At 47.6% G+C, this 281,963-nt stretch overlaps 14 protein-coding genes and 1 long non-coding RNA gene across 49 annotated transcripts in view; 6 read left to right on the forward strand and 9 right to left on the reverse strand.

Annotated features, from left to right (window-relative positions):
* Positions 1 to 1,512: 1,512 nt before the first annotated feature.
* Positions 1,513 to 19,049, reverse strand: sparc (secreted protein, acidic, cysteine-rich (osteonectin)). Its single transcript, XM_061787531.1, has 10 exons — positions 18,957 to 19,049; positions 11,531 to 11,596; positions 11,252 to 11,323; positions 9,468 to 9,552; positions 8,360 to 8,481; positions 7,845 to 7,965; positions 5,468 to 5,601; positions 4,499 to 4,647; positions 3,954 to 4,102; positions 1,513 to 2,127 (listed from the first exon to the last, which is right to left on the reverse strand). Exons 2-10 carry the CDS (start codon positions 11,585 to 11,587, stop codon positions 2,099 to 2,101), a joined length of 918 nt encoding a protein of 305 aa, XP_061643515.1. The 5' UTR covers positions 11,588 to 11,596; positions 18,957 to 19,049; the 3' UTR covers positions 1,513 to 2,098.
* A 5,324-nt stretch (positions 19,050 to 24,373) lies between these two features.
* tmem216 (transmembrane protein 216) lies at positions 24,374 to 26,853 on the reverse strand. 2 transcript variants are annotated; one of them, XM_061787678.1, is made up of 6 exons: positions 26,702 to 26,853; positions 25,701 to 25,714; positions 25,505 to 25,598; positions 25,348 to 25,440; positions 24,655 to 24,856; positions 24,374 to 24,557 (listed from the first exon to the last, which is right to left on the reverse strand). In XM_061787678.1, exons 1-6 carry the CDS (start codon positions 26,709 to 26,711, stop codon positions 24,542 to 24,544), a joined length of 429 nt encoding a protein of 142 aa, XP_061643662.1. In that variant the 5' UTR covers positions 26,712 to 26,853; the 3' UTR covers positions 24,374 to 24,541. The 2 variants fall into 2 exon arrangements, with proteins under 2 accessions (XP_061643662.1, XP_061643664.1); XM_061787680.1 differs by lacking the exon at positions 25,701 to 25,714 and having other exon boundaries at positions 25,505 to 25,577.
* A 123-nt stretch (positions 26,854 to 26,976) lies between these two features.
* tmed9 (transmembrane p24 trafficking protein 9) lies at positions 26,977 to 29,872 on the forward strand. The gene is made up of 5 exons (XM_061787677.1): positions 26,977 to 27,161; positions 27,725 to 27,825; positions 27,922 to 28,047; positions 28,126 to 28,272; positions 28,996 to 29,872. The coding sequence occupies exons 1-5, from the start codon at positions 27,014 to 27,016 to the stop codon at positions 29,143 to 29,145; spliced, it is 672 nt and encodes a 223-aa protein (XP_061643661.1). The 5' UTR covers positions 26,977 to 27,013; the 3' UTR covers positions 29,146 to 29,872.
* A 647-nt stretch (positions 29,873 to 30,519) lies between these two features.
* b4galt7 (xylosylprotein beta 1,4-galactosyltransferase, polypeptide 7 (galactosyltransferase I)) lies at positions 30,520 to 37,750 on the forward strand. The gene is made up of 6 exons (XM_061787676.1): positions 30,520 to 31,079; positions 33,299 to 33,634; positions 34,002 to 34,227; positions 34,986 to 35,069; positions 35,143 to 35,247; positions 36,511 to 37,750. Exons 1-6 carry the CDS (start codon positions 30,961 to 30,963, stop codon positions 36,664 to 36,666), a joined length of 1,026 nt encoding a protein of 341 aa, XP_061643660.1. The 5' UTR covers positions 30,520 to 30,960; the 3' UTR covers positions 36,667 to 37,750.
* Positions 37,751 to 55,667: 17,917 nt separating this feature from the next.
* Positions 55,668 to 63,544, reverse strand: emx3 (empty spiracles homeobox 3). The gene is made up of 3 exons (XM_061788129.1): positions 61,843 to 63,544; positions 57,738 to 57,922; positions 55,668 to 56,911 (listed from the first exon to the last, which is right to left on the reverse strand). The coding sequence occupies exons 1-3, from the start codon at positions 62,150 to 62,152 to the stop codon at positions 56,735 to 56,737; spliced, it is 672 nt and encodes a 223-aa protein (XP_061644113.1). The 5' UTR covers positions 62,153 to 63,544; the 3' UTR covers positions 55,668 to 56,734.
* Positions 63,545 to 63,680: 136 nt separating this feature from the next.
* On the reverse strand, positions 63,681 to 78,846 carry ccdc69 (coiled-coil domain containing 69). 2 transcript variants are annotated; one of them, XM_061788126.1, is made up of 10 exons: positions 77,080 to 78,846; positions 76,745 to 76,844; positions 76,602 to 76,672; positions 76,440 to 76,521; positions 72,267 to 72,493; positions 68,245 to 68,318; positions 68,056 to 68,157; positions 67,839 to 67,958; positions 65,684 to 65,781; positions 63,681 to 64,548 (listed from the first exon to the last, which is right to left on the reverse strand). In XM_061788126.1, the coding sequence occupies exons 1-10, from the start codon at positions 77,219 to 77,221 to the stop codon at positions 64,392 to 64,394; spliced, it is 1,173 nt and encodes a 390-aa protein (XP_061644110.1). In that variant the 5' UTR covers positions 77,222 to 78,846; the 3' UTR covers positions 63,681 to 64,391. The 2 variants fall into 2 exon arrangements, with proteins under 2 accessions (XP_061644110.1, XP_061644111.1); XM_061788127.1 differs by lacking the exon at positions 65,684 to 65,781 and having other exon boundaries at positions 77,080 to 77,235.
* Positions 77,270 to 96,957, reverse strand: maml1 (mastermind-like transcriptional coactivator 1). 2 transcript variants are annotated; one of them, XM_061788090.1, is made up of 6 exons: positions 96,422 to 96,956; positions 95,329 to 95,638; positions 86,871 to 88,214; positions 82,712 to 82,942; positions 82,450 to 82,579; positions 77,270 to 79,723 (listed from the first exon to the last, which is right to left on the reverse strand). In XM_061788090.1, exons 2-6 carry the CDS (start codon positions 95,629 to 95,631, stop codon positions 78,855 to 78,857), a joined length of 2,877 nt encoding a protein of 958 aa, XP_061644074.1. In that variant the 5' UTR covers positions 95,632 to 95,638; positions 96,422 to 96,956; the 3' UTR covers positions 77,270 to 78,854. The 2 variants fall into 2 exon arrangements, with proteins under 2 accessions (XP_061644074.1, XP_061644073.1); XM_061788089.1 differs by having other exon boundaries at positions 95,329 to 96,957.
* A 1,131-nt stretch (positions 96,958 to 98,088) lies between these two features.
* On the reverse strand, positions 98,089 to 113,298 carry canx (calnexin). Its single transcript, XM_061788125.1, has 14 exons — positions 113,122 to 113,298; positions 112,974 to 113,047; positions 110,286 to 110,344; positions 110,046 to 110,187; positions 109,868 to 109,949; positions 107,388 to 107,580; positions 107,130 to 107,319; positions 106,314 to 106,427; positions 106,077 to 106,233; positions 105,135 to 105,350; positions 102,502 to 102,621; positions 101,618 to 101,723; positions 101,396 to 101,511; positions 98,089 to 99,864 (listed from the first exon to the last, which is right to left on the reverse strand). Exons 1-14 carry the CDS (start codon positions 113,293 to 113,295, stop codon positions 99,808 to 99,810), a joined length of 1,800 nt encoding a protein of 599 aa, XP_061644109.1. The 5' UTR covers positions 113,296 to 113,298; the 3' UTR covers positions 98,089 to 99,807.
* Positions 113,299 to 120,332: 7,034 nt separating this feature from the next.
* Positions 120,333 to 145,826, reverse strand: mgat4b (alpha-1,3-mannosyl-glycoprotein 4-beta-N-acetylglucosaminyltransferase B). 11 transcript variants are annotated; one of them, XM_061788111.1, is made up of 15 exons: positions 145,668 to 145,826; positions 136,628 to 136,807; positions 135,390 to 135,533; positions 134,344 to 134,477; positions 131,436 to 131,482; positions 129,882 to 129,995; positions 129,094 to 129,169; positions 128,906 to 129,020; positions 128,330 to 128,460; positions 127,519 to 127,626; positions 127,255 to 127,448; positions 126,716 to 126,794; positions 126,556 to 126,643; positions 123,390 to 123,497; positions 120,333 to 121,036 (listed from the first exon to the last, which is right to left on the reverse strand). In XM_061788111.1, the coding sequence occupies exons 1-15, from the start codon at positions 145,762 to 145,764 to the stop codon at positions 121,002 to 121,004; spliced, it is 1,650 nt and encodes a 549-aa protein (XP_061644095.1). In that variant the 5' UTR covers positions 145,765 to 145,826; the 3' UTR covers positions 120,333 to 121,001. The 11 variants fall into 11 exon arrangements, 10 of the variants coding, with proteins under 10 accessions (XP_061644095.1, XP_061644096.1, XP_061644094.1 ...); XM_061788112.1 differs by having other exon boundaries at positions 123,385 to 123,497; XM_061788110.1 differs by having other exon boundaries at positions 134,287 to 134,477.
* A 3,423-nt stretch (positions 145,827 to 149,249) lies between these two features.
* On the reverse strand, positions 149,250 to 149,927 carry LOC133484913 (uncharacterized). Its single transcript, XR_009790527.1, has 2 exons — positions 149,699 to 149,927; positions 149,250 to 149,493 (listed from the first exon to the last, which is right to left on the reverse strand). It is a non-coding gene; the product is annotated as an uncharacterized LOC133484913 (long non-coding RNA).
* LOC133484905 (diacylglycerol kinase theta-like) lies at positions 149,427 to 166,762 on the forward strand. 2 transcript variants are annotated; one of them, XM_061788101.1, is made up of 23 exons: positions 149,428 to 149,763; positions 152,142 to 152,221; positions 152,295 to 152,394; positions 153,094 to 153,179; positions 153,308 to 153,433; positions 153,643 to 153,796; positions 154,885 to 154,953; positions 155,026 to 155,126; positions 156,688 to 156,887; positions 156,976 to 157,066; positions 157,356 to 157,410; positions 157,496 to 157,557; positions 158,246 to 158,396; positions 158,488 to 158,526; positions 159,380 to 159,495; positions 160,098 to 160,249; positions 160,343 to 160,491; positions 161,098 to 161,273; positions 161,336 to 161,436; positions 161,768 to 161,914; positions 161,982 to 162,093; positions 162,178 to 162,330; positions 163,101 to 166,762. In XM_061788101.1, the coding sequence occupies exons 1-23, from the start codon at positions 149,571 to 149,573 to the stop codon at positions 163,203 to 163,205; spliced, it is 2,718 nt and encodes a 905-aa protein (XP_061644085.1). In that variant the 5' UTR covers positions 149,428 to 149,570; the 3' UTR covers positions 163,206 to 166,762. The 2 variants fall into 2 exon arrangements, with proteins under 2 accessions (XP_061644086.1, XP_061644085.1); XM_061788102.1 differs by lacking the exons at positions 157,356 to 157,410; positions 157,496 to 157,557 and having other exon boundaries at positions 149,427 to 149,763.
* A 314-nt stretch (positions 166,763 to 167,076) lies between these two features.
* Positions 167,077 to 185,523, forward strand: nfkb1 (nuclear factor of kappa light polypeptide gene enhancer in B-cells 1). Of its 9 annotated transcripts, none has more exons than XM_061788092.1 (23): positions 167,077 to 167,496; positions 168,825 to 168,876; positions 168,953 to 169,088; positions 171,338 to 171,378; positions 173,635 to 173,733; positions 173,998 to 174,149; positions 174,493 to 174,656; positions 175,648 to 175,806; positions 176,283 to 176,387; positions 176,479 to 176,570; positions 176,642 to 176,780; positions 176,977 to 177,129; positions 177,403 to 177,507; positions 178,476 to 178,674; positions 178,758 to 178,872; positions 179,256 to 179,454; positions 180,811 to 180,980; positions 181,045 to 181,147; positions 181,474 to 181,589; positions 183,180 to 183,246; positions 183,318 to 183,481; positions 183,889 to 184,012; positions 184,118 to 185,523. In XM_061788092.1, the coding sequence occupies exons 2-23, from the start codon at positions 168,838 to 168,840 to the stop codon at positions 184,201 to 184,203; spliced, it is 2,727 nt and encodes a 908-aa protein (XP_061644076.1). In that variant the 5' UTR covers positions 167,077 to 167,496; positions 168,825 to 168,837; the 3' UTR covers positions 184,204 to 185,523. The 9 variants fall into 9 exon arrangements, with proteins under 9 accessions (XP_061644076.1, XP_061644077.1, XP_061644080.1 ...); XM_061788093.1 differs by having other exon boundaries at positions 168,833 to 168,876; XM_061788091.1 differs by lacking the exon at positions 167,077 to 167,496 and adding an exon at positions 167,507 to 167,810.
* LOC133484912 (ubiquitin-conjugating enzyme E2 2-like) lies at positions 184,999 to 190,093 on the reverse strand. Its single transcript, XM_061788130.1, has 7 exons — positions 189,940 to 190,093; positions 188,352 to 188,415; positions 188,242 to 188,273; positions 188,042 to 188,119; positions 187,866 to 187,971; positions 187,293 to 187,386; positions 184,999 to 187,080 (listed from the first exon to the last, which is right to left on the reverse strand). Exons 1-7 carry the CDS (start codon positions 189,961 to 189,963, stop codon positions 187,035 to 187,037), a joined length of 444 nt encoding a protein of 147 aa, XP_061644114.1. The 5' UTR covers positions 189,964 to 190,093; the 3' UTR covers positions 184,999 to 187,034.
* Positions 190,093 to 241,080, forward strand: LOC133484908 (transcription factor COE3-like). Of its 10 annotated transcripts, none has more exons than XM_061788114.1 (17): positions 190,093 to 190,148; positions 191,729 to 191,960; positions 196,456 to 196,612; positions 197,448 to 197,511; positions 198,721 to 198,776; positions 201,119 to 201,192; positions 203,641 to 203,709; positions 222,458 to 222,539; positions 222,614 to 222,731; positions 226,806 to 226,939; positions 227,318 to 227,444; positions 232,410 to 232,498; positions 236,996 to 237,061; positions 237,134 to 237,311; positions 238,446 to 238,646; positions 240,235 to 240,363; positions 240,905 to 241,080. In XM_061788114.1, exons 1-17 carry the CDS (start codon positions 190,106 to 190,108, stop codon positions 240,934 to 240,936), a joined length of 1,851 nt encoding a protein of 616 aa, XP_061644098.1. In that variant the 5' UTR covers positions 190,093 to 190,105; the 3' UTR covers positions 240,937 to 241,080. The 10 variants fall into 10 exon arrangements, with proteins under 10 accessions (XP_061644098.1, XP_061644100.1, XP_061644099.1 ...); XM_061788116.1 differs by having other exon boundaries at positions 240,274 to 240,363; XM_061788115.1 differs by having other exon boundaries at positions 226,809 to 226,939.
* Positions 241,081 to 274,031: 32,951 nt separating this feature from the next.
* Positions 274,032 to 281,963, forward strand: part of LOC133485152 (uncharacterized) — a 13,253-nt gene continuing 5,321 nt past the window's right edge. For 2 of the 4 annotated variants that reach the window (XM_061788540.1, XM_061788541.1), the window contains exons 1-12: positions 274,032 to 274,448; positions 276,300 to 277,121; positions 277,232 to 277,293; positions 277,399 to 277,437; positions 277,514 to 277,590; positions 277,667 to 277,698; positions 277,773 to 277,895; positions 279,311 to 279,427; positions 279,502 to 279,626; positions 279,703 to 280,085; positions 280,401 to 280,488; positions 280,560 to 280,660. In XM_061788540.1, the coding sequence (XP_061644524.1) occupies positions 276,309 to 277,121; positions 277,232 to 277,293; positions 277,399 to 277,437; positions 277,514 to 277,590; positions 277,667 to 277,698; positions 277,773 to 277,895; positions 279,311 to 279,427; positions 279,502 to 279,626; positions 279,703 to 280,085; positions 280,401 to 280,488; positions 280,560 to 280,660 (1,960 nt within the window). In that variant the 5' untranslated portion in view covers positions 274,032 to 274,448; positions 276,300 to 276,308. The other 2 variants (XM_061788542.1, XM_061788543.1) reach the window with 2 other exon arrangements.

Below are 281,963 nucleotides of genomic sequence, written 5' to 3' on the forward strand. Positions count from 1 at the left end.
ACGTAAGTAGTATGTATATAAAGGAACTTAAACCTGCATGTAGTTTAGACTAGCGAACTGTTTAACAAAGGTGTTGACACACAAGCATTGATCATCAAATGAATATGATGCATGAAACTGAAATATACAAGCTTAAGTGTCTATTTTCTGGTCCACTAGAGTATTATTAGACCTAGTGTGAGGATTATTTAACAATAATGAATTGTTGGCACATTTTGTTGAGATTTGTGGATTCAAGAGTGACTGGGCGATTTGTTTCCCTTTTCAGGAGCTCAAGTGTGTTGTTGGTGTTTTCCTTCTTCAGCCAAGTCGGGATGGGGTGAGCGGGCGTGCACGGTGACTGGGTGCGGCCCGCGCTTGCTAACGTTAGCATTCCGACGCCGGGTGATGAGTTGAGGCACGCGCGCCGTTTGAACATTTCAGCTCAAAACATCTGGTTCACCTTTATGTAGTACAATAGACCACAATAGAAGTCAATTATTCCCGTTCTAGAAGTGTTGCTCAGTGCACTATTCACACTACCATGACACTTGTGAAAGTCATACAAATAGGTCATTTATCTTTCGTTTTAACGTTAGTCTTCATAATTGACCGTATTATTCATCGAATAAGTAGTTTTTGTTCAAATGAAGACAAACGTGTCCAAATTGATTAGCACGCAAATGCTAACAGCAGGTCTCGTAAATGGGAGCTAATGTCAGGTGGACGTGTCTAATATGTGAAGCCTATTGTGCCACAGTTTTGGGTTAAATGAAGACTAACGTGTCTTGTATGGAAGCTAATGTCAGTGTGGGACACGTGTAATATCTGCACACAAGGTTTGCATTTTGTTAGACACATGATGAAGATGAGGAGGTCCAAAGTGTCTGCTGTGTTTCTGATGAAGACGCGAAAGGCATGTGGACAGTGTATTTCGTTTATTTCAAAATGATTATGCTTTTCCAATTACATGTGCCATTTGGTTAAACGAAGATTCAAGTGTCCAGATTAATTAGTGTAAAATGCTAATGCTAGTGAGGAGAAGCGGCTCAGAAAATGGATGGATGGATGCATGGATGCTAATGCTAACAGCAGGTCTCGTCAGGTCTCTTAATGGAAGCTAATGTCAGTGGGGGGGGGCATGACTGATATCTGGAGACTGTTGTGCGAAAGAATTTAAATAAATAGAGACTAACGATTCTTCTATGGAAGCTAATGTCTGTGTGGGATGTGCGTAATATCTGGCGAAAATGCTATGATGCAGACAAATGAGGTCCAACGATGAGGTTCTGATAAAAATATGGAAAGCGTGACATGTTATATGTAGCTTATCTCAGACTGATTCTTATGTATAGCCAATTTTTTTTGTTCTATTTGGATGAGTCCAAATTAATGAACACAATGATAATGCGTACAGCAAAACGTTTCCTATGGAAGCTAACGTGATTATGGGATGTGTCTAATATCTTGAGAAAACGCTCAGATGAAGATGAGGATGTCCAAAGTGTGTGATGAAGATGCGAAAGGCATGTAAACGTTTGATTGATTTTATTTGATTTCTTCAAGGAAGCTTTGCTGCTGTTGTCAGTAGAAACACTTTTGAGAGAAAAACATTTCCCCAAGTTAAACATGCCCATCTTCTTTTAGCATCGTCACTGTGGAAACCAGGCTGGAACGAGCGTCACCATGGAAACCAGGTGAGAGCAAGCGAGTAGTAGCAGTAGTAGAGCACAACAACTAAACAAAGTAGACAGTAGAAAAGCAAGCGCAGGGAACATTTATTTCCAAACTTTATTTTTGGACTTATACACTTCAGTCTGATTGATGTCGAATGGAAGCCTTTCAACATAAATTTAAATATCATTTAACAAAAAAAAAAAAAAAAAAAAAACATTTACATCTGAAGTCTTTTGTTTGATGTTAAGTTTGTGCACGTTTCTCTTTTGGAATCTTATCTTTGTTTAATTAGTGGTATAGGCAGCAAAGTTTGTTACTTAAAAATAAAAAATAAAAAAGCAATTAGCACCAAAACTGATTTTCTTATTTTTTTTTCTGAAAGTTAGCGATTAGCACCAAAGAAGCGACCAGTCGCGTGGCGCCTCTGCTGGTTGGGCGGAGCTTAGATGAGGAGCTCGTTGTCCACATCCTCTGGAAAGACACAAAACGTGAGCACGTCAATATCAGTGAGGGGAAATAATTATTAGCAAGGAACTAATCTTGTTTTAAAGTCCTATTTAACTCAAATACAAACGGCACTTGTTGCTGTCCTGTCGGTGTCGGTTGCGCTTTCAAAGTGTCGCCAGCAACAGTCAAAACAAATCAACGCTAAACTCCTTCCATCCATTTTGAACACCGCTTATCCTGGTTAGGGTCTATCGCAGCTGACCTCGGGCGAAAGGCGGACTACACCCCCGACTGGTCGCCAGTCAGTTGCAGGGCACATCAAGAATAAAGTATTGCTGCTAATACTAACAACAAACTTTATTTCTCCTAATACCAAACAAGCCTTTAAGGTTTTTTTTTTTTCTTCAACATTAACTTGCATCAACTTCAAACTGACTGAAAGAATATCATATTTTGGGGGGGTAAAAATAATTGCCTACTCTTAGAAAAATGTGCCTTTTATCATATTTGCAATTTTTTCCCCCCTGAGAAAATGCAAATGACAATGACGTTATTCAATTTTTGTTTTCTAACGATTATTTTAATAATCGATGAATCTATCCCTAAAATAAGAATTTTCCTCAGTTTATTCAAACACAGGACATGACCTCAAATTAACAGTGCCGATTATGCACAAACATAAAATGATGTTGACTTGTAAAAGCAGATGTTTGCAAATGTCTTATTTTGATTCAACCCAGTCTGATAATCAGTCTGCAAACATGGACAACTATCAATCAAATCGATGATCAAATAGTTGTCGGTTCATTTGCTTTGAAGTTGTTTTTTATTCCCAGCACATTAATGTGCATCAACTTCCAGAAATAATAGAAATATGTATTCCTTGCTCTACAGATCATGTTCGAGGACTTGTAATTACTAATCACGTTATGAAGATCAAGATATGTTTTTCAATTCCAATTCCCCTTGAAGTCAATTAGTTGTCAGCACAGTGACCCCCAACATATTCGTCCTTCGGCATTCGCACATTTTCTTTCCCGGGAACGATGCTCCATTATTCCCTGAGAAGTTGACCTATTCGCTCTTTTTGTGTGCAAGCCGTCGTTAAAAAAATAATAATAACTTCGTGATAGAGTTGTCCCGATCCGATCGCATGATCGGAAATCAGGGCCAATCACGTGAGCAGATCAGTATCGGGTGAAAAAAGAAATACATCAGAATTTGTTTTATTTCCTTGATTGGGAAAGGTCATCAAGCGGCCAAATAATCCTGAGGCACAAATATACAACGGACCGGGGCGAAAATCATTATCATTGCATTGAAAAAGGCTTCTTTTCAATTTGTTTCAGTTTTCAATTTTGGGGGGGGGGGGGGTTTTAAACCCCCAAACAGTCTTGAATAAGCGGGGATAAACCGCCACTAAACCTTTTCTGGGTTTGTTCCCCCCCCCAAAAAAACAAATTGGAAAAATAATCTTTCAAAAATCAGTGGTTAGGTGAACCCACGGGTGCAGCAACAGATTAGTTTTATATACCTTTTTTATCCGAATCAATCAAATTGAAGACACATTTGAGACAATTTGGATGCATTGTCGAGCTACCGGGTCAGGACTCGGTATCGGCTGCAGTTGAGGAGCTTCATTTCGACAAAAGTAGTGCCTTGGCACCCTCGTGTGGCACCTGGCGTGTCCATTTCTGCCGCATTTTCGTTATTCAGTCCGGGTCCCTATCACTGTAACGTACGTTTCCCACTTGCTTAGCGTCGAAACCAATGAAGACGGAGAAGGCGTTTCCTCGGCCAATGCCGGCGCGCGCGTACGCAGGAAGTTGTCGGGGCCGTTGGCTACTCACGCTCCTTGATGCCGAAGCAGGCGGCCCACTCCTCCAGGGCGATGTACTTGTCGCCGTCGCCGTCGCATTCCTCGAAGAAGCGCGTGGTGCAGTGCTCCATGGGAATGAGGGGTGCGCGCAGGGGGGCCAGCTCGCTGTGCGTCAGGTAGCTGTCAATCAAACGAGCGCAACAGAGTCAACCTCCGCCGTACCTCCGTTCATCGGTCGCGCCAGGCGAAAACGCACATTTTTTGGATGGGTTTTGACAGTCTGCAGGTAAGTACGGATTTCGACTTGCACGCCTTCCGCGTAATACCACGTTGCGCCACAACACGGCACAACGTGGGCCTATCGCAAGATGAGATCGGCCCAAAAGATACTGACGCAAATGGAGATTTTTCTGGCCTCGGTGGAGGTCCGTCTCATGCAGCGGTTCTCCAACGAGCTTCCCCGGGAGCCAGCGAGCTATTGCTCTCCAGCTTGGGGGTCCGTCGTATCATTTCAAATATATGTCTATATATGTCAACCGTAACCGTGACGACGCGAGCGACGGGGTGTCTGCGTACCCGTCGGCGGGGTGCTGGTCCAGCTGTCTGAACTGCCAGTGCACGGGGAAGATGTACATGTTGTAGTTCTTGACAAAGTCGTGTGCCAGCAGGTCCAGGGTGTGTTCGCCCTCCTTCAGCCGCTTCTCGTTCTCGTAGATCTTCTTCACCTGCCACGACGGAAGCCGCGCGAAAACAAACAAGCGTTATCGCGCTGGATCTTTCAAGGAACATTTGGATATTTCACGGCACAATTCTTGATGCGCATCACTCGAAACGTCATCTTTTTGCTGTTCTACTCTTTGTATTGTCTGTGGACGAGGAGCACGAACCTTGGAAAATTGGCAATTTTCATTTTATTTTCTGGAATTTGGATTTCACGGACAACGGCAGCGATGCTTTATTTTGTTGTTTGCCACGTACTGGACTGGAATGGAACAGTTCCGAAGGGCAGCTGCTTGAACGAGCAAGTTGCAGTGTTCCCGGGCATACTTGCAAATTCACCTATTTATTTTGGCATCTTGGTTCCAAGGAAATATGTTGAAGTGAGTTGAGGAGTCTCCTTTAGACAGAAATGGTGACTTTTCTTGTAGCATTGATAGCTAATTAACAACCGTTTTTTTTTCTGGGGGGGGGGGGGTCAATTATGCACAGATTTTTTACTAATTGGGGGTTGAGGCCCTTATCCCCTGCCAACGGGGTGGGGCGGCACTGCATTAGTTTCAATGAATGAATGAATGAATTAGAAGCAGACAAATGTCGTGACTGTCCTTTATGTGAAACGAGTTTCCCCAAACTGATTCGTCTGGCCTCGGTGGAGGTCCGCGCTCCACTTTTGAGACTCTTCTGTCATTCAACGTGAGAGCCGAGCGTGGAAACCAAAGCCTGCAAGGTCATGACGTGGTGTTAAACCGCGCCGCTGGTTTCTGTGTGCTCAATGGCGGATTTTGTGCCCCGTGCGTGTGAAAAGCGCCGGTGACCAAGACTCACCCTGAGCTTTTGTTTCTCGGTCAGCAGGTTGTTGTCCTCGTCGCGCTCGTACAGAGTCACCAGGACGTTTTTCAGCCAGTCCCTCATACGCAGAGGGAACTGGTTCAGCTCGTTGTCCAGGCAGGCCTCGATGTCTGCGCAGTCAGAAACGCAAATCAAGCCCACTTTTTCATGGTAATTACTCAATGGCGTGGCATAGGCAAAAAAAACTCGCTCATTTAGCGTCACCCATCCGTCAAGAATATTTGCTTCCGATTAAGGCTCATCTGGGTGAATTGAACCTCACGATTCGATTCGATTTCGATTCTTAAGGTTATTATTCAGTTCAATATTGATTGAAATGCTTTAATGTTGATTGGTCTGCGGACGATGCAGTCAACATGGGACCGCACTTCATCCTAGAACATCGACCTACGCGAGGATCCTCTTTGTGGACTTCAGCTCAGCGTTCAACACTCCTTTCCTCCAACTCAGCGTCTCGCCTGCCATCTGTTAGTGGCGGGACACAGCGGGCGAGGCCGGGGGAGACCACCTCATCCGTACGCAGCATCAGCGCTGGGGCACCCCAAGGTTGTGTCCTCTCTACGCTGCTCTTCTCTCGCTGCACGAACGACCGCACCTCGACGCACCCGGCCGTCAAACTCCTGAAGTTTGCAGATGACGCCGCTGTCATCGGCCTCATCAAAAACTGTGACGAGTCTGCGTATCGACAGGAAGCGGAGCGGCCGGAGCTGCGGTGCGGCCGACAAGCAGACATTCCAACAGCTTCTTCCCTCTCGCCGTCGACTTCTTAAACAGCTAACCTACAATTCCATTGCAACAGGCCGCCAATTTTTTTTGTCTGAGTTTGCTGTCACGCTGCACTATTTGCATATACTGGCCACTCGTGCCAGAGTAGCATCTGCCCCACTTGCACACTGACTGAGGAGTATCTGCAACATTTGCACAATCGACATTGTCCCAGATGATCGCGCTACTCGCTTGAAGTCTCGGCGCCCTTTGCACAATGGTCACTGCGCCGGACTATTGCTCTATTAGTCTTTTGAAGTGCTCTAAGTGCGAGAGGACTCTGCATCTTTTTGCACAATTGTCAAAAAAACCCAAAACAACCATTTGTACGGGCATTACCAGATAACTAGCAACCTTTTACTGCTCAGTGACTGTTTTGGTTTTTTCCTCAGTGTCTTTCTGTCTCCAAAGTGTTGTTCTCTGTCCATTGACCGTCTGTTGTCGTACTCGAGCGGCTCCGACTACCGGAGACAAATTCCTTGTGTGTTTTTGTTTTTTGGACATACTTGGCAAAAAACGATGATTCTGATTCTGATTCTGAGTAGCCCAAATTGAAATCATGTTTCAAATTCGATGAATCCCCCAGCCCTAATCGTGAGTCCTTGAGACTTTTTTGTGCATTCTGCCGCCCGATTTCTCTCGATTGCTAAAAGTGGTGTCAGGGGCACATTTTTCAAAACTTTCTGAGAAACCGCAAAATGATGATCGAAGTTTGTGCCCATCTTAGACGGCGTAGGAAACAGGGTGTGGCAATTTGTCGTCTAGGGTACCCGCTTCCGATTGGACGTCATCGCAAGTATGAGATCGTCAAAGTAAGGCGCCAACATGGCAGCTTGAAACCAAAACGTGTGACTTGCTGTTCACTTGAGGCCCAATTTCATGGTAATTGCTGAAACTGGTGTCGGGGCTCATTTTTTTAATCGGCATTTTCACCAGGATACACAAGTATCAGACGTGGTGTAACCAGCATGAAAAGCAAAGAGCTGTCTGTGTGTGGTGTGGAAAACCCCGCAAACAAACACTCCTTCGCGGGAATCTGTGATTGGCCAATCATAGAAGAAAGTGAAAACAGCGCCTGGTTCTCGGGCCGAGATGGCGCAGCTGTCGCGGCTAATATTGACTTGCGAGCAGGCTAGCGGCTTCTTCATCTGACTAGTGGGAAGCGTCTCGGTGTCGATGCCCCTCAATCTGTTCTCCGCTTGAGCCCTGCACTCCCTCCGCCGGCTGACTTTAAGCGTTTACACAAAGGCAAACATAAACGTGTTTGGGCGTGTCGCAGCCGCTCGCGCTCGCAAGTATTGACCCGCCAGACGGTACGCTACAGTGCAAGTTGAACGTTTTCAAATTTCAGCCTTTCCCATACTGCCAACTGTTTGAGAACATTTTGGCGGATCTTTCAAGACACAAACAAGATTGTGAAACAAAATTGGGTTTAGTTCCCCTTTCAATGAAGCGAAATGATCGGAAACAACACACATGCCAAATGGATATTTCCTTGGAAGTTTTGTTGAATGCAGCATGAGCTTCATTGAGGTCAGCGTAGCGCGGAGGTCAACGTGGCACGAAGATCAATATTTGGCGGCTTTACCTTTGCAGGGTCCGATGTAGTCCAGGTGCAGCTTGTGACCTTTCTTGGTTCCCTCCAAAGCGCACTTGGTGGCGAAGAAGTGGCAGGAAGTGTCGTAGGTCTTGTTGTCGGTGCCGCAAACCTGAACACAACAACACGACAGTGAGTGTGTGTGTGGTTTTTTGGTTTTTTTTCATTGTTTGTTCATGTAGTTTTGGTTTCTTCTCAAGTGGAACACTGGAACTTTATTTAGACTGCGGGACCTCAAGGCCTGAAAAATAGCCTGCTAGCGTGGTTAGCGCTTTTGAGAGATGCAGGATTGTCCCAGAATTTCTTTCGTTTTTTTTTCTTTTTTGGAGGGGAACCAGCCCCGAAAATGCTTCGCGGTGATCTATGTGAGTTCCTGGAACCAAATGCGGGTTGCCACCCGGGGCACTTGAACGCATTGGAGATGCCCCCGGAAAAGCAATCGTCGGACGTGTGCGCGCGTGAAAAAGAAAAGCCGCGTAACGGTCGGCCGGCGGTGACAAACTGACGTGCTCGAACTGTCCCTCGGCGGCGCTGCAGGTGGAGGGGTCCTGACACACGCACATGGGGGTGTTGCTCTCGTCCACCTCGCACACTTTGCCCTTCTTGCACTGGTGCTGCAGGCACGGGTCTAAAGTCGCAAAAAACACATTCGCCGTCATCGTTCGTAGCCTCGTCGTCAGCAGTCATTAGAAACATTGGAAACCTAAATAGCCAGGCAAAGTACACAAAATATGGGAAAGGGTTCGTAGAAATGGAAAAATGTTAGAAATATTGTCAAGGATTTCATCGAATAAAGAAAGATAAATATTAGATGGGAAAAATACATGAATATTGGGGAAATCTTGAAACGTTCAAAGGAATTTCAAAAATGCACAAATATGGGAAATGTAGAAAACTTATTAATAAAAGTCAAAGATATTACAAAAAGTACACCAATATGAGACAAAATGGACAACTTGAAGGAAAATGAAGAATAGTAGAAGAAAAGAATATACAAATATTGAGGATACATTTTTTTTTTTTAAAAAAGGCAAAATATTATACCAAAACATGTGCAAATGAGAAAATGAAAACAGAATAAAAAATGTTAGAAACAAATAATATAGACAAATACTGGAAATATGGGAAGATATTGTGGAAAAGGGTTTTTTAAAAATTGAAAAATGTTAGGTAAATAATACACAAATATTGGAAAAACAGATAAGTATGAGAAATAACTTTTGGAAAGAATATAAAAATATTAATCAAAAGGAAAATGTAAGGGGGGAAAAAAAGGGAAGAAATATCTGAAAAATAAAGCAATTCAATTACATCGTAAAACCAGGACTGCTTCTATATTTCTTTACAGTTTATGCTTTAAATGAGGAAATGTTTCTATTTCCAATTTTTATTTTTGTGAAAAGCTCACACTTGTGTGTGTGTGTGTGTGTGTGTGTTGTTGCGGTTGGGTTTGTGTTTCTCGTGGAGGCCTGCCACAGTGGGCACTTTGTGATTACTGTCGCCATTATGCCCAATTCTCATTTTCCTTTCGGTCAGGGCCGCACGAGCGCGTAACAAGTGAGACGTTGCGGTGGTGTCCCACAAGAGGACAAAACCAGGAATCGCTGTGCTCACTCTCGGCAACGTCGTCTTCCAGCTCGATGGCCTCGTCAAACTCTCCGACCTCCACCTGCACCGGGTTGGCTCCCACCTCCGCCTCCTGGAAAGCAGGCAAAGTTCAAAGTTCAGCGTTCAGACAGGAATTTTCGAGTCATTCCGGACTTCCAAATCACCATGTTAGGGATTTTGATATAGCAGGCCTAGTTAGTTCCTAACATCCACCCATCCATTTTCTACACGGCTTCTCCTCACGCGGGTCACGGGCATGCCGGTGCATATCCCGGCTAACTGTGGGCGAGAGGCGGGGTACACCCTGAACTTGTCGCCAGCCAATCGCAGGCCACGTATAAACAAACAAGCATTGGCACTCACGTTCACACTTACGGGCAATTTAGTCTAAAAGCCACGCGGGCACGGGGAGAAGATGCAAACTCCACACAGGCGAGGACGGATTTGAACCCGGGTCCTCAGAACTGTGAGGCGGATGTGCTAACCGGTCGTTTCACTGTTCCGCCCCAATTTCGAGTCTTCAATGTCCTTTAGAAATACCTTTGCAGTGGTAACGCAGTACGGGATGAGTGAATGATTCCGAACGCTTTATTCGTGACCACGGAGGCTTTGAGGTCCGGCTGAACCGCGTTCCGGAAGATTCCGCCCCGAAGGAACCAGCCCTTGAGCGGTGGGACCGAAATGGCTGACGGTAACGAGCAGCTGCGTCCGCATGCGGTGAAGCCAGGAAGACGTCAGCTTGCATTAGGCTATTTTTTCCAGCTGTGGTGGTTTGCGGTCCCTCTGGAGCCAGGGAGGAGCCACCGTTCACACACTAAAGTTCCTTTTTTTTTTTTTTTTTTTTCTTCAACAACAAATCGCTTCCAGAACATTCCGTCTTGGTTTAAGGCCTGGTCAACGTGGGAAGGTTCCTGCTGTTTTTTCACATAAAGGTTTCCAAACGATTTGATAATGATGGTTTTGCAGAAGATTGAGAAGGAAAGTAAACAGGATGACATCATCAGGAACAGCTGGAGAATCAAAGTTCCTGCTTGTCTTCTTGCCTGTTTTCAACATCAACATCTGGAATGTTCCTCAAAGGTTGAATAAGGGCAACTGGACTTGGTTTTTGAAGACATTTCACCTTTGAGTCGAAAGATTTCTCCAGTTCCAAATCTTAGATGCAAAGTTGCTCACGATTCTCGATTCCGCGTTTGCGGGTTGCCGTGACCCGGATGACTACACAGACATCGTTGTGGATGTTTTTGTCGGTCCACCGGCGGATCAGATGATCTTTAGATTCCAGGAGATTCTAGATGCTTCCATGTGGTCTTCATATCGTTCCATGTATGCTGGTTCCTGGTTTCCATCTTCTGCCATTTGCCATTTTCAACTCAACTCTTCCCACCTGATCGTGTTTCTTCACATAGACGAAAACAAGCATCATTGTGCGAGTATCACAACTCCATCTCGTCTTCTCACCATCAAGAATGTTTTTGATCAGACCAGATGATCTTTGAATCTTTGAATTCCAGTCGATTCTAGATTCTCTTCTTCAAAGACCTTTGGACTCAACTGCGAGAGGTTGCTGAGACGAACTGGGGATGGAACATGCGACCTTCTTGTTTATGGACGTCTACTGTACCAACCACTAAATCCCGTTTAACTTCACACGGGACAAAAACAAGCAGTAACATTTGGATTTGGATTCGGTTTTCTTCTTCCGCCGTGGAGGTTTTCTTTAGGTCTCAGCTGCCAAACTGCAAACACTGTGGAGGAACATTTCTGGCGTATGACTGCTTGTGACTCACCTCAACAACCGAATCCTCCACCACCAGCTCCTCGTCTGCCACCAGCTCCTCGTCCATCGGCTGCTCCTCAGTCTGACAAACAACACGTAAAAACTGTGTCAATTAAACAGAAAGTGAATGTGACCAGAAAGAACTTGTCCACAACTTCTAACTAGCAGTAGACTGACGATTTAAAGATCCCCTTAAAGACTGAGCTTTAAAATATTTCTAACCAAACATTTGAGCTTTGTGTGGAAGCTGAGGACTTCACAATGATTGATCGTCAGAGAGAGAACTTACAGGAGCGGCCACGGCGTGGCCGGCCAGGCAAACCAGGAAGAGGAACCACATCCTCATCTTCAGCGTCTGTGGACACAAAAACAAAACAAGGAGACTTTTCATTTGCATTTCCTCAGAAGGTCCCCCGAAGAACACCAGGCGATGAATGTATGCGATTGGGACTGGAGATGGAAATGTGGTAAAAAGATATAATCTGGCACAAAGAATTTCTATGCTAAAATTGAACGTTTTCTCTACGTGGTCCCTGACAAAGAAAAAGTCAAGTTTGGAGAATGCGTGCCCTTTGAAAACATCTCCACTGGACGTCGAAGGCTCTTTCTGCTCAAGACGAAAATGCTTCAGACGTCAGCGTGATTGCACGCTTGTCTTCCAGATGTGGAACAAGCGAGCGTTGCGTCTGGTCCGTCAGCGGGCGGCCGTGTGAGCTTCCTTTGTTGCGGGATTCCGTCTGCCTCCAGCTCTCGTAAAATGAGGAATTCCATAAAAGCGCTTTTGTTTGGGTTGACCCCCGCTTGGCGTTTCTATCGTGCAGACATCAGGAACGTATGAGCAACGCACGCAGACTCACGAGTCTTCTGGCCTCCCTTCAACATCAACATCCGGAATGTTCTCCTCCTCGCTCCGCCGGATGATCTGATCAACTTCTTTGAATTCCTGCCTCAGCAGCTCGACAGTGTTCTCAATCTCTGGGAGATTTTCCGTCTTTCTTTGTGGTTTGCTACATGAAAGAGTTCGTTGAGGTGCAAGCCACTCGACCGCAGAACACAAAAAACACTCACGTTGCCATTTTCCTTGATTCACCGTGGACAACAACTTCCTGTCCTGATTGAGGATTATTCCGTAATGTAGTCTGTGTCAAGTCTATATGCGTCCCAGCTATGTAGTACAGAGTAGTCGTCGTAGTAGACTAGTCATGTTATTTTCTGTCCTGTAATTTGATGTCGCTATAAAGCACTTTGAATTGCCTCGTGTACAAACTGTGCTCTACAAATACAAACTGTAGTCGCAGCAGTAACAGGAACAATAGTTGTAGTAGAAGAAGAAGAAGAAGAAGAAGAAGAGCAGCTAGCTGCTAGTGGTCAACTAGCAAACCAGATGAAGTGGTTTGAATGGAGGGAAATACCATGAATGCATTTTTTATATATATATATGTGTGTGTGTGTGTGTGTGTGTGTGTGTGTATTAGCGTACGTCCGCAAATAACACAATTGCTGCTAATTGGCTTTATTTGCCAAGTCTCCAATTTTCCAACAAAACAAAAGGAACTTCTGTGTTCCCACAAAGATGAAAGCGTACAATTGTCCAAAATGCATTCAGTTGATGATGATGATGATGATGATGATGATGATGGCGATGGCCAGCGAGCATGTTTGTTTGTTCACCGGTGGAAAGTTCCAGAGCGGGAACCGTCAGCACAAGGCAGCATCTCTTCTAAAAATAGCAAGAAGGCAACATTGAGAATGAAAAAAGAAAATCCCCAAATCTCATCTGAGTGTTTGACTTGGAGGAACATCGCCATCCTCATTGGGCACGAGGAGGAGGAGGAGGAGGAGGAGGTGACGCAAGAGCCAAACAAAGTGTTTGATTTGGAAAAGTCCCAGTCCCGCTCATAAAGTTGCTCTTTGCTGCACAAACTTCTGCGATTTGCTGCCGGACTCGCACGGCAGCGAGTGGTGCGCTTTCAAGGATTTCCAGATTGACGCAAATACGGTCTTCTCCTCGCCAGTAAACTTCGCCAAATGCCGTTCCAATCTGGAATGCCGGTTACTACCACGACCGGTCTATAAATCACAAAACGGTTTCGGTCCCGAACAAATGCTAATGGGATAGAAACCCAGAAGGGCTCTGAGATCTGCAGACTCAGATCAGATAGTAGAGCCCAGAGTCCAAAGCAACGCTTCCTTTTTCTCAGGCTTTTGAGAGCATTTCCACTTTCAAATGATCTTTCTTGCACTCTACGCTGGTTTATGTTTTTCTCTTTGTTTTAAACGTGTAGAAGCTCTTTTTGTCTTTGTTTTGAAATGCTTTTAATCATGCAAAGTACATTGAGTTACCTTAAGGGAGAAATTTGTTTTGCTTACTACTGCTACACCGCTACAAGCGCCAGTATACGATACTCCGCACACTCGCGGTTCGACACCCGCGGATTCACTTGACAATTTTTTCCCACTGTTTTTACTTGATTTATTTATTTATTTATTTTGTTCCTATTTTGGGGTGCGGGGGGGGGGGGCAACCAACCCCGAAAACGCTTGGTGGCGGTTTATCCCTGCTTACTCAATTTTGGGGGGTTGAAAAATTTGTTTTCAATGCAATTATAATGGCCTCAATTATCGGCAGACTCTCGCTATCGGCTATCCCTATCCCCCACAAATGGGGTGGGGGTCTACTACTACTACCACTAATATAGTGGACCCCCGTATACTTGCGGTTCGACACCCGTGGATTCACTTATCGACAGATTTTCTCTTCAATGTTCTTTTTTTACATTTTCTTTTTCTTTTTGATTTTTCAGTTTTGGGGAGGACCCAACCCCAAAAAAAATCTAATGAATAAAATAACTTTTTGGGTCCCTCATCGCTTACAAGAATAAAGATCTGAATTACAGGTAGAACATTTTGATTGTTTTACCAAACTTTGTCCTTTAGGTTTTGTTTAACTTTAACAACAGAGAGAAAAATCATTCAAAACATTTTGGAACATTTGATTGTCACTATCTTTGTCTTACGTTGTGTTTATGTAATAAAAAAAAATAACAATCAGCAACAAATCATCCGATTCAATCGCTTCGGCCCGAATTCAAACACCAAAGATGCGATCATCTCATGAAAGTGCTCAAATCTGTGAAAAACCGCAGAAATGAGCAAAGATGTTGCAGTCATTCCGAAGCGTCAGGCAACTTCTGCTTTGACACAAACAATCCTAACAACCACTATGAGTGAACTTCAGCTGGCGACCTTCTCTGCCTCTTCTTCTTCCTCTTAATTATGCTGCATGTCTTTCACTCGCGCTCAGCACGGCCCTGCATGTTTTTGCACAATGTGGTACTACACTAAAGTTGCGCAACATGAATTTGGGACTTGTATGTATACTGTAAAATCCCATGAAAAAAACTTACAACTGTTCTGTTGTATTTCGCTGCATTCCAGCTATGTGAACCACTACGCTATCAGTGTTGCTAGCGCCGCCACCAGCACACAGTCGCCTCTTACTCAGTCTACTATGCGAACCACTACGCTAGCAATGTTGTTAGCGCCGCCGCTAGCACACAGTCGCCTCTTACTCAGTCTACTATGCGAACCACTACGCTAGCAGTGTTGTTTGCGCCGCCGCTAGCTCACAGTCGCCTCTTACTCAGTCTACTATGCGAACCACTACGCTAGCAGTGTTGTTAGCGCCGCCGCTAGCTCACAGTCGCCTCTTACTCAGTCTACTATGCGAACCACTACGCTATCAGTGTTGCTAGCGCCGCCACCAGCACACAGTCGCCTCTTACTCAGTCTACTATGCGAACCACTACGCTAGCAGTGTTGTTAGCGCCGCCGCTAGCACACAGTCGCCTCTTACTCAGTCTACTATGCGAACCACTACGCTAGCAGTGTTGTTTGCGCCGCCGCTAGCTCACAGTCGCCTCTTACTCAGTCTACTATGCGAACCACTACGCTGGCAGTGTTGTTTGCGCCGCCGCTAGCACACAGTCGCCTCTTACTCAGTCTACTATGCGAACCACTACGCTAGCAGTGTTGTTTGCGCCGCCGCTAGCTCACAGTCGCCTCTTACTCAGTCTACTATGCGAACCACTACGCTAGCAGTGTTGTTTGCGCCGCCGCTAGCACACAGTCGCCTCTTACTCAGTCTACTATGCGAACCACTACGCTATCAGTGTTGCTAGCGCCGCCACCAGCACACAGTCGCCTCTTACTCAGTCTACTATGCGAACCACTACGCTAGCAGTGTTGTTAGCGCCGCCGCTAGCACACAGTCGCCTCTTACTCAGTCTACTATGCGAACCACTACGCTAGCAGTGTTGTTTGCGCCGCCGCTAGCTCACAGTCGCCTCTTACTCAGTCTACTATGCGAACCACTACGCTGGCAGTGTTGTTTGCGCCGCCGCTAGCACACAGTCGCCTCTTACTCAGTCTACTATGCGAACCACTACGCTAGCAGTGTTGTTTGCGCCGCCGCTAGCTCACAGTCGCCTCTTACTCAGTCTACTATGCGAACCACTACGATAGCAGTGTTGTTTGCGCCGCCGCTAGCACACAGTCGCCTCTTACTCAGTCTACTATGCGAACCACTACGCTAGCAGTGTTGTTTGCGCCGCCGCTAGCACACAGTCGCCTCTTACTCAGTCTACTATGCGAACCACTACGCTAGCAGTGTTGTTTGCGCCGCCGCTAGCACACAGTCGCCTCTTACTCAGTCTACTATGCGAACCACTACGCTAGCAGTGTTGTTTGCGCCGCCGCTAGCACACAGTCGCCTCTTACTCAGTCTACTATGCGAACCACTACGCTAGCAGTGTTGTTTGCGCCGCCGCTAGCACACAGTCGCCTCTTACTCAGTCTACTATGCGAACCACTACGCTAGCAGTGTTGTTTGCGCCGCCGCTAGCTCACAGTCGCCTCTTACTCAGTCTCCTATGTGGACCGCTACCACTGTTGCTAAGGCTCAAATGGATGGTTGATGCTGAAGGTTGCGGAGCAGCTAATCTCCAAAACAGAAATTTGTAACTCGTGGAAGTAGTCAAATCATTTAATAACTCAGTTTGAGTGTTGGTAAATCACAAAATACTTGTAACCGGATTATGTCATTTGATGATAAAATTGATGTAAATGTAATGTGTCATTAAATTACAGCTGCTTTTGGAAAATTCCATGATAACAATTGTAGTTACATTTGAAAAAATATTTATATATATTTTTCCATATCACTTCCTCCTCCTAAATCCGATGCTTGTGATTGGCTCTCTGGTCGCGCTATTCTGCTGTCGTCTCAAACGTGACCAATTTTTCCAAATATGACCTCCAAGCGTCTCCTTGTAGTGAAATTTGTTTGTCTGAGATTTTACAAACATTCGACTCATAGTTACACTTTTGAACACACCAAATAACTTTTGAACAGTTTTATGTTGATCAGCCAATCGCAGGGCACATACAAACAAACAACCATTCACACCTACGGGTAATTTAGAGTCTTCAATTCACCTAGCACGCATGTTTTTAGGGATGTGGGAGGAAAGCGGAGTGGCCGCAGAAAAGCCACGCAGGCACGGGGACAACGTGCAAACTCCGCACAGGCCAGGCCGGATTTGAACCCGCAACCTCGCAACTGTGAGGCAGATGTGTCTACTGTGCCGCCCCTGTTGATGCGTTCGTTCAAAAGGAAGAAACGTAATCAAATGTAACGAGTTATATTACTTAGGGAAAGTCATTGAAATAGTTCCACGACTATTTGATTTTCGACACGCTAGCTCGTAAGCAAGTGAATTTCCAAAGTCATCTTCCCAACTGGTTAGCGTAGATGTTCCTTCAAGAACTTTTGAGACCTTCCAGGTGGGTGTGGAGACAAAAGCGCCACAGTCCAGAAGAAAGAAAGGGAAAAAAGAGAGAATGTGAGATGAGCTCAGTCAAGTGGAAAAGTAACCTGAGATCTTTTTGTTTTGTTTTGGTTTTTTTTCTTTCCCCGTCTCGGCTTTTGTTCGTCCATCTGCAACTTCTTTCAACGTGGATTTTCATCCAGTTTGCCGGCAATATTAATAATATACACGAACACGTTTACACTGCCGACCAGTTCCGGGCGGAGCCCGTCTTTTACCCCAAGTCAGCTGTAGCGCTTCAGAAAATGGATGGATGAATTTCTTAACAACATCTTAATTTTTTTTTTTTATGTTAATATCCAATTTCTGTATTTTTTTCCTTCTCTTATAGGGGGGGGGAGCAAATGACTGACATTATTAAAATGTTGCTTTTTATTTTTTCCTTTATTTGCTTAATTTTTTATGATACAAAATTTTCCCCAGCATTAATTTCTGTCAACAGAAAAAAAATATTCTTTACAGATAGTGTGAAAATAAAAGCTTCCTTACAGTTGCTTCCAACTTTTTTTTTTTTTTTTTTTTAAAAAGGCACTAAAGAGGGTTGAAAAGTCACTGACTGCGCTTTTGTAAACTGGCCGACCATGATGTTAGGGTAAGCTGTGCACATCAGCGGGGACGCACTTTCATTTATGGGAGACGCAATAAAAAAAATAAAAATAGTTCTGAGCTGAGCATTAAACTCGGATGAATCAATTAAAATCGCTGAGGTCGATTTTTACTCGCTAACTAGCATGGTTTGTTTCTTTCTTTCTTGCAGCCAACGTTTTTCCCAAAACAAAATGTTCCTCCTGCGACCAGCGCGGGGGTGGTGCGGGGAGGGAGGGGGTTTGGGGGGGGGGGGGGTCTGTCGCCCTCCCAGAATGCACCTGCTTGCGTCGCACACAAACTTCTATCGGTAGAGATGAGGAGGCCCCGCCCACCTGGGAGCACACCTGCCACCCCCCCAAATTTACGCTTTCATGCACTCGAGACGGCGACGAAGAAACTCTTGAAGTCGACGAAAATCACAAGTTTGTGTGAAAAAGGGCTTCTTCATTTTCATTTGGGAGCACTTGAGATGGACACGTTGATTCTGGCAAATATTCTACGTGTGCCAACTTTATACTCCATTTTGATTCTACTTTTTTTTTTTACTCCTTCGAGTACTGTATTGAGGTTTGTTTGTTTGTACAAGAAGAATAAGTAGAGAAGACTGACGTGAGGTCAACGGAAAACCTCGAGAAAAAAAATGTGAGCGTCAATGAAGAAAGTTTTTAGGGGGAGAATTCTCGTTCGCCGTTTGACAGCAAATTGACGTAAAACTGCAGAACCAATCTACGGACTGCTGTGAAAAAAGTCAACTGAAGTGAACTGCGCTAACCTAATGTCTGTCAGCGAGGGAGCGGTTGCCATGACAACCTGCATTCCTTCACATAGGAGTGAACGCCAAACTGAGAGCTTGTCGCCTTTTTCAAGTCTTTTCTTGACATTCCAAGTCAAATGTCTGACCCTGGACTGCGGACCCTTACCCTTACCCTCCCCCACACGCACCCCCAACCCCCCCCCCCCCCCCCCCCCCCCCCCGCTGCCAATGTGGCAAACAATCTTCATCCTGTAGAATCTTCCCCCCCGCCCCCTTTGTTGTTGCTCAGCTGCTTTGCTGCAGACGTGAAAACTTGAAATCCTTTTTTTCTTGGGTCAATTTGCTTGTTGATAACAAACACGGCAAGAACTTCACCAACGTGACTTTGACGTTTGGCGTCGCGAAGAAAGTAGTCGAGCGCTTGACGACGGCTGTCAATCGACAAAACAACAAAACAAAAAGGGCTTGCAAGTAGTTTTTCTTACCTACGGAGCAGAGAAGCAGCAGCAAAGTCAGCACGGAGAAGATCTTTGAGGACTCGGGAAACCCTTCCCACTGTAGACTCGTACTGCGGTGGGACGCCCCCTCCCCCTCTTCTTACCCCGCCCGGTGGGAGAGGCCGAACTGCCGCCCCAAATTGAGCTGCACTTGTTGACACTGAAAGCCAAAGCAGTCCTAAAGGAACATCAGAGTAACGGTCCCGCATCGCCACGCCGAGTCTCGACGCCGATTCGGACCGCAGATAATCGGTGTCCGTTACAATTGCATTGAAAAAGTCTTTCTTCTTTTCCCCCCAAACCTCTGGTCCCTCTTTCTGGCCAATCACAATTCAAAGCAGCTCCCACCTGAAATCGAACAAATTGGAAAAAAAAAGATAGAAATGGAAAAAATTGAAATCCGCGGCTAGGTGAATCTGCGGGGGCCGAACCGTGAGTATGCCGGCCTCCGCCCTAGTACAAGAAGAACGTCATCCAGCGTAAAAACGTTTTGCAGGCCACGTAGTGTACCGGCCTCTCAAGGTTCCGGTCGGGGGTCTCGATCAGGGAAGGTCGTCCATCTTTGAGACTCTTTTGTGATTAAGGCCGATACAAATCGACAAATAGCGGACATCCGTTCCAAGATATTGTCATATTGTCGCTTCAGAGTTCACTTTTGCGTCCCAAATGTACTTCCCAAACGGCACGCGCCACCATGAATGAATGAATGAATGAATGAATTGGGCACCTGTTGCCAACAGCACGTGCAATCTTTTTGAGCACAGGTCTTAAACTTGCAGCCCGGGGGCCATATTCAGCCCTCCGCATCGTTTTACGTGGCCCGCGACAGCAGATCACGTGCGCCAAAAGGGCTCGCCCGTGTAATCGGGGACCGACATGGCCGCCTGAGCTCCCCTCGGGATGTTATCGACGTCGCCGGCAGACGACGACGCGTCTCGTTGCTCCGATTTGCGTCGGCCTCGTCAGACAGAAGCAATCGAGCGCGCGGGACGTCCGATCCCTCGGAGCCCCGACGACAGGAACGGCTGGATGTGGGGGCGGGGTGCAACGTGGCATTTTCCATCCTGCCTGGAAGCTTCCAGAAAGGCTCAGAAGGGGGATGGGACGGGGAGACAGGAAGGGAGGGGCTCACTCTCCTCTTCTTTTCTGCCAGACTGTCTCCCTCCTTTATTTACCTCCTCACCTCCTCCTCCCTTCTCCTTCTTCTTCTTCCCGCCTGGCGTGCGGACGTGGCATCCGCGCAGGTTGCCGCGTGAGCGGGCGGCATGAAGTCACGTGTCGTCGGAAAGCGCAACAAGGCAAAAGGTGACGGGAAGAGAAGCTGGGGTTGGATTTCATACGGCCCCCCCGCGATAGCTGAAAATCCACAATGTATATTCCAAGAAAAAAAGTTTTGAAATACTTTGACTCCTCCCACACGTTAAACACATTTCAACGTATTAAAACCCCACAAAACTTATAGTCTGTTCTCACTCTCTTGCTGTCAACAAATGTGAGATTTGCGTATGACGTCGCACGACATTCGACATCGAAACATGACATATTTGCACACCCAAACCATATAGAGTAATTACGCAAGTCTGCTGGCTTAATGCTAGCTAATAATGCAAAATCTTATCAGATCATTTTGCTCTTGAAATTATGTGAGTCCCAGGATACATATGTCTAGAAACAATGCCACTGATATACAGTAGTGATATTAGTCATAACAATAAGGCAAGGGCATCCTTTTTAAGAACAATTGACTTTGAAATACTTGAAAACGTCCGAAATGCCCCGCCCGCCACTGTGTTGCAGTCATTCTGACCATTCCAACAACCGCGAGCATACGACAATATTTATGTTTAACAAACATATTTTTGAGATTTAAGTTGTCATTTTACAAGAAAAATAGTGGCACTTTATTTTTACAAGGGGAAGTGAAGGATTGATTTCAAAGGAGAACTTCGTTGCTCACTTTGTTTATTAATTTGTTGCATTATTCCTTATTTACTGTATTGTCCAATCTTCTACTTAATTTGCAACTGTCATGGAGTTTGGTACTTAGGTCGTTCGTTGTTTCCTTTTAACACATTCGCTGCCATTGACGGCTTTAGAAGTCAAATATCCATGTTAACTGGGAAGGCTGGCAGCGAATGAGTTAATGTTGGTGCGGATCCAGATAAAGGTGTGACTTAAAGCAATGATTTGTACTATTGGTTGTTACAGTCCACTGGCATTGGGGCCAAGTGGGGCAGTGACCCACCAGATCCACTAGATGGAGCTGTCGTGAAAAAAAGCATGTTGTGCGTATGTAAAGTGTCGAATAAGGTCGTACAGGCAACACAACAACAACAAAGTGAATTGCGTGTGTCTTGGTTTCAAAAGATTTTTACAGGGTGGTCAAATGTTTTTCATGGTTTATGAACATGTTGGAACGTGTTGCGCACACGCTGACAAGATCAGAAAATGTTTGGAGATGCAGATGAGATCTTCCAGACACCACCGCCATATTGAGATCAGATCAGCGGCGTTTGTCGACGAAACCACGTCAGCAGGTCTCAACCTCATGAGTGTTACCGTTGACGACGGCCTCCTCCGACGGAAAGACATGCTCTCGCTCGTCTGTACGCGCACACGATCTTCATCAAGTAGAAAAACAAACTGATGATCATCTGTGGGAACTCTGAAATTCAAAGTTTTGTTTCTTCGGTGATGTTGACGTCTGCTGCGATCGCCTTCTTCAACTCCAGCCAAGCGCTCTGCCGCCCCCTGCTGTCTGTTCTCGTCATGCTCAGGGAGGAGTCGCAGCGCCAATAGCTTCACACCGATCTTCTCAGGATGATTTTCTGATGATTTCTTGATGATGTCCTGTTCAATTTCTGAGATGACCTCTTGATGACCTCATGAGATTTGCTTTGTGGTGGACACCAGTAGCAGTGACTAGTGGACATGTTCTAGTGCTCCATGTGAGCGCGACAAATGTCAGAGGAAAGACGAAAGGTTCTTGTTAGCTTGTGGTGATCTCCTCCCTACAGTGAACTTCTTGCTCTTCACCAGAGAGGGACAAATGTCAGAAGGAACAGACAAAGGTCTTGGTAGAAATGTGGACCTTCAGATGTTCTTTTGTTCTCCAGGAGACTGAAACATGTCAGAAGGAACAGCAAAAGGTTCTTAGTAGCTTCTGAGGATACCTGTCGACGAATCAATCGGATGCCGACAAATCAATGAGGACCGTGAAGGGTGGAAATAAAGGGGGGAGGGGGGCAGTTGACCTAGAATTTAGTTAGTTAGCTTTACGACCATCAATAAAAATGTGGAATCAACCGAGAGCATGCTGCGAGGAAACAAAATCGGATCAAGAGGCAGCTTAGGAGTACAATGCAGTATCAGCGTACACACAGTACGATCCTCGGAGTTATATCACAGATGTTGTTTCCATCCCAAAGAAAGAAAGGCGCTCCTACAACTGAACCCTGTGTGACCCCCTTTTCTCAAGGGATTAGGTCAGAGACGATGATCCTTGGCTGATCTTCTGCAATGCGCTCCTTTGTGGACAGGCCCTCCACGAGGGGCCACATTTTGCGTGAGGGGGGCACTTTAAAATGTTACATTCCAAATAAAAGACAAGTCTGACCCGGGACGCAGGTTCAATATTTTGCTGTGGAGTTCCGCTCCCACGAAGTTGGACGTACACAACTTAAATCACAAACCTTCACTAACACAAAAGTTAAGTCATAATTACACAGTATTTGTAAAAAAATGAATATAAAACAATGACATTAAAAACATGAAGTTGTATATTGGCAACGTCATGAACTAAGGATCCCCGGTAATTTTTTACGACCTGTCTGCGACCCACCTAGAATAAATCTGTGACCCACATTTGGGTCCCGACCCACCAGTTGAGAATCCCTGGAGTAGTGTAATAGTAACAGTTGTAATTTGTATTCGATTTCAATTCCTTTACATGAAATATTTATATCTAAATATACTATTTCTATTTCAAATTTATATTATATTATTGATATATTCATCTAAATGTAATCATTTGCATTTGAATCTTTATTACATGAATGACATAGATGATGAATGATGGATTATTTATATTAATAAGCGGGTCAATGCTGACATTTGTCCCCGAGCGAGACCGAGAGGCAGGATCAGCGGAGTAGATCGTACGAGAACGGGGGTCGGCCATCGACACTCGACAACCGATTGGAACCGGGGCTAACGTTCCGGTTCTCCCGCAATCGTTCAAATTGAAACATTTCACTTGCCGGTTTCGATGCCTCGTCCTCCGGCCCCGAATAACAAGCGGCGAAAACCAACGAAGAAGAAGAGCGCGCACGGAGACGTGCTTGTGCCCAACGGCTGGCGAACAAAAGCGGGTCCTAACTTTGTTCAAATGAACGAACAGCGCAGCACTCGGAATACGATTGTCTTGTGCAAAGGTGGCTTTGCCGATGCGTAGCGTCCGATGCGTAGCGTCCGACGCGCGCGGAGCGAAGTCAAGTCAACCCTCGGTCAACTGGGTGAGTGAAACAATTCATTACGTCGATGCCAACATCGAGACGGCTCACAAGGTCAACGGTTGCTTGCACTTTTGCACCGATGGTTGTGAGTGTTCATTTTAGTCTTCGAACCAACGTCAGCGCCGATGACAGAAATAAAAAAATAAAAAAAAAAAAGCTTAACATTTCGCTAAAACTTCCCCGTCGCAACTTTACATCACAATGAAGCGCGACAAAATTCACATCAACGTTGTCTCACGGTAGGTATCACAAACGCTAACATTGCGCCTCATCGGTGGGTAGCGAAAGCAATCAGGAAAACAAATAAATAATCATAATAATCCCCGAAGTTGCTTTTCGTGCCAAAATCCCGCGTTCCGGTGCATACCCTTCAAAATAAAAGGCTACAAGCTAAAACTTGCACATATAAACCATTGATGTGATAAAACAGTCCCAAATTTTAACAATGCTGATTTAAACTTTGGCCGATCCATTAATGAATGAATATGAAGTCAATTGGGTTCGTTGCCTTAGATTTCATCGGTTTGACAGCGATACTGCTTATAAAGAACCCCGAGTCACATGTTCATTTTAGTCTATGCTGCGGGCTGCTGAGAAAATGGATGCTCAGAATTTGGACACCCTTTAAATCAGGAAAACTTTTGGGATCCAGCCCCCTAAAAGAATCAGAATCGGAATCGGAATCGAGAATCGTTTGGAACTGGAATCGAAATAAGGAACCGGAACCGTTCAAATTCAAATGTTCCTCAACCGAATTATAATCTTCCCTTAATCCTCGCCGCTTGTCTCGCTTTCATGAGTAATATAGCAAAGGTATTGTGGAATAATCATATCCACTACAATAATATATTTTGAAGGTGAGAATAACAAACAGAAGCAAGACAAAAAAGGTTGTTGGTAAGGACTAGTGATTTATTTATTGACACGATGTTCGGAGCTTTATTGGCTCTTTTTGTATAAAAGTAGAAATGTGAAAACATGGAACACAAGTAGCAAAATTGTACGTACAATTCAAGTTTGTATTAAACGTGAAGTCTTTGACGTGACGCTCGGCGCTCGTCAGTACACTTTGGACCTGCGGGAAGAAAACACGAAGGAACATGTTAGCACCTGCATCTTTATGGAGGGCGTGGGGGGGGGGCGTGCCGGATAAAGGGGCGTGTTCAGCTCACCTGGCGAAGGCCGACAGGGCCAGCACGCTCAGCAGGAACTGGAGGCCGTAGAAGCAGAGCAGCACCAAGCCCAGCAGGAACTCCAGACGCAGCACGAAACTTTGCAGCAGCAGGAAGTAGGCGCACAGCGTGATGCACGGCAGGAGCAGGAACAGAGACACCGCCGTGGTCACCGCGTGCTCGCACAGGTTGCCCTTCCAACCTGAAGCGCACACACGCATGCGCGGTCATCACCTGCTCCATCGAGAGCAAGACGTTTGTCTTTGAAGGACACCTGGAAATGGCCGCCTCAAACCGAAATGGCACACTTCCGCTGTATTTTCAGCCATGACTTCTTGAGACTTTTTGGGGGGTCTCGTCATGATAGATAGGTCTACCAAATTTCATGTTGCTAAGTCAAACGGGCCTCAAAAGAAATTTCAGGGGCAAAGACGCTTGGAAATGACCCCTAGAATGGTCGCTTCCAACCAAAATGGCACACTGCCGCTCTATTTTCAGGCATGACGTCTTGTGACGCTTTTGCGGGGCTACTCATGATCCACATGTCTCCCACGACAAGTTTCATGGTGCCAAGTCAAACTGGCATCGGGGGCTGCTTTGATTTATTTATTGTTCAATCCCAGTTGGTGCTAACGTGTGTCAACTTGCTCAGGGCCAAATGAAAAAAATCCCGAGTGCAGCGTCAGCGCCCACCGTAGAAGATCCGGAGAATCTCCAGACCGAGGAAGAGAACCAACAACGCCACGTCCAGAATCAGATTGCTCGACGGGTAGGGCAGCAAAAGGCCTGCAGAGAACAGAACCTTGTTGACGCTGACGGTAGTTGCAATCAACGTTTGCCGGCGGACGACCTTTATAGATGAACATGAGGACGCTTGCCAGGAAGAAGGCGGCAAAGTACCAGCAGTTGAGGTACAGGATCACCTGCAGGGGAGTCGACGACAGCTGACAGTGCGTGTCAAGGTCACACACACACACAGAAGGTCAAGCACACAGACGCAAAGGTCAAGGACACGCGCAAGTGAAATGACGTGACGCGAAGGATACGATTGGCTGGCTGCCTGGAGAGAAATGATGACATCACAGTTAATACGACAGCATGAATAGCATATGAATGCTAACTGGTGTTACAGGAATATGCAATGGCGCTCGTGCTATTGACGGTTTTGTTATTTTTAAAGCCAACAAAGTAACCTTGTCTTCATTGCGGTAGTGGGAAGTCACAGAGTGCAAATACATTTTCCAGGTATCTGTACTTGAGTAGGTCATTTGCATTTGTACTTTCTGATCCTTCCTTCGTCAAAATAGGCTCGTTACTTTTTTCAACCTCTGCCGATTACGAAATGAGGTATAAAAAAAAAAGAAGACAAGAACTAGAGAGAGGGGAAGCCATTTTGGTGTCTTGTAAGGCGTAAACAACAGGGCCACGGAGGAACAGAAACGGGGAGCGTTAATTCTTTGGAGAAGCGAGATCATCTCCATTCATGACCTTATTTGAGATTTGTGTGCGTGTGTTTACTGTCAGCTCCAAGTTGATTCATTGACGGCAGCCTCCAATCATCCGTTTCTGGGATTCATAAATTCAGCTTCCAATCTCACAGTCACAGTGTATACTTTCAATTGTTGTGATATATATATGTGTATAGATTTATTGGGGGAAATAATTATTAGCTGGTTCACAACATCGGCACAGCTGTGGCAACACATTTGGTTAGCATAAAAGTGTGTTCATTTTTTATATAGTTTGAGATTGTTTTTTTTCCCCCATTATGCCAACTCGTAAAAATGGGTATTGTATATGATTGACAGTAAAAAAAAAAAGTTTACGATCGATTAATCCAAACATTCTACAGTTTAAAGTAGTCTTACGTGTTCTTGAAACGAAAACGTGTTCAAGCACATCGCGTGACAAACAGTAGCACTTCGCATTAAAAATATGAGGACGTTCATGTCACGAAAACCGAAAGAAAAAATAGAATTGCCGACTTTCTTGATGATGATTGCGGGCGGCATATTAACGTGATCGCTTCAGAGACCGAGCTACTTACCAGGCGCCATTTCTAGTTACCATGGGAACAGCTTGGCGGAAGTGACACGTCTTCGCCTGTCGACTAAACCGCCCGTGTTTTTTTCTGCTGCCCTCTACTGCATGAAAGGCGAATGACTGGGCGCTTTTATATTACAAACATTTTACCATCGTGATTTTTTATTTTTTTTAACCTGATCTTTCTTCTCATTCATGATAACAACAACAACAAAAAGATAATTAGCTAGGGCGCTGATTGGCTGGTTGATGTCTTTGGTTGACGTGGCATTGGCGCTTGTGCGCATGCGTAGTAGCGCCCTCTCCCGTCAGGAAGATGGCGGCCGTCGGGATGTGCTGGGCTCTGTTGACGTTTTTGCTTCTCAACGTTTTTTACGGCGTCGTCTCCGCCTTGTACTTCCACATCGGAGAGACGGAGAAGAAGTGTTTCATCGAAGAAATCCCGGATGAGACGATGATCATCGGTGAGCGCCTCGGCGGCAGGCCTCGCTAATGCTAATGCTAATGCTAAGTGCTAGCTCACCAACTTCAATCATTGAACTAAATCGGCGTTTTCGCCAAAGTTGCTGCCTGACATTTCACAGAGGTGGACTAAAAAGCGGACATTTTCGTCCAACTCTGTAATTTGACATAATACTTGAGCTGTAAGATCATTTGAATATGCAAATGATTTTTGTCATGTTTACTTTGACAATTATTTGCTGTCGATAGTTCTTTACAAAGTACAAATTACATTTTACAAATTTGCAAAGTACAAATTAAGAAAGATGGTAATTGCGTGAAAGCACTTTATTTCAGGTTTTGTGTTTGAATGGGGAAGTCATTTTAGTAGAGATGAAACATGAATCGACTAATTGGCAACAACTCGATTATCAAATTAATTGTCCACTATTTTGTTTCGATTGTTTATAGAGCCCTTGTTTAACTTCAAAAAACGTTTTAAACCGATTCATTGATTCATCAAAAAGAAGTAATTTACAGAGGAATGGGTTCTTATTTGCAATCAATTCACCTTGTTTGTTTGCAGGCAACTATCGGACTCAACTGTACGACAAACACAAAGAAGAATACCTCCCGGCCACTCAGGGGCTGGGCATGTTTGTGGAGGTCAAAGACCCCGATGAGAAGGTTGCTTGAAATATGAATCTTGTAGTTGCGTTTTTATCCGCTGCAGACTTCTCACATCCGGAATTGTTTTTTTGTTTGTTTGGTTTTGTTTTGCAGGTGATCCTGTCTCGACAGTACGGCTCGGAGGGGAGGTTCACGTTCACGTCTCACACGCCCGGAGAACATCAGATCTGCCTGCACTCCAACTCGTCCAAGTTCTCCCTGTTTGCCGGAGGCATGCTGGTGAGGACGCGCCGCCGCGCAACGCGAGCAGACGTCTGCCACCATTTGCTTTGACCGCCGTTTGCCGCTTGCCCGCAGAGGGTCCACCTGGACATCCAGGTGGGCGAGCACGCCAACAACTACGCCGAGATCGCCGCTAAAGACAAACTGTCGGAGCTGCAGCTGCGGGTCAGGCAGCTGGTGGAGCAGGTGGACCAGATCCAGAAGGAGCAGAACTACCAGAGGGTCAGTGGACAAATCAGGTTTAGGCACAGTTTCCCGAGGCGTGTGTTTTACGTTATCAAAATCTCACGGCACAAAATTCATTCTCAACAAGGCAGCTAGTGAACAATTCATCAAAAAAGAGGCTTCAAGCTGTTTAATGCCACTCCCAGCTGAAGTTTTCTCTAAATTGCTGTCACTATTATGTGCAATTCAAGCCTCTGGCATTTGTTTACACTGCATCCAAATCTACAACTGCAAATAAGTATCTTTTCTATCTTGTTATTTTATCTTATTTCTTCTTCTATTTATCTTTCCTAAATCTAGTGAGTTATTGGGTTAATCCGGGACCTCGGCTATCAAATGTAATGCCATATTATGCTTAAATGTGTCAATGTCGGTATGACAGTTAAACTCCTTGAATCCTTGACAAATAAGCAGCAAACAGAATACTACACTTTGTGAATATAAAACAAACTATGTTGCTTTAAGAATGGCCCGCTAGCTTAATGATTACACGTGTACCACACACATGCACGATGATGGGGGGGGGGGGATTCAAATGTAACAAAAATTGTAATCATGGAAATTTCCAAATGCAACTGTAATTTACGTAGACATTTTCTCCCAGTAACGTAATGGATTGCAATTCCATAAAGTTCGTAGTGAAATGACGTCATCCGGTCGGTAAGACTGATGGCAGTCATGTTGACGTGCGCCCCCTGCTGTCCGCATGTCTTCCTGCAGTACCGGGAGGAGCGCTTCCGCCAGACCAGCGAGAGCACCAACCAGCGCGTCCTGTGGTGGTCCATCGTGCAGACGCTGATCCTGGTGGCCATCGGCATCTGGCAGATGAGACATCTCAAGAGCTTCTTCGAGGCCAAGAAGCTCGTCTAAATGCGCGTGTGCGCCGCCGAGTCTCCGACCAGATGCGGTAGAGAGCTGAGATGCGGCGCACGCGAGATACTCGAGACCTTGGCCAATATTCGGATTTCTATTTGGACTGAAAGCTTTGGCCGACCCCGTGAAGTGCGAAGCGGGCCGACGGCGTGGCGTGTTGGCGGAGTTTTGTATTTTCGAGCCAGCGGCCGCTCGCCGACTTGAATGTGTGCGACGCCGTCACGCGTGATCGCTACACGCGCATGTGAACTCGTGTCAAGCAGTTTCATTTTATCGGTTGGAATCCTCCCCAAAATCTAAGAGTTTGTAAAGTTTTAGCAGCTGAAGAGTGAAGAGAAGGAGTTACTGCGTCCAGTGTGAATGTCGATTTGTTTTGCCTGTTTTGACATGTTCTACGTTTAATCGATGCCGCAAGGAGGAGGTCAAAGTTGAATTCATCAGTAGTGTGACACTGGCAATTTTCTTTCAGGATGTTTGTGTCAATATTTGATTTTAGAAAATACTGAAAAGGGCTTTTTTTTTTTTGTTTGTTTGAAGGTTTGCTAATATTTTTTCAATACAACACTCACATTTCAGGTTTCACCAACTTTGCTCAATTTGACCGTGTTCTTTATACTTCCATCTAAGAGAAAACATGTTAACACTTTTGTTTTCACTGAGATACAATTGGATTTGTCAAGGTAAAGATTTAAATGATGTTGAAATAAAAGTTACAATAATTGGACCTGATTCTGTCCGTTTTGTAGGTCTTCACGCTGCAAAAATGCCAACGTTACCCAACGGATTTATCTTATTTCTAGTGAAAAGGTCTTACTGTACTTATTTTAAAATGTTTGACTTTTCTAAAATTTCAGCAAGACAGACAAGATAAACGAGTTAATTTTAAGAAGTCAATTTATACAAGTTCCATTGGCAGATGTTTCACTTAAAACAAGACATTTTGTTTCGAGAAAAAGTGAAAGAAATCTGCCAATGGAACTAGTATGAACCTTATTGTTGATAAGGTTCTTGATATGAAAATAAAAATAAATCCTTTCGGTTGTGTCCGTGCTGTGTTTCCGCTCGAGCGTCAAGTCAAATTCAACGCGATCACGTTCATCTCTTGTTCGGTTTGTTTCCTTCTTGCGTAAAAAAAAAAAAAAAAAAGGAAGAGGAACATGTTGACGATTTATGTGTGTGTGCCGTGTGATTGCGCAAATATCTATTGTAACCACTAAATGTTACAATAGAAACTAAATAAATCCCTTTCGTTGTTTGGAACCTCTATCACTTGTGTGCTCTGTTTCCGCTTGAGCGTCAAGGTGAACCCAATCACGTTCTTTTTCTTCTGACGTGACGTTCAAAAGGACGGTTTATTAGTGTGTACCGTGGGAGTGCGCGCACAAATATTGTTCGTGCTACTAAGTAAATCCGTCTACTTGTGTTTTGAAAATGGGTCGCTGGTGGAACCTTTTCACTTGTGCGCTTTGTTTCCGCTCGAGTGTCAAGTCAAGTTGAACACAATCATGTTCGGCACAGGAATTTTTTTTTCTCCTCACGTGAAAATAAAATGAAGAAAATTGCACTTGTCCTTATTTAGGCTGGCGTTCTGTCCGCTTTAAAGGCGCTCGTCGCATGCCGCCGTCACGGAGGCTCACGTTAGCTTGTTAGCACAGCTCGGCGCAGGTATGCTAATGATCATGCTACATGCTACATGCTACGTGTCCAGCCGTCGAGGAGAAAACGAGGACGCCGCGGCCGACGCGAGCGAGGCTTGCCCGGGAAGGAAGAAAAGTTGGAATGAAGTCCGATTAAATGTGACACGTCGTCAGCATGCCGGACACTGCGGGCGTTAGCGTTGTTCTTTCGAAAAAACTTGTCAACTTTTTAAGAAGCATGATGATGTTTTCATCGAGGAGGAAACCTGTGCTGTACTTTAAGGAGGAGAGAAGGTACTTGCACTCTGTCAAACCTGTTCATTTCGACCAACACATGTATTGTACCGCGACCCTTCGAAATTCATGAAATGGAGGAGTGTGATTCTCTCAGTTCATCAGCTAACATGCGTACAAATGCGTTTTTCTTTCCTAAAAAAAAAAAAGCATCTGAGGTGTGCGCGCATTAACTCCACTAAAGTGGCTTCCTGTTGCCCGAAAGTGCCAACACAACAAATTCGATTTGAAAGAGGGCAGTGATGACAGAGGTGCTTTGTCCCGAGACTTGCTGGAATGTTGAAATGGAGGCTCATTGGACACGTGATTAGGCACACCTTGAGGCGATGGACGGACGGACGGACGGACGGATGGAAGGACGGATGTGAACTTGACTGAGTGCACGTTGTGACTTGCAGACACGTTGTCAGCTGGCAGTAACGTCTCACTTTTCTTTGGAGTGACTTTTAGTGCGCTTCACTTCACTTGACAATCATTTGGGCTTCAATGCTGGCAATTTATGTCCGACTTTTTTTTTTTTTTTTTTTTTTTACAATTTCAGCTATGTTGCAATACAATGACATTTCCCACAGGTGGGGATTTTTGTCCAATTTTGTCATTTACAACTTCAGCTCTTTAAATGTATCAATAATCTACCGTCGCCATCAAATTTAACTTTTTAACAGCATCGTCGCCACTTTGGGCCGAATAACAACACATGAAAAGTAGTTTTTGTATTCCTTGTTATTTACTGGATTGAATCACATGGTTTAGATTTTGTATTTTTTATTTTCCTACCAGATGACGCAATTTCCAAAAGAGCGTTGAATGGCTTCCTGCATTCCAAGCGAGGCAAATGAATGACATCATTTTGCGTTTAATAAGTGGAGATACCCTCTGCTTGTACTGTATATTGTTTTCCAACTTGTGCATTGTGCAAACAAACTGGAATAATGAAGGGTTAAAAAAATTTAATGACTGGCTATTTTATTCAACTGACAACTGATTTTAGTAAAAAAAAAACTGAATGCGGTCCATAATGAAGCCCAAAAGATACTGAATCTGTGAAGCCGAAAGCGTAGTAAAATATCGCGACGTTACGAGATGCGGCGAGCCTCGGAAGAGCGTGTCGGGTAATGGAGGGGCGTTCCCGCAAAGCGCGTGTCGAGATCGGAAGCGACGACGTCCGAAGCCTCGCTGCAATTCGAGATTTGGCCGCGAGCTTTGACGGCAGTTTAAACGCTACATGCGAAACAGATGCCAAAATGATTTCCTACGACAACACGGCGTACGCCCAAATCCAGAAAACGTCGTAGGCACAAAAATATCCAGATGTCTGAAACTCTGCGTACTCATGAATCCAAGCACGTTTGCTTCGTACATTCCAATCAACGTGGAAATGAGCGCACATGTCGGAGTAGCCGACCCGTCCCTGCCCGCGCCCACATTTGAATATGCAAATCACATTTAAATGAACCATGCACCTGAGATGCCCATCTCAGGCCCATGATCAGAAAAAAAAGGAAGGTAAGGAAGCAAAATCATTTTTCTGAATGTGAAGTTGTTCAATGAGGTGGAGGCGCGCAAGAAAATCCTCCTTGGCACGCTGACCAACGGTGTCAACAACACGCGAAAGAAGCGCGAATGGGACAGCGCGTGTGCGGCTGTCGATGCTGTGGAGACAGAATAGCGCGCACACGCTGAACTAGAAAGGACGTGGTCAGACGTTAAGGTGGACGTGAAGCGGAGGACGAAAGTGGGGCCAAAACGGGCGGAAGAAGCGGCGCGGAGGGCCTCACCCGTTCCAGGAGATTGCATTGTTGAAATCAAATGTTGCCGCGCGTGAATTGTTCATCGGTGCTAATTATTCATGCGCCTCTGGTGTGCAGATTTATGAGAACAGTTTCCCAGCATCCCCTCTAAGTGTCGCCAAAGCACCAAAAGCTGCGGAAACGGGCGTACGCCAGCCACGCAGTTGGCGTGAGGCACCGCACATTTCCACGCTCATGTCACTCTCGATGCATCGGAACTTTGCCGTGAAAAGCTTTTGTGTGTACGCAGCTTTTGTACATGAGGCCCCTGGTCATCTCGCTCCATTTGTTCTAGCAGACGCTGTTGTTGTTGCTTTGTTCCTTGTTACTGAAAGGAAAGTAAAAACGGCTACCGGAAATGTACATTTGCATGAATGCTGAGGACACCACGAGCAGTAACAATGCAGCGGTGGCGTTTTGTGGCTCCAGGTCCGCGTGGGGCCGCTGTTCCGTGTACAAGCTGTTCGGGCTCTGCGTGCTGCTGCTGATGTCGTCGCTGCTGTGGCTGCAGCTCGGCTGCTCGTCCGACACGCGGCGCCGCGGCGCCGGCCTCCCCCGGCAGCCGGACCCCCCGCCCCCGCCGTGCCGCCCCGAGAGCCGCCCGCCGGACGAGGCGTCGTGGGGTCCCCACAAGCTGGCGCTGGTGGTGCCCTTCCGGGAGCGCTTCGACGAGCTGCTGGTCTTCGTGCCCTTCATGCACGACTTCCTCAACAAGAAGAAGATCAAGCACCAGATCCTCGTCGTCAACCAGGTGGACCACTTCAGGTGAGACGCGCCCCGGGGCGTTCGAAAAGTTTCAGTCGGCCGGGACGATTCATCCGTCGGGCCCGAGAACAAATCCCGTTAATTCCACGGGCTCGAGTTGGCTAGCTTAGTGCTAACATATAATGCGGAAAGCCATAGGTGGGCTAACGGATGTTAGCATAGATGCAAAAACCTAGCATAGATGCAGCCACACATACAAACAGAGGTGGTACTAAACTGACGACGCGCCCGTCACAATCAGGTCGTGCCTGTATACTGTTAGAAAAAAAACCAAAAAACACCTCATCGTTTGAAAACGGGCGCTATTGCGGCGGCGCCGACGCTGACCCGCAGAGGCTGACCTTAGCGTTTGCGCGGCGCGCGGCAGGTTCAACCGAGCGTCCCTGATCAACGTGGGCTACCTGGAGAGCGCCAACGACACGGACTACCTGGCCATGCACGACGTGGACCTGCTGCCCCTCAACGAGGCGCTGGACTACGGCTTCCCCGCCGACGGACCCTTCCACGTGGCCTCCCCGGACCTGCACCCCCTTTACCACTACAAGACCTACGTGGGCGGGATCCTGCTGCTCACCAAGAAACACTACCACATGGTAACAACAACACGAGGGGCACGCAACGTGTATTGTAACATATGTATTACACATGTACTACACATGTTACGCTTCTCTCCTACACGCGTGTGCCACGTGTGTAAAGCACGTCACACGTGAAAGGCGTTCTGCATGTCGCGCACCTTTCACGAGTGCACTGTGTCGTGCGTGTGTGGTGCACGTGTAACTCGTGGAAGGCATGTGCCCAGTGCGTGCGTCCTAAACATGTAATGCATGTTGTCGCTGTCCGATTAACAACATGCAGTGCAGCGTATGTGATAGGGCCTGACCGATTAATCGGCCTATATTGGTCCTTTTTGTTTTTTTCACATGCCAAAGATAATGACATTCAATGAAACATTTTCAAACATCAGCAACAATCGGCACAAGATCAGCCATTTTTTAAATTTGATTTCATGACAAGACGTCAATGACTCCCAAACAAAAAATTGGCAAAAGACTTTTTGTACCACTAACACGTTCCAACGTAAGACAATGATGATTCTGACATTCAAACAAAGCTTTCGGTAAGTGTCAGCGTGTATATAGATAGATATATTTTTTCAAATTATTATTATTAATTGGGCCGCAACGCTAGTGAGGATAAGCAGTAGAGAAAATGGACGGATGGCCGAATAATCGCTTCTCGGAATTGTATTGTGCCAAATATCGGAATCTGCCCCAAAGACTCGGCGTCGGTCGAAGTTGGTTCGCCTCCGACGAGCGCGGCGAGTACTTGTGACGTTGTTTTTGCGCAGTGTAACGGGATGTCCAATCGTTTCTGGGGCTGGGGCCGCGAGGACGACGAGTTTTACCGCCGTCTGAGGAAGGCCGACTTACAGGTGAGCGTGCGTCTCTTCACAATAAAAGGCGGACTCGGCTTTTGGAAGTCACAGCGGCGCCGCCGATTCGCAGCTGTTCCGGCCCAGCGGGATCGGCACGGGATACGGGACGTTCCGGCACGTGCACGACCCCGCCTGGCGCAAGCGCGACCAGAAGCGCGTGGCGGCCCAGAAGCAGGTTGGCCTCTCACCTTCACTTTTGACAAGGTCAAAAGGTCATAAGCGGGACTTTTCCTTGATGTTTTTTTTTAAACTCACTCGCATTCTGTTGTTAAACTATTTTTAAAAACTTTTTAGCTCTTTATTCCTAAATTTGGTTCATTGAAAGTCTTTATTCCATTTAAATATGTTTATTCATCTCATTAAATCATTGCTCAATTGATATATTGTAAATAATAAATTAGGGAAATAATATAACGACTCTAAAAACATTTAATTATTGGTAAATTCATTCTACTGAAATTTGTTATAAATTACATAAAAAATGAGCTTGAATTATTTTATGATTAAATTACTAACATTTTCTTTGTGTTGTGGTCATTTGATTCTTTATAGGTTAATTAAAATGTAATGATTCCATTAGGTTTTTTTTGTTCATTTGTATAACTAGATATTTGGTTAATTTAATTATTGTAAATAATAAAATCAAATGGTAAAATGTCACCAAATTTTTCAAATTGGATTAAATATTGGTAGATTTATTGTAATTCAATGAAATATAAATAAGAAATTGTAATTGAGCTCTCGATGACAAAAATGAGCTTGAAATATTTCGATTCAATTGATACAACATTCATTGTTGTGTTAATAGTCACTTTTTCTTGATTTTTTTAATTTAATGGTATTTTTTTCCATTTCTTTTTGTATTCATTTATCGACTGAAATATTTGTTTAATTGATTTATTGTAAATAATGAAATAAAATAGTAAAATAAAGACATTGAACATTTTTCAAATTTGATGAATTAATTGGTAAAATCATTGTGATTCAATGAAATAAATATACTGTATATCCGTGAGTAGTTTATTATTAAATTGGTAAAATTGTATTTGTTGCATAATATATACTCAGTTTCCTTAATATTGCTTAATTCACATGTATTTAGTCCATTTGTCTTATTTTTGTATTCATTAATCCCGTTAAATGGTTGTTTTATGCGTTGTAACAATGAATGAAATGAAAAATCTTGAAATCACGTTACAGAATTTTTCAAATAATGGGTTAAGTCATTGTAATTAAATAAATTGTCACCATGAATTACGTTATCATTATTTGTTGTGAATAACATTGTTGAATTCAATTCTGTTAATTGTATTTTTTTGGGCAACGGTGGTTTTCCGATCCATGTAAGCTCAATTAAAAGCGTTTTTCAGGACGTGCTACACAAGCGAACGTATTTTTCTCGTGAAATGAGTTGTTGTTTGGTGTCGTGCGCGTGCAGGAGCAGTTCAAAGTGGATCCTGAAGGGGGCCTCAGCAACCTGCGCTACCGTGTGGAGTCCCGCCAGGAGCTGACTGTAGGGGGCGCTCCGTGCGTCGTCATCAACACCAGGCTGGAGTGCGACCCGGACGAGACGCCCTGGTGCCTCCTGGGGTAGGACGCGCACGCGGCCTTTCTCGGGGAAAGCCGGACGCGGGCACACTTTGCCCGTGTTGGGCCTCACTCCGTGCCCGCTTTTTGGGGGGCAGAGGGGTTTTCGGCTCCAATTTAGGAGAAGGTCCAGATGGAGAACATTTTTGGGAGGCGAAAGAGCCGGAAGATCATCAAATGTCGATTTTATATTTAAGTAGCCTAGTCGTCGTATCGACATGTGTTGAAATGTATTTAATACGATTCCAAAACATTTTGACATTTGCTTTTGTCAAGTACCACCAAACTCAACAAAGATGTCGGACTGCTGATCTCGATAAGTTGTGCTCATAAGTTGACCAACCCCTGGCGGGAGTTGGTTTTTTTCAATATGACTGGACAAGGATTATTTGGTTGACTATGGTTTTGACTTAGTTTATTTGAACCCCAAATCAATGTTTTACCTGATAATTCAGGTTTTCTTCCAAATTCTGCTCAGGCATTCAAACTTACGAGCACAACTTTCTCTTCGGAAATCAAAGTAGGGCTGCGTTTCAAAATAAGAGCGGGTCAATAAAAAGCCAGGAGAAGAAGAAGACATCCCTGTACGGTGAGAAAAGACGATTTGATTCATCGGTTCGACGAGGGATTCGGGACCGTTGCGAATCATTCGTTCGGCTTCCCGACTCCCGAATCCCTTCGAAGGGATTTTGAGTAAACTTTCGAGCAACGATCTAGGTCCGCCCTAAATCAATGCGTACACTCAAATCGACTGTATAGCCAACGACCGATTCCCACCGACACGGGCCCCAATTGAGTGTCAGAGCGGCGAGCGGCATCCGCTGCCCCAGAACGTGTGCGGGCGGGCAGGGAAGCAGCGCCCCCAGCTGGCAGACATTCTCGCCTTCCCGCTGCTACCAATTCTCAACGTGGAAACCGATGGGCCAAGGGAGGCCCGGGGGCCACATTTTTACTTTTAGTTTCTTCTCATTTGTCACATGAAATGCTTTTCAAAATTGATTTATTGTAAATAGAAAATGAACAATTGAAGTACAAATCAGATAGTTCACATGTTTTAGATGAATTGTAATTAAAAATCAGATTGAAACCGATTTCTTTTTTGCATGAATGTTGTATTTTTTTCCCTGCAAAATTGGTTCATCGAAATGTGTTCATTTTGTATTCATTTATCTCATTACATAATTGGATCATTGATTTATTGTAAATCATGAAATTAGAAATGGTAACATCAGCAAATTTACATTTTGGATTTTTTTTTTGTGAAATGTAATCAAATCAATTTTAAATAGTAAAATAAAACCGCGAGAATTTATTGATTGCATTCATTTAGTTTTCCTAAAAGTTTTCATTTTTGTATTCAGTTGTGTAAAATGATTCAATTTAAAAAGTGACCGTTTCAAAAAATATTCAACAATTGGTTAATGAAATAAATGAAAAAGTACACCATTTATTCCAAAATTCGCGTGAATAATTTGATTGAAGCAAACGATTTTATGTTTTGCATTTAGTTTATTTTGCACCTACCATTTCTTTTATTTTGTTTAATTGAGGATTGCGGTCACGCTGGAAGACTGGTTAGCAAATCTGCCTCGCAGTTCTAAGGTTGCGGGTTCGAATCCGGCCCGGCGTGTGTTTGATTCAGTGTTGAAGCAAAATGGAAGTTTTTTTTGTCATATGATAAACTTTAACGCTACATTTCTGCAGAGTTTCAAAACATTTTATAGCTTACAAAAACAGAGAATAGTCATTTATTGAATTCGCAGCGTTAGGAGGTTGTATTTGTTGAAATCAAAAGCTATTTCCATCCAAAAATAGGCATTTTTAAAAGAATTGAAAAAAAAAATTGGCAAAAAATACACACACACACACGAAAAAGGACACCCAACCCAAAGATTGTTTTTTTTCCCCTCTGTGTTGTAAAGTTAAATACAGGACAAAGGTTTGCAAAAGAGTCAAAATGTTCTGCCTGCCTGTCATTCATATCACCGTTGTTGACAAAAGTGTTGACAAAAGATTTGATTCATTACATCATTCAAACGAATTTGTCGATGAATCAGTTATCGGAATTTTATTCCGCCAAATATCGGAATCGGCCTCAAAAAATCTATATCGGTCGGGAACTTGGGGGCCACATGGCAGTCTCGGGTTAAAAAAAGTTTTTCAAAAACTCAATCAGAATCGGCGATATCCTGTGTGCAACTTGACAGAAAGTAAACAATTCTTCAAATCAGAATCGTGCATCGTGCAGATGTTTATTTGTCACTTTCCAGTTGAAGTGGAGGCTAAAACAAATGGACTCAAACAACAAAAGGCCCGCTAGCTTGTGCGAAACGCCACAGACGGGCCCCAAAAAAATTAGCGTCGCTAAAGTTCAAATCGAAAGGACGCAAGAAACTCTTGTGCGCAATCGTTTGGTACATTTGAAGTGTTGTGTTTTCCCCCACAAAATACTGCGACGATTGGGAGGTTTGTTGGGAAACATTCAAACGTTACTCTTAACGGTCGACGACTTGAAAATGACGGCGACTGTCATTTGCATGGACTAATTGGGAAAACGAGAGAGAAAAAGCATTTGCATAATTATTTGGAACGCCGTGTAGCGGCTGTCGCCACACTTGGCGGCGTCTCCCGACAAGCACGTGACCAAATCGCCGGACTTCGCCCGGCGACTCCACATCTTCGCTTACTTATCCCTATCTCCATATACTGTATATCTATATCCATTTCATTTATGGTTCTACACGACACCGCTCTAGTTCTACTGTATAGCCACCTATCAGTGCCATCATCTTTCTATTTTGCATCACACTACATACTCGATACTTCATCTATGTATACTGGTTGTGTCGAGATGACATCGACAGTATCTCCAAAAAAAAACTCTACATCTAGCTATACTACATCTATGCGTAGTATTCCTATACTACATGCAACTGCATTACACATCTACTACATCTACAGTGTTTATATTACAAGTTCTACTACACATCTCTATTTCATCTGTCTTCATTACAGCTACAGGATCTATGCTTCATAGCTCTGCGCTAAACTTATCTAGAGAGCATTTATTGACACAACACGTTTCTATACTTCTGGATCTAAACTATGTAGCTCTACATTGCCAATATCTATACTCCACTTGTGTATGCGACAGTACCTCCACCACATCTATGGAGACTAGATCTATGTCTCGTAGATTTTGTAGGGGTGTGAGTAAGATGGCCGCGGGGCTCCTCAAAGTCCGAGCGCGTAATTGTGTCGAATTCTCGTAAAAAGCAAAAAAACGCTTGAGCCCCGAGGCCCGAAGTGTCAATCGACGCGCCACCGCAAATTACCAAACGGCGAGGGGGGACAAATTGATAGCTATTAGCTAAACACACGCACGCGCACACAAGTTACCACCTGCACTACAACTATGACAAGAATGTCACAAGCTCCAAACTCACACCAGACATGACTAGTCGACTTGGGAGAACACGGGGCCACTGTCAGACACGACTAGTCGACTCAGACGAGCATTCCTTTTCTTAACCCGAGACTGCCATGTGGCCCCCAAGCTCCCTGACCTCAACCCTATCGAGAACGAGTTCCCGACCGATATATTCCGATATTTGGCAGAATACAATTCCGATAACTGATTAATCGACCAATTCGTTTGAATGGTGTAATGAATCAAATCTATTTCGAACACTTGCAACGACAGTGATGTGAATGACAAGCAGAACATTTTGACACTTTACAAAACTTTGTCCTTTATTTAACTTTACAACAACGAGAACAAAAATATATTTGGGCTTAGTGTCCTTTTTCGTTTGTGTGTGTGTGTGTGTGTGTTTTTCAATTCTTTTAAAAATGTCTTTAAATCTTTTGCTGTTATGGTGTTTTGGATTGAAATAGCTTTTGATTTCAAGAAATACAACCTCGTAACGCTGCCAATTCAAGAAATGACCATTCTCTCTTTTCGTAACCTACGAAATGTTTTGAAACTCCGTCTGGAACCATTTGGAAAAGTACTTTTAAAAAAATAAAATAAAATACTTTGATCATTGGGAAGTTTGTTCAAAAGCATCTGAATTATAATCTAACAACTAATGACATTTGCATTGACTATTTAGGAATATCTGAGGAAAACACCATTTACGTAATAATTTGGAAAGCCATGTATTTGTCACTCCCACTTGAAATTTACTCTAAAACCAACACGCAAAACAAAAGACCATTCAACTTGATTTATACACCAAAATGTTCAAGCACAGCATAAAATAACCAGTCTCCTAGCTAAATGCTAACATAAAATGTGAAACGCCATAGACCGGCAAACGGAAATTAGCATAGCGTTACGGTAATTCTAAATATTCAAACAACTGCTACATGAACTGACATTGAGCAGCAAGACATCGAAACATCGAAACATAGAAGCGATCGTCACAGGCATGCGTTCTCTGCGGTCTTTTCTCGATTTGTGAAACTTTAGAATTATTATTCTTATTATCTTTACGACTGATGACTTGAACATGACGCGGATTGTCACTTGGATCGACTGTTTAGAAAAATCTGAGACAAATATCATTTGCTAATCATTTGGAACGCAGTGTAGAACACTTTGCGATTGGCTCTCTGGAGCTTTTGGGGCGTGTCCAAGGGGGGGGGGGGGGTCCCTTCAGGCACCGCCCCCCGACAACCCTCAACCCCGCGGCGGAATACTTTGCGTCCATCTGTCTGTCGTCACTTTGGCGAGCCGTGAGGTTCATCATCAGCTGGCAGCAAGTTTGTTCTCAAAGGTAACACGAGAAGAAAAATCAGCCGACAGACGAGTGTCGCTTGAAAAACAACATACGCACACAAAACACACCACACACGCGCAATTTCTGTATCGTATTTTGCTCCTATAGAAGCATCGTCTGTCCCCCAGATTCCGCCTCCATCTGCTCCATACATTTCCTTTCTTTTTTCATTTCCTCCTTTCCAAATGTTGTCTGACATCAACAACGCTTATGTAACTTAATGACAACATTTCCACTCATTTGCTGTAGGAGGCGCTGCGTGGATCATTTGAGATAGCCAAGAAGTAGACAAACACACTCAGAAATTGAATACAGCAAGTGAGCACGTCTGCCTCACATTTCTCAGGTTGCCAGTTCAAATCCCGGCCCCGCCTCTGGCGTGGTTAGGGTTAATAGAAGACTCTAAATTGCTCGTAGGTGAGAATGTGAGCGAGAATGGCGGTTTGGTGATGAATGAATGAATGAATGAAAGTTAGTCACACTAATAAAAGTTGTTCATAATGTTACTCGCGCAATTAGCATGCTAATTACGAGAATGCTAGGAAGAGCCCTTTTTAGTCGCACTAATAAACATGCTACTTACAACAATGTAGCATGTAGCACTACGATTATTTTTAACAAATATTTTTTATCCTCATCCCTTCATTCAAAAGCAAACCATTGTGTCAAATTAACAGTGGAGAAAATGCACAATCATAAATTGATTATAACTCGGTTACTGGTTTGCTTTGGTCAGAAAATCGGCAAAAATGTTCATCATTGTTTTCCAAAGTAAAAGCGGATGTTTGCAAATGTCTTATTTTGAAAAAGCAGAAAGATAATCCATCGGCGAAGATTTCATGTTGAAAGCGTAAAATTCCAAAGATTTGGGCAATTCAACAAGGTCTCGAAAAGATTGTTGCCGATCATTTTGGTAACCGATTGGTTGTCGATTCATTCTTGCACCTCTAGTAGCATGCTAGTAATGCTAATAAATTATAAACATATAAAGATTATCCATCCATCCATTTTGTGAGCCGCTTCTCCTCACACGGGTCGCGGGCGTGCTTGAGCCCATCTCAGCTATCTCCGGGCGGGAGGCGGGATACACCCAGAACCGGTCGCCAGCCAATCGCAGGCCACATACAAACAAACAAACAACCATTGGCACTCACATTCACACCTATGGGCAATTTAGAGTCTTCAATCAACCTAGCATGCATGTTTTTGGGATGTGGGAGGAAAGCGGAGCCACGCAGGCACGGGGAGAACGTGCAAACTCAGCACAGGCGAGGCCGGGGATTGAACCCCGGTCCTCAGAACTGCGAGGCAGATGTGCCGGTTACAAACATTCTAAACATGTTAATTGTTAGGGCCCGATCAATTTCTTGAGGCCGATTCCGATATTTGGCAGAATAAAATGCAGGTGACCGATTCATCGGCTGATTAATTAAAAAATATATATAATGAATAAATCGCTGATTTTTTGGTCCTGTGTGCTTACAATAATAACGATATGAATTATAGGCAGGTTTTAAATACTTTGTCCTTCAGTATTTGTTAAACTTCACATCGGAGAGAAAAATCGGTCAAAATTGGCGTACTTTTTGCCTTTTTTTTTTCTGTAAAGTCAAAAAGGGCCAGAAATCAGCTGATTCTGGGTTTATATTGGCCAATTAATCGATTGGGCCCTATTAATTATCATAATACATAATGCTTGACATATTGCTTATAATGATATTCCATTGTTCAATCTGCTAACTAAGAGCCTAATCAACAAAGAGCTAATAAACATCCATCGTGTTAGGCTCGCTGGTAAACATGCTCCTAAACATCGCACATAATTTCAAGATATGTTCATCAATATGCTACTAACCGCAATCTGTCACGTTAGCCACAAATCATAATGCTAGGAAGCACGATCCAAATAAGAAAATTACAAAAATTCAAATGAAAAAAAATGAGGAAAGAAATGATGTGTTCATAGTTGGACTTTGAGTTTGTATTTGGAAGTTGTTCAAGTTTGTTGAAGAAGAAAATCTTGTTGGTGTTTTGTCACGATGGCAAAGTGACGCCTCGGCCTTGGGGAGATCGCCTCGCTTCTTCTTCTTCTTCTTTGTGCGCCGACCCGATGATGTTCACCACACGGGATGTGTCGGCGTGTCGTGTCCTGCCGCTAAAACGCGATTTGCGCCATTTCCGTCTTTTTCCATCTGCTCCCGTGTTTCCATTATTCGGTACATTTGCAGCTTCCTGGACAAGTCTGAACACAACAACAACAACAACAACAACGTCGTCGTCTTTTGAGAGCACAGTGAAGATGAAGTTCATTTGGTACAACCTCAAGACGCAAATCCAACATAAACGATTGTTTACATCGGCGGACGCCCCTGAAGGCAACGCGGCGTGGCACCTGGGCGAAACGCGATAAAACAAGGCACCTGAAGGCAGCACGGCACTAGTATGGCTCCTGGAAGCAACACGACACCAATGTAACGACACCCGAAGGCGACGCAATGCCAACGTGACAACTAAAGGCAACACGGCACAGCCGCGGTGCCCGGAAGCAACGTGACCCAACAAGTCACCTGAAGGAAACACAACGCTGACACGAATCCGGAAGGCAACACTGCGCCAAGCTCGTGTCCAGTCAACCAAATCAACTTGGAACATGAAGGTGACACGTCAAACACATGGTACCTGAAAGCAACGCAATCCACCACCTAAAGGCAACTCTAACTTGGACCCTGCAAGCAACACTGCAAAAACATTGTAACCAAAAGCAACACCACTGAAACCTTGCACCTGAAGGCAACACGGCGCCAAGCTGGCGGCGGGCGAGGAAAGGAACGTGAGGGATGGGGGGCGTTTAGGCTCTAATTGTCCCGACTGGGGAACAGCGGAGGACCCTCCCGCGCCTCCCGGGGCCCGCAAAAGGGGAGGGGGCTACAGGAAGGGCCTGGGGGGACACACACAAACAAGGGCTGTCGCTCACTCACGCACACACCTCTCCATCTGTGAGAACATCAAAGCGTTTGGATCGGCGGTGTGCCGAGTGACGGACCACGCCCCCTCCTGCGATGACATCGCCGCGCACACCTGCTCAGGTACATTTTGGGGGGTCACGTTCTCTTTCGGGGTGGAGGGTGGGCTGCGACTTCCTGTTGCTGCTTCTTGCTCCTGATTGGTTGCCGCGTTAAAGGGGGCCGCATCAGATAAAAACGCACACACCATTACAACCTGACGTGTGCGTGCGCGTGTCCATTCAGCATGTTGTTGAACGTTTTGAATTCTAGTGTAATCTAGATCTGGAATAGATGGCTCTAGAAATCCAATGTATTTTGTTCCTATACATTCAAGCTAGTAAAGCTAGATCATGCTAGTGTTCGTGGGTCTGGGATCAATAGCTTCATGTAGTATCGATGGAGCTGCGCAGTGCAGACAATATGACGACACGCACTGGCACTGGCACGCAGCATATTCTCTATCCTCTGCAAGGAGCGACTAATAGAGACGCGCTGATGAGCTGAACGAACAGTGTTTAGCTTATACTGCCCCCAGGTGGCCGAGGAGCACGCACCGGAATGGGTAGCGCAATGTGCATTAAAGAAGGAAAGGTGAATTCTATTTAATTATGTTATTACCGTATGTTTTTATAAAGTATAATGTTACGGTGTGCTATTTGTTCTCATTAGAAAACACATTACGCTGTTTTTTTTTTACAGATGGAACAGATTAACGGCATTTCCATTCATTTCAATGGAGAAAGAGGATTTGAGCGGAAAGGCTATTTATATCAAATATTTGATTCAAATTTAAAAATTGTGCCTACATCAACATTCTGAAAGATGAAATGCAAATGTATTGTACTTAAAAGTTCGATTGACTTGAACTGTAATTTACTTAATTCAGTAATTCTGTCACGCACCACCAGAGGGAGCTTGCATACCACTCGTGGCGCTCGTACCACACTTTGAGAACTGCTGGAATAGATGACTAAATCGTAGCTCATTTTACAAATGTATCAAATAAGTAGCTATGGGATGGATACACGTAGTACAGGTAGATGTCGTATCGGTATACTTTGGATGCACAGCAGAAGGACAAATCAGAAAAGGATAGATCGGGATAGAGATGTGCGGAAAACTATATCGATTGAAAGTGTAGCCGGAATAGCGCCACGTAGCGGTCACGTGACGGTCACCATGCCGACGTCCAATTGGTCTTTCATTCATTTCCGTGTCGCCGTGCAAATTTAGCTCAGATGTGCGCGTGTGTGTGTGTGCGTGTGCGTCGCCGCCTTCCAAGCTGTTTCTTTGCTCACACACAGAAATCCAATCGTCACTTCTCCTTTTCAACCTTCTGTTCTCCTCCTCCTCTCATTTCCTTTCCTCCTTGCACACCTTCCTCCTCCTCCTCCTCCTCCTCACCCCCCAGCAAGTGTTGAAGTGTTTTAATTGTGCTGAGCCGGAATCAATTAAATACGGAATTAGCAGGCACTGTTGAAACTACTTACACACATGCACCATTCCAAAGACACTCATTAGCATTAGCACTAGCATTACGCGACACTGCATAGCTTATCCTTGCGCTTAATAATCACAATTAGCCACAAGCTCGCTGACTTGCTTTCATGATAATAAGATATAATTACACACACTGACTAAGTGTCCTAATGACTCACTTCCACTGGTGTGTGTGTGTGTGTCTGTGTGTTGCTTATGCATGAAGTGACTTTTGCTGGTCGGACGCCGAGTCCACATTTTCCCACCGCAAGACTCGCGGGCAACAGGCTAACATTAGCTCGCAGGCTAACAACCATTTAGCATCAAGCGTGATGATTTGATTGATCGATTGATTTGAACCAGACGCACGGCCGGCGTTGTGGAGATGACTTTGGAAACTCACTTGTTGAAAATGGAATAGTCATGGAACTATTTCACCGACGTTCTCAAAGTCATATAACTCACTACATTTGATGACTTTTCTTCATTTTGAACGAATGCATCAACAGGACGCTCGGATGTTTCCTCTCAAAAAGTCGATTCAAACCTAAGATCATTACTTTGGAATTAACCAACTCACTATTTGCTCTTTACACAAATAATAATCTGATCACAAAACATGATGAAATGTAAATACATCATTAACAAATGTTTTTGGCTCTGTCGGCTGACCCGAGACCAGCCGAGGCTTTCGAAGCAAATCGAACGAATCCGAATACCAGCAGGCAGCCGGCGCAGTGACGCTAAAACAGGGCCGATGCGCTCATACTTTCTTGTGCCAGTTCAAAGACGAGCCGCAGCATCGTTTGGAAGCGCTTGCAGACGGGCGACGGAGGACCCGCTAGCGTAGCGAGCCGTCGATAGTGCGCTGCACTCATCCACAAAGGCCAAAGTGACCTTTCTGAAGGACCGCTTTCATTTTTGATTCGATTGACAATCCCCCGGACCGAAGACCCCCTCGACCCCGCCTCGGTCTCCGTCCGCGAGAAAATGGCAACGTGCCGTGTGACATCGCCGGCGGGCCTGTGATGTCGTCGCAAAAGTTGCGGACGTGATTGATCAAACATGTGACATCGTTGAAATTTGACATGATTGATGATGGACATAAACACGTGAAATGGAATAGAACATAGAGGACGTCGGACATGTCATGACGTGACGGATGTGCGACCTTGAAATGTTCGACTTCGCATTCTGGATCTGTGGCAAGGTGAACCTGACGACGTGATGGACTTGTGACGTTGTTAACATACGAGACATGGGTCATGTTACGACATCATACGGTCATCGTATCACATCGGACGTGATACGATGACTAAATATGACACGATTGAAATGGGACATGATGAACGTGTCGAACTCGTATTTGTTTCGGGCCGCGTTGTTACGCTTTCCCTCAGAGGGCCCCCAAACCGATGTTTAATTGCCTCATATTGTTCAGCAAAACACAACTAATTGACGGATAACTCGTTTTCAAATCACAAGTCGAGGATAATAGTTTGTTCAAGTTACTGTAGAAAGGGGTCTGGTCACAAAAAATGTGATAGCTCAACATTAGAATTTATTACATATGAGAACTTCAAATTTTGGTACAGATTTGAGCAAGAATCACGGAAGTTGATGCAAAGGAGCGTTGCTTTTGCGGGCCCATAAAATGATGTGACGGGCCAGATCTGGCCCCCGGGCCTTGAGTTTGACACCGGCGTGTCAGTTCACGGAGACGACGATCACGTCGGTGGAACGGCACGACGGCCGTGTCGGTCACGTGACGCCATGACCGTGAGCGTCGGCGTTTGGCGAGATGAGCGGCCACCAGAAAAGGCGAGAGGAGAGCCAGACGACAATCGTGTTCTCCCCTGCGGCGACCCGGCCGCTAGGGGGCGTTCAGGAGGAAACTCGACGTGGGGACCGGAAGTCCTTCCTTCCCTCGCATCGTTGTCGCCACTTTCTGTGCGATGCCTTCACTTGCGCCGGACATTTGTCTTCTTTGCCTTTGCCTCCTCCTTCTTGTCAGCACGCCAGCCGCCTCACTTTCTCCTGGAAAAACACCCGGACGGCCTCAGGGACGACGCGCCCAACACACACACACACGCACGCAATGAGACAGGAAGTTCAAGAGCGTGACGGTCCAAACGTGTCAACTGTTGCACAGGAAGTGAAGTCACGTCAACATTTCACACGCACACACTCGGCGTGAGGTTCTGTGTGTGCGCGTGTGTTAAACATGAGTGTTGTGTGTTATTGTGTGTATGTTGTGTGTGCATGTGTTATTGAAGCCAGTGTGTGTGTGTTTTAATTGTGCGGGGAGGGGTTATTGTTATTGTGTGTGCGTGCTATTGTGTGTCTATGTTGTTGTGTGTGTATGATAGTGTGTTATTGTGTGTACACGTGTTATTGTAGCCTGTGTGTGTTAATTATTTGTGTATGTTTTTGTCTTTGATTGTTATTGTGTGTGCGTGCTATTGTGTGTCTATGTTGTTGTGTGTGTATGATAGTGTGTTATTGTGTGTACACGTGTTATTGTAGCCTGTGTGTGTTAATTATTTGTGTATGTTTTTGTCTTTGCACGTTTTTGTGTGCATATATGTCGTCGTCGTGTAGTGATTGTCTCTGTATGTTATTGTGAGTCTGTCGTGTGTGTAGTGGTGTTATGTGTGTGTCATTGTTTGTTGTATGTTATGATATGTGTATGTTGTTGTGTTAAAGCATGTAGTTATTGTATGTTATTGTGAGTGTGTGCCATTGTGTGTTTGTTATCTTGAGTGCGTGTTTGTGTTATGGTGTGTGTGTTTGCGTGTTCCAGTGTGTTATTGCATGCATGTGTTGGGAAGTGGCTGCCGTGGGTTGGCGCCAAGTCGCCTTGTTTGGCGTTAACGCCTCAGATGTTCTCGGGGGCGGGAGGGGGGAGGGGCTCATGAGGGGCCTTATGGGGGTGATAATGAAGCTAACACCTTTGTCACTGCAGATTGTCACACACACACACACACACACACACACAATGCAGGTGCAGAGTATTAGTATTGGGAATATTAGCATGTTTGCATTGCTACATGCTAACAGTGCACTCAAACTACACTGAAAACAATAACACACTCACACACCACTAATAATGAATCATCCTAACAACACAACACAAAGTAAAAAACACGAACAATACAAACACACACATTAAATGCTAACGACTACACTACACTAACCCTAATACAAACACACTATAACTACACAAATACGATAAAAACACTAACACTAACAAAGTAGTTGTGCTGTACAGTCATGAAAATAATTAATGATAACATACATGACATAGTGAACAAACATTTTTTCAAATGTATTTTTCATATCTTTTAGTGAATCAACATTACACACACACATCAAAACACCAATCATAACACACACAACTTATTAACCTGACCTAAACACACTAACAATAGCACAGACACACACACACGTTCTAACAGTACACTAAAACTACACTACACACTCACACAACACACTAACACAACAGTACACATTATAAAATACCCAAAATAGCATTGAGTGTATAAGTACACTAAATTGCTGGTGAGGTTGTGTGCATGCGTGTGTGTGCGTGTGTCCACTTGTGTGTGCATGTTAGCATAGCATAGCAAATCAAATAAAGAAATATATAGACACTGTAACAAATACACACAGTAACAAATATATACATGCAATGGAAAATATACACACACCGTTACAAATACACAACACACACTTTATTAATACTGTACACACACACATACATAGGTATACACAAAATATCAACCACACACACATTAATTACAAATACAAGAGTTCAAATAGCAAGAGTAAATACACACACACAATCAAAATTACACACATGCACACACAACACAAAGCTGTGGTGCTGTGTGGGCATTGAATGTGTGTGTGCTGGTGTTGCGTGTGTGTGCGTGCGTGTGCGTTGGTGTTGCGTTGGCACGGTCGCGTTGGCCATCTGCGTCCGGTGCTGACATTGGCGCTAATCGCGGCGACTAATGGCGCCTCATTAGGTGCTGGCCATGATGGCGCCATCAGATGTGGCACTTGTTCACAGCTAAACGGCTAAATGGCCAAAGGGCTAAATAGCTAAGTGGCGAAAAGGCTAAACGGCTAAATGGCTCAATAGCTAAATGGCTGACTAGCTAAGCAACTAAATGTCTTCTCAGCTAAATAGCTAAATGGCCAAACCATTGATATGAATAGTTAGATACGACTCACCTCTATTGAGCTGACAAAAAAGTTAACCTCAAAAAAATTGGTTGAGAAATGAGTAAGTTACGTCTTTTTCAATTTCTATGTCCATGCATTGCCTTTGATAGGAACATTGCCCCTCCCAACATGGCTGCCATGTAGGCGCATCAGATAGCTGGGCTGCTATAGCGTGCCGCCGTGGGCTAAACAAATCAATGGCTAAACACGCTAAATGGCTAAAAAGCTAAACAAATAAATGGCTGAACCGCTAAATGGCTAAATATGTTAAATGGCTAAAAAGCTAAACAACTAAATGGCTATCGACGCTAAATGGCCAAAGAAGGGCTCAAAAGCTAAGCAGCTGTTACCTTTCCTGCTTCGGTCACCTGAGGAGAAGTTTCCTCCGGGGTCGAAGTCGTCCTCTTCGGGGTTAACTCCGTCCAGCAGTTCCAGTAGCCGAGTGAGAGGCAGGCGGAAATAAACACCGCAGGCACCCGTATGCAGCGCGAATAGCGCTTTACTAGCTTTACTGCACTCGGTGTTGAGGAGTAATGGCTTCTTTATGCACGCTCGGACGTCACTGCGGCTATCCCGCGCGCAGTTTGCCTTGACACTCGAGCGCAATGGCGACCGTGGAACCCGCTAGAACAAATGGACCGAGATGAGCAGACGATGCGTTTAATTATATTGCAAAATCGATGGAGAAGGTGGCGGCGTAGGTGTTTTTTTTTATTTATTTTAAAGATGGCGGTATTGAGGAACCAAGCGGAAAGCTGAGTACGTCATCACAGCATGTGACTAAAAACGGACCAATCACGAGAGATGATCTCCGTGGCCACAATTTGTGCCGTGTGCGCGTCAAGCGTGGCCCCTACGCGTCGGTCACGTGATGCAAAAAGTATGAAGAGGCCTTAACTCATTCCATGAGTTCCACGAGATGATGTCATTTAATTGTCATTGTAATCCGTGACAATAGTGCGAGAAAATGTGTTTTGGAAATGTCCATGATTGCAATTTTAGTTACATTTGAAAAAGAGCTGCAAAAGCTCAGATTTTCTTTCACGTCACTTCCTCCTTCTAAAGCTGACGCTCGCGAGTGGCTCTCTCTGGTCACGTGTCAAACATTGTCAAACATGACATATTTTTCCAAATATGAACTTGAATTAGTTTGCCTGGACTCATAGTTACACTTTTGAACACATCAAAGTACATGGAACATTTGAGTTTTGGGACTTTTTTATGGAACACTCACGCACGTGCGCATTTGTCATTAGGTCAACATGGTATCATGCTTTCCACACGCTGGACACATTTTGCACGATATTTTTACTGTACATCTTATCATGTTTTGCTATCAGTTTATTATTCGCGTAAGGAACAAAAATACGGCTAAGTCCAAAATAATGATCGATGGTTTTGATCCACTTTTTTCTGAGGGTCCTGTCTATGCATTCTTTCAAAATTAAGAAAAGTCAGCAAAAAGTCATCAAATGTAATAAGTTGTATTACTTTGAGAAAGTCAACTATTACCTTTTCCACAGGATAACTTGGAATTGGAACCAACTTCCATGACAACGTTAGTTTCAGTCAACGCGCGCATTCAATAGGCGGCCGGCGGGCTAAGCTGCCCGCGAACGTACGCGCGCATTTTCCAGCTACGCACGCACGCACGCACGCACACGCACTCACGTGCGCACGCACGCTAAGCTCGCTATCACGTTTACGTCCGGCAAAACGTGGAGAAAAAGCAAAATTGCTAAATGCTAACGAGCTAAACTCCCTCAAAGTGAACCCGAATTGTCCTTCCTAAGAAGCAGAGCCTCCTTCTTAAGGGAACCACAAGTTTCCTTAAACAGAATCTGGACCTCGAAGTAGCACGATGAGGCGTGAGCAGCTTGCGTCATCCCTCCGTCTGTCCGCGGCCGCCGCGCTGGTACGGCAGCTGGAGGTTCAAAGTTCAAGCGGGTTGTGCGGGGAGCCTCTCGTCCACACAATGACGGGCGGGAGGCGGCCCAGGTGGCCGTCTGCGGCGCGGTGCCGTCGGTGTGGATGAAAAAAAAACAAAGCTCCTTTTTACGGAGCTGACCGCAAACGCATCACACGCACGCGCACATCAAATGGGACATCAAAACGCCTAAATGGCTAAACAGCTAAATATTCAAAAAGCTAATGTGCTAAATAGCTAAACAGCTAACTGGCTAAACAGCAAAATGCTTAAATGAGCCAAGTGCAAACTGGCTCATTTCAAAATCCAAACAGGTAAATGGCTTCAAAGGGATCAGAATCAGAATCAGAATCAGAATCATCTTTATTTGCCAAGTATGTCCAAAAACACACAAGGAATTTGTCTCCGCAAATCCGCTATCTTTTGAGTCCATCAAGGTGGCAGTGTTTTCTTTAATTTAATTTGATTTTTGCATGGTGACGCTTTTGGTCAAGCGGTGGCCGACGGTTAGCGACAGCCGGGCCTTCTCCGCTCGCCTGAACGGCGCTCGGCCACGCTCACGAGCTCCATTGCGACGAGACCCGAGCGCACGTTCCTGCCTAGAACTTCGTGTCAGCTTTCGTCTTGTTGTTGTTGTTTCAGGGTTCCCAAGTCTGCTAATAATAGTTAGTTAGCGAGTGTGAGTGTGTGTCGCGTGTTGTTGCCAGCGCAGTTGTAAAGTTGTAATGTGAAGCATATGCAGGCCAGTCTGTTGCGTTATTTATCGCGAACGTGCGCGACCGTTTCACGCGTCATCTTTCAGCGCTGCATGACTCTAATTAACGCATCATTAAAAGCATAATTCGCATCATTATCCTTTCGCACTCCGGCGGCCAGGCGACGAGGCGGTGGGGAAAAAAAAGAAGAAGAAAATGTGTCTGTGAAGAAGCCAAATTGGAAACCACGGCAAAAACAAATCCGCCAACCGTCATCTTTACTGGATCATTCGAGCGTATCGATATCCAAAATCATCTTTGGGAACAATGACAAGAAACCCCGTGGAAAATTGAAACGATTGCAGTGAAGGTCGTGTAACTAATTACAGGACTTTTCTTCATTTCCAACGGACGCTTCAACAGGACTCGTCCACGTTTCCCCGAAAGAAAGAACAAAAAAGTGCATTCAAAGCATCCATCCATTTTCAACACCGCTTATCCTGGTTAGGGTCACAGGGCGCCGGAGCCTATCCCAGCTGACTTCGGGCGGAAGGCGGACGACACCCTCAACTGGTCGCCGGTCAGTCGCGGGGCACATATAGACACGGACAACCGTGTCAGGGACTTGCATTCAAACCTTGGAATGCCATGGAATTAACCCCATATTTGTTCTTTCCACACGAACTCATCACAAAACGTGACAAAATGTAAATACATCACCCAAAATGTGTTTGCTGCATTTTACAAGCCCAATTCCAATGAAGTTGGGACGTTGTGTTCAACAGAAATCAAAACAGAATACAATGATTTGCAAGTCACGTTCGACCGATATTTCATGGAATACACGGCAAAGACAAGCGATTTCATGTTCAAACGGATCACCTTGATTGTTTTGAGCAGATAATCATTGGCTGCAACACGTTCCCAAAAAGCTGGGACAGACGGGGTGATGTTTCCCACTGTGTTGCATCACCTTTTCTTTTCACAACATTCAAGAAACGTTTGGGAACGGAATGAGGACGCTCATTGTTGAAGCTTCGCAGGTGGAATTCTTTCCCATTCTCGCTCGATGGACAGCGTCAGTCCGGCCGGGGTCTCCGTTGTCGTATTTGACGCTTCATAATGCTGTTAAAGTGGCTAGTGCAACCCTGAGTCTGGTGTGTGTGTGTGTGTGTGTGTGTGTGCGTGCATCTACATGTTTCGTCAGAGTTCAGAGTTCAGGTGGGCAGAGGACACAAGAGGCAAAGCGTTCAGTTTCCTGACAGCCTGATGAATAAAAGTGTCTTTGAGTCGGCTAGTCCTGCCCCGCAGACTCCGCGGTCTCCTGCCTGATGGCGCCGTAAGAGCAAGAAGATGGGGCAGAGAAGGTCCCTTATTGAGCTCCAGTAATAATGGCTGTTCCCACGTGACAGATCCAATCTACACCTGCGAGTATTGTCGTTTGCCGCTCGTACGCGTTGCTGCTCGGGTCGTGCGTTAAAGGAGCACTTTCGAGCTTCCCGGCAGCGTGGCTATAACGTTTCACATTTGATGTTGAAAATATGCTTGGCTTGAACAATTGGCTGTTTAAATTTATAATGTTTAATTCTCGGCGGCGGTTGAATCCCCGGCCCCGCCTGTGTGCCGTTTGCATGTCCCCCCCCCCGTGCCTGCGTGGCTTTTCTCCGGGTGCTCCGCTTGATGGATGGATGTTTCATTCTCTTTTGTTCCGTGATGAACTTCAGCTGGGAGCGACCAGTAGACTGCGGTCCAAATGATAGATATTTTTCTAAATCGACGATGCAAGAAACGGTCAGCATCGCTCGTTAGATTGTCATTTTTCTGCAGGACGTCCGTTCGCAACGAGCTAACGGCGGCGCACGCGTGCCGAGCGCCTCATTTGAATACAAATAGTGCGAGTGACGTGTTAATTTACCTAACGAGCTTCAGAAGTTCTTATTATTATTCTTAACTAATTAGCGTCACGCATCTCTCTCTCTCGCTCCACACTCGATATACGTGCGTATTGTACACCATATAGATTTATATATATAGATATATATCTATACATGCTTCATATGCCGTACGTTGTATAAGTGAGCGATGCTGCGTTATGTCTTATTTCTGCCTCCGTGTTGAATCGTGTGACTTTAGTGTAATTAGCATGTAATTACAATGTCATTATGAGGTGTGAAGTCATTTTACACCTTTTCGTCTTTTCATCTTTTCTGGCACAAAAACCTGCTGACATTTTGGGAGCCCGTCTGTTTTTGGTCGCCGTGACGACAGGAAGCGAGCCCGCCGCGTCCCGCAGAGTTTCCGCTCGTCGTCGGAGTCGATTCGATGGGATTTGGGGAGGCGGGGCGTCCGGGGGCCACGCCCCCCCCCCCCCCCCGTACGTTGGCTGGCTCGCCAGTCAGTCACTTACTGTAGATCGTAGCGTCAGTTATGCGTTTTGTTCCAAATGTGGAAAAGTGTGATCCGAGTACAATATACGTACTATTGAGTTGGCTAACGTGTGCGTACTTTGAGTTGCGTGTACTTGACTCGTGGGCACCAGTGAGCGGGACGCCAGCTGTCAATCAAGCACACAAAGAAAATTGTCGAGTCATTAAGATGTTAAAAAAAAAAAAAAAAAAAAAGCGAGAAAATGACGATAAACGTTTGACTTGAACTGCTCTGCCATCTGTCGGCGTCTTTCTTTGTTTCCATGGCAATGCCGTCAAACATTCGATTCTATTTTTAAAAAGGATTCTCAAACAAAAGTCAACATACATGCGTGTGCGTAGCTGTGTGTGTTTGTGTGCGCGCACAAGTTGGTGTGCGTGTGTTTTTGATCGACTTATTTTTCAAACGTCAACACAGGAAGTACAAATGTTCCTTTGGCCCCGCCCCTTTTCCAGAAGAAGACCGCTTCAAAGAATTTTTATTGTAATCATTATTATTGTGGTTATTAATCATATTAGTGCATGACAACATCATCACTTGAGGAGGAAGAAGAGAGGAAGATGAAGAGCTACGTGAGAGGAGGATGAGGTCGACGTGGAAGAAGAAGAAGACGAGAACGATTGCGACGCTCTCAAACGTCGCCCGTTTTCGATATCGTTCGTGGGCAACCGTCGGCCTCGCGAGTGGGAGGCGCACGTGCTAACCACTCGTCCGACGTGCTGCCACATTACGAGACAAAAACAAACAAACAAACAAACATCAGCACAACTTCCCGATTGGTCGATTTTTCGGACATGAATTTGTTGTTGTTCTTCATCGTCATCATCACAATCAAGCCTTGTTTTTGTTTTGGTTTTTTTGAACGCTTTTGCTTCAATATTGATGGAAGTGCCACAGAGTGTGTGTGTGTGCGTGCATGTGTGTGTGTAAGAGCCGGAGTGTGACTGTGTGTGTTTGTGCTAATTGTGAGTGTTGTGTGTGATGCTAAGAAGCTAACGTTAGCGCGTGTTCAAGAGTGTGTTTTGTTTTCCATCCATCCATTTTCTGAGCCGCTTCTCCTCACTAGGGTCGCGGGCGTGCTGGAGCCTATCCCAGCTGTCATCGGGCAGGAGGCGGGGTACACCCTGAACTGGTTGCCAGCCAATCGCAGGGCACATACGAACAAACAACCATTCGCACTCACAGTCATGCCTACGGGCAATTTAGAGTCTCCAATGAATGCATGTTTTTGGGATGTGGGAGGAAACCGGAGTACCCGGAGAAAACCCACGCAGGCACGGGGAGAACATGCAAACTCCACACAGGCGGGGCCAGGGATTGAACCCGGGTCCTCAGAACTGTGAGGCTGACGCTCTAACCAGTCGGCCACCGTGCCGCCTGTTTTGTTTTTGTTTTTGTTTTTTTTGGCACATTTGAAAGTCAAGAAAGAAAGTTCCGTCTCCTTCATTTAGGTCCAAGTCGACAAACAAAGACGAACGGCGTCCACGTAGGGCGGGCGTTTCCATCGGTTAGCGTCCGCCGCGCGGGCTCAGTCGTCGCCGGTGACGTCGACGTGTTCGGCGGCGGCGGCGTTCTGCTGCGTGGCGGCTCGCCATCTGCTCACGTGCTGGCTGGCTTTGGAGCGCTTGTGTTGCGCCTCGGGGGATTCCTCCTCCAACTTCTGCCGTTTGTGTTTGGTTCTGCGGTTCTGGAACCACACCTTCACCTACACACACACACACACACACACACACAGGTCAGGACACGCTAAGATGGATGCACGCTAACAGACGTCCGTCCGCTTTTTTGAGAGCGTTTCCTTGGACCGGATGCTGTGCGGTGTCAATCGTCGTACTTTACGGGCAGCGCAAGAACCTCGGGTAACTTAGCAACTTGCAACCTCGAGCCAACCAACCGCACCTTCGTCCCGAGAGCGTGTGAAAGCTGGCCCCTTGGAAGCGACGAACCCTTCCGCCCTTGACCTCGCACCTTAGAACCGATGCCGTCGTACGCCCTTGAAGCGACCCTACGAGATGACATCTTCCGCGCCAACTACAGTAACAACGCTTTGCCCTCCCGACCCAAGGACCGACCACGCCTCGCACCCTGCAACCAAGCTTACATACTCGGACCAGGCCCACTTTACACCTTAAAACTTACAACGGCTGACATCTGACGCTCTCGAAGCGAATTCACATCGTAGTAGCCGGCCGCCACAGAAGTATCGTTCCACCCGAGAGCCTCCGCACCTTTCAGCGGAGAACCTTCGGCACCGTGCGCCCTTCAAGCAAACTTGCACCTTAAAACCTTGGACCACCTCTCCAGCTCTGATTCCCAACCGACTGAACCGATTTCTTTCCAAGAGATCGTGTATCTTTGTTCAACTATTTATGCCGGCGGGAAGCACACACAGTTCGTTTGGTCGTCGGTGCGGCGTGACAATTCGCGCTTGTAAAACGTGCGCCTCGGCTCCTCGGAGGTCGGAAATCGCTGCCCTCGAGCCGGCCTCGTCGGCCGACCTTTGACCCCTCCCGGCGCGGCCGTTTGCTCACCTGCGTCTCGGTGAGGCAGAGCGCCGACGCCAGCTGTTTCCTCTCCGCTCCCACGACGTAGTGGTTTTTGTCGAACGCTCGCTCCAGACGCAGAAGCTGCGACGGAGAAAATGCCGTGCGGATCCGTTTGGGTTTGCGGGAGAAAGCGCCGTGCGGCAGAAGATTCTCCGCGCCGCCGTCGTCACCTGAACGCAGTGCCAAGGGAATCATTAACGGGAAGTCGCGCTCACGGCGGGGCTTAGCACGTTAGCAATGCTAAGCCATTTTCTCTGCTTTCTTCTTCGTCTTGTTTTTTCACTTTACAGTTGGAGTCAGTCGGGTGGAAGTGGAATAGAGGGAAACTACAAAAAGTAGGGAAGTGGATCGGATTTGTTTGCCACCTACGGGTGGCGGTTAAGCGTCGACCAATGGCGTGCGTGTGGCGTGAAATGTTTGCTACGGTTTACATAAAAACAAAGGCCCAGATCGTTGGCCTGAAAAAAATCGGCCGCCGCCGTCACGGCGCACGCAAAAATGGCGGTTGAATCGGCGGCGGTCGGGACAAAGACGACAACAATGACGGCGAGCGCCAAGCGGCGGCGGCGGCCGCCGTGTCGCATTCACATGCAAACCACGCGCTGATGATCAACGGCAAACGGAATCCGCGAGCACAACACAGAGATGTTTATATAGTTCCCAAAATGGCCGCCGAAAATCCTTCAGTCGGGATTCGGGAGTCGGGAGCGAGTGAATGATTGCGAACGCACTCGCCGATCATTCCCGACTCCTGAATCACTCGCCGCCAAGGGATTTCGCTGGAGCGGACGCAGGAAGTTCCCAAAATGGCCACGAAAATTGGAACTGCATTGAAAAAAAATCAAAAATCATCAAAAAACATTTTGAACCCGCAAGGGTGGCGACCAGTTCAGGGTTGAACCGTCAGCAAGTGTTTGTGGGATTGACCCCCCCCCCCCCCCCCCCTCCAAAAAAAAGAAGAAAAAAAAAATGGAAACTTTCAAAAATGGGGAAAGTTTTTTTTGTTTTCAATGAAAAACAAATCTGCAAAAAGTTGAATCACGGTTGCTGAAGCGCGAGTATGCGCGGCTCCACCGTGGTAGCGCCTGGAGCGGTCGGGCGCATACGGCCGGCGCGACACCCACAGCCAAAATGTATTATTTCTACATGCCGCGGGCCGCTAAAAAAGGGATGGCGGGCGGCAAACGGCCCCCGCGCTGTAGTTTGGTGTGGTTTGGTCGACTCGCCCGGCCCATTTTCCGAAATCACCCGAGACGACCGAAGCAAACCTTTTCTGCCGACTTGTGACAAAATATTTTCCACAACGCCAACGACGGACATTTGCGTCCGAGTTTGTCCCTTTACAACTTTGTCTAATTACGCCGCCGGTGTCCAACTCAAGGCCCGCGGGCCAGATCCGGCCCGCCACCTGATTTTCTGTGGCCCGCGAAGGGAAATCGTGCGTGTCAACTTCCATGATTCTTGTTCAAATCTGTCACCGGGATTTCAAATGGTCATATTTGGTAAATCACATTTAGATATTGCAAGCATTTTTGTGTTACCAAATATGAACAATAGTTGAAAAACCCATTCCCCTTGATTTGTGATTCCCAAACCAGTTTATAAATTTCGGGTGTAATAATATGATGAGGTGATTAAAGATTTGGATGGTTTTCACGGTCATGATGAGGGAAACCGTAACTACAATGCGACAAAAATGAGTTTGAATGACCACATCTTCCAGACATATATTGTCTTCACCTGCACATTCTGCAGGATTCAGTTTGATTTGTTCATTTTAAACAAGAAAGAAAGAAACATATGTGACTGTACAATCCCAAAGACAAGAAATGTTTGTCGTGACCGGCGGCCGTCGCTCGTGTTTTCTCGCCTGTTTTTGGTTTGTTTGTTTGCTTACAAACATGACGAAAAACTCTACAGCGCATCCATCCATCCCTTATCATGTCGAGGGGCGCCGGAGCCTTTCCCGGCCGACTTCAGGCGAAAGGCGGACTTACGTCCTGAACTGGCCGCCAATCAGTGGCAGGGCGCATATAGACGCGGACGACCGCTGGCGCTCTGAGCGGCAAGTGAACCCACGCCGCCTGCACCAAAGTCAGGCCGACGTGCCGATGTGCCGGCGCGCCAGCGCTGACTCAACTCCGCAGTGCGCCACATCCAAATGCAGCGTATTCAAAGACACATTGCGCAGCCGACTCCGACCGTCAGCTGTGGAATGGCCCTCGGGCGAGACGCTGTAAATCGCCTTACGCCGTTAAACAAAATAAGTGCGTCTTATTCACTAATCCTTAATCAAGAGAAAAGTCCCTTCGTTAGTCGTGCGACGATCACGTGGACGAGGTCCCAAATTCTCAAAATGGATTTTTCAATCAACTTCCTGTTGAAATGCAAATCGGTTCGCCTTCCGAGCAATTTATCGTCTTCCTTTGGGCTGACGCTTCGCAAATTCAAACCGCTGCGATTGAGAATGAGGTTCAAATCCTCATGTTCCTCAATGGCCAAAGGTTAAAGGTCGCCCAAGAGTTGCTTTACGAACTTTTGCCACCCGGAAGGACGTCGTCGCTTGACGTCGCGGTGGAAAAGTCTAGAAAACCACTCCCGCGCAGATGCAGACAGGAAGCGATGAAGGCGGGGGGCTGCAGATGGCGCTCGCTGAAGAAGATGAGGACGACGACGACGACGAAGCTAAGCCCGGGAAACAAGTCAGGCGAGCACGTCACAAACACGCCTGATCACGCTCATTTGCATATTACGCCGCGGCTAACATGCTAACATGCTAACCTGACTTGGGACAGACTCAACTACTTCCTGTTTCGCACATCATATGTTTGTTGAGATCTTTTGTCGAAACATCAATCCATCAATCAAGCTCAAATAAGGAAGAATCCTTGAATTCCTTCCTAGAAGTTGTCAATGTTAACGCGAGACAACCGAAGGGGGAACTCCTCAATAAATGTCAACGAAAAATACAAAAAAGCGAACTGGTCCCCACACACACACACACACACACACACACGCGTGGGCGCGCACAGGCAGCATAGGGCGGGTGTCGCGCGCATGTCGCCTGCAGGCCCTCGGTGAAAATCATCTTCTCATCTTTCATATTTGCAATCGGGGATCCTCTGCCCTCGTCGATGACGTCACATTCAAACCAAATCGAGCGAGTTTGAAAAAGGAGAAAAAGGAGGAAAGAAAACCTTCCAAAAAAGGAAATGTTCAAAATGGGTTTTGCTTGCTTGTTTTTTTTTTAAATGTGATTTGTTGCACATTTCCTTTTTGAAATGACCACCAAACGTTTTCATATTTCACTTCTTTCCAAAGGAATATGATTGATTATTATTTCAAGACGTGAAAATGCGCTCGTGAATATGAAAAGATTTGAATCTTTCCGGTGAATATTTGTGTCGGACTCTCAAAATCAGTGGAACTTTGACATTTTGTCATTGGACGTTTAATGCTAACAATGAACGCGATAACACGTGCGTGATGAAAATTAACATTTGTTCGCGTCATCATCTTGCGAATAATTCATACTTTCATCTTGTATTTCTTTACGATGAAAGTGTGATTTCAAGGTTTTATTTTGAGGTTTGTCATTTGTCTTTTTTTTATTTTATTTTGATGATTCGATTCAGGATTTCATTTGTACTTTTTCTCTTCTTTTCCAAATGTAAATCATAAGAATCATTTTTATCGACGAAACGAAAATGAGAACAACGACAACGAGTCTTTCGTGGTTATCGATGTTTCATTTCTGAATGATTGTCGTTCTTGACAGTCCAAATCTAGAATTGTGAATCGATTTTATTATTATTTTTTTAATGCTTTGTTGAAGAATGACTTTTTTTTTGTTGGGGGGGGTTCTAAACAAATCATTTGATCTATTTTGTTTTCATTCTAAAGAGATGAAAAGAACAATTGGAATTGTTTTTTGTTTTGTTTGAACTTTTGATGACACGCCAGAAAATATGATTCGATGATCCTGTCCGACTTTGGCCGCAAATCAATTCCGATCCTGTTTTGGGAGGACAATCGTGAAAGTCGGGATTGCTTTCGTTTTGAGTGTTTTGAGTTGTTTAGTTAGAGTTACCTGCGTGCGCGTGCGCGTGCACGTATCGCCGGTGGTCGTGCAGGATCCAGGCGGGGGGGTACAGCAGGCTCAGTCCGGGATGGGGGCGGCCGAACAAGTGCAGGCCGGGGTCCCGCGTCAGCGGGGTCGCTGCGGCGGGCGGCGGGAAGCGCAGCGCGGTGGGCCGGATGGGCTCGTCGAAGGCGCTCCGGCTCCGGCTCCGGCTCCGGACGGGCCGCTGCTGCTGCTGCTGCTGCTGCTGCTTCCCGACCAGAGCCTCGATGGAGAAAGACTTCTTGACGCCCCCCGCGAGGAGCTTCTGCTGCAACATGGCGATACCGGCCGCCCGGCGGGACCGAAGGACCCCCGAAGCCGAAGCCGAAGCCGAAGCTCACGCCGAAACCATCCCGAGTTGCCGCTTCGGATCCTCGCAAAAAGTCACGAGCGACTTCGGCTGGCCGACTCAAAAAGAAAGAGAAAAAATAACGAACAAACAAACAAATAAAAAACAAAAAAGACAGCGTGCGTGCGTGTGCGTGCGTGCGTGCGTGCGTGCGAGACGCACCTGGACAAGATTCGGCGGAGGTGCGCCGCGCATGCGCAAAACACGCCAGGATGACGAAGACGACGGAGGAGGAGGAAGAAAAAAAACCTCAACACAACCAAAGTCGAGCTTTCGTCACGTGCACGAAAATCCAACAATCACAATAGAAGGGCGCGCAATCAAATATTCCAATCAACAAGTCACTTTGCATTCTTCAATCTTTCAAGTACTGTCAACTATTCCGACGTCGAAACAATCCAACTGCATCAAAGTACTGAAAAAAAAAAAACCCAAAAAACCTATTTGAAGATGAAATATATTTATGCCGTCATTGGAATTTGGAACGAAAACGCTCCGAGAAATGAGACGTCATCGCTTTCCAAAGTGCAACCTCGTCATGTGATCACGAGCGAGCACTTCTTCTTATGCATTCTTATATTCTTATCTTTCGGATAGAAACGACACAAAAAGATACTCGGACTTTTATTTGACTCGGCACTTCGGCTTTTCTTTTTCACACAAAGCCCCCCCCCCCCCCCCCCCTCCCGTGTCGACGCTCCGCCATTTGCGCCCCAGGCGAAGAAGCGCCAAGACCCGGCCACGCCCCCTCGTTAGTGACAACTACAACCGGAAGTGGCCTTTTCCTTCTTTTCTTCTTCGAGTGTACTTGCTGTTCAAAAGGGGAGGGGCATCCATTTGAGCCAAACGCGGGTTCAGGTGGGCGTGGAAAAGAAGATTCATCATCATCATCATCTGTTAAGAGTCATGAACACGCACGCACGCGAAATTGGTTCTTTACATTTTCCCCATCGCAGTCAACACGCACACGCGGTGTCGGTGCCTTGCTCAAGGACACCGTAGCCGTGAGTCCGGGGGATGTCGGCGGGTGGTCCGCTCGGGGTCTTCAACTACGTCCCCCCACGGAGGCAGGCGACGATCTTAACCAATGGGCCGCGGCCACCCGAACCCCGTGACGACGATCCTCTGCTGCCCCCCAGTGGCCCACAAAATAATAATGAAGACTTTTCTGCTATATTAGAACGTTTTTGGGAGGGTATACTCGCCCCCCAAAAATATTACATACATTTAAAAACTTTCTCACTTTAAACTAAATGAATCTCTGGGAAATAAGTAGAAAATGTAATTCGCTGAAAATATGATTATATTTTGAAAAAAAAAAAACTTTTGGAACCATTTCTTTCTAGAATTATTTTATTTTTTTAAGTAACTTTTTCAGGTATAGAGATTAGTTCTGAAAAATATTTTAAATTCCAAAAAATTACACATTTCTTGAAAATATAGCAACAAAAAAAAACCAGTTTGAACATTTTATTATGCCGTCAAAAACATGCGCGGAAACTCACAACACTTGAAAAAGATGACAAAGTTTAGTTCACAGAACGTGAAGAAAAAGTTGACACGCATGTGGAAAAAGTGCGAGTGCGTGACCACCATTTTCATTTTCACCATAACAACAAGAACAAACCTTTGGCAAACAAATTCACAGAAAATTGTCTTTTAAAAAAATACAGTAGAATCAAACAAGTGGCTTCAAATGACGCTACATGCTACAGTGCTAACATGAGTGATCAAATGTAACATTTATTTTGAAAGCGCGGAAACGCTAACATGACACTCATTCTTAGGTTGACCAAGCTACATGCTAGCTAACGTCACGACATGATGACGTGCTAACCACTTGTATATAAAAAAAAAAAAAAAAAGGAAACTCACTCAGTCCTAAACATCATTCCTAATTATATATACATTAAAAAAATAATAATAAATGCTACATCGTAACATGCTAGCACATCCCCAAGCTGAGTGACATCACAGTCGCATGACTCAGCACGAGTCACTCCTGAAATCTTGAAAAAGTTTCAAAATTCCTGAAAAAAAAAAATGCAGAGTCTGTTGCATTTGTGAACTAAAAGTTTGTAGCGTCTTCCAGAATTATTTTTATTTTTTTAAATGGACTTCCTGTTGGAGGCGTGGCCAATGTAAAGGCGACGTCCTCGGGGGCCAATCAAGACGGCGTGATGGCGGCCACGTCGAGGGCGGGGCACGCGTCGCCGTGTCGGAGTTTGAAGAGGAGCTCCTCTTTCTCTCGCATCAACACCTGGTTGAACAAACGCTGATGCTCCAACGCCGCGCGCACGTCTTCGTGCTCGCGGCACACGTGTCTTAACCACCACCACAACAACAACAACAACAACAACAACATCATCATCATCATCATTTAGGGCGCAGTGCTGCCGCCGCTGGTAAAAAGGCCAGCTCCTTTTTCTGTTTGTGCAGTTGCGGCACCTCATGAATTTGATACTTTTTTCTCTTCTTTGTTTTTATTTTCAAGAGTTGAGAGCTTCCGTTCACATTTTCACGTTTTTCACGTTAAAGCTCTTGCGTACGATAAGAAAAAGAATCATGAAAAAAATTTATATTTCGCGTAATAAAGTAGCGTGGCGCCGAGCAGCTTTTGTCCCCGCTCTCTTTTCGTCACACAGCGTCCTCCGCCGGATGTTTTTTCTCCCCCGATATTTGCGGCCGCGTTCAGTAATTTGCGCAACAAAAATACGGACGTTCCGTCACATTTGGCAGCTCTGCACTTGAAAATCGAAGTCGGGTTATGAGCTGGGCGGCGGCATGACTCTGACAAAAAAAAATTGCTGTGCTGGCATTTTTTAAATGTATTATTATTTTTTTTTTGGGGGAAATCAGGATCATCTTTATTTCGCCAAGTATGTCCCCAAAAAAAAAAACACAAGGAATTCGTCTCCGGTAGTTGTGGAGCCGCTCTAGTACGACGACGACGGAGAAAACTTTGGAGACATAAAGACATTGACAAAAACAGTCACTGAGCAATAAAAGGTTGCTCGTCATCTGGTAAAGCCGGTACAAATTCTTATTTTTTGGGGACAATTGTGCAAAAAGATGCAGAGTTCTGTAGCAACGAGAGCAGTTCGAATGACTACTAGAGCCACGGTTCGGCGCAATGAGCATCGGGCGAAGGGCGCCGAGACTTCAAGAAGCGGTTTAAAGGGACGAGTAGTGCGATCATCTGGGACAACGTCGATTGTGCAAATGTTGCAGATACTACTCAGTCGATTGTGCAAATGGTGCACATGAGTGGCCAGTTATTGGTCAACAACAGACATGAAAATAGCGCAGCGTGGCGAGACGACCAGAGTGAGCGCACGAGCAATAAATCATATATAATTGGCCCCACAGAAACTCAAAAGACAAAAAAAAATCGGCAGCATGTTGCAGTGATGATTGTGTGTTTTTGCGGTGTCGCGTTCGTGTGCATCGCGCACTCACCGCAGGACGCTTTGATTTTTGTCCACACGAACTCGCAAGTCCTCGTTTTGCTGCAACGTTTGCGCCAACTGTTCGTCCACGCGCGACTTTTCCTCCGCCTGAAACGCAACAAGCGCGTTAACAACTACACGACTTGCTGCTGCTGCTGATCATGAACACGTACAACAGGAGTCATGACGCATAATATGGGACAGGAGTGACAAAATGAACGCCAATTCTGCGAGCTGGATTTAGGTAGCCAATGGGGGACGTGCGCAAGCATCGGGCAAAACGGGTCGAAGCGCTTTCCGTTGCGGAGCGACCTTAAACGTCGACAACGCCTTTGTCGGGACACGAGACGTCGCCACGGAGCCGGCGAAGACAACGGCAGACGGACGGTGTTGAGGCTTCGTTCGCGTTTACGCATATTTGCATCAATACATGACATCCACATAGCGAACTTGGAAGACACCAGCCAGAAAGAAAACTATTCGCCTTCCAACCATCACGCCATCAATCGTAGTTGGGATTGTGGGCGTAGCGTGCGCAGGAAGTCGGCCGTCCCGCGTTCCGCCTCGGTCACATGACCTTCCAATCACGTCATGAACTTCAAACTTCCATAAAAACTGGATTCAACCTGTATTCAATGGGAGTAGACTGCAAAGACAAGATAGCTCATGTTTAAAGTGATAAACTAGATGTTGTGGAACTATTCCCTCATTTTTGAGTGTGCTGCCTGCAACACGTTGTTGCGAAATCCCTTCCCGCCGACTCGCGTCGCCTTTCCTTTCAACAACGCAAGAAGCGTTTGGGGAGTGAGGACACGACTTGTTGAAGCTTTGGAGGTGCAATTCCTTCCCAATCTTGCTTGATGTGCAACTTGACTTGCTCGACAGCCCGGGCGGGGTCTCCGTTGTGGCATTTTGAGCTTGAAAATGCGCCTGCACGCATTTTCAAAGGGAGACCGGCCGGTCGAGTACTCGCACTCTTTTGCTAGCAAGCCACGCTCGTGTAACACGTGCGGAAGGCGGCTCGGCGTTGTCTTGCTGAAATAAGCAGGGACGGCCCTGAAAAAGACGTCGCTTGGATGGCAGCACAAGCCGTACGTACCTTTCAGCACGAACGGTGCCTTCACAGAAGCCCGAGTTACCCACGCCATCACGACTGCGCTACGTCAGACTACTGCAAATTCAATCTCGTATTCCGATACCACCGCATCCCGTTTTTTACGATCATTGGGCTTCATCTTGTCAACTCAAATGCGACCGGATACACTCGTTACCGTGGCGACGGCAACAAGAGTGGATCGCGCCGACTTTGTATTCCAAGGACAAAATGGGGTGCTCGGGACAGGAGAGGACGTTGGTTTAAGGCTCGCTCGAGGTATGTTCACGTACTTTGAATACGATACGGCTCGCGAGCAGGCAATCAAATTTCATAAAATTTTCATGTAGCCTAGCAAGCTAGTGCTAGCACTGACGGTTGTGCGTCAGAGCGGCCATTTCCGACCTTTATGGAGCCAAGGAACATCTTTTACAATCTCACGGCGCACCAACAAACAAACAAAAATGGCACAAAAAGTGGATCCATTCATGACAGTATTTCCTTCCTGCCATCTAATCGAAGACCATTCATTGGTTCCGTCTGTCACGGTGCCTCACTGGCATAAATAACATTATTTATTGTAAATAGAATTTTTGGAGCCATTAAGTACACAAGTAGATACAGTAAATGAACAGGTCATTGAAATAGACACATTCCTCCATCTTGTGATCGGATCGGTGATCGTTTTTTTTTTTTAAACTCGCTGATCGGCCCCAAAAATCGTGATCGTGTAAAGCCTCGTTGTTGACGAAGTCGTGAACCCGGCCGACCCTTGCCTGTGAACGATTTAGAGCCAACCCTGACACTCGCCTATTTCTAATTAGCCTGCGCACCTGCGGAATGTTCCGAACCGGTCTTTTGGAGCATTCATTCCTTTTTTGCGCCCGTCCCGACTTTTTGGAAACGTGTTGCAGGCATCACATTCAAAATGAGAGAATATTTGTAAAAACATTCCATATTTTGTCTTTGTAGCGTATTCAATTGAATCGAGGCTGAAAAGGATTTTCCGTGTTTTCCACACGGTCCCGACTTGATCGGAATCGGCGTTGGCGTTTCGACATCGGCAACTTACCAGCTGTTCCAAACGTTGCAACTTCTTGTTTTGCTCACGGAGGCGTTCGCTCTTCATCTCGATGACGAACAGCAACGACTCCTGCTCCGACTCCCAGAACGCACCTGGGCTGCCGTGCGCCTGACGAGCACGCGTGCGCAAAAACGCTTTTTATGACAGTTGTTATGGGGGAAGCGGCTGGTGGTTGCCATGGAGACGTGCACAATTGTACACTCACCTGAATGTTTCTGAGGAGATCTTTCTTGAAGGTGGCCTCTTGGACACGCCTCTTTAGCTCGTTGTAAGGCTCAAGCTCCGCCTTCAACTCGCTCAGCTCCCCCTGCACACACGCACAACAAGCAGGCTGAAGAGTGTGCGTCCACCAATGCACGGGTGTGTGTTTGTGTCACAGGGTTGCCGTGGTTACCTTCAACAGGTTCTCACTGATCTGAAATTTCTCCGTCAGCTGAACTTTGACCTCCTCGTGAACTCGCTCGACATCTGCGGAAGACGACGCGCCAATTACACACACGCGCACAACCGCATACATGTACATACACAACACGTATATTATATACTTGTACACATAACACGTCGAATAAATAAATGCCGCCTAAATATGTAATCCCTAATATTTCTATCCCATTGCTGATATAAAACGTCATATGCCACAGCTCGAGTTACTCGTCCATCCATTGTGTTCCGCTTATCCGAGGTCGGGTCGCGGGGGCAGCGAGATTAAAAAATGACCAATGAAAGCTTATTCCCAGTTCGGCGTTCCCTTGTTGCGATTGCTCGCGCGCACGTCAAACAATGTCAGCCATCCTCGTCGTTTCGCTTTCGGTCCGTTCACAAACATGGAACGCGCCCACACTTCGCCCCCACTAGCTTAGCATGGCCGTTGGCACGCGGCAAAAAGGGGCGCTACGGTTTCTGGTTTGCCGCCGTTCAAGTTTTCACTCTGTTTACGTCGTTTTGTCACTAACCTTCAAAGTTTTTAAAAGGAACAAGCTCATTTTGTAAAATGTAAGCAGTACAAACAAAGTAAGAGACATTTGTCTGGAAACGGGCAAAACTGCCCGCGAGCTAAACTCAAAACCGTCTGACCTGATCTGATCCCTCGCGACAGCTTTGTTGACCTTCTGAGAAGCTCGAAAGCAATGTTTGACTTTGTCTCGCTTTGGAAATGACACAAATGCCACACGTTTTGTTTATTCTTGAATTGTATTTATTGCATCAATGTCGTTGTGTTACGTACTGTCAGATTTCAGCTGCCTGGTGGCCAGGTCACTTTTGAAAAAGACATTTTAGAACTCAATAAGCTTTTACCGGGTTAAATAAAAGTTCAAACAGGATTCCAAAGCGAGAAAGAAACACTGGAGTCGCACCTCCGCTCCGATTTGCGGGCAGCACAAACGCACGCGTGGAGTATTTATCGTACTGTAGATACCTTGCAGGCGTTGCTGTAAAGTTTCTTGTCGTTGATGATGATGAACCGCGTTGAGCTGCGCGCTCGTCTCCGTCTTGACCTTCACAGGCGGCCCAAGGTCAAAAACCGCACGCTAACATGAGCCCACGCAGCACGTAAAGCCGACTCCACCTTGTCGAGTATAGCGAGCACCAGCGCGCACGCTTCCTCGTCGGCGTGCGCCTTGAGAAGCTCCGCCCTCTCTGCGCCGCCGTCGGCCGACAACACTTCGTCGAGGGTCCTCAGCTGCCGCTCGAACCGCTCCAGACGCTTCTCCGCCGCCGCCGCCGCGTTCGTGTCGGTGACGCCGCCGCGCTCAGACCGCACGCGCTTCGCTGAGGGACAGGAAGCGACACGTCGACCGCGCCAAAGATTACACCGCTTCCTCCGGGACATAAACTTCGGGGGGTGCGGGCAGGGCTTGACGTCCACTTTTTTTGCCCAACAGCCACTGTGGCTCGCGGTTTCCCAGAGTTACTAGCCACTCGGCATTTACTTGCGGATAATCGGGGTTAGGCGCTGGCTGACTGAAAATTGACCCAATCAAATGACATCTGTTCACCGGAGGGCTTCACGAATGGACCAATGAGCAACCACGAGCGAAAGCAATTGAATACACAAACACATCCAAAATTCAAGGTGCCGAAGTGGCTAGTGAGAATGGCGGCGTTAACCGCCAGTGCTGAAATTCAGCCGAGTCGGCAGGTGCGAATTAAGGTCAAGCCCTGGCAACCGTGGGACACTCACCTCCATTCTGTCGGCTGTCGTCTTTCTTACTTTTATTCTGCAACAACAAACCAACATGTTAGCGCTGCGACGAAAAGCTCGCTAAGCTCCATTTGTGTGACCTCATCGCAGCCAGTTCAGCTGAAATCAAACGCATTATTTTATTTCCTGCGGAGGTCCTGCCAACGTTTTCTTTTTTTGCTCGAGCGGGCCACAACAACGATGCGGCGGGCCGGATCCGGCCCCCCGGTGCCTCCAGTTTGACACCGGCGGCGTACGTGTTTCAGGAATTGTTTTGTGTACGTCACGTTACGCAGTTCGCTTGTTTTCCTCTGCCGTCTGCCGCCAGGTCGGAATTGCAAGAGACAATCTGTCGTCAATTGCCTCGCCTGGGAAAATTCACGTGCAATCAAATGCAAGTACAAATTGCATTCCTGCTACGAAACCGACATCACGAGTAGAACCATTTTCAAAAACTTCTGCGTAAGATCCGGGATCCGACACGACGCCAACTTCGCTGCGAGAGGCCGAAGTATTTTGCACCGGTCGCCCGGCAACAAACAGACGAGCCATCTTTTTGTTTCAAGCGCTCATCTCGTAAGGATTGCGTTTGCACACGTTTTTACCAGAGACGACGCCATTTTCTTTTCTACGACAACGTGACAAGGACAAAAAAGCAGAGACGCGGTTCAAAGTCGTCGTGACAAAATGTCCTCCTCTTGTCAATTGTTGACTTTCAATTTCATTGCGACGACTTTCCGTTTCCCGTCGTGTCGACTTTAAGCGGCGGCATGACAACTTCGATCGTGTCGCAGCTTTTTTCTTTTTAAAAATACGCCGCCGTAATTTGAACATTATTGACGGAGAGGGGGAAAAAAGATGATGATTTCTGTGGAAGTTGAGGCAAATGAGCTGGGCGATATGATCTTCAAATCAAACCCTCAACTCCCCCGTTATTCAAAACTTGGAGAAAGTGTTCCTTCACTGTAAATCCAATAAGTTGACTTGACCTCAAAAACAAATACGCAAACTTGTTGCTTCAAAATGTCTGGCTTAAATCATGCTCATCAAGTTTCTGCTTTCAAGTATTGCAGTCAACTTATTTTTTCAGTGTTAAATAAATGTTAATAAAGCATTTTATATGTTCAACAATTTAACATCAATACATTTACCGTCGTCAGGTTACGCACGCCGCGAAGGTGAAAAGTCCATTTGGTCTTTTTCAAGGGGAAAATTATTGTTCTTTTTTTCCCCCCCAAAGAACTTTTTATCAATTCAATCGATTAATCGCCAGCCATACTTGAATTCCAAGAATTGAAAACAAACAAAAAGCAAACAAGACGGCAACGACAAATAATTTGCTTTTTCTACCAGTCACTTTTCAACCAGGAACTCCATCAGACAATTTATTTGCAGGCCCACCGCGCTAGCAGCTAGCACATTAGCATCATGCTAATTGCGCGCAAATTGAGCCGGTCGGCGCCGCCGAACCAATTAAAGCGACCAAAGCAATCGAAGAGATGAGCGCCTTTGCGAAAAGATCGACGTAGGCGGTTTTGGAGCCCAAACAGGAAGCCAAAGCCTCAAAGTCGTTAACGCGTTAGCGTCTGATGTTGTAAACACATTTCCAAAGCTTCAAACCGTGGCGGCGTCACAACGCGACCTTCTTCTTCGACCAGTTCGTAGATGAAAACGATCGTTCGCTGCAGCCCGGAAGATGTCCGCTCTCCTTGATCGCTTTGCTTTTGAACGTCACTGATTGGACAAGCGATGACGACGACCCTTCGCATTTTAAAGCGCTTCCAAACACATTCCCTTTCTGTCTGGTTTGTCAGTTTATTTGACGGATAGCTTTCTGTCATGTCCAAAGAAGGCCCGCTATGACGTCATAAAATGACTGAAAATGACTTCGGAAATGTCGGCGAATCTTAAAAGGTGGCGTTCATGTCCCCTCAATGTTGTTGGACTTCCTCGAGATTCAGGTTAAATCGAAGCGCAAAAGTGTCAACAAAAAGTGGCGATGATGTCATCGTGTACTTGGGACGAATTTGCCTGTTGCAGAATGTTGGAGAATGTTGGAGACAGACGCGCACTCTTTAACACTCAAACGGTGGCGTCACGTCGCTTTCTCCTCGCGCGGTGAGCGTTGCTGACAAAACGTTTCGACTTGGGTGTTTCGCGGAAGTCTCGGTGGCGGCCTGGGACCGGGGGACCGGGGGACCTCCGTCCTCGGCCTCAGCGGCGCGGGTGCTCACCTTGCTGTGGCCGCAGCCCATGCCTGCCTCGTCGCTCCGCGGCGTCTTTTTCGGCCGGCTCCCTCTTTCGTCGCCGTCGCCGCGTGATCGCTGGAAACTTTTCAAAGTTCCTGAACGCACCGCACCGCACCGCCCGCCCGGATTTACACGCTGATGCGTTGACGGACGCCACGGGAAGAGAGCTTCGGCTTTCTCTCGGCTCGTTGACTTTCAACATTGGAAACTTTCTGTCAAAGAAAAAAAACATAACAGAACAAACTTTTCATTCTAAGAGGGAAGCAGCTTAACTTTTGTGTGTTTACTATACTTTATTGCCGTTTTAAGGGTACAAACGTCGAACGTTGAAATGAACCGAACGTGATTGTGTTCCGAGTTGAACTTGAATTTTAAAGTGTAAAATGTGAAGAGCGACGAGACTTGGAGTCTTGTTATTTAGCTCAAATCAGAGCATAGCGTGAAAAACGGAACGTTGGAAGCTGAGAAAGTTATTCATTCTTCGCGTCATTGAACGCATCGGCGGTTGAGCCCGGCACATGCGCAGTAGCGAGACTTTTGTCCGCGCTTCAAAATTACCGTAATAACCCCAAAATACGAAACCGCCCGCCAAAAACGTGTTTGTAAAGAGACCGGAACGAAGACATTCATGAAGGACACGTAAATGAGGCCGTTCGACGCCAAACTCGCGTGCCGGCTGACTTTAAAGCGGACATTTGCACGCTTTCTTCACAAATGAAAACAAACAAATCGGCAAAATGTCATTTTGCAAAACAAGCAAGAGGCCAAGACACACAAAACATGTTTTGTGGCCAAACGCAACCCGTCACACGTCGACGTTGAAACAAGAAAGTGCTGCAATTCATTGAAATGCTTTTCCTGTGTTGGAGCCCCCGAATAAAGCCCGATATTCTCCATCCCTCCATTTCCGACAGCACTTATCCCGCTTACTTTTTGGATACAAACAAATGAAAGTCACATGCTAACCAGAGGCAGTGTGCAGTACTGAAGTAAAACTTGCGTTACATTGCGTAGTGTGTATCACGTGCTGACTTCAGCAAAATTTAGAGGGCGATGATAGAATGTACTGAATGCAAAAAAACAAACAAATACAATTCCTAAATACAGTGTTCCCTCTCCATGTCGCGGTTCACCGATTGCCGTTTTAGTGTACGTTGTCATTTCTTGGGGGGGGGGGGGGGGGGGGGATAAATGCTTCCTTGAAAACAGTCAGTAAAACCCACACGACGAGGAAGAACACGCACGTGATGTTCAGTATTGTAAACTTAAGAGTTGAAAAGGTGTTTCAGTGTGGTAAGGTCGAGGTTCATAGGAGTCTGAGGTGGTTCAGAAAGCTTTAAAATGGGTACAAATGATCCCAAAGTACGTGGCCGCTATTTTGCGGATTTCACCTATTGCGGGGGTGGTCCGGAATTTGTCCCGCAATAAACGAGACGACTGTGCCGTGGGTGCGTCCAATTAGACGGTGTGCGCGCGTGCGTCTGACAAAACTCATGGCCCCCCCTCCCAATAAAAGTGCTCTAGAACCGCCACTGATGCGAACCCTGCAATAAGATGACTAAAGAGCGCCCCCAGAGGCTGCAGTGAGTTGTTACAGCCGTTTTGAAGAAGGAAAGTGCGCACACACAAAAAACGTGACGCCGATTGATTCGATGTGAAAGAATTGAACGCAAGCGAGCGAGCGAGCAGCTGTTGTCGCTGCGCGGAACATTTTGCGCTCGCTTCCCGGGGTGACAACTGCGCGCGCACGCACGCACGCACGCACGCACGCCGGAAATAGACGCGTGACAAATTCCACACCAGTTGGCGTGCGCGTGACAGCTCATCACGGACTCCACATATCGATCAGCACAAAAACAACGTCAACTAAGTCCTCTTTGTTGGACTCGTGGATGATTTGGTGGCAGCTGACATCCAAAAAAAGGAAAACGCATCAGAATCCGTCGCATGAAAGCCAAAAGTTGGATTTCATGCTCACAAAGCAAAGTTGGATTGGTGTCAGGTCAGATGACGCCGACGTCATCAAACACTTCGGAAATTCATGCAGCGAGTTGTTTCCCCACAAGGGCTGCAGGAGCGCAGCGCCGCCTGCTGGTCACGCGAGGCCCATCACAACTCGACGAGTCCCGCTACTGTTTTGTGTGATTCAAAGAAGAAGCTCATGCTAATGCTAACGTTGCGAGAAACTTGCTGACAGATTTTCAGTATATATATATATATATTTGACAAGTTTTGAATTTGCAGACATCCAGTAAGTACTAATGTTGGATGTGCAAGATGTCTGAAAGCAGAACACAAAACTTGTAACGCTCATCATGAACACACAAAAAAAGAGCTTGTATAAATTCAAAAGCTATTTTATAAAAGCACTTGCAATAGTATTTCTACTCCCATGCATCTTATTTTGAAAATGTTAAATGTATATGTACATTTGGTTATTTGGCTCCTATTTATTTATAATACACCGATTATTGAACAAAATAAATGTATTTGAAAAATGGCATTTTATTGAAACAATCTATGGAAAGAATGGCTGAATTAACGCAACCAATATTTAACGCAACTTTTATGTAAATCAGTGCTGCTCAAAGTGTGCTCCCCGCACCACTCGTGGTATGCGGACTCCCTCTAGTGGTACATGAAAGAATCACTGCCCAAGTACAGTTCACTTGTATTTAACTTTGAAATGCATTACATATCATCGTAAGAATTGTTTGTAAGCAGTTACAATTTGGATTTATATTTTATGAGAAATACATTTTTCTATATTTAAGTGTGCAAAATGTTACAATAGCTTACATCAATACGATCATGAGAAATGTATGAAAATCATCATTGTAATGAAAACAAAGTCGGTGAAAGTCGAGCAGATTGTACGTTTTATTTGTCGTCGGGGTGACGTTCAGAAGGTCAAGTCGAGCGGGTCGGCGTGGGCGTAAAGTTGACAAAAGGACGACAGGACGCCGACGCACGAGAAGCCCACGAGGAGCCAGAGGAGGCCTGCGCTCACGTACAGAGGTCGCAAACTGACACGCACGCAAACAAAACAACAACAACAACAACAACAACAACAACATCATCATCGCCGTCGTCACGTGATCACGCCGTAAGCGCTCTTGCCGAGACCACGTGGGAAATTCACTCGCTCACGATTGAATTACCGGAGGTCAAGTTACCCTGTGGGAAATGTCGTCGTCGTCGTCGTCGAGGAACGACTTGAATGACTTTCTCAAAGTCATAGAGGTCGTCACATTCGACTCGGCTTCATTTCGAATCAATGCATCAGCAGGACACATTTGTTCCGCGCACAAATAATCAACGTACGACAAAACATGAGGAATTGGAAAGACATCGGAAAACATGAAACCGCGTTGACCTTGTGACAAATGTGCTTAATTTAGACAATATTGCAAAAAGTTGAACGTTCTCTAAAAAACAAAAACAATTCCAAAGTGTAACAATGAGTCAAACTTTTCCAAAGTCTCAGACAAACTCAGAGATTGCACCACAAGGTGGCGCTTTGAGGAGACTCGGCAGAACGGCACGTGACCAGATAGCCAATTACGAGCGTCGACTTCAGAAGGACGGACTTGATACGAAAAAAAACAAAATCTCAAAACGCGTTTGATCCACAAACGTCCTTTCTGTGACTCCTCCAGTGGCTCTGCTGCAACCCGCTTTCTTGTCAATGTTACTTGTAACTGTTGTGAATTTAAGTTTATTGTTATAAAAACTAACAGACCTTTCTAAATTCATGATGGTAATATTAGTAAGTACGTAATTTGTCGAGGAAGTTCCTATTTACTGGGGTTACGACACCCTTTGCTCTTTTATTTGCGCAGCGAGATTATGTCATCGGACGCTCGTTAGTTAGTTTCGAAGAAAGGGACGCGTGTTGTCGTCATGGGGGGGGCGTGCGCGCGCGGGGCACCCCCGAGTTACTGTGGGGGGGGGCATTCAAGCTAGGACCGCCACTGGTTTTTCAAAGGTTCGCACAAGGTAACTTGTAACCCCCCCCCCCCCCCCCAAAAAAAAGAAAGACACACGGACAAAGGGAAGGTTCGAGTGCATTTTCGGATGGCAAACCTCTTGTGAGTTGTGTTCATGTTTGAGAAAACGAGTATCATTGAGACGATGACGTCACGTGCGTAGACTGACCGTTGCTGTGGCGACATCGCGTAACCTCGGAAGTAACGCGCGCGCGCGTACAGGTACGCCACGCCGCACACGCAAGACACACCTGGGTGACACACGCGCGCACACTTTAGTATCGACGTCGAGACAATGGGCACGCCCCCTCGAGGGCGGCGGTGACGTCACCTTGGCTGAAGAAGACGCCAGACGTCCACAAGATGGCGATGAAGAGCGGAAAATATTCGGAGCAATTCACTCTGAAATGCAATCACAATTAGAAAAGAAGAAACTGCGATGATGATGATGATGATTTTTTATTCACAACTCACTGAGCCCTGAAGACCCTCTCAAAGTGGGGGGGACCACTCGTACACGGGGGGGGCACGCCAAACTTCCTGCGGGCGCTGATCACCTGCAGGGAGAAGTAGGCTACACGCAACACAATTCAACAATTAGACAACACCCACGACAACTCTTGCGCGCGACTGCCACACACGTTTTCAAATGAACACACATTCATTGGCATGTACACGCAACATAAACGACACAAACCACACGCACGCAATTTCGACAAAACTAACCCGATGACACTCACGCAACGCAACTGCCAAACACACTCCCCCCACGTCCCCCCCCCCCCCCCGGATGACGGCGCGTGGGCGACCTTGCTGCAGGACGGCGGCAACGGTGACGGCGGCGAGGCCGACGACCTGACGACGATCCATGGCGTCCGCTCGCGTGTGCGGTCCCGGCGGCGACGCGCGGGGACCCTCGGGCGGGCCGGTGGCCAATGATTGCCGGCGCATGCAAATGACGGGACGGCGGCTGATCTTTTCACGCACGCAGGCAGGAAGTGGTTGTGGAGTATTTTATATTTACAGTACATAATCTTCTTGTTTTACACAAACATATCAAAAGTAGAAAATACTTACAAAAATGTTCTGCCAGATATAAAAATAACATCTATGTCCAGATCGTCACGTTACATAGAAAAAATAGATTTGCAAACATTTACAGACGGCCGGCGAACGGCGACGGTCCCGGAGAGCGAGCCGTCGACCAATCGTGGGCGTCGGCCACGGGGATGTCCGATACCAGTCCGAGTACTCGCCGATGCCCAATAGCGCCATTGCTTCTGATACGTCCCATTCCGATTTTCTCTCTTTCCGCAGCAGAGTAGAAGGCAACTACTGGTCAGGAGGACGTCGGCCCGGTACACACAAAAAGACAATCGGCCAGTTCTAGTACGCCCTACGAGATGCGAGGTGCGTTGAGAGTGGATCTGGCCTGATTTTAGGGTTCCAGACGGGTTGGCGCCGACAATCTGAAAAAATATTAAAACGCGTTCGATGTTTACGAACAAAAAAGGATTGCCGAGGATTGCGACGCGGGACGGAACGCGGCCCATCGAGACGCGACCTGACTGCCGAACGAGGGAGCGGGGCCCCGACCGATTCATTGTTGAACACATTACAGCATAAGACGAAGATAACGCCATTCGACCAAATCGGCGAAAAAGGGCAAACCCCTGATTTCTTTCTGTGTTGTCAAGAAATATTGCAAAGCAGTCAAATAAATGTTCGGCCTGGAATTCAGATCTTTATTGTTGTAAGCATTAAGGGATCAAAAAAGAGCTTCTTTGATTCATTCATTATATGTTTCTTAAATTAATCGGCCGATTAATCAGTTTCCTGCCAAATACTGTAATCTGCCTGAAAAAAAAATCCATATCTGTCGCGCCCTACAAGGAATCGGGGTGGGGGGGAGGGGCACACCCTGCACACATCAGTGCAAAATATCCGGAAGGGCTTGTACCACGATGTTTGGTTTTTTTGTTCGATCACACTCGATTTCTGTCTTGGAGGGCGAGATTGGAGATCGATGGTTCGATGGTGGTGCTCGGTGTGCGTTGAGATTATCGGAGCGCACTGTAGCAGGCCAGCTAACCGATGAGTCTACGTGGCGGCCACGTTGATGGGGGCGACGTTAACTTGCTCATTTCTCCACCAATTTTCACGAGGTTTACTTTTTGGTCGCATGCTCAATATAGAATTTCTCATTGTCGCGCACAAGCGTATGCGGCACGATGTACCGCCATCCTCGGTTGTCTTGCCGTCCACGCACACGGAAAGTGCCCCTCCTAGCTTAACGTTGCCTACCTCCTATTCTTATGTGTGGGCCAAAACTGAGTAGAGACTTGACAAACCCTCGTGTGTGTAACAGGCCGTACGCCACGTCCATTTTTTTTTGCCTTTAAGTATCGGCGGCTGCTGCTGTCAGATACATTAAAATAAGGGCGGTATCGGCCGGTATCGATTCCTGGCGTCGCTACTCGCCCGTGCCTGGGCAGAAGGTGAAGGAGGCGTGGCAACGTGTTACATGTGACACGCATCACGTGACGCGTAACGTGCCACCACCGAGCGGCGGCGGGCGGCGCATCTACTGGTGCGACGCGAGCAGCTCGTCCAGGTCGGCCATCCATTCGTGCGTGCTCTGCCCCTTGAGCAGCGACTCTACCAGGTCGCTCTCGGCCGCGAAGCTTCCCGCCGCCGCGTTGTAGCCGAAGGAGAGCTGCTGCTGGTTGGCCGTCCTGCTGACCTGGTAACCTTGGTTACAGGCCAAGCTCGGCCGCCCGCCGCTCGCCGCGGCCCCGAACGCCGCCAGGTCGGGAAGGACGTTCTGATTGGTCGGGTGGTTCTGAGTCGCTTGTTGATGTTGAGTCTGGGGCGGGCCCAGGCTTTGCGGGTTGGACGGCGCCCGCTGCTGGGCGCTCTGCATCATGCCCGCCATGGGCCGCCCTGCGGGGTTGGCGTTAAAAGCGGCGGCGGAGCCGGCGGTCATTTTGGGGATGCGAGGCTGCTGCTGCTGCTGCTGCATGTGGAAAGCGTTGGGGGCGTTGGCGAAGGCGTTGGGGGCCAGGCCCTGCTGCTGCCACACGGCGTTCGGGCCGGCCTGCATGTTGGCGGGCATGCGGGCGGCCGCCATCTGCTGCTGCTTCAACAAGGCTGCGTTGGGCTGTTTGTTGAGGTGCTGCTGCTGCTGCTGGGCCAGCAGCGCGTGCCTGTACATGGGTTGGCGCTGTTGGGGCGCGTGCCCGCCACCCGGGTGAAGGTTCATGTTGTTGTACAGCACCTGCTGCACGTCCCCGCCGCAGGACGTCAGCCCCAGGTCCGCCTGGCTCGCCGTCGGGGGCGGAGGCGCGCCGCCGGCCGCCATTTTGATTCCCATCATGCCTTGCGGCTGGGGGAACATGCGCTGGCCGGCGGGGGCGGGGCCTCCCATGGAAGACACGCTGGCCAGCGACGGACCTGAGGGTGCGAGGGCAAAAAGGTGTCAGCCACAACGTAGACGAGAACATTGGCAATCGAATTAGCAACGTTGAAGTCTTCCTTGCGTTTCGTTAGCCTACTAGCTTAATTGTTCCGAACACAGCAGAAAAGAAAATGACCATTGTGCTTGCTCAACATTGTAATGTTTTTTTCCTTGAGGTTTGTTTTTTTTCTCAAGGTCACGTTCATCCGGGTAACTGGACTCTTTTTGTCCATGTTCTTTTTCCAAAACATTCCATGATGCTTTGAGGCTAACGCTATATCCAAATGTCGGCATGGTAGTCGCATCATAAAACAAGAACATTATTCAAAAAAAAGGAGAAGTGATGTCGACGTCAATGATGAAACAGCCGAGTTGTATGCAAATGAGGCAGCTACCTCGTTCTACAAAAACAACCCCGAGCGAGCCTTACAACGGTGCCGACCGCTCGTCCGCCGTCTTTGTTCCAGACAAACGCTACCCGCCCGAGGTTTTCGTGCACATTCGAAAATGCCGCAAGATTGCGCCCAAGTCCTGAGCGTAAGACAGTTGCACTCATGAGATTACATCGAGTGGAACCTCGACAGAACGGGCAAAAGGGGGCGGAGGCCAGTCGAGCCGCTTGTCTGATTCAACATTGAAGCTTTTTTTTTATGCACCCATATTACTGTACAGTACAAAATTCTTGTTTTGTAGGTTTTTGTCATGGCCTAAAAGGTTATTGTAAATAAATATAGAAAAAAGCTTGAAAAGGTTTGAAAAGTTCACATTTTATCCAAACTTACCACGCCGCTGTGCTCGGTCGTGGTGACATTGTCGACGTACAGTACTCATCGTAGGCGAGTCGCTTTTATGAGCCGCGAGGAATTAGTGCGCTTCCTGGTTCCAAATCCGTTGCCAAAACCAAATCGAAAAATAGCATGCTCGGGACTCCAGAGACTCAGAATTAACACCGCCGCCATGCCGCGCTCTTCTCCCTCTCTGCACAGCGCTCTACGCACAATAGACAATCGGCAGAACCATGACACCGTGGCCGCCACGTCAACGGCTGTCAAATAAATCAGTTCCGTTGCGCAAATGCGAGGTCACGGTCACGGTGGAAACGGTTACAAAATGATTTCTTTTGGTCTAAATTCTTTACATTCAAAAACTGCCATTTGAACAGGGGTGTGTAGACTTTTTAGATGTCCTGCAGCTTTGTTCCTGTTTTTCTAATCTCTGCCTGGTGATCCTATTGTGCTGTTTAACAAGCGGGGGGAGCCGGATTTGATGTTATTGATGTTTTAGATGAAGCGATATTGTCCAGCAATATCATATTGCATATTTTATTCATGATTTTCATTTTATTTGACGGCCATCGTCTGACTTAAGTTACTCAGCGATTTTCACAGAGTACGTTCTTACTCAAGTCATTATTTGCAGGGCTACTTTTCACTTTTACTTGAGTCATATGATTCAAAAGTAAGAGTGTACAATCGTTGAGTAGAATATTTGGCGACTCGACGTCAGCCTTTTGCAGCGTCTGGACTCTTGATCATTTTGCAGCCTCATTTCACTCATTCACTCATTCATTCGTTCATTGTCCGGCTTGTTAACGTTACTCTTTTTTGTGGCATTACCACCACCGTGATTGACATATGTTTAAAAATGATGGCATAAGTGTACCACCACCATTTAAAGTATCGTTTATGATTTGTCACACTATTTTTCAAATGATTTACGAGCAAAACAAAACTTAAAATCTTTGCCCCAAACAGAACATGGATAAATCATTACTACTGCAATTTGAATGATAGCTTGTTTTCCGATGCAATCATCTTTAAAAGAGTGTGATTTATTATTTTTTGTATTTTTTTAACTTTGCACATATCTTCATATTGGGCGGCTCGGTGATCAACCGGTTAGCACATCTGCCTCCCAGTTCTGAGGACCGGGGTTCAATCCCCGGGCCCGCCCGTGTGGAGTTCGCACGGGCGGGGCCCCCCGTGCCTGCGTGGCTTTTCAACGGGCACTCCGCTTTCCTCCCGCATCCCCGAAACATGCGTGCTAGGTTCATTGGTGACTCGAAATTGCCCGTCGGTGTGAATGTGAGCACGGATGGTTGTTTGCTTCTATGTGCCCTGCGACTGGCTGGCGACCGGTTCAGGGTGTACCCGCCTCTCGCCCGAAGATGGCGACCCGCGTGAGGAGAAGTGGTACGGAAAAAGGACGGATAGATATATTCCTAAAACAGGGTTGTGACATGGCGTCACAGCACTCTCTCGCACACGCACGCACGCACGCACGCACGGGAGGACGAGATCGCAGTGGGAAAAAAAAAGGGCGACAAGATGAAGTTTTCGCACAAGCTGGGGGAGAAAAAATTAATCAAAAAATCAAAAAATCAAGCTCATATAGGCGAGCAATTTGGTGGCAGTCTCGAGCCCCGTTACATCGCATGACATCCTGCACGTTTTAAACAAATTGTACATCACTGTTGTTTCTGTGCTATAGAAAACTTAGATTGTAATATTTGCCCCAACTTCTCTTTTTTTTTTGTTTTTTCTTTGGTCTTTCATTCCTTTCATCTTGTAACTGCAATGTTCTGAAAATATCCATAAAGAGATTGTGGAAAAAAGTGTGCTCAAGAAAGCAAAACATTTGGATTAGATGGGATAAAAGCGTGAGGATTTATCATGCAGCACTTGATGATGATGATGATGATGATGATGATGATCTTTCTGACCTGTAAACTGGCTGACCGGCGTTTGAGGGAACGCGTTCTGATTGGCTGTCTGTCCGGGCTGGTCCTGGTACTGAGGGGGGGGTCTGGTCAGGTGTCTCTGGAGCTGCTGGTCCTGCTGACGTTGCTTCTCCTGCACACATTTGACCACAGGTGGGAGGAAGTCACATCCGGGCGGGCACGCCACCATTCACAACAATGACGTACGATCGCACATTGGGCCGCTTTGCATTCTCGGTGTGTAATGAGTGAACAAGACCCAGACCTGTTCTGCCATCATCTGCTGTCTCTGCAGGTACTGCTGCTTCTGCTGCTCCAGAATTTGCTGTTGCTGCTTGAGCGCCGCCGCCTGGCTGTTGAGGTAGGCCGTGTTGCTGTGGTTACCCGCCAGGGCGTTGGGCCCGGGCGGCGCCGCCATCCCGCCGTTGCCCGCCGTGGACGTCAAGGCATTGGCCTGACCGGGGCCGTGAGAAGGCGTCGGGTACGAGTTCTGGTCCTGTTACGCCAGACGGCGAGGAAGAGAGCGAGAGACGTCAACGGAAAAAAACCATTCAAGTCACAATTCGGCTCTAAAGGCTCACGAGTGACCTCCACAGGACAAAGTGCGTATTGCGTTTCCAAAGCAAAGTCATTGAGCCATAAAGCTGATTTCGGAGGGCACACCGATGGACAATTTACAGTCTGAGCTAACATGCTAACATGTTTTGGGAATGTGGGAGGACGGACCCAGAACCCAGAACCCAGAACCGCGAGGTGGACACCACCAGTAAGTGCAGGTTCAACGCCTGAGGAAATGTTGCAGTCGACTCGAATGCGATAGAAGTCGAGTCGACGCCGATTAGCCGATGACGTCGTCAATAGTTTTCCGGTCTTTCGCGTCAAAGTTGCAAATAAATCAAAACATGATTACAAATCATCACCATTGCACTGAATGCAGTTCTTGAAATGACGCGAATCCCTCGCTGTATCGCGCTTCACTTATTGCGGATGTTTCAGACTTTTGATTTTGTTTCAATTGTTCAGTCTGGTGCAGCTACTCACCGGCACCTCTCTGAACTCATTCACTGCCGGCCCTTCCCTGAGCAGGGAACCCACTAGACCGCCAAGCATTTTCGAGCAATTTCACTCATTTTTCAAGCCCCACAGAATATTGTGGACTAATAAAATAATTTAGTTACAAGTATACCTATGTCAAGAATTTACAGGAGACGAAAATGCACGTACAAATGGGGCTCCCACACTAGCAATTGTCCTCCTCTACCGTTTGCTCAATAGTGCAGGTTTGCACTACCTAGCGCATAAAATCGAGCCAATCTAAGTTTGATCCACATCTGGATTTTATTCTTCGGTGGCGGTGAACGGGAGCTCGTGTGATTGTCATTGTCCTTGAAATCAGTCCCAACTTCTGCTCGAAGCGCAACCTGTGCAGTTTAGAAATAGAACTATTACTATCAAAATACATTGTTGAACTTGCTGTAGTGGCACGTGGAGAGGAAAAGAAGCTTGGAATAACCTTTTTTCTTTGCACTGTGTACTGGAATGCAATGCAAGAAGGCAGCCCTCAACTAAATGATTGTTTTTGGGATGTGGGAGGAAAGCGGAGTGCCCGGAGAAAAGCCACGCAAGGCACGGGGAGAACATGCAAACGCCACATTTCTGAAACCAAAAAATGATGAGTAGGTTCAATGAAATTAGGCTCATGACTTTTTGAGCGACCCTCTTCATGAAGTCAACTCGTCTGTTCAACTCTTACCACTAATCACGAGGTCACCACGGTGCCCTAGCATATATATTGCATCAAGCAATGCTTTGTAATGTCCTCACTCTGGATCTCACCCACAAAACCAAACCACACACACTACAATGTGTGTGTGTGTGTGTGTGTGTGTGAGAAAGTGCTGGGCCAAGCATAACGGAAGAAACCCCTGTTGGACTTTGACTCGACTCAAATGAGTCCTGTTTCAACTGCTGGATGTGGTGTGTAGCGCCACCTGCAGGACAAACTACTGCACATGGGGGGTGTCGACCACCTGCGGGGCTCATGTTAGCGAGCAGCTATGTTGCGAGGACACCTGGACCACCACGTGACGTTAGAAATGGCTGCTGGAGTACCTGGAAAAACAATTGGGGAACTGGAGGACAAGGTGATGGATCTTACTGAATACCCAACATATAAAGAAAATTAATGAAAAAGAAAGAAAAGAAAAGAAAGAAATGGCTCCTGCAGGAGGCGGGGTACACCCTGAACCGGTTGCCAGCCAATCGCAGGGCACGTACAAACAAACACAACCATTGGCACTCACATTCACTCCTACGGGCAATTTAGAGTCCTCAGTCAACCTAGCACGCATGTTTTTGGGGTGTGGGAGGAAAGCGGAGGGCCCGGAGAAAAGCCACGCAAGGCACGGGGAGAACGTGCAAACGCCACACAGGCGGGGCCGGGGATCGAACCCGGGTCCTCGGAACTGCGAGGCGGACGCTCTAACCAGTCGCCTCAATCAATTCGAAGTTTTTCATGTTTTGCCATCGATACCAGTGACCGATAACTTGTTGCTTTTCCAAGCCGATACTGATCGTTTTTTTTTTAATGGTTTTCATGAGGTTTCTTCAACGGTTTCCAGGGACCAGAGCAGGGCCCCCATACGTTTTATATGAAACTGGTTGCATAATACAATGCCTTTATATTCTTATAAAATATCATTCAAATGGTATTATACTAATATCATATCACCATTTATTATCATATGTATGTAATATAAGAATAAAATAATGCCTTTTCATTGTCAAATCAATACAAATCAATCAGTACAACAAGACTGCGATGAGATGTGATGTACTTTGTTATGGTGCAATCAATACTATTGTCATGTGTTGAAGTTAAAAGACATCCAGCTTGCATAAGGTTAATAGGTTAAGTTCATATTTGCTGATATAAATGTTGTTTTCATAGTGTAAACTGTTAAGAATAACGTTTCGCGTCAAAGTGTCAGAGTGCCACACCACATCTGGTAAAGGATCGTTTTATTGACCGAGGGAATCCACTGCCAAACTGTATTCCTCCAAATTGCAGCAACAACAGGAGTGAGCCGCACAATCATATCAGCGAAAGTTGACGGCCCACCCAGATGCTTTCGACGTCAACAATGCTGACCCCAAGGCCGTGCTTCCAAAACTCTACTCAAACAATGACTTTCCGACACGGGGAAATAACACTCCGGACAATGTTTTTACCCCCGGGAGAGGCCGACGAGGCCCTTCCCCTCCCCCTCCCCCTCCCCCACCCCCACCCCAGCGCCTCAGACCATCTCACTGTTATGCTAATGCCAGTTTACAGACCACCGGTTGAAGTCTCCCAACCAGTTAGGAAACGGGTACGCGTGTGGCCAGGAGGGTCCCTCGCGGCACTTCAAGACTGTTTCGCCGCCACAGATGGGACCCCGTTCAAACAGGCTGCCACCTACAGCTCCATCACCGACCTTCAGGAGTACACAGAGACTGTTACTGCCTACATCAGCAAGTGCACGGATGATGTCGTCCGTGCTGATCAGAAGCCGTGGCTGTCGGGGGAGGTCTACGGACTACTGAAGGTCCGCAACGCGGCTTTTAGATCTGTCACGTGGCGTCAGGGAGGACTCCAGGAAGCTCGCCCACCGCTTCAGTGACAGCAGTGACACCAGGCGTCTGCGGCGCGCTATTCAGACCACGACCGACTATGAACCCTCACCACAGACCTGCGACAGCTCCACCTCCCTGACTTTGAGGCACACAACAGCACCCCTGCACACAAGACTCCACCCCCTCCCGGTGACCAAGTGCTGACACTATCCCAGAGTCAACTGGGATTGGCTCCATCATGACTCTGGGAGAGAGGCGGGGTACGCTTTGACCTGGTCGCCGGCCAATCGCAGGGCACATAGAAACTAACAACATTCGCACTCGCGTTCACACCTACAGGCAATTTAGAGTCTTCAATTAACCCACCATGCATATTTTTGGGGGTGTGGGAGGAAAGCGGAGTACCCGGAGAAAAGCCACGCAGCCACGGGGAGAACATACAAGGCCGCATTTGAACCCACGACCTCAGAAATGTGAGGCAGATGTGCTAACCAGTCGCCACCGTGCCGCGCTAATAGTACATACTTGTGGAATTCAAATGTAACTGTCGTCAATTAGTAAGCCACTAAACACATGTTAAGAGCAGGACGTGAAATTGATCCCTTGTTCAAAAATGGATCAATGAAAACATTACAAAACAAGAAAATAACGAGGAAAAAAAAAAAGTACTTTTCGCGGCGCTTCAATTGGCCGAACGTTGCAGCAACGCAGCCAAAAGGACCCATTTGATGTCAAACTCGATATTATTGATCAATCGAAAAAGCTGACAAAATCTGATGCGCATGTGAGAAATTGTGTGTGCCTGTTACCTGCGTGTGTGTTAGATGTTGGCGGAAGTTCATGTTGTTCTTCTGCTTCATTTGTTGCTGTTGCTGCTGCTGTTGTCTGAGCAGGCTGAGGAGGGCGGCCTTGTTCTGGTTCTGGCCGTTGGGGGGCCTGGGTGGACCGGGCCCGGCCTCAAAGTGGGACAGGGGTTTGGTGTTGTTGTAGTTCAACACGGCCGCCTGAGCCCCCGGCGCGGGCGGGTGGTTGAGAGGGGGTCCCTGGGCCGGGTGGCCCAGCACGCTGGGGTGTCCGGCGCCCCCGGGCGCGAAGCTGTTGGCCCCCGCCTTGGGCGAGCCCTTGGGGGGCTGGACGGACATCAGTCGCTGCTTCTGCGCGTTGGAATTGAAGTCCTGCGGGTACAAGGAGGGGCCGGCGGCCTTGTCCATGCCGAACGCCGGCCCGAGCGGGCTCTGCGGGGGGCCGGCCAACTGCGTCCAGGGCGGTGGGTGCGCGTGGGGGGGGCCCTGGCCGTGGAACTTGGCCCCGGCGGGCGGCGGCTGTTTGTGCTGCAGCTGGGTGTGGAGGTGCTGGGCCCGCTGCTGCTGGGCGGCCAGCTGCTGAAGCTGCTGGGCGGGGGAGAGGTCTTTTGCTAGTAGGTGGTTAGGGGGCGGCGGCGGCGGCGGAGGCGGGTGCTGCCTGGGCAGGGGCGCGGCCGGGGAGGAGGCGGCCACCGGAGAGCCCGTAGGGCGAGAAGGCCCGGAAGACGCCGAGCGGACATGAGGGGAACCCGTGCGAGAGTCCTGCTCGAAGGGGGACGGGGAGAACTCTGCTTTCACGCTTCCCAAATCCAGAGGGAGGAGACTCTGGGAGGACTGGGCGCCCCCGCCCTTGCCCGTGGCCCCGCCGCCGCCCGGATTGGGCGTCATCTCCAGAGGGTCTTTGCGGTCCTCGAAGCCGTCGTTGAGGATGTCCTGGATGTCCTCGTAGGCCACGGTGCGGTTGAGCTCCTCCATGAGCTCCGTCCACTCCTGCTCGTTGAAGTTGAGGTCCGGGAACAGGTTGTTGTTGTTGTTTCCTCCCCCCGAAGGAGGCATGATGGGCAGGATGTCGTCGGGCTCCTGCTTCATCTCCTTGCGCCGGAAGTCGGGCGCCGCCTCCTTGGCGCCGTCCGCCGCCGCCGACTCGCCTCCGGGCCCGCGGGTGCCGTTGGAGGCCAGCGCATCGCCCAGGCCCAGTTTGGAGTCCACGGGGGAGCCGTTGGCGCCGGCGGCGTCCACGCAGGCTTTCTTGCTGGCCGGGAAGCCGTCCGAGAAGCCGTTGACCTGCTCCCGGTCCCGGTCTAGAGGGGAACCGGCGCTCTCCAGCTTCCTCTTCACGGTCTCCTGCAACTGGACCGCAAACATTGGGCCATTAAACTCACATTGATGGCTCGACTAGCGCGTACACGTGGGCAAGCGTTGAAAGCAAGTATTGGTAGCGGCCGCCTGATTTCAACATCAAAATCTTACCAAGAGTATTCGTCTTGTTTGGAGCCAAAACTCATCTGATTCCACTTCAAAATATGACTCGCCACATAAAAACTTGCTTTTGGACGCTTTCACTTGTTTCAAGCTCATTTTTACTTCATAATAATAATAATAATTGCACGGCTCAAATTAAGCGGTCTAATGGCAGTTTGTGCATCAAAAAACATTGAAAAGCAAAACTGGGCATCGGTTTTGCCACAGAGACGGTCAAGAGGAAGAAGAGTAAAATGGTTCATCATCATCATCATGTTCCCAAGCAGAGGAAGGTTTTGGTGAACGGGGATAAAAGGAAATATTTGTTTTCTCTCAAGGTTTTCTTCATTTTAGTTTGAAGAAATTGAACACTTCCAAAACTTCAAGTAGTACTACGAACATTTGCCTTATTGCTCGTCAGCTTGTCTACGCTCCTAAATGCACGGCCATGAATGTCGTGTATTAAAGTGACAGAAAATGCTAAGATGCTAGCCGTTTAAGTGAATATGCACAAAGGCTGCGAACCCTTTACGGGGCACTCGTTGAAATACTCTCAAATTAAAAATTCTAACCAAGAGTGTTGTTGGGGGGTTATAGCAAACATTTATTTATGCTTCAATTTTAAAAAATAAATAAATAAATAAAAGAAAAATTCGGGACCATTGAGGAAAATCAACCTGAACCAAAGTTACGAAATTCGGTTCCTTGCAAAATCAAACGAGTATATGTCGACAAAATACAAGAAAGCACCGTTTAGGTAGAAAGACCATTGCAATACAAGTACAACATATGCAGTATCACATTTTATTTGTCCATGGTACCTAATGAAGCAGTTGCACACACTGTTCACCCAAAGGTGGACCTCGCAGACCCCGCAGGCCACTTTTGATCTTATAACGCCGACTTGGCTGCTGCAGTACTTGCACGGAAGAGGGTCCGGTCCGCTCAAAACGCACAGCCTCATTTGGTGTGTGTGACCGCGGTGTCCCCGGACAGGCTGAGGGACAACCAAACTGGTGGGTCAGGCATTCAAGTGATGAAGATGAACTTCTTCGGGAGCGAGATGTGGCAGGCGTCTGATCGCCGGCACTCTTGAACACCTGGATTTGGAAATCCTTCAGCGGCTGGCCTTTCGACCCAAGGGCTTCACAGTCCCGCTTGTACACTACCCAGGTGTTTGTGAGGAAGAGATCAATTGCATACGCGAACAGACGCAGGTACCACCTTTTCGGACTTGGACTTTTGGGTGTAGTCGAGGTGTACCAGCGTGTCACACTCATCAATGACCCCCATGCTGGCATGACCGCTGGACAGGCAGGTCGCAAGCTGGTTCTTCTCGGTCTCGCTGCTGTACCTGATGACTGAGGACTTGGGCCCCACCCTCCATGTCTGTTGACAGCAGAGTGACCGCTTTGTTGTCCTTCCGCCTGACGACCAGTCTGCCAACATCTCACAGGGGACAGCCCTTTTTCTCCATCTCCTTGATGGACTTGAGCGGAAGATTTTGGATAGTTTTTCTGTGGCCGTGCGCCCGCACTTCTGGTCTTTGAGGTTCCGCACAAGTTCAAGGCTGGTGAAAAGGTTAACAGCAAAGATGGCTGACGTGCTACTGGGCATCGTCCTCACTGGTACTGTCCCGGAGCGCCTTTCTTCTTAGCAGAGGGGCCGACGTCACTCGGGACCGGAATGTCCCGGTTGTCGGGACGTAGTCAGGATCTGCCACATCTTCATCGTCACTGACGGCAGGGTGGGCCGGCACGACAGCCGTCGCGCTCCTCCTGCCGTAAAACATTTGTGCTGAAATTGCCACAATATAACAATCGTTAAAATGTCACCGAGTGCAGAAAATGACCCATATTCACTCAAATGTTGTAAGGAATTATTGTTCATTGCATCGGGCAGATGTCCCAAAATGGACACATTTTTTCAGCCCACCGGGCAAATGATCAAATATGGTGGCCACATTTTTCATGGCAAAATTTCACTCATTTGCCTAAGTCCTCCACAAACAACACACACGTCATCGCTTAGCACAACTACTCGACGATAAAATCAACTCACCGTGGTTCGTTTCCTTGTTTTGCCCAAAAATGCGCAGAGAGTCGAGCAGCATGAGTCTTTGAATTCACGTTGAATTCACACCGGGTCTCTTCTGATCGGTCAAATTTCACTCTCCTGATTGGCTGAGTGAGGACCACAGGGTTCGAGACCTTACTACGGCACAGCGGGGCGGCCATTCGTAGCGTGCGTGGAAACGACCGAACGTAGTCACTTGCCCGATACAGGGTTAGTGCTCTTCAAAATAAATGACATCAATCAATAATAATAACGCCTCATCTTTTAGGAATTCAACAAATAAAAACTGTTGAGAATATAAAAAAGGAAAGCAATTAGTAGTATTTTATTAGGTGAAAGGTCTTATTTGTTCTTGTGTGTATTCAAAATTGCTCTTTAACTAAGCCAAAATATAGTTTGTCCAATCAGTGAGGTTGTCATGATTACTGTCGGTGTATTTCTTGGAGTTTATGTTTTGCGTTTCATCTGATGTACAGTTGCGGCTGTTGTCGAAGTGCTCTATAAATAAAGCGCAGTCGAGTGAGGCTGTGTCTTGAAGTGCTTTCTGCAACTAGCCTATACGTCCAATGTCCAACTAGCTACTAAGAATTGGGGAATGAGAACCTTAAAGAGTGACAGCAATGCTCGGTTTGGAAGTATCCAAGAATGCAAAAGGAAATCTCAAAAGAGCAAAAGGGAACAGCTGACTCGGCACTGAGTCATGTCGTCGTGTCACGCCTTTGTTAAGAAGAGCAAATTGTTGGTGACCAAGTGTTCCCTTTATTGCAACTTACTTAATCAGCGGATTTCACGCACGTGGAAAGGTGCGAAGTGAAAATCTTTAAATGTGAACAAGCATCCGAACGCAAGCGAGCAGCTTGTCAAAACACAAAATGAGTCAGACGAGGACACGGGCCGGCGCCGCGTGAAAACTGCTGCGTCAAAGCATTCCGTTCAAGGAGACAAGGCAAAAGGATTTCGGGGGGGGGGGGGGGCTGTTCCGTCCCGTTCCCCGATGGAATAGATCCGCCCCTGCGCGGATCTCCACATTCAAAAGCAAAACAAGAACAATCTTTACCGTGGCGGAAATATACAGAGCAGTGTTTGCTTGAGGATCGTCAAGTCACCCATCGCCTGCCGGCTGTTTTCAAAGCGGAGTTCCCCGTGTCGCCAGGCGGCTTTTGGACTTTCGATATCTCGCAATATTGTCTTCTGCCGCAATATAAACACCGAAAGAAAGAAAGAGTCGCCGCGCTTCTTTCGGCAGAAAAAAACGCCGGTTTCCAGCTTTTTGTATTATTTACACTGAGAAATGGCAAAATGTGAATTTCTTTACGAATATGCAACTAAGAGAGGTGCCTAAACTTGCCCGCCGACTTCATAAGCGACCCCTACCCATTTATCTCATTGTGTCGGCTAACTGGTTGTTTACTTATTGTAAAAAAAAAACATGGACCATACATTTAACATTTTTATTTGGTGAAATAATTGGCTCATGAATTTCAATTAACTATAAATAATAGGGTTAGGGTTATCCAAATTGCACGTGCATACATTGTAATTAATTTTTTGGGATCTCCAAATTAACAGGCCTATCTGTCCATTCGAAAAAAAAAACTAAAGTTGGCCCAGGCCCGATCGACACCGATTTTGGACAAGACGTGACGAACTTCCGACAAAAACCGCCAACGCCACGTCAACGTCAAGTCATGTGACAAGTCACTGAGTAACAACGATTGTTTTCATAATCGATTCATTTTTCAATTCATCGGATGAAAAACATTTTTTTTTTTTTTAACTTCCATCCCTTTATTTGGAAACGGGACATTATTTCAAATTGACGATGCAGAAAATCCATGAACATAAATTGATTGTGTTTGAGATCTTGGTTTGTTCCAAATATCAGCGTCATTGTTTTCCAAAGTAAAAGCAGATGTTTGCCAATGTGGGATTTTCAAGAAACAAAGAGAAGCAGTCCGCTCTCATGCAGGACTGCAGAAATCAGAGAATATCTACTGTGGAGAGGCTGCAATTCCGACCATTTGGACAATTTTCAGTTACACGAGGTCTCCAAACGATTCATTGATTCTCGAAATAGTCGTCAATCGATGGATCGATCAATCTCTCTTAGTCTATGTGGATCTATCCATCCGGATCAATCAATCCATCAATCTGGATCCATCTATCTATTTGGCTCCGTCGATACTTCTCGGTCGATTCGCCAATCTGGATCTCACTCGATCCGTAGATCTGTGCGCCGAATGCTAGTTTGTCATTGCGTGACTAGCTCTACAAGCGGACGAAAATCGAGCGCTGGTATTTTGACGCGAGATTGTTTGCATGATTTCCGAAGATGAACAAAGACGACAGAGGTGGTAAAAGCATGTGGGCATCACAGCTGACGGGGAATAAATATCAACATTCGTCAGCAAAGAAAGGACGACTCCGCTCATGTGGGCTCTTCATTTTGGCTCCATGTTTGGCACAAAAATGTCAAATATTCATGACTGCACTTGAACGGAATGCAAAGCTTGAACTGGTCACATTTTATTTGGTCTACATTTCTATCTATTGTTATATCTCTCGAGCTGTATATCTCTGTTGACATCTCCATAGCGACGAGCGTCCTACAACTAATGGATGGATGACGCGTGGGTGCCTGCTACAGACGCACACGAGAGGTGCAGCAAATAACCCATTCATCTGCAACTACTGGATTATCAAATGAACCAGCTACTATTCATCGTTTAGAGACCTTGTTTCACTTCAAGTCAATGTCAGCTGCTCAAAACAAAATATGCTCTCATTTCTGTTTTCACACGGTGGACGACCGGTTGGCACATCAGCCTCACAGTTCTGAGGGCCGGGGTTCAAATCCCGGGACCCGCCTGTGTGGAGTTTGCACCTTCTCCCCGTGCCTGCGTGGCTTTTCTCCGGGCACTCCGCTTTCCTCCCGCATCCCAAAAACATGCGTGCGAGGTTCATTGACGACTCGAAATTGCCCGCAGGTGTGACTGTGAGTGCCGATGTTTGTTTGTTTCTATGTGACTTGCGATTGGCCGGCGACCGGTTCAGGGTGTACCCCGCCTCTCGCCCGAAGATGGCTGGGATGGGCTCCGGCACGCCCGCGACACTTGAGAGGATAAAGCGCTACAGAAAATGGATGGAGGGATGGATTTCGGTTTTCTTCCCCGAAAGCAGACCGATGATCTTCGTCCTAAAAAAATCTTTGGAAAACATTTTTGCCGGCGCAAACCAGTAACGGAATCCTCATCAATTTATGTGTTTGCATCCATTTGAAATGTCCGGTTTTTGAATAAAGGAAGGGAAATTAAAAAATGCTTCGCCGAAAAAAATCAATCGCCAAATGAATCGATTATTAAAATGATCACCGGTTGCTGCCCTAACACATGAATAGTTTGAACATATTTGGGTAATGTCATCAGAAATGAAAAGAAGTTCAAGGGGACAAGGACGACGTGAGGCGTCCCGGGACACTCGGAAGAGGGACAGGACGGCGCATACGAGACTAACGAGCTGAGCGCTAATCAGCCCGGGCTGGCGCATAGGCACAAACAACAGTCAGGACCCGTCCCTCCGCCCGAAGGCAGAGCGAGGCTACCCTCTCGTACAGGCACCGAGCCGGGGGGCAATAAGAACACCCGCACCTGCTCGCCGCCTCTCACCGCGGGCAACTCCAGAGTGGAAGAAAGTCCGACCCCTCTCGAGAGGACTGGCGCCGGAGCCCGAGCTGTGTGCGGAGGCGCCAATAGGTGACTGCGGGTGCCGAACCGCGAGTGTGCGAGGGTCCACTCTATTCTCTTTCACTGTTTTAGTAGACATTTCTTCTACATTACAGTGCTATTTGGATTTCTTAAAATCGCATAACAAAAACAGTGGCGTTTTTTGAGGAGGCTAAAACTGATTAATTGCATTTCAATTCATTTCAAAGGGCAAAAATGTATTTAATATAGAGCGGAGTACTGCAGACGTTCGGTTCGGCACCCACCGATTCACCGACCCCCCCACATTCTTTTCCTGTTATTCTTCTTGGGGTTTTTTTCTCCTTTTTTCTGGGGGAACCAAACCCAAAACTCTCACTGGTGGTTTATCCCCACTTATTCAACAATTTAAAAAAAAAATTTAATCTAGTGCAATTATAATGGGCATCAATTATCCGCTATTGGCGGTCGGGCGCAATCGTGGTAGCACTAATATAGTAATACACACTGGTTGCAGTACTGATGCGATGCTCAGTATTTGTGGTCATAGTAGTAGTAGCTGTACTAGTAGGAGTAGTAGCAGTAATCAGTGTATTAGGAGTACTCATAGTAGTAGTCATAGCAGTAGTAGTAATCGTACCAGTAGCAAACAGAGTAATATGAGTAGTCGTCGTAGCAATAATTGTAGTCGCAGTAGTGATATTAGTAGTAACAATCCTAGTGCTATTATTAGTAGGCTTTGTAGTAGTGATGAGTAGTAGTAGTAGTAATTGTAGAAGTAGTCACAGTAGTAGTCGTAGTAGTGACAGGAGTAGATGTAGTAATAATCGTAGTAGTCTAAGTAGCAGTGATACGAGTTGTAGTAGTAATAATCGTAGTATTAGTCGTAGTCTTGGCAAGAGTGATATGAGTAGTCGGAGAAATAATCATAGAAGTAGTTGCAATAGTAGTTCTAGTAATAATCGTAGTAGTAGTGATATGAGTAGTAGTAGTATTAGTTGTAGTAGAAATAATTGTAGAAGTAGCAGCATGAACAGAAGTAGTAACAATCTTAGTAGTAGTAGTAATCGTCGTGACATGAGTAGTAGTCGTAGTAGTGACACGAGTAGTGGAGATAATTGCAGCAATGACATGAGCAGCAGCAGTAATATTGATAGTCGTGACAGGGGTGGTGGTGGTCGTTGTCGTCGTCGTCATAGTATCGGTAGCGTTGAAGTTTGACTCACGGCAATGAGCGTGCTGTTGCGGCTCTGTTCGGCGGCTCCTGCTCCTCCGCCGCCGTCGCCGAGCTCCGCGCTCGCTCCGCCGCCGCTCCCGGGCGCCCTCTGGCCGGCCTGCTCCGCGGTGGCGGCCGGGGGCTGCCTGTGCTTGTTGGTCCTCTTGGCCTTGGCCTGCAGGCAGCGCTGGTGCAGGGCGAAGGTCTGCTGCCTCTCCAGCTCCAGGCTCTCCAGCGCGGCGGCCTCGTAGCGGCTCTCGCAGCTGTTGTGATGCTGCCGGAAGAGCTCGATCCTCCGCCGCAGCCGCTCCATCACCGCGCTGTGTCGCGGTGTAACAAAATCCGCCATCATCAATGAAAAAAAAAAAAAAAATTCAAAAAAAAACCAAAAAAAAAAAAAAAAAAGGTTGCGGGATCAGGTTTGGTCCATAAAACGCTGACTGTGCTTCTCTTGCTCTCTCCTTTTTGTGTGTTTTTTTTTTGGCGTGTACACCACCACCACCACCTTCCTCCCTACCTCCCTCCCTCCCTCCCTGCCTCGACCCTTACAAAGCCTGCCGGGCTGCTGGCTCCATTGGAGGCGACCTTTGTCTTGCTAATAGCCTTTAGTCACCGCTGGCTGGCCAGGCGGCAGGCCGGGGAGGAGATCGAGAGGCGACGAAGACGAGCAGCGAGAATCCGCAGAGAAAGTTGGGCACCAAGCTAAACTAGCGCATTAGCCCCGTTTGTGTGTGTTTTGTTTACATGCTTCCTCCACCAAGCACATTCCTCCACTCGCTAAACTTCCAAAAACTGACGGGAAAAATAGAAAAACAGTCATTCAAGCGGTTGAGTTCGGCCGAGCGAGCTCACGGAGCAAACGACATGTTTTGGGGGGAAGATTGAGTGAAACTTATCAACTTGGTTGCAAGTGAACTTGCTCGATGCTGCTGGCTGCTAAAAGCTAAACGCGATCTCAGCCCACTCGGCGACTCTTCGGAGCGGACTTTCTTGTTGCCCAACTTCGGCCGCCTTTCCAGCGAAACGAGCGCACGAAAATGGTAGCTTATTTTCTTTCGGCCACTACGACGAGAACATTGTCCGTGTGTGTAAAAAGGACTTACTGTGGACGTGTAGCTGTGCGCTCTCTCTACGGCATCTGTTGAGGCAACAGCTGATCCTCCTCCGCCTGCCTGCCTGCCTGCCTGCCTGACTGACTGCTTGCCTGCTTGCCTGCCCGCCTGCCTCCTCCTCCTCCGCCGCCCGCCTGCCTGCCTCCCTCCCTCCCTCCGTGTAGCCGTTAGCCGCGGCTAGCTTCTCGGCTAGCTCTGTTCGAGGGGCTGCCTGACTAGTTAGTTAGCTCCTAAACGCAGCATGCTCGGGCCAGGCTCGTTGTCAATCGTCGCCTGGGGTCGACGGCTCTCCTCCCGGGAGGACTGTTTGTACGCTGGCGCTCCTCTCTATTGTTTTCCAGCGGACGGGCAGGTTGACGCCGCCATTTTGGTAACTTTCTCTCTTTTTTTTTTTTTTAATCCTCCTGGAGAGGAATGCCAACGCCCTGCCCCCGCACTGGTGATGGACAGCGCAAGAGGCCAATAGACAGCCGCCAATGGGTTGTACCCTGTACGCATGCGCACGAACGTTTTTTTTTTTTTTTTTTTTTTTTTTTTTTTTTTAAATGGGGCACATTTTCCATTTCATTTTCTAACGCGCCATTCTTTGACCATAAAAATACAGCACTGTATTGTTTTGGAAGGTTTGACAGTATTTCATACTTTCCAACGTTCACAAAAAGACACAGATTTTTTTTAATAGCCTTTTAGCAATCTTTTTACACTAATTTTGTATTTTTCACCCCACAAACTTTGATTATTATTTTTTCTACACTGACTTTTAAACAGAATTTTTACGGATCAGGTTTTAATTTTTTGCTTTTTTTCCACCGAAACTTTCAAGATGCTTGATTGTTGACTTATTTGTAACTTTTGATTTTTGTTTTTCATTACAAAATGTTCGGTTTTTTTCCCCCTACAGAAATTTGAGATTCTTTTCTGAACTTTTACGTTTGTTTTTTTTTTACACTGGAATCTTTTAACTTATTTTGTTCCAACTTTCTATACATAATTTTTTACAGATCAATTTCTTCTATGTTGCTTTTTTAACACTGACAGTTAAAATGTAAATTTCTTTTCAATGAATTATTTGGAACTAGTTTTTTTCACCAACACAGAAATTGAGATTTTTTTCTTTTGCACTGAAATTATGATTTAAAAATGTTTTTGGGGTGGATTAAATTACTTTTTTTTTTTTTTTTTTTTTTTTTAATACGCAGAATTTTTACAAATTGCTTGTCTACACAGAATTTTTCAAAGATTCATTTTACATCATCTTTGGCTATTTAAATCTGTTTAAATGTTTAACAATCTTTTGAAAAAAATATTTTGGGGAGATTTCTTTTTTTTACTACACTGATTTTTTTAACGACAACTTTTTCTACACAAAAATACTTATACTTAATTTTTCACTAAATTTTTGGTGATCTAGATTTTTTTTTTACATTTTCTTGAAATGTTTAAGATTTGAGTAAGCATGATTTTTCCGATATATTTTTTTATTACATTGTTTTCAGATTTATTTTATTAGACTGGATTTTAGATTTTTTTTTCTAAAGATACACAGTTATTGTGTTGGTAATCCTTCACTCACCGACTTATGTTTGCACTGATAAAAGAGCGGTTTGCCTTCAAAACATCATAATGAAAAAAACAGTTTAAAAAAAAAAAAGCAGCTGTTAATGTTCCATTTGGCCTTTTTATTCATCAAAACACACATCAGCGTCTCACAGTATTTCTAGTCAAAGTTGGACCATTTTTCCGGCGGCGTCTCACTCGCCACACCATGTGTGCAGCAGGAACAGGCAGAGCCAGCACTTTAGTTTCAACACAAAAAGCTAAAACTGAAAAATCCAAAATAATAATAATTAAAAAACAGCAACCAAGAGGCAGTTAGCAAGTGGATCTGATGTACAGTGTTAGCAGGCGGTATCACCGTGACGATGCCGACGCCAGAAGACTTGCAGAACTATCTAGGTTCCATATATGAAAATGTGTACGTAGTGAGGAATGAGTGAATGATTCCGAATGCAGTTGGACTCATTCACTCATTTCATTCCCTACCTACTCCCCAATCACAACAAAGTCATTTTTATATAGTGAACCTAGATAGTTCCTAAATAGTCCACCAGAAATCCCTTCGTAGTGATTCGGGAGTCAGGAATGATCAATGATTCCGAACGCCGTCGCTCATCGCTACTCCTGAATCACTACAAAAGGGATTTTTATGTTGTGGACCGAGATAGTTCCCTAAAAATGTCTACAATATAAAAATGTCTTTGCAGTGAACAAGGAGTAGGGAATGAGTAAAAGCGTTAACACAAAATCAAAGGAAGAAGCAGACTCAAGCACCACTGCTAAGGCTAAGCTAATTTGCTGACAAAACGAAGACGTGGACAGAGAGACGCGTCCAAACAGGATGTGCGACTCACTCACTTCCTGTTCAGTGCAGAGCTACGTCGAAAGATTCGATCAAATAGGGAAGGAGGAGGGGGGAAAAAAATAAAATAAAAATCATCATAGCAGACACTGCCTTTTCCATCAAGCTTCAGATTTGTTTTGAGAAAGATTTGTTTGGCTAAAGATGAAGGGAGCGGCGTCGGGACACGTCCAGACGGTGACGTCATGTGACGAGGAGTGATGTCATCAACGTGAGCAGCATTGCTTCTATCAAAAAGACACTTAATCCCAATTAGGCTGAAATGATCCAATTTCACGTCATTGGTTTGAAAATGGTTATGTATTTTTTGTTCACCCATCTATGCCAGTGACGTATAGTGACAGGCAGAACAATTACACGCTCTTCCACTAGATGGCAGAAGGTACAATTACGCAGTGGATTTTTTTTGCTTGGAGATTTTTCTTATGTCCAATATGTGCTCAAGAGCGGATGGAAACAGCTCTTAAGGATCCACTTAATCAGTTAGCAAACTGTTTACCCACATTATCTGGTCTGCTGCCAGCTGTTAGCGCATCATTAACAGGCTAATTAACGGCTGCTAATTGCTAAACCATTCGATTAGGTGTCACCAAAGGCTTGTTGGGATTTATCATTTAAATGCAAATCAGGCTCATTAGCATTAGCAACTCTGTGACATCATCCCCGTGATGTCTGATTGGCCCAAAGGCTGCTAGCGGGCCGTCCGACGGTCCGGCGGGTGTGAGTCTGCTCTGGCTTTGTGTTAAGGAATGATGCAGGAAGTTGCAAGTGGACTTGGATAATCTCTTTTCAAAACGAAACCTTACGTCTACGTCGGTCCTGTTGGCGCTGGAACTCATCTGCGCTGTTTGCTTTCGTTCTTTTTCTGCCCGCTTCCACGCGGGAGGAGAGGGGGGCATTAAATGGGCATGGGGGACCTGGGAGGGAGTGCGGGGGGGGGGCAGTTGCTCGAGATTGATCAGTCCTTTCTGACCTTCCTGTTCCTGGGAGATCTCCGCAGAATGTCATCCTCCAACTTCGGACACAAAAGGAAACAAGTCACGTCAACGTCGGGATGTCAACTTAAGTCTCAAAGAAAAAACACAGTGGAGCCCCGCATACTTGCGCTTCGCAGCCTGCAGGAACAGACCGTATATGCCGTTTATCCACACCAATTAAAGATTTTCTCTCTTTTTTCTCCTCAGTGGAATTATAAGGGGCAGCCACCAATTATCTGTGGATTTTCGCTATTCACGGTCAGGCTCGGTCCCTACCTCCCGCCAGTACACTGCGCTCCAAATTATTATGCAAACGATACTGTTCTCTGATTTGCCTAAATAGTCGCTACAAATGACAGTCGGCCTGATTTCCAAGTCATCAAGCGTCAGAATATGGCTTCTGAAAAGTATGCAGACTTTCTGACTGACCGAGAGGAGAGAAGAGCTGTGCTTTCAGTCATCTTCAAGCACGACAAGTCAACAGTTCAAAAGAAATTCTAGCAGAAACGTGGAATGGATGTAAGAATTGTGAAGCTGCTATCAAATAACGGTCATCCAAATGTCACTTGACTTGTTAAGAGGTTTTTGTTTGGAATTGCTTTGGATTTCTGTACATTGGACCTCCTAATACTGCAAATTCAATAAATGACTATTGCAGTTCTTTAAAACCCATAAAAACTCTGTTGTGCGTAATAGTTTGAAACAGTGCATTTTAACTTTTTCTAAAAGTATTTAAATGATATTCTGACAGTTCAGGACTTGAAAATTATGCCGACTGTCACGTATATCAACTATTTAGGGAAATCAGAGAAAAATATCACTTGCATACGCATTTGGAACGCAGTGTAGGACTGGCAGTTTATTTTCAATATGTAAATGTCTCATGTTTTAAGGTTATTTTTTCAGTATTGTATTATTTGAACGATTAATCGACCGGAATCGAATTGAGTGGGTCAATATTAGCCCTTTTCAGAGATTTGTTTGAACCACATTAACATAATGTACATCATAAGACAAAGATACGAGAATTTGACATTTCAACAAAAATTAAAAAGATTTTTCTCTCTAGTCAAGTTAAACAAATATTTAAGGACAAAGTATTGTAAAATATTCAAATGTACTGCATGCCATTTATTTTATATCTTTGTTGTTGGGGCCAAAGAAGAAGTCATGTTATTCATAATATACAGGTACATCTCACTAAATTAGAAAATTTGACATTTCCTGATTTTATTTTTATGTATAATTTGGATGATTCTAGTTTACAGCAAACGAAAACCCAAAATTTAGCATCTTTAATTTGGAAAGTTTCTTTTTCTATTATTTCTGCTCAAGTTGAAGTTAATGCTTTGTTTAAAAAAAAAAAAAAAAATCAGTTTCTACATTTGTTTGTTATCAGGAGAAATAAAAGGGAACAAAACTAAAGCAAGACTTATGTTGAAGAATAGGATTGTGAGTTGCATTTTGCACAAGCAACGGGAGGGGAAAACAAAAAAAAGATTTTGCGGCACATGGGTCGGCAACATCATGGCAATGAAAACAAAGACGAGTGTTTTTGTTGTTGTTTACCTCCTCCCCTGACGCCGCCTCTACCTCGTCCTCCTTATCACCGCCCGCTTGATCATTGTCGGCGGGACGTTCCTCATTTTCCTCTTCCTCCTGCTGCTGCTGCTGCTGCTCGCCTTCTGCAAACAAGCCAACGCACCTCGGGTCACAACAGCGCAAAGAGCAAAAAAAAACAAAACAAAACTGCAAAGGAAAATCAATAGTTTGCTTGCTGGGCTGAGAGACCTGGGCTAGTCTTGTCCTCCTCTTCGGCCTCCTGGTCCTCCTTCACGTCAGGCTGGGCCTCGTCCGTTTTCTTGTACTCCGCCGCTGCCGGGGCCTCGCTCTTCTTCTGCACGCAAACCATCATCATCATCATCATCATGTTCAGCTCTCAAGAGGAGGCACATCACTTTTGAGATCATTTCACGTAAGATGCAAATGTAGGCTGATGACATGTAGCCCGCCCCTCCTTGGAGAAAAGTTGCATACTTATATGTAGGGTTGGGCATCGAGAACCGATTGGAACCGGGACTAACGTTTGGTTCTCCCGGAACCGCTCAAATTAAAACATTTCGGTTCCCAGTTTCGACGCCTAGTCCTCCAGCCGCGAAGAAGAAGCGGCGTAAACCACCGAAGAACAACACGTACGAAGACGTGCTTGTGCCCAACTGCGGTGAAAAAAAAAAAAGCGTCTTAACTATGTTAAAATGAATGACCAGTCGCCTCAGCGCAAAAAGATCATGTTGTTCAAAGGAGGCTTTCCCGATGCGTAGCGTCCGACGCGCTTCGAGCCGCAGCCTACACCGGGCGGAGCGAAGTCAAGTCAACTCTCCAGTCAATTGGGTGAGTGAAACAATAAAATAAGTCTATTCCAACATTGAGACAGCTAACAAAGTAAGCGGTTGCTTGCATTTTTGCACTGATGGTTTTTAGCGTTTATTTTAGTCTTCAAACCAACATAAGCGCCGATGACAAAAAAAAACAATTGCTTAACATTGGGCTAAAACCTCACCATAGCAACTTTACGTCACAATGAATTGGGACAAAATTGTCTCACAGTATCACAAACACTACCCTTGTGTCTCACCGGTGGGTAGGGAAAGGAATCGTGTGTTTGTGCGCGTTACCTTGCCAGTGCAGCAGAAGACGAGGACGAGGACGAGCGGCAAGGCCACGGTCAGCACGTAGACGACCCAAAGCCAAGGCCGCTCCTCTGCCGCGGTCATCATCTGAGCGGCCAGGCCCGGCTGCACACAAAACGGTCGTTGTACTCGACTTGAAAGTTAAGGGGACGGCGAGGACGCCAAGTCACTTGGGAGGCTGACAGTTTCAGGGAAAAAGTTGGAGATTTTCATAGATAGTTGAAAGTGATGGGATGCTGCGCGGATGTGGTGGCGTTCTCTGCCACCGACTGCCATCTTAAATCTTGGCTCGCAAAAACATTGACCAAGTGACAGCTTGCGACTCAGAAAACTTAAGTTAAAAGTGTATTTCCCCCAAAATGTGTCCATTTTCTGTAAAGGAGTATTACGGTAATCCCTCGTCTACCTTCCAGAAAAGCTCCGCAATAGACGAAAGCTGCTAAGTAGCGAAGAATGATGTGATATAGGGATGTACGATACCCGTTTTTTGCCACCGATACCCGTAACTTGCTGCTTCTCCAAGCCGATCACGATAAGGTTTTTTTATGGTTTATATCAGGGGTCTTCAATGATTTCCAGGCACAAGGACCCCCAAACTGATGGAAACCTGGAGCAGCGAACCCCTACTTACTTGTATATTGTATAGAATTGTTTTATATCAAACTGGTATGCTAACTGTACCACAGATGTGCAGGTGAGTAACTGCACTACACTGATGCCCTGCACTAAATCCACAATAAATGAGCCACGATATCTTGAGGGAGTACTGTATTTCAGGAAATGTACGTTTCCGGAAAAAGTCATTTGAGAAAGTCCTATGGCAGAAAAAAAAGTCTCGACAAAATAATTGCATCTCTCAGGAAAAAGGCCTTTAAAAAACATCTTTGGAAAATATACAGAAGTATTGAACGGCAAGGTCAATTCCTATGTTTTGTTGTATGCTGAAGACATTTGGTTTTCAGATCCAAAATTTAATACGAGTCAAAAGTTTAGAATTCCAGCTTTTATTTCGTGGCATTTGCATCTAACCTTTACTGCTCAGTGACTGTTTTTTCGTCAATGTCTTTATGTTTCCAAAGTTGTCTGTTGTCGTACTAGAGCGGCTCCAACTACCGGAGACAAATTCCTTGTGTGGTTTTTTTTGGACACACTTGGCAAATAAAGATAATTCTGATTCTGATTCTGATGTGTTAAACAACTCAGGAGAGAGCACCTTTTGTTTGAAGCCCCGCACTTTTCAAGTGAGCAAAAGTATTGGAAAGGACAAATGACCTTAAAGTGAATAACATTTAATATTTGGCGGCATAACCCTTACTTGCAATAACCACATCAAGCCTGCGACCAATTGACTTCAGACTGTCGCATTCTTCATTTGAAATGCTTTTCTAGGCCTTCACTGTAGCCCGTTTCAGTTAGTGTTTGTTTCTGGGGGTTTCTCCCTTTAGTCTCCTTTTCAGGAGGTAAAATGCATGCTCTATTGGGTTAAGGTCCGTTGACTGACTTGGCCAGTCTAAGACGTTTCACTTTCCCCCCCTGATGAAGTCCTTTGTTGTGTTGGCAGTGTGTTTTGGGTCATGGTCTTGTTGCAGGATGAAGCTTCTCCTGATTAGTTTGGATGCATTGTTCTGTAAATTCCGATACCAAATGGTTTTGTAGACTTTAGAACTCATTCGGCCGCTACTATCATGAGTTACATCATCGATAAAGACCAGTGAGCCTGTTCCAGATGCAGCAATGCAAGCCTAAGCCATGACATGACCACTATCCGCGTGAGCTTGTGTGTTTTCTATCATAAGCAGAGCCTTTCTTTCGCCATACTTTGGCCTTCCCAGCACTTTGCTAGAGGTTAATCTTGGTCTCATCAGTCCATAAAACTTTGTTCCAAAGCTTTTGTGGCTCGTCTCTGTACTTCTTTGCAAAATCGATTGTTTTTGCCGATGAGTGGTTTGCATCTTTCGATATGGCCTGTATATTTCTTCTCTCGGTCTTCTTCGACAGTGGATTGTGATACCTTCACCCCTGCCCTGTGGAGGTCGGCAGCGATTTCACTGACGGTTGTCTTTGGGTGTTTCTTCAAAGCTCTCACAATGTATCTGTCATCAACTGCTGTTGATACCCTTGGCCGATCTGTCCGATGTCTCTTACTCAGTATACTCGTAGTTTGTTTTTCAGGATATTTCAAATTGCTGTATTGGCTATGCCCAATGTTTGTGCAATAGCTCTGATCGATTTTCCCTCTTCTCTCAGCTTTAAAATGGTTGGCTTTTCTCCCATAGACGGCTCTCTGGTCTTCATGTTTGCTTCAGAGCAAATGCAGTTTTCCAAGGTGAAACAAGAACGAGCACTATTCAATGTTTAAGGAACCAATCTAACCAATCCACTTTAAAAGAGGGTGGCTTCGAACAAAAGGTGCTCTGTCCTGAGTTGTTTAACACATCTAGATATAAATACCATGAAATAAGATGGAATTCTGAACTTTTGCCTCATATCGTTTGATCTGAAACCCAAATGTCTTCTGCATAAGTTAAATATTTCCCAAAGTGACATCCATTTGAGAAAAAAGGCGTTTAAATATTCCACCATAAAGTATTTTGGAAAAAAGGTGGCCTGTTCTGTACCTCTGCGGCGCCCTCGGCCGCCTTCTTGAGGCCCCAGCCGTCGTTGGCCCAGCGCTCGGCCACGTTGCGGTCGTTGGTGACAAGGAAGTTGTCGAAGAAGATGTCGGACGTCATGGACCACAGCTCCAGGCCCACGGCGCTGAAGGCGCTCATCCGGAACGGGTGTAGGTCCTCAAAGAACTCGGGGTTGGCGATCTTACGGGGCTTCCACACGCCCTGCCACAGATGCCCACACAACCTGGTCACGACGGCACCCGATCATTCACCCGTACAGGTATTTTTTATATCGTGCTCCTTCATAATTCCAAAAAGGTCCACTGAAAATCTCCTGGCAGTGATTTGGGAGTCGGGAATTATGACTGATTCTGGATGTAACATCTGCCTTCGCAATCGGTCACTCATTCCTGACTCCACAATCACTACACAGGGATTTTTCGGTGGTCTTCAGTTGTATTTAACTTGAGATATTTTCATGCAACTTACGAAGCACTATTTTTGTCTAAATGAAGCTCCTTAACTTCAACTTAGTTCATTGGCACCAAGATGCCATAGGATGGGAGCACTGCACTACTTTGGTCGAGCTTAATTATCATCAACTCCAACATAGTTCCTTGGACCCAAGATGCCACAAGATGATACCAAAACAGTACTTCTGTCGAAATGAAGCTCCTCAACACTCACAACTCACATCAATATGGTTCCTTAGCACCAAGATGCTACAAGAGGGCGGCAAAACATGACTTCTTTAACTGAAGTGCCTCAACTCCAACATAGTTACTTGGCACCAAGACGCCACAAGATGGCACCAAAACAGTACTTTATGAAATGACGCTGCCCACTTCACATCAACATAGTTCCTTTGGAACAAGTTACCACGAGATGGTGTTAAAGCACTACTCTTGTCGAGCTGAAACTCCTCAACTGTGGCCGATCACACGTCACCTGGTAGTTGGGGTTGTCGATCATTGGCGCCTTCCACTTGCCCTTGTATTCGGGGTTGTCGACCATGGGCCGCTTCCACTGGCCGCAGCCGGACGCCACCTCGCAGGCCGGGTTGGGGATCTGAGGCGCCTCCCACTCGCCATCCATGTCCTCGTCCCTGTTCGACACACGCATAGGCGACACATGGAGACACGGCGGCGGTGTTGCTAAAGCTGGCCGGTCGCCATGGTAACACACCAGTCCTCGGGCTTGACGGCGTCAGGGTCTCCCACGTACTCGGGCTCGTCGTCCAGCCAGCCGTCTGGTTTGACCGCGTCCTCGTCGGGAACCTGAGCGGGAGCGTCCTCGTCCCTGCAATTACAGTGGTACAGCAGTGTAGAAATAGATGCTCCGTAAGACGCAGACGAACGACCGGAGGTGACGATCGGATACTTTTACTGACACAGAGCCCAATTATACACGGTCAGCAGCCTTTTTCGGAACCCGGTTCCATTCTTGGAAATGGTGGGCAGTCAAAATAATGAGAGATTCTGATTCTCTAGCTCACTGATTAAACATGTTCTTGTTCAGCGAGATCCAGCAGACCTGGCCTAACAAAATGTTCTCTCTCTCGCTATTGGCTCGTTAGTTCCTTCTACCATATATCCCCCCTTTGGGGGTTAATGACCCCATGTTTCCCAATCCAATGTTTTTGTTGTGTTTTGATAAATAAAAATAACACCTTAATAACGCCTCTGGCTCGACAACCTTTAACATCATGAAAACAAGTTAGCTGCGCAACTTGGGTGTCATTTTGAACTGCAATTGCAGTGTTACGCCACACTGACAGGGTGGCGCTATATCAGAAGAAGTTGGAAGTCACTACTAAAACTGTCAAAGAGTTGCGAATGAAGGATATGCTTTCCTACTGCAAATGTGTTGGATGATTTTGCGGCGTTTTAAAGACTTCAATATTGTTTCTTATGTAAGCAAGCACATCTGATTTAGAGAGGCTGTGACATCATCATCGGTCACCAGGGTAACCAGACAGGGAGCCCTGTACGTTTTACTGACCAGTCTTCGGGTTTGGTGGCGTCCGGGTCCTGGATCTTGGGCCTCTCGTCCCAGTCTTCGGGCTTCCGGTCGTCGGGGTCCTCGATCTCCGCGGGGGGGTTGACCGGGGGGCTCACGTCCGTTAGCAGGCTGCCGCTGTTCACCACGGTTTGGTCCACCAGCATCTCAAACGTGTTGTCGGGGTTCACCACTGGGGGGGAGCACACAAGTGAGTCATGCACATGTTTGTGCGCCTGTGAGGGCGTGCGGGCGTCTGACCCAGCGTGTAGAGGTGAGTCTTCTTGTCGGTGAAGTACGTGCGCAGGTCAGCGTCTGGCTTCTTGGCGTGCTTCTCCTCGTATTTGCCCATCTTGGGATTCTTGTGCCTGAAGATGAAGTGCAGCTTGTAGTCCTCGCCGCATTTGTCCGGTCCAAACATGATCGTGTACGCAGTCTTGTCCACAAACTCGTCCTGCACAGACACACACAGTTAAGACACACACAAACACAGCTCACAGTATGTGTGCTCTTATTTTTTTAATGACATGTGGGACTGTTACATGAAGCTAATATTGTGAGACAGCACAGTGTGCGGTGTCCTATAGTAAGTCACATACTGTATAGAGTAATATGTAACACATGTGTAACATACGGAACAGGATATCTGCAGGTTTAAGAAAGACATTTTTAAGACGAAGGCCACTTTGATAACATTTAGGATCTAAATATCCACTAAAAAGCACCATTAGGAGAAGGCTTATATCAGTGTTTATTTTTTTTAAGACATTTTGCAAAAATAATTACAATTTTTCATATACACTGCCCCCAAATATTTTATTATTTTGCATTCATTTTGATGAAACAAACTACAAATTTGTAAGCTTTTCAAAATGGTTTCAATTGCCTATCACAATATTTGCTATTAACTATTTTTAATGTAAAACCCAAATTATTAGTGGTTCCACTTGTTTGGATTCTTCCTGTGCAAAAACAATTAGAATTGCAATTACAAAAACATAGAATTTAAAATTATAGAAATATACAACAATAGCAAACACTAAAATAACAATAGCAAACAAATTTGATAATGAAAAACTACACAATATAAAATTATTTAATAATCAAACAATTTCAAAAAATAACTTTTAAAATTTACAACTTTTAAAATTATTTATTACTATTAGTTATTTCCCCAGGTAATTAAGATCATTTTGGAAAATTAAATTGAAGACTGAGGATCTGTGGCCCCCTAAACCTGAAATGGCGTGTGTGTGTCTAAGATTTAACGTATAGTGTTTGGTGCAATGTGTAAGATATAATAATTTACAGTGCTGTGAAAAAGTTTAGGGCTCCTTCTCAAATTCTTAGATTTTTGTATATAGACAAATATGACCCAAGTGAACTTAAAATGGGGTTTTTAAATGATTTCATTTACTAAGGAAAACAAACTTCATAGTTACCTGTCAATGTGTGAAAAAGTAATGACCTAATTATTAGCTAAATCACAATTTTTGGTAAATTTTCACTGCTCACTGATTACCTCCAGACCTGTTCAATCAAGAAATCACTTAAACAGAACCTGTCTGACAGAATCAGATCTAAAAAAGCTGTGACAAAATGACACAACCTCGAGAAGTAATTGACATCAGTCTGGAAAGGGTTACAAAAGCCATTTCTAAAGCTTTAGGATTCCAGCGAAACATGGGGAGAGCCATTATCCTCACATAGACAAAAGAGTGGCCGGCCTACAAAGATTACCCCGAGAGAAGAGCAATGACTCATCCAGGAGGCCACAAAGGAACTCAGGACAAATTGTAGAATTGCAGGCCTCCTTTGCCTCAGTTAAGGTCAGAGTTCATGACACAACAATGAGGAAGAGACTGGGCAAAAAGGGCATCAATGGCAGAGTTCGATGGCCAAAACCACTGCCGACCAAAAGTAACAAAAGCTTATCTGAACGATTCCCAAGACTTTTGGGAGACTATGATATGGACTGACGAGATGAAAGCTGAGCTTTTTGGAAGGTGTGTGTATCGTTATGATCCAGGTGTAAATGGACTACAGCATTTCAGAAAAAGAACATCATACTAACAGTCAAACATGGTGGTGGTAGTGGTCTTGGGCTGCTTTGCTCCTTCAGGACTTGGACAACTTGCTTTGATGTAACCATGAATTCTGCTCTTTAACAGAAAATCCCGGAGAAGAATGTTCAGCCATTAATTTGTGACCTCAAGCTGAAGCGCACTTGGGTTCTGCAGCAGGATAACGAGCCAGTCAACTTCTTAATGGCTTAAAAAAACATAATGAAGGTTTTGGAGTGACCTAGAACTTGAATCCAATTTAAATGCAGTGGCATGACCTTAAAAAGGCCGTTCACGCTAACCCTCAAACCCTCCATTTAGGCTGAATTCAAACAATTGTACACGGGAACAAGGGGCCAAAATATCTCAACAGAGATGTGAAAAACTCATTGCCAGTTCTAGAAAACGCTTGATTTCAGTTGCTGCTGCTGAGGATGGCCAACCAGTTAAGGGGGCCATTACCTTTTCCACACAGGACCAGGTAACTTTGAATAGTTTTTTTCCCCCTTAATCAATGAAAAACAGCATTTTAAGTTCACTTGGGTTATATGTGTCTGATATCGATATGTTTGACGACCTTAAACAAAGTGGGGAAACTATGCAAAAATATAAGAATTTGAGAAGGGGGCCAATACTTTTTCATGGCAGTGTCGTATGTAAAGGCGTGATGAAACTGACCAGGTCCAGTTCAGGCGTCTGAGTGAGCAACTTGATGTAAGCACCGCCACAGTCGATGCCAGCCTGGAAGTTCACCTCGTACCTGGCAACACACGAAAAGCACAATCACGGTTGAGCTCAAGCGTGTTTAGACAGTGTGTGTGTGTGTGTGTGTGTGCGCGCGCGTGTGTTTTCGTACTGAACAATGAGCGGCGCGGTGCCAAATGTGAATGGCCGCAGCAGCGGAGCAGAAATGGCGTGATGTTTGGCTCGAGACTTGAGGACCAGACCTTTGTCGCCAGGAAGCTTGCTGTCCTTCATCTCCTCCACCTCCCACTTGCCTGGCCATCATCATCATCATCATCATCATCATCATCACCATCACCATCATCACCACCACCACCACATCATCATCATACGTTGTTTGTGGCACACCCACCATCATACTTTGCGATGTCCTCGTCGGTGTCCTCCTTCTTGGCGCTGGACAGCACCCAGCTGAAAGATGATTGACAGCCCGTCAGATGTGCGCTATGACCTTTAGAGGTCAACTTAATTTGACCTCCTCCAAACTTTTTAATGTACGTGTCCAACTGTCCGATGTTTTCAAATTCACAACAGGTGTTTGATTCAAATATGTTCGAGGAAATCCACGTCCTGTTTGATGGCGAGGTACTGTTGGTCAATTGTTAAGCGGTTCAGGGTAACGCACAATGCAAAAAATGCCATAGACGGGCTAATGGGTAGCAACTGTGTCACGGTGCCAGCGACCCATATTTGAACTACACGTCGACAGACAACAGAACAATATTCCTCTGCAAAGAAAGACTTATTACTGCAGCTTACTGAGAAGCTGTGACCGTGTCCGTCATGTACAGTCATGGAAACATTTTTTGACCAACTTTGTTTCTTCAGATTTTTGTTCATTTTGAAGGCCGGTAAAACTAAAGGCACATCTGTTTGGACAAATATAACCATGACGATGAAATAGCTCGTAAGAGTTGAACTTAAGAGCTGATATCATAACACTTTCTCTGGTTTTCTTGTTTGTAATGAAAATCCCTGGGAATACAATGAAGCTAAAGCATTTCAAATAGGACATTAAGTATTATGGAATAAGCTATATTTTATTCATTGTGTTTTGTGATCTGGTAATATACCTCTAGTGCAGTGGTTCTTAACCTTGTTGGAGGGACGGAACCCCGCAAGTTTCATAACGAGTGCACGGAAATAAAACATGGTTTATTTCGAATTCAAAACGGGTATATATTTTATCGTCTGTGTAGATTAGCAGTCAACCAGGTCATGCACAAAATCAACCACGCATCAGTTGCACACAAAATTACTGTTAAAAGAACAAAACCAACAAAACATGAATTTCACACACACACACAAAAAAATTGCAATGAAAATTCACTAAGTGAACATGAATTTTGCTGTTGCCATTCTCCTTGGTAAGTGCCACTCTCAAATCAGAGGAACGGACTTCGTTGTTAAAATTCACAACAAAGTCTGTTCCTTTTCTTTGTTATTTCTACAATCCTCGAAAAGGGTTCATTGGTAAGAGTAAATCTTTTGGGCTGTTTTTTATTATTGGATGCGCGTCTGACGGCACAGCGATGCCACTCAAATCAACTGTATCGTTGAAATGTTAAATAAACATGGTTTTAAAAAAGAACAAAGCATTTCAACTCGAGCCGCAGCACCGCAATGGTAAACGCCAATTTTGACGCTTCCTTGTGTTTTGAACGGCATGAACAAGGCATTCAAGATGCAGTGTAAAAATGCTTTTACGGAAAAAGCACGCACGCACACGCGGTGGGTATCGAGTCCTCTGTCGAACCCCGGCGACTGCCTCACCGAACCCCTGGGGTTCGATCGAACACAGGTTAAGAACCACTGCTCTAGTGCTACCAGCCATTAAAATGAACCAGAAATTGAAGAAACAATCTAATGATTTTTTTCTGTGATTGTGTATCCATGTCTGTAAAATCCCCAGGTGGCCAGGCACACAAAATAGGAGCAGCACAATGTCCATTGAAGTGAAGCAATTAAATGTGGTAAAACTATTTAATTATTTTTAATTCCATTTAATTATTACCAGTGATGATGCAAAAAAAAATGTTCAATAGAATTCTAGTGCGTGAGAAGATGCCGGAGGAATGGAAGAAAAGTGTACTGGTGCCCATTTTTAAGAACAAAGGTGCTGTGCAGAGCTGTGGGAACGAGAGAGGAATAAAGTTGATGAGCCACACAATGAAGTTATGGGAAAGAGTAGTGGAGGCTAGACTCAGGACAGAAGTGAGTATTTGCAGTATGGTTTCATGCCTAGAAAGAGTACCACAGATGCATTATTTGCCTTGAGGATGTTGATGGAAAAGTACAGAGAAGGTCAAAAGGAGCTAAATTGTGTCTTTGTGGATCTAGAGAAAGCCTATGACAGAGTACCCAGAGAGGAACTGTGGTACTGCATGCGGAAGTCTGGAGTGGCAGAGAAGTATGTTAGAAGAATACAGGACATGTACGAGGGCAGCAGAACAGCGGTGAGGTGTGCTGGAGGTGTGACAGACACATTTAAGGTGGACGTGGGACTGCATCAGGGATCAGCCCTGAGCCCCTTCCTGTTTGCAGTGGTGATGGATAGGCTGACAGATGAGGTTAGACTGGAAACCCCGTAGACCATGATGTTTGCAGATGACATTGTGATCTACAGTGAAAGCAGGGAGCAGGTGGAGGAACAGTTAGAAAGGTGGAGGCATGCACTGGAAAGCAGAGGAATGAAGATTAGCCGAAGTAAGACAGAAGATATGTGCATGAATGAGAGGGGTGGTGGGGGAAGAGTGAGGCTACATGGAGAAGAGATAGCGAGGGTGGGGGACTTGAAATACTTGGGGTCAATCGTCCAGAGCAATGATGAGTGTGGTCAGGAAGTGAACAAACACGTCCAAGCAGGTTGGAATGGGTGGAGGAAGGCGCGCCACAGATTTTTTTTAGAAAATGAAAGGCTTTAAGTGCGCCTTATAGTGCGGAAAATACGTTAATTTTTAGCCATTCATCGGTCGGGCCTTACTATCAAGGTCCGCAATTTCATAATAAAAATCATCTTTCCTGCATAGTCGCTGCTCACCTGTCAAGGGTTCCGCGGTCGAAAGACTCGGCAAAGAAGTGCTCTCCCATTGGCTCCGGGGCCTTGTAGGTCACCTGCGCCGCCGCCAAAACGGCAACATCATTACACAGAGCCGACACGCATCAACGTCAACAAGCGGCCGACTTACTTTGGGGACGGGCGGCGGGGCGGCATGGTCGTCCTCCAGATCCTCGTACGAGCCCACCATGTCCACGTCCAGGTCGTCTTCCACGTCCGCATCGTCGGCCCGGCACGGCTGCACCAGGCTCAAGCAGAGGACACCCGTCGCCATGACAATGCACAACCACACCCACCGATCCATCGTCTGCGCATGAGAAGCACGCAACCGCACACGGAATGAGATTGGGGACTTTGTTGTCGACACGCACGCAGAATCGCGTGTTTCATGTTACCGCGGCGATGGATGGGCACCATGGTAACCGAGCAGCACAGAGGGGATACACAAGTCTCAGCCCCAGTCACCCTCCTGACATCATCATCATCACGCACACACACACACACACAGAGAAAACAACACAAACAGAGACATACGCGCACACAGAAACAGACAAACACACGCCTAGACACATGGAAAATAACACACGGACACACATTAAGAAAACAACAAAACGACACACGTGGGTTGGCCCTTGTGACGCGCACGCGTAGTGATGCATGCTTGGACTGAACCCGAACAAGCAAAATGTCACATGACCGTCACATTTTTGTCAATAAAAAGCTGCCTGTGCCGCCGCCACCTCTGATTGGCTTGTTAGCCCGCAGACGCTAATTGGCTAATGAGCTTAGCGGGATTGACAAGTGGAATGTGGCTGATAGCTTAGCATGGAGGCCATCTGGCACACACGAACGCTCATTTGATCATGAATGTGTGTTTCATAAAAACGTTGCGTGGGCGTGGCCTGTCGTAAGAAACTTTGGTCTTCTCTGATTGGTTGATAAGTTGAAGTGAGCGGGCCGCTACCTTCTTTTCATGACAAGTTAAAACTTCATTCGCACTAAACAGTATTGACAAGTAGCAAATAAATGGGTATGAATAAACATTACAGAAGTGAATAAAAAACTATTTCACTCCAAATAAATGAATAACTATCAACGTTTGGTGCAAATTAAAGTGTATGAATAAACATTTTAACGAGCGGTGCAACGCTTAAATAACTAATCGATCATCAAATTAATCAATAAAGATGTTTGATAATCGATGAATCGTTTAGAGACAATGGCTAATTAAAACTGTCCAAATCCTGGACATTTCAGCCTCTCGAGAGTAAAGAGTTTTTTCCCCACCATTACGATAACCGATAAATATTTCTCCAAACCGATACTGATAAAATATCTTTTTTATGGTTTATATGAGGGGTCTCTAACAATGTCAAGGACACCCAAACTGGACCCCCTACCTATGTATATTCTACACAACTGTGTTTGATATTAAATTTGTCCTACAATAGAAAGCCCTTTCACTCTCAAAAGCTAACAATATCGGTCCGGTAGTTATTGGGCATCCCTAATAATTATATTTATTAGAAAAATAAAACACTAATTATTAATAATTATATTTGAATAATAAAGCAAACTAAGTATACTTGTTTCTCATCAATATAAGGCATTTGCAAACATCTGCTTTCACTTGCAAACAATGATTGAAACCTTTGCAGATTCTCCAACAGACAAAAGCCGGAAGTGAATCATCAATTTTTGTTTTTTCATTTGATGTAGTCAATTTGTAATAATCGCCTGTTTTTTTTTACATAAAGGGATGGAAATTCCAAACAGTTTCTTTTACATCTGATTCATCAAGTAATCAACAAACAATCGTCAGACGAATCGATTATTAATAGAATCATAAGTTTGCGGCCCTAAAATGTATTTATTTATTTTATTTTTTAGACACAGCCGTGGCCCAATGGTTAAGATCATGGCCTGCCACCGTGGGGGACCTAGGTTCAAGACCCCGACCGGACCATCGGCCAACATCCCCCGGACTCACGGCTGCGGTGTCCTTGAGCGAGACGCTGATACCCGGGCGCTTCAGCTGCCCCCTGCTCCAGTGTGTTCCGCTAACATGTGTGTGTGTTCACTGTGATGGGTAAAATGCAGAGAACCAATTTCGTGTGCATGCATGGTCATGACAATAAAAGGTGGTGATTCTTCTTTTCCGGCATCAACGTGCACGCTAACCAGGTCGAACCGGACCCACCAGACAGACTGGATCCAAACAAATGGATTGGCCTCTGGTCTCCTAGCAACCAGCTCACAAATTCTAATCGTTAACACCCGTTCACTTCCTCAAACGGCAAGTGTCAAATTCAATCTTCAACACAAACAATATTTTCAGACAAATATTGTCTGGTGGCGGCACATCCGCCTCACAGTTCTGAGGGTCGGGGTTCAAATCCCGGCCACTCCTGTGTGGAGTTTGCATGTTCTCCCCGTGCCTGCGTGGGTTTTCTCCGGGTATTCCGGTTTCCTCCCACATCCCCAAAACATGCATGGTAGGTTAATTGAAGACTCTAAATTGCCCATAGGTGTGACTGTGAATGGGTGTTTGTTTATATGTGCCCTGCTATTTGCTGGCGACCAGTTCAGGGTGTACCTCACCTGTCGCCCAGAGTTAGCTGGGATAGCCTCCGGCACGCTCGCGACCCTAGTGAGGATATGCAGTACGGAAGATGGATGGCTATTGTCTGGGTTCACACAGAGTTCGCATTCACCAAGAGTCTTGGCATGGACTAGTTGGGTTTTTTTCGGTGCATTAGAGAAAGAGAAAATGCTAGCGACATGGTTATTACAATCCTTTATAAAAAAAAATTTTTTTTTTAAAGTAGCAGTAGTAATAATAGCTGTTTGATGAGGCCAACACTACTATGCGTACTAGTAGAGTTAAGAATACTGTGGCAATAAAGCGAAGCCCATGTTGAGTGGTTAGGTAAAAAATAAATAAAAACTAAAAATAAAATATTTGGTGCTAGAATCTAATACGCGACAAGGTCAAGACATTGCAGTGATTTGCTTGTAAACACACTGTGACAAAAAATTAGTTTCACCTTTTTCAATATTGCACTGTACTTACCCTTAAATAAATGTCGATACAAACAATGTAAAAATAATTTGCTTCTGGGTTGGAACAGATTAATTCAAATTACAATCATTTCAATGGGTTAGAATGCTTTGGCTCGCATTTTCAGTCTTGGAACAAATTAAGTTTCTCAACCGAGGTTCCACGGCATATTACTTAATTTAGTTCAATATGTAAATGATATGATGAAATTTAATAACTACAGGTAATTCTCAATAAATCTGAATATGGTAAAACGTTCATTTATTTCAGTACAGGAAGTCCTCGATTTACGAACGAGTTCCGTTCCTACGTTGGCGACGTAACCCGAATTTCCGCGCAAGTCGGATTTCACCGCTAAAGTTGAAATTTACGTCGAAATACTTCCGTTACGGGTATTGCCCCACGTGATTGTGACAGCAAGCTCAGTGTGTGTGGGCGTGTGCGTCGATGTGTGAGTGAGACGTGACTGTGAAGGAGGAAGGAGTGCGCGCAGGTGCGAGTGTGTACAGTAGCAAGTGTAGTGACGGCGACCGGGGAAGAGCAGCGCTTAGCGGAGGACCCGTTGACGTCGAATGCGCAGAGGAGCTAATAAAGACATTAAAGCAGCACATCGGCGCTCCGTGCCTTTATTGTTGCCGCCGCCCAGCTCAGCTGTGCAACGAGAGAAGGGAGTTAACGCCAAGGAGGACAACCTTGCCACTGGAGAAGGAGTCTCCCCTGCGCCTCCCGACCACGGACAGGTGACCGTAGCAGGAAAGGTTAATACTTCGTATAAAGAAACTAAGATACATTAAAATAAATAAATAAGATGCTGTACTTACCATTACTGCTGAGAGTGTGAAAAAAGGAGGGCGAAAAAGGCAACGATGCTCCCGGTGCACAAACACAGACAAGCACTATGCACTAGCTCAGCAGAAACACTATGGTGCTGGGACAAAATGGCGGACGAGGCACGGGCGTCGTAAAGTCGAAACGTCGTAGGTCGAGTACGTCATAACTCGAGGACTTCCTGTACTCATACATTAAATAGATTCATTAAACACTTGGGAAAACACTTGTCAGGTGGCAAATTTATTTCTTCAAAATTCTACTTTTGCATTTATTCATTTTTTCCCCCATACCGCTTATCCTCAAGCGGGTCGCGGGCGTGCTGGAGCCTATCCCAGCTGACTCTGGGCGAAAGGCGGGGTAAACCCCGAACTGGTCGCCAGCCAATCGCAGGGCACATAAACAATCGCTCATTCGCAGTCACTGTCACACCTACAGGCAATTTAGAGTTTCCCATTAACGTACCATGCATGTTCTTGCATGTGGGAGGAAACCGGAGTACCCGCGGACAAACCACGCAGGCCAGGGAGAACATGCAAACGCCACAGAGGCGAGGCTGGATTTGAACCTGGGTGCTCAGAAGTGTGCGGCCGATGTGCTAACCAACGTGCCGCGTTTATATTTAAATAAAATATTTCACTGAGTGTGTGTAGTGCATTTCAACTAAATTAAGCATTTGTCACTATTCTAACTTACTGAGATGTGCCTGTATATAACATTTCGTGCGTCAGTTCCAACCAGTCATTTTAGAATTTAATAAAATCATGGCAAAAGGCTACTTTTCGGTTGATAAGTATAAACATTATTTGATTATAATAACGAGCATTAAGAATGTAGCTGTGCCAACAACATGTTGACTTACTTTCCATTTTCCCCATCGAAGAAGCATTACTTATCGTAGTTGACCTTATCTTATCTTAAAGAGGTAGCTCAGTGGAAGATGACGCAACCGCTTCAAAAAGCACTTGAGTGATCCGGAACCCTAAGTAACAATTAAATCCATCAATCAATCAATAAATAAATAAAATAAAACCAGCCGCCCCGGAACTGACACGGATAGCCGCTCACTTCGCCTAGGCTGCTTACGAAACAGACACTTTTCCACCAGCCCGACAAACGTTTAATTATTCATCTCAACTCGAGTGGACGTAAAGTTCGAAACCATCCACAAGTCAAACATGAGCAGCTAGCTAGCCAGCTAAAGTAGCATGCTAGCATTAGCGGGCCAACCTGGTGAAGCTAACTTTAGCGTCTTACTCGACACAATGCCCACAGCGTCAGTTTCTTTTACATTTTGACCACGCGAGTACAGCGGAAACCAAACAACGCTTAGAAGACGAAAAGTGTTGCGTGCGTGTAAGGAGAACATGGCATTTGTTGGCATTTGTCACATTTGTGTACACTCACCTCGGCTCGGTCGCCTGGCTGGGAACTAGTGTCGCCTATCACGTGGGAATATTGGAGACAGGCAGAGACCGCCCCCGCCCGCTGCTGATTGGCCAATGAGAGGGACTTGCCTGACGTTTCCGGTCCACTGTCACGGGCCAATTGGTTGCTCGGGGAACTGCAACTCGTGGAGAGCGATTATTGGTCAAACTGGGAACGGATGCCTCAGCTTGATTGGTTCGTCGGATGAAAATGGTTCGTTACGAAAATGCATTTTTTTTAATGTGTTTTATTTAGGTATGATTTGGAGGAGAAATCCTGTTTTCTATTCTCGTTTATGCATGTGTACGATATTAGCAAAGCAAAGCCAAGCAAATATTTTTATATAGGGTATTTCTTACACAAGGTAACTCAATGTGCTTCACATGATTAAAAGCACTTAAAAACAAAGAAAAAAACAGCTTCTAAACATTTAAAACAACTCGGGTTATTTACGTCTTTGCATTGCTGTCGCATGCTGTCCAAGCTGCCACATGTTACATTAAATAATTAAGGTACTAAGTACATTTGAAAAGGCCCACACAAGAACAAAGGACTATTGAAGTAATAAAATAGCATATACAGGCTGAACAGGAGGGGTCCAAGAACTGACCCTCGAGGGACCCCAATAGGTCATTGCCATTCGATGAGATTGAACACTTCCAGTGGTTACAAAATAACTCCTTTCCTCCAAGTACGACCTGAACCATTTAAGGACTGTTCCATTTAGTCCTGCCCCCGTTTTCCAACCTGTTCAGCGGTATATTATGATCTACCGTATCAAAAGCCACACTGAGATCCAACAGGACCAAAATTGACACCTTTCCCGAGTCAGTACTCAACCTTATATCATTTAGCACTGTGATAAGAGCTGATTCTGTACTGTGATGAGTTCGGAAACCTGATTGAAGTTTGTCAAAAAGTCCATTTAAGTTCAAGAAATTGCTGAGTTGCTTAAGAATAACTTTCTCAACAATCTTGGCTATGAAAGGGAGATTTGGGATGGGTCTATAGCTTGCTAACATGGACGTGTCCAGCGTTCTAGTTTTTCGAAGAGGCTTAATGGCAGAGCTGCTTTAGGAAATGGATGATTTGCTGCAAATCAGCTAGCACAGACTTCACTTCACAATAGCTTTGAAAAAGTCCGACGGTGTTGAGTCAAGACAGCTCGTTGATGGCGTTTTTTGGGCAACTATCAAATTCTGACATGGTAATAATAGAGTTTTTCCTGTGTGGCTTCAGATTTACTATCATTTAATCATTTTGCTGATATTTGACCTGATGGATTGTATTTTTTCAATCAAATTCACTGCATTTATCTGCTGTTAGGTGTTCGGGGGGTTGCGAACCACAGCAGAGTGCGAGTATTGTTGAAGTTCCTACTGATGATTTCCGAAAAGTGTTGCTGGTTAAAATGACAAAGACTTTGTCTGTAGAGGTCGTAGTCAATTAGGAGTTCCCGCTCCCCAGCCATTTCGTCCAGCTCTTCCGAGGCATTCCCATCCTACCTAAACAGATGCCCGAGCCGCCTCATCTGGCTCCTCTCGATGCAGAGGAGCAGCGGCTCTACTCTGAGCTCCTCCTCAAATGTGGTCAAGGACGACACAGTCGCTGATGCACTTCGATGGCCTCATTAGCACGAGCGCTAACAGAATGCGGTGCGCATTGATACGAGAACTTCTGTGGGCTCCAACTCACGCCACGACCCACACTCAAGAGTTCAGAGAGTACTCCTGGTCAGTCCCCATGCGGCTCTGTTATTTTTACAAATGGTTGACCAATCAAAAGTGTTGAAAATGGAAAAGTGAGATGAGAGGATTCTGCCAGTGATATGTTAATCATGCTTGATGGCGTTTCATTTGCTCTTAAACTGAATTGAAATATGTTCCCCTTCAAATTCTGATTATTGTAGTTTGTAATACTGCATGAACAATTCATGAATAAAAAACAACATTGAGTTGTCTACAAACCCAACAACCTGGACAAGAAGCCAGAATGAATGAAAGAAATAAAACAAGATTCCAACATGTTGTCGATGAGTCTTTTAATAATTTATAATTTTATCGGCTATTGATATGACAAAAAAATGGACGTGACATAAAAGTAGAAAAGTGTCAAGTACAGAAAAGTACCTCTCGAAGGTGTTGTAATTCTTGATCCTAAGTAATACTCGGAGCATGTTGGAGTACAAAGTCGTGTACAACAAACGCGGCGTCCTTCTGACACGCTGTGTGCGATGTTGGTGTCATGTGATCATTTCTTCCCGTCACGTGACTGGAGCAGAGAAGGTCGTCGTGAGCTCACGTGCTCCGTCGCTCTTCCGGAGGGAATCGTGTGTCCGCCAGAAGAGGAACGCCCGCTTGACTGTCTGAGCGTCAGCGAGCCGCACAGGAAGTCACCTGGTTGCAGCAAAGGATCGATTGTGGCGGCCGGGTGGCTTCGGGCCAAGAAGACCGCCGCCTCTAAAGCAGCACCTTCAGGATCATCATCAGACGTTGGTCCTTTCCGTCGCCACTCAAGCGTCAGAACGTTGGACATGACCTCGGCTTCCTGCCACGTGACCTTGTGTCATGCGTCTGAGCATTTTTGATTTTCTGCCTGCAGTTGCACAGTGCGACCAGTCGGCGGCGCTGTGGCACCGTGGAGGTGGAGAAGCATGACTGAGCCGGAAGGAAGTCCCAGAGACCCCAAGACCCTCACGCACTCATCACTCCGCTTTCTTGATGAATAGCTGATGAAGAGGACGAGACAACGCAGAACAAACAATCGCAATTGTGGTCATCGTCATCATCATCATCATCATCATCATCTTCATCATCATCATCATATTATCCATCCGTCCATTTGCTGCAAACTCCACACAGGCGGGACCGGGGATTGAACCCGGTCCTCAGAACTGCGAGGCTGACGCTCTAACCAATATTATTAATATTATTACACAAAACAAACGAGTTCTAGAAATAAACACATAGAAATTGTATGTTTATATTCCAGGTACTGTATGCAACTTGAAATGCATGAAATAAGTTCAATTCCAGAAATGGACTTTTTTTAATTCAAGGGATTTATGCATTAAAAAGGATACTAAGTTCACATGATGAACATAAACTCAAATTCCCGGAATTAACAGATTAATTTCCAGGTATGATCACATCAAATTGGTTAACTTCCATCAATGTGAGTGCGAATGGTTGTTTGTTGACAGTGCCACCAGAAAGTATTCGCACCCCTTCACATTTGCCACATTTTGCTTAGTCGAAAGCTGATTTGAGTACAGTTTGCTTTGTAAAATTCTACCTAAAAAAAAAAATCCCAGAATGACAAAGTAAAAACATATTTTCTGACATTTGCGTAAATGTAAAAAAAAAAAAATGGAAACATTCAAACATAATGGGTACATAAGTATTCACACCCTTGGCTATGACACTCCCACTTAAGCTCAGGTGCATCCGAGTTCCACGGATCATCCTTGAGATGCTTCTACAACTTGAATGAGTGCACCTGTGGACAATTCAGTTGACTGAACATCATTTGGAATGGCGCACACCTGTCTATAGAAGGTCTCGTAGTTGGCAGTGCATATCAGAGCAGAAAGCAAGCAATGAAGTCTAAGGAACTGTCTGCACACCTTCGAGACCGGATTGTGTCAAGGCACAAATCTGGGGAAGGGTACAAAAGAATTTCAGCAGCATCGAAGGTCCCGAAAAGCACCTTGGTCTCGATTATTCGGAAATGGAAGAAGTTTGGAACCGCCGGGACGCTTCCGAGATCTGGCCGTCCGACCGAGCTGAGTAACCGGGGAAGAAGGGCCTCGGTCAGAGAGGTGAACAAGAACCCTATGGTCACTAAGGCGGCGCTCCAGTGTTCCCTTGCGGAGCTAGGAAAACCATCCAGTAGGTCAACCGTTGCTAACGCACTCCACCAATCAGGTCTTTATGGTAGAGTGGCCATAAAAAAGGCACATGGCAGCCCGCTTGGAGTTTGCCAAAAGGCACCTTAAGGATTCTCAGACCTGCAGAGACAAAATTCTCCGGTCCGATGAAACCAAAATCGAACTTTGTGGCCTGAATTGCAAGTGTCATATCTGCAGAAGAAGAGACACTGCTCCTCACCTGGCTAACACCATCCCTACTGTGAAGCATGGTGGTGGCAGCATCATGCTGTGGGTCTGTTTTTCTGCTGCAGGAACTGGGCGACTAGTCCGCATAGAGGGGAAAATGACGGCTGGCAAATAGAGGGAAATTCTTCGAGAGAACTTGCTCCAGAGTGCTGCGGATTCCCCTGTGAATGTCCTCGCGTGGCCCAGCCAGAGCCCGGAGTTGAATCCGATCGAACTTCTCCGGAAAGACCTAAAAATGGCTGCCCGTCCAACCTCACTGACCTTGAGAGGATCTGCAGAGACGAATGGGAGAGGAGGCCCCACAAAAGGTGTGCCAAGCTCGTAGAGACGTACCCAAGAGGACTTGACAACAAAATATGAAGCCAACGCTGTGAATACTTATGGACCTATTATGTTTGAATGTTTACATTTTCGGTACATTTGCACAACTGTCTGAAAATATGTTTTTACTTTGTCATTATGGGATATTTGATGTGGATTGTTTATTTTTACAGAAAACTATACTCAAATCAGCTTTATAATAATAGGTCTGTAACATCGCAAAATGTGGAAAAAGTGGAGTGTGAATACTTTCTGGTGGCACTGTATATGTGCCCTGTGATTGGCTGGTGACCAGTTCAGGGTGTACCCCGCCTCTCGCCCGAAGTTAGCTGGGATAGGCGGCAGCACGCCCGCCACCTGAGTGAGGATAAGCACGATGGAAAATGGATGGATGGATTGAAAGTAACTCACCAAATTGCAACATCAACAAGTTAAGTTCCTGGTATTATAACACGTTCAATTTCAGAACTGAATACTTTCAATTCACAGTATTAATGTGTTCAATTCCAAGAATTGCCAGTATTATAACGCGATACATTCCAAGTCTGAACATTTCCAGGAATGACAACATGAAATCGCTGTAATCAACACACGATTCAGTATTTTGGCTATAGCGGCGGTCTAAACAGCGGTCGGACCTCACTGAGTATGATCCAAACCGGAGAGTCGGTGATGACGGTGAGGCGCATGGCCTCCAAGGGACCGAATGTGGGATCCACTTCCCCCTCTGCGATGCCTTTCCGGAACATACCTAGGAGAAGATGAGACGACGAGGAAAGGATCAATGGGGTCGATAACGTGACACCACTAAAAGACTCAGCTGCCTTTTGGGGGATTTCTTGCCCATTGATTACTGGATCATGGCGCTCAGGAAGGAGACGGTTCTGTGTCTGGTCCCAAATGTGCACATCAACGCGGGAACAAAAGCAAAAACCTTGTGAAGATGCTGGCTGAAACTGGTGTGAAGCATGTGGCATTATCCACAGTGAAACGAGTACTGTACCGACGTGGGCTGAAAGGCCACTCTGCCGAGAAGACGCTATTACAAATTATTACAGTTTGCGAATGGGACGAAGACCTTCATCTTTGGTTCTGTGGTTTGACAAAACTAAAATTGAACTGTTTAGCCATAATGAGCATCTTTACGTTTAAAGAAAAAAGAGGGAAGCCTGCAAGTCTGAGAACACCATCCCAACTTTGAAATACAGGGGTGGCATTATCATGTTGTGGGGTTGTTTTGCTTCAGGAGGGACTTCACAAAATAGATGGCACCATGAGGAAAGAACATGATGTGGAAATACTGACGCAGCATCTCAACATCAGCCAGGTACCTCTAAGTTGGCGCACAAATAGTTGAGTTTTCCATACAAACACTGGTTAGTGCAACCTAACTAAGCCTCGTCCCATGAACTGATGAAGCCTGCTCGGATGAGAGGGAACATCTTCTAAGATAAACAGAACGGTCCAGTTGCGATCGATTCAATGCCCTGAGAATGAAATGACCTTGAAGAATGAGAATCTTCACAGGCATCAGCCAGGATGTTAAAGCTCGGGCGTGAATGGGTCTTCCAAATGGACAATGACCCCAAGCAGACTGCCAAACTGCTTACAAAGTGGCTGAAGAACAACAAGGTCAATGTTTTGGAGTGGCTCTGATTGCAAAGCCCCGATCTCAATCCGATTTGAAAATTTATGGGCAGACCTGACCTGAAAAGGCATGTGCTAGCAAGGCGGCCTACAAACTGGGCTCAGTTACACCAGTTCTCTCAGGAACAGGCCAAAAATTCCAGCTACCTTTCGTGAGAAATTTGTTCCAAAACATTTGACGTAAATCAGACAGTTTCAAGGCAATGACACCAAATACTCATGAAATGTGTGTAAACTTCTGACTTTGAAGAAAGTCATGAAAAATTCTCTGAAAAAAAAACCCTTTCCTTATTCTGGAATTCAGCAAATAGAAAAAAATGTTGTTAATCCTAATTGACCTAAAACGAGGAAAGTTTAATCTAATTTCATGTCTGACAGTGATGGAAAAAAAGCATAAGGTGTCTTTTTATATAGCGTACAGTATGTAAATATCTGGTTTCAGCTGTATGTATATTAGGGGTTGAACCGATTGCTCAATAAGTCGACTTGACAACTGGATGTTTAACCCTTGAAGTCGACGACCGGCTAATCACGTTTTTGGCATCTCACCTTCCAGTCGGCCAATTTACAGACGACTTGTCGGAAATGTCCGTCGGACAAGAGGTGACACGGTCTTCATACACTGCGCGGATCCACGAGTATAGTATGAAAATAAGATGGTGGTGGATGAGAATAGCGGTTAGCATAGCTCGCTTTGCCTATTGTGTGAGTACTAGACTGGCCTGCCAGCGGTCCAGACCTGTCTCCCATTGAAAATGTGCGCAGGCGCATTACATAGCTTAAGATACCACAACAGAGACCCCCGACTGTTGAGCAACTCAAGTTGTACTGTACATCAAGCTGGACAGGGAAAGAATTCCACCTCCAAAGCTTCACCAATTTGTATCCTCACTTCCCAAAAGCTTCTTGAGTGTTGAGTGTGAGTGTGAGGGTCAGCATTCATCATAATCCACGTGCTTCCCTGTGTGAGGTCGTCTTCCCGCTCAGGAAGCACGTGAGCACTAATGGGATTATCCTCATGGCGGGGATGTGTGCTCCTTATTGCTTTTGACACACACACACACGCACGCACACACCAGCGCGCACTAAACACACAATGATCAGATTGAATAAGTGACCATTAGACTCTTGATGGTTTTTGATGCTTTTTTTGAGGCTTTTTAGTGGTTTGGGGGTCAATAGTGGTTTTGGTGCAATGCTGCTTGTAAGTGGAGGAGTCCCACTAGGATCCGTTTTCAATCTATGAAACATTCAAACACTGGGATCATGTCGTTGTTTATCATGTCAGAAGTTGCTCAATGACAACCACGCCCTGACGATACAGCAAATGTTTGATTGGACACAAGGACTAAGATCAGAATTGTTGTTATTGTTGTTTAGTGGATTTTCAGGAAGAAAGGTTCACTTGTATTTAGCGTTTTATGTAGTAGATTTAGATGGCTTTCCGAAAATGTCCAGTAAAAATCTTTACGTAGTAACTCCGGAGTCGGGAATGAGTGAATGATTCCGAATGACTCCCGAATCACGACAAAGGGATTTTGAAGGAGCAGACCAAGTTAGTTCCTAAAATGTCCAAGGACAATCCCTTTGCAGTATCCGATTCAGCGTTTCAGTTGGAGAGTCCGCCGTATTGATTCGTAAGTTGGGAATGTGCGACTGCGTTCGGAATCATTCACCCATTCCCACCTCCCGAATCACTACAAAAGGATTTGGATACAGCAGAGCGAGTTAGTCCCTGAAATGTCCAATGAAAATGCCTTTGGAGTGATGCGGCAGTATTCGATTCAGCGTTTCAGTCCTAGAGCCCGTTGTAGCGAGTTGGGAGTTCCGAATGAGCGAATGATACCAAACGCAGCGACCCTATTCAGCATCATTCACTCGTTGCCAACTGCAGAGACTACTTGGGCTGAAAGGATGAATCGAATACTCTGTAATTACAATCGGGATTTCTTATGTAGTGGACGATATAGTTGAGTCACAATTCACATGACAACCACTTTCGGACCACTACTCGGGCACCGCTAATCCTTACTGTTGCATAACTGTAAAGCTACGTCAGAGAGTTCACCTTCCGTAATAAATATTGAACAATGAAGTCAATGCTAATCATATGATATTGTTTGAAATTCAGTATCTTTTACAAAATGAACATGTCGACCGACCAATTCGGATGAATCCGTCTTCTGTGCGATGGTATTTCTGGCTTTTGTCCTTCCCGTCCGTCAAAGCTTCTTTGTCCGCCTGAATGTTCTGGAAAACACCAAACGTACGTCACGCTCTGGATTCCGAAGTTTTGGTTGCAAGCGGAGTCGCAGGCCTCACATCGAACGGGAGAACCTCCACGGACGTGTTGAGCAGCTTGTCTCCCGGATGCTCGATGTTCCCGCTTCGGAAAAAATACCTGCAAATTGTCCAACATTTTAGCAACAGCAAAAGTGCTTGTTCCCGCAAAGCAGAGAGAAAATATCGTCGCCGTTGGCCAGGCGGAAACCTCGTGTGTCCGAATACGGTCACTCACATCACTCACGGCTCGAAGGAAAAAAAAAGAGTTTGAGAAGATGATGTGACCACAGCCGTCTCCGGCAAGTTGTTTGAAGCTTTACAATTCCTGTCAAACCTATGCTCATTCTGTATTGTGTGTTAGCATGAAGCGCGTGACTTTTCTTATTGTAGCGTTTGCTTGAACATGTTGGCGTCCGGATGTCCAGTTGAGGTTTTTCAACTGGAAGTGACGAATAAAGCGCTTGAAGCAAGCAAGCGAGCGTTGCCTCTTATTTGGAGAAGTGAGAGAGTGAGAACAGGTGCTAACGAAGGCTTGAAAAAGTGGCTGATAAACCGCACTCGACTGCACTAAGTCGAACCTCTCGATGCGCACGGGCGTGAAGAAGCGTATTCGGATGAAGTCGCCCGCCGCCGGCGTGAAGGCCCAGAAGAAGTCCTCGCCGAGGTAGGCCTTCTCCAGGGTGAAGTGCTGGTACGTCTTCAGGCTGGTGGTGACCTCGGCCGGCGGGTTGGCGTGGCCCTTGTGGAGGGTCTGCTTCCCGAAGTCCTTGTCCTGAACGCAAAACACTCACGTTCGGGTTCGCGTTCACGCCAGCGTCGGCGTGGACGTGCACGTGGTTCACCTTGAGTTTCTGTATTTTCCCCGCCAGCGACGAGTGCGTTCCCACGTGTTGGAAGAGAGACGGCTTGAAGCGGATCCTCAGGTTGGCTTTTTGCCGGTCGCAGTGTTTCTGTGGACCACAAGACGTGAAGACGTGTTGCTTGATGTTTGTCCAAAAAATAGGCGTGGCTAGACTTCCAGGTGGCACAAAAGCGATTGTCGAATTCTGGCGACATTCACACTGCAGGGCATCAAGCCAAATTCGCATTTCTTGTTAAATTAAATGGTTAATAGTCGTTTTTAGAGCAGACCCGGCCGGTTAGTCCCTAACATGTCCGCCGAACGTCCCTTCGGGGTGATTCGGTAGTCGGGAATGAGAGAACGATTCCTCATGCAGCGACTGATTTATCATTGCCGACTCTCGAATCGCTACATCGGGATTTTTATATCGCAGACCGAGTTAGTCCCTAAAATGTCCACAGAAAGTACGTTAGTACTTTAGTTGATTAATTAATTACTTTAATTGACCTTTAGTGTAAACATAGTTGAAGACTTGAACTGAAAATGATTGAAAAGCAAGTTGTTTTGTGTGTTTTGGGCTTGGGTTTTCTTTCCCAAAAACCCAAATGAACCCCGTTGAGCCAAACGTGGAACGAGCGACGCCGTCTGACTCCTTTTCGACAACTGACCTCATGTGACATCTTCTTTTCCCCCGACACTACGCACACGGAACCTGCAGCGCTACAGAGAAGAAACCCTCAAATGTCCGCCTTCTGCCACCCGGAAGCGCGTCGGTCACAAGGGTCAGAGGTCACGAGTAGGCAGCGACTGACCGCGTCCTTCTCCGGGTTGCACACTTTGACCCACATGATGTGATCCAGCAGCCAGTCGATGGGCTTGTCCTTGTAGAACATCAACATGAACTCCACGATCAGGGACAAGTCCGAAGACTTGAACATCTTACCTGCACGCGCGCACGCACACACATACACACGCACTGAGAATCCCACTTGATCAGTTTTAGTGAGGATGATGTGAATTTTGATCATTCAATTACATGGTTATTACATGCATAAAACATTTCATTGAGACAAAAATCATGTACAGGAAAAATCCTAAAGGTATGACCAATGGGGATCAGGATAGTCATTTGTTTCAGGATCGGGATTTTTGGGTGAAATGCGAAGTTTTTATGCCGCGTAGTCGTCGTGTTGTCGCTACGCCATCGTAGTCGTGGAGCCGATGTGTATTTGTCGCGCGTTGATTCGTTCGTCCTCTGATGCGGACGAACGAATCAAACACACAAACGACGTCAGAATCGTCTGTCAAAAACGGCTCTAGTACGACAACAGACAAATACTCTCGAATCAATCGATCGATCGGAAGGCGAAAGGTCGGCGCGCACCCACCGATGAAGCCGAGCTGCGAGAATTCCAGAATCATCCAGTCGTCGGAAGGCTGCTGCAGGGCGAACTTCTTCATGGTGCTCAAGTAGGCGGGCCGCGCCACGATGTCGTCCTCCAGCTGATGCCGCACACACGCACACGGGTGAATGTTGTGTGAGCCCGTACGCGTGAGTGCGCGCGCGCACGTCTACCTGCACGTAGTACGTCCCTTTGGCGCGCGCGTACATCATGAGGAAGCAGTAGTCGAGATTCTGCTTGGTGCGCCACCTGACGGCCCAACGACAAGAAGCGACGTTAAAACCCGTCGGCGCGCCGCGCTCACGTCGCCGTGACGACCGGCGAGAACCCACCAAAGGATACAAATCCATCACGTGACCCGGAAAAAAACGTCGGCATCGTCTTCAAGGAGCTCCGAGATGGAACAAGGGTCACGTGACCAAAGTAGAGCACACGTACTGTACATCACCTCCCTTGCTTCTCTTTCTTCATCAGTTCATTCATTGTTTTGCCTTTCCTTCCTTTGAGCTCTTTCTTCCCCTCGTCTCTTCTTTCCCGCCGTCCTTCCTTTCCTTCATTCCTTCCCCCCCTTGAATGCTTCATTGCCTTCGCCTCTCTGTCCTTCTTGTACGACTGAACTCCTTCTTCGTCCCTTCCTTCCCTTTTTTCAGACAGAATATTCTGGCCTGAAAGCAAGCGTGGCATCCAAATGAACGGCGACGAGCTGCTGGTGTCTTTTTGTTTGGTTCCAATTTGTTTGCCTACAAAGTCCAAGCGTAGCTTTTTCGTGTGCAGCTGCTGTGTAATTGATGATGTGTAATCTACTTTTTTACACAATAAAATCCAAGTGGATTCAATTTTGATGACAATAAGATTAAATGATTACAAAATGATATATAATTATTAAATGAATAACTACATGAATATAATGAATTGATGAATAAAATATAAAGGTCAAAGCAGTGTTTTTGGTGCACCCCACCTGACTCTCTCCTTGGGGTCTCCAAAAGATTCGCGGAGGTGCGAGAAGTCCGGATAGAAGTGGACGGACGGCGAGACCACCTCCAGCAGGCCAGACCGGATCTCGGACGGGAAGCTGGCAAAAAAACGTAACAACCGCCGTCTTTGTGCGAACGGACGATCCGATCGTGGACGCCGGCTTTTGTGTGACATTACAAATGAGGATGATGAAGATGAAGAGGAGCAGAACGAGGAGGGACGGACATGAGGAAGCCGAAGACCAGGAAAGGACGCACGCGCACGCGCACACGCACACACATCTAGTGCCCTGAAAAGCGAAAAGTTCTCAAATTCTTATGTTTTTGCATCGTTTCTCCACTTTGTTTAAAATAATCAAACAAATGTAAATAGACAAATATAATCCAGGTAAACTTCAAAAGCTGTTTTAAAATGGTGATTGCATTGATTCTGGGAAAAAAACCAAAGTTACCTGAAAAAGTAATTACCCTCCTTGTTAAATCATCAATTCATTGCAATTTTGGGTGAATTTTCACTGATCACAGCCAAGCCTGATTACCTCCAGACCTGCTCAATCAAGAAATCACTGAAACAGAATCTGTCCCGACAAAATCAAGTCGGACAAAAGATCTGAAAAAGCTGCAAAGTTCCAGAACAGTCGAAAAATAAAGTCATTGACATCTATCTTTTAAAAAAGCCATTTCGAAAGCGTTAGGATTCCAGTGAACCATAGGTAGAGCCATTATCCTCACATGGAGAAAAGGTGGAACAGTGGTGAACCTTCCCAGGAACACAGGACAACTCGTAAAGAACCGCAGGCTGTGATTGATGGAACCATGAATTCTGCTCTTAAACAGAAAATCCTGAAGAAGAACGTTCAGCCGAGCAGCTTGTGACCTCCAGCTGAAGCGCACTTGGGTTCTGCGGCAGGATAACGATCCAAAACACACCAGCAAGTCAACTTCTGAATGGCTTAGAAAAAACAACCTTTTGTGTGTGCGTGTGTGGGGGGGGGGGGATGTTGGAGTGGCCTAGTCAAAGTCCTGACTTTGCAGTCGCATGACCTTAAAAAGTCAGTTCATGCTCAAACAATTCTGTAAGGGAAGAGTGAGCCAAAATATTCCCACAGAGATGTGAAGGACTCGTTGCCACTTCCAGAAAACTCTTGATTTCACTTGTTGCTGCTGAGGACGGCCCAACCAGTTCTTAGGTTTCGGGGGCCTTTACCTTTTCACACAGGGCCAGGTAACTTGTTTTTGTCCTTCATGAATGAAATCTCCATTTAAAACAGCATTTGAAGTTCGTTTGGGTCATATTTGTCGGCTATTTACATTTGTTTGATCATCTTACACATTAAAATGCAAAAATATAAGAATTGGAGAAGGGGGCCAATACTTTGTCACGGCGCTGGAGACACACACGCGCACACATTTAGAGACACAAAGATACACACAAACATAAAAGACACACACACACACCGAGCTGAGATGGAAGAGCAGAATGGAAGTGATGGAGTGTGTTGCCACGGTAACAACATCCCATCATGCAGACCACTCACAGGAGCTTCAGGTTGTCGGCCACACTCAGGGCGTACTGATGGTCCGCCTGCGCACACACGCACACACACATTCTCAATCTTTAAAAAAACAAGCTGATGACATCATCATTTCTGCCTCCCACTCAGCCAATCAGGAAGCGAGCGGTCCCGTGACTCGGGCGGCGCCCGGGTTGTGAAGTCACAGCGAGGTCACGCAGCTGAGTCACCGCTTGTTTTGGTGTCACGGACGGCCCGGCGGGGTGGAGCTTAGAGCCGCCGTTAATCGACGACACTTGCGCTCCCACAATTACGCTTTTGACAACTTTTTATTGACCGGCGTGCGTGCGTGTTGTCACTCTGTCACTGTGAAGAAATGGCCGACGATCGTAAAACATCACCTTGAGAAAACCAAAGCAAGACAACTCTCTCTATTTCTACATTTTGCAGAGGTGGGAAGTAACAAAGTACTTGTGACTGTACTTTAGATTTTTCAGGTATCTGTACTTCACTTAAGTATTTCTTTTTCTGGCGACAAATATCTGTACTTTTCTACTCCTTTTAAAACCTTCAAAAATTAGCGACGACGACGCATTAAAAGCAGAACGGCAAAAAAACGGAAATCGGAAGTGAGCGAACCAGGCCCATTGTAGACATCGTCGATACGACACTGCCCTATTAGTCGCGTGCGTACGGTGAGGCTAAGCTAGTGGGGGCAAAGTGTTGGCGCAGTCCATGGTTGTGGAAACCAAAATAACCATGATGCCTGCACATTGTGCATACGCAACAAGGCAACTCCAAACTTGGAATAGGCTTTCATAGCTAAAAATATTTTTGGGCTCTTGTTTCAAAAGTGCCTGCAATGAATGAACCAGGTTAGTTTTATATCTACAAGCCCAATTCCAATGAAGTTGGGACGTTGTGTTCAAAATAAATAAAAACAGAATACAATGATTTGCAAATCATGTTCAACCTATACTTAATTGAATACACTACAAAGACAAGATATTTCATGTTCAAACGGATCAACTTGATTGTTTTTAGCAAATAATCATGAACTTAGAATTTTATGGCTGCAACACGTTCCAGAAAAGTTGGGACAGGTGGCAAAAAAGACGGAGAAAGTTGAGGAATGCTCATCAAAGACCTGTTGGGAACATCCCACGGGTGAACAGGCGGGTGCCATGATTGGGTAGAAAAGGAGCTTCCCTGAATTGCTCAGTCATTCACAAGCAAAGATGGGGCGAGGTTCACCTCTTTGTGAACTAGTGCGTGAGAAAATAGTCCAACAGTTTAAGGACAATGTTCCTCAACGTACAATTGCAAGAAATTTAGGGATTTCATCATCTACGGTCCAGAATATCATCAAAAGGTTCAGAGAATCAGGAGAAATCACTGCATGGAAGCGGCAAGGCCGAAAACCAACATTGAATGCCTGTGACCTTCGATCCCTCAGACGGCACTGCATCAAAAACCGACATCGACGTGTAAAGGATATCACCACGTGGGCTCAGGAACACTTCAGAAAACCAACGTCAGTAAATAAAGTTCGGTGCTACATTCATAAGTGCAACTTGAAACTCTACTATGCAAAGCAAAAGCCATCTATCAACAACACCCAGAAACGCCGCCGGCTTCTCTGGGCCCGAGCTCATCTAAGATGGGCTGATGCAAAGTGGAAAAGTGTTCTGTGGTCCGACGAGTCCACATTTCAAATTGTTTTGAGAAATTGTGGACGTCGTGTCCTCCGGGCCAAAGAGGAAAAGAACCATCCGGACTGTTATGGATGCAAAGTTCAAAAGCCAGCATCTGTGATGGTATGGGGCTGTGTTAGTGCCAATGGCATGGGTAACTTACACATCCTTGAAGGCACCATTAATGCTGAAAGGTACATACAGGTTTTGGAGAAACATATGCTGCCATCCAAGCGACGTCTTTTTCACGGACGCCCCTGCTTATTTCAGCAAGACAATGCCAAACCACATTCTGCACGTGTTACAACAGCGTGGCTTGGTCGTAAAAGAGTGCGGGTACTCGACTGGTCTGCCTGCAGTCCAGACCCGTCTCCCATTGGAAATGTGTGGCGCATTATGAAGCCTAAAATACGACAAGGGAGACCCCGGACTGTTGAACGGCTGACGCTGTACATCGAGCGAGAATGGGAAAGAATTCCACCTCCAAAGCTTCAACAATGAATGTCCTCAGTTCCCAAACGTTTAGTGAATGTTGTTCAAAGAAAAGGTGATGGAACACAGTGGGAAACGTGACCCCGTCTGTCCCAACTTTTTGGGAACGTGTTACAGCCATCAAATTCGAAGTTCATGATTATTTGCTAAAAACAATAAAGTTGATCCGTTTGAACATGAAATATCTTGTCTTTGTCGTGTATTCAATTAAATATAGGTCAAACGTGATTTGCAAATCATTGTATTCTGTTTTTATTTATGTTGAACACAACGTCCCAACTTCATTGGAATTGGCGTTGTATGTATATATATATATATATATATATAGTTTATACTTTTGTCATATGAAAGTCCTTAAGATTAATGCGAACATAAAATGTGCAATGCCATAGACAGGCTAAAGGAAATGAGCATGGGTGTTATGATAATTGCAACCCTTCAAACAACAATAAAAACCAGTAAAAAAACACACCAACTGTGTTATAGCGTCGGTTCCCTGAACACAACATTTGTGATTTTCCAGGAGCAGCAACTCTAACCTTCATCACCACACACACATCATCATCATCATCACGTGTAAGCCCTCAAGTGTCATGTGACAAAAATAGACAAAATCTACTTCCTTGCCCCCTTCAATCCGTCCTTGCGCGCGTGTCTGTGTGTGTTGGTTCATTAGTCAAAGCACTGACCTTTATAAAGCACGCACGCACGCACGCACGCACACACGCACGCACGCTGCGACCGACCTCTGCGACGAGGACAACGATGACGCAGTCGTCTTTCTCGGCGGCGCTGAGTTGCGACATGAGAGAGCTGAGCGTGTCCGTCAAGTACGAATGGACCTCCCGCCTCACGCTGGGAACGCCCATCACTATGGAAACTGCGCACACACACACACACACCAAGGTGACTCCATATATATCCCATAATACAACAGCAGCAACACACACAGGCTACGTTGGGAGACACTGAATGATTCCCCACGCCCAGTATGGTGATGTTTATTCAAAATGTCTGCCTTCAGAATCATTCAACATTTGCAACTCCGAGTCACTTACCAACGGACTTTCAGTGGACATTTTCGGGACTAACTGGGTCCGCTGGATCAAAATCCCTTTGTCGCGATTACAGAGTGGAGCATGAGAGAATGATTTTGAACGCATCGGAATCGTTCATCATTCTCCACTCCACAATCACTTTATCGTCATTTTTATATAGTGGACTTTATCGTACAAATAGTTTTGGAAGACTGCATGGAAAGAGACATTTTGGCAAATGATTATGATTATTATTATTATTGGGCAGCACGGTGAACGACTGGTTAGCACGTCTGCCCCACAGTTCTGAGGTTGCAGGTTCAAATCCGGCCTCGGCCGTGTGGAGTTTGCATGTTCTCCCCCGTGCCTGCGTGGCTTTTCTCCGGGCGCTCCGCTTTCCTCCCACATCCCAAAAACATGCATTCATTGGAGACTCGAAATTGCCCGTAGGCGTGACTGTGAGTGCGAATGGTTGTTTGTTTGTTTGTTTGTATGTGCCCTGCGATTGGCTGGCAACCGGTTCAGGGTGTACCCCGCCTCCTGCCCGATTATTGGAACAAAAACCAAAACTAAAATGTGGCCGGCGACAAAAAAAGAGTTTGACACCCTTGCGAAATGAAATGCGGAGACAATGATGTTTCCTTGCGTTTTTCTCTCCACGTTTGTCCGCGTCTGCCTGAGCGCGACACGACGAGCACACAGACGGACGGACGGACAGAGCGACATCCCCGCGGAGCGCGCGCACGCTGTCCGACCTCCGGTGCGTCCTTGTCCCACGTGGACGGCGGGCTGCAGGCTGTCTTCTCTGTTGATGAGGTGAGGGAGATGATGGAGGACGGAAGGAAGCTGAAGGAAGTTCTTGCTGGCGCTCACGTTCCACAACTTCATCCTGGTCTCCTCTGGAAACACGCACGCACAGAACACGTCACACCGAAGGTCTTCTTTTACTTGGATTGAATTCACATCACAGGAAGCAGAGCGGACTCGCGCTTAGTGCGTCCGCTCACAATTCTGGGTCTCGGGGTTCGTTAGTTACATATTGGTTCCTTCGTTCATTCGTGTGCTCGTTAGTCCAGTACATTGCTCAATAGTTCATTTGTTCATTAGTTAGTTAGTTCATTCAATCGTCGGTTCGGTCATTCGTTTGTTCAATAGTTCAGTCCCTTTTTTCCCATTCGGTCGGTCGTTCATTGATTTTTTTGTTTGCTAGTCCATTCGTTGGCTTGTTGATTCATTCGTTTGTTTGTTGCTTTGTTCCTTCACTTCCAAGATCGGGTGTTTTCAGGAGTAGTATGGCCGTATCCCGCTTTGTTCATTAGTTAGTTCGTTTGTTTGTGCATTGGTTGAGTCGTTCGTTCATTTCTTTATTCGTATATTAGTTTGTTCGTTATTTGGTTCAAAGGTTTGTTTGTTCGTTCGTTACTTCGTTAGTTAGTTAGTTACTGAGTTCGTTCATTCATTAGTTCCTTTGTTAGTCGATTCGTTAGTTAGTTTGTTAGTCAGTCTATTCGTTTTCTAGTTCGCCCGCTTGTTGTTCAGTACTTGGTTTGTTCGTTTGCTCATTAGTTTGTTTGTTTTTTCGTGAGTTAGTTCATTCGTGACTTTGTTAGTTTTTTTTGTTCGCTCGTTCGGTTTGTTCATCAGTTAGTTTGTTCGTTCCTTAGTTCGTTAGTGAGCATGTCGTCGTCATTCTCGAGTGGGTTTTTCCTCCTACGTTAGCTTGATGTAAAAATGTTCGCAGGCGTGAACGCGAGTGCGATTGCTCGTTTGTCCAAATGTGCCTCGACTTCAACCGGCTAGGGCGACCCGTTGGTCGCGCGTCTCTACGTGCCCTCCGATTGGCTGGCGGCCGCGCCCCTCACCCAAAGTCAGCTGGGATAGGCCCTGGCTGACGCTTGACCCCAACGAGGATTACCGCGATCGAAAAAAGATGAACGGTCACGTACGGCTCCCGACGTGTTGTTCGGAATGTGTGATTTGCAAATTTCCAGACCGGAGAGGCTGCTCCAGGTTCTGTTGATGTCCCGCAGAGCTTGTTTCTCGGCGATGGCCCGCTTGATCTCGTCCAGGACCAGGTTGAGTTCTTTGGAGCGGCGCTGGTTCTCCTGCTCGGCCGAGCGCAGGCGCTCCCTCAACGCCAGGAACTCCCGCTGGTAGAAGTCCACCACATCTCCTGAACAAACCACAACATCAGCAAAGCTTGTAACACCTCCCATGTCCAAAACCGGTCCCGGGTCTGGGCTCTGGTTCCAAACGTACCAAAGCATGGACCTGAAAGACAATAACATGGACAACGACATAATCCACACCATGGAGCGGAATATAGACCAGAATATAGCACATACCATGGGTCAGAACATAGACCTGACTATGGATTACAATATAGACAAGATCCTAACATATCCAAGACCATAGACCAGAGCTTAGACCAGACTATGAGAGCATAGATCAGACCAAAGTCCAGACCTTTGCTATGCCAGATCATAGCACAAATACCACACCGTAGAACACATATAGACCAGGATGTGGACTAGAACATTGACCAGACCATGGATCAAATCGTAGACCTAACTATGGATCAGCACACAGACTAGACTATAGATCAGAATATAGCATAGGTCAGAACATAGCCCAGACCATGGACTAGAACATGTGCCAGACCATAGAAAGAATTTCAGACCGTAGACCAGATATAGACAGATGTGTGAACCAGCACGTTGAACCATTAATCGACACATAAATCTGACTATAGACTAGAATAGAGACGAGACTTTACACCGATTTTATCGGCCTGATCGCCACCAGCCGATAATGAGCATTTTATGATGATCGGTTTTAATCTCATAATTCATCGATCCGATCAACGACTCCGCAAAAGACACTTACTCGCCGTCGCCGTCGTGCACCAGTATATTTGAATCCAAAAGCTAGTTTATTTTTAGCCTTGTCGCGTGTCTTTTGACGTAGCACTGTAAATATCTGACGGCCAATCAAGTTTTTTTTTAAAACGATTGTCAGACTACTGCAATAAAATCTTGTATTCCGATACCACCGCATCCCGTTTTTTTACGATCATTGGGCTTTATCTTGTCAACTCAACTGCAACCGAATCCACTCATTACCGTGGCGAGGGCAACAAGAGTGGATCGCGCCAACTTTGTATCATACGGGCAAAATGTGGCAAAATGCGTGTTGGTGGTCACCGGTGGTCAGGACAGGACAGGCGGTTGGTTTAAGGCTTGCTTGAGGTATGAGGTATGTTCACGTACTTTGAATACGATACGGCTCGCAAGCAGGTAACAAAACTTTGTGTAGCCGAGCAAGCTAGTGCTAGCACGAACGGTTTTACGTAAACATGCCGCCGTTCTGTTGAATCATCCTCTAAAGTTTCAGTGTGGGTGAAGTAATTTAATTACAATAAAGTCATTTAATTACAGTAAGTTAGCAGCCATTATTTGTGTCATGTTGTAATGTTGGTTTGACCCGACCGATTAGGATCCACGATCTGACGAGAGCAGCCATTTCCAAGGAACATCTTTTACCATTGCAAAATCTCACGGCACACCAACAAACAAACAAAAATGGCACAAAAAGTGGATCCATGAATGACAGTATTTCCTTCCTGCCATCTAATCGAAGACCATTCATTGGTTCTGTCTGTCACTGTGCCTCGCTGGCATAAATAACATTCTTTATTGTAAATATCATTTTTGGAGCCATTAAGCACACAAGTAGATACAGTAAATGAACAGGTCGTTGAAATAGACACATTCCTCCATCTTGTGATCGGATCGGTGATGGGTTATCGTTTTCTTTTTCAACTAGCTGATCGGTGATCGGCCCCAAAAATCCTGACCGTGTAAAGCCTAATACAGACCAAACGACGGACCTGAATATAGAAGCATAGACCCCAACATAGCCAAAACCACAGACTGGAATGTAGATCAGACTATGTAGTCCAGACTATGGATGAAAACTCAGACCAGACTATGGATCAGTATATAGACAAGGACATAGACACATACACCAGAACATAGCAAAGACCATAGACCAGAATATAGCCCAAACCACAAGCCCGAACACAGACGGGGCCTTGGACCAGAAGGTTTACAGTTACAGTCAGTATGAAATAAAGGTGTTCTGTTTTGATATGTTGATTCAATGAAATCAATGGATATGATATGACATGACAGTCCATATCGATGACACAGTATGTCAATCCGATCGATTATGTCATGATACGTCCGTGTGCAAATAAGCAGTCTGAACGTGAGCGAGCTTGAAGCAGCTTTCATGTCGTGAGACGGCGAGAAAGAAGCTCGGAAGGTTTTTCACTTCGATTCCATACGAGTCAAGACGGAATCTCGTACGATATCGTCAGAAATATAGGAGATACAGTATATATGGTATTTATTTGTAGATTCACAAAAGGAACAAGAAGTAGCAGAAATGGACAGGACAACAGGAATGATGCCAAAATGTGACCCTGAACGCATCATTACATAATTGACAGGAAGTGACATCATCACAGACCAAATCATAGATAATACCATACAACAGGCACTAGACTATGAATACATACTGTACATGCTCAAATACTGAAAACACTACAAAGCTCAGTGCATGGACCAGAACCTAAAGACACACACACTCACATGCGCACACATACAGTATACACACACAGACGAACACGAATATACACACAAACACATGCGCGCACGCAAACACGCACAATGACCTCATCTCAGCCTCGCGCACACACACACATACTTGCTTGTTATTGACTTAAGGCGCGCACACACACACATTGAGGTGATCGTGTCCAATGAGATGATTGACACGTCACCGTGTGGACAGCAAGCAACGTCAATTGTATTTGCATTCATTTGAACGTTTACAATGTAAGAAGTATCGTGCGGCTGGGCGTGACGCATCCTTTTCCCCTACACACCAACACGTCCATTTCCTGTTCACATGGCGGCACTTCCCGTCTACAAGATAACGCTCCCCTGCATACCTCTGCGTCACGCGATGACGTCGCCGTGCGGCCGGCAGGGGGCGACGGGCAGCTCCACGGGATGGCGTCTGCGTGACCTCGCCCGAGATGGCGACGTAGCGGGACGCAGGGGGTCGGAGTTCAAACGTTTCGCGCTCGGCCCCCAAAACGAACTCGGGCCTTTGCTCGGCCGGCCGGCCGGTCGACGAGGAGGTGCCGCTTTTCGGGTTCCGAGTTCCGATCTCTGTGTGGAGTTTGCACGTTGTCCATGTTTGCGCGTTCCCAAAAACTCTAAGCATGTTAGCATATTAGCTTGATTGAAGACCAAGAAAGCAATGAACGCTTTTTCCGTGCATACGTGCCCCGACATTAAGCCTGCGTCTGGGGGGGCCAAAGAGGAAGGCGGGCGACCGGCACACTGGCGTTGTTGTGCGGAGGGCGCGCCGCCTCCCCGTTGAACAGGAAGCTGTTTGAGACGCAGAACAGAGCGTCGCTGTTTGGAATGTTTGTCATCTTTTCGAGTCCGCTCAGACGCCCGACGGTGACACTCGGACAACAGCTTCTCTCGCTTGTGCAGGACTCAAGTGGATGGAAGTGGATTCAAAAACACCGAACACGGACTCAGACCTTCACCGTGGGAAATCTTTGCAAAGTTTGCGATTGTCACTCACCTACAAACATTACAGTAATGACATTAGATTAACATTACATCTCATCTAAACATTAGGTTTGATTTGATTGATTAGATTAGATGAGATTAGATCAAGCGGGGCGGTGGGTGACTGATTGGCACATCTGCCTCACAGTTCTGAGGACCTGGGTTCAAACCCCGGCCCCGCCTGTGTGGAGTTTGCGTGTTAGCATGCTAGCTGTCCTGGTTGAACACGTTCCCAGGAGTCAATCGAGCTGACCTCCAAATGGAAATGGCCGATATAGCTGACAAAGATTTATGGGTGTCCAAATTCAAAAGTCTGACGTTTGTTTGTGTTTCAGATCAAAACATGAATGTGAGCCAAAAGGTCGGAATTCCATCTTTTATTTCATGGCGTTCGCATCGAGATGTGTTCAACAACTCGGGACAGAGCACGACGTCATTAACGGTCAGAGGCTGCTAATGACGTCGTTGCTGTAGCATAATTACGCCGTACCCTGTGTGAAAGAAGATTCCAGATGAATAAAATTGAGGGAGAGCTCATTCGACTGCATGTGCGTGTTTCGACATGGTCACCGATCAGCGTGTGTGTGCGTGTGTGTGTGTGTGTGCGCACACGCATTCAAGTCGGCGTCACATTCTCAAGATGAAGCGGTCACCGCGTCTCGCGCGGGTCCCCACGACACACGCACACGAGTGTGCGTCGCCATCTGCCACGCACGCACGCACGCACGCACAGATGGTTTGTCAGCGGGAGGAAGACGAGCTGACTCTTCATCTCGTGTTGCTCTCTTCAAGCCAACCAAATGTTACAACTCTTTGATCAAACACACACACACACACACACGTGTATACACGTACACACCCAACATGGCCAATCACAACAAAGTGAGTCATTTCATAAGAATTTAAGAGTCGTGATGCATTCAGGTGCCTTTTTTTTTTCCTAATCCTGTTTAAAAAGTTGATTTGTTGCTCAAACAAACAAGGAGAAAAACCTTGACGATGAAAGCTGAGCTCTCATCAAATATTCATCACGTCTACGTCTTATACACACACACACACACACACACACAAGGCAGGGAGTGTTGGTTTAAGTGCGTGCGTGTGTGTTTGTCATCATGCAGCATTTATGAGACCGAAAACAAGGACGGGTAGCAGGAAGCAACAAGTCGTCATCGAAACTGACGAGCGTCCAGATGACAATTACAACTTTCCAGTGAATACTACACTCACAACAACACACACACGCACGCACGCACAACGTGAACAATCACAGCAAACTGAGTTATTCAATGCAGCAAAACATCCAGATAAATATAGCAACAGGGCCTTAACTCTCCCCATGACGCACACACACACACACACACATACGCACGCACGCACACACACTATGCAGTTGTGTACATGAACAATGTTGTGTTTGTTTTTAGTGTGCTTATGATCTAAAGTGTCAGATCTCCTTCTGCCCCTGAGTTCAAAAACACAACACTGATGATATAAGCAAACACAGTTCTTCGCAGAGGATAAATAATATATGCGTATTGTGTTTTTCCCCACCATTTGCGTTCGAATATCCGTTGCTTCGAAAAGGGCGACATTAGCATGTCAAAGGCGCTTTGTATTGTTTGTTCGCATTAGCGTTCGTTCGACTCGCAAATGGCAATCTGTTCTCAATTGCTTTACCTGGGCTAATAAAGGTTCAATAAATAAACACAATCAATTCAGCTAACTGGACGATACTAAGTATGAGGTTTTTTGAAACGTACACTGAAAAAAAAAATCAACTTCATTCGAACATGTACATCGGTTGCACATGATTAAAATGTGTTAAGCTAACATATCCAGCGGCTGAAATAAGCATTTAACGCGGCACCATTTTTCTCATTCAATATATTTCCAAAGGTGCTGTCGTCATGAAAATTTCATCAGCTGCACGACCGGAGTCGGAGTTCGGTCCCTTTGTCACCCATTCTGTTCAGAACTTTGATGGACAGAAGAGGGGGTCCGCTTCGGTATTGCATCTCTGCTTTTTGCAGGCTTCATCGGGCCGTGACCTCCAACTCTCACCGGAGCGGTTCGCGGCCGAGTGGCACCTCCGAATCTGAGACCGTGGTCCTCGGTCGGAAAAGGGTGGCGCGCCCTCTTCGGGTCGGGGATGAGATCCTGCCCCTCCGAGCGGAGGAGTTCAAGTATCTCGGGGTCTTGTTCACGAGTGAGGGAAGAACGGAACGGGAGATCGACAGGCGGGTCGGTGCGGCGTCGGCAGCGTTGCGGACTTTGTATCGGTCCGTCGTGGTAAAGAAGGAGCTAAGCCGAAAGGCGATCCATCTAGGTTCTTACCCTCACCTATGGTCACGAGCTGCGGGTCGTGACCCAAAGAACGAGATCCTGGATACGAGCGGGTGTAGTCAGGTGTTAGGTCAGGTTTTTGGCGCCCGCTGTTGGACTGGACCGCAATGCGATAAAACAATAAGCGTTGCCGTCCTAAAGACAGTCGAAGATTGTTTATCTGTTCGTGTTTGTTTGCGGCCAAGCGCGAAAAAAAAGAACACGCCAGAGAGCAAAGTGAGCAAGCGGGCCGGTCCCGACCTGCCGTGCCACTTCAAACAAAAAAAAACACGCACGCATATTGATTGACATTTGCAATGAAAGAGCGCCTTTTACGATCATTGACTTATTCGCAATTGAGCACTTTTGATACAGTGAACCTAGACAGTCCCTATAAAAAAGTCCACTACAAATTGAAGGAATCCGTCAGGAACGAGGGAATGATTCCCAATGTGATTGTGGAAATGTTAACGTTTTAAGACGAGTGTATTTGACAAAATGAATCCAAACTTTCCACTTTGTGTCCACGCGTGTTGTGACGTGTTGCTCTACTCCGATTTCAGATATTTTTGCGACACAACTCGTGAATTTGTTGCTTGCTCCTAAAAAAAAAAACACATTTATCTGTCTTGACATCATTAACAATGGGATAAATAGTATTTGCTTTTCTAGCGGCCATTGAGGTTGACTACTTTTCAAGATGCATTGCGGGTAAGAAACTTTTTAGCCGGCAGCCATCTTGAATAGCGTTCTCAGGTCACGTGACGACGCTCGGGTGCGGAAGCGTCGCGCGCTCCTCACGCGCTTCCGCAAAAGACGCCTCGGCGTTCACGTTCGCGCTCGCGTCGCTTGTATGTGATGTCGTGTGCGAACGCCCTCCAATCGGCACGTCTGTCTCCTCCCGCGTGGCACGCGTCGCACAGCTAAACAAGCGCCCCCTCGGAAAAGGGCCTTGGAGGCCAAGTCCAAGCAGGAAACATCTGTGTGCAACACACACACAGAGACACACGAATACTCTCGCAAATACACAAAAACACACACACACTCGCAGACAAATACATTCACACGAACACACACAAACACACGCATGTTCTGAAACACAAATAAAAATATACACACAGGAAACAATACAAACAAACGCACACACGCACGTAGCTACGGTGTGACACACCTCCCGACTGGCAGGTCTGGTATGAATAAGCAAGCGCTCCCAGGAGAGGAAGCACCCAATTCAAAGCCCCAGCTGGCCTGTGCGGCGCCGCAAATCAAGCGCTCCCTTCTTGAGTGAGCGCTTGTTGCACTTCTCATCAGCTTGTCGCCGCTGTGGAGCAAAACGAGCGCACCGCCCGCCCCATTAGAAAGTGCTGCTGGTACGAAACCCAGCCTCCTCGCCCGGCTTTTTCCTTCCTCCACTGCCCCAGAACCAAGCACTCCTCTTGAGCGGAGACAAGCGCGCCGGCGCGTGATGTGACACAAACCCAGCGCTCCTTCAATGACCTCCAAGGTCATTTCTCCTCCTCCAGTCAGGCGTGTAGCGGGCCACAAAACAAGCGTCCCCTTTGAGCATTTACTCCATATTCTTCATGTCCATGAACTAGTAAACTCTTTGGCCTCACTAGTAACAAAACAATTCAGTGCACTAGCAGAACAATGTGTCTTACTAATCAAGTTTTTTCCACCACTAGTGCTCTTTCTCCTCACTAGTAAGGCAACTTTGGCAAACTAGTTGGACGACCACGTTACTAGTGAGGGAAAACTACTCGTGGGCAACTAGGAGGCTACTAGTGCATGGCACATGCCTACTACTTGAGCCGAGTAGCGTTGCTACTGTAGTGCAGCACAGTGGTTTAAGTCATAAAAAAAATGGCACTAGTAGTGGAAAAAGACGCAGTTGTTCTACTAGTGTGCCGTGTGAGCATTTATTGGACCCAGGACACGCCGGAGAGACGACATCGTTCGGCTGGCCCGGGAACAGAAGAGCTGGATGAAGTGGCTGGGGAGAGGGAAGTCTGGGCGTCCCTGCTCAAGCTACTGCCCCCGCGACCCGACCTCGGATAAGTGGAGGAAAATGGATGGATGGCTTTTTGTCCTCACTAGTTGGACAAGAACTAGTATGAGAGTATGAGAGCCACATCGTACAAGTGCGGCAAAACTACTAGTGGCAATTTTGGTGCCAATAGGAGGCGACTCGGCGGCCGACTGGTTATCACATCCGCCTCACGGTTCTGAGGTTGCGGGTTCAAATCCGGCCCCGCCTGTGTTGCGTTTGCATGTTCCCCCCCCCCCGTGTCTGCGTGGCTTTTCTCCGGGCACTCCGCTGTCCTCCCGCATCCCCAAAACATGCGTGCGAGGTTGATTGAAGACTCTCAATTGCCCGTAGGTGTGAATGCGAGTGCCGATGGTTGTTTGTTTCTATGGGCCCTGCGATTGGCTGGCGACCGGTTCAGGGTGTACCCCGCCCTTCGCCCGAAGATGGCCGGGATAGGCGCCAGCGTGCTCGCGAGCCTCGTGAGCAGAAGCGGTATGGAAAACGGACAGACGGATAGGAGGCTACTAGTGTGTGACACATGCTGACTAGTTGAGCCTAGTACAGTAGTGTTATTAGCACAGCACAGTAGTTTACTAATGAGGTTCAGTTTCGTACTAGTAGGCCAAAAGAGGCATAATAATAGAGACACCGTTGTTCTACTAGTGCGGCCTAGTCATTCTACAAGTGTGCTTTGAGGAAAGCTGTTTGAGCATTTATTTGATTCCCACGTACTAGTAAACTTTGCATCCTGACTAAGTGGACAATTGATGTAAACTAGTAGGACAACTACATGTGCGTGCCATCGGCCTAGTAGCGTTACTAGTGCAGCACAGTAGTCGGAAGCCAAGCGCGAGGGTCGCTAGTAAGACAGTCGTCTGTCGAGGACAAAGAGCGTACTAGTAGCTGGATCTGGGATGGCCGTGTCCACCCCGGCGGCACGCGCCGCCTCCGCAAGCGAGCGCACCCTCCGCACGCATGCGGCTCACCTGACAGCGACAAAAACGACGCTCGTCGGCTCGTCTTACCTCCGGAGCTGCTGAAGGCGGTGTACCAGGACAACGAGACCAACCCGCACAGGCCCAACAGCGACAGCGTCAAGAAGGACGCATTTCGGAACCTCATCTCCTCCGCGACGACACCGGGAGCATGTCCGCACCGAGAGAGAGAGGGAGGGAGGGAGGGGAGGGAGGGAGGGAGGGGGGGGGCGTGGAAAAGCAAAGAAAGACCCCGAGACACAAATGATGTTGCCCGGCGGGAGGTCGTCAAATGCTTCCAAGGATTCTTCAAGGTTCTGCAGGCTCCACGCTGACAAGAGAAATTGCAACGTGCTCAGCTGACGTCATTTCCCTTCCTTCCCTCCGAAAGAATCCAACAATTCGGTTGCAAACTGCGGACTTCGTTTGAACGCGCTCGAAATGTGTCAAACGAGCACATTTCCGTCTCTGCTTCTGAGAAAACAAGGCAACAATGAATCATTTGACATATTTACATTCCCCCCGCCCCCACACACACAATCTTGCATTTGATCAACTAAATGGATGATTCATATTCAAATGATTCTAATAGGAGACAAACGACAAGGAAGTATTTCATTGCTGCGTCCTCGTTCCATCTGACATGAAATGCGCCTTTTATTACATACGTTGCCAAATGGTCAAATGGCTTGCAATCTGAAATCACTGAATAGAGAGTGGCTGGATGCAAGAGCGGTCGGAGGCAGATGTGAAAGGGGGAATAGTTTTGACGCCGTCACCTCATCAGCTAGATCTTCTTTTTTTTTTTCATGACCAACACATTTGGGGGGGGTCAAAATGAATGCAGGACATCGGGTCGCTTTCAAGAAGGGCTCGGTCCGTAAGTGGCCCCCGGGCCTCGCTTTGCCGACACATTTTCTCCTTCTCCTCCACTTTGAGGCTCCTCCCCCTTTCCCAACGCGGTCTCCTTGACTTTCGCGTTTTGGGTTTGTTTGTTTGTTTGCTTTTTCCAGACGTGAAGAAGCTGCAGCAAGTGAAAGGATGAATTTGCAAAATGACTTTTTCTCTTTGGAATATGCTGTTTTTATTGACTTCCAGCTCACGTTGCCTTCATTCATTTCTTTCCTTGAAAAAAAGAATGGAATTTTTCATCTCTTCTTTGGAGTCGCATTTCTGTCTCCCTCTGGTGGCTAAACACAGTATCGCAGTAGACCTTCATTTTGGGCCTCGCCAGTGGACACGCCATCCAAGCATCCATCACGTCTAGTCATTGTAATCGAGGTACAGTGTGACGTCATCACCAGGGAGTGCTCACATGACGAGAGAAAGAGAGAAATGAGATTCCAACTTGACAAAAACTTTCCTGCAAGAATGCACCTTTCTTTTCCGTCCGAAACGTGATTCTCGACGAGATGACGAGTTGAACTCAACTTGAAAGAGTTCATTCTTGCGTTCGCCGCATCCGTTCCGGATCCTTTTGGATCAACATGTGACGTCGCGAGCCGGCTTGGCCCCGCCCCCCACACACGCACGCACAGCTATTGTCCTTGCGAGACATTTTTGGGAGCTGTTTGTTCCTAAATGGATATTTTTGTGTTCCCCTCGTAAAGTAGGACTGCGTGCAGACCAGTCAAGTTCAAACATACCAAATTATCTCATCCGTGTCTCTATGGACCTTGCTTTGTGCACTGGTGCACAGACATGTTGGAACAGGACGGGGTCATCCACAAACTGCTCGACTATCCAAAATCTCTCGGTGTGCTGAAGCATTTGGAGTTTCTTCGTTGATCTGTTTTGGGCATTTCCAACTTTGTGGGAACAGTTTGGAGATGGCCCCTTCCTGTTCCAACATCAGTGCACAAATCAAGCTCCATGAAGACACGGATAACATTAGCAGGAGACAAGCAGCTTGGATTTGCAAAAAAAAAAAAAATAAAAAAAAATGCTTTGGTCTCTGGTGCCGTTTGGTGGTTTCGGGGTGTAAATACAAACCAAACACACCCCAACACTTGGATTCATTCAGCATTCGTAGGAAAAGCATTGTAACACATCAGGTTGAAAGCACATTGAAAAAGGTGATTAAGAATGGGAATCAATAGTGGCGTAGGATGGGGTAATAGTGTATAGTCAATGCTTAGCTCCAATTTCTAATACCTTGCGCCACGGTTTTAAAGTTGAACTTGTTCAAAACTGTTCGGCCAAATTTCAGCCCGAACCGTTTTGTCTTTGGTGGAAAACATCAAAGTCCCCAAAAAATGAAAAAAGGCCCCTAAATTCATTTGAAACAGTGCTGTCTGTGTCGATATGTGCTGTGTGCGCTTTCTACCCCTAGTTGGCGGTAAAGCCTCAGGCCTGGAGGACATGTTAGGAAAAACAAACAAACGGATAAAGCGAAGGCGCCGATTGGCCGAAGAGGAGATCTGCGTCTCGCCGATCGATTGCTTTTCCTTACCGTCCCCGGATGTCTGTCACAGCTCATTTGAAATTGAATTTGTCGAAAGGAATCTGAAAGGATCCAACTGAATGTGAACATATATCATTTGAATTTTCATTGCGGATAAAAAAAATACATCCATACGTGCGTTCGCTTTCAAGTTTATTGGACTTCAGTTCCAAACTATGAAATATTCCATTTTAAATTATGCTATTCAGATTTATGAATTATAAATTAAATGGATGGATGGATGGAAATTCAAAAGATGTATTTCAAATTCACTTTTTTAACGCAGTTACTCAAGTGTTGAAATTGAAATTGAACTATAACTGATTCCAATTCAGTTGCTGCTGGCCCATACGTTTGCTTTGAAATTCATCAATGTACATTTGGCAATCACAAAAAGCGTTTTTGTCAGTATTTTACAAGGACTGCCTTCTTATTGTGGCAGGCACTGATCGATTGTGAGTATGTAATTATACTTACAATCGATCAGTGCAATAATAATTACAATAAGAAGGCGGAAACGATTTTGAATGCATCTGCGAACTGCATGTAGAAAAGGTAACGTTTTTGTCCCTTTCTTATTTTTCCCCCTTTTCTCTTTGTCTCCCTGGCAACTTTGTTTGTGTTTTAAATTTGCGCTATATTGTAATTTATGTGAAATTTCCTTTCAAAGGTGCAATGTTTAATAAAGTTGATATAAAATAGAAAATACATTGTTGTGGAGTTTTGCGGAGTCACACTGCCACCTAGTGGCCGTGTCTTGTGAGTGCGTCTCAATGCCCGGAGAGGAAATGGAAAAAGATGAAAGGAAATACTTTTGACACTTTCGAAATGTAGCCAGTCGCGAGTGACGTCATGATGCCGTATCGGAGCTGCGTCATTCGTCGTATTTCAGTACGTAATGTCCGAAAAAGGAAGAAGTGTTTTAGAGGCGGGAAAAGACCGGAAGCCGGAAATGGGGAAAAAGAAGAGGAGAGGAAGAAACGTGACGTTTTTGAGTCATTCTAATAAATACTTATAATTTGTAGCAACGAGGGAGACGACAAAAAAGAGGAAGGGGCAAACAAATGGTGGATGTGGCTCGTTTTCCACTTGTTGACTTCCGCGTGTGTTTTTGTTGTTGTGCTTTAATGTGAACGCAGACTGCGTGCACGCGCCGGATCGTCACGTGACACTGCTCACAAGCCGGTCAATTTTGTTTAGTTTTTTTTATTAATACAATCAAAAGGCACGCCATACTTTCACGGGAAAAGCCATTTAACAAAAAATAAAAAGGGACTGAAAAAGCCACAAGGCGGAAGTGCTGAATGGCGACAGTTCACCCGTGGTCGCATGTGGAAGAAAACTGGGCGGGGCCAAGCCGGCTCGCGACGTCACATGTTGATCCAAAAGGATCCGGAGTGGATGCGGCGAACGCGGTCGTGTTGGATTGTCGGCCTTCGAACGAGATGGACATGTTGTCATGTTTTCTTTAAAAAACAAACCAAGAAACAACGTCGTGCGTGACGCGAGACATGGCGGACCGCAGCCCGGCTCCACCAGAAACTGCGGGCAGCGGTCGGACGCATAGCACCACCTCGGGCGAGAAACGCTTCCAGAACTCTTTGGCTCTGGGTCACAGCTTCAAGAGGGTAACACTCACCAAGCCCACCTTCTGCCACCACTGCAGCGACTTCCTGTGGGGCCTGATCGGCTTCCTGTGTGAAGGTGCGACGCATCACGTCACTCGTTGTCTTCACTGCGCTGACGTTTTTGACGCGTCTTTGAATGTCGTCACTGGGTTCGGAAATGTCCTCAATGTCTTCACTTGGCTTCGCTGTGTTTTCAAAATGTCCTCACTGTGTCTTTATATTTTAAATGTTTGGTTTACAAATATCCTCACACGATTATTTTAATAATTGACTGCTCTGTCGATTATATTTTGATTCATCAATGAATCTGATAACTTTTTTTTTTTTTTTTTTTACATAAATTTCTGGTTGAGTTCTTGGTTTGGCACTATCGAATCGTTTTTTTAACCAATTATCCTATCGACTATTCCATTGGGTAATCAAGTACACACATTTAAAAAATATAAAAAACAAAAAAAAAAGTTTTTTTTTTTTTTATACTAACATATTGTATTCTTGTTTATGAGGGATGGACTTCTATCCTCAAACTGCATATGTTGGTACTGAGTGTATGGTATAAATTCGGTGTACATGACAAAATTAGCGCCCCTCCTGGAAGCCGTCACCTTATGGTGGTGGAGGGTTTGTGCGTCCCAATGATCCTAGCAGCTTAGTTGTCTGGGGCTTCGCTCCCCTGGTAGGGTCATTCATGGCAAACTGGTCGTAGGTGAGGGACCAGACAAAGCACGGCTCAAAGACCCCTTATGATGACGACAAACTCAGTTTTCCCTTGCCCGGACGCGAGTCACCGGGGCCCCCCCCCCTGGAGGTGGGGCTCAAAGGCGAGCGCCTGGTGGCCGGGCCTGCACTCATGGGGCCTGGCCGGGCACAGCCCTAAAGGGTAACGTGTGTCCCCCTTCCCGTGGGTTCACCTCCTGTGGGAGGGGTCAGGTGCAGTGCGAGCTGAGCGGTGGCGGGCACCTTGGCGATCCGATCCCCGGCTACAGAAGCTGGCTCAGGGTACGTAGAATGTCACCTCTCTGGCAGGGAAGCAGCCCGAGCTGGTGTGTGAGGTCGAGAAATTCCGACTAGATATAGTCAGGCTCGCCTCCACACGCAGCTTAGGCTCTGGTACCAGTCCTCTCGAGAGGGGTTGGACTTTCTTCCACTCTGGAGTTGCCCACGGTGAGAGGCGCCGAGCAGGTGTGGGTATTCTTATTGCCCCCCGGCTCGGCGCCTGTACGTTGGGGTTCACCCCGGTAGCCTCCCTCCGCCTTCGGGTGGGGGGACGGGTCCTGACTGTTGTTTGTGCCTATGCACCAAACAGCACTTCAGAGTACCCACCTTTTTGGGAGTCCTTGGAGGGGGTGCTGGAGAGCGCTCCCGCTGGGGACTCCATCGTTCTGCTGGGGGACTTCAATGCTCACGTGGGCAATGACAGTGAGACCTGGAAGGGCGTGCTAGGGAGGAACGCCCCCCCCCCCCGATCACAACTCGAACAGTGTTCTGTTATTGGACTTCTGTGCTCATCACGGATTGTCCATATCGAACACCATGTTCAAGCATAAGGGTGTCCACACGTGCACTTGGCACCAGGACACCCTCGGTCGCAGTTCGATGATCGACTTTGCGGCCGTGTCATCGGACTTGCGGGCGCATGTCTTGATCTCTAAGCAATGAATCGATTATCAAAATAGTTGTCTATTAAGATGAGAATCAATTAGTTGTCAATTAATCAATGAATTGTTGCACCTGTGTTTGGAATTTTTCAGTCTTTCATTAGCTTTGCTTTGTCTTTAAATGTCCTCACTATATCTTGAAATGTTTTCAATGTGATTTCACTGTGTGTTGAAATGTGTCCACCCCAATAGCGTCGCGTTCAAAGTGGTCCCCACAAAGACATACAATGTGTACACACACACGTTCTGCCTAGTAACATGGGCATTGTCCGTCATCTGGGTGCACGTGTGTGTGTGTGTGCGTCGTTATAGGAGGAGCAGAAGGTGAAAGTGTGTGTGTGTGACAAGCAGTTTTCATGGACTTCCTCTAGTTGTCATGGAAACAGAAGTCTTGGGAGGTGGAAGTGTTTGTGTGTGTAAGCGAGAGTGTAGCAAATGAAAATATGTCTCTTGTCACATGATACAAAAGTCTTGTTGCATGGAGATGCTTGTGTGGTGTCCTTTGTTGCCATGGTGATATCATTATGCATGTTGTTTTAAATGTTTGTTACCATGGTGACGTGCGTGTGTGTCTGTGTGTGTGTGTTGATTTACGGTGTGCCCACTGTTGCCATCTTCATGTGTGTCGTGTTATAAATGTGTATCCTGTGTTGCCATGGTAATGTGTTGTTTTTAATGTCCTCTGTTGCCATGGCGACATGCGTGTGGTATTTTCAATGTGTATCCCGTGTAGCCATGGGGATAATGTGTGTTGTTGCCATGGTGATACATGCTTTCTCTTTCGGGTTGTCTTCAGTGTGTAACTTGATGTGTCATGAGAAATGTCTGAAGACGCTGCGCTCGCTGTGCTCCAGCGTGGCGCCCTCCGCAGTACGGGTGAGTAAGTCGGTCCTGCCGCGGTCGTCGTCGTTGCCGATGTGACTGCATTTGTCTACGCTGCCCCCTACAGATCCCCGTGGCTCACTGCCTCGCTCGGGACGCTCGCAAGAGGCGTGTGTGCTGCGTGTGCAGGAAGCAGACGGACGGAAACGGAGCGCTTCGTTGCGAAGGTTAGCCCGCCGCGAGTGGCCCTGCGGCCAGGGGGCGCGCTCTGCGGCACTAGCAGCAGCTGATGCCACGCCCCCAAAAACCTGACTGGCAGACACTCCCTTATGATGGTTTTATTGTTTTTTTTGGTTGTATGTCAAATTTAGTGATTCATTTAAGTTTATTGCTGGGGACGACTTAAAAAAACAAAAACAAAAAAAAAACAGTTGTTTTGCAGCTTACGTAGTTTAAAGTCGGGCCCAACTGATATGCATTTTTTTTTTTTTTTTTTATATGCCGATGCTAATTCTGATATTTGGCAGAATGATAAATTAAACAAATTTATAATAAATAAAATATATTTTTTTGTCCTGTAAGACATGCAAAGATATGAATTCCAACATTTTGGCTGTTGGACAATACTTTGTCCTTTTAGTATTTGTTGAACTTTACAACAGAGAGGAATTTTCAAGTACAAAAAGTGCAAAATATGTCTGCCAAAGGAGAGGAGCTACTCTGCAAAAACACTGTCAATGATGCCGACTTTTTGGACTATTTTTCAAAAAAGCGACTTTAAGAATCACACCTCACCTTGGCAGAAATGAGTTTTTTCGTGGAAAAACCCCCAACAGATTTGATTTGAAAGCCATATCGCCCGGCCGGACCTCTTCCCGGATGCTAACGGCAAATGCTAACAAAAGATGCTAACGCTTGGCTTTCAGTCTGCGAGCTGCACGTGCACGCCGACTGCGCCGCCTTCTCGTGCGCCGACTGCCGCTCGTGCCACGTGGACGGGACCCCGCGGCAGGTCAGTTGCCGCCGGCCAATGCGCAGGCTTCCTATCTCGGAAACGAACGCGCCGCCTGTCTTTGTGATTTTGGAAATGCCCGCTGTTTTGTGCGCGAGGACCCAAAGCTGTCCTCCGTGTGCCCGCAGGACACGTTTTACCACCACTGGCGGGAGGGCAACCTGTCGCCGGCCGCGCGCTGCCAGGTGTGCCGGCGATCCTGCGGCTCGTCCGACCTCCTGGCGGGCGTGAGGTGCGAGTGGTGCGGCGTCACGGTAAGAAGCGCGCACTCCCAAGCGTCAGTGTGGGAAGTAAACAAGTGCCAATTGTCGTTCATCATTAATTGACGGTAAAAATTCATTTTGACATTTGTACTAAATTGCATTTCAGAGTGTGTACTTTGTGACTTTTACTCCTGTCCAGGAGTTAAATGGGCGCTTGTACTTTTACCCCAGTATCTTTACGCTTGCGTCTGTGCCCGCAGTGTCACACGGCGTGCCACCCGAGCATGGCGCCAGAGTGCAATTTGGGCCGCCTGCGCCGCGTGATGCTGCACCCCGCCCGCGTGCGCCTCCAGTCCAGAAACTTCAGCAAGCGGCACTGCTTCCGCATCGCCGAGGGCGACGCCCGCCGGCCGGGTGCGCGCGCACCCGCCCTTCTTCTTCACCGGCAACTCGGCCGCACGTTGGCTGACGCCTGTCGAACTTGTTTTCGTGGCGTGGCTCGTTTTTCGTTGCTGGGAGCGGAACAGGACGCGGGGACACATTTGCACATTTCAAACGAAACGGCAACAGCTTCGATGGCGTCAGATTCAGCAGTTTGTCTTTTGAGGAAAGGAAGGCTGCAACCTCATCCTCGTTGCAACAGTAACACTTTGACTTATTAGGCTCGCAAAACACAAATAATGGAGTTTATCTGACCAGCCAGGCAGAGAGAAAGGCTCCTTAAAGGTCAATTGAAGATTTCTTTCTTTGTTTTTTTTAACTGTAGTTAGCCATGCCGTCTACTACGCACTGTGCTTGTTTATGGACTGTGGCCTTGATTTATTATTGTGCGTACAAAAACTGACGTAGCAAACAAAAAAATATTTTTCACCGATCTACTAATCGGTCGCAACCTCGATTATGTCTGCCAAATGTGCAAAATTACTGCACAGATCGTTCTGTGCATTTTGGGAAGAAGATGCGATGTGATTTACCAATTACGATGACTGAATTTGTGTAACGATTGGTGCTGGCCCGTCCCAGAGCAGTTTTTACAGGCATGCTGCCCAAAGGGTGGCTTTTGTTTTATTTCCCCAAATGACCAGAGGGATAGGTTTATTTTCTGGAACTCTGTCAGGTTTGTTTTGCTTTTCCACTTCCACTTCCAATTCCATCACTTCAAACTTGAATTTGCGCTCTCCAGCGCTTTTACACCTCTTGCCAACAGTGCGCACAATCTGTTAGAGTGAGCGACCGCGCAATTTAGCGCCCGCAATTTGGAATCTTAGTAAATCAGGCCCCGAGCGCGTAGCTCAAGTGCAAGGCAGTTCCACTTCTTGTCCGTTCCCTAATGTGTTTTGCGGGACATAATTGCTACTGCGTTTGATTTGCGTCATTTTAATGATGGAGAATTAGTTTTGAACACAAATCACAGACACACAGTTACAAGCTTTGGCACATTGTGGTACATTGTCATGATGTTAATGTTATTGTTTAATATGTTTCGTCACGTTTTCGTGCAGACGACGGCGATGACGTGGACGCGCCGGCCGTGGTGTCTAAAGACGGTCAGCCGACGACGCCCGACCGCGGTCAGTCGTCGCCCGGCAGGTCTCGAAAGTACCTGAGCGACGGTGTTAATCGGCGTGTGCTTTGTCGCGCAGGCAAACAGTTTCTCAAAGTCTACGACGGCGACGACGGCCTCAGGCGCGGCCGCTTCCGCCTCGTCTCCGTCGTCAGAGCCGCCGGGAACGAGGAAGCTCTGGTAGGGAGGACCGCACGGCGGGCACGTGTCTGCAAAGGTCAAATACGCGTCAGTCAGCACGTCGACAAGATGTCAGTCGATATGGAAGCCGGGAGAAAACAAACAAATATGTATGTATATAAATATATATATGTATGTATACTTATGTGTATATATATATATATATATATATGTATATACGTATATATGTATTTCTATTTGTTTTAAATCAGAGCATGAGCATCCAATAAAATAAAATAAAAAAAATAATAATATATGGGAGTCGACACGCACCTGCCACCATTTCAATTGTGAACTGCCCAAAAACCATCAACACACACATTGGGCCCTACACAAACATTATTTGCTGTATATTCTATATTTTTTTTTTCTTGAATATATTCTATGATATTAATGACTTCATGAAGAAGCTGTTTGCTGACCCGACTTAGTGATTGTGTGTGCGACAGCATCGGGATAGTGCTAATGTTGCCACATCCGCTGCCAAAACAACAATAGAAACATCTGGAACATACCGCAAGGTGTTTTATCAATTTAGAAGTGGGCTGAAATATCCAAGTTTGGCCAGTCCCAATTTAAGAGCTGCATGACAAAGCTGTTGTTTTTGGGAGTCTGCAAAATGTTTGCCCTCCCAAATGAGTCATTTTGATTGGCTTGCGAAGCTACGTGCGCGGTCATGTGACTGCCTTGTTTCTTCTGATTGGTGAATTGAAGTCAAATGGCATGCGTGATCCCGTTTGATTGACGCAACGGGCACCTTATACGGAAGTCGAAGATGGAGTCTTAAGAATCGACGCGCACACGCAAGAATGAATAAATAAAAGTAGCGAACGGCATGTCGATCATTGTAACGGAGCAAAACTATTGATCCTTCTTCTCATAAATACTCAAGTAAAAGTAAAAAGTTTATGGAAAATGTTACTTGAGTAAATGTAGCGCGTTACTTCCCACCTCTGATGACCGCACACGTGGTCTTCTATTGGGTTTCGCGGGCATAGGTATAAACACTAGCAACGCCAGCCCGGCTAATGGACGTGTCTGCGTGGCGGCCATGTTGGGAAGGTCGTCGTTCCCATAGAAGGCGACAGTATTTAGGTTTCCGACCACATAAACAACAGCCTTCCTGCATTATATTATTTGACTGGCGCTGTCTGCCCAAATGTGGAGATTACAAACAGCTTGCGGTAAGTTTCACGTGTTTTTGTTTTTGATTCGGCTGTGCATATTAGCCCACGTTAGCCCTATTTTATGGTCCTCCGTAACCGTAAAACATTTGGGGTACGTGCTAATCTCGTTCACGCACGCACGCACACTGCACATTCACATTTCATTTTGTTAGAGTTGAATTTTGTTTGAGGTTCATGCTCTGACAAATCTGAAGTTACTCACCATTTACTCAGTACTTGAGTACTTTATGACTGTTACTCAAGTCATTTTTGGGAGGACCACTTATTACTTTTGCTTGAGTCATATTACTTTGAAGTAGCAGTACTCTTACTTGAGTACAATATTTGGCTTCTCTGGTCACACGTCAGCGAGTGGCGTTGCCGCACCGTTGCAGGAGGCGGCGTTGCGGGCCTTCTACCTGCCTGACGACCCCCAGGATTTCCAGCTGCAGGAGGTGGGCGGACTTGGGCGTCTCCGTAACGACGACGTCCTGAACCGGAACGGCGGTCCGGACGGCGGCGGCGGCGACGCCTGGATCCTGAGGGCCAAAGGGGGCCGCTCCGAGGTCATCAAAGTGTACGGGGGCGCGGCCAGGTCACGCTTCTTCTTCTAGTTCCTGACGCCGCGCGCGCGCGCACCCGCCGCCCCCGACGACGAGTCAACGACTGTGTGCGCCTTTCAGATGGGGAGCGGATTTCGTCAGCGTGCGCGTGTCCGAGGACAGCACGGCGGCGTCGGTCGTGGCCGAGGTCCTCCGTCGGCTGGCGCTTCAGGTACGCGACTCGGAAACAACAGTTTGAGCTTCGGTGGTCGAAAGCGCTGATGTGCGCCGCTTCCATTAGCGACGGTCGACGGCTTTGTGACTGTTCCAACCCCCGCAAGCAGCTACTTCTCGAGCGACTAGCGACTTTTAACTACTAGGTCGGCGACATTTGTTATGACATCTGTGGAAGAAAGTGGATTGAAATGGGAAATGAGGTTTTGTTCCTGAATGTGAAAGCCGTATCTCCCGGCTCTTCGACCTCCGCCCTTCAGCACGCAACCTTTTCGGCTTCCTTACAGAAAGACGACGTGACGCGATTTGACCTGCAGGAAGTTCTCATGAGCGGCAAACGAGGTCAGCGACCCTCTGACCTTTGGCTCACCACCAGGTACCGACCGCAGTAAAGGTCATGACCTCTGCGACCTCTCTGCGTCCTCAGTGCAGAAACAAACGCTGACGCCGCAGCAGAACATTCTGGACAAATTGCACGACATCAGGAAGGTCAGTCGCGCAGCAATGCTTTCGTTATTAGCGGCGGATAGCATTAGCATCGATGGTCGACGACACGTAAATACTGCGACGCGTCAATCGTGTCGGCCGCGTCTCGCTAAAGAGGTCAGGAAAAAAATGTCAGTCAAACCGTGCGTGACTCAACGTCGGTGTCGTTGCAGTTAGCTGTCAGTATCAATTGCGTCATTTGCACAAGTGCCATCGTGTCGCTTCGCAGCTCGGATCGGCCCCCCCCCCCCGTTGGAGTTTGAAGCTTCGCGCGTGGCGGCCCCCCGCATTGCTTGCCGTCATTTGATCGGACTGCTCGTTTGGCGCCAACCGTCCTAAAGAAGCTATCGAACAATTGTTATTTTGGAATGAAGATGTGACCAACATATTTACTTTGTGGAATCCAGCATTTGAAATTGCGTTTAAATGAACACAAACAGACCGATGTCACCAATACGTCGACCGACATCGTCTTCGGTCTTTGCTTGCCGAGTCTCGTTTGACACAGTCGAGTGACGAAGGTTGCCGCGACCTCCGTTCTCTCCGAAGCCGCGAATCCGTTCCGGCCTCAAAGCTCCACCGTGAAACGTGAAACGTGAACGGCGTCACATGGCGATCGCGTGTCAGGAAAGCAACGGTTCGCATTAGCATTGCGGAGACGTCACATGGTTTACGCGTGTGTGTTTCCCAGATGTCTTTGCGCCAGATGAACCTGACTCGCTTCTACGTGGCCGAGAGGCGGAGCCAAGCGCTGCAGGTGAGCCTGCTGATTGGAGGACTGCCCCCCCTGCTGTCCAAAGAGCAGTACTGGCAGCTCATGCAGGAACAGCTGATCGTCAAGAGTGAGCGCACACGCACGCACGCACGCTCGCCATGGCGCCAACGTCACCGTGACGACAACATTCTTCTTCAACTCCTCGCCCTCCTCTGCAGGCCACCTGGTGGACATCAGCCACGTGTACGCCAGCCAAGGTGAGATGGTCGCCATGGCAACCAACTCTCAAACAGAAATCATTTCATTGGTGACATTACTGGGAGAAAAGGTGTGGAGTATAACATACTTTGATATGCCTTAGTACTATTATACTACTGTAGGACACAGTACAATATATGGCGGTTGGCGTCTGGCAGCCCAGCTATATCGCTGTTTTTTGTATACTGTTTGTACAAAATGTTGGTGTTCATCCATTGCTCTTGCTTCCCCTCAATATATTACATTTATTAAATGTGTTTCTACAGACCTCCAACAAAATGCTATTAAAAATATCGCGGCTCTGACTTCCGGAAGGTCCGGTGGTCTGGGAGCTAACGGCAGCGATGGAGGCGGCTTACTTATTTGTTTTCATTCCTTCAAAAGCCGACGCCGGCGATGGACTCGCTCTGCTCATGCGCCATTCTGCCGTAGTCTCAAACAGGACCTATTTTTCCAAATAGGCCATCCATTCGTTTGTGTGACTTTGCAGAGCTTCGACTCATAGTTCCGCTTTTGAACACGTAACAGAACTTTTGAACAGTTTCGTCTTTCTCATTTTGGACTTTTGGGTGGAACATTCACTTACAACATTGTCTAATTTGCATTTGCAAATTGTTTGTGATATATAATTTGTCGTGAGGTCAACATGCTAGATCATGTTTTCCACATTTCATCATGTTTGATTATTTGTGCTTCAGTCCAATATGATGATCCCGATGAAAAGAAAAACGAATTCTATTACTTTAAGAAAGTCATCGAACTAGTTACGATGACTTGACTTCACTGAATTGTCAGCAAGTGAATTTCCAAATTCCGCTTCCCAACTCTGCTTCTCCCGCGTGGCGCGTTCAGGTGCGGTGGGCTTGCGCTTGTCGTGTTTGTCCGAAGCCGAGCGCGTGTTCATGTTGGCGAAAGACACCGACGTCAACGACAAGTGGCTCACGTCGCTCGTCATCCCGGACGTCCAGGTACGCTGTCGCAACGCCGACGTCACTCCCAAAAATACAATTCAATGGTGACGCATCCAATTCCATTTTTCATCCGTTCGTGTGCGTGAGATGGAAGTCGTGCGCATGAAACGTGTTCCTTTGGTCTCCGGGTTTCTGTAACACGCTGACCTCTCCGATCGGAGAGGCCAGCGGGCAAGCCAAAAAGACAATTGCAACAACACGGTGCCAGAGACATGTTGGGCAAGTGCGCCGTCGTCAGGGCTCCGACTAACGATTATTGTACTTAGCCGTTATTTTTTCGATGAATCGGGTAAAAACACACACTTTGAAATGTCTAGTTATTCAAAAGCAGGACATTAGTGCGGAAAATACAAATTCCAAAATGGATTGATGATTGATTCCGGTTTGCTGAGCAACTTTGGTCAGAAAATCGGAAAGATGTTGATGAGTGTTTTTCAAATTTTGGAGAATCGGACCGCGAGCAGAATATTCACTGTTGAGAGGCTGAAATTCCGAGAACCGGGTTTCGAAACGACGAACGGATTGTCAGAATAGTTGGAGCGTCGACGAATCCCCGCATGGTTGTCGCGCTTTTCTGACGATGTCGCGTAACGTCGCAGGTCGGCCCGCCGGGCGAGGACGCGCGCCCCCTGCTGGTGTTCGTCAACGCAAAGAGCGGCGGCCTGAAGGGCAAAGATCTTCTCTACGGCTTCCGGAAGATTCTCAACCCGCACCAAGTCTTTGACCTCTCCAACGGAGGCCCGCTGCCAGGGTGACTTTTTGCCACCGTTTTCGCCGTCGGCGCCCCACATGACGACAGACCAGCTGTGATGCTTGTTGGGTGTGTGCGTGCGTGCGTGCGCAGCTTCCACACGTTCCGGGCCCTTCCCAGCTTCCGGGTGTTGGTGTGCGGGGGCGACGGCACGGTGGGCTGGGTGCTGGGCGAGCTGGAGGCGCTGCGTCACCAGCTGGCCTGCCGGGAGCCGCCCGTCGGCATCGTGCCGCTCGGAACAGGTCACACGCTCGCTGTGTGTGTGTGTCTTTGTACGTGTGTATGCGTGTACTGTATGCGTGTGCGCTTGTGTTTGGGCATGTTTGTCTGTGTGTGTGTGCGCGTGTATGTCCATCTACGTGTGTGTGCGCGCGCCCTTGTGTATGGGGAGAGATTTGTCTCCAAATTATTTCCGTGTATGTTTTTCAAATCCTCGACTATATCTGCGCTTTTTGGAGTGTTGTGTGTGCATTTATATATTTTGTAAATATTCCATTGCGCTTGTGAATTGTCGGTGTGCCGGCAGCCACGCGCCTTCCTTTTTTAGATGGCGTACGGCAGTTTTCAAGTTGAGAAGATTGACGGCCCTCCGTCCGTGTCGCCGTGTCCGCTGCGAACACACACTGTCAAATAGTTGATTGATTTGTGGATCTGAAAAACGCGTGTGTGTGTGTGTGTGTGTAAACCGATAACGGATCAATTTGTGGAAAAAATGTTGAGACGAATCTCTCCCCGTACCTGTGTGTGTGTGTGTGTGTATGCGAGACAGTGTTTTTGTTCCTGTTTGCGTGCGCGCAAGCGTCTGTTTGCACCAGACCAACGCCGGCCTCCCCGTCACCCCCCCGAAGGTAACGACCTGTCCCGCGTGCTGCGTTGGGGGGCGGGTTACAGCGGCGAGGACCCGGCGCACATCCTGGCGTGCGCGGACGAGGCGGACGAGGTCCCGATGGACCGCTGGACCGTCCTGCTGGACGCGCGCGACCTCGGCGAGAACGGCGTCGAGACCTTCCCGGAAGCGCCCAAGGTGCGAGCGCCAAAGGAACGCGCGCGATTCCCCCGCTCGGCTGACGTCCGTCCCGCTTCCAGATCGTCCACATGAGCAACTACTTGGGAGTGGGCATCGACGCCGAGCTCAGCCTGGACTTCCACCAGGCCCGCCAAGACGACCCGGACAAGTTCACCAGCAGGTGCGGCGCTTTTAGGACTCGTTTGCCCCCAACTTGACCTGACCGCACTGCGAGCAATCATGAGGACGCGTTACTTGGGGATGTAGCGCCACCTCAATCTCGCGCCGGGGTTTAATCTGACGGTACGATACGATACGATACGATACGATTGGAACACGGCGGCGCAGGAAGACTCGCGTGGCCGGCCGAGCCCTTCTCGAGAGACTTTGGTCGTTTCTGTGCGTTTTCAAATCGGACCTTGCCGTCAGACGCTCGCGAGAACTTACCGGTCGCACCTGCGGCCTTTCCATCAGCCCCTCTTCTTGTCTTTGTCTGTCCCGCCGGCTCCCAGGTTCCACAACAAGGGCGTGTACGTGAAGGCGGGCCTGCAGAAGATCAGCGCCACCAGAAGTCTGCACAGGGAACTGCAGCTGCACGTGGACGGCCGCGACGTTCCGCTGCCCAACATCCAAGGCCTCATCTTCCTCAATATTCCCAGGTGACCGCAGCACCGCACGCACACGACCGACCTCGCGTGACCTCACTCTGCCCACGCGTGCGCGTAGCTGGGGTTCCGGCGCAGACCTGTGGGGTTCCGAGCCGGACGCTCGCTACGGTAAGCCGAGCATCGACGACGGCCTGCTGGAGGTGGTGGGCGTCACCGGCGTGGTTCACATGGTGAGCGACCGCCGCCGCCGCCGCCGCCGCGCTCCCCGGCCCGCGGGCGCCGCCCCTCACGGGGCCGCTCCGTCCTTTCCGCAGGGTCAGGTGCAGAGCGGCCTCCGTTCCGGCATTCGGATCGCTCAAGGGAATTACGTGCGCGTCACGCTGAGGAAGGCTTTCCCGGTCCAGGTGGACGGGGAACCGTGGCTCCAACCTCCGGGACACATCGTCGTCTCCGCCGCCGGACCAAAGGTCAGCAGATGTTTACAACATACGTGCCCGCCGGACAAGCCCAAAAACAGGGCACCCGTCGCCTAAAGTATTGATACCGCTAGACTCAAAATGCCCCTCAAATATCAACTCATCAATTCCATATTGGCTGGAATTAAACACTCTTCAATTTCACTTTGCGTAGACTGTACCAAAAATGTCAAACTTTCCTTTTTGGAAATCGAAGAATGAAGAAAAAAAGGGCTACGGCAAAAAGGCCGCTTTTTGGTGATGCAACAATAAAAGAATACATTAAACTTAGGTTAGAGAAGTCATTTTGCCAATTAAAAACAAAATATATATATATATATACACTGGAGGTGGGGGAGCTTTTTGGTCAGGATGTTTCTTTTTTCTGGCTTCCGTAGTTGAATGTTGAATATTTCAAATGTTAATTGATTAAGGTTCGTCTTTACGTTTTCACATTTATCAGTAAAGATAAAGATACTCGCATGATATACTATGTTGGGAAAAGTTGCGGCAAGTTAATGCCGGGGGGGGGGGGGGGGGGGGGAGAAACTGCTTCAAAGCTTGTTTGATATCAGGAGATATAAAACAAATCCCAGAAAGGGGAAAACCCCGTTATGAATAAGAGCATTGTCATTGTCCTTAGCTGCTTCTTTCAACAAAAGGAATTCAAATCAGAAATAGGAATGAAGAGAACAAATTCACTGGAGGCGATATGGCCCCAGCCTAAACGGTGAGCGCAATGTTCGCTGTGCCTAATGAAGTGACCACCGACTGGCCCGCAGGTGCGCATGCTGAGGAAGTCCAAAGCCAAACAGGAAAAGTCGGCAGGCGGGGCCAAGGACGGGCGCTCGGAAAGCTCCGCCCCCTCGGACGGCGTTCACCTTTGATGTGAACGCAAACGTGACGCTTGAACGCGGCGCGCAGGTAAAAAAAAAAAAAAGAAAAAAAGAATCAAAATGACACGCTTGATGTCGCCATGGAAACGCTGACCCACAGCTTTGACGTGAAGGAGCGGTTACCGTGGTGACGGCTCCTCTGAGACTTTTGGATGTTGTCGTTGTGACGACGTGCTCGTGTGTTTCATTTGTGCCAACGGAGCTTTTTGCTTATGTGGTGATCATTCAAAAATGAAAACGTGACGAGTCCGTAATTGAACAAAAAATGTTTTCAGAAATGTTTTACTTGAAAATGTCAACTCACGCAGTGGTTCTCAAACTGGAGGCCCAGAGGAAAAGAAATGGTGTTCAATTATTATTTTTTAAAGTGCAAACTGGCGCTGACATGAAAAAAAATGACTGCTCGCTACCTTTTAGCTTTGGGCCATTTCAAAACTGCGACGTATCCCAAATGAATAAAGTCATGTTTTCATTTTTGATTTGGATTTTTTTGGAACAAATGGTGTATTTGTTTGAGCTTCTTTTTGAGATACATACACACGCACATATGCATGCGGTGTATTGTCGAGAACAAAAGCATCTCTTTCGGGATAAAAGCCACGTAATCTGAGAAAAAAGAAAAAGCAAGTCATATTACTGCTACTTTATCTTTGAAAAATAACACGTTATTCTCATCATTTTATCCCAACAAGATGTAAAGATTATGACTTTGGTTTTCTGACAGAATACAACTTTATTCATGTGAACATTACAGCTTTCCCCCCCCCTATAAAACATGATGAATTGGGATTATGAAGGGGCCCTTTCTCCAATTTTCTCCGCTGTGCCAAAGTTTGGGAAGCCCTGAACAAATGTGTGGACAAGTTGGCGTCCGGCCATTTGTGTCCTACTTTTCGTGTCGGTCGCACGACAGTCGACCCCCGTTTCGCGAACGCGCATACGATTTTTTTCATTCTTTTAACCTTCCTACACATAGTAAACACACTTAAATTTGTTAAAATACACTTTTCAAAGTATTCTTAGCACCTGTTCTCACTTGGGCACGCACGGTTTTATGAAAAAGAGGCAGAGACATGACATTGTAGCACGTGGTGAATAAAAGGTTGCTAACGCGCGGCAATCATGTACGGTCTCCCTCGCTAACTTTTTAAACAATGATATTGAAACGGATATTTTATTCTTTGTTGCTGAGCGTTCCGGTCGTTTTTGAAGTAGATGGACCAGCGGTTGTGCGGACTTTGGGAACAAAGAGGTTCATAAACCGCTGGATTAGATCGCGCGGGTTATGGTGAGCAGAGAGCCAAGATAACTTAAATTGGCTAGCTTAATACAGTCAGCAAAATTCCATAGACGGACAATGTTATGGTAATAACAGCTGCTACTTTAACACGAACGGAGCGGCAATACATGCAAACGGGGCATACAATGGCACTCGCATGCAAAGGTTCACTCTGCGACATGGGAACTGCAGTAAACAAGCTGGTTTATTGCAGAGTTGATGTTGCGGAAACCCTCTGCAGTAAATGAAATCTTCAGTACAGTGACTCTATAGTAAAAATGCACTTTACAAAGAGGCACCGGTATTTTATTTGTCCACTTGAGGTCAAGATCCGCCCACATCACACAAGCCCTGCTTGAATGACGTGGACGCCAGCCCATGCGGACTTTGGCGAAAACAAGCTATTTCCCGGGTTCACCGTTGGCACCGTTCCTCGCACTGAGGGTCGTCAGCAAAAAAGCATGATGGGAACCCAAAATTCATTGCGGTGATGTTGTTAACTACAGCACTTAGTTGTAGAAAATCAAGTTCAACCTTGCTCTTGACTCGCATTAGTCTAAATTCGCACGTGCGTGTAAAAACGCTCTAGCGGGGACTCGGCGTCGGCTGTCGGCTCTTGAAGCGGGTTCAGAAGGTAGCAGAAATGCAAACATCAAGCTGATGCCAATATGCTGCTCATGTACACCAAGTGTTGTTCTTCATGTGTTAGTGCGCTTCATAATAATGCGATGATGACGAAGACTACAGTGTACTGCCGCACGTCCGTCTGTAGCGTGGGATGCAAAAACACGACTTCGTGTCCTGACGAGCCCGTTCGGCTCTTATTCTTTGGATTCTTTTGTGATGATTGGAAAGGCTTCATATCCGGCTGACGAGGTACCACTTTATTTCTCATAAGATTAGGACATTTGGTTTCATTTCAGCATTTATTCAAAGTTCTTGTACTAGTATGATCTTTGTGTTAACTAGTAGGAGAACTGGCATACTTGTAGAACAACTTTTGTGGCCGACGACTCGCGGAAGCAGCAGCTCACCTGTCTAAAACCAAATCCTTTCACCAAATCCGGAAAATGGCTGCCACATACATCCACTACAAATGCAAAGAAATGCGCGGCTTCACTGTCGCCACACTATTTGTCTTCTTTTCCTGAATAACTCGACTGTTACTTTTTAATTTACACATTAAGAATAGAGTTTGACTGGCGTGTTAAGTGCACAATGCGTTGTGGGTTAATTAATCCTAGCGAAGTGCGCGTCACGGCGCTAAGGACTTACTCGGCGTAAAGAATATTTACAATGAAAAGTGACTTTAAGCAAGCGTTTGAGCGTCCGTCGCCCGCAGCTTTGCTAGTTCAACCGACAGCCGCCGGGGACAAAAAAAAAAAAAAAAAGGTTGTCGCTCTTCGCATTCAAATTGCCGAGCGAGCACTCAATCAATAATGCAGGGTTGCTACAGTCTATCTCGCTAGCTAGCAGTTAAGAGTCTTTGGAGAAGGGTACTTGAGCGTCATGTGCTTGTTTACGTTGTTAGGTACTTACTGTATCTGGCATGTCAAGTCTGCACGAAGTAGCTCATTTCACGCGGCGTCACTCATATTTCAGTTGATGACATCATTCTGTAACCTGTTTAGCGTACGTGACCAAGTCATGGGTACAGTTAAGCTAATGCTTTTTTGGGACTGTGGATAAGTGCCGCAAGTAACTAAAGTTACTCGTACTGTATCTTAGTTACTTTTGGAATCAGTAAAGTAACTAAGTTACCTTTTCAAGGTAACTGTGGCAACACTGATCCGCATTGGGCACTCGTAGTGTTCTACTGGTGTGTGTGTGTGCCATATGCCAAACGGAAGCCGGAACAAAGCCGGAACACAGGACAGCTGACTTCCTGTGTATGCTACCCAAACGCTCAAAAGTGGGATTTATGACATGATTGCTCGAAGCTCAACTAAATACATGTACTGGATATCATTTATTCACGCAAATATGACATCATGGGTGTGAAGACATTGGTGGCAGCTTTTTGTTTGTTTGTTTTATTTTAAGTTGCGATAGGCGCTTTGAGCGGTCCCCGACGCGGAAGCGCTTCGACCTGTTTGCCGAATGCGGAAGTAGTTTGCGCGTATTCCGGATCGCCTGAAGGCTCGCGAGGACAAAGTGCATACGAGTGCTGCGAAGCGCATGTGGAATACACGTTCCGTAACTTGTGACTGCACTATGCTGACTTGTCAAGATATGAATGTGTAAACAATAAAGGGCAACTTTAAAACTGCTGACGCCCACGTCGTGTTTTCGTGGCTCTCGTGTCAGTGCTTATTGTGGAATGTGGAAGGAATGCTTCGTCAGAAGTTCCTGCTTTGAATTCAATTAGGAGAAGAACCGAGCGCAACAAAGTGGAAGTGTGGCGGCAACCGTCTTCCAGTAGAGATCTTCAATTATTGTGAAGACAAACAAAGCAGCTTGAAGGAAACGAGACAGAAAGAACAAAACCGGTGACATAAAAGTACGCTTTAACATACACACACACACACACACACACAAGGAGATAAGAAGAGCTTCTGTTTGGCTCAGAGTGAGCCATTTCCGTTTGTGTGTTGCCGCGGTGCATGTTTTTGCACGCGTGTGGTGAATTGGATCGTTTGTCTGAGGTGTAAATCATGACAATCATGAAAAGGGAACAGGGACGTGTACTGCTCAGAGTGAGACCTCTTCCGCCGGTGCTCATCTCTGCGGCACGTCACGGGGAATTTCCCGAAGGGGGGCAAATCAACGTTTGGTGCTGGGAATTCTTGTTTGGATTTGACTTTTCAACGAAGAACCAGTAAAGCCTGTAACTGTGTGACGGCTGCCTGCTCCTCATTCCGAGAACTATCTGAGATTCGTGTTGAGGATGACGACGACGACGCCGACGACGCCGCCGCCGCTGCTGCTTGTGCCCACCAAGTCGCATCAACTGGCGAATTGCAACAAATGAATCAAGTGAGGCAGCGGCGCCGAATGTAAAAGGTAAGAAGCCGTTTTGTGGACTTGAAAGAGTCCCAAGTTGGCGAGAGCGGACGCGTTTGGTCGTCGAGTGTCCTTCGCTCGCTCACTTCCTCATTTGTCCTTCCGCGCTCAAGTCCCTCGGAAACGTCGCCGAACGCTTTGACAAGTGCGGCTCGACGGCTGTGTGATCGCTGACCCTCGCTCGCTCGCTCGCTCGTTCGTTCGGCGCACCGAACGCATTCACGCGCGATTCTGTGCGTGTGCAACCTCGTGAAAAGTTTGGGACGGAGCAAACGTGCAATATTGACGCCGTTTTGGATGGATTTCACTCTGTGGTGAGTCACGCTCCTTTCTGACGCGCCCGAACTTGTTGAGCGACGAAGTGTAAACACGCGGACGTCGACGGCTAGCTAGCTCATTGTCGGACACTGCCCTCGTGCTAATTAGCATTGACGTAGCTCCTAAATGTTGCTGTCTTGAACTTGTAATTAGCACAGTATTTCACTCGTAGCTGCTTGTATTCCAAGTTAATTTTACTGTATTTAATTGGTGCTTTGCTCGCATCTCAAGTCAACAGTACTTTCGTTAACTTGGTCTTTGCTTTATGTAGCTCGTAAATATTCTCACCATCTTTAACGTGTACTTAGCTTGTATTTCAAGTAAATATGCCTATATTTAAGGTGCTGTTTGCTTCTATTGACCTCCTAATTTGATTCTATTTAACGCGTTGTTGGTATGTATTGAGCTTCTACGTATCTTGAGTTGCATTGATCTCATACAGTGCTGTTACTAATACAGTACTGTGTGCATGTTTCTTACACGCAAAAGTCTCGCTAGCTTTTGATTGAGTCTTTCTTTAGCGTGCCTTGTTCTCTCTGGCGTTTCGTAAGCGTCTACTGTACTTCGATTGAGCTGAAACATATTCCACTTGTGCTGGAATTGTCGGCAAAGTCGCAGATAATCAAGAGCTTCTGACACTTTGCTTTCTGATGTCAGGACTCGATAGACGGGCTAATTCACGTGACGTGTTTGTAATGATTTTGTCATGAGTCATCTCATGTGTACACAGGAACTGGTCAAATGACGAAGTATTGGACTTCCGACTGGATATTTTCTTCTGCCTCTCTCGGCGTATCTGTAAATTAGTATGTTCCATTTGAGTTGGGACACGAGGAGAAATAGTTTATAAAAGAAGTCAAATAGCAATAACAATGTTCCCTTGTTATCATTTGTCATTGCAGAATACAAACCCATTGAAGTGATTTGATTTCAATATTTTTTTGTGGCTGACTAAATGACTGCCTGGAGTCAAGTAACTTGATAAACAATTGTCTTTTTCTCCCTTTGAGCTTTTCAGGCAGCATGGCGGGAGACGAGCACTTCCTTCCTGTCAGCAGTCAGGTTTGTGCGTGCGTGCGCGCGTGTGTTCCCGTCAAGTGAACATTTCTTCAGCGTTTGTTTGCGTGTGCGCCGCCAGATCCTGGACACGCTGATCATGGACCCCTCGTGGGACTTTGCGCGATTCCCCGCGCCCCCGAGGACGGGCGATGACGTCGCTTCCTCCCGCACGGGAAGTTGTGTACAGTCGAGCCCCGTTTATTGCAGGGCGACGGGTACGTTTCGCAGCCGCCCGCGCGATAGCTGCAAAGATGCCACGTACAAACATCCTTACTAGTTTTATGCCTCTCGCACACTTTTCCCACGTGGAAATGTATTCTTAGAAGAGAAAACAATAGAGTGTCTTTTATTGGCACTAGGGTTGCAGCTAACAATGATTTCAATCATCGTTTAATCTTTCAATCATTTGTTTGATTATTGATGAATCGGATTCCAAAAATTTCCATCCTTTCATTAAGAAACAGGGCATTATTTCATGATAATGCCATGATAATTTAGTTCCTGGTTTGGTCCATAACATCTGTCAGAAAATCAGCAAACATGTTGATCATTATTTTCCAAAGTAAAAAAAAAAAAAAAAAGACGTTTGCAAATGTCTTATTTAAAAAAAAAAAAAAAAAACAGATAATCATCAATAATAACTTTATTGTTATTATTATAATGAACGTAATTATTAAAATTGACTCTTGAGAGGGGCAGCACGACCGGTTGCCACATCTTCCTCACAGTTGTGTAGTGGGTATTAAACATAATATTGTTGTAACGTGTGTAATAAACCAACGAGATGTCATTTGTAACATGTAATTTGTACTAAACATGTTAGGCATAGGCGGCACGGCGTGCGACCGGTTAGCACATCTCGCCTCACAGTTCTGAGGTTGCGGGTTCAAGTCCGGCCCCGCCTGTGGGCCGTTTGCACGTTCTCCCCGTGCCCGCGTGGCTTTTCTCCGGGCACTCCGCTTTCCTCCCACATCCCCAAGAACATGCGTGCTAGGTTGATGTGTGAATGTGAGTGCCAATGGTTGTTTGTTTCTATGTGCCCTGCGACCGGTTCAGGGTGTACCCCGCCCTTCGCCCGGACATAGCTGGGATGCGCTCCACCCGTGTGAGGAGAAGCGGCTCAGAAAACGGATGGATGGATGTCGAGAAGCGGAAATTCCAAGCATTTTGACAATTTAAAGTTAAACAAGGTCTCGAAACGATTAATCGATGATCAAAAATGGTTAGATTCATTTGATAATCGGTTAGTTAGCGATTGGTCGTTGCATCTCTATTATACACGTACAATGAGATTGAATGCAGCTCTTTTTCGAGTGCAGTTTATTTAAGATGTACAATAAAAGAAGAGCTGAAGAAAATATTTAAAACAAAGGATAAATGTTAATGCACGAAGCTAAAGACAATTGGAAAGAATTGTGGTTGAAGTCGTCGTATTGCACAGTACAAGGATGTTGTTCCAGGACGTGAACTGTTAATAGTATTCCAAAGACAACTTCATTATATTTGAATTGATGAAATCCTCAACATGAACATGAAATGATTTTCGAGTCGAGTTTTTTCCACTTGACATGGAGGAAGTGAAATGTGAATCTCGAGCGATACTCTGCGGTGACGGGAAAGTGAAAGAAGAGTTTGGTTTGCTCTCACTTCCTGTTGCCCCTCCCGCCCGCCCGCCAGGCTGCAGTTGTTTTGCTCGTCGCCGCCGCCGTCGGCTGCTGACGGGATGCGCGCTGGATGTCAACAGCTATTCACTGATTTTTATTAAAAAAACTAAAAACTAAAAAACACTTTTTTGTCCAATTCCATTTTCCTTTCATTACCAACAATAACAACCGCGACCCTCGTGAGGATAAGCGCTATGGAAAATGGGTGGCTGTTAGGTGTAGGTAGTATTTTTGTCCACTTGGGGTCGTCATTGTCACATTCTGCACTGCAGTCGTGGGAAAGAAGGCGGGTCTAACCTTTTGAGTGACACGGAAGTCGGCAAATGATAAACGCCGGCTAACAATAGGCTCATCTTGACTGTGTTTTGTTAATAACGCGTTTGTAAGAGCACCAACGGCCGTTTCCGCCCCCCCCCCCCCCCCCATCCAAACAAACTCTTATGGATTATGCTTGTTTCTAACTCGCAGAAGTAGGCTAAATTCAATTAGCTAACAATGTTTTACTTAACCCTAGACGTGCAGTTGTGTAACCTAAGCCCGTTGGGCGCACATTTGCATTTTTCAAACGATCCCAAACTTTGGAAATGATCCGTCTTTAACGCTATCTTTCGTTCAGTAACAGTTCATGTGGAAAAATAATCACTGCAAAATCCCGTCATATGACAAAAGAGTCCGCAATGTATTGTTAGTACAATAAAAAAACCCAAATCAGGCCCTTACAGGTGCACACCAACACATGAAGGTGAACCTTGTCACGAGGTTTTTAGTCATGTTGCGCCTTTTTTTTTTTTTTTTTTTAGGGGATGGCCCCTTCCTGCAAATCCTGGAGCAGCCCAAACAGGTGATTGCGCATCACACATCGGCTGGACAAGCGGGTTACCATAGCGACGCGTCTCTCCCATAAGAATAGGAATGATCACGATAAGACCGTTTCGGGCATATTCAAAATGAGCGTGAAAGCAACCGCAGACTTTGATTTAGAACGTCTGAGGAAAAAAAGTATCATTTCAAATATAAACATGAAAAACCGAATCTCTGCGTTTTGTCTACTACAGACCCTTTCCAAAAAATTGGAATATGGTGGAGAAGTTGACTTATTTCCATAATGCCATTCAGAAAGTTCAACTCCTAGATTATAGATTCAGGGCCCACAATTTCAAGTATGTATTTAGTTTCTTTTGTACATAATGTGGGCTTGCAGCTCATAAAACCCACAAAATCAGGAATTCCAAAAAATGAGAATACTGTGAAGAAATCACCACGTACGTCTCCGTTTTTGCAGAAAAAAAAAAGAGAAAATATGCTACTTTGAAAAGGTTCATGTTCATCTTCAGTCCTTGTTTGGGATGGGAGTCAGCCTGCGGCATTGCCCGGCCGGGACTTACGGAAGCCCAGATGTCCTCGATGCTTGCCGTCAGTTCTTGGTTATTTTGGGGTTTGGTGCCCCACGTTTTCCTCTTCGATTCTCAATGGGGTTTCGATCCGGCCAGTCGAGCGCTGCGATGGCGTGGGCATCGAAGCGGGTTTCGGTGCTTCTGGCGGTCTGGGCAGGGGCCGGGTCCCCCCCTTAAGATGAAATCTGCATCTCCGTACAGATCCTCCGCAGAAGGAATCATCAAGTCCTCAAAAACATTCGGGTAGACCTCGGATTTAAGAAAGCAGAGTTTGCCAACACCTGCACTGGACATTGCAGATATTTCACGCTGGAGCTCGAGCAGCTCGGCTTGTGTTCTTCTTCTTCTGCGTCTTCCTCCAAACCCTCGGACCTTGATTCCGGAATGAAAGGCGCACTTTCCTTTCGTCGGAAAAGAGGGCTTAGGACCGCCGGCCGACGGTCCGGTCCTTCGCCTCCCCGGCCCAGTTGAGACGCCTCCTAGGTCGGCTCGACCCGAGGAAGCCGGCGGTGGCGGCCCATCTCCCGGATGCGCCTGAATGTGGCGTTTTTTGAAGCCGCGACTCCCGCCTCGTTCCCCTCTTTCTGGATCTCTGCTCGCTTTTTCAATCTCCTGAAGCCCACGGTCATCTCTTTTGCCGCTGCGTCTTCTCCCGCCGCCTTTCGTCCTTCCGTTGCTATGCTCCGTGACCAGCCCGGCCTCCTTAGCGACGAACGTCATCCTATGACGGTCTTCTGGCCACGTGTCAAGTCTGCGGTCTTCCCCATATTCAACCCAAATGCTGAGACAATTGAATGCCACCTGGGCAAACGTGTGCAGGTGCTTTGAGTGTAGCAGATGACGAGTTTGTGATACTCACTTGAAAACATTTATGGCCTGCAAAATTCGGGCGGATTTCTTCACAGCGTTCCAATTTTTTGAATTCCTGATTTCGCTTGAAGCCCAAATTATGTAAAAAAAGAAACAAATACTTGAAATTGTGCGCCCTGAATCTATAATCTATGAAAGTTGAACTTTTTGAATGGAGTTTCTGAATAAATCAACATTTCCATGATATTCAAATGTTTTGGAAAGGTTTTGTATACATGTATAACATGCGTGTAAGTGTTCTTACATGCAAATAGGACGGACACAACTTTCTTGTCATCACTGTGAAATTAGCAAATTAGCACACGCGAGGATGCGGTAAAGTGCACTTCAATTTGGGAATGCGAAGTTATGACGTATTCATAAGAGGAAGAATTTGAGGCCAGCTGCTTTATTGGCCATAGCCCATTTTTGCCAATTTTCTTTTTCAAAAAATACACATTACAACATAAGACAAATATTACATTCAAACAAACATTTTTGAAAAATCGGCGGATTTCTCTCTCGTACAGTTAAACAAATCCTAAAGGACAAAGTATTGTAATTCAAATCTTTGTTCTATCGGCTGTGAATCGGTTATCGGAATTTGATTCTGCCAAATATCGGAATCGGCATCTGCTTAAAAAACAAAAAAATCCATACTGGTCAGGTCCCAACAATAATAATGTGTCCCTGATGTAAAGTTTAAAACAATTAGCATGCTTGAGACAATTTGAAGTGTAACGCAACAAACAAGGTGTTGAAAATATATGCAGTCCAGTGTTCCCTCGCTGGATGAACGCGCGCCGGATGTGTACGATGTTATGTCAACACTGTGCGTGTGTGCGTGTTGCCAGCGAGGCTTCCGGTTCCGTTACGGCTGCGAGGGTCCGTCCCACGGCGGCCTGCCGGGAGCGTCCAGCGAGAAGAACAAGAAGACGTATCCTGCCGTCAGGGTAAAGCTTCCTCACGCTCGCAATTCGTCGTCTTCCGTTGAAATGAAAGAAAATGCCATTAACCCCTTGCGGCCTCCCCACAAACAACACAAACCAGGACAACAAGTGCTTCGTGATGTTGTACTTTCTCAAAACGTACAGCGTAATGACAGCACGACTGTTGTCGCAGCGCTTGAGTGAAATGCTGCTCGTCCCGCTGTGGCCACCTCCTATCTCATTTTGTGGCTTCTTTCTTGTTGTATGTTTTGTGCGTGCGTTGCGTAGATCTGCAACTACCAGGGTCCGGCCCGCGTGGTGGTCCAGCTGGTGACTGCGCTGACGCCCGTGCCCCAGCTGCACGCCCACAGTCTGGTGGGCAAGCAGTGCGACAAGGGCGTCTGCATCGTCGACGTGCCCCCGAAAGACGCCGACGTCGCGTACGGGCTCGGCCGCGCCGTCGCGTGCGACGCACGCTCACACACACACAGGCAGACACGCGCGCGCATCCGTAGACAGCCACACACGCACGCACGCACGCACGCACACAAAAGACAGCTCGGTAAGCAAACACACAGACACACACACACGCGCGGGCACACAAAAAATACACAGAGGAAAACAGACACACACAGACGCGCACGCACACACATGTATACACAAAGAAACCCACACCAAAGAGACAAACACACATTTGACAGAGATGCACCGACAAGCCACAGAGGCGCACACACGAAAGACGGCGGGTAGGTAGTTGAGTGTCGGTCTTTTGTGTGTGCGCAGCTTCCCCAACTTGGGCATCCAGCACGTGACCAAGAAGAACGTGGCCAAGACGTTGGAGGAGCGCATGGGCGAGGCCGTCCGGATGGGCTACAACTTCGGGGCGGCCGTCCACCCGGACCTGGACCGCCCGCGGGGCGAGACCCGCGCGCCCCGGCAACTCACCGGTCCGTCCTGCGCCGCGCGCGTGTCCGTGCTCTTTGGCAGCCGGCGTTTTCCCGCAAAAGCCAGAACAGAAACGCTCCTTTATCCAAATGTGGTTTAGTATGTGTGAACGTGAATAAAGTCACTGCAATATTCGCTGGGTTGAGTGGGAAAGGGAAAGGTGGGCGGACATTTTGAAAGTCAACTTGCGAGAGGAGTGTGCGGTTCCGATCAATTATGGCTCCGTTGAATTCATTTTGAAAAATCTCCGTTTGTTTTGCATTTGTCAGTATCTTCTTCCAAAATGTAATTAGTGAAAGCGTTTTCACACAGTGACAATGGCTTTCAACACAACAGGTTTAGGGAGACGGTGAGTTTCAGGTGTTACACTTTACACACTGCGAAAACTTATCAAGAATATTTGTCTCATTTCTAGTCGAAACTTACCAAATACGACAATTTTGGCTTGTTTCAAGCTCATTTTGACTTGAATTGTGTAGAAGAAGAAAAAACGCTCATGGAGTAAGGAAAGCGTAACTGCCGGTTTGTTTTCGACTTCAAGTACCGCATTTTCGCACCCTCTCAAAAAGGCGCAGTCTCGCTTACGGGGTCTAGTCTGGATTTGCGCACCGTCCATTTTGGAGAAAATGTATGGGGTGTGAAAATACGGTACAAATTAATAGGAAAAAATTGATTTAAAAAAAGTAATTAGAAAAATGAGGCTGGCATTTTTTTCTACTTGTTTCAAGTAAAAAGGAATACAAGAAAATAGGAAAAAAGCCTGGCATTTCTACTTCAAGTCAAAATGCGCTTGAAACAAGTGAACATTTGAGTTGACTTTTACCTTGAATCAGATTGGTGTGACTAGAAATGCGACAAATATTCTTGGTAAGATTTAGAGTTTTTGCAGTGCACACAGCGGCCGTTCCGCTTCTGCTACGACTTGGGAAAAAAGATGGCTTTGACGGGCCGTGTGGATAAGCGGCGTGTGTGTGTGTGTGTGTGTGTTCGCAGAGCACCAGCGGGGCGTGATCAGCAGCGCGGCGTGTGCGCAGGCCAAGGAGATGGACCTGAGCGTGGTGCGCCTCATGTTCACCGCCTTCCTCCCCGACAGCGACGGCGGCTTCAGCAGGCGACTCCAGCCCGTCGTGTCGCAGCCCATCTACGACAGCAGTCAGTCGCACGCGCGCGCACACGCGCACACGCTTTCCTAAGGCTCACCAGGGGCAGACATTTTCCACATCATCTCACACACACTACAAAATCTTACCAAAAATTGTTGCATTTCTGGTCAAAACTATTAAACGTAAATTGGTTTTAGACACATTTCAATTGTTTCAAGCAAATATTAAATTTTTTCCCCCAACAAAAGTAATCATTTAAGAAAATGCGAAGTGATAAGTAAGAAAATCTTTTCAAGAGCAATCTTATTTTCCAAGAAATAAGGCATGCTGTTGTGAGAATCATGTAGTATTTTAGCAACAAACAGTCTGAATTTGCTTAGAAAAGTCATAGTTCAAGAAAAAAAAGTTTGGGTATGTGAAGAAAGTGTTTCAAGAAAAAAGTTGATGTGGTCATTTTCTAAGAAGTCGAAAGAAAAGATGGCGGATTGTAGTGATGTTTTTGTTTGTTTGTTTATTTGTGGTCAGAGGCCCCAAACGCGTCCAACCTGAAGATCGTCAGGATGGATCGGACGGCCGGCTGCGTGAGCGGCGGAGAGGAAGTCTACCTCCTGTGTGACAAAGTCCAGAAAGGTCTCACGGAAAAGAACGAGCACAATGAGCTTTCCTGAGTGTTTTGTGACCAGTGTGTGTGCGTGCGTGCGCGCGCGTGCGTGGGCGGCAGACGACATTCAGGTGCGCTTCTTCGAGGAAGACGACTCCGGCCCGACCTGGGAAGCCCTGGGGGATTTCTCGCCCACGGACGTGCACAGACAAGTACGAGCCGTCCTACGCCGGCGAGGGCCGTGAGCCGGCGCCCCGTAACCGTGGCGACCTGTCCCCCTCAGTTCGCCATCGTGTTCAAGACGCCCAAGTATCGAGACCAGAACCTGCAGAAGCCCACGTCGGTGTTCGTGCAGCTCAAGAGGAAGTCGGACAACGAGACCAGCGAGCCCAAACCCTTCACGTACCACCCGCAGATCATCGGTACCCTCTTCGGGAACGTTTAGAACAACCGTCCCGTCAAACAAAAACTCCAAATCTTATCAAGAATCTTTGTCCTATTTCTTTATTTCTTTTCATCTTTAACGCTGCATATTCCGAACTTTATTGACAACTCTGGACTGCGTCGTTGATTTATTTGACACAACATGACAATGTGTGTGTGTTTGTGTGTGTGTAGACAAAGAGGAAGTGCAGAGGAAGCGTCAGAAGACGTTGCCCAACTTCCAGGACTTCAGCGGCCACGGAGGAGGAGGAGGAGGAGGAAGTCTGTACCGAGGGGGCCCCCCAGCACCCCCGGGAGCAGGAGGAGGACCGGGCTCAGCTGGAGGAGGTACAACCTGCCCGGTCTCCAGCCCCTTTGACACACAACCCAGCAAAACACAGACGACGACGACGACGACGTCGTCTTTTGGTGTGACTGTGACAGTTGCTTACAACACAAAAGTGCGGGACAAAATGAATCTCTGGTGTTAAACTCCCCCCGTCCTGGCATTCTTTCACGCGTAAATGCTATTCCGCCGTTTGGTATCGTGACCTTCCACACAGAACACAGTGAAGTGACATCATCAGCGGTGCTGACCAATTTACCCCCCCCCCTTGTCAGGCTACTTCCAGGGTTTCTCCACCTTCAACTACGGGAGAGGAATGGGAGACGGCCCTTGTCCCAGCGGCTACTCGACAGGTTACGGAGAAGGCGGAGTCAAACACGGTGAGACGCACGCACGGTCGGTCGTCGGTGTCCAGGATGCCGGTTCAAATAGTCGAAGGGGTTTATGGTCTTCCGGTTTTGAGGAGCGTCGGCGCCAAGATTTATTGAGCTGTTCGACTCCCGGTAGGCAAATGAAATCCAAGAACAGGAATCTTTGGGAAGTCAACAAAATGTTTAATGCGATGTACCACATGAACTATATTAAAACAAACATGTATTTATTTTTTTTAGTGGGGTGGATGTGAGACTTTAAGAGCACAGGTGTCAAACCCGCAGCCTGGGGGCCAGATCTGGCCCGCCACATCATTTGTTGTGGTCCGCAAAAGCAAATCATGTGTATGTACCTCCATGGTGGTGGGTAAAATCTGCCCCAAAATTTCAAATTGTCATGTCATAAATGATGATGTAGAGATTTTTGTTACCAAGCCGTTTTATTTCATGAACTTGAACAATAGCCGAACAAACTATTATCCTTGACTTCTGATGCCAAAACTAGTTCATAAATGTGTTATGTATATGTAATAATATGTTGCGGTGCTAAAAAATGTGAATGGTTTCACAATCGTACTGGCCTTCTGAGGGAAAGTGTAAGTACAATGTGGCCTGTGACAAAAATGAGTTTGACATGATAATATGGAAGCCTGGCCCCAAGGCACACCCTCCCCGTAACAAGACCACAATGAACGACAGGAGTGGCTTTTTGCTTTTCCGTTGCTCAATCTTCAACCCTTTCATTTTCATTGGGGAGCGTGCCGTAGCGTTGACAACCAGATGGTGTTTACAAAAATCCAACTCTGATGCTATGGCGACCGGAAGTACTTGTGTTGGCGAGTATTTTTTACCTAAAGTCCCGCCCCGTCCGCGGCATTAACCCAAAAGTCATCTTTAGAAATGTGACTATTTGTGAAAAGGTCTGTGAGCGAGCCCTTCTTCACTTCGCCCCCACTGTGACATCACAAATGGGCTAGGTTCTCCCGGCGACTCCGCGGACGACGACCCCGATGACGACACCGCGGCCTGCGCTGCGCCGCGGCCACCCCGCCGACGGGAAGCGTGCGAAGACGACGACGCGTCGGCCGTCTTGCTGTACGCCGCCACGGGCGACGCCGCGTACCTGCTAGCCCTCCGGCGCCCCCTGATGGCGTCACAGGACGAGGACGGAGACACGTGAGTGCGCCTCATCGTCGCCGGCCGTCTTCTACGGTCACGTTTCTGGGTGGTAACGTTGAGCGCGCGCCGCTGGGCGTCAGTGGACTCCACCTGGCCGTCCTCCACAGACAGCAGGGGGCGCTGGCCAGTCTGACGCGGGTGCTCGCTGCTCTGCCGGGAGACGGACTTGCGGACGCGAGGAACCATCTCTACCAGGTACGCCGGCACCGAGGATGACTCGTGTCATGAAGTAAGCAGCTTGTGTGTGTGTGTTACAAATTTGAGAACGTACAAGAGAGATGTTGGACATATGATGAAGACCACATTTGCCATATACAGTATGTGAAATCAAAAGCCATTCCGAAAGGTTGTTTTAGCTGGTTCATGAAAAAAAAAAAGTAAGAAGGGGGTCATTTGGCAGATTTGGTGTGCATTTCATCGTAGAACAATAGTCTGTGAGTCTTGAAAAATGTGTCACTCTTGAGCGTCGCCTTTCTGAAACGAGTTATTAATGTCGTGCAAAAGGTGAACGAACGTTCGTTTATGGGACGCGCGACACCCGTCTGTAAGTTGGGCTCCTCCCCCTCCTCGTTTCCCAGACTCCTTTGCACCTGGCGGTGATCACGTGGCAGACGGCGGCCGCGTCGGCGCTGCTGGCCGCCGGGGCGGACCCGACGTTGACCGATCGCCACGGCAACACGCCGCTGCACCTGGCGGCGCAGCAGGGAGGGGCCATGGTGCGCTTGTTGCTACATCACCGTGAGGTCAGAGGAAGCGTGGACGCCTGCAACACTGCAGGTACACGCACACGCACACACAGTGCTGTGAAATAGTATTTGCCCCCTTCTAAAATTCTTATTTCCCATTTGAATGTTGAAGGTTAGCAAATGAAAATATCGGACAAAGGGGGGGGGGCATTGCTTTTTCACACGGGGGCAGGTGGTTTTTGAATAGTTTTTCACCTTATTAAATCACCGTGAATAATCTGCATTTTGGGTTATTGGCCGTCCAAGATGGCACTTACCCGTGTGGATGCCTCCTTTTACGTGCTCTCTAGTAGTGTCTATGTTGTTGTGTTTTTCGTTCGTCTTTGGAGGCATGACGTGACTCATACAAGGGGAGGCTTACTAAATATCAGGGAGTCTACCCCGGACTTTCTTTCACCAACTTTCACAAATCCGCTCAGTTAGCCCCCCCCCCCCCCCACACTTAATACCAACATACAGGCAAGAACTTAAATGCCTACGGTGAAAACGAAGCAAAGATAGAACTTCAAAGCTGTCACGACTGCACAGACTGGCGCGTCTTTGAAACGACAGCCGGCAGCCTGGATGAAGATGCGGACATGCTCACGTCCTATAGCGGTTTCTGTGAAGAGGTGTTGTCACATTCCTGTGGGGCCAATTATACATTAGTCTCGCCATGCTGCGCTATTTGTTGTTGACAAACACTGGCCACTCATGTGCCTGAGTAGCATCTGCGACATTTGCACCATCGACATTGTCCCAGATGATCGCGCTACCGGTCAGTCACTTTAAACTGCATACATTCCTTGAAGTCTCGGCACGCTTTGCACGTTGGCCATTCCGCCGGAGTGTTGTTCTATTGTTCTACTATCCATTCATTCATCTCCCGTCCCGCTTCTCCTCACGCGGGTCACCGGTGTTCCGGAGCCCATCCCAGCTAACTTCGGGCGAGAGGCGGGGTACACTCTGAACCGGTTGCCGGCCAATTGCAGGGCACATACAAACAACAACCATTGGCGCTCACATTCACGCCTACGGGCAATTTAGAGTCCTCAATTAACTATTGTTCTATTAGTCATTTCAAACTGCTCTAATTGCTAGAGGACTGCATCTTTTTGCACAAGTGTCAAAATAAATAAATACAATTGTACTGGCAAAGTGTTCTCTGTCTGTTGTCGTACTAGAGCGGCTCCAACCACTGGAGACAAATTCCTCGTGTGTTTTTGACATACAAATAAAGATGGTTCTGATTCAGATTTGTTTGAAGATCTTAGACAACAAAAGTGGGGAAACCTTGCAAATACTTTTTACTCACTCGTATAAAACACCTCCAATATTTATTCACGATACTGTACTTGCATACACTGCACATGCACTAATGAGCGTTTTGATTGGCTGTCGCTGGCAGGTATGTGCGCCATCCACCTATCGGTGGTGGCCAAGCAGCTGCCGTCTCTGCGAGAGCTTCTGGAGGGCGGGGCTGACGTAGAGGCTCAGGAGCGGGGGGGCGGGAGGACCGCCCTGCACCTCGCCACCGAGGCCGACGACGTGTCGCTCGCCGGCTGCTTGCTGCTCGAGGTAAGCGACCGCGACGGCAACTGCGACGACGCCGCGCCTTCTGACGCATGTTTGTGGTCACCAGGGCAACGCCAAGGTGGACTGCTGCACCTTTAATGGCTCCACCCCCCTGCACATTGCCGCCGGGCGGGGCTCCGTCAAGCTCACGGCGCTACTCATGGCTGCAGGTATGTGCATACACGCATACAGTATCCCATAGCGAGCATCCGTTTTGGTTTGCATGTGTATGATTGACTTGACACTTGTTTTTCGTGCGTGCGCGTATGTGTTCTTGTTTTTGATCGACATGTTGACACTTGTGAGCGTCTCCATACGTGCGTTTGTATGTTTGTGTATTTGTGTTCGATTCACATGTTGACGCTTGTGTGTGCGTGTGCATGCGTGCGTGACTTTGTGTGTGTTTGATTGTAAAATTGAAGCTTGTTGCGTGCGCGCCTGTTTGACATGTTGACACTTATTGTATGTTTCTACAAATGTGTGTGTGTGTGTTCAGGTGCAGACCCTCACAAGGAGAACCTGGAGCCTCTATTCTTCAAGGAAGAGGATGAAGAGGAAGACGAGGGCTACGTTCCCGGGACCAGCCCCATCAACATGGCCGCCTCTGAGCAGGTACGGCCGCAGATATGAGGCGGTAGTTACGACACTCCCCTTTTGAGCCGTGTGCCGACGGCGACGCTGAGCTAGGGGGGTCAAAGTTGTCAGCGCATTCCACACGTGTGGACGCGAGAAAACCGAAAGACCAAAGACGTCGGTACAATCTAAGCACAGAGCACCGCACTTAATGGTTTTGTTCTGCCGCCCGTCTGGAAAGTTCGCATGATCTGACAAACGGAAGAAGAAGAAACGAGCTTCGCCGGGTGTTTCTGAGGGTCGCCGGAGCCTTGTCAAATGGCAATGTCCCCGGAAAGTGACTCGCTTTGGAAAATATTTCTTGCCGTCCGGGGAAGCCACTTTTATGCAAAAAAATCCGACATCGAGTAAGACGTTCGTTTTTATTCATCCACTCTTAAAGGGAACCCCGATCCGGTCCACTTCAAGTAACATCACAATAATAATCTGTGTCGGGCCGATCGTACGTTATTTGTGCGCTCGCTGCGGTAGTCTCGCCACTCTGCACTTTTTGCATAGCTGTGGTTTTTTTAAGTCACAGCGCATTCTGGGTAGTGACGTCAAAAGTCGCGATACTCGCAGCTGGCGGCAGCGCCGGAGGAACGCTGTTCAGCCTTTTCGCTTCGAGCCAGAGTGATCAAAGAGAGAAGGCAGTCGTGGCATTGGATGTACTTTTTTCCCAAGCAGTGGCCAAAACTATCCAGCATTTGTATTATTGAGGTTGATTTTGCACGCAAACTCGGGATTTGACGTTAGCACAACAGCGCTAACTTTAGCCTGAGGTTAGGGTTAGGGTCATCTGCAGCTCATCTGCAAGTTGGATGACGTGGAAACCTTGACGCTTACGTTGAAATGCATCACACCACCTTTACCTGCGCAATAGCAAACATTGTTTCCACTCACACGCAAGCAAAGATGCAACTGCTACGTAAGGCGTGTTCTATTAGATGTGTGTGCACGTGGTGTCTAAGATAAGGAGAAATAAAGGTACACTCAGGGTGTTAAATGTGCTTATCAAAGGTACACTGCAGAAAAAAATAAGGCACATTACATCGGCACAAAATGGGCACTAAGCTAACGTTGGCACACATTGATAAGCATCACGAGGACTTAAACTTGGCCAATAAATGAATATTAAAAGTAAAACGGAACCGACGACATCCGCTCACCTCTTGGGTGCTCACGGGAGGAAAGATGGCTTCCAACTGTCTTGCGCGCTTGTTTGCTCGTAAATCTGTCCGCTGCGTCGCGTCGCTCCGCGCTATTCACAAGCGCGAAGACGTGTACGCCCACTTTTAGATCCCATTTGCATGCATTTGGAACGGCCAGCAGACCACCCGCTGACAGTTTCGTCTCGTCTCGTCGTGAATTGGTCATCGGAGCCGTTTTGAACTCGTCGCCGGAAAAAGGGGCGTCGGCAACATCCTTGCGTCACCGCTGAGGAGAGCAACGCTGCCCGCGGCAGCTCCTTGCGAGTGTTTGGATTTTGTTTCTGCGTTTTTGACGCGTTTGTCCCATTCCGTCAACATTGGCGGTGGCTCTCCTCGCCCGCATCCTGACGATGTCATCGCATGGCGTTTATGTGTTCAGGTGTTGGAGCTTCTAAGCGGTAAGGAGTACCGTCCCAAATGTGTCAGCGTGGCTCTTTCGCCTCAGGGTGAGTTCGCGGAGGGGCCGCGGCGTTTTCGCAGAGGCCGAACACGCGTGATGTGGTTTTTTTGGGTGCAGGCGACCTGTCGAGCCTCGGCGCCCAAGTGAAGACGGCGCTGTGCGGCGCTCTGGCGAGTGAAGCGTGCTGGGAGAAGCTGGCTCACGCTTTGGGTCTGGGAATCCTCAACGCTACCTTCAGGCTCAGCCCGGACCCCGTCAAGACCCTCGTGGAGAGCTATGAGGTAACACGCCTGTCACGTGACCGCAAGAAGGGCAAACGCTCATCAGATGTTGCATGCACACAAACGTTATGCCTATGTTAGGCATAGGCGGCACGTATGCCTAACATGTTTAGTACAAATTACATGTTACAAATGACATCTCGTTGGTTTATTACACACATGTTACAACAATATTATGTTTAATACCCACTACATGTTATTACAGAAATGACTGTTTTTATCAATTACACATTTATTACACAGTACGTTAATACAGATATACAAAGCATTTATCAAACATTTGTTTCTTACGCATTGCTTTAGTACACACCACTGTGTCTATTACACATTTCGAGTATATCAAACAAATGTTTAATAGAGATTAAGTTCACATCAATCATGTCTTGCATGTTGCTGATGTGTTTCAGGTGTCCGGCGGTACGGGACGAAACCTCTTGGCTGCTCTGAGATCAGTCGGGTCGTGCAGGGCGCTGAGCGTCCTGGAGGAGGCGCTGCGTGGCCACGACGACAAGCACAACCGGACCATGACGGGTGAGCCAAAGCGGCCGCGCCTTGCGTGTCTCCATGGCAACAGCCCTCGCCAAATTTTCCAGCCTTTTGCCTCCTTAAATGTGACTTCCTGCCACCTCCCTGCAGGTGGCGACGGCGCGGTTCGCCCTCAGATGGCCGACCTCGAGGCGGATGCATGTTTGGACAGCGGGGTGGAGTTTTCCGCCACATGATTGTGCCGTTCCTCGTCGCGAACCTCCCCGCCTCCCCGACCGCCTCCACCGCAAGACCAATTTCAGGGCCGGGACGTGTTAGTCCCGCCCGGGCAGGAATTGCAACTTGAAATACAGACAAAGAAGTAAGCGCGTGCAAATGCAGAAATCTGGAAGCTGTCGACACGCTCCAGCTGCTCCACCACTTTGGACCGGACGGCTGCACATGCGTACGTGTCGGCGTTCGTACGCGCTCACCTTGCTGCCTATACGGGAAGTAAACCAAACAGAACCTCCTTCAAATACCAAATACAGGAGCTCCGAAGATATGGACTCCCAACTGCTTGACAGCCGCACTCCCGTTCCCGCGTCGGCACCCTTGACTTCCAAACAGGAAGTCGCCTGACAGACACTCCTTGACACACAAACAACTTCTGGACTTCATCAAGTGCTCGACTACTTTGGACTTGATCAGAAATCTTGCAAGAAAAAGCATGTCGACCCTTTGGTATGATGTGGATTTGGGCACAATTGGGTCATAAAACGTGATCCGAGCTTGACCTAAGTCGCAACATTCAACGTGTCCGTATATGACTTGAGGTGGTTAGGTTAGGCGAGGTAACCCCTAACCTAAGAAGAATCTTGTAGGATCATCTCCTAAAACGTGCTATTGTCTGGCGTTTGCCATCCTCGGTCGGGAAGGAGCGAAATCTGGCCGGTTGCCCTCGTGTGCCTCGGATGACGATCACGTGACATTTTCAGACCGACGGCCGGCCAAGTGCGGCTCCCGCCGAAGGGTCGACACGCTTTTTCTTGCACCGGGTGATTGGCCGACTGCTGTCGTCGTCGAATTTGCTCCGCGTGGCCCCTTGAAGCCGAAACAGGAAGTGCGCTTCACAACAGGACGTGTGCGGTTTGACTTTGAAGACTTCCTTTTCGCTCTTCTGTCCTCGACTGGAGCTTCAGCGTCAACTCGTGTGACCTTGTGCAAAGGATGCTTGATTCTATTGATTTTATTTATCTGGACATTTGAGGAATAAAGTTTTTTTTTTTTATATACTTTGGTGACAAGCATCACATCTGTGTAATGTCACCACTTCCGGCCGGTTTGTCATTAGCGGAATGTTGTTTATTTGATTGTAATTTTTTATTAGAAAAGACATGTACACATTTATTTTGGAAAACTTTGCCGCTTCACAACATGTAAATAGTCTCAGTACTGTATTCCTATTAGCAATTTAATGAAATTGACGTTGCGAGGTTGAGAATTGCCTCTCGATTGATGCCACAAGATGGTGGCAAAGCACCACTTTTGTCTTAATAAAGCTCAACTCACTTCGACATAGTTCTTCAGCCTGATCACCAAAACAGCAAGCAGGTGAGTTATTCTGCAAATAATTGGGCATAGGTTCAAAGAAAACTCAGCAAATAGACAAATTGTAAACATGCGCTACTGTACTCTCATTTTTTAAAGTACTGTAAAAAGATCCAAATATCACAAGTACGAGCTGAACGTGGCTGCTAATCTTAAAGGAATTGGATTTTCTGCTCAGTTCCATCCGGGCCTTTTTCTGCATCATCTTGACAGGTTTGCCACCTGGCTTTCTCCCATCTTCCGGCATGTTGTCAGGCTGGCGCCACACAAGTCCAGGCTATCCTTACTGTTATTATTATCATCGTTGTTGTTGAAATGCCCTTTTGAGGGCCTGAACATGGATGATCCTTGAGCCGTCACCTTATGGCGGTGGAGGGGTTTGTGTGTCCTAATGATCCTCGGAGCGAAGTTGTCTGCGGCTTTATGCCCCTGGCAAACAGGTCCTAGAGGCGGGACCACACAAAGCACGGCTCGAAAGACCCCTATGATGATGAGAATTATTGGATCGCATTTTCACCGGGGCCGGCCCTCTGGAGGTGGGGCTCGAAGGCGAGCGAGATCGACAGGCGAATCGGTGCAGCGTCTGCGGCGATGCGGACTTTGCAATCGGTCCGTTGTGGTGAAGAAGGAGCTAAGCCGAAAGGCGAAGCTCTCGATTTACGTTCCTCCCCTCACCTATGGTCACGTGCTGTGGGTCGTGACCCAAAGAACGAGATCCGAAATGAGTTTCCTCCGCAGGGTGTCCGGGCTCTCCCTTAGAGAGAGGGTGAGAAGCTCGCTCATCCGGGAGGATCTCAGAGTAGAGCCGCTGCTCCTCCGCATCGAGAGGAGCCAGATGAGGTGGCCGGGCCATCTGATTCGGACGCCTCCCCGGCGAGGTGTTCCGGGCACTTCCCACCGGGAGGAGACCCCGGGGACACGCCGGAGAGACTACGTCTTTCGGCTGGCCCGGGAACGCCTCGGGATCCCCCCTGGGAGAGATGGATGAAGTGGCTGAAGTAACTCTCCGCTTACCCAGTTGAGGGTCGCGGGGCGCCGGCGTCTCCGTGCTGACTTGCGGCGAAAGGCGGACTATGCCCTGAATCGGTCGCCAGCTGGTAGCAGCGCGACCATTCAGACTCACATTCGCACCATCACTGAGTGGGAACTGCATCCACGCTGCCCGCAAGTCAGGCCAATGCACCACTACACCATCTGTGACTGTTGTTGTTATGATTATTATTGAATGACAACTACAATGTTTGGACCAATCGGCTGTCAAGTTTCATCTGGAGTGCAAAAAAATAGGGGCGGAGCGTGGCGAGGAAGACGCCACGCTTGCCAAACAACAAAAAGTTGAAAAACCTCTTACATGCTTTCTTCTTCTAATTCTTCACAGTTTATGAAGAGATCAACTTGAGGTTTTTGGACCAATAACAACAACAAAAAGAACAAAGTGCTGTGATTGGCAGATGAGTCGGGGCGTGCCCACCGAGGATCACATGGCGTACTTCTGAGTCCAGTCCTGAGCGGTCTTGTTGTACCTGCAACACACACAAAAACACAACGTTGTGAGTGTGTGCAAGGGGCCGTCCAACTGCAGGGACACATGACCCGGGGCCCCAATTATTTTGGGGACAGCCAGGGGGCCCAAAAGCTGCGTCCCCGCCCCCGCCCGTCGACTCGCGATATCTGGAGGCGACAATTTTGGGAGGGGGCCCTCCGCGAAGGTTCGGTCCGGGCCGACTCCGGTCACCTGACGGGATCCGTCTTGTAGATGCGAGCGATCTCGGGCACCAGCGGGTCGTCCGGGTTGGGGTCGCACAGGAGCGAACAAATGGACAGCAGGACTGCAAACAGGAAGTCAAACGAAAGGAGACGTTACGAGTTTTGTCACCACTTCGAGCCAAAGGATCCCAAATTCACATGAAATATTTCCAACATTGTGACAGTACAGCGGACCCCCGCTTACCCGCGGATTCACCGATCTGTGGATTTTTTCCCCCTTTTATTTATTCCCCCTGAAAACGCCTTTTATTATTATTATTATTATTATTATTTTTATTTTTTTTTAAATGCAATTACAATGGGTGGCAATCATCCGCAGATTTTCCTTATTCGCCTGGCAGGGGTCCGCTCCCTAGTTAATAATTAGCCCGTTTGTGACGCCACAGTGGGCTAAAAGCGTGCCGCGGTCGTTTTGTTTCACAGGCGACGGGCGCCGGCCGCAGACAAACTCTTTGCTCTCAATCGCATTGTGTCGAAACGGTCGCACGTCCCGTCTCCGCAGGCGGACGGTGCCGCCCGGCGACCGGAGGGGGTCGCGTACCTTTGGAGATGGTGAGCGCCGGGGACCACTGAGACCTCAAGATGTCCAGACAGATGCTGCCGTTACTGTTGATGTTGGGGTGGTAGATTCGGGTCGTGAACGCCACCTGATGGACACACGCGCGCAGGCGCTGGAGTACTGTGCTAGTTGCTTGACCTGGTGATGCGTTCACTGACCTTTGGAGGTTTGAAGGGGTAGTCTGCGGGAAAGTGGATGGTGAGGAAGAAGACGCCACCCTGGTAGGGACTGTCCGGCTACATGCACGCACACACAATCATGCGCACGCATGCATATCAACACACGCAAACACAGGTTCAACGCTGCTGCTGCCGATGGTTTGTGCGCGTGTGCGTGCGCGTGTGCGTGCTACGCTTACAGGTCCCATGATGGTGGCCTGCCAGTGAAACACTGAGGAAGGAGGAGACAAGCCAAAGTTAGCCAAGAAGAGGCCAGGCAGAGGTCAGGGAGAGGTCAAGCTCGTCTTACTGTCCTCGTCGACGGGCCCCGCCGAACACTGGGCCGGAGGGTCTCGGGAAAGGTCCGTCAGCTCCTGACGCACGCGAACGCAACACGACCACACGTTATTCTCTTTTCTAGTCTCCTGACCGCCGCCAAATATCGATAACGAGATGATGGAGGGCCAATCAAACAAGTCACGAGCCCAATATTCAATAATAAAGTCCGAAGAATTGGGAATATCATCACTGCTTCTCCATATATTCTCCCCTTTTTTTCCTCATCAGCGACTTTCCATCGGTGAACTCGCCAAATTCACTCAGCTGTGCTTTTTTTTTTTTTTTTAATACAACAACTTGCTTAAACTTGTTGGTTGTCAGAAGTGCTGACCCCTAACTCATAATAATTTTTCCGTTTCGTGAAAACTTTTGGGGGCAAAAAAATCAATTATTAGTAGGTTGGGCTCATGACTTTTTGACTGCGTTAAGAAAAATGGTTACAATGAAATAGTTTAGTTCAAAGTTTATTTGTAGAGTTTCTTCTTTCTGTGTGTAAGCGGCTCATCTTTTTCTTCTCACGTGAATCGCAAATTATTCGTCATAACTTACTTTTCTAGGCTCTCTTCTGTTCCATTGAATGGTGGAAATGATCTTAATGATATCACGGAGGATTTCGAAAGACTCAAGTGATACACAGATGGCTTTATTTTGAAACGAGGTCTATTTGAAAACCGGTTTGGTGTTTCCATGTGCGAGCGGATCATGTTTCACCTGCCACTTGAAAAGCACAAAATACAATCTTTTGATTAGAATACTTCATCACTGCATGTGCGTGCATGTTGCAGTGCTCGCTATATTTTTCAATGAGGTTGATTTGTTTCCACATGCAAGCGGGTCATCAGTCAGCTCTCGAACAGAAAATCCCGTTCGATGTGGCTGTCCCCAAATACGTTTTTCGAAACGACTAACGATTGATTTGTAGAGACCCAATGACACTCAACGACTTTTTATATTGAAATCAAGAACAAAAAATAACACCATATAAAGTATTGCTGTTTACTCTTTATTTGGAAGGGGTGCCGCCTAAATTTGAAAGTGTTTACATGTATATCAAATGTGTTATTGCAGCTTAACTGGGGCCTTCTGGGACTCTCCAATGCTGGAAAACTGTAATGATCATTTAAGTACTCCACGATTAAGTTTTGAACATTCAAAAGTTACTATTTCAATGGAGAAGAAAATATTATTCGCCAAATATTTTATGCATTATTATTTAAGTATTTGCATCGTACGCAAATTCAGTGTTTTTAAATACAGTACTGATGCATCTCAATCAATTCGAATTCTTGGAGAGTTAATTGTATTTCAGCATTGCAATTGCAAAAGTGAAACTCTTAACAGCATTACAACATCCATTTCCTTTCATCAGTGTTGAGAGGCTATTCTTTTAGTCTGTTGCTTTTTTGTTGTAAATTGGCTTTTCTTTGGCATCTATGACGTGCTTTCTGAGTCCACTGGACAGTGGGAAGAACACAAAACCAGCCACCTAAATAACAAGCGCGCTAGCAGTGAGAAGGAAAGAAAGCAAAAAAGAGACGGAGACGAAGACAAAGAATTACCTTCGAAATTCGCTTCAACGACATCGTGAGGCTGAAGAGGAGGAAAAGGCCAGCAAGGTGGCTAGCTAGCTAGCCAGCTAGCATGGAGGCTAAGTGGCTAGACGGCTATCATCCGGGCTGAGGCGACGTGAAATGACGTAACGGCCTCACTTCCGTCGCCCCGTCGATGACGATGCGTCATGCGGGCGGTGCCTGCGGTCAGCTCTTTCGTGAGTAGAAAAGTTCCAATCAATCTCGCGCATTTCGTCATAAAACCTCACCTGCTTTTGACTTTGTAGTTTCATTGAATGAGATATGTATTATTATTATTAGCAATCACAGATATAACGAGCTGAAAAGTGAAACCACAAAGTAAAGTACCTTTACTTGCGTACCAATCTCACTGCTCTGTACTTGAGTGCTTCTTGTTTGACCTCCTCCACATTTCTGAGGCGAATCTTTGAGCGCCTTTCTAGCGAGGCTTCGAAATACTCGCGCCGGAATCTTTTCACGCTGTGTTCTTGACACAGCCAAACGAGCGCCCAAAAACACTTTCTACTCGAACAAGCCTCTCTCTCGCCCTCTCCCCGTTTATCCATCCATCCATCCATCCATCCATCCATCCAAATGAGCAAACGTTAGGTAGAGTCAACCTCAAGTTCTGAATTTGATTTGTTCCGTGACCCCGACGTTCTCCGTTGTCAAGCTGAAACATTCGCAAACCGATGAAATGTTCGGCCATTGAAAACGATTCATCGACTGAATCGTAAACCGAGGCGTGACTGCATCGCCCTAATATAACCGCACATGACAAAAGCAGTAACGTTCTGTATTGAAGTACAAGTACAAGAAAAGAGCTTTTTGGAGAAAGTAAAAGTAGTGGTTCAACTCCTTAAGTCAAAGTAAAAAGTATTGATTCTGGAAAGTCCAAATGACCTTTTACTGTTAATTATACTACACCCCTTACAATGGACAAAAAAAAAAAACCAACAACGCCGCACAAAATAGTTTCTTCATTCATGAACTTGTCATGTTTTACAACCAATCAAAACCAATGCTAATGACCTGAAGTGACTAAAAAAAAAAGCAAAAAAGCAAATTTAAGTCATGTAAACACGAAAAAGGGAATCAAAGGTAAATAAAAGTAAAGAACAGCTACGTAAAGACGAATTAAGTACAGTAGCAAAGTGTTTGTACTTGGTTACTTGGCCCTTCTGCATGAATTGTTCACCTGATGAAAACATCTTGCCTACTGACACCAAATTCAATTCAAGCATTTGTAATCTTTTGCATCACGGTTGAGACGTTCCACTCAAGCAGTTGTGGCGTCAGCCGCAAGAGGGCGCTGTCTTCCCGTCTTTCACGACCTTTCCAAAGTGGAGGGATTTTCATGAACCAGCCACACCTCCACATCGGGAAAATAAAACATACAAATACAAAACGGTAGAGAACAATGAACATCAAAGTATTTACTGAAGTCACTATTTTGCAATTAGCACTCATTTTCAAAGAGCAACTTGACGACGACGAAAAACAAATGACATTTGGAATCGTGATTTCGTCGTTGTTGTTGTTGTTGTGCTTGAAGTAACGAAGCAGGTTAAAGCAGGTTCAATGCGTTATGTTGCTTTTGCAAATAATTGTAATGACAAGAAGAGCTCGACTGTGAATATTCATCACGTACCACCAATCATTAAGTGTGGTTGTGTGAGACAGAGAGAAAATAAAACACAATGAGTGTCAAGGATATAAAATGTGCTTTTTGTTTTTTTGTAATCTCATCTCATATTTTGTTTCTTGCACACTGCAGGTTCACTTCCTGTCCGCAAAAGTCCACTTCCTGTCCGCTTCCGGTCTTCCGGTCCACCAGAGTCAGTTTGCGGTCTTCTACTTCCCGTCCCGCAAATGCCTCCTGTTGAAGTTGCGGCGTTGGTCCACGGCGTCGTGAAAAACCTCGACAAGACGCGGTTTGCTTTTTCTGCCCTCAGCGTGCACGGACACGACCGGCATGTGATGTCACGGGAGTGGGCGACCGATGAGAGGTGAGGTCTGTGCTACAGTACGTGGACACGCACACGCACACGCACACAAGCTTTGCTCCATTCCACTTCCTGTCCGCAGTCCGGTTCCTATCCACATCTATTCCACTTCCTGTCTACTTCCTGAACCACATCCATTGTACCTCCATTCCACCTTGAATTTTCCAGGCCACAAAGTCCGCTTCCGCTCCACTGATACCACTTCCTGTTGACAAGAGTCCGCTTCCATCTCGCGGTTCGCAAGTTCCACTTCCCGTCCACCAGAGTCCACTTCTGCCGACATGTTGTTGCATCCATCGTAGCTCCAATTGCAGTTCACCTCCTGTCCACCAGAGTCCACTTCCCGTCCATTTCCTCCACGCTGTCGATATTGAGCGACATTTCTTGCAGCGGGCCGCGGCGTCCCAGGAGACGGCGGCCAATGAGAGGCCCGGACGTTGCTAGTATTCAAATGAGGCGCCCATATACGGAGGGGAGGGCACGCCCCCTTCGCGTCCCGCGGGAGATCCGAGCGTCCTGCCGGCCGGCCGGGAGAAGAAGACGAAGACGGAGGAGAAGAAGCTTTCCTCCGGGAGGGGGGGCAATCTGCCTCGCCCCCCTCGCTCACCCACAACACCGCCCCCTCCCCGCTCCCCGCTCCCCGCTCCCCCCTTCCTCCTCCTCCTCCTCCTCCTCGTGGCGTCGTGGACCTCCTTTTGAAGGCGAGTGTTGTTCTATCAAAGCTTGTTTCTCTCTTTTCTTGGACTTTTTCCTGTGGCCGCCGGTCGCCTTCATCCAGACTCTCCCGTCTTGACTGGCGCCCGCCGCCCCCCGCTGCACCTTCGCACCCCCTTTGGGATGCCCCCCCGCTCCGCTCTTCCCGGCGCAGAGTGCTGACGCTCTCCAAGATCTCCATCATCGCTCCGGAGGGATCGCACCTTCCGGACTCTCGTGCGGATCAGGACCCCCTCGTTTTGGGAAAGTCCCTCCCGTGCGCCCCCCGTCCGGGAGCTTGACGGATTACTCTTCCTCCTCCTCTTCATCGTTGCGGCAGCGCCGCTGCGCGATGTTCTCCGTCCAGGACGGCCTCCCGCGGGGGGGTCTCACCATGAAGGAGGAGCCACTCCCCGGCGGCATGACCCCCGTGCGCTCCTGGATGGCCGGCGGCGGGATCCTGGACGCCAACACTGCCGCGCAGAGGTCTGACCGCACGCACGCACGCACGCACGCGAGGCAAACGGCTCCCATTATTATTTTGCCCGCTTTTCCTGAAGTGTCACGTGAGCCACAAGTTGCCATTATTATTTGCCGCTAAGCAAAAAAACAAACAAACAAAAAAGATTCCAATGTGCTCAATTGACGTCATTTTGCGCTCTTTTCCTCAATAAGAATCCGATCATAAAAGTTCGTTGAACACATTTGAATGTTCCACTTAAATACCATCAATAGACTTTTTTCAACGCGTAATTATCATGAAATGATAACACACACACACACACACACACAAAAGCACCCGTCGCTCATTTTTACGGATACTTTAGTTCCACTGACGGTGGTACGGAAATGACAAGTTACTGCAAAAGTCTTTCAAATAATAATAATTGAATTGTAATGTGTACCAAATACCAAATGTTGTTATCCTGAACAAGTATTGACATTTTGCGTTTGGAAAACGTGTGTGTGTGTGTGTGTGTGTGTGTGTGTGTGTGTGTGTCGACTTGTTCAAAGTTGAAGATAACGACCCTATGAAATCAAAACGTAGTCGTGGAATGAAAACAAAGACGACAATGCTTCTCGGTCATATTCGTCGTCAGATGAATTGATTCAATCGTTGGAATCATTTTTGAATGAAAAAGATGTCATATATTTTATATTTTTATATTTTTATATTTTTCTAAAGATCATATATTTTATCATATATTTTATTTCAAAATTGTCTTGAATTATTACTTTTCATTTTCACAAAATGCATCCGAATCACATTTTAAATTCAGGGCGACAAAATCCCATGTTCAAAATTGTCATCTTTTTGCACTAATATCCATATACAGTCTATTTATTTCCACACATTTTTATATTTACTATTTGACAGCAATTTCCACACGTCCGCGCAAACATTTGTGTGTGTGTATGCGTGTGTGCTCTCAATGCCAGTTGGCAATTTTCAAATCAAGCGTCTTTAAATATGAATAATTCATGACAACGCATCTCGTCGTAAAAATAATAATACAAATAATAATGACGATAAATGTCATTCAGTGTCAGGCACACGCGACGCGCGACACGCGACGCGCGACACGCGACACGCGACACACACGTCTTCGATCTTCGGGAAGCGCACGTGAGTGAGAAAAAAGAAAACGGCTCCATTATTGACATTTTACGTGATCTGACATTTTTAATTGTCACGCGGATATGAAATAATCTTCTTAAAAAAAATCATTGCACCATCTCAATCGACTTCAAATCACAATTGACGACGATGTCATCAGAACAATAAGAATCGGGACCAATGTCGACCATGTGGTCGTCGACTTTTATTCCCATCGCATCGACGCGCGCGCTCCCACGGACGAGGCCGCCACGTTGCCTTTTCGCGCCCTCAGCTTTTTCCTTAACAGGAAGTCGGCCGCCACCCGCGTCGACTCTCGCGGCCGAGACGCGATCGTTGCCCTCGATTGCCGCCGCGCGTCCGATCATCCGAACGCGACGGAATTTAGCGGGCGGGAAGGCGGCCTGTGAACGGAATAGCAGAGTAAATACTGGAAATTGCTACGAATGCTCGAAAAAGTCGTGGAAAGTCGTGTCAAGTTGGGGCAATACATCAAAACGAATGTCAAGCGATGTCACGTCCTTGAAAGTCATCTTAACCATGGAAAACTGTGTCAATCCTCTCAATGGAAGTATTAGAATGTCATCGTGTCAATAATGTCGAGCATTGTTAAGAGTGTGACTAATGAACACGTAAATCAGGTCAAGCAATGGAAGCGCTGAGAAATTGCAAGTATTATTATGCACTTATTGGAAATCTGGCAAAGTCACGGAAGTGCCGGAGAACAGTCGGAATCGGGCCACGTGAGGATCGGGAAGTCATCTTATCCCGCCGTCCGTTTTCTTTCGGGGGAGCAGCTCGAGCGGGAAAGCCGGAGAGCGAGAGCGAGCCGGACTTCCCTCCCCCGGCCGGCGGAGGGGGCACCCTAACCGGACGTCCGAGCCGCCTCATCTGTAAAGTCGCTCGTGTAAAACGGCGGCCGGCAATGTCGACGGAGGCAAACAATGTCGAGCCACAAAGCGGCGGGAATGTTCCAATTGGTTTGGAGTAAGACGAGTGCGGCTATACTGGCGCGAAGCCGTACGACTCGTGGGAATGATGTCGACTCGCGCAAATCACGTACTGGCCGGAAAATGGTGACAAGTCACGGAAGGATTGTAAAACTGCAAATCACGTCAAGCGATGGCGTTGGTGGAAAGCCGTGCAAATACTGAGCGGCAAAGTCGCTAAAGTCCTGCGCCATCGTGTCCAAAAGGTCCAAATCATTTCGGTCGGGAGTCGAATCATGCGGATGAATTCGAAAGCTGTGTGTGTGTGTGTGTGTGTGTGTGTGTGTGTGTGAGAGCTTGAAGACGCTTGACCGCGGTGGTGGCAGCGGTGTGTGTGTGTGTGTGTGTGTGTGTGTTAATGGAGCGCGGCATTCCTAATTAGGACACACCCCTCGCTAGAGTGGCCGCCGCTGCAATTAACAGCTAATTACACCTCGTGCGCGCGCGTGTGTGTGTGTGTGTGTGTGTGTGTGTTTGACCAAATATTTGACATCGAGATTCGTTCGTTGTGTGTTTGAAGTCACTTGTGTGTGTTTTGGGTGTCTTTTATTCTTTTCGGTATTTTCACTCTGTGTGATTTCATTTGTTGTGTTTTGGAATTCAATTTTGTGTTGGATTTCATTTTGACGTGTGTATTTCTGGGTGTGCTTTTGAAGTCATCTTTTGACTCTTTACATGTGTGTGTGTGTGTGTGGGATTTCATTTGTTGTGTGTTTGAATACATTTTTGGTGTATGAAGTGTTTTAGTTTTTGGAAGTCATTCTTTGAGTGTTTTCACTCTTTGTGTGTGTGAGTTCATGTTTTTGTGTTGAAATGAATTTGTTGTCTTTGAATTGATTTTTGTGTTCAAATTCCTTTTTGTGTGCGTTTGTTTGATGCGTGTTGAAATGGACGAGTTGTGCGTTGACGTGATTTTTGTGTGCTTGAATTCATTTGTAGTGTCGAGGTGCAGCGATGCGGGTTAGAAAAGGACACGCGAAACACAAATGAGGCTAACGTGTATGCGCGCGCACACACACACACACAGAGGTCAGATGGGCCTCAATAGTCCGTCCGGGGAGCGGCGGCGGCCGAACGGCAAACGTGAACAAACGGCAGCGCGTCGCGTATCCGAGGGTTAGGGTTGCGTAACGGGACGCCGCGGCTGACGTTGCGTGTGGCGTTGACGCGCGCTTGTGGTTGTTTGCGTGTGTGTCAGCGGCGTGGCTTTGGCCCGCGCTCACTTCGAGAAGCAGCCGCCGTCCAACCTGCGCAAGTCCAACTTCTTCCACTTCGTGCTGGCGCTTTACGACCGCCAAGGGCAGCCCGTCGAGATCGAGCGGACGTCCTACCTGGACTTTGTCGAGAAGGACAAGGTACGCACGCACGCACGCACGCACGCTGCGTTGATTTTGTTTTTGTGTACGTGTTTGTGTTGTGTTCATGTGGTTTAGACTGTGTGATGGTTTTGTGTACATGCCTTTTTTGTTGTGTTGCTTTTGCTGTCTCGTTGTCTTGTGTTGATTTTGTGTTGCGTGCTTTTGTTGAGGTTGAGTTTATGTCGTGTTCTTGTGTTTTTTCTCTTGTTTTGTTGTGTTGGTATTTTGTGTTGTGCTGTTTTTTGTTGATGTCATTACGTGTTGACATTTTGCTGAGGCTGATTTTGTGTGCATGTGTTTTTGTCTTGATGTTGTGTTACTATTGTATTGATTTTGTTCATGTTGTGTCTATTTTGGGTCCATGTCGTGTTTTTGTGTTGTTAGTATTGCATGCATTTTGTCTTGATGTGCTGTTCTTTTGTTGGTGTTGTGTTGATTTTTTTCTTCGTGTTGTATTGATGCTGAGTTCATTTTGTGTTGATGTCACATTTGTGTTGTGTTGACATATTGTTGTGTGTTGATGGCGTTTGAATGTTTTGTTGCCATTGTGTGTTGTTGTGGTGATGTTGTGTTCCACTCTTCTTGTGTTCACATTGTGTTGTTGTCGTGTATACTGTCCGAAATGTGTCGTTGACAGTGTGACATTGTGTTGAGGCGTTGATATTTTGTTGAAGTTGTGTTGTGTTGCAGCCTTTTTGACCTTGTGTTGTTGAGTTGCAGTTGTGTTTTGGCGACGTAGCGTTGTGTTGATGTTGACGCCGTGGGCGTGTTGCGTTTCGGTGTTATCCACATTGTGTCGGTCGCGTTGACGTTGTGTTGTCGTTGTGTCCAGGAGTACAACGGCGAGAAGACCAACAACGGGATCCATTACAGGTTACAACTTCTGTACAGCAACGGTGAGCAACGTCAACACAACAATCATTCGCTCATTCGCGACTTGTCTCATTTGAGTCGCCGGCTGCCGTCGCGCAATTGCACAATTCGACACGCAACGCACGTCTTGTGTAGCAGATGGCCAACGATGAATTCTTGATGATGGATTCTATTTTATGGAATGAACGGGCAACTATTTGGATCATCGTTTCATTGTTTGCGGACCTTGTTTGACCTCGACTTGTCCAAACCTTCAAACTCAATCGTCATCAATTTATCTTCGCGCGGTCATGTCCTCTTTTGGAATCGGGGGACGGAGCTTCTTCCCAAAAAGTTTCGTTTTGTTTGTTTCCCGATTCTTCGGGGGGGGAATCAACCGATTTTAGTGGCTTCTTCAAATTCGGGCACGACTGATTGATCGGACGGCCAAACGAACTGGTTGATATCAGCCCTTCATTTGGATTGATTTCTTTATTTATTGCGTTCAAACATAAAAAAAAAATTTCTGGGTCGTAATGTCAAAGAAAGACGAAAGGACCAACGAGTCTCGAATTCAGATCTTGATTCTTGTAAGCGCAAAGAAGTTTGTCGCTGTTGTGAAATCGGACGGCGCACACTTTCCGATTCCGCCTTGTTGATTTTGATCGAGGGTGAGAACGTCGCCCGCTTCGGAAAAGACGTTTTCTATCCCTTGAAGAAAAGAAGTTCTCTTCGGTGCGAAATGTTTTGGAGACGGCACGGCGGCCGACCCGTTAGCACGTGTTCCTCGCGGGTGTGAGGTTGCGGGTTCAAATCCCGGCCCGGCCTGTGCGGAGTTTGCGTGTTCTCCCCGTGCCTGCGTGGCTTTTCTCCGGGTGCTCCAGAATATATTCCCCCCCCCCAAAAAAAGAATCTGTTGAAAATAATTGCGTCACAACGGCTCCGTCTTCTTAGTTTTCCAAGGCACGGATTTGACAACAAAAACACATCATTCGACCAATAACAGCAAAGACATTTTTTCTTTTGTCAACTTTAAAAATGTATATATATATATATATTATGATTTTTTTTCCCGCTGGCATAGATAGATGAACAAAGATGTTTTTGGTTTTTTTTTCCCCCCAAGTACATACGTAAATCCTCATTTTCTCGAGTCCGAGGTACGTGACGTGTTTCATTCACGGCAGTGATGACGACGGGAGAGTTGAAAAGTGAAATGTTGACGTGAGAACGTGCGTGTGTGTGCGATGCAGGCATCAGGACGGAGCAAGATCTTTACGTGCGCCTCGTCGACTCCATGACCAAGCAGGTGAGCCGTGATGACATCGCGACATCTTCGAGCGCACCCGCGATTGTCGCTCGCGCGCACGCCCCGAGAAGTGAAAAATCCGAGTCGCCTCCACCGAAACCCTTTTTTGGAGTTGCTCTTTTGACACGCCCGCTTAACCGCTGAACCGAATCTGAGCCTATTGAACCAAACCTTGCAATTGCAAACGTCAGCTAGCTTCACGCTAACCTATCGTGTTCGCCGCCATAGGCAGGCGAAGTGGAATCCGCGTCGATGTCGCGCTCATCCAAAACCTCGGAAGAGCTGCGACGCGTCCAAACCGGAGAGAATTGTTCACAGCGGACGCCGCGTATTCGCGCTTCGGCATTTCCCAAGCGAAACGCACACTTATTTGTGCGCCTGTGTGTGTGTGTTTTTGGTTTTTACTAGATCCCCCACGAGCTGAGTTTTTTTTGACCGCATCACCAGCTATTTGCAATTTGAAATGTTTTTGTTTTTGTTTTGTTTCTCGGCAGTTCTAATGAGCGGGAATTATCACGCTTTGCCCGACAAATAGCGAAGTCCGCCGCGCAGCGCCCAAAGTTCAAGCGAAGCGCTCCGTGCGACAATCCTCCCGACTGGCCCGTAACTGGGGACCTTCTCTGCCTTTTCTTCTTGTTCGTAATCACACTGCATGTCTTCCAGTGGAGCTCAGCGCTGCCTGGCATGTTGTGGCACAACGTGGTACTACAAAAAGGGGACTTGCTTGTATACTGTAAAAATGATTAATGGGCCATTATTTTAGCCTTTTACAAATTTTGCCCCCTCTTTTGCCAATTTCTGCCCCTTTTTTTAACGCATTAACACATTACAGCATAATAATCGCCATTAAAAAAAAAATTAAAAAAATAATATATATATATATATATATATATATATATATATAGGTATAGGGGTTGGATTCGATTTGAAAAAAAAAAAATTCATTTGAGGCTTAGTAATAATTGATGTCAATTAATTGTATTTTAATCGTGTAACAAGATTTGTCCGAAAAAGTTTCAATGGAGCGAATGAAATGGGAAAAATGCATTTCAATACCGAGCGAGACAGGAGTCCAAAAGATCCTCGCGCAAAATGAAGTGAAAGTCAAATTGCCTTTTTTCTGTATTGAAGTAGTCAACCCCCAAAAGTAGTAAGTGTCGTCCCTTGAACGGTTGCAAAAGCGCGCCGAGCTTTTTTCAGGCTCGTCGCGAAACGGTCGACTCGATCATTTGTCGCCGTCGCCTCGTTAAGCGATCGTCCGTCACGAGCCGCCCGACTCGTCACCATAAACTCAAGCAGGTACTCGCGCACGAACGTGGACTCGCTGTCGGCCGGCCATCGATCGGCGAAGTGCGCGACACGGCGGCCGCCGCGAAGCCGATGCCGATCGATAATCTTCTTGTGGCTCGGCGCCGATCGACGGAAGACGCTCACAAGACGCCCGGCTGGGCGCGTGCGTGTCTGCCTTCTACACGCACGCGCGCGCGCGCACACGCTTGGGTGGGTGCGAATCGCGTCGTCCATCAAATGACGTCACTTTCAACATTCTCATATCTAGAAACAGTGGATGGGATTTTTTGGAATGTAAATAAAAAACGACTTTAATCATGCATTCATTGTTTGGACCTCGAATAGATTTGACTGCTTACTCTTTTTTTGACAATCATATAATAGCAGTACATTTTCAAATATTTAGCGCTCACTCCTTTTCAAAATGTTGGCGTGATCCTGATGCAATTTGCCATTTCCCATTTTGACAATTATTGACAACGATTTGGCTCATCCATCAGCTGTTTAGCAACCTCGTTGAATTTCAGTCTCTCCCAAGAAAATATTCTCCCATTTGTGTTGCCGTCCGTGTTTGCACCCTGATGATCTTTGAGCTTTTTCCTTTGCAAACGCCCGCTTTTCTTTTGATAAGCAGCGATCGGCATTTTTTTGCCGATTCTCTGACCGATGTCACGAAACCCGAGCAAATTAGTTTCTGTTTGTGCGTTTTCTGCATGGAAATGAAATGTTTTTTTTTTTTTCATGAATTGTGTTTTTCATTGATTCATTGAAAACATAATGGTTAGTTGCAGCCCTAATACAGTAATCAAAGTACATTAGACTGGCCGTCTAAATCCCGATTCGCGATTCCCGTTGACTGTACCGAATGACTAGCCAATGGCAATCGAGTGTTTCCTCCTTGTACGATTCCCGAGCGAGAACTTCGAGCCGACTCGTGAGTGAATCCGAATTGGCCCCGCATTTTGAATTGGATGATAAACAAACATGATTTCATTTTGCAATGTTCAAATGGATACGTCGTGTATCACATTTTGTGTGTGTGTTGCCATCAGGCCATCCTGTACGAGGGGCAAGACAAGAACCCGGAAATGTGCCGCGTTCTGCTCACACACGAGATCATGTGCAGGTACGACAACTCTTCACTCTCGCTTCGCAAACAGCGGCCGTCGTCCGCCTTTGCGGCGCCGACGCGCCAATCGACGCGTCGGCGCCCGCTCGTTAACGTTCATTTACTGCTTCCGCACAAGAATAACACGCGCACGCGCGCGCACACGTGTGAGGCTGTGTATACGTGTGTTGTTTTTGCGTGTTGGTAAGTACGTATGAATCTGTGAGCGTGTGACAAGTGGCGGCATCACCGTGGCAACAGACGCCATCAACCTCGGCACTAACGCTCTGGAGCGTCAGAAGCTAACGTTGACCTCTGACCTCTGCGATAGCGGACGGCGGCTGCCGGCATTCAAAGTGGCCGGTGTCCGAGCCCCCGCGGGGCCCGCCGGTCATCGCCGCACTTGACCTCTCAACTCGTCACGTGCGTGAGGGTGTGTGTGTGTGTGTTTGCGCGTGTGTGTGAGACACCTCACGCAGGCGTTCCCGCACGCTCATTAGCGTGCTAGCGTTCCGAGGGGAAGCGTCATTAGTGGATGTCGCGAACGGCGTGCCACGGTTTGTTTTTTATCTTTTGGAACCGTGCGGGCGGGGGGCGCGAGGGCGTCCCCGGTGGGCGCGGCCGGCACGACTCCCGGGGGTCACCGCCGCAGCGCCCGCGGGTGCCGGAGATAATTGGTCTCCTGGAACTTTGGCTAATGGCGGCACGCAAACGCGCAATTGCACGCTTTGACTATATTCGTGTTTCATAACACGCGTGTGTGTGTATGTGTATGTGTGCGTGCGCGCGCGTGTTTTTGAGCAAACCGTGACGCGCCTCACTTCATTTTCAACAATTAGTCTAAGATGCTAAGCTAATGACGCTACATCGCAGCTGTCCGGAAATTGACGAGGTTCTCAATCAACCGCAACGGGAATCGAAATGCTGCGCCATCTTCGTACCGCTGGAAAATTATTTGGGACGCCGACTTGGTTTTCTCCCGTGCGGAAAGAGCCACGCACAAGGTTCTGGTTTTTGAAATATGAATGATTTCAAATTTTAGGCCATAATGGTAAAGACAATCAAGACATCAATAAAATAATAACGGGATTTTTAGAACGTGTATGCAAAACATTCCAAACACAAGTTGAATTTTGTCGCAGCTTTGTTACTCGCCGGCGGCCATCGCAAATACATTTCTTGCATAACGGCAAAGTCTGCAGAAATGATCCCAACTGCTCATTAAAGCAATAAGAATAATAACGGTAAAGACACGCAGTCGTCATACATATTTGTTCCCATCTGAGAAATAACAGCGTTTCTTTTGCCGTCCGCTTCAAAATAGCTGCCTCAGCACAGATCCCTCTGGTGTATTACAACGAGAACCGTGAGGCATTCACATTTTGAAAGACGTTTATTCAAAAATCAAAAGAGACAAAAAAGCAACTCAAATGCATTTTGGTTCGTTTTCACGGAAAAGAGGAGAAAACCAAATGCCACATATCGTTTGCATCTTCACAAAAGCTCTTTTCACACACACATAACGGGCAAGACGTTTCCGGCGAAGAGCATCACATCGCGTTGGACCTTGAGAACTCCTATCGCTCAAAGGAATTGATTTTCAAACGGCTCTCCCGTTATCGATCAAATGATGGCAACATTTTGTAGCATGAAACAGAAAATAAAAAGTTGCACGATGACCGACCGCCCTGCTGAGTCGCAATCTCGACAGCGCGCGCACGCACACACCGCAGCTTGTTCCAGTGCGCGCGCGTGTTCTTGGCGCGCTTGCCGGCGCTTGGCGCGGGCACTCGGGCTGGCGTCTGTCTTCCGTCGGCGGGTTTCTGGGCGTGGTCCAGATGTTTTTCCGGTCGGATGTTGAGAGGAGACATCCCATAATAATCATGACAGCAATACATCAGCTTCATATTTGACATATCGTCATCAGTCAAACATCAAAGGAAACTCCCAAACTTTCAATTCCATCATAATCGCGTCTTTTTGTGTGTTGTCGATGTGTTACGGAATCATTATTAATAAGACTTGTTATTAGACATAATGAAGGTTGTGATATGTATTCAAATGATGAATTATTTGACATTGTTTGTTTAGTTAAATATCATTTCATATCATGTACAATTATTTCAATTTAACATGTCAAAGATTAACATTGACATCTTTATATGTGATATCTTTAAAATTGAGTGAATAATGTGCTCCAATGGGAGATCAAATCCAATGATTCATCGTCATGTTAAATAACAGAATCGAGTCTCAACGGATGTGTAGTTTATTATTAGAACTTAAACATGATGATATACAGCGATTTATAAATGGAATATATTTGGTTTACAAAGAAAATATGCTCTCACTAAAACATCATAAGGCGGACGACCGCTTAGCGCATGTGCCTCACGGTTGTGAGGTTGCGGGTTCAAATCCCCCATGTTTATACGCATGTGTGTGTGTGTGTTGTTTCTTCCTCAGTCGCTGTTGTGACAAAAAAAGTTGTGGAAATCGAAACGAGACGCCCTCTGACCCGGTCATCATTGACAGGTAGGACACGCCCGCTTTGTGTGTGCGCGCGCTGCTCCAAACAGGAAGTATGATATGATCACGGCGGCGGCGGCGTTTGTTTGGACTCGCCGTTGAGTTGGAAAACACGCTCGCTTGCACGATGATGCCACACGTATGTAACGCGGGCATTTGGTTGTGCGGATGAAAGGGGACCGCAGCGGACCCCCGCGCACCCGCTGGACACGCACATTTATTTCTTTAAACATTTTTTTTTTCAGATTATTATTATTATTTTTTCTATTTTCTTATTGTTTTTTTTCTTTTTTGGGAGGGAACCAACCCCGAAAAGGCTCCGTGGCATTTTATCGCTGGGTTTAAAAAGCTAAAAGGAGCAAACAAAAACAACGTTCAATGCAATTCTAATGGGCATCAATTATGCCCACATTTTGCTTCTGTTTTTTTCATATTTTGTTTCGTCCAGTTAATTGTTTTTCCTTCATTTCTTTTTGTTTTTTCTTTTTTTTGGGGGGGAGAGGAAAAACAACCTGAAAATACTTGGTCACTGTTTATCCTTGCTTAAGGAAGAATTTATTGGGTTGGATTAAAAAAAATATATATATATTTAAAATAGAGAAAAGCAAAAATCTGCAGATAATTGACAGCCATGAAAATGGCAGTGAAAAAAAAAAGCATTTTTACAGTATTTCAAAAAAAATCTTGAATAAGCGTTGACCCCGCGGCCCATGTGAGGATAAAGCGGTACAGAAAATGGATGGATGGATGGACAAGCGTTGAGAAATGACTTTCAAGCAAAGATTGGAAACTCAAGGGTTGGCACACACACACACACACACACACATGCGGGGACATTCGCGCACGCAACATAAAATTGAATCCAGCCCAAGTAAACAGAACAAACACAACAGAATAGAATAAAATTCCAGCTCATACAACGGCGCGGCCACACGAACACACAGGAGCGCACACGCGCACGAGCGCCATTCAGGTCACGTGATGTGATTTACAGCGACTGGTTGTTTCTCTGCGTTTTAGTGGCTGTTAAGGACGAAGGATTTATGGTACTCGCGCACACACATGAACACTCACACGCATAAACATGAATTGCGTGTGTGTTTAGAGAGCTATCATGCAAATGATAGCGTAGCGGCCTCAGTGAAGACATTTAGTGTCGTCGTCTTCAACTCGTTCAAATTAAGGCGCGCGCGCGCGCACGCACGCCCGCAGCCGCCATGAAGCCAAAGGTTCAGCATGAAAAGTGCAGTGTGACTTTGACGTGTGCGTGCGCGTTGCTTTTATCGCAGCAAAGATGCGCAATTAGCAGCGGGCGGGAGGTCCCGGCGCCAGCATCGATCCGAGTCGAGCGGCGCCCCCGCTTTCATGCTCACGCCTTACGTGGAGGTCGGCGGCCCCTCGCACGCACGTTGATGTGTAAAGCGGGGGGTGTGCAGCGATGCCGGGTGACCTTTGAACCGCACTCACATCTCGTCTTTTACTCCGGGGCTGGGCCCGCCTCCCTTTCAGCTCCTCGTTCACAGCCGTCATGTCGTCACACGCGCGCGCTCGCTCGCCTCGCGCTGACTTACTCGCTCACTTTGTCGGAACGCTTTCGCTCGCTTCGTGACTCACCAGGAGTTGATTTGCCCGTTCGCTAACCCGCTCACTCTGCGACTCACTCGCCGTTTCCCTTCCCCGGTAGGGGTCGAGCGACTTCAGATGCTTTGCAGGCGACGGCGGTCGAGTGCGCGTCGAGCGATCGATGACGCCTTTGTGATTTTTGCGCTGCGACCTTCTGGCTCACCCGCACGCTCGTCTGCCCGCTTTGCCGAAGACGCGCCCATCCCGATTCAGGCGCCGGCGTCAATGTTCACGGTTTGTGCCTCTCGTCGTCCGTCGAACTCCGCCCGCCTCGCCGAAGCGCTGCGGTTCCGTCCGACGCAGGAGCGATGGACACCGATATCGATCGGTCGCCAGCCAATTTAATTGACGTGAACAATAAAGAAAATGTATTGTTTAAAAAACGAATTCTGAAAAGAATGCTATCCTATTTTCCGCCGCAACTCTAATATAACATAGCGCGATTCAAGCTGCTCGCATCTTTTTGCACAATTGTCCAATTACTTTTTTTCCCCCCCCCCCAGCATTAGCAGATAACTAGCAAGCCTTGACCGCTCAGTGACTGTTTTTCTCGATGTCTTTGTGTCTCCAAAGCGTTCTCCGTCAATCGACCGTCTGTTGTGGTACTCGAGCGGCTCCGACGAATTCCTTGTGTGCTTTTTTGGACGTACTTGCCAAAAAAGAAAGATGATTCTGATGACGTGCTGGACGATGCTCACATGTCGAACGTGCCTTTTGGCCAGCGCATTAAGAAACTGAAGATAAACGTGACAATTGCATGGACAGTAGAAATAAATAGAACAATCACACAAAATACAGCCAAAGTGGAAATAAGAGCAACCACCAACTGGTCATTTGCTCGCCGCTCCTTTTCATCCATTTTTTTTCCCATCCAACGAACGAAAGTGGTCGTCGGGGCGACAATGTCCGGAAACCGACGTTCCGAACTAACGAGGAACAGATGCAGAATTTGACTCCAACACGAGCGACGTTCCCGCCTTCAAGTCGAGCGGCAGCTTCCGCTTCTTTTGCCGTTTTGCCTTCTTTACTCGCCGGTCGGGCGGGCTTGCGTCCTTCCGATCGCTCCCATTTCCAGCGCTCTCATGAGCCCTCGTCTTCCTCACGCTAATTTGCCGCAACCCCTCGCGCCGAATGGCAGCGGCGGCCCTGCTACTGACTAACGAACTAACTCGCGACTAACTCACTTACTCGCTTGTGTCGAGCGTCGGCATCGAGTGTACATTGTGTGCACATGTAAGACGCGTCCACGTACACGCGTGTTTGTAATAAAAAATGTTCCCAGATGAACTGAGCGTGAAAGTTCATAAGTCAACGGTCAGTTCTGTTTTTAGACTTGTTTACTTTGGCTTTAGAGTGTGCGTGCGTGTGTGCGTGCACGCTTTAACAGCTGCTGCGACTCTTCAGGATGCCACGCTCAGCTATGCTAAGCTATGCTAAGCTATGCTAAGCTTCCATGTCGAGAATCAGCTGCTTGCCGACTTCCTGCTCGCTGGCACTGAATCGGTTGCAGCAATTTGTGGCAAGTGTGTTGACATCATCACCCGCCGACTTCCCAACTGCTGGAACAACACGCACACACGAACGCGCCCGTACACGAAGCCCTCCACAAGGAGCAGGGGATCATGGGAAGATTGGGAAAGCCCCTCAGGATCCCGACTTACCGACACACACACATGCACAAATGCACACAAACACACACATGCGGGCGTGTGCATGTCATGACTTCCTGTGTGACAACTTCTGGACAGATTATTTATATGAAGAACAATCCCCTTTTATTGTCATGAACATGCATGCACACGAAATTGGTTCTCTGCATTTAACCCGTGAGCGGAACACACTGGAGCAGCGGGCGGCCGAAGCGCCCGGCCAGCATTTCGGGGTATCGGTGTCTCGCTCAAGGACACCGCAGCCGTGAGTTCGGGGGATGTCGGCGGACGGTCCCGTCGGGGTCTTGAACCTCGGTCCCCCACGCTGGCAGGCGATGATCTTCGCCATTGGGCCATCCATCCATTTTCTGTAGCGCTTCTCCTCACGTGGGTCGCGAACATGCCGGAGCCCATCCCAGCTATCTTGTGGTTGGCGCCCCTCACGGGTCGGGGTTCGAATCCAAGCTGCGGCCTTCCTGTGAGGAGTTTTGGGCGGCCGTGGCCCAATGGGATGTGGGAGGAAAGCGCCGTACCCGGAGAAAAGCCACGCAGGCACGGGGAGAACGTGCAAACTCCACACAGGCGCGACTGGGATTTGACCCCACAACCTCAGAACTGTGAGGCGCATGTGCTAACCAGTCGGTCCCTGTGTGTGTGTGTGTGTGTGTGTGTGTATATATAGGCGGTGAATGATATGATGTCGGGGGGCTGGCGGGGGCTGGCCAGTTGAGATCAGGACATAGGGAGGAAGAGGAGGATGATGAAGAGGAGGCGGCGGTGCCACGAAGACCGTATTGATTTCTATATAAAGACGGAGGCCGGCGATATGCCGGAGGTTGGGGTCACATGACGAGCTTGGGTTAGCATGTCGGCGCTTGTTAGCATCATTGCTAACGTGTAACGCACGCAACGGAGTCGTCGCTAACAATGGACAATTGAGTCGTGCGCGTGTGTGTGTAATTGAGTGTGCGTAAGCCAATTGTGGTTTGGGGCAGCTGAGCTCGAAGCCTTCATAAATATTGCAACAATATTGACGTGATCAGCAGCGTTTTCTTCTTCTGTTCTTTCTTTTCCAATCCCCCTCGGATCCCCCGCTCCTGTGCATTTTTCTCCCCCCATCGCACGCACGCACACACGTGCGACCCGTAACAACGGAAACCCATTACCCCGCGCCCGCTCGGCAACCCCTTTCAAATACGGGCAAGCTCGCACCGGACGTACCCTTGCGGCGTTATTTGTGTTCTAGGTAGGACACGCCCCGCTGCAACACGATTGGCGCAGATGTAGCCAGACGACCGTTCCAAATATGGGTCCCGTACTCGTGTTCCCATCTGGAAGGAGTAAGTTGTGTCCTACCGCGGTACAGCAGCCAATCATATGGCGGCACGCGCCATGCGGCCAATCGCATTGGAGCCTTAGTAGGGGCGGCTGTCGTTCCATCGGTAGAGCGGATCCTCCGGCGTCCGGAGGGTTGACGGGTCAAATTCCGGCTCCCGCTGTGCACTGTTGAAGTGTCCTTGGGCAAGACACTGAAGCCCAAATTGGCGGCGCCTGGCACAGCAGCCATCCGGAAAAGGGACGGATGGGTCAAAAGCAAAATGTTTTGTCGGTTTGCCGTCGTGGTCCATTTCGTGTACAAATCAAATACGGATCGGAAATCAACCGAACCAAATCGTTTCGTAGAAGCGAATTGTTGGCCTTCTGGGGCGACGTGATGCCGTAAATTGTTGTTGCGAGTAGCGTTACGAACCTTATTTGGGGTTCGGTCTTCGCTTATTTGGTGCCTTACACGTGTTTGGTTCCATATTTGGTTTCTTGTATGATTCCTTACACATTTGGTTCCTTGTACAGTTCCATGTTTGGTTTCATATTCCCCTTCATCCCAGTTTGGCTCTTTATTTGGTTTCCTACATGGCACCTTGTTTGCTTCCACGATCGGTGGTTCTCGACAAAAAAGCTTCTTCAACTTGTTGGGTTCCTCACATGCTTATTATGTTCCTAGTACTGTTCCTTGTTTGGGCCCTTTCTTCATTTCTTGTTCGGTTCGTTATTTGGTTCCTTTTTTTTGGGGGGGGGTCCATGTTTGGTTTCACATACCCACTTGCCCTAATTTGGTTCCATATTTGGTATCTTGTACGGTTCTGTGTGCAGTTGGATTCCTCGTTTTATTGTGTGTATGGTCCCTGATATTGTTCCTTACACACGATTGGTTCCTTGTTGCACATACACACACACTTGTTGTGGCCGTGTGTGTGTGCACGCGTGTGTGTGTGTGTGTGTGTGAGCGGCTGTCAAGTTATTGGTTGTAGAAGTCTAAAGTGTATTTTGTGGGAGTTTCTTTTTTTGTGTGTGGGGAACAGTAAATGGACTTTTCAAGGTGAACATCTTATTCCAGCAGAAGCTTGACAAATTAATTTGGGGGGGGGGGGGGGGTAGGTATGCTTTTTTGTTGTTGCCGGGCGGACTAGCGCGAGCGAGCGGCCTGTCACCTTGAGGAATGAGGCCGAGCTCGCGCGGCAAAATTGAAGCAGACGTCACTTAGTTCACGTTATGCAAATGACTTTCGACGCATCGCATCGGCACTTACGACTAATTACGTAACTCACGTAACACACGCACGCCCGCGCAAACAGACACACACGTCTGATGATGACGATGGTGCGCTCAACAACACGCTCTTCTTCCACTGTTTTTCTTCATGGTCCTCAACTGTTCCCGCAACATTCCAGAACATGTTAATATTCCAGAATATTTAGTGTTTATCTTCAATATTCCGGAATAATCGAACATTCCGGAACATTCCAGCTAGGTATGGGGCCGCTTTCGCATTCCTCTTAAGACGAATGATTGAGAAATGTTTGTGTAAATAACAACCTTTCTCCATTGAATGCACGCCGGAGGCTCATTAGTAAGCGTAAAACGAGATTTAAAAAAAATACAAAAATAAAATAAAATCATCACAATGAAGTAGAAGAATGAACATACTTATATGTCTTATATATATCAAATAGTAAACTAGTAAACTCTCAGCGCGGATAGGAGCTGATGTTACTGATGTTAGCTGCTCTAGTTAGCCACGAGCTAGTTAGCCATGTTGGTATTTATTTGACCAATTGTAGACACGCTAACACTCGTAGCGGCTTGCTAACTTTGTTTCGAGACTACAAGCGCTACAGTGCAACCCTGCACACTGGCGCTTCGTCACCTAGCCGCAAACATTTTTTTTCCTCCCATTTTTAAAAAACATTTTTGAAACATCTTTCTGTCTTTCTTTTTGTTTTTTCTTCTTTGTTTGTTTTTTTGGGAGGGGGCGGGTGGTCAACCCAGAAAACGGCCAGTTTGATTTCTTCTCACTTATTAAAGAATTTTGGGGGTTTAAAAAGAATAGCCACTTTTTTCCCCCAACGGCGTTATAAGTGGGTCAATTATTTGCGGATTTTGGCGGGTCTCCATGATATGGAAAATATATGAACGCTACCTGGGGGCGGGGGGTCGTGTCGCTTTGCCTGCACTGACCCCTCCCAAAAAAAAATAAAAAATCCTCACGACATCTGAAATCCACCTCGAAAGCGTCTGCTTGCGTAAGCGTCAAGAGTCGGCGGTCTTTGGGCGCGTGTGTGTGACATCATCATCAGTGGACTTGTGATTGGTCTCAACTAATGATTTTGTTCATTTATCGCTTATTTTTTTCAATCCATCGATGAATTCAATTCAAAAACACAAAGAGGACATTATTTCCAATTGAAAGTACAGAAAATACACAAACAAATTGATTCGGATTCAGTTGCTTGCTTTGTCCGTAACATTCGTCAGAAAATGACAAATTGAAAGCGGATGTTTGCAAAAGTCTTATTTTGAAAAGACAGTCGGTGCGCTTTCAAGGAGGACGACAGAAATTGGAGAAGACTTCCTGTCGAGAGGCTGGAATTCCAACGATTTGGACAATTTTGATGTAAAACAATGTCTGGAAACAATTAATCGATGATCAAAATAGTCGTCAATGAAGTTGGTCGTCGATCGGTCGTCGATTCATCGATGAACTCTCGCGCCTGGGGTCGTCTCGCAGCATGTGACGTCGTTACGGAAGACTGACGAGATCTGGGAACCGCGCACGCACACACGACTTTCCTGCGTGGCTCGTCCGTCTCCATCTGCGCTGGAAACCTTCTTCGCTCTCCTCTTCCTCATCATCTTCCTCCTCTGATGTGTATGTGTTAGCAGGTGTTCTTTTAAGGCCTAGTGTGTGTGTGCGTGCATGTGTGTAATGTCGCCCCTGAGTCCGCTTCCCGCCGCCATCCAAGCGAAGACGCCGCTCTGCCAAAAGCCCCTCCCCGCTCCCCTCCCCCTTTTGCGAGTCCAGTGGGCCTGGGGGATGCCGCCCCCCCACTTCCTGTCGCTTAAAGTGTCTGAAGTCGCGCCGACCTTCAAAGTGTGACATCATCGCTCGCCTGCCGCGACCGCTCGTTAGTGTGCACAGTTAACGGTCATCACCCGTGAGCAGTCGTCACATTAGCGCAAGCTAGCTCCGAGTGACCAAACAGACGGGTCGCACGTTTGTGCTAACGTGCTAACAGGAGAGACGCGGAAGAGCTTCATGAGGAGGAAAAAAGAAGACCAGCAATACTGAGGCTACATCATAGCGGGGGGGTTATCTTAGCTTATTTTAGCTTAGCGGCGCGTACGTGCGGCGTCTTGCTAATCGCATGTTCTAATCCTGCTTGTCAAACGGTCCAATCAAAGATCGCGATGCCGCGGCAGCCTTTAACCGGCTAATCTAGACGCCACTGGAGGATGCTGGGAAAAAAAAACCCAGCCTAGATGAAGACGTGCGGCTAACCCCACTCCGCCGACCGCGACCCCCCCCCCCCCCCCCCCCGGACATTCAATGTCCAGACCAGCCGGGGGCGCCGGGCCACCAAGTTGGGAGCGCAGGTGTGTGTGCGCGCGTGTGAATACGGGCATCGATCTCTCGACCGATCCCCCCCGTTGCCCCTCCCCCCACCTGCGCTAGCAGGCTTAAGTGTTATTTAGTCGGCAGTCATTAACAAACACACTCGCACCCTGCAGCTGTCAATCACACGTGCAGGCTCACACACGCGTTCACGTGTGTGCGAGTACACACACACGTGCACGTCCTGTGAGGTCATTGCAATGCTGCTTCCTGTCTCCACTCACTCACTTTGGCATACACGCACACACACACACACACACATATACATTTACATATACACACATTTACACACACACATACATTTGCACATTTAAGCACACACATGGTCACTGATGCACATATTTGTACAAGCACACATACACACACACACACTGTTGGGGGTTTCATTTGTTGACGTGAGGAGGTATGCATATATATATGTGTGTGTATATATATATATATATATATATATACACACACAGACACACACACACACACATATACAACCAACCCCAATTCCAATGAAGGACGTTGTGTTAAACTTAAATAAAAACAGAATACAATGATTTGCACATCATGTTCGACCTATATTTAATTGAATACACTACAAAAACAAGACATTTAATGTTCAAACTGATAAACTTTGTTTTTAGCAAATAATCATGAACTTCGAATTTTTTGGCTGCAACACTTTCCCAAAAGGTTGGGACAGACGGGGGGGTCACGTTTCCCACTGTGTTGCATCACCTTTTCTTTGAACAACATTCAAGAAACGTTTGGGAGCCGAGGACACTCATTGTTGAAGCTTCGCAGGTGGAATTCTTTCCCATTCTCGCTCGATGTACAGCGTCAGTCCGGCCGGGGTCTCCGTTGTCGTATTTGACGCTTCATAATGCGCCACACATTTTCAATGGGAGACGGGTCTGGACTGCAGGCAGGCCAGTCGAGTAGCCGCACTCTTTTATACGAAGCCACGCTGTTGTAACACGTGCAGAATGTGGTTTGGCATTGTCTTGCTGAAATAAGCAACGTCCACAATTTCCCAAAAACAATTTGAAATGTGGACTCGTCGGACCACAGAACCCTTTTCCACTTTGCGTCGGTCCATCTTGGATGAGCTCGGGCCCAGAGAAGCCGGCGGTGTTTCTGGGTGTTGTTGAGAAATGGCTTTTGCTTGGCATAGTAGAGTTTCAAGTTGCACTTACGGATGTCGCGCCCAACTTTATTTACTGACTTTAGTTTTCTGAAGTGTTCCTGAGCCCAAGCGGTGAGATCCTTTACACATCGATGTCGGTTTTTGACCTGAGGGATCAAAGGTCACGGGCATTCAATGTCGGTTTTGGGCCTTGCCGCTTACATGCGGTGATTTCTCCAGATTCTCTGAACCTTTTGATGATGTTATGGACCGTAGATGATGAAGTGTGTCGCTCTTCCAACTCTGCGGACACTCCAGAAATGATCCTCAGTACTCATTAAAGCCATTATGCGCTTGTCTTTAATCAATCGTAATAACGGTCAAGACATGCAAAAGCTGCGCCCCTTCGCCCCTTCGCCCCCCGCGGCCCGCAGACCCTCTTCTGGACATCCGACTCTCTCGCTCACTTCCTGTCATGTGATCAACTGTCGTCACGGAAACCTCAGCAAATGTTTTCCGTCTTTTTGGCTCGTGTCGGACACGAAAAGATTTCTCCGGCAAAATCTTCTCGTCATCGACAGGCGTGCGGCGGCAGCCACGCACGTTTTTACACCACCGTGCTGGGCGTGCGTGTGTGCGTGTGTCCGTACACGTGTCGGGGTGTGTTTGTTCACGTGTGTGATCGTGTGTCAAGTTTGGGGACTATCGTGCACGCGTGTGATTGCAATGTGTGTGTATTTTTGTGATTTTCAATTGGAGGCGTTTTCCACTTTTCTAGCTCGGTCCAAAAGGAAAGATCGGATTCCCAAACGGGCTCAAAAGGCCTCTGGCGCTAACCGCCAGGCCGCCACGCTGCCACCCGAACTGACATCAGTTGGAAAAATCTTCTTCCCGTGTCACGGGTTCGAGTCCTGGCGCGGCGCCTTCCGTGTAAATGCGCGCAGCATTTCTGGCGTCCCGCCTGGTGCCGTTCACGCCGCGTAACACCTCCACGTTGGCGCCGCGTAACACCTCCACGTGCGTGTCAGCTGACGCCGCAGTGTCGCCCGCCGCGTCTTCGACGCCGATGACGGCGACACGAACTGTGACAGGAAGCGCCGCCGCCGTCGACCAATGGCAGCGCAGCACGCGTGGCGACGTTTGTCGAGCAAAGTGCTAGCTCGTCTTCGCCTTCTGGCGCAGGCGCCGCCGCATATGGCGACCGGTGAAAAATCAAGACAACGCGCATACATTTGCATACACGATACCTCGCGGACGCCGCTTAATATGCAAATGAGACCGGATATTAGCCAGCGCCTTCTGTTTGCGGCCGACACACGCTGGCTAATTTGATGAAAGGCGCCGCCGGCGCGTAGGAGCAAAAATGGCCGCCAGGTGACCGATCGTGCCGCTCGCAGCTCGCAATTCGCCTTAAGTGGACCTTTGGGCTGCAAAAATCAATCGGTTCATCCACAAGTGTTTTGATCATCGAGATCTTGTTAAACTTGGAATTGTCCAAATCTTTGGAATGTCAGCCTGTCAACGGGCAACATTCGCAGCCATATTTGTTATAATAGTCCAGCAGACTGATTAACTTTGTGTTTTTTCAAAATAAGACCACGATCAAGATTTTTGCCGATTTTCTGACCGACGTTACGGACCAAAGCAGGAGCGGAATAATCATCCGTTTGAAATATTGCTCTGCTTTCGATTGAAGGGATGGGAATTTCAAAACACTTCAATCAATTATGATATTAATCGTCGATCGCCGCCCCATCGGACTCCGAGCGGAATCCCGAGCGAGACCGGTTCTATGCGGAACGAGCATGACGACGGTTTGAATTTTCTTGAGTGCTGCTGTCTTCAGACTAAAGTTAAGCACACGGACACGTTATCATTTAGTGAGACAAGTGCGACATCGATATGATATTTATCGCACTTCACCTGTTGCAGTTTTTTTTACATCTTCACATTGCACATAATTTGCCATATTGCAGGATTTTGAGTGGCTGGCTGCTGTTCTTTTTTTCATGGTAAAATAAACCCTTCCTAAAGTAAAATATTTTTTTAAAAAAAGAATAATCATAATTAATGCTTGCTCTGCTTTCAAGATTGAAGCGGGGTCGCGTGTTGAGACGCCACGCGAAACGTGCAACCTGAAGATACGGACGGACGCCAGCGTGGACACGTATGAAGTGAAAACTGTTGGTAGCCCTGTGTGAATGAAAGAAAAACCACTAGAAAGAAAAGTAAGAATCCATTCAAATCCAATGAAAACCAGAATTCCAGTTTTGAAAACCAACTCAACAAATGATGGTGGCCTTGACTTCATATTTTCTTTTTGTGCCTTTGGACTCGCGCACCCGTCAGCAGGCATTTTGAGCCCCCCTTCATCAGCAAACTGCTCCACTGGTCTCAGGTTTGAAGGGTGCTTCCGCAGACGTTCGTAGGATTTAGATGGCCGCTTCAGACTAGTCGTAGAAGGTTTTGCTCTTAGCCGTTCTTGGGTGCTTTTTGGTCGTTATCCCATTGCAAGACCCACGCCCTGCGACGAAGACCAAGCTTTCATTTCTCTCTCGAATAGCACACTTGATCGTCTTGAGATTTCACACATTCAAGACACATGCCGTGCCCGATGCAGAAAAGCAGCTCCAGAACATAACAGAGCCTCTTCCATATTACACAGTAGGGACAGTGTTCTTTACTTGGCATGCTTCATTTTTGCCTCTGCGTACATAGAGCCGACCTGGCTCGGCAGCAAGGTCCAGTTTTGTTCAACATTCTCCCAGAAGCTTTGTGGCTTGTCAACATGCAATTTGATGATATCTTTTCAACAGAGATTTCCTTCGTGGTGGTCTCCCGTGAAGTCCGCTTTGGCTCAAACGACGACAGATGGTGGGAGTTGACACTGACGTACCTTGACCTTGGAGTCGACCTTGAATTTCTTTGGAGGTTGTTCAGGGCTCTTCTCTTACCTTTCGTATTATCCGTTTCTTCAATTTGTCATCAATCTACGTGGATCTTCAATTTGAGAACAATATGCGCAGCTGTCGCCACAGGAACCTTGAGCTGCTTGGAGATGGTCTTGTTGCAGCCTTGACCGTTAACGCGGTTGTCTACTTGTGTCATTTTCTTTCTCGTCTCCCGAAACAACCCTCTCCGTGGCTCCCTGCGGTACGCAGCCCGTCACCAACCGGCACCGCGATGACTTGGTTGGCGGCCTTCAAAGAGGCTGACTGAATGTTTGAAGACACCTGTGATGCTAATTACAGGACACACCTTGTTTGAACATGTCCAATTATTTTCCATCTTTTCGAGAGGCACCGAGTTTGTTTTTCCAAAGAATTCTGTTGAACCGCCATTCAGAAGCAATGTCTCATTTTTATTATTACTTTTGTCAGATTCAAGCCATCTGATGATGATGATGATGATGATGATGACGACGACGATGTTGTTGTTGTTGTTGTTTTTCATTAACAGAGGGGTACCAACAATTTTGTCCATGTGTGCACGTACACGTGGTGCATTGTGGGAGGCGCTTTGACTCGAATTTTGAGTGAGAGGCGATCTCCGAGGTGTTTTGGAGTGCGGTCCAAGGTCAGGCCAGATGGTGGCGGCCGGCGTCAACCTTGACGCTGACCGCTGGTCCCCACGACGCTGCCGCGCCGCCGCCGCCGCCGCCTTCACGCCGCACTACACCGCCGCCACAACACAACAACACACCAGCATGCCGGCCAACAGATGGAAGGAAGCAGAGAGCGTTAAAAAGCTCAAATGTGCTGAGAACATTCGGCAGGAAAACACACACACTGCAAAAAACACACACGCGAGCATTTGCCCTCAGCACTTGTGCCAACTAGGTGTGTGCGTGCCTGTGTGTTTGTGTGTGCGTGCATGTGTTGATGCGACTTCAAAGGAGAATAAATTACAGTTACTATGTAATATTTGCATCATTATTCCTTCTCTTTATCAGGAACCAATCAACTGTACGCATGCGTGTGCGTGCGTAATGATGAAATGTTGTGGGTTGCGGTCCGCGCGGGCCGCCTGCAGGGAAGGAAGTGGATCGAAGAGCGACGGCATTGATCGGCATCCATTTGGACCTGAAAACGACCGAGAGGGTGAAGATGAAGATCGAAAGATCAACAGTGGTGAACTTGTCACTTGTCGTCACGTGATCAGATGATCCTGGATTAGCATGGAAGGTGTGTGTGTGTCGCTATCGGTTGGAAACGTTGCCCAAGACGTTGAGTCAACTGGATCTGATCTGAACTGAACTTTAAGTGGCTCTCAAGTGAATTTGAAGTCGATTTGAAATCAACATGAAAGGAATCTTAAATGATTTGGAAGTGGATCTTCAATTGAATTCCAAGGGGATCTTAAATGAATCGGAAGTCAACTTGACACAGATCTTAAGAGAACTTGCAACGGATCTGAAATGATCTGAAAATGAATCTTAAGTCAACTTGAAGTGGAACTGTATTGGAAGTTGCTTTGAGGGGAACTTGAACTTAAAATGATTTGAAGTGAACTTAAAGTGGATCAAGAAGTCATATGACTTGTTGTCACGGAACATTTTAGTCACGTGACTCAAAGCTGAGCGGCTGCCATGTTGAATCCTGTTTTCTCGACACGAGTGCCGACTCGCACTTCTGCTAAAAAGTAGCGACATTAGCATGAGCAGCTCATGACGGCATTTTCGAGAGTTTCCGATTCGATGAGGCGGAAAAGAAGGAAATGTTTCACCTGCAAGCCTCATCTTGTCTCATTGTCTCATCTTGATGACATCACGCTTTCACTTGTCATCAATCAACTCATTGACACAAACATTTCATAACTTACATTGCTTTATAAAAACTATACCTGAACTTTTAACTGGAACTTTATCCAGCACATGACTGGATCGTTGGAAAGAATACTTTGAGGAGTTGATGAATGAGGAAAATGAGAGAGAAGGGAGAGTGTGGTGGACCAGGAAGTGGCAATGAACGATTAGTAAGGGGGAAGTTAGAAAGGCATGAAAGAGGAGGAAAAATGGAAAGGCACTTGGTCCTGATGACAGTTTAGAAGACAGCGGGAGGTCAGGATTTGAACCTGGGTCCTCAGATCTGTGAGGCGGACGTGCTAACAAGTCACTCACCGTGCCACCTAAACCAATATCATCAAATCCATCCATCCATTTTCTGAGCCGCTGCTCCTCACGCGGGTTGCGGGCGTGCTGGAGCCTATCCCAGCTGTCATCGGGCAGGAGGCGGGGTCCACCCTGAACCGGTTGCCAGCCAACCGCAGGGCACATAGAAACAAACAACCATTCGCGCTCACAGTCATGCCGACGGGCAATTTAGAGTCTCCAATTCATGCAAGTTTTTGGGATGTGGGAGGAAAGCGGAGTGCCCGGAGAAAAGCCGCGCCGGCACGGGGAGAACACGCAAACTCCAAACAGGCGGGGCCGGGGATTGAACCCGGGTCCTCAGAACTGTGAGACTGACGCTCTAACCAGTCATCCACCGTGCCGCCATCATCAAGTCCAATTTATTAATATAACAGAGTTTTAGCAATAGCAACAGCAACAAATATACAGAAACGAATTGGACCTTAAATTGACCCTTGGGGCACCCCACACTCAATTTGATGTGTTTTGGAGGAACATGACTGATCCGTGAGATAAGAGCTGAACCAATTAAAAACAGAATGAGAAAGGCCGCCCAGGTTTCACAACACACACACTACACAAGACACACACACACACACACTACATCTCCCAGCATCCCGTGGGGCTGCTGCAGGTGTTCTGGGAGGAGCGGGAACATTTTTCTACTGGAACCGCTGCAAGTGCTGCTGGCTACCACGCAATAACGACAACGCCAGACATGTCTATGTGTGTGTGTGTGTGTGAATGTTGGCTGCATAGTGTGTTCTTTTTTTGTGAACTGTTTTTCCCCCATTTTCCAATCCAACTCCGACTTTCACCTCATTGTAAGCACTCTCTCTCTCTCTCTCTCTCACACACACAACACAACACAACACAAGACACGCCCTCATGTGCCTTTGTGGCTAATCAAATCATTTCCTCTGTGGTTTTTAACCCACCTTCACTTCCTGTCCTGATGTATTGCGAAAGCTTCGAGGACTTTTCTTGAAGTTTAACCCAAAACCTCAAACATGTGTGCGTGTTTGTGTGTGTGTGTGTGTATGTGTGTGTGTGTGTGTGGCTCTGGAAAAGAAGTGCACTGAGCGCACACTTGCATTTACACATGTACAAAAAGAAATGTACATGCTCACACACACACACACACGAATACACTCAATTACACACGGACCCCCACACATAAATACATGTACACACATACACGCAAACACATGTAGACAGACACAACGACACTCACACAGGAACATGCTCACACACACGAAATTTAAACAAATCTACACTCATGCAGACACACTCACATACATGTATACACAATATACACATATGCCCACACAAAAGCGTACACGCACACACGCGCGCACACTCACACAAACGGTCCCGTCTTGTAATGCGTGTCGGCGGCCTGCAGAGCGGCGCCACTCAAGCTGTCAGACGGAACAAATTTCTTTGAGCGCGATCAACTTGTGCGTGTCGAGTGCACCGACCAGGGAGCGGAGACGCACCCCCAGTATTTGTGTGTGTGTGTGTGTTTTAGCGGTTGTGTTTTAGTGGCTCATCAAATATTGACTTTGATGGTACACGCCGGTGGAACGGGAGCCCGATGTCGTTTTCACATCTCGCCTGGTGAATTATTGATGATGTGTGGACGAGCCAACGAGGCGCGCGCGCACACACCAGCATCATCATGCGATGCTAATGTAGGCGCCGAGCCGCTCTTGTGTGATGCTAATTAGTTAGCAGAATTATTTCAAGAGGCCAACAAGGCGGCACCGTCATTGCACTTGACTCCGCCTACTAATGAGGACCGTCGGCCCGTTTGTGCGTGTCTGGGTATTTTGCCTGTGTCGATGTAAGTGTGTGAATTATTGCGTGTGTCTGTTTGCGGTTTGCATGATTTTGTGTGTGTGCGCGCGTCCGCAAGTGTGTCCTTTTCTGTGTGACTTGTGTGCGCGTGTTCTTCCGTATGTGTGTTCCTATGTGTGTGAGCCTGTGTGCATTTGGTGTGTGTACTGTGTGCACATGTGTCATTACGTGTGTCTAGGTCTTTTATTGTGTGTGTGTTTTATGTATTTATGTTTGTGTGTGACTGTTAGCGTACGCGGGCGTGTTGCTTTTGTGTTGTGCGTGTTGCGTGCCCTCTTTGGTTGGGGTGTTAAGCGCGACCAATGGCTTAAGCTAGCGTCTCATTTTGTCATCGTAGAAAATATTCCACACATTTTTTATGATTATTGATTTGTCTCTGCCGCAGCTTCCACTACTCCAACTCTGTGTGTGTGTGTGTGTGTGTGCGTGTTGTAATCTGAATCCTACCTAATTGTTTCCCATAATGCACCGGGTGTGGCGGGGGTGACATCACGCCCCCCCGTCGTTCATTTCTGGAGGCGTGTGTGCTGACTGACACGCTCACTGTAAAGCGTACGGTGGCCCTGAAGTGCAAAACACATCAACAAACAAGCAAACACAACAGCAAATGAAAAAACCAAAGGAAATGAAGCTGCAGGAAGACGTAGGTCCCGGTGGGGGAGAAGACTCGTCGCTGATTGGGGCGAGAGGGACCACTTGATTGGACCATTTGACCAGGAAGCTATTGCGCACGTTTTGCGGTTTTTGAAAGGAGCGGTACCTCTGATTCCGACGTAGCTGCCGCTATCAAATAAAATGGTGACCCGGTCGGGACGTCTGATTTGGTGCCTCCGCGTTGTGTTCTGGGGCACGTGACTGCTACCGATATTTGGTAGAATACAATTCCATTCACCGATGAATTGGGCGATTCATTTAAAAAAAAAAAAGAGATATATCATGAATAAACTGGTAGTGGCTGGCGACCAGTTCAGGTTGTCCCCCGCCTCTCGCCAAGTCTGCCAAAAAATAAGCCGATTTTTGCCAATTTAAAAAGGTTAATATTGCCCGATGAATTGATTGGTCACTAATTATTATTGTCTTACTCAAATGAAATATTTGTTTTTGTTGTGTACGTCGCCGTCGTCCATGGCAACTGGATGATGATGAAGGTCCTTCTGTGGTTAATGTGACGTGCGTGCGCGCGACCTTGCCGTGTGTTCGGGGCCCCGATTATTATTGAGGGGGGTGGAGGGGGGTCAGTGGCGAGGAAGGTGAGAGCGTGTCGACGGCGAGGGGGGATGCACTTACGGGCCGAGACGTAGACGTGCCGGCGGCTGCGAGACGAGAGACCCGTTAAGGCGCCGACACGTCGCCGTACATTGCGGCCCCCCCGCCCATTAATATTTGTATTTATTGCCAATCAATTCCCTCGTCTGCCACACAAGCACGGCGAGACGTGGCCTGATGGGCTTTGCTCATGACGGATAACGACAAATGTGTGACCAATGGCTAGCGTGTGGAACGGAACGTTTGTATCATCTGTATCATAACGGGATTACATTTTATATACTTATGACGGGTTACACATCAATCACAAGCAGATTCATTACATGGAACATTATTATGTTGCATTATGATAAAAAATATACAATAACTAATAACATAACTATATATATATATATATATTAAGTGTGTGTGTATAGTAACTGCTTGTTAGTTGTGATGTCATTGATTAGATGCAACAATGTTGTGTTTAGGCTTGACACGATCAGGATTTTTGGGCCTGATCAGCGAGTTAAAAAAAACCCAAAAACGATAACGGGATGCGATGGGATCGGCGACGCGTCTTTTTAGATGACTTGTCCATTTACTGTATCAACTTGTGTACTGTATACTGAGTATCTTCAAGAGTATTCTAATCAGAATGAACTCACTTCCAATTCAGAAATGGCCAATAAAAAATATTTTCCTGGCCGATGCATTTGGGATTGGTAACCGTGAAAAATGAAGTGACGCAGACAATGATGGCGGTCAATTCGTTTCCAGAATGAGAGCGCTTCAAGAGGAGGATGCTATTCATGTGGCACAGCTTGAAGCCGGCATCGGGTGCAGATGGAGATGGAGATGGGCCAAAACAAAAAAGCAAAGAAATCAGGCGCATTTCATTGGAATCTTAAATTTGTACATCAACATGAACTTGAGCGGTGTAAATAAATGTTGTTCTACGTGAAGACAATGTGTCGATTTGACCTTATTGTACTCTTCAGAGTCTTCCAGATTGCTTAATTTATTACATTCTCCCCGGGGAACCCCCCCAGACCCGCCTAGCGACTGAGTGTGAGCGTCCGATCAGACGATCATTTATCACTTTTTGCCAGATGCCGTCTTGTTTTTCTTCACGTGGTGCGCGTGCTGATGTGTTGCTTGCGCTGCGTCTGGTGCTGCAGGTTCTTCCTCAAGTTCTTCCTCAAGTGCAATCAGAACTGTTTGAAGAACGCGGGCAACCCCAGAGACATGAGGCGCTTCCAGGTCCGTCCCGCAGCCGCCGCCGAGCGCTAAATGCTACGGCCGCCGGTGAACTATTTGGCCGTGCGTGTGCGCAGGTGGTGGTGTCGACCACGGTGAACGTGGACGGTCACGTGCTGTCCGTCTCCGACAACATGTTTGTCCACAACAACTCCAAACATGGCCGCCGCGCACGCCGCCTGGACCCGTCCGAAGGTAAGCCCGCGTCCCGCGTCTTGCGTTTGCTCTTTGTTTGTGTGCGCGCTGATGCATAGGGCACGCCGATTATGGAAGAAAACAACAAATCACAATCACAATAATGTTCATTGATCATGAAATCCCGATTAATAAAACTGACAATTCATTGATTTCGCAACGTAGTATTCACTCAACTACCGAAACTCAACTTTGGACTATAACTTAAAAGAACAAATCAAATAATATGTGTTCAAATAACCGCAATAAAAAACACTAAGGCCGTGCATGCCTTGGCCTCTTGGGGGCAGTGCAGTGCGGCGCATGCATTGAGCTACACATTTCGATTCCGGTAAAGTGAGTAGAAGAAGAAGATTGCAGAAAAACATTTTTCCCAGGTTGGCAAGAATATATGCCCGTGAATTTTGTTATATTACTACGACGTCATTTGAAGCTAAACGCTAGCATTAAGCTCGTATTTAACGATACAATGTGTGTCGGTCTTTTAGTTGTGCCTTTAGTTTGTCAGTAAACTGCACGTGGGGTGTCAGGAAACATCTTCAAGCAGCTCAGGGAGGCCGGAAGAACACACGTCGCACGGTGCCTTCGCAAAAACATAATGCGCCGTTGGGCACATTCGTCGTTTATCTTCCATTGTAACTTTTTGATGATCGTGAAAAGCCAAAATCCAAACCGTGATGAAATCCGGACGAATCGCCCGACCTCAGTTTCCAACCGGGTCGGCATGAGCCCTTCTCCGCTGTGGGGTTACTTTACTTTAGTTCAGCGCTCACGAACTGGCGGAGCGCGGTCCGGGTCCGCACCCGGAATCGGTCCCATGCGGACCCGCGCCGTAGCCGACAACAAGAAACGCGGGGCGCTTCTATTTTAAGCGGCGCAGCATTACAGGCTTTACGGTATTGGCGAACCCTACCGACCAATTACATTGCGAGTTCCGCCACCCTCCGGTCAATCGAATCCGATCTCAGGAAGCGAAACATCAACATTAACAACACACACGAAAAAGGCCTCATTTGTCAAATAGTTTGCGACGTCGCTGTGGTCAATGAAGAAACGGGGGAAACTCCAATTGTTTTCTTTTCCTGAAGTTGAGCGCTTGAATTGAACGCGTATCGCTTTCCCTTTCGACTGACTCTTCTTGCCAAGTGCAGCCCGACTTTGATGGAGTAAAAGAGACAACGCCACACACGTTGGCAGAAGTGGTAAGATGGGGGCAATTCGTGAAAGAACGCATCGATTTCCATTTTTCATCACCAAACAACCCGCAACCGCAAAGGAAAGTCACGATGGTCCTTCTCCAGTCATCCGCCAATCAAAGAAATCAAATATTCTGCCAGCGTCTGTAAACGTAGGAGCGCAAGTGTCCATATCAGCAGGCTTCCGTATAAAACCGGACTTCATTCTTCCGCATTCGGTGCACCGCCGCTTTTGGCCAATAGCGAAATGCCGCAAATAATTCTGGCCCGTTACAATTGCGTGGAAAAATATACATTCCGTCATTCCGTCCAGAAAAAATTCTTCAAAAGTCAATTGTGCTAAGAGTTAGAAAACTCCTTTACAATGAAATGAGGTATATTCGTGAATATATATTTTGAAAGTGACATACGTTAGTTTTAGAGGCACGTAAGTTCCTATGGTAGCCCGATTTAAGTCGACCTTGGAAGGACTGAGCTTTGTTGACATCCAAATAATGCGGAGGCGCATCTTTGAAGGAAGAATCATCGATACGAGCGGCCAACTCGGCGGGTCGTCAGGCTCCAGGGCGCTTTCGCTCCTGCTGCGAAACGCACGACGACCGGATGCAGACGGGGGGGGGGGGGGGGGGGGATCGTTCGCAACGCTAACTGGCGCAACGCCGCGTTTGTTACGACGACGCGTCGCAGACATCGTCGTTCAAACGTGGCGACTCGCCACGGAGCTGCTCTGCGGCGGCCATGTTTTAACGACTTGTAACTCGTTTTCATGGATGTAAACATCACAAAATGTATCAAGATGGAGGTCGGTCAGCGCGCGAGAGAGTGAGCGATTACGAAACGCACTTGAACAACGAGGTCGAAGGCCAAGTCTAAAAATAGATCGCGCACGCGATAATCGGTCAATGAAAGTAGGGAGCGGCGTGTAGATCATTGCAGTGCAGTAAAAGTAGCGTTACTTCTCAACGTGAGTACTCGCGTCAAACGTGTGGTGCGTTCAAACTACTCTCGCAAGTACAATTCGTGCTAAATGTTACTTGAGTCCAAAACTTGAGCACATTCCCACACACGTTTGTGCGCATTGAAACTTTACGTTTCCAAAGGCAAGTCAGGCGTGAAGACCGGGCATCCCGCTGTCGGTCTGAGGGAAGGTGGGAGCGAACATCGGGCAGGTGGTTCCGAATCCAAAGCCCCCTGTGCCAATCGCTTTCTTGCTTCTGGACACGCGGAAATAATGAGTCAGGCTTCAAAAGGAAACGCATCCGAGCGAGCGACGGTGGACTTGGAAAACTTCGTCTTCCTTTGTCCTCCCCCATCTTATCATTTAACCAAAAGCCGCTCGTCTGGGACATGGCCTCCGCTAAAGCGAACCCTCGTTCGCGCAGCCCCCCCCCCCCCCCGACAACTCCCACCCGTCTGGGACTCGCAGCAGAGCAAAAGAAGCCCTCGCAGAGTCAGTCATCAAAGAGGCGTCTGGCGCCGTCCTCCGCTCGCGTCTTTCAAGTGCGCTCGGATGAAGCTCCTGGGCGCGCCGGGCGGGTGGTGCTCGTCTCTGTGGGGGGGTTGCAGACGGGACGATGCTGAAAGGAGCGCTCGCCTCCTCAGATGCCCCCCCCCCAACGTGCTTGGCTTCCAAAACAAACGCTCCTTGACACCAATCTGTCGCTGACGCGTCAGCTTGTGATTCTTCTTGAGACCACCTTGACAGCGCCGAGGGGGTGCGGGGGGTCCTTGTGGTCTGAAGCCTCTTCTTCTTCTTCCGGTGCGGCGTCCTTCCATCTGCTTTTGAAAGAAGGCGCCGCCGCCTTTTTCCCGTCGCCCCCGTCCTCCGGGCGGGCTCCCGGTTTGCCGAATGTGCCGATGGCAGCGGCCGCCCCGCTTCCTCTTTTGCGCCCGCAATTTCTTCCGCACGACACAGTGGAAACGATCAGCTCATTGCGCCGATTTCTAAACCATTCACAAAATGATTGATGACAGCATTTGCATGTTTCTACGATATTATTTATGACAAAGTTCAACGAAGTCGGGACGTGGTGGAAAAGGGAAATCCGCACGGAATCCAACGATTGGAAAGCCGCATTCAAGCTTGTAAGACATCTCCTGTTTAAACTGCTAAAGGTGTTTTTTTTTGTGCAAATATTCCCTTTTCTGAAGTGTCCCGTTCAGGCAAAATCCTTTACGCAATGATGGCGGTTTTAATGCCGCGAGGGGTCAAAGGTCCTGGGCATTCAATGTCAGTTTTCAGCCTCGTCGCTTCCATGCAGCGATTTCTCCCGATTCTCGGAATCTTTTGAGGAAATCCCGAAAGTGGTGAACCTGGCCCCCTCCTCGCTTGCGAACGACTGAGCCTTTCGGGGATGCTCCATTTATAGCCAACCCTGACACTGGCCTCGCCTCTTTCCATTTCCTGTGGAATGTTTTTTCCACATTCCTCAAGCTTCCCAGTTTTTTGTTGCCCCTGTCCCAGCGCTTTTCCGTGTTGCAGGCGTGACATTCAAAATGAGAAATGTTCTATTTGTTATTTGAATGGCCTTCATCAGTTTGAACATGACGTCTTTGTACCGCATTCAATTGAATGGAGGGCGAAAAGGATTTGCAAATCATTGTATTCTGTTTCCACAACATCCCGACTTCATCGGAATCGGGCTTTATAATATTCCCTCCCAACGAGGTGGACACGCCCACCAGGACCTTCACCACACCAGTGGAAGTCCACAGCCAAGTGAACCGCGAAACGTCCACTTGCCAAAAGTCAACGTTTCCGCTTTACATGAATACGTTAGCACGTTAGCACGTTAGCACGTGTGGGTGAAGGACAAGGACCCGGTTGCGTGTTCCACGTTAATGTGTGCGTGTCGTGTTACGTGTGTGTGTTGTGAAGCAGCCACGCCGTGCATCAAAGCGATCAGCCCCAGCGAAGGTTGGACCACCGGCGGCGCCACCGTCATCCTCATCGGAGACAACTTCTTCGACGGCCTCCAGGTGGTCTTCGGGACCATGCTGGTGTGGAGCGAGGTGAGGCGGGAACGGCGGGGTGGGAGGGGGGGGCGGGTGCGGCGGGTCCAGAAGAACACAACACCTGGCGGGTGCTCGCTCCTCGCTTTGATCCGGCGTCCGGTGCCGCCACAAACACGCGTGTGCGGACGCAGACTGCCGGACACTTTGGAGCTTGTGACTTTTCTTCTGGCGTCTTCTTCCCACGTGTTGCAAGCGTGTTCTTATAACATGGTCCAACCCTATTCATCTAGCCTGTTCTAAGCGTGTTCATCTTGTCTGCTCTGTTGTGTTCAAAAGGTTTTGTCGTACCGTGCTCGAAGCGGATTTCTAGCATGTTGTAGCGTGCTCTTAGCGTGTTCTTCTAGTGTGTTCTAAGCGTGTTCTTGCGCTCCGCAGCTCATCACGCCACACGCCATCCGCGTCCAGACGCCTCCTCGCCACATTCCCGGCGTGGTGGAAGTCACGCTGTCCTACAAGTCCAAACAGTTCTGCAAAGGGGCGCCTGGACGCTTCGTCTACACGGGTGAAAACACACGACACGCACGCGCACACGCGCGCACACACGGGCACTCGCTGGACAGATGGGCCAGCTCATTCGTAGATGCAGAAAATGAAAGAAAGACCACAAAAGTTGCAAATGAGTCGGCTAAAACAAAAAAGGACCGGTTAGCACACCTGCCTCACAGTTCTGGGGACTTGGGTTCAAATCCCGGCCCCGCCTGTGTGGCGTTTGCATGTTCTCCCCTGAACCCGCGTGGCTTTTCTGCGGGTGCTCCGCTTTCCTCCCACAGCCCCAAAAACATGCGCGGCGGGTTGCTTGAAGACTCTAAATTGCCCGCAGGTGTGAATGTGAATGTTTCTATGTGGCCTGCGATTGGCTGGCGACCGGTTCAGGGTGGACCCCGCCTCCCGCCCGAAGATCGCTGGGATGGGCGCCGGCTCGCCCGCGACCCGCGCGAGGAGAAGCGCGACAGAAAATGGACGGATGGATGATGAACCAGTTTTATAAGAAAAATAAGATAACCCTTTAAAACGTCACCTGTCACAGCAGTAAAAAAATAAAAAATAAAATACAAAATCATGAATAAATAAAATATTCCAAACGAAAAATGTTCTGCATATGATACAAATGATAGGCAACACATAAAAATGATGAGAAAACGCTCCAATGAATATTCGAATGAAAATTCCGGGAGCGTCGACGACGGTCCGAGAACGGAATACACGCGATCCCGCCGCACGTGGCCACACTTTCTTCTCCAAACACGTCACGCGCACGCACACGCCGTGAGCCGATGGTGTACGATGACGCGTGTGCGTATCTGTACCGTCGATCTGAGCTTTGACTTTTGCCGGCGATTGTGTGACTATCCAGATGTCCTTGAACGTAGCGCAAAGGTCACATGTCGGCCGTTTAGCGCGATAAGTAAATGTCAGCGTGTGGCTTTAAAAATCCCGACGCCTCATCGCCTTTGTCGCGGCAGCCGCCGCCACGCGCGATCGGCTGAGCAGATAGACGAAACTTTTCCGGCAAGCCGTGCGTCCGTTCCCTCATCACGCTGGCGGGGGACACGTGTTGCGTGTTCCAAGCATGTTCTTAGAATGCAGTCTAAGCATTTCTTCTGCGGGTGTCCTTCTCAAGTGTTTTCCTAGCGTGTCCTTTTAGCGTGTGCGAAGCATCTTTCTTCTCAAAAGGTCGACGCGCGTTCATCACGCGTGCGCTGATCATCTCGTGTTCTTCTCGCATGCTTTGAGCATGTTCTTCAGGTGCGTTCTTTGAACATGGTCTCAGTGCGTTCTTTTAGCATGTTCTTCTCGTGTTCTATTCCCTCTCATCTAGCTTATTTTCTGTTGGGTTCTTCTAGCATGTTCTAAGGGCGTTTTTGTGTGCGTGTGTTTTACTAGCGTGTTCTTGGAGAGCGGTCTACGCATTTCTCGCGCTTTCTAAGCATGTTCTGTTCTGGCCTCATTTTAGATTGAGTTCTTCTAGCATGTTCTTCCGCTGTGTTCTACGCATGTTCTTTTAGAAGCGCCCTGCTGATTGTCGGCCAAATGAGCGACGACCAAGCGGACGGTCGGCGACGAGGTGTGCGACTGACAGCCGGTGTCGCGTGCGCGACCCGACTTTGACCCCCATAGCCCGAAGCCAGCTCGCTCCGACGGAGCAACTCAGCGGCGGCGAGGACACGCGCGATGAAAGGAAGTCTCCGGGGTTTTCCCCCGCAGACGTCCTTTCAAGTCAGATTTTGATTGACAGCCGAGACTTCCTGCGTCCTCGGCGGCGACCGATCACAACGCGGGCCGCGACGCGCAGTCGAGGCGCTGATGCGGGCTTATTAGCGCTTTCCGCGGGGGCGTCTTAGGCCGCCACTCCACCGAGTAACATGTCGGGTCGGGAGGAGGGAGGACGCGGGACGGGGGGACGCGGGACGGGGGGACGGGGGACGGCCCGCGGGAGGTAATCAGCCGCTGCTGAGCGTGCGCGGCGTCTGGAATGTAACACACGGCGGCTCGCGTCGACCCAGGGACAGCGGTTTTCCGGTGGAGTCCCGCCTGCTGCGACGGGACGGGAGGACGCCGCAGACATCAAAGACACGTCAGGGAGACGGGAAGCGGGCGCCGCACCGACAGCCGATCGGCAAGAAGTGAGGAGAACGTGCGTAACCGCAGATGGAAAGACCAGATCGGCCGCTAACTGACGTGCCGGCGGCCGCGTCGGTAGGAGTGACGTCGCCGTCGAAGGCGCCAAATGGAAAACGGATCATTTCTCCAATTTCCAATTTTCACCAGCTTGACTTTTTTGTCAACGCCAAAGCGCGTGCCATCGGTACGTAACTTTTGAAAAAACACGTAAAAGGGACTCCGAGTTCCCTCGTTGTGACCGCCCGGCGTCGTACGCAAGCGCACGCAGCGCAATGTGATCGTCGTTCGTTGTTCTTGGCGTCCACGCGTGAAATCCGCTGACGGCTTCGAGCTCCGTCCCGGCGCAGCCTCGCCGTCGCCACGCAGCTCGAAAGTAACGCGTCCACTTTTGCGCGTGACCTCAGTGGCGTTTGATCCGACCGGCTTTTCGGGACGACTTCGGGAATGTGACCGAGACCGCCCCCCCCGGCCGATCAGCAAGAAGCGAGGCCGACGCGGAACGTGGTCGCGGGAACGTCCGCTTTCTGTCTGCCGCCCGCGTAGCTGCGGCGAAGCGAATGTCAGAAAACGCGGCTCTGACGCCGCTTGACTGGCGGGAAACAAATCGGCGCTTCCGCTTCAGGCTGAGCGACATCATCATCATCCTCATCATCACGACCCGCATCAGTCACGCGGTCGGGAAGACGGGAAATTGGCGTGGGATCGGCGGCCGCGTCTGGGGAGCGGACATGAACGAGGGGAAGCGGGGTACGGCGGCGGACGTGACAGCGCCTTCCGCGCCGACATCAGCGCGCCGGCGACACGCCATCAAGCTCACTTACGAAGACGGTGCGGAATGTTTGGAATGTCCCGGAACAAAACGGATGCCGCGCATCAAGGAACGTGCGGGAACTTAACGAAGTGGACAAGATGTCCGCCTCCGGGAAGCGGCGGCGCGGCGAGGCGCCATCTGTCTCGGCGGAGACGGCGCCGACGCCGCAATTACTCGCCTTGTTTACCTTGGGAGGAGGCGGCAATGGACGACGGACGTCAAACGAGGAAGCGAAGAGGAAGTCGCCGGCTGAGGCGCGGTCACGAAGCGTCCGTGTCGCCTTCGCGGCTTCGTCTGCTTTCGTCTGCTCTGCTCATTTCTTTGCTGAGCTGGAAATGCATTGTGGGAAGTTTGACGCCCGCGCGGTCTATGTTGGATCTTCTCGATTAGATTTCGATTTCGATTCATTTTGACATTCAAATTGATCTTGATTTTTGGAGCCACTGTCAAAATTTCGATTCAATGAGATTAAGATTTGTATTCAGATTCAGATTGACGTTTAAATGAGTTGAGATCAAGATTGTGATTTTGTTTCAGATTCAGATTGATATTTAGATTCATTCAGATGAAGATTTTATTTTTAAAAAAATTCATTCGGATTCAGGTTGATGTTTACGTTCAGTCAAATTACGAGTGATCTTTTCAATCTTAGTTTGATTCCGATTGAGATTTTCATTCATATTCCGATTTTAATACAGATTCAAATTGATGTTTCGATCCCCTCAGATTAAGAGTCACATTTAGGGTGATACAGTATTTAGATTCATTCCGATTGATTTTTTTCAGTCAGATTAATATTGATATTTTCATTTTTCGATTCTGTAAAATTAAGATTGAGATTTTGATTCAAATTGAGATTGATATTTAGAATCAGTTTGATTGAGATTTTGATACAGATTGACATTTTTCACGATTCAGTTCGATCAAGATTGAAATTGTGATTCAGATTCAGATTGATGTTTAGATTGAGTCAGATTCAAATTGAGATTTTCATTCCGATTCCGATTTGAATACAGATTCAAATTGCTATTTCCATCCACTGAGATTCCGATTGAGGTTTTCAATCAGATTTAGGGTGACAGTAGGTACAGTGTTTCGATTCAGTCAGATTCCGATTGATATTTTCAATCAGATTAAAATGGATCATTTCATTTCGATTCAGATTACTATTTCGATTGGTATTTAGAACGAGATTTGGTTTTGGAGATTGGTCTCGATCATGGTCATCTTGTCGCCGCGCCTTGGTCACCTTTGATTTCCTGATTTCCCAGCATTCCTTTGGTGAGTTGCGATCTGGTCGAGCAGGGAGAAAATGCATTCTGGGAACGGTGCTGATTGTTTTCCGCTCGGCGACCACAAAAAGCCTCTCCGGGATTCGGCCATCACTCCGTTGGCGCATTCGCAGCGGGGCAGAAACGCAACGCGGCGGCGGGGCGGCGTGCTCCCCGGACGCTTTGTCACCCTTCAAGTAGTCGCATCTTCACCTTTTTTCCCCATCTTCCCATTTTGCCATTTCTGCCTCTTGTCTCCGCCTCCGGCCGCCTCGGACAAATTAGATTTAGCGTCTGTGGGCCGGCGTTCCCGGGGAAGCCAAACAAATCTTGTTCTAATGCTAATAGCGTCTCCGTGCCGCCCGCTTCGTATTCATGAAGGCCGCACTTATGCAAATGAGCCCGAGGAGGCGGCCGGCGTGCGGCCTGTCAATCATCGTTAGCCGCTACAAGCGCTAACGCTGACAAAGACCCTCTGACAAATTGTACCCAAAGTCAAATTTGACAGCGTTTTATGATTAATGGACTTGATCGCCCCCAACGAGCGGCTCCCGACTCCTTTTTCCCGCCTTTGCGCCGGCAGGAAGTAGATTTGAGTTAGTATCGAGTGCTTTCATCAAACGTTCGCTTAATCAGATGACTTCATCATCTCCACGCCGACCGGACGTGTCCCTAAACCTGTGTGTGTGTGTGTGTGTGTGCGTGCGTGCGTGTGTGCGTGCGTGCGTGCATGCGTGTTCGTGCGATCGTGGGTGCGTGGCAGCTTTGAACGAGCCCACCATCGACTACGGCTTCCAGAGGTTACAGAAGGTCATCCCTCGCCACCCCGGGGACCCCGAGAGGTTACCAAAGGTCAGTGCTTTCCTCTCTCTCTCTCTCTCTCTCTCGCTCAAATTCTCCACTCTGCTGTACGTTCTAAATTCTATGTCCTCTGTTGGTTCTACTCGGCCAGATTCAAATCAAGGGTTACCATAAAACCAGATTCGTATTAATTTTGAGATTTCGATGAACAATTGAATTCATATTGAGGTTTCTATTCACTTTGAGATTTTGAGTCATAATCATATTAAGATTCATTCAGATTCAGGTTAATATTTAGATTCAGATATTGATTGAGCTTTCATTTCGGATTCATATTTAAATTTACCATAGCATTTCGATTCAAATTGAGATTCAGATTGAGATTTACATTGAGGTTCATATTAACAATAGAACAAGATTCATATAGTTTAGGTTCATATTGAGCTATAGATTCAGATTCAGTTAAAGATTCCGAGTGAGATTTGGATTTAGATTCACATCAAGATTCACATTCATATTGAGATTAGACTCAGATTTAGATTCAGATTGAGATCAACATTTTGATTTACATTATGATTTAACCAAACAGGAAGTGGTGTGTGTGTTCACGCAGGAAGTAGCCACCCACACATGTGCACGTGCAAAACCGTGATTGTGAGTTTTTTTGATTAAGATTGACTCAGATTGAATTTTTTCATCAGAATCAGATTGAGATTCAGAATGAGATTTAGATTCTCAGTGAGTCTTAGATTGCAATTCAGATTGAGTTTTCCATTGAAATACAGATACAGGTTTAGCTTCATTTTGAGATTGACATTTCGATTGCTTTTAAGATTGCATTTTAGAAAGGCAGATGAGGTTCATTTTGGGATTGAGATTCATAATCAGATTGAGTTGAAGATTCCAAGCGAGATTTGAATAAAATGAAAATGAAATTAAAATGAAACATTCAAATATAGATATATGTTTCAATTGCGGGTTCCTTCCAGCAGGAAGCGGTCATCACGGCAGGCCCGTGACTTTTTCCTTTGACGTTGTAAAAATGCGAGGACGCGTCTAAACGATCATGTTTAAAACAAGATGGCGGACGCTCGTGTTGTGAGGTGAAAGTTGACAGTGAGCGTGCACTCATTTAAGACGCGCGCGTGATTGCGGCGGCGGCAGCGGCAGATTGCGTTCGGCGGCGGCGGCGGCGGCAATGAGGGCAGACGTGCGGTGACGGTGAACGCGGCTGCCAAATTGAAGCCATTCATCAAATGGCGACACGCCACAAAAAGCCGTTTGTTTGTAAATTGATGCTAATCGCCGGCGCAGGTCGCACCGCCGCCGCCGTCACGGCCGGCCTTCACCTCTTCCTCACCATGAATATTTATGCCTTCCTCCGACGTGCGGCGCAATGGAAAGCTTTTTGCCGGCGAGGTGGCGAGCGTGCGACCGCGTGCTGGCGGGTTCACGGCGCCTGTCGCTTCCTGTTTGCTCGCACCTGCGGGCGCGTGTCGACCGCGCTTTGATTTCTCGGCGCACGCCGGCCGGACTGCGACACGCCGATCGCACGCCGTAAAACCGTGGAAGCGCGTCACGTGACATCAGAACATCAACAATCAATACAGCCGCTGCTGATTGATGAATTCCGTCTTTTGGTGTTGAATCACACGCCGATCGCGTGTCGTTAAAGCATGTGAGCATGTCATGTGACATCCTTTCATATGAGCCATTCATAATCGGTAATTAATAATCATTAGAGTCGATGCTGGTTGTCCTTCAGGGTTGAATTACACAACGATCGCACGTGAAAGCACGCGAGCTTTATGATGTCGGGCTGCGGTCCCCAAGCGGCGGGGCGCGACCCATTGGGTACCAGGCCGCCCCCCCCCCCCCCCCCAAAAAAAATTCTTTTTATTGCCCACCCCGTTGATGATGAGCATCCGATCGGAACACCCCAGTCACCCGGCCGGGCGGGCCAGTGGCCGATTAGCTTCGGATCGCAAGAAGCCACCAGTATCCCCCCCGCACAATCGGATTCAAAATAATCCTAATAATCGGCATTTTAATTCCCATCCCTTTATTCAAAAACATTATTTCAAATTGGCAGTGTAGAAAATGCACAAACTTGAATTGATTCTAATTCAGTTCCTGGTTCGGTCCGTAACATTTGTCAGAAAATCTTTTTTTTTTTTTTTTTTTCCAAAAGTCAAAGCGGATGTTTGCAAATGTCTTATTTGATAATCAGTCTGCTTTGACAGAAATGGACGAATATTTACTGTTGCGAGGCTGAAATTGCGAGGATTTGGACAATTTTAAGTCAACGATCCAAATCGTCCGTCCGACAATTTGATAATCGACGAGTTGTGCGCGAATGGAAGAATTGTTGCGCCTCACGTACGGTGTCAGCGACATCCATAATCAATGCAGCCGGTGTTGCCGCTCAAGGAAGTCCTCGTCTGCGCAACGACGGCGCGGAAGCGTCTCATGTGACGTGATCACCAATAATCAATACGGGGAAAATTGATTGATAAATGAAGCCTTATAGAGTTGAATTAGTCATTGGTTGACAAAGTTTTTAGTGTTGAATTCTACGCCAAAGCGTGCGATCGGCGTGTCGTCGACAAAGCGTCGCCTGATAAATGGATCGTTTGATCGATTGCCCGATGGAAGTATTTGAACGTAGAATGAGTTGTCGCTTGTTCTGACCTGTGGCCACGCGAGGGACGGAGCGGCGAAGATGGCGTCTCGAAGCGTTTGGACGGCGGCGAGTCGAGACGAGCTGGTCCTCGGAAGAAGCCGCGAGGGTCGCTCGCGGGCCCCGCCCGCCGTCTCGCCGGCCTCGGCGCTGGTGATTTGTCTTAGTTACGAGCGGTCTGACGGCTCCTCCTCTGGGTCGCGCTCGTCCCGATCCGCCGGCGCCCCCCGGCAGGAAAATGAGGAGGGGGGAGGATGAGGAGCTTCCAGGTCGTCGTGGCTGTTTACGGCTGCGTTGGGACTCGCGGCCGTATAGCCGATCTGCTATACTAGAAGGAGTGTCAAATATAGGGCCCGTGGGCTCCAACCGGCCGGATGAATTTGAAAGTGAACACATCCATAATTGTGGCGTTGATGTGGAAAACGGAGCGCTAATCATGACTAAGTGGATTGAATGTGCGAGTACAATGCGGTGGACCCCCGCACCTCTTCTTTCTCCAAATGTTTTGTTTTTTTGAGGTGGGCGCCCCCAAAGCACTTCTTATCCACACTTATTCCAGATGTTTTTGTGTTGAAAAAAACAACAACAATTGTAATGGGCGTCGATTAGCCGCAGATTTTCGCGCTTTGCGTTCCGGCGCGGTTCCCGCTTTAGCGTGAAGTTGGCTAAGTTAGCGCCAAATAGCTGTGGCTTGAAGTTTGGAGCCTTGCAATACAATGGCTGCGATCTACGACAAACTGTAGCAAAGTTCCTCAAGAAATCTCACAATGTGATTCAATCGCAACATTTTCCAAATGCGCTCGTTCTGTTTTGCCTTCAAACAAAGGGGTAAACATATCGTCAATGATCACCATATTAAGTTTTGTGGCCCCCGAGTTTTTTTGTCGCGAGCACAGCTGATCCTTTGTATCGCCAAGGTTTTCAAAGGCATTGTTGCCACGGGCAACCTCGCCGCTCGGCGGGCCGGTTAGAACTGAACTCGCGACGGCGGTATCGGGCCAATATCTCAAGATACACGGTACTCGTGAAGGTTGCCGATACTCAGGGCAAAGAAAATATCACAATCTGACATGGAGTGCGTCCTCTTCGCCAGTAGTTGGCGCTACGCTGTGGGTCAGAAGGAAAGATCTTTGGTCTCCATTGTGTGAACTGAAATGTTATAGTGGGTCTGAAAATACATTTGTATGGAACATCCTTGCGCAATATTATTACAAATAAATGTACGGATAGTTCGTTTTATAATCAGAAGCCAGTAAAATGTATGTATTTTGAAAAGAAAAAGAAATGCTTGCAAAAAAGATATCAATCTGCATTTTGGGGGTATTTGAGCAAGGCACGCAAAGTCGACGCACACGTTGGCGCTCTGAACGTATCTCGCATCAGGCGCCAAAAGGGAGGCAGGGAGGATGGGAAGGTGCAATACCCAAGGGAAGACCAGCAGAGGCCTCCACCTTCCTGCGGGTTTGCTTGGTCTCATCCGTCGCTCTCTCCATCCTCCAGCAGATCAGCAACAAACACACGTGCGCCTCTTTTTTCTCCTCTCCTTTTCTCTTTCCCACCTTTCCGCTTTGCCCTTTTTTCTCCCTTTCTCTTGACCCCCTCTTCTCCTCCTCTAGTTTCTCCTCTCCTCTTCCTCCCATTTGCCCTTTCTCCTTTTTCTTATGCCCTCCTTCTCTTTGGTTCTCCTCTCTTTTCCTTCCTTTCTTCCTGCCCTCCTCAGCTCCCTTTCTCCTCCTCTTTTACGCCCTGCATCGCTTGTCCTCTCTTTTTTCCCCGCGTTGTTGGTTTTGAACGTTTTCTTGTCCTCGCCACAGACTTCGACAAAGTAAAAACCGAGTCCCCGTGCGTGTGCGTGTGTGCGTGTACAGGAAGTGCTGTTGAAGCGAGCGGCCGACCTGGTGGAGGCGCTGTACGGGATGCCGCACAACAACCAGGTGACTTCCTCTTCACGGTTAACTTGAGCTCGAACCTTTGACCTTTAACCCCGGCGCCCCGCCCCGCCGCAGGACATGATCCTGAAGCGGGCGGCCGACCTAACGGAGGCGCTGTACGCCGGCGTCCCTCGCGGTCACAACCAGCTGCCGTCGCTGAGCGGCGTGGCGGCGCACTCGGGAATGATGGGCATCAACTCCTTCGGCGGCCAGCTGGCCGCAAACATCTCGGAGGCGACGCAGGCCGACCAGGGTGAGCCCGCTGGCGCATTCTTTCCCAAAATTGCAACGTCTTCGTTCTATTCTTCAAAGATAGTTTAGTTATCATAAATAGTGCAAGACTAACGTAAAAGCAACTCTTTCATTTATACGTTCAACATTTGGATTCTTTTTTCTAAATAATTGGTTCATTTATTGAGTGGAAGAAATATATCCAATAAAATAGTCAAATAAACTATTTGACATTTACATTTTAAACGCATTTGATTAAATAATTGGATCATTTCTTTATTGTACAACGCCAATTCCAAGGAAGTTGGGACGTTGTGTTCAACAGAAATCAAAACAGAATACAATGATTAGCAAATCATGTTCGACCTACATTTCATTGAAGACACGACGAAGACGAGATATTTCATGTTCAAACGGATCAACTTGATTGTTTTGAGCAAATAATCATGAGCTTGGAATTTGATGGCTGCAACACGTTCCCAAAAAGTTGGGACAGACGGGGGGGTCACGTTTCCCACTGTGTTGCATCACCTTTTCTTTGAACAACATTCAAGACACGATTTGTTGAAGCTTTGCAGGCGGAATTCTTTCCCATTCTCGCTCGATGTACAGCGTCAGTCCGGCCGGGGTCTCCGTTGTCGTATTTGACGCTTCATAATGCGCCACACATTTTCAATGGGAGACGGGTCTGGACTGCCGGCAGGCCAGTCGAGTAGCCGCTCTCTTTTACGACCAAGCCACGCTGTTGTAACACGTGCACAATGTGGTTTGGCATTGTCCTACATAAGAAAAGATATCGCTTGGATGGCAGCATATGTTTCTCCAAAACCTGTATGTACCCATCAGCATGAATGGTGCCTTCACAGATATGTACGTTACCCACCCCATTAGTGCTAACACAGCCCCATACCGTCACAGATGCTGGCTTTTGAACTTTGCGTCCATAACGGTCCGGATGGTTCTTTTCCTCTTTGGCCCAGAGGTGTCAAATATAAAAACATTAAGATTTTTCATTTTATTTCATAATTGGTTTATTAGTATAATAGACATTTTTTAATTTTGGTTGATTTATTTAATGTAAATAATTTAAGAAAGATATTTCTAAGCTGTCCAAAAATACAAGTACAGTTGAGATTTGTATGTGTTTTCTCTCCAGGTTACTCGCGCAGCTCCAGCAGCGTTTCTCCTCGCGGTTACGTGCCGAGCTCCACGCCGCAGCAGTCCAACTACAACGGCATCAACGGCATCACGTCGTCCATCAACGGATACGGCGGCGCCGCCGCCGCCATGAGCAACCTGGCCGTGCCCGGCTCGCCCGGCTTCATCAACGGCGCCGGCGCCAACTCCGCGTATGCCGGTAAGTTGCTCGCTCACTCAGGCCAACCGGAAGACACGTCGGAGGGACGATCGGTCGGTCGTTGGGACGGTCGGACGGACGGCACGTGGCATGCTGGCGCCTATCCTAGGGAGGCGGGTACGCCCCCAACGGACGGTCGCCGTGGTTGTTGAGGAAAAACTCAAATCTGCTCTGTGATTGGTCATCGCGGCAACCAAAACGGCCCGCCTTTCCCTTCCTCGACATACTGCGATCCTCATTATAATAATTCACACTCCGACATCACCGACACGTTTTCTTAGCTTAGCTTAGCCAAATCATCATCAAAATCGGAAGCGCCGCTTTGGTTAATCGACGGGACCGGCCGACGTTTCGTACAAGCGGCGTCCGTCGCTCGGACTCGTCTCCGGTCTTGATGCTAAGCTAGGCTAACTGCGCGGAGACTCGTTGAGGAATGAAGGCATAGAAAAGTTCTTCCTCTGTGCACGAGTTGAGCGTGTACACTCGCTGACAGTCGCGAATGACTTCCGAATCCGAATCGTGACTCCTTGAGAATTCCAATTGGACGGCGGTAATCCCTGGCTATATTGCGGTCCACTCATCGTGGATTGTTTTGGGGTTTTTTACTCGCCTGCGTATCCTGCAGTCGGCTTTATTGGTTACACGATTTGGATGCGGCAGCGATGACTCACATAAGGTCCGTTGGATTCTCATTCTTAGCAGAAAAAGAAAACTTTTTCCTCCATTCGGTAAGTCACCAAATTGCTTGAGAATCAGAAGAAAGCAATCAATCAAGCAAGCAATCACAAAGCACAGTCAGAGTTTTAGGAAATAAATGGACAAATACCAACCTGGCGCAACGACACATTCAGAACAAATGCAAGTAAAGAGCAACATTCAGCTTCATAACATCCCCGCCAGGAATTCCGGGTTCCCATCGTGCTTTTTGCTGACGACATTGCAGGACTGTCAGTGGGAGGAACGGTGCCAACGGTTAAAGCAGGACATCGCCGGTTTACAACACGTCCGCGTTATTGCCCGATAGGCATGCGCTTGTGTTTTGCGCGTGCGGATGGCGACCCCAAGGAGACAAATAAAATACCTGCATCTCTTTCTAAAGTTCCGTTTCACAAATTTGCATTGAAATGCATGTATGAAAGATTGTTTTCAAAATGACATCGCAATATGATGCTAAGTAATCGCTCGCATATTTCACGCGTTACAGGGGTTTTCTGGGAAGAGCGAAGGAGGGTTTACTGTACACTCAGTCTTAGCTTAGGTTAGCGTAGGCACTGCTATCATCTCCACCATCTTGCGTGTTTGTTGAATTTACTGACGTGAGCCGGTTGCGTTTTGCGTTTTGCACTAGTAGCCTCCATCGCTCGGACCGGCCGGTCTTGATAAGCTAAGCTAGGCTAACTGCGCGGTCGCTGCGCTCGAGTCGTTTCTTCAAGTCATGGATCAACTTTGTCCGACCGAGGCCACCCGTCCTCATCCTCCTCTTCCTCCTCGCATGCGCCGGCCCCCGTCCGCCCAGCGCCCCCCCGCCCCCCGCCGCTCACGTCCTCCTTCCTCACCCGTGGTCTTCCTCTTCTCCCTGCTCTCGTAGGCGTGCGTTCATTCTCTCCTGTGACTATGGTTTCTGCAGTCAAACAGAAGAGCGCCTTCGCCCCCGTGGTGCGGCCACAGACCTCCCCGCCCCCCACCTGCACCTCCACCAATGGCAGCAGCCTCCAGGGTGAGCATAGCCCCCCCCCCCCCCCCACCATCTTTCCCCCTCACCGCCCCCGCCCCCCCCACCACCACGCTGTCACCTGCTTCGTACGCCAGGTCTCGAAGTCAAAGTTGATCCATAACTCGCGTGTCGGCGTTCCCGTCATTTTGAGAGGGGCGACAATTTCCGGCTGGTTTTTAACACGTGAATGTTTTTCCCCAAATTCTGCCCCTGAAGCCAGTTTGACGTAGCAAAACGAAATTTGCCCGCGAAAAGTCTCAATAAGGTAAGCCAGGTCTGAAAAGACGCTGGACGTCTGCCATGTTGGTTGAAGAGCGCCATTTTGCCAGGATCCTTTGAACGTTTTCAAAAGACAAATCATCCCCGAAGGCGGTTTGAATTCGCAACGTGGAATTTGGCAGGCAAGTCTCCAGAAAAAAGTCTCCTGAGGCTCGGCTTGGCACGACGCAGGAAGTCCGCCGTTTTGGTTGGAAGCGGCCATGTTGGCGTCCGAGACTGGCGGAGTCTTTCCGGGTTTGAAGTTTTGCGTTTTTCCTCTTTGCAGCGATGGCCGGTCTCATCGTCCCGCCCATGTGAGACCCCCGACCGGGCCCCTCCCGCCACTCGGACGCCATCCGTGCGGACGAGCTCGACGGATTCCTCTACGCGGCGCTCTGAGCCGCCTCTACTTTGAAGGTCACGTGACTGCGGACGATGTCATCTCGGGCGGCTAGGGGGGCTTACTTCCTGTTTCTCGTGCCGCGAGTTTCCGGGAACATCCTGATGACATCATCATCATTGGCCAATCAGCTTTGAGCAATCAGGCGCTTCCGTATGTTTGCTACAAATGTTTGCATGACGCTTGCTTGAGTTCCAAGAATAATCTGTGAAGACGCAAAGTTTTTCCCGCCATCTTCTGGGGAACTCTTTAAAGAATGCAAATTGATGTTAATGAGCTCCAACAAGGATCCGCCGCCAACTTGCTTTTCCACGTCGCAATGGGACAATCTTTGAGTCTCTTTCGGAATGGGACCAAGTCCTGAATTCCACAAGCCAGGAGTTCTGTCCGGCTGCCAATCAGAGTGGAGTCTTCCTGAAGGGGCGGGACCGTCTTGCTGAGGGGGCGGGACCAACACGTCTTCCAGCGTCTTTGTCGATACGGAAGCAACTTTCTGAAGTGTCGGAAAAAGGATTTCCCTCCTCGGAATCTTCTGCTGCTTCTCTTCTTTCTTTTGCTTATTCTTCTTGTTCCTTCCCTTTCTTTTTTTCTTCTTTCATTCTTTCACTGCTTGTTCTTCTTTTGCTGTCAGTGTGATTCTTGTTTTTCTGTATTTATGAGCTTCATTTGATGTTGGGAATCTCCATGGAAACATGTTTATTGTCTTAGATATTGTAAAAAAAAAAAAATGTTTTGTAAAAAAAAACAACAAAAAAAAAGGCACGACATCATTATGAACGTTGGCTACCTTTTGTTAAAAAAAATCAATCAATCAAAGTGTCTCACACATATACACGCATACACAAACACACACCAGCTAAGCTAAAAGCTAAAAAAAAGAAAACAAACTGTTGCCGTGATGTTTCCGTTTGCCAGTTTTCCGGTGAAACGTCTTTGGAGCGTCACTCATCGCGTCCTCGTCTTCGTCTTCGTGCCGTCGTGACTCTCGTCCTCTTCTTCTGTTTCTTTTTCTTTGAGCTTTCGCCTGTGAAACAGCGCCCCCGCTGGACACTTTTGTCTACCACTTTTCAATCAGGGACCTTCATCAAGAAAAAATGGATTTGTTTTGAACGTCCTCTTGGAATTGACGCAATTGCAAACTTTGATGAGAACGCTTGAGTTGGACGCGCCACACGAAGCCCGTTGTATGTTTGTAACGTGTCGATGAGGTTCGGCCTTTTTTGTTGTTTTTTTGATTCAACGAGTGCAATGAAACTTTTCCACGGGGTAGTCTCAAGGAATTCATATATAAAAAATACATATATAGTGCTTTAGTATAAGTGGTTTCAGGAAGTCAACTTTGACCTTGGTTTTCAGTGTTTTCTTTGTGGGTGCCGAAAAGGTGAAATGTATCCAGAGCACAAAAGGTGGCTGCCAGCCACGCTGTACATTTGGACGCACGCGCATACGTCCGTCCTGTAGGCACGCCAATACGGGCCGCTTTCATGTCCTTTGCTCAATAACGCTAGTGACCCTTTTTTTGGGGGGGGGGGGGGCAAATGTCTCCCATGCTGTAACAGCCACGCTTCAAGTCCTATTTCCAAAAGGTTACGGATGATTTCCCATTCCGAGTAAAGGCGGCCCTTATTGAGCGGCGAAGACAGGAACGGCTTCGCAAATCCTGAAAAACATTTTGGCACGAATCGTTGGGAAAATGTCCAATAGTTCTGCAGAAACCAAAATGTCCGTTGGAATTCATTGATTTGTGTCTTTAGCGTTATTGAATGAATGATATGAAGAAGGCCCACATGCACATGCGGACTTTCGGTACATTTGCATCCCTACGTATGTTTGTGAATGCAAATGTCCTTTTGTTCCCTGTGTGACTTTTGCGGACTCGTGCTTTTTGTACAGAAAAACTCTTCAATAAAGATGACATCACCTGACCGACTCCGCCCCTCTTGTGTCTTTGCTAAGCCGTCTCCGTACAGTAGGTTCATCGACCGTACGCGTGCGGTCCGGGTGCATCGGCGTACGAGACGCGAGCTATCCAGATGTCAACGGACGTCGTGAGCGCTTTTAACATTTCGGTCGTGAAAACGACAACGAGAACGAGAACCGAACGAGCCGACTTGGATCCGGCGTGTCGGAGGAGGGGTGACGGACGGGGGTCGGGAGGTGACCGACGCTCGTAATGACCCGGCGTTCCGAGGAGGAAGACGTTCCGTGCCGGGAAACGCCGACGACTACACGAGCTGCAGGAATCTGAAAACTGTTGTTCTTCTCCAAAGCTCCACCTCAACCTTCGACCCGTCCGCAACTACCTGATCCACTTTTCATCCATTTCTGGTCCACTTCTTGTTCCGTTCTGAACGTTAAGGGGGCATCCGTTTATTTTATTTTAGGATTTATTATCATGATTTATTCGGCCACTAACTTACTTAGCGATCGCTATACGCCGTCTTTCACGACTCGACGCCGTATGAAACAACGACACAAAAGTACGAGCTAGCTCTTGGAGTGCTCACTTGTCACTCGCATCGCAAGCTTCGCTCCACGCGGGCGCGAATTACGTGAACCGCTCAAAAATACACAGATGAACACCAAACTGAATCAGAATCAGAATCAGCTTTCTTGGCCAAGTCATTTGTCTCCGGTCGTTGGAGCCGCTCTCGTACGACAACGGACGGCCACTGGAACAAAATATACATTTCGGACAGAAAAGCAGCAGTACGGGAGCGTCGTTGAGTCGACCCGTTCCAATTTGCTCTTCACAAGAAGACAGAAATCCCCTACGATAATAGAGCATGTAAAAAAAACCACACTGGTGGTCTTGGGACTTTTCTTTACGGCAAACCCCCTCCCTAGAAAGCGAGAAAAGACTGCGGAAGAACTCGCGGAGCTGGTGTCAAAGCGAACTTTATCGTGCACCGCTCGAGGCGAGTTGGCAAACGAAGCCGATTTGATTTACGGCCGCTTCCTTGTTCGTCAGTCGGGCGGCTTCCTGATTGGCTGCGTTTGCTTTCACGTCACTAGTCGCCGAGTCACGACTCGGCAGACGTGCCCCACACGCGTTGTTGTCCTAAGTATTGAAGACGTGTAATATCTAAGGTCAAGTCCGCGCATAAAGACAATCGGGCTGTTTTTTCCCCGTTACCCCCCCCCCCCCCCCCCCCGACCGAGCACGTCGAAGGCTTGACAATCTAAAAGGATCCTATAAGACGATCCTCGCGCGCTAAGAGTGGATTTGTCCCAAACGGGTCGGGGCCGACAATCTTGACAGTCGAACGTGTCCAATATTTACGACCAAAACACTTTCTGTGTGTTCGTTCGGAAGGCCCGCTTGTCCTCAGTCACGCCGCCAAATTTAGCCAATCAGGAAGCGTCCTGACAAGGAGCTGTCTTACAGAAGTATTTTCTAAAGCAAGTGGCCCTTTGACACAGAGGAACTTTATCTTCAAAGGTACGTTACAAGCAGCCCGAACGAACAATGGATCGTTTTGAGGTCAAAATCGTGATTTCAGACAATACGATCATGCGATCGCCAAAGCTGCAGATTTTTTTTGCAACGCTCCCCACAGCTCGCTCCTTTTCCCGGCCAAACGCTTGCCTTCCTCTCCCGAGTACCGAATCGGCTCAGTTGACTCGTGGCACGTGCTTCCGTCATCGTTTTTACACCGAAGCAAATAAATACCGCTGCCGCGAAGGATTCCAATTTATAGCGCGACAGACATTTTAGGCCAAGTGATCGGCCAGCCCTCAGCCGCCATCTCTACATACAATTCAGGTGGGGGGGCAGCACGGCTCAGGCAGCAGAGGGTCCGATCCTCGGGAAAATTCTCCTGATGTTGCATCACCAGAATTCGGCGGAGGAGGAAGTCCCTCCAATTGTTTGTGTGTGTGTTTGCGAGTTGAAGCGGACGGTTTGGTTGTTCTCGCGATTTCGATGAAGCTCACGTTACAATTTAGCAGCAACTCATTCAGAAATGGAAGAAATTCCGTTTTCCTGCCCTGTGAAGCAAGTTGCCTGCTAGCGTCTCCACGCGTGTTGTGACCTCACGCGACCTTTGGTGCCGTTTTGCGACAAGCGCTCTCGTCTTTCTACCGCAAAGACCACGCGTGTGTCCGAAGGCGGCGGCGGTCGGGCGTTCCCGCCGGGAGTCGTGAAGAGGAACGGAGCGCGGCGGCTCTTATTAAAACAACGAAGCCGCTAATTATGCCGCAATTCCCGCGCACGAGCGGCCCGTAATGAGGCCGCGGCGGACAACCCGCCGACGCCATAAATAAGACATTAGACGGCCCTAGAGGAGCGGAAGGCAACCGGCGCCGGTCCTCCAGCACCTTCCGCTGACGGCAACACGCAATCATCGCATTCTCCCGGCGCCCGTTGCCTGTTGTTTACACTCGCAAACGCTGGCTTTTTATTACACTGTTTTTCCAAAGAATTCCACTTTCTGCTCCTTTTCCGCTTCCTGTTCTTCTCGTAACTTCCTGTCTCGCCGCTCGCTGTTCTTTCAGCGACTTCCTCTGTTGCCGCTTTTTCACTGGCGATTTGTTGTGACGTTTGCAGATGGATGACGTCCGTCAAGTCTTTTCTTGGGCCCTCGTTTTTTGTTTTTGTAGTTGATTCGCTAAATGCTAAACGTGATGACATCACTTCCTGTCCGTTCCCGGTGTGGCGGGCGCGTGTGCGTTTGCTCGCAATCCCCCGATGAGATGCCACTGTTGTGTTTTTACGGCGCGCCTCGAAGGAAGCGTATAAAGAAAGAGAGAAAGAGGACCGGGACACTTTTATTGTTCTTTTTTACACGTTTGACCGCTGCCGCCGCGGCGGCGCCGTTAATGACGGACGGAGAGAGCGAGCGACACCGTCACAGGAAGTGGCCCGATTGTCGCCGTAAGTCGCGCACGCGCTCATTAGCGGGCGCCGTAAAATAAGTCAAAGTGGTCGAGCTAATGAGTCCACCAGAGGGCCCTTCGCGACACACATTCAAACAATAAAACACATTTTTGCTCACGTTATTCTTCTTCTCCTCCTCTTCTTCTTTTTTTTTGGGGGGGAACCTCTCCTCGTCCTTCTCCTGCCGCAGCTCCGGACCGCGGAAACACGTTTTGATTGCGTGCTGCTCATTAAGACGCTGTTGATGTTTCTTCGGGGGTGCTGTAAACGCATCATCGCCATCGAATCGTGTGGAAATCGTTTTCGAATCGGCGCCTTGAGATACCAGTCGAATTCCTTTCGTTACCCAAAACCCAAATCATCTTTTCCCAAACAAATGAAAGGAAATGCCTTGAATGTGTCCCGGACCCCCAAAACAAAAACATGTTGGTTTGGCTTGTTTCAGGAAAACGAGCAACGGAAGGACGGATGGACGGAGAAACCGGAAGTCACGCAAACGTCGCTCCCGGCTTATTACGTCCTCCTAAATTCATTACAATTCTTATTTCAGAATCAGAATCAGAATCATCTTGATTTGCCAAGTATGTCCAAAACACACGAGGAATTTGTCTCCGGTAGTTGGAGCCGCTCCAGTACGACAACAGACGGTCAATTTACAGAACACTTTGGAGACATAAAGACATGAAGACAAACAACAATTGTGCAAAAAGATGCAGAGTCCTCTAGCACTTCGAGCAGTTCGAATGGCTAATATCGCAATAGTCCGGCGCAATGAGCGTTGTGCAAAGGGCGCCGAGACTTCAAGGAGTGGATGCGGTTTCAAGTGACGAGCGGCGCGATCATCTGGGACAATGGTTGTGCAAATGTTGCAGATGCTACTCTGGCATGAGTGGCCACTGTATGCAAATAGTGCAGCACGGCGAGACAACTACAGTGAGTGCACGAGTAATACATAATACACAAATGTGACAACGAACTCAAGTCAAAAAAATTGCCGGCTTGTTGTAATGGAATTGGAGGTTAGCTGTTTAAGAAGTTGATGGCAAGAGAGGGAAGAAGCTGTCGGAATGTCTACTAGTTCTAGTTTGCACTGATCGGTAGCGCCTACCTGAGGGAAGGAGCCGGAAGAGCCGGTGACCGGGGCGGGGAGGCCGGGGTATGTATTTCATACATCATCGCGACAGTAGGTTAGCGTTAGATTTCGTGCACACCCAACAATAATGTAAGAATTATTGTTGGGTGTGTAGGACACGGCCTGATGTAATTGCGAGTGTAGCCCATCAATAATTAATCAGCGATATTGATTAGCAGGATCCTGGGCGGGCTGCCTGTCGATATGCAAATGAGGTGACTGCAATACGGGCAGCTCATTTGCATAATACGCAACATTATGAGTGCGGACAGGAACGCTTTTCCATTCAAATTTGATGAGAGCGCTGTGAAGGTTCCGGGTGGGATCGACCCCCGCGTGCGTGCCCGCGTGCGTGCCCGCGTGTTGAAAATGATGCAAAGCTGAGTTGCGTTTGCAGCTTGCGGAAGTTTCGGGATGAGCGCCAGAAGGAAACGAAAAGTTGCTGCAAGATGAGAAAATCCGCGTGTGCGTGAGAGCATGACGACGATGACGATGATGACGAGCACGATGAAGAGGATGGTGATGATTGGGAATGGAGAACAACAATGCAGGAAATTCAAAGTGAAACAATGATAGCATCAAAGTTACTCTTACTAATGAGTAACAAAGTTATCGTTACTCTGCAACTTGAACAATCAACGTCAACTTGACCTTGGGGTCACGAAATTGCTCGCGACCCGAAGTCACGCTTTCATAAAAAAACGCGGAGCATATTTGGGACGGTGAAATAAGGTACACATTCAACAAACACATACGAATTAGCATCCATTTTACGGCAATAATTCAACATTGCATGACGCAATGCATTCTGGGAAACGTATGTTTCCACAGGATTTTTTGTGATGGCCATTGGATATTTTTTTGTTTTATTAATTTTATTTTGTTTTGTACAAAATATGTATATTAATTTCTTGCAACGTTGAAAAAAGAAAAGAAAGAAAAATAAAAAAATTTTTACTTTTTTATTGTATTTATTTCCTTCAATATTCATTCATTCATTCGTCAACCGTTCCACTTTTCCTCACACGGGTCGCGGGCATGCCAGAGCCCATGCCAGCTCTCTTCAGGCGAGTGGCGGGGCGCACCCTGAACCGGTCGCCAGCCAATCGCAGGGCACACAGAAACAAACAACCATCGGCGCTCACAATCACACCTACGGGCAATTGAGAGTCTTCAATCAAGCTCGCACGCATGTTTTTCGGGATGCGGGAGGAAAGCGGAGTGCCCGGAGAAAAGCCACGCAGGCACGGGGAGAACACGCAAACTCCACACAGGCGGGGCCGGGGATTGAACCCCCCGGTCCTCAGAACCCTGAGACGGACGCTCTAACCGGTCGCCCGCCGTGCCGCGAAATATCCGAATCAGCATTGACCTAAAAAAAAAAAAAAAAGGCCTATCGGTCCAGCCCTCGTTTATAGTTCAGTTATCTGTAAATTCCCAAAACATATTTGGACAGTAAAATTTGGATTTGTGAAAGGTTAAGTCATTTCCAATTATTACTGTAAATTTGACATTTGATAGCGTTTCAATGTCAAATTTGGACACTGCGTCCATGAATGCGTTAAGGTCATCGTCCATTCATCCATCTGTCACTCTTGATCCACTTGCCTGTTCTGTCATTGATGAAGTAAATCACACGCAAATTCATTCACCAATTGACACAATTTGTGACATCATTTGATGTACTGTACATCTTTCATTGACCGTCATCGCACCCAAATATGACTGACATCCAATATATGAAGTGAATCTGTGTGCGCTGTGTGTGCGTGCGTGCGCGCGCGTGTGTGTATGTGTGTGCGCGCTGACAGCTGACCTTTATTCACATTCATGTTTTTCCCTCCACGGACCGAGGAGGAGGAAGGAGCTCCTCTTCCTCTTCATCCTCCCGTGAAGCGTCACCGCGGGGTTAATGTAAGTCATGTATCTCATTACACACACACATAGTCACATCCCAGCGTGTGCGCGTGTGCGCGTGGCGGGCCACGGTTCCGCCTGGCTGGTTCCCGGTTGCGGCTCCCCGGGGAGTCCGTCTTGGCCTGGAGTTTTGCCTTTGTTGAAACAAAACCTGGCCAAAGTTCTTCTTTTTGCGCGGCGTCGACGTTCTCACGGCCGAGCCGTCCAGCACATCCCGCCGGCGGGCTTTCCGGGTCTGGTTCGGAAGGTCCCGGAGAACCTGAGATTCTGACTCCGGCCCGGAAAACGCGAGGAGCTTGTCAGGGATCTTTGCGGGACAACCTTCAAGGTGTTCTGGAAGCATACCGGCGAAGACCCGGAAGGACAGGTGACACGTCAACATGTCCGCAAGCGTGACCCCCTCCGAGACCTCCTCCGACTAAAACCACGAGCTTCTTTTGGACCTCTTCCAGAACCAAGACTGCAAATGACACGTAGGGCTCTATTTTGGTGACGAGCGCAAACCCTGCGAGGAGGCGGGCTTGACCCGGTGTCGTTTAAAAGTGGGACGTCTGCGCCGGTGTGGGCGTGGCCACGGACGACTTCAATCAAAACGGCTCCATGGAGATGTGTCAGTGCGGGAGAGGACGCAGCCATCAGTGCGTGGCCGCAGCGTTCAACGTGAGCGGGTACCCGGATTAAATACGGCAGGCCCCCGCCATTGGTGGCAAAGGCACCGGGCCGGCCCGCGAATGGCCAGATTCCATGGATAATTGACGGCCATTGTCACTGCAATGGAAATGATTACCCCCCAAAAAATCTTGACTAAGCGGGGCTAAACAGCCGATAAGCATTTTGGGCTTTGTTTTTGCCGCAAATGATTGAAAAGAAATTGGGAAAAACTTGACGACCGTGCGGAAAACGACTTCGACGGGAACACGCAAACATCTGCCGCGGACTTCCTGTCCAATTCCTTTCACTAAATGTCATCATGCATCTTTCCTGAACATCCCAGAATATTCCCGGGTTAACACTTCCGTGTGTGCTAAACACGTCACATGACGCTAAACGTGCCGTGACGCCGACCTTTCTCGCGGATCTGAAACATGCCAGCAAAGCTTTGCAGTTTGAGTGAACATCCCATAATATTGCCGCCGTGTTTGTCATTACGCCGCCACCTGTGTGCACAAAGGAGCCAATTAGAGCGGGCAAGTTTTATCACCCGCCCCCTCCCGACCCCACCGCACCGAACGCTCGGCCGTGGGCGAGTAAACCGCCGACGTGATTGACCTGCAGCCGCGGACGCTAAATCCCTCGGCCTAATTAAGAGATCCCTCCTCAGCATTCCGGCCCAAGTAACACCCCCGCCCCCCACGCCCCCCGCCCCCTCCCCCTTCAGCCTCAGAAAACATCTGACATGAAATCGATGCGTTGGGGGGGTTCAGGTACGGGATCGCAGGCGGGCCCAGAGGAGCGGGGGCCGCCCCCGGCCGCGGCCCGCCGACGCGGCCGGTAAGCCCGCGGAGCGCTAATAGGCTCCGTTGTGATTCGCTGAAATCTGGCTGCAGGCTCCGCCCCCTCCAGACGCATAAATAAATCATCTTCCAACTTTGCCTGAAAAACAAGACAAGAAAAAAAAAGTTGTTGTTGTTGTTGTTCGCCGGCTGGCAGAAGATTCCGCAATTTATTCATCATTCATCCATCGGTTGAGGCCCTCAGGACCGGAATCCGCTTTCTGGGATTTGAATCACCGACTTCGGGTAGCGCAAACTTTATCTCTTTCTTTCTTTCGGACGCCCGGCGGCCCGCCCGCAGAGTTCCGAGGCTCGTTCGTACCTCGCCGCCCGCCGCCGACATCAAATATTCACGGACCATCTGCGAAGCGGTCCCGACTCATCCCGACCGCCCCGACTGCTCCCGTTCAACTCTGACCTCCGCCGGAAAACTAAATCGGATCAGGACCTCACCGTCCAATCTTTCAATTCCACAAACTAAACAAAAATTACAATCGAACAAAAAAACAACAAACATATATTCAAATGTGGGCCACTTGTGAAACCCATTTGACAAAAGATCTGTCACATGATGCTACTGAACACGTCACATGAAACGGAACGTCACGTGACGCTTAATATGTCACATCACGTGAACATGTGACACAATGCTAAAGGCGTCACGTGAGGTTAAACGTGGCGTGATGTTAAAGACGTGACGTGATGAGTGAATTTTACGAGGCTTACAGTTACCATGGCAACACTGGAAGAAATGCTACAAAGTCGTCGGCGTGACGTCGTCATGGCAACGACACGATCAACACCTACCGTTCCAAATGTGTGGCACTTTTTGTTTTTGACCAATCATTGCTCAGTTCTTCGTGGAGCTCGCGCGCTCTCCCCCGCCCGAGCCGGCCGTATCCCGCCGACAGCCCGTACGAGCGGGACCGGCCCGACCCCGGCGACCGTCCGCCCCGTAATCGCTTTTTCCGGCCGGCCGGCCGGCGCCGTTCCCTCCGGACGGCTCGGCCGACCGCAAACTATTTCCTGTCCTGCGAGCTCACAAATGTCAACGCTCAATCGCACCTCATTGAATTGAGACACACAAAACTGCGCCTTCTTTCACTCGCCACAAAATACACGCGCACGCAAGCACACACACGCACACAAGCTGCGAGAACACGCCGGAATCAACTGAGGAGCACATATAATACGAAGACGTGTTGTAACATAGGATTGTATGACATTGTACTACTTGATATTGTACAATATTGCACTGTTTTGTATTATATTGTACCATATTATTATACGACACTGATTTGTACTACATTGTACTGTATTGTATTGTACGACATAGTACTAGCTGGTATTTTGGTAGGTGCATGACACAGGCGCGACGGAAGGAGCAAGATGGCGTCTGGCGACAGCAATTAGCAGCGGCAATCGTAAAAATTGCCAATAAAAAGTTGTGAGGAGTAAAAAGTGGACGTGGAGGTTCTTTATGTTATAGAATAATAGATCTTATTTATGGCGCCATGCCTCTAATTGTCATGTGAAAGTGGCAGGGGGGTCGTCGGGCCGGGGTTCTCCGGGGAGCACTGAAGGCTGAGGACTGGGGCGGGGTTGGGGGGGGGGGGGGGGCGTCGGACGGGACCATAAAGTCCTCGGACCGAGAACTGAGTTTGGTCTCCTCGGTGGGTGCTTAACAGCCTGATCGGTGGCGGACGGGCATGGCAACGACATTGACGATAGCCACAATAACAACAGCAACATTGACAAAAGCAACATTAGCAACAACAACAACAACATTGACAAAAGCAACATTAGCAACAACAACATTGACAACAGCAACATTGACAATAGCAACAACAACAACAACATTGACAAAAGCAACATTAGCAACAACAACATTAACGACAGCAACATTGACAATAGCAACATTAGCAACAACAACAACAACTTTGACAAAAGCAACATTAGCAACAACAACATTAACAACAGCAACATTGACAATAGCAGCATTGACAATAGCAACATTAGCAACAACAACATTGACAAAAGCAACATTAGCAACAACATTGACAACAGCAACAACAGCAACATTAGAAATAGCAACATTAGCAACAACAACAACAACATTGACAAAAGCAACATTAGCAACAACAACATTAGCAACAACAACATTGACAACAGCAACAACAGCAACATTAGAAATAGCAACATTAGCAACAACAACAACATTGACAAAAGCAACATTAGCAACAACAACATTAACGACAGCAACATTGACAATAGCAACATTAGCAACAACAACAACAACATTGACAAAAGCAACATTAGCAACAACAACATTAACAACAGCAACATTGACAATAGCAACATTGACAATAGCAACATTAGTAACAACACTGACAACAGCAACATTGGAAATAGCAAAATTAGCAACAACAACAACAACATTGACAAAAGCAACATTAGCAACAACAACGACAACATTAACAAAAACAACATTAGCAACATTAACATTAACAGAGTAACATTAACAACAACAAAACAAAACAAAACGTAACATAACGTAACATAACAGGGCAGCCGTGGCCCAATGGTTAAAATCATCGCCTGCCACCGTGGGGGACCGAGGTCAAGACCCCGACGGGACCGTCCGCCGACATCCCCCGGACTCACGGCTGCGGTGTCCTTGAGCGAGACACCGATACCCCAAAATGCTGGCCGGGCGCTTCGGCCGCCCGCTGCTCCAGTGTGTTCCGCTCACATGTGTGTGCGTTCACTGTGATGGGTTAAATGCAGAGAACCAATTTCATGACAATAAAAGGGGATTGTTCTTCTTCTATAAACATTAGCAAGATTAACAACATCAACAAGAACGTCAGGAACCTCAATGGCGACAGCGACAATAACAGGAACAACATTCACACCTGTAACCCCAAATACACAACAACAACATCAACGACAGCATTTTCATTACACTCCAAGAAAGAAAATACGAGCGTGTGCGTGCGTGTGACTGAGAGAGCGACGTCTTTATTTGAATCAGCATTTTTCATTGTTGTGTTGCTGCTGTTTGAACGTGTGGGCGTACGTGGGGGGTGGGGTGGTGCCCCTCCCAAGGGGGGAGTTGAGGAAGTGTATAACCAGATGTAATTGCAGCCATTAAGTGCAGAACACACGCACGCACGCACGCACACACACACCATTACGTGTGAATGAAACCTTTTCGTCGCTCGCTGCTAATACACTTAAAATGGCCGCTGCCCACTTCAGGCTTACTGCACATTGTGATACATTGTCCTACATTTTATTGCACTATACTATATTTTGTTAATTGAACTACATTGTACTCCTACTGCACGACCACTTGTAATACACATTGTACTATATGCTATTGAACTACATGTTACTACATTGTCCTCCGTAGTATTGCATTGCACTATATTGTACTGTGCTACATTGTATTGTACCACGTTTGACTATATTCTATTGTAGTACATACAGTAGTATTGGATTACATTGTGAAACACTGTATTGTACTTCATTGGACTACATTGTACCACTACTTCACTACTACATTATATCGTACTGCTGTCAAAGTCTATTTGTGGCATCAGATTTTGAATTGGAATTACTAACACGGACTATTCAATGTACTTTTCAGCTTCAAAAATTCAACACATTCAACATTCGGTGTATATTTCAACATTGGACAGTCAATGTCATTTACGTTTACAATTCAGTGTTGGTAAATCAGATTCAAAATCTGATGGCACAGATCTACTTACTGATACTACATAGCATTTGACTACTGTACATGATGCTACATTGTGTTGTAGCACAATTGTGGAGCTGGAGAGGGTGGCGGCGGGGGAGTTGCGTTACCGTGACGATGTTTTCACCATAACATGACTTGTCAAAGCAAAAGCTTGTTCAAACAGTTATTATTATTTTCAAATGTTTCGTGACATGGTGTCACCGGAGCCAAAATGGGATGCGCCGGGGAAGGGAGGATGAAATTTTGGCGTGGGGGGTTGCGGGGGTCTCCAGGGTGCGGTATCTGACAGGAAGTGGACTTGGCCGACATGCGATGATTCGCCGTCCAGATGTTCCTTCCTGCCTCCGCAATTAACGTACGATTCCCTAGATCGCGTGCGGCGGCCTCGCTGGGAAGATTCGCAAACCAAAAGACGAGCCGCAACTCATTCAACATGACGGATAACGGATGCAATCGCCTAAAGCGCCGCTCGCTACGAGCGCCGCCGCGATTGCTACGAGCACTGTGCTCGCTACAAGTGCCGCCGCGATTGCTACAAGTGCTGCGCTCGCTACAAGCTCTCGCTAAGTAGCGCAAGAAATTGGATGGATGAATGATTGCTGCCATCGTGCGCTTGCATCTCTGCCTCCTAACGCACACACACACATGCACATCTGCATCTTTTGCACAATTGTCCAAAAAAAAAATAAGAATGTACCGGCATTAGCAGATAACTAGCAAGCCTTTATTGCTCAGTGACTGTTTTTTGTCTTTCTGTCTCCAAGCGATCTCCGTCAATCGACCGTCTGTTGTCGTACTCGAGCGGCTCCGACTACCGGACACAAATTCCTCGTGTGCTTTTTGGACATCATTGGCAAAATGAAGATGATTCGGATTCTGATACGCACAAGGCCGCGCTTGTGGATGCACATCCACTTCCTGCTCCTCAAGTTCATTAACACCTTCGCACGTCAAACAACAACAACTAATGATTCACTCCAGTCATTAGTGACACACGTGTGCGACATGTCTCAACACGCGCTGTTCACAAACATGACACGGGCGAGTCGTGATCACGTGACCGCGTTAACTCGCGTGAAGACGAAGATGTTGGCTCTCGAGTCTGCGGACTCTCAAACGCTTTCGCCATGCGCGCAAGTGACTGACCGCAGTGTGTCCAAAGCAAATCATGTTTCGGTAACGTTTGACATGTTCAGAGCGCTTCAAGTGTGTTGTGCATTGTTCAGGGTGGTCGGCACGGTGACCGACCGGTTAGAGCGTCCGCCTCACGGTTCTGCGGTTGCGGGTTCAATCCCCGGCCTCCCGCCTGTGTGGAGTTTGCGTGTTCTCCCCGTGCCTGCGTGGCTTTTCTTCAACTTGACAAATATTGAAGTTATTGCTTCATGTTGATGACATCATTCTGTAACTTGTGTGGCGTACGTTACCAAGTCATGGGTACGGTTAAGCTAACGCTTTTTTGTACTGTGGATAAGTGATATTCCTGCCACTCGGCAGCTGCCGAAGGTAACTCAAAAGTTACTTCCTTTTGAAATCAAGCAATCAGTAAAGTAACTAAGTTACTTTTTCAACGGAACTGTGGCAACACTGGTGCACATTGCCCATAAACTCCATAAATAAAATAAAACAAAAACAAATCCTGACCGACATTAAAATACAGTAGTGTAGTAGGGTTGTGGGTGGGTGGGTTGAGTTCAGCTCTTCGCAGAAACCGCTTATTGGTGGTATTTCCCAGCTTATTTACGCTTTTTTTTCAGCAATTAAATTCTGTTCCTGGCAGATTTTGGCTAGTCACGGTCGAGCCCGGCAAATAGCGGGCTCCGGCGCTTGCTCTAGTGGTGCAGCTCAGCAGCGGAGCAGCTTCATCACATGATGTGACACGGAAAATATTTGATTGGCCGTTACATACGCGCCGTTGCCACGCCGCACGGTGACATTTGAACTCGCAGCCAGTGGCCGCGGGTCAGTCGCTCACGAAAACTAGTAGCAGCGCCCCACGCGCCGTGCCACAGTTCGGTCGGGTTCCGAGCCGCTGAGTTTCCGACATTTCGCGTCTTTAGCGTGCTTGTGGCAGTGATGCAAAGCGAAAGCGTGAAAGGCCGCGAGAAAGACACAAGAAAAAAAATCCAACCGCTTGGCCATAAAAGCCTGAGGAGCCTGATCCCGATCCTTTCGAGGTCGGGCTGTTAGCGCGCACATTAGCCCACCGGCCGCCATCCCACGCTCCCCGCCCACCGCCCCCCAGAGTCGACCGCTCGTCCAACTTAACGATTAAAAGCGCGGCTAATGAACTGTAGGATTAGCGAGGTGATAATGGTCGGCGCGCAGGCCGCCTTAAGTGGCGCTTTGTGTCGAGAGCTCGCCAGCCTGTCAGTACGACAAAAAAACCATCCATCAACCTTTGTTGTTGGGCGACATCGGGACGACAACGAGACAAAAACAAACGACTTGAGCTCTATCGCAAACAATCTTACGTAGTTAGACGGTGTGACTCCTCCCCTTCGCCGTCGTTATAAGCGTCAATGTGTTAAGTGTTAACTACCAAACGAGCAAAACAAAAATACATTTTGATAGCTTATTCGCCACTTGACTGGCGCTCCCCCCGTACGTAAGCTTTCTGATCTCTCCTTCAGAGAAATGGCCAGAATTAGAAAGTAGCTGTCCTGTTTGTTTGTTGTTTGTTTTTGTGTTCTTGGGTGAAAATTGACAACACATCACGCTTGCTGAGAGTAACACACGCAGAAGCTCATGACTTGACGGTAGCGCAACAAAGCTAACTTTAGCCTGAAGATAGCTAGCGGCCCATTTGCACCGGGGGTTCGAGTCCTCTAAACATACCGCATCTTATGCAGTACATAAAAGATACGGTTTGTTTCGAGGACTTGTTGCGGCTCACCCTCGAAGGAACATCAGCGGGGTCGTTAACATTAGCGAGCGGTTCATATTTTTCTCCGGTCATCTGTCGTCGCTGTCACGGCGTCGTCATGAAAAAAAAGGGGACGTCAACAAAATCATTTTGGCATCGTCCTCCTTGACCAAAAGCAACACTGGCGCTTCTGCCAGGTCATGATAGCGGTGACGGGTTCAAAAGTCATTGAAGTTACTCTTTCAGGGTAACTGTGGCAACACTGACTTTTGGGCAAGAGTTGCCGTACACCCGGGACCGGTCACCAGTCAACGGCATACAAACAAAACACAGACTGTAAGCCGCACAGACAATCAACGGATTAGTTGCCAGCCAATGTCAAGGCACAAAGAGATTTTTGCTCAACTGAAGGTGGTTTAGTGTGGTTTAGCGTGGTCTAGCGCCTGCGGTACGGTGGCCTGGAAGTGCAAAACAATATAACAAATTGTGAAACACTTTGAACATTTCAGAAAACACAAAAACAAAACACGAAACACAGGCGGGACCGGGGTTTGAACCCGGGTCCTCAGAATTGTGAGGCTGACGCTCTCACCAGTCGTCCACCGTGCCGCCTAGTAACAACATATTTAAAGAAAATGTAAGCGAATTTGCTATTTCACAAATGTGTATCAAACTGGTAGCCCTTCGCATGAATCAGTATCCAAGTAGGAGCCGAGAGTCAAACCGCGAACCTCGCAGACAGACGTGCTAACCGTTAGCCCACTGCGATATGAATCCATAGAGTAAAACAGTGCAGTGTGATCCCAGCCGTGTGTGGTGTGGTCGTCATGACGATGATGTCACCATGGTATTTACATCAATCGATGAAGCTGCCAGTCAGAGGTCAGGAGCCGGGGGGCGCGTTTGAGCCGGGCTTCGCTGTCCCTGCGTTGGCGGCGGCATCACGCCGACCCTCGCAGCTTTGGCATTTTCCCGCCTTTTGCCACCTTTTCCCTGGCCACGCATCACATGACGGGTCACACGCACACACAAATCACCAGGGACCTCAGGCAACAGGACACGCGACATTTGACAAGCAAACTTTATAATGGTCAGAGACCAACCAAACAGACTGGCGAGACAGCCAGGCACACCTGTGTTGGAGACACAGACAGGACAACAACAAAAATCATAACACTGGAAACGGAAAGGATCTGAACTAGGGCCGCAACTAATGATTATTTTGCAACGTGCCTGCACACATTTTCAATGGGAGACGGGTCCGCACGGCTGGCAGGCCAGTCTAGTACTGGCACTCTTTTACTTGCAAGCCACACTGTTGTAACCCGTGCAGAATGTGGCTCGGCGTTGTCTTGCTGAAATAAGCAGGGACGTCCCTGAACGAGACGTTGCTTGGATGGCAGCATATGTTGCTCTTAAACCTGTATGTACCTTTCAGAAGAAACAGCGCCTTCACAGATGCGCACGTTACCCAAGCCACCGGCACGAACACACCCCCATATCACCACAAATGCTGGCTTTTCAACTTTGCGCTGATAACAATCTGGACGGTCCTATTCCTCATTGCCCTGGAGGACACCGCGTCCGTGATTTCTAAGTACAATTTCAAATGTGGGCTGGTCAGACCGCAGCACACTTTTCCACTTTGCATCTGCAGTCCATCTCAGAGATGGTTTCAGGCTGTCGTTGATATATGCCTTTCGCTTTGCATGGTAGAGTTTTAACTTGCATTTGTAGATGTAGCCAACAACTGTGTTAACCGACGATGGTTTTCTGAAGTGTTCCTGCAGGCAATATCCTTTACACAATGATGCTGTTTTTTCTGAGCCTTTTGAGAATGCTCCTTTTATACCAAATCGTGAAGACTCACCTGTTTCCAATGCATCACCTGTGGAATGTTCCAAACAGGTGGGGGGGTTCCGCAATCCTCAACATCATTTGCTGCCCCTGTCGCAGCTTTTTTGAAAGGTGTTGCAAAAAAGAAAAAAGGTCATCAGTTTGAATATTTAAGATCTTGATTTTGCGGTGTATCCAATGGAATTTAGGCTGAAAAGGATATCCAAATCATTGTATTCTCTTTTTATTTCCAACTTTATTGGAATTGTGTCAGTTAAAGACATGTAGTTCACAGATGTAGCGTCATGTGTTCGACGTGTATGAAGGACCACGGAGAAGACATGTCATGTGTTTCCCAGTGTGGACATTTTGGACACTGGCGATCATCGAGGACTTGGCGTGTTTGGCTGTGTTGACTGGGAAACGGGTTGCGGGCGCGCGCACACACACACACGTGATAAACACGCACACGCCGAGAAATGGGTGGGTTTGCGAGGTTGCGCGTCCCGGGAGGACGTCGTCGGAGTCCGGGCCGGGCGTCCCCCGGCGCGGCGGTTCACCAGGTGTTGTCTGCAACAGGCAATTAGTGGAGGAGGTGTAGCTGTCAATCACGGGAGGGGGGGATTCGGGGGGGGGGAGATTAGCCGCTCGGCCGTAATTAGCGAGCTGGAGGCTGGCGGGCCCCCAGGATAAAGGCTTTGCCAATAATGGACCCTCGGGTATTAATTACTGAAGGTCGGAGGCGGAGGAAAGGCCGGGATCTTAGCAGCCGAACGCGTAAGATGATTGTTTAAATTTCAAAAATAATACTGCGCTGACAGTTGTTGGCCTCCCGCCGGGACGCCGCTACAAGGTAGCTTGCGTAATTAGCTTGAAGAGGAAAGGCCACCGCACACGCACGCACACATGCACACACACGCCTGTTTGTCGAGAGCACGCACACGCCAATGTGTGAAAAAACACTAATGTGACGACCGCCAAGAGGATAAAAAGGGGAAAGAAAAAGCAAAAAAAGCAAAAGAAGAAGGAGCAGGTACAGGAAGTCAAGAGCAAGAAGAAGGAAGTAGAGACGAAAGGGAGCATGTGAGGCACGAGAAGAAGGAAATAAAGAGGAGGAGCAAGAAGTAAAGCAGGAGGAACAGGACGTAGAGATCGAGAGCCTCTTCAGATTCGGGAACTTTCCTTTCGTATCCGAGCGGGATGAGCTGGAAGTACTTGGAAAAGATAGCTTTTGGGGTTAGCTCTAATCGGGCCGTCGAACGATGACGGCAGCTAGCAAAAGTGGAGTCGGATTCCTCACCCTACCTTTCAAAGGAAGCAAGTTTTCATCGAGCCTCGACCCCATGACCTTTTCAACAGGGGTTATGGAAAGGTGCTCATAAAGGTCAGGAGATTGGACTTTCCCAAGAGGCCCTCAGGAACTGGAGGTAAAGAAGGGAGGAACAGGAAGTTAAACGGGAGATGAAGGAGTTAAAAAGGGAAGAAGAGGAAGTAGCGAGGAAGGGACAAGACGTAGGGAGGGAGGAGCAGAATGGGCGGGAAGTAAAGTGGGTGGAGCACGAGAAAGAAATGCAAACATTAAGACAATAAAAGCACAGAGACGAACAACAAACCTATTTTGAATTTTTGTTTTCAATAATTTCTTCATTTCACCAGCGTGACCATGTTGATTATGATTTTGAAGGTGTGTGTGTGTGTGTGTGTGTGTTTGTGGTGTGTGTTGACATGGGGTCAGCGAGATATTTGTTGTTGTTGTGTTGCTCCCGTGGGGCTTTTAGGGGTTTGATGGAGAACATAAACATGTCGTCAGACGGTCCTTTCCTCTTTTTTTTACTTTTGCTTCTTCATCGTACGATGGCCTCCAACTCCCGGATGCGTCTGTGTGCGTGTGTGCGGGATGTGTGTGCGTAACACAGTCCAGCGCGACTTTCTGTAATCTGTCAAATGTCACGTGACCTTTTGTTCATACTAAGCTCCACGCTCAGCCAACGGCGCGTTAGCTCGTCTTGACAAGTGTGCGACAAACGCATGACGGTAAGGTGCACAATCGCAACCGACACGTCTCCGATGATAGCAGCACGCTAAAGACGCTAAGCAGCTACATAGCATTAGCAGGCTGAAGTTGTTAACGTGCTAATGTGGCTAGCCAGGAAACCGTCCTAAAGTTAAGAGTTGTGTGCTGCTGGTAGGAGCAGACACACACACACACACACACACACACACACACACACAGGCAGTAAATGTAGTTTAGCGTCTAGTGTGCACCTGCACGTGCCCCCCGGGGGCACCTCACTGATGACCCCAATAAACATGTCACCGAGCTCAACTCATCGCCAGACGCTGTAAATAAACAGCAGTCTACAACACGCTACACCACACCATCTATGTGTGTGTGTGTGAGCGAGTGAATGTGTGTGTGTGTGTGTATGTGTGTGTGCGTGTGTGTGTGTGTGTGTGTGTGTACTAAAAGGCAAGAATAGGAAGTAGAGAGAAACGAGTCGAAAGTAAAGCATGAGGTGTCAGAAGTGATAGGAACAGGAAGTAAAGATTAAGAAAAAGGAAGTAAAGATATAGGAACAGGAAGTAAATACGAAGAAACAGGAAGTAAGAAGGCAGTAGCAGGAAATAGAGTAGAATGGCAGGAAGTCAAGTGGGTGGTGCATTGAGACAAAGGCAGCGAGAGGAAGGACACTTAAATGCACTAGTCGTTCTACTAGTGCGCTGAATTGTCTTACTAGTGAGGACAAAGAGCGTGCATGCCCCTTAAGTCGGATGTCCAGATATGGAATAATTGCTGCGAGGGCTTGCCGCGGTCTCCATGGCAGCAGCGGAAGGTTCCGTCACCACCGAGCGGCTCAGCCAGGTTAATCCACGTCAACGTCGTCGGCCATGTTGCTGACTGTCTGTCAAACACGCTCACGCATTATTCAATTGTTTTAGGAATACATTTGCACATGCGGTGAGTCAAATAAATGGACGCCACGCTTTAGCCGAGAGCGCCGCATGAGACCGACATGCGGAATCCGCCCACGGCGAGCATCGGTCACAATCGTGTAGGCTGCCTTTGGGATCGAGTCAAGTTTATTTCTACAGTAAACCCTCGTTTATCTCAGGGGTTACATTCTTTTACATATTCAAGTTTCACGAATCATGCGATTCAATGGCGATTTGTGAAACTGCACGTTAGAGAGGTGCAGGTATTTTTTTGTCCAGTCGACACGCGCACATGCCGCTTGAACGACGTGGCGTGAGCGGGTTTTGACACCCTTCCTCACACGGACGGTCCCGCAATGTCGTCAACGGAAATATTTCCAAACAGAGCTCAAGTAAGAACCTTAGCCGCCGCTGCTAATTAGCATCCGCTGAGCCAAAAGACTTCCCGGCGTCAACACGAACAGCATAAACGCGTCAAACATCGACAATCAAAAGCAGCGGCGTCACGTAGCTTGCAAAATGGCGAGCTGCACAAGAATATTCACGGCGGCACGAAGTGGGGGGGGATGTGTGTTTTTGTGGGTCTGTGTGCGTGGGTTTTTTTCAGTGTGTGTGTGTTTTCAGCGCATGTTTTTTCCAGCGTGTATGTGTGTGAACGTGGTGTTCTGTAGCATTTGTGTGTTTGTGTGTGTGTCTATATGCGTTAGCATGTCGATCATCTCTGATTGCTAGCGGCTAGCTATCTATTGTGTGTAAATGCTACTTAATTGCCAGCGGTTAGCAGCATTAGCATGTAGATCTTATGCGGTTGCTAGTGTCCGGCTGCTTTGAGATACGAGTTCAATTCATTGCGTGACCGTGCTCTTAACTCAAAAGACAAATAATTGCAAATAATCTTTTGTCATTGAAATCAATGGAAATGCCATGAATCCGCTTTTATTTATTAATAACGAAAAATCTTTCTGGTGTGCTCGCCTTGGCCACCAGGGATAGATAATACAGAAACCAATATTAATTATTCATATTAGTCATTAGTCAGTAAAGGATATATACCAGTGAGTATTGTTGTATTGTCTGTGTGCACGTGTTGTTCCACCATCAAATCACAACTATCGATGCTAACACTAGCATGTTAATGGCATTTTCCATTCATGTTATCATGAATGAAGCTAGCGGGTCAGTCTGAAACAAGCAAATGAGTTCAACTAGTTAGTGGAATTGTTTTTCTTTTCTGTTTAGTTTGATGCAAAACTTCAGCCGGGAGTGAACAAAGCTAAAATCATTCACGATCTGCCAAACCGCTGCTCGTTGTCAAGTGAGTGGAGCTCAGTGCCGCCACGAAGCGCTCGTATCTCGTAAGTCACGTCGCTCGTACAACAAAACAAAAGCGATCACATGACGAGAGCAAAGAAGATGAAACGTGGCGGCGACAAAGTGCGCCAGCTGCGGGCACGGCACCCCAAGGATGCGGCGCTACGCTACGATAGCGCTGCGCCACCATAGCGCTACGGTGCTAGGGGGGGCAGGGGAGAGGGAGGGCGGGGGGCCTTCCCCTGGTGCGAGTGCAACTTTAACGAGGCGACAGCGCGGCTGCTTGACGATTCATCCGACATCTGCACTCGCAGATGTGCAGAGACGCCGCAGAGATGCACAACGTCGCCGCCCATCTGGACGCACACAGACAAGAGGACATTTTACAACACACGCGCACACACTTTCAGTAACGACACGTGTGTGTTCTTGTACTTCCTGCTTTGCGAGGACACCTAACTCCTACAATTATGACGGCCATTTTATGGCTCGCCATTTCCCGAAGTCACCTCTCCTACTCATACGGCTTTCAGGGCCTTATGAACTGAAATCGTGAACAGCGGGCGCTAAGTTGCGGATTGCACGTGCTGTTGGAAACCACGGTTCGGATGGGCGACCCAGTTGGAAACTCCTGTCGGATGGAGCAGTTTTTTGTCAATATCAGCTCGCACGTCAGAAGCGTTGATTGTCTGGTGCCATCTCGTCACAGGTTTTCCATCCGGGCCCTCCACAAACTTTTCAAAGTTCCATTTCACGTCACGGACTTTCAGTATAGTCTGTTGGCGGGCTTACTAAAGTCGTCTGAGACTGGTGGACAGGAACTCTTGCCCGAACTCTTTCCCATCCGCGTCACCTTTCTCAAAGAACAGGAAGTTTGGAACTAAATCCTTGGCAGGTTGCCTTTAAACCTTGCAGGATTTCAGGTTTCTCCTCCGGTTCCTGTTTCCCAAACCGATTGCAAGGGAAGGCGAGAATAGTAAGTCCGAGTCTATTCACCTGCCTGTGATCGACACGCCATTCACTCCATTCTTCCCTCGCTCAACAACGAGACCCCGAGATACTTGAACTCTTCCACTTGAGGCGGGATCTCTTCCTGGACCTGGAGAGGGCACGCCCCCCTTTTCCCACTGAGGACCGTGGCCTCAGATTTGGAGGTGCCGATCCTCATCCCGACCGCTTCGCATTCTGCTGCGTACCGCTCCAGCGAGAGTTGAAGATGGCGGCTCGATGAAGCGAACCGGACCGAAACAAAACAAAACAAAAAGCCGAGACCTCAGACTGAGGTCGCCGAACTGGATCCGCTCAATGCGTCGGCCGCGCCTAGAAATTTGCTCCATAAAGGTTCGAGCAAGAATAGGAGCCCGACGCGAACAACCAAGAATGGCCGATAAGCGAGACTTGATTCGACTGGAAGCTCACGGGACGGTGAGTGACCATAAAAAATACAAAAGCACAGATTAAAAGAACTAAAGTACTCCGCTGTATAGGAAGACAAAATAAAGTGCAATGACATGAGTTGCAGCTCTTGTATGGCGCAAATGCTAACGTTAGCCACTGCAGCGGTGCGCTTAGCTTAGCCGGCTGTAGCACGGAGAAGTGGTGCGTGACATATTTCTCACATACTTGTTCAAGATGGAGGGGGCTCACGGCTAATTGTTTTAATTTATTTGTTTATAGCCGAGAAGGGGTGGTGGGTAAGGATGGGCAAGTGTGGGGGGGCTGGGGGGGCATTATGCTGTTTTACTGGCAGCATATGGAGCACATTTATCACCATTTGCTGCCGTCTTGCTAAACGACGTGATGAACTCATTTGTTACTTTACTCTTTTTTAATCAAACACACGCTGCGCTCTAATGTGCGAGCAATGCTCGCGGGCTTTGGAAACAGCGCCCCATACCCCCCTGCCCCACAGCTCCCCACTCACTCACTCCCCACCGCAGGGAAATATCGGCGGTGCATCCAAGACGGGCGGGGGAGGGGCAGCGCTGAAGAAGATTGTGGGATACCTCAACTCTCCGCTGAGTCGGCGCGTTTGCTAGCATGACGGTCATTAGCGTATTTTTTTACCATTAGCGTGTTTGTTACGGCAGCATTAGCAGCGGTGGGAGTAAGTCACATGCTCTACGTGCAAGAATCAAGTATTAACCTTCAAGTTTAAAGCAAGTCCAAAGTGATCAAACGCATCCAAAGTCAAGTCAGCACAAACTTTCAAGCAGGTGGAGTCAAGTCGTGACTTGGGGTGAGCAGGTCAGAGGTCAACAAAGGCAATCTTGCTCGTCCGCAACCGAAAGAGGTGAATGCGCAACTAACTTCTACATTGGGCAGAGCAGGTTCCGGCTCCGGGAAATGGCGGACCGGCTTTCAAACCCAAGGCCCGTGGGCCAGATCTGGCCCGCCACATCATATTACGTGGCCCGCGAAAGCAAACCATGTGCTTGAACTGCCACGAAGCGGCACGGCGGTCGACTGGTTAGAGCCTCGGCCTCACACTTCCGGGGACCGGGGTTCGATCCCCGGCCCCGCCCGTGTGGAGTTTGCATGTTCTCCCCGTGCCTGCGCGGCTTTTCTCCGGGCGCTCCGCTTTCCTCCCACATCCCAAAAACATGCATTCATTGGAGACTCTCAATTGCCCGTAGGTGTGACTGTGAGTGCGAATGGTTGTTTGTTTCTATATGCCCTGCGATTGGCTGGCGACCAGTTCAGGGTGTACCCCGCCTCCTGCCCGATGACAGCTGGGATAGGCTCCACCACGCCCCCGAGACCCGCGTGAAGAGAAGCGGCTCACAAAATGGAGGGATGGATGGATGGATGGATGGACGAATTGATTGACTGACTGACTGATTGTCAGATGTGCACACGTTTACTAAACCTTCATTTTCAAACCATTCATCAATATGTAAAAATACATCATCAAGAAAAGCTTGTTTTTTGGTCTTTGACGCTTTGTTTTTCCTGCAAGTGACGTGTAACACGGCACGCGTGTTACACGCAGCCGACATCTTACGCACAAGATGTCATGTGTAACATGTAGCATGACATCACACGTCAGGTGACATGTCGGGTGCGCGACACGTAGGGTGCAATGCGCATTGTGGACCGTGACGTGCAACACGTATGCGACATGTTTCACGCAGCGATGGGTGAGGCGAGTCGTAAACGTGCGTTGTGGAATGTTAAGAGACACGTAACGTCATGTTCCGTGTCGAGATGTGCGACGTGCACGTTGGAATGTTTAGTGACATGTGACGTTTAGCCAGAAGTGACATGTGTCATATGTGACCTTTAATGTGGAGTGTGAGATGTGACATGTTACATGTAAGTTATAAATGTCTATTGCGGAACGTTAAGTGACAGGTGACGTGTACCATATATGTGACATGTTATGTGTAGCGTGTAACATGAAGTTACATGCAACGTGTGGCGTGACATGTTACATGTAGAGATGTGTGACAGGTTGGCTGTAAATTGTGTTGTGGAATGTTAAGTGACGTGTCGCCAGAAGTGATGTGTATCATGCGTTTGACATGTGCTGTGTGTAACGTGACTTAGAGCCTGTCCCACGCGACATGTGACACGTAGCGTAGCATGTCACGTGAAACACGAAATGGCCTGTGATGTTTAGCATGTAATATAGAATAATATATAACGTGAAGTTTCCGAAAAAGGAATCATAATGTAATATGTAACGCTTGACGTGAAGTTAAATCTAGCATGTAGCTTGCGACGCGTTGTGGAGCATTTCATGTGAAGCGGCGTGGCGTCTGTGGCACGCCACGCATGGGAGGTGAAATGCCGTGTGGCATGCGCCGCGCGATATGTTCTGTCGAGCGTGCGACATGGAATGTAAGGCGGATGCGTTCGAAGGCGACCGGCGTGTGAGTCAAGCTAGCTCGACGGCCGACTCCGCCCCTTCGCGAGGCCTCCGCCAATCAGAAGAGCGCTCGGGTCGCTTCCGGGAGCTCGCCCCCGATCGCTCGAGGGGGGTTGCGGTGCATTGTGGGAACAAACAAAACTAGCGTCTCCTTGACCTAGACGTAGCGGACGTCTCCGCCCCCCAGGACCGGAGCCCGGCGGGAGGCCCGGCAGGGCTGGCGGCGGGGGCGGGGGCGGGGCGGTCGGACCTTGACGGGCTGAGTACTGATTGGATGCCATCAGCTGCTGAGATGAGACACAACGTCGCGCCGACGCCGTCTCAGCAAGACGGAGATCCAAAGTGCTCTGGGCCGACACACGAACACAACCACACACACACACACACACACACAGCAGCGGCGTGGAAGCTTAGAGACGTTAGGGAAATTAACTGGTAAGACGGTGGGGGGGTTTGGGAAAGGCGGGGGGGGGGGGGGGGGGGCGTCAAAAGGCTTGCCAAGCCTTCGGAGATCTTCCTCCTCCTCATCATCTTCCTTTTCGTCCTCCTCCTCTTCCTCCCTTTCCGTTTTTGTTTGCGCCCGCCACCACCGAATCCCAGGCCTCGCCATCAAACGCCGGGCGTCCCGGCGGACGCCCGCCGCGTCCCGGGCGCCTCGGTGCAGCGGCGAAGGCGTGGATCAAAGCCACGGCGCGGAGGAGGCGACCGATCCCGCCCGGCCCCGCGAGACGTCTTCGAATAAATCGCGGCGGCCGACGTAGCCGCCGGCTCCCCGCGTAAACGTCGCCGCGCCCACCCACCCACCCACCCGGAAATCGTGGCCCGACGCTCGTTCGGCAACGTGCTCGTGGGCGACCTGTCGGGGGGGGTTGCCGTGCCTGAGCGGGAATGTGTCTGGTGGGCCAGTTTTGAACTTTGACCCTTTGACCTACACGAGTGTCAACATCAACGCCTGCCGACAATTTTTTGCTTGATTGTGTTTTTTTCACTGGGGTGTTTGTCCTCATTTGGGTCGCGAGGACACCCTGGACTGGTCACCACGCGGGCGCAGGGCACATGTGGACCGGTCGCCACTCAAAGTAAAGACGAGCGTTCTCAGCAGCCCCGAAACCCGGCCGACGTGCTTCGCTATTGGCCTTTTGTTGGCGGTGTCGGGTGAGGTTTCCTTTGCCGCCACGCAAAACTTCCCCAACTACTGCGCCGACCTCTTCTCCATCCAAGTGGTTCCGTGCGCCCCGGCAGCATCCAAAGCCCCGCTGCACTCAGCATCTGCTCAGCGGATGAATAAATGAAGCGCCCGAACTGACTGACGGCGCGACGCCGCCGTCTTAATTGCGGCCGACCGACGTGAACGTGGTTTTTTTCTGGCCGCTTCTTCCCGCCTTTCCTTTTTCCTGCCGCTAATTAGCACATTGTGTCCTTAAATGATTCACAAAGTGTGCGCCGCGCCCGCCGCCCGCCATCACTTATTCAGGCGCCGAGCGCCGCTTTGTGCCAACATGGCCGCCAGAGGTAAATGAATTTAGTCCAATTAAGCAGACGCTGTCAGAGCACATCAGCGTCTGGCGTCCTCGCCGCAAAGTCCCGAACATTTCCTCCGCCAGCCGACTTTAGGAATGATTGGCAAATTCAAATTCAAATTCAAATTCAAATAAAATGTCACATTGGAACGTGATTAGTTTCACATTATGACGAGACAAAGTTCAGGTTTTACCATTTGACGTATACGTCGTTTCAGGCCATGTTCATCGGTGGCACCCGATTTGCAAAAATTGCTCAACCGAGCTTTCGAGTGGAAATCGTGCAATTCCTTGTCCTCACGTGTCGGAGTCCAATTACCGCTTCTCTTCAGTCCTTCTGCACTTCATCGCAAGCGACGTTGCGCCACACTTGCTATTTGTCGCATTCATCCATTCATCCATTCCGTGTGTCGCTTCTCGTCCTGACGGGTCGCGGGCGTGCCGGCGCCTATCCCGGGGTACGCCCTGAACCGGTCGCCGGCTAACTATTGGCACTCGCCTTCGCACCTTCGATCAACATGCGAACGGCACACAGGCGGGGCCCGGGGTTGAACCCGCCACCTCACAACTGCGAACCGGTCCTCCGCCGTGCCGCCCTGCCTCATTTATACTTCATTCATATTCACAATAATAATAATAATAATAATAATAAGGATAATTCACAAATGTTCCGCTTTATTTTGACTTGAACCTCTTTTGCTCATTTGTTTGGAACTTAGGATGATGTTTTGTTCTCTATGCCAAAGTGGACATTTGGAAAAACTCATGTTGGCTTCATTAGGCTGCGACCTTCTACTTGACTCGCGCGTCGGGTGTCGCATACGCGTGTCGCATGTCGGGTGTCACGTGTCGGGTGTTGTGCGTCACACGTCGGGTGTCGCGCGTCGCATATCGCGTGTCGGGTGTCACGTGTCGGGTGTTGTGCGTCACACGTCGGGTGTCGCGCGTCGCATATCGCGTGTCGGGTGTCACACGTCGGGTGTTGTGCATTGCGAGCGCGCTGTCTGGAACGGCGGCAGCTCCACATCGGCTTCCTGTGCGGCGTGGCTGCGCAGCGCGTGGGAGAGTTTTTAATTTGGGAGACGAAGAGGAAGAAAAAGAAGGAGATGGAGGAGGAGGAGGAGGTGTCATCGCGGGAGCAGTTTGCCTTCAACCCAACGTGACGTTTGTCTTGCGAACAAAAGCCTTTTATTGTGGACGTCTCACAGGAATCTTCCCAGATGTTCGCGTTGTTTTTCCGCAAAAAAAGAATAAGAAAGCTTGCCGGGCGAAACTTTGCGATCACTTCATTATCACTGCTGAGCTTTCGGCCGATCGCACGAACATGCAAATAGGCGTTTGGCCGATCATCTTGGAAAGGAGGTATGATGTCATCAGTGCCGACACGCCTCCCGTCACGGCAACGTCGCGCTTGTGTTTCAAGGTGCCGTGCGTATTTGGTCGATTTGGACCTCCGCGCAGTGACCGACTATAAAAGTGTCCGTTGCGTTTGAAAAGCCCCTTGGTTTTGTCGTACAAATGCCCAGAGAGGTTACTTCTGTTTGACCCAGTTTTGCATCCGCTTTGTCCATATTTGGCTGAGACCGCCCCCATCCCCGCGTTTGTTACGTCGACAGCGCTGGCTCGGGAGTGGAGAGGCAGGCGTAGATTTTTGCGAGTGACTTCGATAGGCTGGAGAAATTCCAACGAGCTGATTTCAGGGCAGAAAAACACCTGGAGCTCAGGAATGGGCGGACCCCCCCAAAAAATCTAAAATAATCATAATAGTTTTGCTTTTTTTGGTTTTTAAATGGGGAAAAAAATCATCAGCGAATAGGTGAATCAGCGGGTGCCAAACCACGAGTATGCGGGGTCCGCTGCACATAGCGAGTATTCTTAATTTGATCGTGTACATAGCTTGATTCAAATTGATTTTCTTTGTTGAGAGGAGAGAAAAATGACCTCGCTTTACCGCTTGTTCATGATATGCGACCGATGTATCGAATCCACGAGAAAAAAATTCCCTTTGTCGTGATTCAGGAGTTGGAAATGAGTGAATGATTCCGAATGTTCCCGGATTTTCAGCGGATGATTATTTGTTTTAATAGTGATGAATGATTCTGAATCGATCCTTATTCCCGACTCCCCGATCGCCACAGAGGGACGTTTTCATATAGCGAACCTCGTTAGTCCCGAAAACGTCCAGCGAAAACCCCATCGTGGTGATTCGGGAGTCGGGAATGCCGAACGATTCTCAGTGGTTATTCCCGACTCCCGAATCACTCCACAGAAGACCCCTGCGATTCGCGGGGATCTGGTCCGAGACCCTCCGCGACGAGCGAATGGCGACGTAGCCCACAATCCACAAAGCGGCCTGAAAGCGGAGTCGGGCTGAAGTGCGCTCGGGCCGTCATTTGCTGCGTTCGGAATCCTCGGCCGACTTAACTACTACGGAGGCTCGGCCTAGACGCAATTTCCTGGTCGAGTGGTTCAAGTGCATCAATGAGCCTGACGTGAATCATTGATGGCGCTTGAAAAATCTAATGTTTGTTTGAGCCGGCTACGACAAAATGCGCGATGAATATTTCAGCGGGCTGCTCGGATAAACAACGGCGACAAAACAGTCATGAAACATTCACGCTGATGGACGTGTTCCTCGCCGCCGCCAAATGAGGCGGAAAGCCAAAAGTGCTGCCCGCAACTCGCATGTATAATGAACAACGCACGCACGCTCGCGACGCCCTTCTTATTCGACAACGGCGGGCGTCGACGTCATTTGGTGTCGAATACGCGATACGGTCGACTCGGGCGTTCGGCAAAACCAAACGACGCAATTTCTTCCGGTTTGCGGTCACGTGCCTGTTGAGCGCGTGGACGGCGGCGCGAACGGGCGATTTCCCGGGTTGACCGTTGGCGCCGTGCCTCAAACCGACGGTCCTGCCACCTGGCCCACAACTCTTGTTCGCTACGCTACCGAGGTTGCAGAAAATCGAGCTAAACATTGCTCTTGACGGGCTTCTGTTGATTTTGTTCGGAGCGTGCGCATTCGTGCACCGTCGCACTCGGGTCGTCATTCATTCATTCATCTTCCGTTCCGCCGGACCCCTTCCCGGCTATCTTGGGGCAGGAGGCGGGGCACGCCCCCAAACTGTCGCCAGCCAATCGCACGGCACATAGAAACCGACGGGCAATTTCGAGTATTGAATTGTCTTTGGGATTTGAACCCCGGTCCCCAGAACGTGCCGCCTGTTTGGGAATTCGCCTCATCGAAGTCTGCCCGTGCTTTCTGCTGGGAACATCAGCCCGGTCGACCTTCCGCTGCCGCGGCAGAGACGTGCCGGTGAGCGCTTGCTCCGCGCTGAGCTTGAAAAGAAAAGCCGCCATATCGCGCGGGGGGGGGGGGGGGGGGGGGGTGGCTGTCGGGAACTTTTCTTTTGCGGCGAGGCCGCAACACGCTTGCGTAGATTGCGGTCCTTCTCTTTCTTCGGGTGCTTGTCCGGAGCCTCGTCGGTTTGTGATGCGGCGCCGCCTGAGGGACGGAAGGTCGCGGGCACTCGATGTCGGCTTTCGGCCTCGCCGCTTCCATGCGCTGATTTCTCCAGATTCTCTTTTGATGATGATATGGACCGTGGATGATGAAATCCCGAAATTGCTTGCAATTGTCCGTTGAGGAACATTGTCCATTTTCTCACGCACTTGTTCACAAAGAGGTGAACCCCGCCCCATCTTAGCGCCAAATGTTTTCTCCACTTACAAGTTTGCTGAAAAAGAGCACGCCGCGGAATTAAACTGTGTCTCAAATCGAGCGGCGAGGCCAATAGGAGACCTTGTGTGCGCTCACACCCTCACAACGGCGCCCGATGCGCGAGTCCAAGATGAAGTCGAAACAGGCAATAATTCAACGATAAAAGTAGCGAGCGCCATGTCGACGATTGTAACAGAGTAAAAGTACGGTTTCTTCTTAGCATAAATACTCTAATTAAAGTCAAACTACTCCAAACGTAGACAAGCTGGCATCGGACGGATCTCAGCGAACAACCCTCGTCGACAAAAGCAAAGACGAGGAGCCGATGTTGTCGTGAAAATGACGAGCCAAATTGACGTTCGGTGAGATTCTCATTCAACTGAATTCCCTTTTCTGGGTTTGGTTCCGCAACCGACGCGCGCTTCGTTTCGCGCACAAATCACATTCAAATAGAAATAAAGCATGTTCGACTTTCCCGCAAACAAAACCTCCGACAAGGTTAAGACGCAGCCATCGAGCGCTTCGCCCGTGCCCCGCTTGCGTTGCGTCTCGAGGACCCGGGAGGGTCGTGCACCCGCGGGGGCGCGGCCCCTCGCGGGTCCAAGCGAGTGCGAAATCGGGGTTCGGGGTTCGGGGGTCGGGGGTCGGGGGTGGGCCAGATGACTGCACCCTGTTTATAAAAAAAAAAAAAAAAAAAAAATCAAGAAATAAATCGAATCAGATTCCACTTGAGATCTCAAAATCAAAGTTTGCCAACACGGCTTACCGACGGATAGGACTTATTACTTCTCGATACGTTGGAAATAAAAGCTTGAAAATTAGCGCTTGACACTTCACAATAAAAGTTTGCCATTTATTGACACTGTCGTGTGAATAGCAGCTGCTCGTCCAGAAATGTTCGTTGTCAACAAAATTCATTTCGCCGGCTGAAACAACTGAGAACAAACGCCGACAGCACAGTCAAACAAATACAAACTGTACAATGTGATATAGACGGAACCAAACAAAAGCATGAACGAGTAATACAATCATAAATAAGCAGACAAAATCTTCTTGTCCAATAAAACGTAGCTTCCTTCAGCCAACGCACGCAGTGGAAGCAAAAGAAAACGAGGTCATCAAAGGTTACAATTTCTCGTCAAGTCCGTCAATCAAAAGTATTTCACAGCGCTCAAATTGAGCCAAATGAAAAGCTGATCAAAAACAGCGCAAGTCATCAATAAGTCTTTGAGCGCCACCTGGTGGCACAAACAAGTCCCGTTTCTACACCTTCCGAACACCGCAGACGCCACACCATACGTTTTATCACATCTAGTAAATCTGCAATCATCTCCTCTATACTTTTAAATACATATAATTTGAAGAATGAATAGATGATTCATACGTTTAAGCTTCCTTTGGTATCTGCAACAATATTTACACAAATACAGCAGCATTCTGATTCATCTCTTATGCTTCACAAAATGTAATTGACTGTCAGTAATGTGACTAAAAATCATGTTCATGTTTCAACCCATGAAAACGTCCCATTGTCATTTTTCAATGACGGCGGATGGGAGCGGTCGTCCTGGCCACATAGGGGGCGCTAAATTACGTAGCGCAAATGGCTGAGTCCGCGAAGAAGTAGTACAAGTCCGGTGTCGCCATAGATTTCAACACTAGTTACGCCTGCGAGCTGTAGCAGCCGGGCTTACCGACGTGCGTACGTTTCGGCCATGTTGGAGAGGTCGTCTTCCCATAGAAGGCTTTGCGTGAACTCTGAAATGAAATTGTAACTTGCCCGAGTAAAGGGATTTCCCAACAACGTAATCGGAAAAGAAAGGATGAGAAAACGCCATTTTGGTGGACCTCCGCTAAATCGAAGCGCCGCTAATCAAGACACGGCGAAATGGAAAGGAAATGGCGGCCGGTTTTTCTGCATTTAATAACATGCTTACGTAATGGTTAGGGCAGCGTTTTACTCAACCGTATGCAGTAGAACCGTACCGGTATCCTCGGTCTACGGTGCTTTTCTTGTGCTGCCGACTTTGCCCCTCCTAGCGTAGCGACGCCGTAGGCACGGATCTCCGAAATGGGCGTGTCCTATCTACCTACACATCATATCTGTGCCATTCTTTGACCTTCGTCGCCCGTCCAACCAGCTGCGTGGTGACTGCTTGACCCCGGCCGCTGTTTACACGTTAGGTGAGTTCGGGTTTGTTGGTTTGGCCGTTAGCTTCTATAGCTAAGCCTCTCGAACAAAACATGTCAATTGGGGTTCGCATATTCTTGACCGCGGTGACGTCGCGTGCAGCATGCAAATGACTTGCGAACACTTCAGCGGAGTTTGAACACAGGCAAGTATCCGAAGTATAGCGATGGAATGGAGGCAAGTCCATTGGCTGCCGTTGTGTCGCTTTGAAAGCGCGTCACGCTTCGTCACGTGGCGACAACGAATTGAAGGGAGCGCCAAAGCAAACCCTTTGGGAGTCGAGACCAAGTCCATTTGAAAAGCCGGGACAAGGTTGGACAGCCGAAGAGCGTTTTTGCTTTCCTTTTCATTTTCTTTCGAGGCGCAGCATGTTGACATCTCAAATCGCAACCATTTCTCAACTCAATTCCTGCAAAAAAAATGTTTTTTTATAAATAAATCAGATACAAATTTGTATATATTGAAAAATGAAATGCCAGCGTAAAGCTAGTTTACGGTTGCTGCTCACGGTACAGAACGGAAATAGCCAATTTCTCATAAGCTTTCACAGCCAAAGTATATAATACTGTCAAATGAAGCCAATTCAAACCCCTCAATAAATGCCCCAATAAGTCAGATTCGTTGGTCACGGGTCACATCGTCCCCGCGAAGGCCCCGGGGCGCTGGGGCACGAGTGAGGTGAAACCAACGCTTTTGGCGTCTTAATCGAGTGCCGCTTTCTCCTTCTCAGTCGAAGAAGAGCAGGTCAGTGCTCTCCGCAGGTCCGGTCTCCGCGGGAAAGACCTTCAAAACGGGGTCTCGAGGGGTACGACGCGAATCTAAGGGCCACGTGCGCTGACGCTGTCCTGGCAAAATAGCCTCTGCGCTCAAAACGAAATAAATAAATGGCATTTGCAACAAAGAGAGAGGATAGAACAAATAGAATATTTGGCACGAAGATACAGACGTTGACATGTTTCCAAAAGAAAACCGAACCGGGAATACAACGGAGACTTCGAGTCGAAGTCAAACACGGAGCGCCGGCCTTGCTCACTTTGGTAACGTGATCGCTTGCGTTGGGAATTCAATTGAAATGTCATTTGCGGCAAACATTGTCCCCACCGTTTCAGTCGTTTCTTAGTTCTGCGCGCGAGGACGCCTTCTTGCGCTCGGCCCGAATCCACGAAACTCTTCGTGAAATTGTCGCAAGAGACTTTCAGGGTCACCATTTTTCTTGTTCTTTGAACGAGCGGTTAGCTAGCTCGTCCGCCTCACAGCTTGGGGGTTGCGGGTTGGAATCCGAGCTGCGGGCCCCTTTCCCGTGTGGAGTTAACGCATCCAAAAATGAAGCGCTTCAGGTGAATGAAAGCTGCTTGCTTCCCTTGGCTGACGTACATTTCTAGAAATAGGGTTTTTGACGACGAACGGCCAAATATGTGCCATTCAAAGGTCGGGAAGCCCTGGAAGAAAACCCCCAAACGTTTTCAGCCTTGAAACGGAAAGTTGAACGCTATTGTCGTCAAGTGTGTGCGCGCGTTTTCAGCCCAAACTGTTGTCATGGAGACCCTTTTTCTCCAAAGAGTGGAGCGCAAGCAGCTCCTTTTTTGCGGTTTGACTTAGTGAAGCCTATTTTGGTTGATTCTGTGTTGTTCGGGTTGTCACCGACTTTCATCTTACGCGTTAACAATGTCGTCCTCGACGGGCCACGCGGAGAAACTTCAGCGTTTGTTTGGATGTTTTAAAACGAGAACCTGCCGACCATCTCTTGGGGCGCGGCGCTTCTCCCAGGCAAACCTTCCAGACCATCCTCTTGCTGAGACCCCCTTCATTGTGCTCACCTTCTTCCCTGGCACTTGTGTCTGCAGCGTCCCGCCATGTCTCACCAACGGTGCCGGCGAACGCCCGTGTCCGACACCGACCTCCGACCCGGTCTCGGCCCCCGCGGCCTTTCGGAGCGCCGCGGCTTCTACGGGTCCAGATCGGTGTCTGGAATGTCGTCCTCTCCCCTTGGCTCTGGCGCGACGGACAACGCGCTGAGCATCTTAAGCAGCTGCGGTCTGGAGCCCGCCGACTTGGCGCTCCTCGCCGAGCTTCCCGAGGACGCCCTCACCGAGGAGTCGCTGCCGCACCTGGTCCGTCAGATTAAATCCAATAGAGGAGCGCTTAAACCTCCCAGCTCGCCAAAGCCTCCCGCCGGCCGCCGGCATCAGTACCCCGCTCGGTCGGTTCAGTACCCGCTCGACCACACAAAGCCCACACCTCTTCCCGCAGGGCCGGCTCACGACCGGAAAGATCGTTGGCAACATTCCAGGAGCCGTGCTTCTGTCTCCCAAACCCGTGCCACCAGGAGAGACCCCCCATCGCGGTCGTCGTCATCCAGATACTCTGTGTACGCCAGGCCTGTCTTCTCTGGGCAGGACCGTAGACCTGGGAGAGCAGCAGCAACTATTCCTTCCCTCTTTTCCCCGCCCGGCCTGGCCGACAGGTCCTTTGCGCCTGCGGCAGAGAGCCGACGGAGATCCGAGTCGGAACGAGGTCAGCCCGACGCCTCTGCCGGCCAGACTCTCAGCCAACCTGCCGGCGCCACAGCGCCGTCCGAACGGGAAGTGCACGATTTCCACGGCACAGAACCTCGGACGTACCCGACCTCGTGTTCTCTGTGTAATGCCTGTGTAATTTCAGCGAAGGTAAGTAGCCCTTTAGGTTTGATGGATGGCCAGTCCAAAAAGGTGTGGTTTTTGGTGAGTCCGGTTGTCAGGAAGACGTGGAAAAGACCCGACGTGCGTTTTGGTTTCAGAACTGGACGGAACACATCAACGGCGCCCGGCATGCCGACGGACAACTTGGCCTGCTGCAGCGGTGAGTCTCGCCTCAGCTGCTCAAGAACACAATTGAGTTTTGTCACATCGCTGCCGCTTTCCCGCCCATCGCTTCGTTCCCGACACGGCCGCGTTTCCTCCTCAGCTTTCCCGCCTGGGACTGCCGCAAGGAGAGCCTCAACAGGTTAGTGCGGTGAGCTAGCGAGAAGCTAACAGACCTGGCCCGGAAGCAGCTAATGCATAAAGTTGTGTCATTGAAGAACTAACCGGCAGTCAGAGAAGAGGAGGGAAGACCGACGCACTCTGCGGTCACCGCAGTCGACCAGTGGGAGCAGGAGTAAGTAAGCAGGCCAGCCTTCTTTCGTGCTTTATTCGCCTGTATTCTTAAGTCTTGAATTCCTTCTGTCCACCAGAGTCGCAGGTTGGTAAGAGCGCGGAGAAGAAGGTAAGACACGGCCACGAGACCGATGCCGATGTTCTTTTGGAGCATTTTGCGCGTCCGAACCGCTTCTCTTTCAGGTTGCTCAGAGAAGCGAAGTGGTGTGTGTCAAGTTCCCCGCTCGGTCGGTGGACGAGTCGTACCTGCGGAAACTGGCAGACCCCTTCGGAACCGTCTCCGGGATCCTCACCTTTCCATCGCTAGTAGGTCCACATGAACGTGTAGAGGATGTCAGGCGATGCGCAAAAGCTTGCCTTCGCTTCAGCTTTTGCGGCTCGCCGACGTCTTGTCATTGAAGGGCACCGGTGGGGGACTTTGGTTATGTGACTCAAGTTGACTTTTTGGGTTTTTTTAAGGCCATATGTACCACTCACTGTACAGGACAAAATTATTGTTGTGTAGGTTTTTTTGTGTGGCCTGAAACACCCCTATTGTAAATAAATATTTAAAAAAGCTCGACAATGTATGAAAGTTTCACATTTGATCCAAACCAAGCACATCACGGTGACATTGTTGACGCACAGCGCTCACGTAGGCGAGTTGCTTTCACGAGCCGCGAGGAATTCGTCCGCTTCCTACTTCCAGCTGGACAAAAAAACGTTACTGCACCAAATACAGCATGTTCCTCACTCCAGACACGGGTTTTGTACAACGCCGCCGTGTCTCACATGGCCGGCACGGGAGGCTCATCTTTTGGGACTTGATCTAGTTCTATTGTATACGTGCGACTCGGAAATACGTCAGTCCCACTCTTTCTGAACAGCGGCGGCCAATTCGGGAACGAACAGACTTTGTCAACGGCAGTTTCATGGCGTTATGCTACTTTTGGACCCATTGTTCAGTCCCGACGATCCGGTATCCCTTCTATCGCGGTCCGTTTTACGGAGGTTCCACTGTATCCTGAAGGAGCTCTGAGGATTAGCACCGTTGGACTCGAGGATTAGGTTTTGGAACGGTATGGTGACATGCAAGATTTGCAAGTCACGACAACTAACTTTACTGCTGATAAATCCTGTGAGGACCGGTAAACTAAGTTAGGTTTATAGTATAGCTGCTCAATACAGAGACTGGTTTGGGACCACTACAAAAAAAAAAAGTGCTTTTGCAGCTAACTTACAGAAGTACATAAACTGAGTCACACCGAGTTGTGAATATACGATACGTTGAGACTGTGCAAGCTTGTACGACTTCTGACTTGCTGGAAATTTTGTGGGGGCGCCACTTCGCACTTGCTCGAAACTTGAAGTTTAAGACTTGAGACTTGCAAAAAGTGAACGTGAACAAGAAATTGAAGAAGGCATGGCGGTCTCATCATGACTGTATGAGACTTCCTCCCACCTCCGTTCGAGGGTGTCGATTGTCACGGGGGTCGCACATCCCGTCTGACAGAAAGTTGACTCAAACCCACCTGCCGCCAAAGCCTTTGTGGAGTTAGACTCTGCTGAGCGAGCACAGGAGTTGGTAAATTCCCACAACAAATGTCCTCCAAACGTGAAAGGTCAGCGGATAAGACTTGAGCATCTCCAACGGCTCCAACTCTGTGAAGGTGCGTGCTGATGGATCAATCACGGCCTCCCATGAAGCGTTGTTCCCCTCTGGAATGTGTTTGTTTGTTCAGAGCTCTTGCGTGATCAGCTTCACGCCGCCTGCGCAATCAGACGACGACAAGTCCGACCTGCTCAATGTTGTCAAACGCTTTGGTCTGCCTGTGTACACACTTTTCCAAAAGTCCAAGGTGAGGGCGCATTTGCGAGCAAGTGCCACATAAAGCCCCTTGAGCCTTTTTGACGACATCCTCAATCTTTTCAGGCATACGTAGAGATGGGAAATCTGGAAGATGCTAAAAAGTTGGTTGATTATTATTCCTCCAACATCCTGAGGATCAACGACAAAGTCCTCCTGGTTTCCTTTGCTCCAGAAACCTCTAGTCTCGGGTGAGTGTGACATCGCAGTCCGGCAGCGGCCCCCGGTGGGCTCAGCTTTACTTATTTACCTTCTGCTCGCTCCCAGAACCTGTGCATTAGCTCAACGCTACCAAGAAGAATCACTCAAGAGGATGAGCAGCAGGGATGATGATCACACACCAAACGAGTCCAAGAAGAGGAGGGGAGAAGACCATAGGTCCAAGTTCCAAGACAGGAAGTCCAAGTCCAAGTCCAGGTCCAGAGACAGGAAGGCCACTTCTAATTCCCGAGAAAGGATGACTAGGTCTAAGTCCAGAGACAGGAAGGCAAAGTCTAATTCCCGAGAAAAGAAGACGCGGTGCAAGTCCCGAGACAAAAGGGCAAGGTCCAATTCCAGAGACAGGAAGGCAAGGTCCCGGTCCCGGTCCCGAGAGAAATCTAGCAGTTCCAGTGCCAAGATGCCAGAAGCAGAGAAGCCCGAGACGACCGGTAAGAAAGCAGACTAAGAATTTCTAGCAGTTGTAGACAAAAGCAGCAGCATGTTGCTGGCGTCCGGTGCAGTCGGGGTTTCTCCAAAGCCATCACTTGGCGGGAGGCCAACAAAAATGGCATGTTTGTTGAGCCTTTCAACATTTTAGATTCAGTCATTTGTAAAAACAACACAGCAACGTGGGGACTGTCCAATAGTATCGCTTTGTGAAGAAATGTGAAAATGTCGGCAGTTTCGGCCAAACGCCAGCGATGTGCAGGTTCTTCCAGAAGTAGCCACCGGTCCTGCTAAAGAACTTCTGATCTGGTCCACAGGATCCAGTTGCGGTTCTGCTGGGGCGCCACTGAAACCCTCAGAAGTTGACGGTGTTGACCGAGAACAGAGCTACATGGACGCGGCGGAGTACGTTATCGTGATTTCGGTCCACGACGGTGACGGCGGCTTAACGTGCTTCCTTCCATGTGACCTTGCAGCTCCAAGGAAGACGACAGCGACATCGAGGGAATGGAGGTGCTGGGCGAGGACGGCGAGGACAATTTGGAAACTCCGGAGGAAGCCTCACCTAAACCACGAGGTAGACCCCTCCCAGTTGAATGTACAATCAACCCGTTTTTTCGCAGTGGGGCGATGCGTTCCGACCCACCGACGCCAGATTAAAAACCGTGATAATGCAAGACCATATCAAAGTTTTAGAAATTGTGTTACTGCTTCAAACACACTGGAATTTACTAAAACACTTCAAAATATTCCTTAGTGCCTGTTCTAAGAAGAGCCAAAGGGAGCTTGCTTCAAGTCATCTGTCGACATTTACTGTAAAACAAGAACATAGTTCAACGCCAAAATATTCAAGCAAGCCATATGACAAAAGTCTGCAAGCTTAATGCTAACATAATGCAAATTGCCATAGACGAGCCCCCAGTAATTACAACCCTTCCGAAAACTGCTTCGTTAGCAGCAGCATCTCAACAAAAGAATGAAACATTGTATAGTCACTCAATTCTAGCGGGTGAGAAGATGCCACAGGAATGGAGGAAAAGTCTGCCGGTGCCCATTTTTAAGAACAAGGGTGATGTGCAGAGCTGTGGGAACTATGGAGGAATAACGTTGATGAGCCACACAATGAAGTTATGGGAAAGAGTAGTGGAGGCGAGACTCAGGACACAAGTGAGTATTTGCGAGCAACACTATGGTTTCAGTACCACCGATGCATTATTTACCTTGGTGTTGGAGAAGGTCAGAAGGAGCTACATTGTCTCTGTAGATCTATGACAGAGTACCTCAGGCTGACAGATGAGCTTAGACTGGAATCCCCATGGACCATGATGTTCGCAGATGACATCATGAGCTGCAGGTGGAGGAAGATTTAGAAAGGTGGAAGGAAGCATGCGCTGCAAAGGAGAGGAATGAAAATTAGCTGAGGTAAGACAATATATGTGCATGAATGAGAGCGGTGGAGGGGGAGAAGAGAAGAGATAGCGAGGGTGGAGGACTTGAAATACTTGTGAGCAATGGTGAGTGTGCTAAGGAAGTGAAGAAACGGGTGGAGGAAGTGTACGGCAGAAGAATCTCTGCTAGGATGAAGGGCAAAGTTTAGAAGACGGTGGTGAGGCCGGCCGGCCATGATGGACCGATTAGACGGTGGCACTGACGAGGTGACGGAAATGAAGATGTTCAGGTTCGCTCTAGGAGTGAGCAGGTTTGATGAGCTCATCAGATGGACGGCCAAGGTGAGATGTTTTGGAGACAAAGTTAGAGCAGACTTCGATGGTTTGGCTCCTGATCCCTCAGGTAGGCCCTCTCAAATAATGCAAACTAAAACGAGCAGACATTCCAACAGCTTCTTCCCTCTTGCCATTAACTTCTTAAACAGTTAACTT

The sequence above is a fragment of the Phyllopteryx taeniolatus genome, chromosome 10, assembly GCF_024500385.1.
Source record: "Phyllopteryx taeniolatus isolate TA_2022b chromosome 10, UOR_Ptae_1.2, whole genome shotgun sequence".
Classification (NCBI taxonomy): Eukaryota; Metazoa; Chordata; class Actinopteri; order Syngnathiformes; family Syngnathidae; genus Phyllopteryx; species Phyllopteryx taeniolatus.

Excerpts from the sequence above, each read along its gene's own strand:
- sparc (XM_061787531.1), bottom strand. The coding sequence starts at position 11,587 with ATGAGGATGTGGTTCCTCTTCCTGGTTTGCCTGGCCGGCCACGCCGTG. Across the intron at positions 9,553-11,251 it reads TGGAGGATTCGGTTGTTGAG|GAGGCGGAGGTGGGAGCCAA; the intron begins GTGAGTCACAAG and ends CCTGCTTTCCAG. Across the intron at positions 2,128-3,953 it reads CTGCTTCGGCATCAAGGAGC|AGGATGTGGACAACGAGCTC; the intron begins GTGAGTAGCCAA and ends GTGTCTTTCCAG.
- tmem216 (XM_061787678.1), bottom strand. Across the intron at positions 25,441-25,504 it reads CCTCATGTTCATCTATAAAG|GCCTTTTGCTGCCCTACCCG; the intron begins GTCGTCCGCCGG and ends TGTTCTCTGCAG. Across the intron at positions 24,857-25,347 it reads GATTCTCCGGATCTTCTACG|GTTGGAAGGGCAACCTGTGC; the intron begins GTGGGCGCTGAC and ends TGTGCGCTTCAG.
- tmed9 (XM_061787677.1), top strand. The coding sequence starts at position 27,014 with ATGGCGGCCGTCGGGATGTGCTGGGCTCTGTTGACGTTTTTGCTTCTC. Across the intron at positions 28,048-28,125 it reads TGTTTGCCGGAGGCATGCTG|AGGGTCCACCTGGACATCCA; the intron begins GTGAGGACGCGC and ends GCTTGCCCGCAG. Across the intron at positions 28,273-28,995 it reads AGGAGCAGAACTACCAGAGG|TACCGGGAGGAGCGCTTCCG; the intron begins GTCAGTGGACAA and ends GTCTTCCTGCAG.
- b4galt7 (XM_061787676.1), top strand. The coding sequence starts at position 30,961 with ATGCCGGACACTGCGGGCGTTAGCGTTGTTCTTTCGAAAAAACTTGTC. Across the intron at positions 35,070-35,142 it reads TGAGGAAGGCCGACTTACAG|CTGTTCCGGCCCAGCGGGAT; the intron begins GTGAGCGTGCGT and ends GCCGATTCGCAG. Across the intron at positions 35,248-36,510 it reads GCGTGGCGGCCCAGAAGCAG|GAGCAGTTCAAAGTGGATCC; the intron begins GTTGGCCTCTCA and ends GTGCGCGTGCAG.
- emx3 (XM_061788129.1), bottom strand. The coding sequence starts at position 62,152 with ATGTTGCAGCAGAAGCTCCTCGCGGGGGGCGTCAAGAAGTCTTTCTCC. Across the intron at positions 57,923-61,842 it reads GCACGCGCACGCGCACGCAG|GTGACGACGGCGGCGCGGAG; the intron begins GTAACTCTAACT and ends CACTGCGTTCAG. Across the intron at positions 56,912-57,737 it reads TCTGCCTCACCGAGACGCAG|GTGAAGGTGTGGTTCCAGAA; the intron begins GTGAGCAAACGG and ends GTGTGTGTGTAG.
- ccdc69 (XM_061788126.1), bottom strand. The coding sequence starts at position 77,221 with ATGCGCCGGCAATCATTGGCCACCGGCCCGCCCGAGGGTCCCCGCGCG. Across the intron at positions 76,845-77,079 it reads TGCCGCCGTCCTGCAGCAAG|CCTACTTCTCCCTGCAGGTG; the intron begins GTCGCCCACGCG and ends TGTTGCGTGTAG. Across the intron at positions 68,319-72,266 it reads TGGGCTGCGGCCACAGCAAG|ATGTCGAGCGAGTTCACGAG; the intron begins GTGAGCACCCGC and ends CGTCTTCCGCAG.
- maml1 (XM_061788089.1), bottom strand. The coding sequence starts at position 95,670 with ATGATGGCGGATTTTGTTACACCGCGACACAGCGCGGTGATGGAGCGG. Across the intron at positions 82,943-86,870 it reads AACATCTAACACACACGCAG|GACCAGAACTCGTACCCGAC; the intron begins GTAACAGGCACA and ends CTGGCGTAACAG. Across the intron at positions 82,580-82,711 it reads AGCAGATGATGGCAGAACAG|GAGAAGCAACGTCAGCAGGA; the intron begins GTCTGGGTCTTG and ends AAATGTGTGCAG.
- canx (XM_061788125.1), bottom strand. The coding sequence starts at position 113,295 with ATGGATCGGTGGGTGTGGTTGTGCATTGTCATGGCGACGGGTGTCCTC. Across the intron at positions 102,622-105,134 it reads CGGCCGAGGGCGCCGCAGAG|CCGGGCCTGGCCGCTCAGAT; the intron begins GTACAGAACAGG and ends TTTTGTGTGCAG. Across the intron at positions 101,724-102,501 it reads TCTTCTGCTGCACTGGCAAG|AAGAAGAGCGAGGCCCCGGC; the intron begins GTAACGCGCACA and ends GTTTGCGTGCAG.
- mgat4b (XM_061788103.1), bottom strand. The coding sequence starts at position 139,929 with ATGCTTAGAGTTTTTGGGAACGCGCAAACATGGACAACGTGCAAACTC. Across the intron at positions 129,996-131,355 it reads TGCTCTTCCATCTCAGCTCG|CTTCCCGTCCGAGATCCGGT; the intron begins GTGTGTGTGTGT and ends TTTTTTTGCCAG. Across the intron at positions 129,170-129,881 it reads GACCCCAAGGAGAGAGTCAG|GTGGCGCACCAAGCAGAATC; the intron begins GTGGGGTGCACC and ends TTGGGCCGTCAG.
- LOC133484905 (XM_061788101.1), top strand. The coding sequence starts at position 149,571 with ATGGCGGACCGCAGCCCGGCTCCACCAGAAACTGCGGGCAGCGGTCGG. Across the intron at positions 156,888-156,975 it reads GTGTACGGGGGCGCGGCCAG|ATGGGGAGCGGATTTCGTCA; the intron begins GTCACGCTTCTT and ends TGCGCCTTTCAG. Across the intron at positions 162,331-163,100 it reads TCTCCGCCGCCGGACCAAAG|GTGCGCATGCTGAGGAAGTC; the intron begins GTCAGCAGATGT and ends ACTGGCCCGCAG.
- nfkb1 (XM_061788091.1), top strand. Across the intron at positions 173,734-173,997 it reads AGACGTATCCTGCCGTCAGG|ATCTGCAACTACCAGGGTCC; the intron begins GTAAAGCTTCCT and ends TGCGTTGCGTAG. Across the intron at positions 180,981-181,044 it reads CCGGCTGCTTGCTGCTCGAG|GGCAACGCCAAGGTGGACTG; the intron begins GTAAGCGACCGC and ends TGTGGTCACCAG.
- LOC133484912 (XM_061788130.1), bottom strand. The coding sequence starts at position 189,963 with ATGTCGTTGAAGCGAATTTCGAAG. Across the intron at positions 188,274-188,351 it reads GGGGCCCGTCGACGAGGACA|TGTTTCACTGGCAGGCCACC; the intron begins GTAAGACGAGCT and ends CTCCTTCCTCAG. Across the intron at positions 187,387-187,865 it reads GGCGCTCACCATCTCCAAAG|TCCTGCTGTCCATTTGTTCG; the intron begins GTACGCGACCCC and ends TCCTGTTTGCAG.
- LOC133484908 (XM_061788114.1), top strand. The coding sequence starts at position 190,106 with ATGACGATGCGTCATGCGGGCGGTGCCTGCGGTCAGCTCTTTC. Across the intron at positions 197,512-198,720 it reads ACAACTTCTGTACAGCAACG|GCATCAGGACGGAGCAAGAT; the intron begins GTGAGCAACGTC and ends TGTGCGATGCAG. Across the intron at positions 201,193-203,640 it reads ACACACGAGATCATGTGCAG|TCGCTGTTGTGACAAAAAAA; the intron begins GTACGACAACTC and ends TTTCTTCCTCAG.